Genomic DNA, 242,839 nt, shown 5'->3' with positions numbered 1-242,839 from the left:
AGAGACCCCTTGGCGGGTCCAGGTCCAGGTCCTGAGCCCACTTTGCAGAGGAGGACGCTGAGGCCCAGGGATGCTGGCAGCTGGCCTTCGTCCCTTGGACACCAACCAGTGAGTTGGTGGCCATGCCCAGGGTCTTGCCAATCACCCCAGAGGCATCTTCCTCTGGCTCAAGGGCCCGCTTGGCATCTTGGGGGCTCTACCCAAGGGCCAGGAGGGGAGTGCCCAGGAAAGGGAACGGAAAGGGAGGCAGCCACCCCGAACGGTCACCCCGACACCTCAAGACTAACAAGGGCCAAGGGTCATGGTCTCAGGCTCAAACACCTCCGAGTCCCAGTGTCATCGAGCCCTGGGGTCTTCTTGTCCCTGGAATCTGAGACTCAGGCACCTGGTGCCGGGAAGCACCTCTGAGGCCATCCTGGGCCATCTTGGGCTCCAGACAGGACTGCCCTTCCCACCGAGCCCTGATGGGGGAAGGACTAGGGGTCCCTGAGTCCTGCGAGCCTGAAGACGTAGTCCTGGATGTTACTGGAAGCCTAGAGCAGTGTGTGCAGCAGAGCTTCCTTTAATAGTGGAGAGGCTCGCCCGTCCTGTACGGCGGTCGCCTGACACACAGGCTGGTGAGCGCTTGAAACGTGGCTGGCGGAGCTGAGTCCTTAAACGTCAGTTGCGTTTAATGAACTGAAATGTCAGTAGCCACACGTGGAGGGTCGTAGATGAGATACAGGATGCCTGGTTATACTTGAATTTCAGATAAACAAGAGATCATTATTTTGCCTCGGTAGGTCTTAAATTTGGGATATACTTAAGGAGACAAACTAAAAAATGACTCACTGTTCCTCAGAAATTCAAATGTAACCCAGCGTCCGGTATTTTACGGGGCACCTAGCCCCTGCGGCTAGCAGCTGCCCATGGGGCAGCACGTCTACAGGACACAAAAGGATGGGCAGCTCCCTGGACATGTGGGTCTGGGCACCCTGGGTTAAACCAAGCGACACAGGCAGAGGGGCTGCAGCTCCCAGTTGACGCTGTGGCCTCGGCGTGGTTGGTGGGGGACAGGGGTGGGGGGGCGGGGGGCCCGCTGGAGCCCTGCAATAGCCTCCCTGGGCCTGGGCCTGGCTTCCAGACCCTGCAGGGCAAGAAGAAGAAGCCGCTCATTCCCTGGCCCAAGCACACACGAGCCCCAGGCCCAGGCACACGCCCCCTCCCGGTGCCCACACACTCCGAGCCCCGAGGGGGAGGGGGAGGGGGGCCCCACACCTCCAGCGGCCCCAGTGGAGAAGTATTATAAACATTTACAACAAGTAGACAAAACAGTCTATTGTAGCGACCCCTCCGCCTCCCCTAGGAGCTGGGGTGAGGCTGGCATGGTGGGGGGAATACTTGGGCCCCCGCCAGGACGTCCTCTGTTTGCACAAGCGGAGGTGTTTTCATCTGAGGGCAGTCTGCGTGCTGTGGCCTTTGTCGTGTCTGCTACTGAAATTTCCTGTCTCTGTTATTCTCTTCCCCAGTAAGACCATCTGAAACCCAAAACTTTTATTGCCCCTTTAAAAGAGGCTTTACAGCTCCCCATCTGCCTCATCCTGGTCCGCTCTCGGAGCTGCTGTGATTGTAATTAGCGAGGCACGCTGGGCGCTGGGCACCGTGTTAGGAATTCGTCCTGGTCTCAGCCGCAGGGTCTTGGCGGGAGGAGCTGCAGGGAGGAGGGCCAGGTATGTGGGCAAGCCCCATTCTGCAGAGTCAGCTGGAAGCCCCGGGGTTTGCTGCTTAGCTGGTTAGCAAAGCAAGCTGAACACCCTGGTTAGCAGCGACCCAGGGCACGTGCCACCTGGGGACCTGGCTGCTGTCCCGGCCACCTCCCCGAGGCTCTGTGCCCTGGGGCCTGGCTCTTCCCATCTCTGCACCCAGATCCCCCACCTTTGACTGGGAGTGGCTGCCTCTCCCCGCCAGGCACTCAGGCCCGTTAGGGTGAATTAAGTCAGAGCTGGCTGGACTGGAAAGATCCTGGGAAAGTGATAAAGGCAGAAACAGGAGGCAAGAGGAGGGGCTGGGAGGAGTGGGGTGCTCAGGGCCCCAGCTTTAGTTTCCCCACTGCGGCCCCAGGCACGTTCGCTGCGTTCCCCTAGTCCTCTATGCCTCAGTTTGTCCGTTTGTAGTACAGCCCACTTCACATGGGTTTTGCCAAGATTAAATGAGATAATTGAATACAGAGCACTAGCAGAGTTGTTGTTTTTTTAAAGCTTTAATTTTATTTTTGGTTGCGTTGCGTCTTCGTTGCCTAGAGAAAGCCCGCGAGCGGGGGCTACTCTTCGTTGCGGTGCATGGGCTTCTTGCGGTGGCCTCTCTTGTTGCGGAGCACGGGCTCTAGGCGCGCGGACTCAGTAGTTGTGGTTCGCGGACTTAGTTGCTACGTGGCATGTGGGATCTTCCCGGAGCAGGGCTCAAACCCGTGTCCCCTGCATAAGCAGGCAGATTATTATCCACTGCACCACCAGGGAAGTCCCTAGCAGAGTATTTTTTAAATGACATTTTTTTTTAATGGCATCATTGTTACTTTCATTATCAGTGGTCATGGGCAAGCAAGGGAGTCTCTAGAATGTAGTAGACGGATCCTTACCCTCAGGGAACATTCACCCTCAAACACCCCCATTTGACAAGGAAACAAAATGCTTCAAACCAAGTGTTTATTATGGGTGAAGGAATTAAGCAAGGCAGGCTGCCTGGAAGAGGCAGGTTTGAGACTGAAACTAGAAAAGCCAAGTGGACGGAACTGTGGGAGCCTGCAGACACGTGGCTCTCTGTTCTCGCCTGCGAGGCATGCTCTGAGTCTGACCGTCCCCTGTATACTGACCATCTCCCTGAGCTCCTGCACCTTTCCCGACAGCAGCAAGAAAACCACCGGTGACCCGATGGAGAGATGATGCCAACGGCTGGGCTGTCCCTGCTTCCACTGCTGGCATGAGTGCCTCTAAAAACGGCTGAAATGCATCTCAGAGGGCTCCAAGGAGCTCCGGTTCTCTATGTCTCGGTGCAGAAAGAATTCAGCGACAGGCAAAGTGATAGATAAGAAGTGATGTATTAGAATAGAACACTTGTGAGGCTTACAGGTGGGCAGGCAAGAGGGTGCCACCCCCGAGAATTTAGTGGGCTACGGTTTCACAATCAAAGGAAAAACGGGGAGGGGGAAAAGACCACCTGCTTCCTCACTGTTGAGTAGACGTCAAGCTTCCATTATCACCTCCTCTTCCATGTCAGGCGGAGGAGTTTTCTTGGCCTTACGTGGTCAAGCCGGGACTGTCATGGCGCAATGGAAATGACCAAAAAGGCAGGAACGCATGCTAAAAATGGTAAATCATCTCCGGTTTCAGTATAATGTCACCCTTTCCTTATATTTTTGGTTTTCGTGTGGGCAGAGGAGCGTGTCCTGGGAATCAGTAACTTACTGACCTCACTGCACAGGATGTGGGTCTCATTCCACCACTGTTTTATTGTTCTGGGGCATGTCTCATGCTTCTGTTGCATGGTTTTGTCACTAAGCAAGTCTGCTTGATTTTGTGGTTAAGCAAACCTGCTTTCTTGAGTGATCGTTAACTTACAGGGGTCTCCTGTACTTTCCTTCCTTATGTACAATCCCCTAGTGGGATTAACTATTTAATCAGCTACTTTGTCCCTTTACCATGTCTCTCTCACCAGGACAAGAGAGACGATTTGGCCTGGTGACTTCAAGGTCCAGAGGCGGAGGAAGAAGCCGGCTGCCCTGGGCCCAGGTTAAATGTCACCTGCTTCCTGGCTGGTCACCAAGCAGCCTTCTCAGCCCTTCAGATTCACCCGGGACCAGGCAGACCTTCCAGCTCCCACAGTCTAGCGGGGGCCACAGAGACAGGGATGAGCAGTGAGGGATGGGGGTCAGGAAAGTCTCTGCAAAGGGGGTGCCGTTCACTGACCTGAAGGAGAAAGGGGCAGCGGTCCAGGGGGAGGGTGAAAGGTCAAACAGGGTCCATCTGGGAACTGCAGGGCCCGAGTGCCCGTGGACGGCTCCGGGCGGGGCTCGGTGGAGAGTGGGTGGGCTGGGTGCCCACGGTCCAGGGAGAATCTGGGGAGGGAGCGGCCTCACCATCGTGTCCCGCTGCTGTGAGAAGGTGGGCAAAGTTTGGGAAGCAGACCAGAGGAGGCAGCGTGGGTCCGGGCGAGGGCGGAGGAAGGGGGCGTGGGGGACAGGGTGGCCCTGACCGAGCAGGCTGCAGGAGGTGTGTCTGCATACGCTCAGGGGCAGAGGGGGCTGCCCTCATCCGGGAGGGTCGTCAAGGTGAGTTGTCCAAAGCTTTCGAACAGCCCACTGGTTCCATAAAGTTGCGCAGAGTCGAGGTCACCCCCAGTGTCCTCCGTCCCTTGGGCCCCTGCATCCTTTGTGGGGTGGAGACAGCGAGGTGAGGCACCCGGAGGGCACCGCATACGCCGACGTCATGGCCAGAGGGGGCCTCCTGAAATCTGGGAGCTCAGTGTGGCCGGAGCGTCCCCCTCGACACCCAGCTCCCCACGCTTGCCTAACGAACGTGGGCCAGAGCAATAAACGGGTGGGTTTTTCTGTGTCTGTCTCGGCACGGGCAGGCTCACGGCTCCTGGAAGCGCCCACACGTGATAAATGGCTAACCTGTGACCTCCGAGGCTTTAGCCTTGACCCCTTGCTGACCTGTCCCCCAAGAGCAGGATGGTGGAGCCCAGGGGCTAGGAAAGGGGCTGGCTCTGGAGTGCCCACTCCCCAGGGGCCATGTGACCTTGGGTGACCTTCAGCTCCCAGCACCTCTAGAGGCAGGGACCCCTGCTCATCCTGCTGGGGCCACCCAATGGGATGCTGGGGGAAATGGCACCTCCCTCACAGGCCCCCACTGCAGACGCGTCAGGAAGGCCCGCAGAGGCACACAGGACCTTCCATCCCACCAGCAAACAGGCAGCATGCCGTCGAGCGCCACCCGCCCACGTGTGCTGTGGAGAAGCAGAGGATGACAGCTCCACCCAGCCCTCAAGGGAGCCCCTTTAGCCGGGGAGACTGAGGTCCCCAGCCAGCAGATGGCTGTGACCACCCCAAGTCCAGGGCCAGGCTGAGCGGGCTGCAGGGAAGGAAGAGGCCAGCGTGTATCTGGAACTGTGCATCTAGCCTAACCACCCCCTTCTCTCCCTTCAGGGAAGCTGGGCCCCTGGTGCCTTCACTGGGGTTGTTTTCCTAAAAGCTCGGCTAACAGGGCTGCTGGCGGAGAGCCCCAGCCGGAGGCAGGCTAGCGGGTAGCCGTGGCCACATCTGGAAGAGGTGTGGCAGAGCCTCGGGCCCCCCGCACCGAAGCCGCCAGCCTCAAAGCAACAGCTGATAAGCTCCCGCCACCGGCTGCAGCTCCGGGAAGCTGCCGGCCTCAGACCGACAGCCCTGACTGCCAGGGGTGGGCGAAAAGGGGCAGAGGGCACGGGGGCACCGTCTGGCCTCAGGCCTCTAGCCAGTTCCAGACATCACATCGCAGCAGGGCCCAAAAGGTGAACTCAGAGGCCGCCAAGGGCTGTGGCTCGTCTCCCCCGCGAACGCCTGCTCTTCTGCAATGGGCCCCGAGATGCCCATGTCCCATGGGCGGTCGTCGTCACCCCCGCACTGGGCTCCACAGCCTGGACGGGGCTCGCACACCTGTGATCACCTCCTCGTCCTAATGCCTCCTGGCCATCACCCTGCACAGACTGGAAGACGGAGGACGGATGAGTGTGGGTGTATCTGAGATCTCGCACTGATAGATTTGAGACGTGACCCCGTCTGGTGTGGGGTTTCCCAGTCCGGCCTGCTGTCCACTGCGCCTCACGGCCCCCCTGTCCTGCTTCCTGATGGCATGGAAACTTCACTGCAGACCAGCTGAGCCACTGGTGCTGCATCCTGCTATGAGAGCTCGGGGAACTTGGCTGTTGGGTTCACGGCCCCAGTTGCGCACGGGTGACTCCCCCGCTGCCTGGGGGGGGGGGGGTCTGGGCCATCTCCCCCACGTCTGGTGCATGACTGATTATTCAGGCAGCACCCGTCAAACAGACAGTGCATGAACCAGAGAAGAAGCACGAAGGAGAGTATGCGGAGGGAACAAAAGGCCAAGCGCTGGCTCTCACCGCGCCTTCCGGAAACTTCCACGTGCTGCTTTGCATGTATTGACTCTTGGGCCGCTCAACCCTCTGAGACAAGCTCTGTGATCGCCCTTGTTTTGATTTCCACAATGATGTGTTCTTGCTTAGCTGCAGATAAGGGGATTCTCAAGCTATATTACCGTTGTTATCATTACAGATTTCTGACTGGTCCTGAGCTCAGCCAATGCTTCAAAGTGGGCTACGGTCACTATGGCCCAGTGTGTGGTCAGTTGCCCTGTGGGAGCCTGCAAAGCATGTTTGCTGGTCACATTCTAGAGGAGTCCGTCAGATCCAGCGTGCTGGTTGTTTTATTTAAATCTTCTATATTTTTATTAAGTAGTAGCTGTCCATTGTTGAGAGAGCGGTAATAAAGCTCACGTTCTGGAAAGGACAGCCTTTAAAACAAATGATGCTGGAACAAATGAAGGTCCACAGCAAAAAAAGGAATCTCAACCCTTATCTCACACCCTATCCCAAAAATTAACCCCCCAAACCAGAAAGCTGCTAGCAGAAAACATAAGAGAAAATCTCTGTGACCTTGGGTGAGGCAGGCAGAGATTTCTAAGATATGACACCAAACATGTGATCCATCCAAAAAAAAAAAATCAATAAATTAGACTTCATCAAAATTAAAAACTTTTGCCCTTCAAAAGACATCATTAAGAAAATTAGAAAGACAAGAAACAGACTGGGAGGAAATATTTGCAGAACGTATACATGATAAAGGACTTGTATCCAGAATATATAAATAAAATTTCAAAGCTCCATGATAAGAAGATAGACAGCGCAAGAAAAAACGGGCAGAAGATTTCGATAGACACTTCACCAAAGATTTATGAATGGCCGATAAGCGCATGAAAAGATGCTCAACATTATTAGACGTGAGGGAAATGCAAGTCAAACCACAATGAGATACCACTTCACACCCACTAGCATGGCTGTAATCATAATGACATTTCTTTTTTTTTTAATTTATTTTTAGCTGTGTTGGGTCTTCGTTGCTGCACGTGGGCTTTCTCTAGTTGCGGCGAGCGGGGGCTACTCTTCGTTGCGGTGCGCGGGCTTCTCATTGCGGTGGCTTCTCTTGTTGCGGGGCACGGGCCCTAGGAGCGCAGGCTTCAGTAGTTGCGGCACGCGGTCTCAGTAGTTGTGACTCGCGAGCTCTAGAGTGCAGGCTCATTAGTTGTGGCACATGGGCTTAGTTGCTCCGCGGCATGTGGGATCTTCCCGGACCAGGGCTCGAACCCGTGTCCCCTGCATTGGCAGGCGGATTCTCAACCACTGCGCCACCAGGGAAGCCCATAATGACAACATTTCATATAGATAGAATCCTCCAATTTCTAGAAGAGGTAAAACTAGAGAAACCAAAACAGATTGGTGGCTGCCTAAGACTGGGGGTGGGGAAGAAAGACTTGGCTACACGTGGGCACAGGAGAATTTAGGGAAGGAGCTTAAAACTAGATTGTAGTGAGGGTTACCTACCAATGTACATTTACAAAAACTGATTGAATTTAATACCGGTGGATTTATGGTGTGTAAATTATACATCTGAACCTGTTTTTCAAAAAAATCTCCCACCCCAATGGTGGATTTGTTATATCTCCTTGTAGTTCTGCCAAGTTTTGCATTATAATATATCTTTGTTTTGAGGTTTTGTTATTAGGTACATTCAAAGGAAGAACAGTTGTATCTTCCCAATAAATCGATTTTTGTTATTATTAAGCAAAGAATGAACTACTATTTCTAGTAGGTTTTTTTTTTGGTTTTGTTTTTTGGTTTTTTTTGTGGTACGCGAGCCTCTCACTGTTGTGGCCTCTCCCGTTGCGGAGCACAGGCTCCGGACGCACAGGCTCAGCGGCCATGGCTCACGGGCCCAGCTGCTCCACTGCACGTGGGATCTTCCCGGACCGGGGCACGAACCCGTGTCCCCTGCATCGGCCACCGGGGAAGCCCCTAATAGTTCTTTTTGACTTAAAGTGTATGTTTCTGATGTGAAGATGGTCTTTCCAGTGTTCTCTGGCTTGGTATTTGCATTAATGCTTGCCTTCTATGGTTTTGTATCTTTATGTTTTAGATGTTTCTTATAAATATCAGATGGAGTTTGTCCTTTTTATCTGGCCTGAAATCGTTGTCTTTCACTATAACTTTTAGCTATTCTATTAGGGTCTATGTATTGTAATTGCCGACATAGCTGGACTGATTTCTACCATCTTATTTTGTCTTTTTGTGTTTTGTTTTATCTCCTTTCTTGCCTTCTGTTGGATTCTTGAGTTTTCTCGTTCTGCTTTCCTCTCCATTGGTCTAGAATTTACACGCTCTACTTCTATTCTTTTAGTAGTTGCTTATCAAAGTCGATACTAAATTAATACTTTTTCTTTCTTTCTTAGAACGTTTTCATTCCACTTACCTCCCCCCCGCAACTTTAAGGCCGGTATTACCTTGTGTTTTCGCACTGTCTTCATCTAAATCCCACGCGCCATTTTTACCATCCACATTTCTTTTTCTTTTTTTTTTTTAATTTATTTGGTTGCAGTAGGCGTGCTCCTTAGTTGCAGCCGGTGTGTTCCTTAGTTGCAGCCAGCAGGCTCCCTAGTTGCAGCTCCCAGCTCCTTAGTTGTGGCATGAGAACTCTTAGTTGCAACATGCATGTGGGATCTAGTTCCCTGACCAGGGATTGAACCCGGGCCCCCTGCATTGGCAGAGCAGAATCTTAACCACTGCGCCACCAGGGAGGTCCCCATCCACATTTATTTCGATTTTCCCACATATATAATAATGTCTTTGATTTCCGTCCTTTCTAACATTCCTGCCATCTATCTGGGGTTACTTTCCTTCTTCCTCAAGTATGTCCTTTAAAGCTTCCTCAGGCGCAAACTGTGGGACATTTTCTTGATTTTTATTTGCCTGTCGCTGTCTTTATTTCGCCACTTTTCACTGGATACTGACTTCTAGGTTGGGAGCCGTTTGCTCTTGGCATCTTGACCACATCACTTCTCTATTTTCGAGCTCCCATTGCTGCTACTGAGAAGTAGGCTCTCGGCGTAATCGTCCTTGAAGGCGATCTGTGTTTCCTCTCTGACTCTTTCTCGGGTCTTCTTTTGGCCTTTGGTGTTCTGCGTTTTCACTCTGAAGCGGAGAGGTGGGAACCCCTTGTTCTTATCTTGCTTGAGGTTCCTTGGGCTCCTTATATTTTTTTGGGGGGGGCGGGGCTGTCTCTCCTTAGATCTGGAACAGTTTCAGCCTTAATCCTTTTCAAATACTGCCTCTGTCCCTATCCTCTCTCTCTTCCTTTTCTGGAGCTCCAATTAGCAATATGCTTGCCTTCTCACTCCAACCTGCATGTTTTTTCACATTTCCCAGGTGCAATTTTCCTAATTTCTCGACCTTGTCCTTCAGGTTACTGATTCCTCTTCAGCTGTGTCTGAGCAGTTGTTAAACCATCCTTTGGTTTTTAATTTCAAGTATTACGTAATTTTTTGCTTCTAGGAGTCGCCCTGCTCTTTACTAATGTATTCAAGTCCCTTTCGTTTCTTCTATAAAACATACTTCGTTTTCTGGGTCTGACAGTTCTAATATCCGGATTTTTGCCAATCTGACTCTACTGTCTATTGTTTCTGTCTGCTTTCACTCATGCAGCCTTATCTTCTTGGGTATGTAGTGAATCTTTACTCTGAACTGCTCTTGGGCTGTGGGCCTTTGTGAAATGTTTCTAAAGCTTGAGACGAAGGTAGGTTCCTTTAGAGAGTGCTGGCGGTCTGAGAAGGCTTTAAAGTAAAGTCCCTTGTTGGAGGACTGGGGACAACTGAGGGAGAATGGATTCAGGCTGCACACGCACCTGAGGGCCAGCTTGTGGTTACGAACTCTTAGAGACCTATTCCTCCTCTCCTCAGCACCGAGGCTTGAGGGAGCAGGGCCAAAGCCTTACTTAGAGGGCAGGTGGGTTTTCTAGTTTACCTGGACGCTGAGGTGGAGCCCTTGGGAACCCTGGATGCGTGGAGGTGATCTTCTATCGGGCCCCCAACATATGCCCCCTCTGTGCTCTGTCTTCTGTCCCTTAGAACAAAGGAAGTCAAACAAACAAACAAAAACAATGATGCTCTGGTTTACCTGTGAGGATAGAAAGACCTCAACTCTCCAAATTCAAAATGAGAAGACAGTCTGTTCTTCGGCCATCATAACAGCAAACAGCTGCAAAGCCAGCTGCAAACCTATCCCAACCTACTGGTGACCACTAGCTTCACTCAGCCAATCAGCGGCGGTCACACCCCTCGCTGAGGACCACCCAGTTCCCAAACGCTTCCTCTGAGAGTCACACTGAACATCCGTGCCAGGCCTGCAGTTAGCTCGATTTGGGGTTTCTGGCCTCCCAACTGTGGCTCTCCCCAGCTTAATAAACAATACATTCAGCCTTTCTGGTGTCAGATGGTGTGCAGTGAACTCACGCCTTCACATCTCGAAGCAAAGCCAGCTTTAGTGTATGACGCTGCTCTCTGGGTCCCCACTTTCCCCATCCTGGCTTGAGGATTCCACACCTCCTAGCCAGCTCAAGGCAGCATTCTAGGGGAAGTCCCTGGCAATCCGGTGGTTAGGACTCTGCACTTTCACTGCTGAGGGCGCAGGTTCGATCCCTGGTCGGGGAACTAAGATTCCCACAAGCCTCAGGGCGCAGCCAGAAAAAAAGAAAAGACAGCATTCAAGATGAACATCTTTTATTCTACCCAGAACGTGTAGCTGCTTTCAGTGGGAGGGTTTGTACAGGCTCTTGACTGGCCATATTGGTAGGGACAGATGGGGAAACTGAGGCTCTGGGGTGCTCATAACTCCCTAAAGGTCACACAGCTAGTAAGTAACGGACTCTAACCTCAGAACCCGGACAGCCTGCTGGGTCTATGCCCTTAACCTCTGTCGTTCTCAACAAATGAGTCAGTAATTGGTGAAGCCCTTCATTCATTCATCAAATATTCATTGAGCTTCCTCTATTTGCCGGGCACTGTCTGAGGCACTAAAGACACAGCAGTAAATGAGAAGGGTGACATTGCTGCACTCGGAGAACTTACGTTCCAGTGGGAGCAGGCCCGGGAGCGAGTGGAGGCTGTTTGCAGAACCTCCTTCGCAGAGGCCAACAGCCATGGTCAGAGGCTCTGCATCTCCAAGGAGACCTCGGCCCACACTGGCCATTCAGGCTGGGTCTCAAGGCTGGGACCCCTCCTCTAAAGTGCCCAGGCCTCTAAGAGGCAGCTGCAGTGGTGACCTCACTGACCCGTGGGAACCCCAAGGCCCAGGCAAGCTCTGTGACTTCCCAAGGTTTGGGGCTGAGCTGGCCTTGAACACAAGCTTGTATTTTTCCCCCGTTCCGGTGAAGGCGACCGTTCCAACGAGGACTCAGGTGGGAGATTCTGGGCCGAGGACCTCTGGGTCCAGGGAGGGAAGAGGTCACAGTGGCAGACTGGCCTCCCTCTGCTGGTGACCCCGGTGGTCCCGATGGGGGATTTACGAGCTGTTCCGTCAGAAGCTGGGGCCAACCCCAATTTACAAGCCTGAGCACCTACAAACAAAGGGCACCCCGTGAACTGGGCTGTAGACAAAACTTCTCAGCCCCAATGCCCCTGGGAGAGCTCAGGGCGTCAGCACTTGTCCACAACTCGGTAAGCCAAGTAGGTCTTGGCCTCTGTCCTGTTGTCCTCCAGGGTCTTGGGTCCCCAAAAGGGCTCCAACACCTGTGTCCGTTGGTCAGCCGAGTCGCTGGGGAGGGGGTGGAAGATGTCGCTCCGGGAACAGCTGGGCACAGCTGCATCCTGAGGACACTGTCCCAGCCTCGCCTGGAACACAGGGTCAGACGCCATTCATTCCCAGCATGGGCTCCACTCCAGAAGGCGAGGCCAAGGGACAGCGTGTCCTGGGGGCTGGCTGGCCCCCGTCCCAGCCTGACAAAGGAGCGGTGGGAGGACAGAGCCCCGAACCGGAGGAATGTGCAAGCTTCCTCTCTGGAGCCCCCGCCCCAAGCTGGGTGCCGTCTGTGGGGTAGGGCGGCGTGCTGGCCCCAGAGTGGCCGGGGGGCAGCTGCAGGGGGCTCCGCGCTTCTGGAACCCTGTGCTGCGGTTCCCACCTACCTGCTCAGGGGCCACCCCTGGGATCTGAGGGTTGGTGAAGCCTGTCCCCGAATCCTGCACACGGGCCACTGTAGGCTAAGACTTGCCTCAGCTGAGAAGCACTGCTTTCCTAGTCCCCGCGCAGCAAGATGCGGGGCCGAGGTCACCATCCAACCCCGGCTTGAGTCCCCGCTTCCAAACCTCCCGTGGCACCGTGCCACCCGCCCGTCAAACTGCAGCCTCCAGTGGGGACGGGTGTGGGGGAGTGGATGGGCGTGGAGGCGGGGGGAGGGGGGTGCGCGTGGGTGTCGGGGCGTGAGTGGCGGGTGCAGGAGGTGAGTGGGCGGGTGGGGGACGGGGGGACGTGGGTGTGGAGGGGCCGGGCGCTCACAGGCTTCCCGGCACCTGGACACCTCCACACGTTCCTCTGCTCCCTGCCTGTTAAAACCTTGCTCATGCTCCGGCACCAGGTGAAAACCCTAGCCTCCCAAACGGCCCCTTCCACGACCCCCTCCCTGCGTTCACCACTCATTGCTGAGGGGCGACTTGCATCCACGTGTGTGTGTCGCCCCCGTGCCCCTCCTCCCCCCAGACCCCACCCCACCGACTCAGAGCCCTGAGAGCAGCTGCCGCCCCGTCAGCCTGTGACGGACGAGGAGATTTCTGGTGTTTTTATTCATTTTTCTTTTACTTTTTTACCACATAAGCAGCACACAGGTAGGCAACGGTTCCAGGTTTGTTCAAAGCAACCCTTTAACTCTTAAAAAATGACCCGTCACTCGGCCACGTTGCAGAAAAGTCCAAACGTGCAGGTGAGCAAGACGGCCGCCCAAAGCACCTGCGATCACAGGTATTTCTCTCTGCAGCCGCTGACGGGGCTGCTGTGCCAGGTGTGCTCAGATGTGGGCTCACTGAATCCCCAGGCGGCCCTGACGGGGAGGGGCCGCGACAGATGTGCGAGGTCAAGGGCGGCAATGTGACTGACTTGCAGGCCTGGGCCCAGCAGGGGGCTCAGAGCCCGTGGGAACACCGCCTTCCGTCTCTCCTGTGTCACCCCCACCCCCCATCTCTCTCAAACACCTTCTAGGTCGGGTGCTGGGTCCTCTCTCACATCTGTCACGTTGCAGGGTGGACGGGAGCTCAGGAGGGTGCCCTGTGGGGATGGCCAGGCCCCAGGAACCCTTCCCGGAGGCCAGGCCGGCTGCCCCACCCCCAGCCTGCTGGCCTCAGCAAGGATTTCAGCTCCCGACAGAGGGGAGGCCAAGTCTGCTGCAGCTCAGCCTCCTGCAGGCCAGGGGCCCGTTCCAGGTCGTCGAGGCTGCAGTCCAGGCTGGCCAGCTTCGGGGAACGATGGTGGGGGGGCCCTGGCGGTGAGAGTCCTGCCCCAACCTCATGCCAAGACCTTAGGGCAGGGGGCCCCAATCACCAGAAACCCCCTCTGCCCTCCCTAGGAGGGGCGTAGGCGAGCTGAAGCACGGGCACTCAGGACACGGGGGAGGAAGCTCTGGGGCCTGGGACTCTCAGGTGTGGACAGCCTCCCTCGCTTCCACAGGGCTGCCAGGGACGGGGTGCCTTCCCACCGTTAAGGGGGTCCGCAGCCGTCATCTGGGAGCTGCCCGGAGAAAGGCCTGGGGCTGGCTCAACCCAGAGCTGGGGGTCCTTCACGTGAGGCCCTGGTGCCAAGTGCACCAGGGGCCAGGGCCCCGTGCTTGGAGCTCCCGACCCAGAGGCACTGTGTCTGGACTTTTGGGAACTAAGGAGGGGAAGAGCCATGCCTGGAGGGGACGTCCGGGGAGGGGCCCATTTCTGAGAAATGGCCGAGGGCCCAACAGGCACTCCGCTTTCATTCTGACAAATGAAACATCTATGGAAGAGGGAAAGCCCAGGCAGCCAAGGGCGCCCTTGCCGTCTCAAAGTCCCAGGGTGCAGCGCGGGGCTCTGTGGGTGCGGGCAGCAGCTTCCGCGGGCTCCAGCCTCACCCTCAGATGGAGCGCAGAGCCCGGCAGCCACGGGGGCCCAGGCTCAGGGTCCCCAGCCGTGGGGTTCTGGGGCTGCACGCACACGCACACCAGCCCTTGCACTGGGGAGCTTCTCACTTGGCAAGTCCCGTCCAGCAGACAGTACAAGTGTCACAAGATGGTTGCCCCAGGAGAGTCCAGGCGGAGGGGAACCTGTGTGCTCAGGACCCAGGGCGGCGTCCTGAGGATGCACTGGACCCAGAAAAGCATCATGTCCACAGGCAGTGAGAGGGTCAAGGGGCAACAGAGGATGTGCCCAGACCACCAGGGAACTGCAGCTCATCTGAGTCTCCTGCCTTGGTGGGCGGGGCCAGACCTCCATCCAGGAGGGGCGGGGGAGCACTCAAGCATGTAGGCCGCCCGCCTGGTGGACACAGGAAAGGCCTAGGGAGGCCCAGGCCTGGCCAGGATCCTGGGGCCGTTCAGCCCACTCTCAAACCCGCCCACAGCCAGGGCTGCCCCTGGGGAATGTTCCAGAGAGAGGGGGGTCCGACCCAGACAGCCAGCGGCCCCTTCCCCCTACGCTGCTCCCAGAATGTCCAAACCCTCCACTGCATCCAGACCTGCCAGCCAGTCCCTTTAAGGACCGCAGGGCCCTGGTCTCCATCCTTCAGGCCCGAGAACGCAAATCCTGCTCGTTCCCGCGAGAATGAGCCAGGCAGGCTTCTTTTTTTTTTTTAACATCTTTATTGGGGTATAATTGCTTTACAATGGTGTGTTAGTTTCTGTTTATAACAAAGTGAATCAGCTATACATATACATATGTTCCCATATCTCTTCCCTCTTGCATCTCCCTCCCTCCCACCCTCCCTATCCCACCCCTCCAGGCGGTCACAAAGCACCGAGCTGATCTCCCTGTGCTATGCGGCTGCTTCCCACTAGCTATCTACCTTACGTCTGGTAGTGTACATATGTCCATGCCTCTCTCGAGCTGTGACAAAGCGAAAGACAGGCAGGCTTCTGAGACGAGCCCTTTCCTTGGGGAGCTAATCTGAGAGCTCCAGAGCCTCAGTTTTTCCACCACGGACAGCCCCTGAGACCCTGGCCTCCACTGGCCTCCTGGGTCACGGACTTTCTCTGGGCTGCGCTCCCCGGACAGACATTCTGTGCATTCTGAGACGAAGCCTTCAAAGGTCGGGGACGGCTGAGGACAGGCACCCCATCTGCTTCTTCCCCTGAAATTGCAACCATAATTCCAAACACATGGGGCCAATCCAGGGCTACAGGCAGCTGGAAGCCAGGCCCAGTCTGGGGAGACACGGGGACATAAGAGGCACACACGGCACACACGTGGCATCTACGAGGGTCGCCCCACACCCAGGCCAGCCCCAAGTGTCCAAGGCTGCCCCCTCCCCACAGGCTGACTGCAGCCCCCAGCCACCCAGTACCAAGCCGCTTCCCACCCTGGGGCCTCGGAACCACCGCCCCCTCCCCAGAGCCCCCCCACGCTGGCCGGCCCCACCAGGTGCCCTCCGCCGGTACCAGGAAGCCTGCGTGGTCCCCACTCCAGGCCGGGCCTGGAGCCCTTTCCTGTACGCCCTCCGGCCAAGCTTCTGTCTCACCCCACTAGACCCGGAGCCCCCTCCGGGCAGGGCCGGTCCGATCCCACTGCCCGGCCAGGAGCTGGGCACCAAGCAGCATTTGAGGACAGTGTAGACCTGTAACAAAGCTCAGGGGCCAGGCCAGCCCGTCCAACAGGACGGGGGGCACTTTGTTAAAGCACGTACACACACATACACACGTGCGTACATATATGTGCGTGTGTGTCCACACACCTGTGCATGTAGAATGGGCTCGGCCTCCTGGCCTCCCTCCCGGGGCAGCGAGTGTTGTGCACCCTGAGAAGAAGGGCTGGTGGGAAAACGGGGTCGGGCACCATCTCCACACAGGGCAGGGAGCTCTCACCCCCCGGCGGGGTACCATCCGAGGTGCGCAAAGAACCCAGGTCCCAAGAGGTCGGGGTGCTCACACCCCCAGACACGGCTCAACTCCCAGCCCGAGTTCCTCTCCCTGGAGACTCCCATCTCCACACTCCCTTCTGGAAACCCCTGTGGTGGACACTGAGAGCAGCAGAGAGGTTGGGGCTCCCCCCCGCCCCCCAGGCAGGGGCCCCCACCCCCATCTCCCCCCAGACCAGAATTAGGAGGCCCCCAGGGCTGGGGCTGCGGCCCCGACCGACCGCCTTCCAGCCGATCTCTGCCTGTGGCCGGTGGACATTCCCGAGGGCGGGGGAGGAAGTGGAGAGTGGCCTGGGCCCTGGACGAAGCCCACCCGGCAGAGTCCAGCCTGCCCATCAGGCGGCCCAAGGTCCTTCCCCGGATGGCGTGCTGCTCCCGGCAGAGGTGCTGGAGTCGAAGGGCCTGGGTGCAGATCCCACGGCCGCACAACGGGGACACTTGAAAGGAGATGGCCAGGCCTGGTCTGTCCTCCTGGCCTGTTGTCAGTGGCTCTGAGCACAGCCCCGGGGGAGGGGGAGACCCCTGGGCGCAGACCCTGCCTGTTCCTCTTGCCCCCCAGCCCCCAGCCCTGCCCACCACAGAACGGGGTGAGCCCACGGCCCACAGACAGGGGGCAGAGTTCCCCCTCAGCCACCTCCCAGGACAGGGACGTCGCCGGGTCTCAGAACAGCTCTGAGCCTCGGAAGAGAGGAATCCCCCCGCGCCGCAAGGAGAGGGGCGATTCTCAGTGTCTGCACACAGACTGTGCTCCAGAAGCACCATCAGACAACAGCCTAATAAACCGCCCTCACTGGCCCCCGTCCTCCCCGACTCGCCGGAACCCCAAAGGTCTAGTCCTGGGGGGACCAGGCCCCTGCTGGACTCTCAAGCACCCAGCCCCACCCCAAAGCGCCCTCGGGTCTCCCAGCAGAACATTTTTGACGTATTCTAAGCCGTCAGCAAAACAAGATGAAAATTCAGTAATTGCTTTTGGCAGGAGTCCACGGGCCAGCACAGGGGCCAGAAATAACCGGGGAGAGGTTTCCTGGGCCACCTGCAGCCCGGGGGCCTCTGTGTGGGCTCTGAGCCTGACCCTGCTGCCACCGCTGCCTGGCGGCCCAGACAGTGGGGACGGGGGGAGGTGGAGGGACGCTGGAGGGACGCGGGGGAGCGGCCAGGACAGAGCGAGGCTGTCGCTTACACGCTGCAAACCGGGAACTTCCGGAACAAGTTCCCGGTTTTCGGTCCAGCCATCCGAAAAAATGTAATGTCATACTTGAGCGAGAGAAGTAGCTGCTGTGCCGCTTAGCGGCCCAGAAATAGTTGGCTGAGTCCCGGGAAAGGGTGTTGGCCAAGGCGGTTAAAAGGCAGAAACGCCAGGCTGGCCGGGCGGAGCTCACCCCCAGCCCCACCCCCTGCAGGCCTGGCCAGTCGCGGCAGCAGGGGAGGGGTGTGAACCCCAGCGTGGTTAGAACCAGGGTCACTGCGCATCTGCCCGGGGCGGGGGGACCTGGGTCTGACCCTTCCCGGCACAGAGGCCAGAGCGGGGAGGAACCCACTTCACCCCGTCAGATCAGACCCCAGCCCACAGCACGGGACCCAAGGAGGGGCTGATGGCCGGCACGGGGACTGACTGGTGAGCCTCACCCTGCCCTTTTTCTGTTGCCTTTGTGTGTCCCAAGCAGGACCCACCTGTACATGTGGCGTGCGTGGCCGAGACCCCGAGAAGGTCCCCAGAAGTGTCTGCCAGGGGGAGGCTGGCCAGGTCTTTGGTGAGAAGGAGACCAGAGGGGTCCAGCCAGGGCTGGGCTCTCGGCACTGGCTGCCCCACATCCTAAAGAAGGCTGGCGGGGCTTCCCTAGTGGCACGGTGGTTGAGAGTTCGCCTGCCGATACAGGGGACACGGGTTCGTGCCCCAGTCCGGGAAGATCCCACATGCCGCGGAGCGGCTGGGCCCATGAGCCATGGCCGCTGAGCCTGCACGTCCGGAGCCTGTTGCTCCACAACGGGAGAGGCCACGGCAGTGAGAGGCCCGCGTACAGAATAAAGAAGGCTGGCTATGCCCTCCCTCTGCCCACCTGTCCACCTGCTGTCTGTGCCGGTCCCGTCTCCTTGGGAGGGGGAGGGGGCTTCCACCTGTCACCTCATTCCCGTCTCTTTAACCATCACCTTGCGGAGGACACAGGGCGGGAGCAGGCCCCATGGTGCCAAAGCTGCACTTGGTCTCGGCGAGGGCCCTGGGTGTGCCCGCCTCCCACTGGGAAGTTAGGCCGGGCTGTCCTTGTCTCCTCGTCCTTCTCCTCCCAAGAGGCACCTGGATGCCCCTGAGGACTAGTCCCCAGTGGCCCTCTCAGGGCCGAGGGGTGAGGATGCCTAGCTCTGAAGCGCACCCACGAGCCCCCCCACTTCAGGCTCCAGGCCACTTAATCCCCGGGTGAGAAGGGGGTTGATGGCCTGTATCAGTTAGGAATGCGCGAGGCTGCAACACACAGAAAACCAGCTCTCACAACAAGGCGTCCAGGCCCCACATCACCAGAGATCGAGCTCCCGCTTCATCCCTGCCCACCGTCCTAGCCTGGGCTCCCACCTCCCGGGTGCAAGAGTGCTGCTGCCTCACCAGGCAACATGACTGAACTCCAGGCAGGAAGAAGCGGCTAGGACCCAAAGCCTCGCTCATCAGGAAGGTGGTCCTCCATGGACACTCCTGTCTACACCCTTGGCCAGAACGGACTCACGTGGGCACCCAGCTGCAGGGCGTCTGGAGGACCTGTGTGTTTAGGTAAGCACGTTGCCCCCCCAAACACAACTGGGGCCCTTTTAGGAAGGAGGCAGAAAGGAGTAGAGGTGGCAGTGTGGCCCCACCCAACCGCAGACTGATGAGGAAATGGCTCGGGCAGCGGGACTCTCCCAAGGCCGCACAGCTGGGCAGAGCCGGAAAGGGAGGAAACGATGGGAAAACCTCTTTCCCCAAAGGAGAAGCCTCCCGGCCCCCGGGGCCACTTGAACCCTGACTTGTAAACACCCAGGAGCCCGTGCCCAGGCTGGGAGGAAAGAGGCCAGCTCCACTCCATCGCCAGGCTCCTACAGGGAGGGCACGTGGATGAAACACACGTGCACACACATGCACGCACAACAACTGCATGTATATACACACGTACATGCACGCATGCAAATACAGATGTTCACGGTGTACGTAGAGTCGCACACACACACCGGCACACGGGGGCACACGGGGGCACACGCATATACACAGGCGCGTGTACGGAGATGGCCACACGTGCATGTGCGTTATGTGCAAGTACACACGCGGTGCACGTGTTTGTAGCACGTGGGCACACATGTGTGCGTGCAGGCATGCATGTACACATACGCACCAACACACATACACACTCGCACACGAGCTGCTGGCTCCCAGCCACTCGCTGCCGATGGGCTCAAGGAGCAGGCTGCCAGCCCCACGCCAGGACCCTCTCTGGCTTGCCCACCCCAGGCCCAGCCCATCCTGTCACCCTTGGCGACGTCCAGCCCACCAAAAGCCCAGACTTTCCTAAGCTCAGGCCTCTGGCTGCCCCGGCACCCCTGGAAGAGCGGGGAGACAGGGCAGGAAAAACCCCAAATGGGACCACAGCGTTTATAAAACAGGTCACTGAATTACACAGAACGATATTTCCCTCGCCGGTGCAATTCCTTCCTGGACCAGCTTCACACAGATGCCCGTGCTGGCCTCAAGCGCTACAGAGGGGGCTCGGCAGCCTGGGAGAACCACAGGGGCTGGGCCGGATGCAGTGAGGGGCTGCTGGAACCGCGACGGAAGCCACACGCATTTTCTTGGGCGCTGGACAAAGATACAAACAAGGGGCCGCACACATCTGCTCTCACCCCGTGTCGGGCAGTGGGCAAGGCTGAGGCCTCGGGCGAGGCCCGGAGGGGCTTCTCCTCCCTTCCCTGCTCCCCGGAGGACACAGGATATCCCCTCAGGAGGGCTCTTGATAAGCATTTGTCCAGTGCATCCTGGAGGATCCTGGGGCCTCCAGCCCTGACCTGAAGATCTCCACGACCCTCCCAGCCTCAAAAAAGCACATCTTCCTTTGTCAAGGTCCAAGAAGGGGCCACTGCGGGGCAGGAAGGCTCCGGTGACCCGGGGCAGACCACCCCCTCCCGCCCCCGCGCCTTTGTTCAGAGTTCTCCCCCACCCCCTCTGCCTTCGGCCTGATGCTTTTTTGGTAAGGAGATTATAGATACGGAAATAGAGGGAAAGAAGATAACTAGCAAATGGTAAAAGAAGTTTTCTCCACGTAATCCGATTTGTGCTTATCCACAATCTCAAAATTTAAAAAATAAAACAAACACCTTCACTTCCTCTGCCCTGAAGGGAACGCTAAAGGGATGGTGTAGTTCTGACTTCAGCCACCAGGTGGCGGCCAAGACCAGCGCATCCCGTCTCTGACTGGCCTCAGCCCTGGGGAGGGTGCGGGGCTTCCTCCAAGGGTTTTCTGGGTTCCAGGAGGAGGAAAAGGGACGGACACAAAGGGAGACTGTGTGCTGCGGAGGTGACCACAGAATGCCTACCTACTGGGGGGCCCTCCCAACGATGCCCCGAAGTAGGTATTGCCATCCTCATTTGATGACTGGGAAACCGAGGTTTGGAATGGAGAAGGGCCTTGTCCACCATCACACGGCCCAGCATGGGCAGAGCCTGGGCTGGAGCTCTCGTCCCCCGACTCGTTCTGATTCATTCCACCAATACCCAGAGGTCACCTGGCTTTATTTGCAACACTCAGGATGGCGGTACAAGGATGGGGACCCCGCCACACCCCGCAGCCAGCCAGGACGGGACGGTTTTGAGGCCCATCTGCCTGGGCACTCTCGGCTGCCCCAGGTCCTCAGCCCACCTTCTGTGGCCGTCCCCAGACGTGAGGCTCCAGCAGCGACTTTCTGCTGAAGACTCCGGGGCTCATCGGGGTTCCTGCCCTCCAATGGGAGGGAGTTGGGGGCCTCCTGGGGTCCCACTGGGGCTGCCACGGGCGAGGGCTGAGCGGCTGGCCACAGGATTTGGCCCAGGGTGTGGCTGGGGGGGGCCAGGGATACCCACACCCCCTGCTTGGGAGCCCACATTAGCAAAAACCTCGGAGGGCCCTGTCCCATACCAGCCAGGCCGAGAACAAGAGGAACAACAGAACCAGAGCCGCAGCCAGGGTCAGGGAGGGCACCAGGTCCGAGTCCTCGGGGCCAGGGATGGCATCAGCCGCGGCATGGTGGGGGGGGGGGTGCGGTTGCACCAGACAGCTGGGTGTCAGAGACCTTCTCACCGGGGGGCCCTGGCTGGCCCATCTGTGAGGTGGAGGTGAGGGACAGGACTCCGTTTGGGAAGGGCTCACCACCCACCTCTCACTCGGGAAGCCCCCCAGACACAGCAGGAGCCAGGGGCCAAGAGGTGCCCCAGAGGTGACCCTGGGCAGTGACTCCCTGAGCCTTGATTTTTTCCTCTGTGAAATGGAGATGCCAAAGACCACCCTGGGAGGATAAGGACCAGATGAGACAGCCCCTGGGCCGCTGGCGTTCCCTCCAACCTCCTCACCTTCTCCCTTGAGATGACAGGGGCTGGAAGTCAGGACCTTTTCCCCTGCGCCAGGGGGTCTGGAATGCAGCTAGGCTAGTTTCTGGGGCAGTTGAAAGCCAGCAGCCTCGTCTGGAGGGACTAGAACTGCGGGAGGATTTGTATCAAGGCTACCAGCTGCTCTCTGCCCACACGGCAGCTAAGGAAGTGGGCACCAGGTTACATCCATCTTACAGATGAGAAAAAGGAGGCTCAGTAAAGGAAGTGGCTCCCGAGAAGCCCCAGAGCTTGGCAGGGAGGGTCCTGGCAGCCTGAGACCCTATTCTCGGGCTCCTCTTCCGTACAGGGACAGAGTGTGGACTAGGTCACTTAAGCTCCAATGCCCTAGACCAGCCAGCAAGGTCCAGGAGACAGGGAGTGGCCTCTGCCCAGCCCCTTCCCAACCCCAACCCCGGCAGTTCTCAGGACATTTACCTTCCAGCCATTGGGGCTCCCATGTCCTGGAAGAGGGCTGCCCCGGAGCTGCCAGACTCCCCAGGGACAGACACCAGTGAGTGGCAGCCTGGATGGATCAACTAGGCGCTCTTTCCACTAAAGCAGCCACCCCCTCTGGGGCTTCCCCCAAGGAGTGGCCGGAGCTGCGAGGCGGGGAAGTGAGGGCCCCAGCCCCCGCGTGGGTGTGTCCAGGGCTTTCCCGGGCCCAGCAGAAACAGGTTCCTCAACTCCCAGACCTGGGCTTCCTGCTGCCGCTTAGCTTCCGCATGGGACCTGGGGGAGGCTAAGAAGAAGGGCAGGCTCTAAATTCAAGCCAGCAAGGGGTCTCCTGGCATTGGCTGTGTGCCCATGCTGTGCCAGGCGCAGGGTGGGAGGGAGGGGGGGATAGTCCCACCCCACCCCCAGAGGCCAGGTTCCAGAGCAGCCCATCTGGGGCTGACCCAGATGAGAGTGGGCAGGAGAGAAGATAGGAGGGTTCAGAGGCCTGAGGACCACAGAAATGATCTTTGCTGAAGGAAATTATCCCTTAAGGGCAAAGATGTTCAGCACACTGCTAATTTTAAAAGCAAAAAGGTGTGAAGTAACCTTAATGCCCATGACAGAAGATCCATGAGCAAATCCAGGTTCGTCCACTCAAGAACCTTAAGAAGCCGGTAAGACAGGATTATGAACAAGGAGAGTCATACCAGCTTTATTCTTTTAGCCCAAAACTGAAAATAGCCTGTCCAGGATAGTTAAATTGACACAAGACAGATTAACAGAAGGAGAAAAAAAACAAATTGAATTTCCTACATGCCGAGGTCTCATAGATACGGGCCCCAAAGAAATGACCAAAGCAGGCAGCTTTTATGCTTTTTAGACAAAGAAACAACAAATTTGTGAAGAACTGACAAGACAAAGAAACTTAGGTTTGGGTACTCATTAGCGAGGAAACTAGGCAGAGTTTGTTACACAGCCTTCTTGCCTGGAATTCCCCATCTCTGGTGATAAGGATGTCTCTCTACCTCCTGGTGCAGGAAGGGTATATTCCACATGGGAGATTTATTTTCTGCTTTCAGGGGGACAGAGAGGAGGGTCAGAGTGCCCTTCTTGCCTCCACTGTTTCTCAAGTAACTTTAATTCAGCATAATCAGTCTGCCCCGTTGGCATATTTGGGAGTGGCTTGCCCCGAGCTTCGTGAAACCCAACCACCCATCAAAGGATGGAACTTAACACACACAGCAACAAAAAGAGAACAAGCCACTAGAAAGCACAGCACGGATGAACCTCATAGATGTACTGAGTAAAAGAAGCCAGAAAAAAGCACTTAATATATGGTTCTCTTTCTATGAAACTCTAGGAGAGATTAATGTACAGTCACAGAAAGATGGTTAGTGGTGTCTTAGGGATGGAGGAGGAGTGTTGACCGGGAAGGGGCACCAGTATACTTCTTGGAGGATGGAAATGTTCTATGCCTTGACTGGGGGGCCACTGCGTGATACAGCTGCCAACACTCATCAGTCTACACACTTAAAATGGGTTCATTTTACTGTGTGTAGATTGTCCCTCAATAAAGCTGACTTTAAAGGGAAAAAAAAAAAAAGCCAGAAACAAGAGCAGGATTCCATTCAAGAGGTTCAAGGGCGGGAAAATCTAATCCACAATGACAGAAATCAGAGCGACGGGACCTCAGGAGGGTGGGCATGACTGGGAAGGAACACTTGGGATTTTCTGGGGGTGATCAGAAGCTTCTTTCTGGATCTGAGCCGTGACTCCTGGGTGCGCACAGAATTTGATTCATTGAGCTGCACCTTTAAGATGTTACGGAGCTCAGGTCTGGCTGCTCGAAGCTTGAAAGCCAATACTCAAGAAACAGGTGTTGGTAGGAAAGGAGAGGTTGCTTCATACAGGAGGCCAGCAACCCGGGGGGAGAAGGCAGACTTGTGTGTCCAAAAGCCAACTCCCCCTGCCAATCAGAGCCTTTAAAGGGGAGTTTCGGGGGTGTACAGGCAAAGGGAAGGGTCTACATGCAGAAACAGCAGAGTCAGCTCCGACAATCATCTTGAAATTGGTCTTGTGGTGGGCTCATCAGTGTCTTGTTTTAAGCACAGTTTAATCTTCAGTTCCAGGGCTGGTTTGTGCCCATTTCTTTCAGGCCAGTTCTTGGAATGGAGATGGAGCAGTTTATGTCATGGCTACAGTGTGGTCTTCATGGAGTTAACCCTTTCCACCGAGTGGGGGTTTCAGTATTGGCAAAACAGCTCAAAGGGTATGACTCAGAATGTTATCCATAGCCTTTGAGGAGGAACTAAAGGTCCTTGACTTTGTTTAATGACGAAACACTATTATTTTGTCCTGTTTGCTTTTCTTTGCTTCTGCATTTTTTCACTTCTCTGATTAAATTTATTCTATGGATAAAGTTTTCCTACAGACAAAAGGCAGGCGGAGGACATGGACGGGGCAGTCTGTCCTGGGAAGGCCCCACAGGGTCCGGCTCGGTTTTGACGTGTTACATCTCAATTTTCAAAATATGGTCACGAGGACGATGCAACATTACAGCAAGGGTCACCACTTATTGGGTGTGCCTGAGTCCAAAGACTATACCCTTGACGGCAAACAAATGCTTAAAACACAGTGTGAAGTGGTCACACAGTCAGATGCACATTCGATGGGCCAACACACAAAACAGACACATGGGGAAACGAGAGGAAGGAAAGACACTAAGATTCCAGCAGGGTGAGGCTGTTGGCAATGGATGTGGCCTTCCCACATCTCTGTTTTCTCTATTCTAATATATGTGGTTACATTTTGATGATTATAAAAGAGAACTGTAACAACTTTTTTAAACACTTTGCTATTTTGAGAGCTAAACTTTGGAAATAACCCAAATGTTCAACGACAAAGAGTCGGTTGTAAAATACATGTGGCACATCCACTCAGCAGAATAGGGTCTGATTCAGCCTCCTCCATCTGAAAAAGTCCAAAGGGAGAGCTGGAACTAGTAATTCCGTTTTGTTGTTTTTGTTGTGTGGTGTGTGCGTGTGTGGTTTGCGTTTTTGTTTGGTCGGTTGGGTTTTTCGTGGGTGGTGGTGGTGTTTTGTTTTAAGAATGGGCTTCCAGGGCCTCCCTGGTGGCGCAGTCGTTGAGAATCTGCCTGCCAATGCAGGGGACACGGGTTCGAGTCCTGGTCTGGGAAGATCCCACATGCCGCTGAGCAACTAGGCCCGTGAGCCACACTACTGAGCCTGTGCGTCTGGAGCCTGTGCTCCACAACCGGAGAGGCCGTGACAGTGAGAGGCCCGCACACCGCGATGAAGAGTGGCCCCTGCTCGCCGCAATTGGAGAAAGCCCTCGCACAGAAACGAAGACCCAACGCAGCCAAAAAAAAAAAGAATGGGCTTCCAGGGAATTTTCAGGTTCTTTCTTATTTTTAAGTGCTATCTTATTACCTGGATGATTGGCTACAAGCCCAAGTCACTCCTGCAATCAGAAATGGGGAAAATCCAAGTCTCGCCCACTGGAATCGCCACCCCCCCCCCCCCCCCCGCCTTCACTCCACACACCTTCGGCTGCGGCTGTCCCAGATACTCGCGAACCTGATTTCACCGCGTCAAGGGGACAGCAATGACTCAGAGACGCGATGTGGCAGGGAGAGAGGGCGTCGAGCGCAAGGCGGAGCACACAGCCTTCGTCTCCACAAGTGTTCGCTGTGTGACCTTTGCGCGTCACGGCCCCTCTCTGGGCTTCAGCTTCCTCCTGCTTATAGCAACTGGGCTCCGGGGTGGGACGCAGTCTGCGCCCCAGGGCTGGTACCCAGCTTGGACCCAGACGCGGACACAGACGAATGGGGAAGGGCTCTGCCTCCAGGCCCTGCACGACTTTCAAGCGGCTCCCTCCGTGCGGGTTCCCATCCGCTAAGCGAGCCCCGGGGCCTCCAGGGGCGCACGAGGGGCCTACCGCGTCCAGGGAAAACCCTGCCGCCCCGTCCGGGCTCCTCCGCCCTACACCCGAGTCGGCTACAGGGTAAAGCCCGGCCGCCCCACCCCAGCGCCGCACCCCGCATCCTCAGCATCCGCACCACTCGTGGCCGCCTCATTGGCCGGCGCCCGCTCTGCAGGGCCGCCCCGCAGCCAATCGCGGTCATGGGGGCGGAGCTGCGGGCTCAGCCGGATGCTCCCAGCAGCTGCGGCCGGACGCGCCTCTGGCCGGAGCTGCCCCTGCCCCTCGGCGGCGCACCCTGACAGGAGAAGCCGGCCATGCAGGAGCCGCTGCTGGGAGCCGAGGGCCCGGACTATGACACCTTCCCCGAGAAGCCGCCCCCGTCACCAAGGGAGACGACGCGGGTCGGGTGAGAGCCTCTAGGCATAGGGTCTGCGGGTGGCGGCTAGGGATGGCCCTGGTATCCTCCAGTGGGCAGCTGGCTCCCATCTCGGGCCTCCACTGACTGTCGGTGAGTGGCCACCAAGGGGCCATCTGGTTCCCTCCTGCCCCAGACACACTAGTCCTATTTAAGGAGCCGGTCCTCCTGAGTACAGGGCCCAGCCCCCAATTGGCAGAGACAGGGCGACTGAGACCCAGAGGGGGCGAGGGGCTTGCCTAAAGTCACACAGTAAGCCTTGAATGGCAAAGCTGGGGGCAGACACCGAGCCTCCTCTGTGGGAACAGTGCTCTGCACCTGCGTCTCAGCCACAGCAGTGGGCTGCAAGGGCTGTCCTCATGCCCTCGGGGTTTCCCAAGGGAGCTGGTGCTCAGGCCTGGGAGGTGCCAGTCTGACCAGCTCTTGACCCAGCCGTCCCCAGCACGACCCTCTGAGCGGGTAGCCACCGTGCTCAAGACAGGCAGCAGTTAGGCGAGGAGGGACTCAGATTCTGACTGCTCTGCACCCCCCATGCACCAGGGCCCTGCAGAACAAGAGGGTGTTCCTAGCTACCTTCGCCGCTGTGCTGGGCAATTTCAGCTTCGGGTATGCCCTGGTCTACACGTCCCCTGTCATCCCAGCCCTGGAGCACTCCTTGGACCCAAACCTGAGTCTGACCAAAACCCAGGCATCCTGGTTCGGGGTAAGAGCCATGCTCTGAGCTGGAGGGGGGCAGGGACGCACTGAGCTCCGTCCCAAGCTAGGAACCCCCCAAAGGTCAGCCTTGGGACCCCCTCCAGGGCCCTGGTCTGCCGCCCCCCACACCCACTCCAGGGTGGGGTGGGTGGAGTGAGGCCAGATAATGGCTGTGAAATAAAAGGAGGAAGTGAAAGCTGATGGAGAAGGGAAGGAGCAGGTGGGGAGGTGTCCCTTAAGGCCTCCACCCAGTGGGGCTGAGGGCTCCCCAGATCCCCCCACCCAGAGCTGGGCTGTCGTAGCAGAGAGGACACCTCCCTGGAGGAGGGGTGGCAGGAGAATCAGCTACTAATGGAAAAAGCACTGCTGGGGCACAGAGGGTCCCAGGATAGATGGTGGGCATGTAAGTAGGAAGAGCACAGGCCCCAGGAGTCCCAAGATTCTAGAATAACAATCTCAGCGGCCTCAGATTTACAACCACAACACGTTAGCTAAGATGATAATCCCCAGTGCAGACGGCGCACCTAGTGTGTGCCGGGCCTGTGCTAGGCACCTGCCACGAGAGCCGGTTTACTCCAGGGCCAACCCTATGAGGGGGGTGCTACCGCTGTCCCCATAATGCAGCTGAAGAAACTGAGGCTCAGACAGGCTGAGCACCGTGCCCAGGTCACTGACCGGATCCAACCTGGTCCACTCGACAGGGAATCCGAGAACCCCCAAATCTTAAAATCCCAAGGGCTTCAAGTCACAGAGTTCTCCTGCCTGCTCTATCACAGTGCTAGACATCTAAACATCAGGCTGGACAGAGCCACTGCAGACAGCTCTTGTGGCATCCCTAACAAACAGCTGTCCACATGCTGCTTGTACCCCTCTGGAGACAGGAGGCTCACTACCATCCAGGGCCCTAGTCCGGCAGCCCAGGCTCCTGGGACAGCCTGGAAAAGCAGCTGTCTCTAGGCTCTGACGGGGCCCTGCACCCTTTCCCTGCAGTCCGTGTTCACCTTGGGTGCGGCGGCCGGGGGCCTCAGTGCCATGGTGCTCAACGACCTCCTGGGCCGGAAGCTGAGCATCATGTTCTCGGCTGTACCCTCGGCGGCCGGCTATGCGCTCATGGCAGGCGCCCACGGCCTCTGGATGTTGCTCCTGGGGAGGACGCTGACGGGCTTCGCTGGGGGACTCACAGCCGCCTGCATCCCGGTAAGGCCAGGACTGCCCACCCCGGTCCTCTCACTGCCTCACCATCAGCTGAGGCCTCCTGGCCTCGGAGCCCCCTGGTCAACAGGGATGTGTTTGCCAGGGAGCCTCAGCTCAGCCCCACCAGGGCAGCTAATTTGGGGGGAATCTGACACCAGTCCCAAGCCGCCCCCAGCTCTGGACTCCCCAAACTTCCTGTCCTGAGTCCTGACAGACACATTGCTCAATCAGAGAAAATCCACATTGAGCAACGCAACAAGAAAGGGAAGGGAAGTCCCTGCCCTGCACCCTTCCTGGGACCCCCTCGTCATACCCACCATTCCACACACCCACTCGGGGACTGGGCAAGCCCGGCATGGGACGAAGGCCCCTGAAGGAGCAGAGGCCAGAGTCCGGGTGCCCTCGGGCCTCCCGATTCCCAGCCTCACGCCCCCACGTCAGAGCTGAGCGCTTCTGCCCACTTGGCAGGGCGACTGAGGCCCAAGGGAGGCCATGCCGTGAGTCACGATGCGGAGGAGAACCCCGCTGGAAGCCCCCGCTCCCTGCTCCCCACGGCTCACCAGGCCACCTGTGCTACCTCAGCCGGGCCCGGGCACCTGTGTTCTCAGCGGAGGCCGGGGTGGGGGGGGATGTGTCTTGCAGGTGTACGTGTCTGAGATTGCTCCCGCAGGCGTCCGTGGGGCCCTGGGCGCCACACCCCAGCTCATGGCCGTGTTCGGATCACTGTCTCTCTACGCCCTTGGCAAGTATCATCCACAGGCGCTCTAGGCGCCTCCCCCGTGTGCAGGCCGGGGGGTGACGGGGTGCCGCTGAGCAGCCGGGGGTGGGAAGGGATGAACGTGCCCCAGACGGATTCCATGCTGGGAGGCCAGAGGCATAGCTGCCTTCATGCTGTGTGCCTCCAGGCAATTCCCTGCTCCTCTCTGGTCACGAGGTCCCACCCCTAACTGGGCAGGGAGGGCTTCTCTTGGGCTGGCAGCCTTTAAACTGTCTTTTGACAGCAGAATGTTTTCTGTCAAATAGTCTTAGGTGGGAAGACCATAGAGAAAAGTGATCAGAGTGCAGCCAGCTGAGGTGGGGTGGGGTTTGGCGGTAGAGGCCCCAGGACCTTGCTGCTCAGGCTACTCCTCCATCACCTTGCCGTGGCCCTTGAGACCCTCCAAGGACCTGGGCCCTGTGCCAGGGGCCAGGCAGTCCCTGTGGCCCCTCTTGATTGAGACCGCAGAGGCCTGGAGCAACCAGGGTAGGCTTCCTGTAGGAGGTGGCCCGGGGACTCACACCTGAGGGCAAATGAGGCTGCTCAGAGGCCCCGGTGGGAGGGGTTCTGGGCCCAGAGCAGCCGCAGCTCCTCACCCGCTCCTTGTGCCCAGGCCTGCTGCTGCCGTGGCGCTGGCTGGCCGTGGCCGGGGAGGGGCCCGTGCTTGTCATGATTCTGCTGCTCAGCTTCATGCCCAACTCACCTCGCTTCCTGCTCTCGAGGGGCAGGGACTCGGAGGCGCTGCAGGCCCTGGCCTGGCTGCGAGGGGCTGACGCTGACATCCGCTGGGAGTTCGAGCAGATCCAGGACAACGTCCGGAGACAGGTGTGGGAGGCGTGGGCGCCTACAGCACTGTGGGGCTGTGGCCATTCACTAGGCCATCACAAGCCTCAGTTGCTTTTCCTGGAGAACAGGGATAAGAGCAGTTCCCACCTCTAGGAACAAGGGGTGGGGGGGGGTGCGACGTCGTGGCCCCTGGCCCAGGGTGCATGTGCTGTGCGGTGGATGCCTGGGGGCCCGGCGATACTGACAAGCAGGAGTCTGCCTTGGCCCACCCACTGATCCAAGAGCCTGGGTCCACGCGGGGGTCCCCGGGCCTGTCCCCAGAGCCAGGGTCGCCTCTGTGCTGGGGATCTTCCCTGGAGGAGGGAAGAGGGGAGCCTCCTACCCAGCCCCATGCAGCCCAGGGCAGGTTGGTGCCAGCCGGAGGGGTGGGCACAGCCCCCTCAGCGGCAGCCTCGTGCCTCCAGAGCAGCCACCTGTCGTGGGCCGAGGCCCGGGACCCCCACATGTACCGCCCCATCGTCATCGCCTTGCTGATGCGCTTCCTGCAGCAACTGACGGGCATCACGCCCATCCTCGTCTACCTGCAGTCCATCTTCGACAGCACTGCCGTCCTGCTGGTGAGAGCCCGGCCCCACACCACCCGCTCTGCCCCCAGATCCGGGGAGGGCATCCCCGCGGAGCATCTGCTCTGTGCCGCGGTCTGGGGTGCACGCATACGCGCAGACACCAGCGTCTCTTAACTGTTTCTGGGCCAACCACCTGTTCTCAGAGGAATGTTTGTAAACGAGGCTTGCATGTTTTAAAATAAGGTAGAATTACCAGGAAAACCAGTTCTATAGAAGCATAGACCCCCCGGGAGCCACAGACCCCAGGTTCAGAGCATCTGCCACCCACTGAGGAAGTACCTCCCCTCCAAACCTCAGCTTCCTCCTCTGCGAAGCCAGCATGGCTTCATCCACCCTTCCTGGGGCTCAGAGGGAGATGAGGTCTGAAGATGAGCGACAGCGTGGTTCCACAAGTTGTTGTGATGCCTGGATCCGGTGCCAGCCCTGGGCTTGGTGGTGGGCACAGCAGTTGCGCCCCTGCCTGCGAAGGCCCCACGGGCCGGGCTGGGTGACCAGCGAAACCGCCTGGCACAAAGCAGCTGAGCCTGGGGCCGGTCCCTGCAGAGCCTTGGCGGGGGCGGTGGGGCGGGGAGGAACAGCAGACTGGGGTCCCTCAGCCCCGGGGGCTTCCTCCTTGCAGCCCCCTGAGGATGACGCAGCCATCGTGGGAGCTGTGCGGCTCCTGTCCGTGCTGATTGCCGCCCTCACCATGGACCTGGCCGGCCGCAAGGCTCTGCTCTTTGTCTCAGGTGAGCCCAGGCTGCTCACCTGCACTCATTCACTCCTTCAGCAGCTGCCACGTGTCTTGCCAGCCCTCGCGGTGGGAGCGCCAGGGGGCCTGGGTCAGCTGATGACGACACACATGCTGGGTGTGGCGGGAGCCCAAACGCGGGCTGGGTGGGAGCTGGCTGCCCTGCAGGGGACTGGGCCACACGGGGTACAGGGCGCTGAGGGGTGCTGGCTCAGAGGGTCCCGGCCCCCCGAGGGCCACCTGTCTGTCCACAGCGGCCAGCATGTTTGCTGCCAACCTGACGCTGGGGCTGTACGTCCATTTCGGTCCGAAGCCTCTGGCCCCCAACAGCACCATGGGCCTGGAGAGTGTGCCCCTGGGAGGCACAGAGCAGCCCCTGGCCACGCCCACCAGCTACCTCACCCTGGTGCCCCTGCTGGCCACCATGCTCTTCATCATGGGTAGGTGTGGCCGTGCTCTACGGGGTCTGGGGACAGGGCTGTCTTGGGTGTGAGGTGCGGGGACGCGCCGGTGTTGTGGGCGGTGTCACTGCCGTCCCGGAGGTTGGGGAGCCGTCCCTCAGCAGCTCCAGGGAGACACGAGAGGCCTTCTTCCCCGCCCCCCCCCCACCGAAAAATGGGCTCTGAGCCCGCCCCTCCCCGCTTCCGGCAGGCTACGCCATGGGCTGGGGGCCCATCACCTGGCTCCTCATGTCTGAGATCCTGCCCCTGCGGGCCCGCGGCGTGGCCTCGGGGCTCTGCGTGCTCGTCAGCTGGCTCACCGCCTTTGCCCTCACCAAGTCCTTCCTGCTGGTGGTGGTGAGTGCTCTGCCCCAGGGACCTGGGGCCTCTCTGGCCGGTGCCGAGGGCCGTGCTGAGGCTTCTCCGCGTGTCCCCTCAGCCTTAGCACACACCCCCTTCACGCGGAGGCCAAGGGCCGTCAAGTGACAACATGCATTTCAGCAAACAGACTCGGCTCAGGGAACTGTTGGGAGAAGTCAGGTGACTGACCTCCCAGGCCAGGGTGGGACCCAAGTCCAGACAGCCACACCCGCCTGCCCTGCCTGTCACCCTCCGGGGTATCTGGGCCTTCTGTCTGGGTGGGCAGTTTGGGTCTCTCCGTCGAATGCTTCCCCATCCCCTTCCCCTTCACCCAGCCTCTTGGTTCAAACCCCCAGCAGGCCCTGAAGCCAACCACAACCTCCAGGTTCCAGCTCCCAGCTCCCAAGTGGGAGAATCTGATGGGGACAGCTTGGATGGGGCCTAGCCTGGTGCAGTCAGTGGGTCAGGGCAGGGTTGGGGGTGCCCCGAGCAGGTCAGTCACGCTGTGGTGGCAGGCCTGCCGCAAGCGGGCATGTGGGACAGCTCAGAATGAGAGGTGGGCACTGGGACCAAGGAGAGAGGCCGGTGTCTGGGGCAGGGTGGGCTCCGGCTGGGAGAAGTCAGTCCTGGGCCCAGCACAGAGGAAGGCTGCCTGCACCCCTCAAGGACTCGAATGCCCTGCTGAGGCACCTGGATTTCACGCTGGAGACGGTGGGGAACCCGGGGGTGGTCCAAGCAGGGGAACGAGATGAAGGCCTGCCCCCCAGGCTGGCTGATGCCTGCAGGGCCACAAGCTGTTGCTGGGGCGAAGGACCTTTAGTGCTCCCCTGTGACCCGGAGCCCCTCTTCTCCCCCAGAACGCCTTCGGCCTGCAGGCGCCTTTCTTCTTCTTTGCCGCCGTGTGTTCCGTGAACCTGGCCTTCACTGGCTGCTGTGTGCCCGAGACCAAGGGCCGGTCGCTGGAGCAGATCGAGTCCTTCTTCCGCAGCGGGAGGAGGTCCTTCCTACGCTAGGGCGGGGCCCCCACCGTTGAGGGCCAAACCACTGGGTGGTGGAGCGTGTCGGGGCCCCAAACCTGCACCCTGCGTCCAGGAGGCGGTGTCAACCCGCCGCCAGCCAAGGCACAGGAGGACCGGCCAGAGGCCTCACGGCACGGCACACGCACCAGCTCTGGGCAGGCAGCACCCCGTCCAGCCTCGGCCCTGGCTCAGGTGGCCCCAGTGTCACCCACTCATCGGCCAGACCCACCGACGGAGAGGGCAGCCACATGGCCCCGGGGCCAAGGCCTTGTTGGGCGACCTCGGGCCTAGTGCTCACTCACGCGTGGAGAGCCACGCCAAGGACACACAGGGCTACTGGCGGTGGAGCGGCTCCGCACAGGACGTCGGCCCTCCTCCTGCTCTGATCACCTGGCGGCCATTGAGCCTCTTGGCTTTGGGGACCAAGACAGAAACCTGGGCCTGTGAGGCCTATGGACACCGCACGGACCGTCCTGGACCCCCAAAGGCCAGGACCCAGCGTGGACACTCCCTCCTACACCCACCCGCCTTCTGGGAACAGGAAGCGCTCGAGTTCAAGCTGTGTTCACCCTATTTATACAAATAAATCGGGCCACGGCCCAGGAGAGGAAGGAGTGGGGTTTGCTCCAGGTGGGGGAGCTCCCCCAGCAGCCAGGCTGGACCCAAATTCTCAGCCAAGGTCGCCAGGGCCTGCTGCCCCAGGCCACCTCTCTACGGCCCCAAGCTGCCCACAGCCAGGCAGAAGGAAGAGGCAAGGGCCGTGGGCCCCCGGCCTTGGGGTTCCAGCCCCTCCTAGCTGTGCGAGCTCGGCCAAGCCACCATCCTTGCCTGAGATGCTGGGAGCAGGCCAGCACAGGGCCAGCAGCATAGGGGACCTCGATACCGTGGCAGTTACTGCCGGGGCTGGCCCCTGCTCAGCCGGTGTAGGGTCGGGGCATCCCTACCGCTTACTTAGTGGCCCGGAGGGAGACGGTAACAGGCTGACCACGCGGGAGACCATACAAACCGCCACCAGGCTTTATTGCTCAAAATGCAAGCCAAACACTGAGAGTAAACAAGGACCAGGAGAGGACAGAGCCCAGGGCCGCAGAGGAGGGAGAGGGCCCTGGCGGCCCCGCCCTTCCACCACCCGGCAAGGTGGGACCCGCCCCCCGACTGGGAGACAGGATCGCAGCTCCAGGGCTGCTCGGCTACGCTCATTCGGAACCTCGTCAAGTGACCTGCCCACTCTGGCCTGTGACCGAGGGGTTGGAGGGCCCACCCAACTTCCTCACAGGGCAGAAGCGCAAGCTTCCTCAACACACAGCCAGCCCTTCTCCTCCTGCAGCAAGAAGACCCCCACCAGCAAGGCCCCGGAGGCAGGGGTAGGAGTGACCCCAGAGTCCCACTTCCTGGGTAAGAATGAGCCAGGAGGGGCAGGCAGGGCCCTTGCTCCTCCTGGGAGGTAGACAGGCCTCATTCACGGCACACGCAGGAGAGAGACACACACACACACACACACACACACACACATGCACACACCCTGCTGGCCTGGAGAGACCTACAGCCCACAGCCCTTTGAACCCAGTGCTGGCCTGAGGAAATTGGTCCTGGAGGACCCCTGAAGGCACGTGTCGGGCTCCCTGCACAGCTGCTGGGGGACGCTGCTGTGCCCGGGACAGTGCCTGCCCTCCCAGCCTCAAACGCTAACAAACCCCAGAGATGAAAAGTCCCTCTGGGAAGCAAAGACCGGGGCGCAGCCCTGGGGCTGGATCCACAGAGCAGGAGCTGACCCCTGGGCTCTGGGCGCCCAGAGCAGGCCCAGCCTGGGGTCCCGGGAGGGGCAGGAGCTGAGCCCCAGGCCACCCGGGCGGGCCAGGCCTGTCACACACGCCAATGGCTGAAACCAGTCCAGCAACCAGAGCGGCCGGTGGGCAGGGCGGAAGGAAGGGACGGCGCACAGAGGGAGGCTGGGGAGACGACGCGCACGTCCACACAGGCCCCGCTCCCTGGTGGCCTGGCACCCAGCGCAGTGGGGCAGCTCACAGTGGGAGCAGGGGCGGCTCTAGCCTCTGCCCAGCTCTCAAAAAGCAGGAAGCTCCCTGAGGACAGGGCGGGGGGTGGGGTCAGCAGGTCCACACCAGAGAGGTGGACGGGCAGCCCCGTGGAGCAGGGGAGAGCCTGCCCTCCGCACGTCCTTAGCACCGGGGCCTGGGGGATGGGGAGAACCTAGGGCTGGCCAGGCCCACGGGAAGTGTCCTGGTTCCGTGCTAGTCCAAGCTTCCCGGGAACCGGGGGAGGGAGCACACCCCAACCAGCGGCTGGGTCACTACCTGGGCTGCCATCGCGGGTCGGGAGCGCTGTGGGCTCCCATGGAGAACAGAGTGGCAGGGGGTGTGGGCAGCAGGACACCGCTCCGCCCTGATGACAGGAGGACAGAGGCAGCCCAGGTGGCTCAGCTTACGGGATGCTCTCCTGCCTGGAGGGCTGAGAGGAGGCCACTGTGGCCAATGCCCAGGCCTGGGTTGATGGACCTCCCACCTCGAGACGGGACCAAAGTCCCCAAAAGCAGCTCCTCGCGGGCCTTCAGCAGGTCTCGGGGGTCCCGCCAGCTGTGTAAGCCTGGAAACCCACCCAGGGGCCTCTTGCCGGCAGGCCACGCGAGCTGGGAAGAGTGGGGTCAGGCGGGCCGTCTGCAGAGCTCTGCAGGCTCCGTGCGGCCTCACGCCCCGAGGCCTGGATCACCCCGAGGCCCCCGCTGCCTGCCGCTACCTCCCATCCCCTCGATGCTGGCCAAGGCCCTCAGAGCCCTCACCCCAGCCCCTCGGCGCCTAGCTTGGGGTGATGCCAATCTGGGGGAGGGGCAGACAGAGGAGGACTCCAGGTGCGGGGACAGGTGAGAGGGACTGAGGGAGCTGGACACAGGCTCCTCCTCCAGGCTGCCCCTCAGGGTCAGTGCGCCTCGGGGACGTGCTCACACAGACCAGAGGGCCGACGGGGGGGCGGGAGGGCCCCCCGACCACATCACAGCTCCCCCTCCAGGGTGTCCGTGAGCTTCTCCTCGTCCGCCTGCTGCTTCTGCTGCTGGATCCTGGCGTAGGAGATCGCGTCGCCCCTGGGGAGAGAGCCAGTCAGCGCCGCACGGGGGACGGACCCCAGACACACAGCCCTCCCAGCCTCCGCCCCATTCCTGACCTGTGACCCAGGTGTGGCCCGCAGACAGAGCCTAGTGGGCCCTCCAGTTTCCCCAGGCAGAGACCCTATTGCTAGGATGGCGGAGACACATCTTGTCACCTCTAAGAGTGACAAAGGCTGCCTGGGATGCTGGGCTGAGGATTCGGATTCTCAGTCTGGGCTCCGCGCGAGAGGGTGAATGCTGACCGTGGAGCCAGGTGTGGGCCCCGATGGGAAGAGGCTCTCAGTAGCCATGCCTCTGCCACCCCTGCTACAGGCTGTGACGAGGCATGACGGGGCCACCAGGGAGTCCCGTGAATTCTCCTGCTCTCACTCCCTAGAGCTCGGACACCCTAGAGACATGGATGGGGGTCACTGACAGCCTCTGTGCTTCCGTTTCCACAACAGAATAACGGGGGCCACTCCCAGCCCTCTCCTCCCTGCGAGACTTCAGGAGGCGGGAAGTAAAGATCCCCCACCCCCGGGGGCTGGGACCAGCAGACGCACTTCTTGCCCAGAGCAGACAGTCCGTACAGCACTCCGGTGGCGAAGGCGACGGCGTTGCCCAGCAGTGTGGTCAGGGTCAGGCTGATGACGATGGGAACGACGGCCATCCTAGAGGAGAAGCAGAGGTCAAAGGGCACCACCACCCCGCGGCCACGACACCACTTCCAGCTTCCCAGGTTCACCCAGCCCCCTTCCCAGACAGCCAGGAACAGGAAGGGTCCCCAGAAATCAGGTGGGGCACAGGTGCACAGCCGGGCTTCGTAAAGTCCTCAAACACCCGTGAACTTGTCTGTAAAATTCCGTGCATTTTCTGGGGAGAGGACCCAAAGCTTTCATCAGATTTTTGAAAGGATCTGTGATCCAAATAGGGTTAAACAGCACCAAAATGGCCCAAAGCCCTGTGCATAAAACAGGCAGACCAGAAAATGCAGTGTCAGTGCAGTCCCGTAGCGGCTTGGCGACTGGGGGCACGTTACTCAACTGAGGAGGCTCAGCCTCTCTACGGGAAGGTGGGGATCAAACCTCAGAGGCTTTGAGACTGAACGAGATAAGGCATGTCAAGTTAAGGCACGTTAAGCACGACAGACGCCTGGAACAGCATAAGCACTAGATAAATGCTGGCTCTTATCAGCGCAGTAAAACCAGCCGTATCTCAACAAGGAAGATCCCAAAGGTTAAGGGGACGAGACACGGGGCTTCCTTATGGCAAGGTGCGCGCCAAGAGCGGCTAACTGGCTGGCGAGGCAGCTCTGCCTGGTCCAGGCTGGCGCCACCCGGACACAGGTGTCCACTCTGGCTTAAGGATCCATGGGGCCGATGCCTGGTCCTGGTTGGGATTTCCAGACTGGTGGCAGTGATTTGGGTTAACACACGCACCCTGTACACGAGGAAGACAAGACTCTTCTTAGACTCTTCTCGGACTCAACCAAATGAATTCTACCTGAATTTCCATTTGGGCGGGACGTGTGATCACGAGGTTTTACTGAAGTTATAAACTTTCTAAGTAATAGAAATTGCTAAGGAAAAGAAAAGACCATGGGGAAAAATCTGTAAAAACAAAACTAAAGGCAAACAACAGGCCAGAAATACATTTGCAGGAAATATAGCAAGAAACTAAGAAATCTTTAATATAGAAGCACATGTAACTTACTAAGTAAAATGTTACAATGTCAAAAGGCGAAAAGGAAGCTAGACCCTTAACTACCAAAAACGAAAATGCAATTAGTAAAAAACATACAGAAAAAGATTTTACCTTAGATAACAGATACAAATGTGAAAAGGGCACACGGCCCTGGGCCGGGGGAAAGACAGAAGAAACTCAGGTACCCTCTTTGGAAAGCACTTTGGCCACATATTGAAATCTTTTAAATGATTGTAATCTTTGACCTAATAACCCCACACCTGGAAATAGATCCTAAGGAAATCATCATCAACACAGAAAGTTTTAGCACCGAGATGTTCATCACAGCCTGACTTGTACTGCAGGTTACAAATGAAGAAAAGCATGATACGTTCAGCAGAATAAATATTCCTATCATTAAAATTCATCTTATGGGGACTTCTCTGGTGGCACAGTGGTTAAGAATCCGCCTACCAATGCAGGGGACATGGGTTCGATCCCTGGTTCAATCCCTGGAAGATCCCACATGCTGCAGGGCAACTAAGCCCGTGTGCCACAACGACTGAGCCTGTGAGCCACAACTACCGAGCCCGCGTGCCTAGAGCCTGTGCTCCGCAACGAGGGAAGCCACCGCCACAATGAGAAGCCCATGCACCACAATGAAGAGTATCCCCTGCTCACCACAACTAGAGAAAGCCCGTGTGCAGCAACGAAGACCCAACACAGCCAAAAATTAATTAATTTTTTTAGAAAGTCATCTTATGAAGCCTTTGTGGTAATACTGAAAATATTTCTACCATGATTTTAAGGGGGAAAAAAAAACAGGATACAAATGTACTTGTAATGGTTAAAACTGTGCGAAAACAGGTTTTAGAAAATGCCTGAAGACAGAGTGAAAGGACACATATCAAAATGTTAACGAGTAGTGGGGCTTTGGGTAACAACTTTTTATTTCCACATTATTTTTAATGAATGTACATTACTGTTAGCATTTTTAACTAATTAAAAAGAAACAGGAACGCCGGCAAAGGAGGCGCCGACGCGTGGTATCTCGTATTCCTCTGTGCTTTAGACGCAGTGGAAAATAGCTCTAGAGCTGAGCATGTATCCTGTGCTCTGCCACAACTACTGGCCTCCAGAAAGGGAAGAAACCCTTGAAATAAAAACCTCCATATTTATTTCTAAAGATAATCTAGACACAACCACTTCGGCTGCTGCCGCCGGACGCTGCTGAGGGCCTCCCGGACACCAGGCACCGCGCCGGAAGCTGCATTAAACACACCCACAGATGAGTTCAATCTCACGGCTCGGATGGGAGGTACTACGTACTGAACTTGTTGTCAGATGCGGGAAAATAAGAGAAAAGCGTATTTGGAAGGCACGATTTTTTGTTCTATAACTTGCTTCTTTCCCCTTTCACGTCAGGACATCTCGATCGGCCACAGTCCTGAAAGGCTGCCCAGAGGCACATACGGATCTACCAGAATCTGCTCTACAACTCCCAACTGATGGGCCCACAGTCCAGGCATTTCTCGCGTTCTCTATTACACGTACTGCTGCGAGGTGTACGCATCTCACGTCTGAATACTGTGCGGCTGGACCTGTAGGCCAGACACAGAGCCCTGGACGCTGCGTCCCATCGTATAGCGGGTCCCTCACGTGACTCTGCACAAACGCCATCCCTGTTTAAACCGCTACCGAGAGTAAACTAGGCAGCCGTCCGCCCAGCCCGGCCAACGCTGTCACCTGCAGAAGCAGGGTCTGGGGGAGCCGAGTCAGGCCCGGCCCGCGGCCCCTCACCCGCAGTAGAAGACGGCCTTCTGCCAGGAGCGCAGCTGGTCCACCTTCGCCGCCACCGTGTTCGCAAACTCGATGAACTGGCAGCAGAAGGGCGCCTCGCACAGCAGCAGGACGAACGCGTTCATGCTGCAGAGAGAGGAGCAGGCTGGCGCCCAGGCCGGCGAGTCCCCCGCCCCCCTCAGGGCCCCTCCGCCTGCTCCCGGCTGCTCCCCACGCTCTGGGCTCCGGGAGGAGCCGGAGCAGGGCAGCCAGTCCACCGCCACAGCCCGCCCTCGGGATGCCCTCGCTGGAGGAGGGAACTCGGCGCGCCCTGAGCGCGGCGCGTGTCTGCGCTGGGGACAGCTGAGCCCCAGGTGGCACGCCAAGGGTGCCTGCTCCCGCCTTTGGGTTCTCCGTGTCCGGGTCACAGTCACCGTGACCAGACACTGGGCCCTCACAGCGGGCCGGGCCCTTCCATCCACCCCCACCGTGGAGGGAAAGCATCCTCGCTATCCCCGTTGGCCCCCAAGAACCCCCTGAGCCCCAGAGCAGGAACACACACAACTAATGCCACCCCAGGTCTCCCACACACCACTGGTGCCCAGTAACCCTCACAGACCAGTCAACCCAATTCAGCTCACTCGTGTTCCACCTGGGAGGTGCCCAGAAATCCACACGCCCCAACACCCCCCGGCAGGACGGCCACACGGCTACTTACATCATCCACACGCCGGCCGCGATGTTCAGAGGGTGGATGGTAATGCAGTTGAAGAAGCCGGAGATGGCGCAAGCTTGGAAGCAAGAGACACGGGCAGGAATCAGCAGGGAGGAAGGGACCGAGCCCGCGGGCAGGCCACCTGGGCAGACGGCGGCTCGTGGAAGCACGAGACCCCTTCCGACCCCAGCACCTGGCTCTTACAGCACCCAGACGTCTCCCCACTGCCACCAGAGACAAGCAAGGCCAACACAACGACTCCATGAACAGGTGAGGACGCAGCCTCAGACAGGCCAAGTGGCTTGCCCAGACCTCACGGCCAGGGTGCGGCTGGACCCCAGAGCTGGCTCGCTCTAGGGGCTCAGCGAGGCAGCGTGGACATCCCGCCCTCTCTCTGTTCTGGGGTTGGAGAAGCCCGCCCTCTGAACCCCAGCTGTCCCAAAACCCATCCCACAAGGTGCGTAGCATGAAAAAGAGAACGTCTCTCAAGGGCTCAGGCCAGGGCAGGCGGCACCGTGCCCAGGGCAGGCCACGAGAGAAGTCCTCTGGATCTGGGTTGGGACAGGGCTGCCCCTCCTGGAAAAGAAATCAGGACCAGGTCGACCTGGATCGCAATTCCAGCTCTGACTAACCCGCCAGCCCAGTGACTTTGCGTATGTTCTTTTCACCTTTCCAGGCCTGTTTTCTCTCCTGCACACAGGACAGCCCTACAGCCCAGCCCACCCACCCTGAAATACCAAGGGTCTGCAGCGGGGAGGGTGCATCCTCTCCTACCCCGGAAAGCGGTTTCTCTGATGCCCCAAATGCGGAGCCTCGCTCACCCCTCCCGACAGCATCCCACCGAGGGGTCTGCACAGTCGCCTGCCTCCTCTCTCACAGCCCCCAGCCCGGCTCCACCGAGAACTCCGGGAGTCTGCCCGGCGGCGCCTGGCCGCTGGGCAGGAAGCCGGGCAGGAAGCTGGGCCTTCCGAGGCAGCGATGAGCAGCCAGTTCATTAAACTTGCAGCAGCTCCTCTGCACCTGACCTGGAATTCTCCGGTTTTCCCATGTAACCCTATGCAGACAGCAGACGACGGAAGAGGAAACCAGATGCAGTGAACCCCAACTGCAACGGGACCGCCCTCGTACGTCCCCCGCCAAAGCCTCCTCCAGCGACAGATGTACTTCCCGCCTACTAAAGGCGGCACCTGTCCTGGGACAGGTCACACACACATTCAGGCAGCAAGGCTCCCCAGGGCCACGGACGTGAGCGCCCACGATACAGTACTGCCCCTGCGTGACGTCAGCCATGCCTGGTCTCACCTGACAGCGCCCCATACTTCCTGCCGCAGTCGGCACGTCACCTGTACCCCACTATCTACCAACAGCCAACCCTGGGGGAGGACCAGGCTTCAACCCAGACAAACAGGCTCCGGCCAGGAGTCCTTTAACCATCAAGGGCTGGAAGATGTCCCCTCGGGGTGTCCAGCACTCTTGCCAGGTGAGGGAGGTGCCCCGTGCCAGCCTATCTGCTCCCAAGCTCTGGCCTCGAGCTGATGCTCAGGACCCTGCGGAAACGCCTCTCCTGAGACCCCCCACTGCGTCGGAAGGTGACGCTACGCCACAGCCACCAGCCGCAAACACGAGGCTTAGCTGAACTCCAGTTCCATCTCTAAAACTCCTCCGTGCTTTGCGTTCTACTCTGTACTATATACTGTTTGGGATTCACACGACAAGCACTTTCCCCAAATCTGCAGGTAAAACGGACATTTCAGAGCGACGTCACAGGTTTCTCCTGAAGCGTCATCTGTAGCCCCAACACCATGAAGTCCTGGGGTGGCCCAAGAATCCCATTTCGAAAAGCGCAGAACTGGATGCGACGCCAGGGCTAACGAGAGAGTTGGCGGGGCAGCTGACCCCAAGATGGAGGGAGGAGGGTGACAGCCCACAGGCCGCGCTCAGGCCCCTTCCCTTCTCCCCCCCACCCCGCCCCATCACTGTCACTCCCACAGCAGCCTCACTCTGATCTGCCAGGGAAACAGCTACCCAGACTCCAGAGGATCACGTCTAAGCCCTGACCAGTCTCTCCTACAGAGTCAAAAACATGCTCCCTCTGAAGAGCAACGACAGGGACTCAGAGGCCTTTTTGTGACTGGAGGGCCTGTCCCGTTATCACCGCTGAACTTTCGTCCAGCCTCCATCCACCTGCGAGGACCACGAGACTGGAAGGGGAGCCTAAGGAGGTGCTCCTTCGACATATGCGGTCCGGGTCTGCTTGCCTCTGGAAGACCTGCCTCTGGAAGGATCTGCCTTCCCACCTATGTTCTTCGGGGGACTGCGCTCAAAGCGCCTAGCTTTCCAGGAAACCTGAGGTCGGGGTGTGCGTGTCCGCGATGCGGGGTGGGGAGTAGAAGTAGGGGAGATGAGGGACGGTGGAGGCAGAGTTGACAGCAGGAGGGAGAGCTGACATCAGGGGAAGCGCACTGCCTCCAGTGCGGACCCAGAGGAGAGGCCGCCTCCCTCAGCTCACTGCCTGGCCCTCCCGTGGGGACCGCCTGGCCCTCAGGAAGCCTGGCCAGCACCTGCCCCCTTTATAAACAACCTTCGCCCAAAGGTTAAGGCGCCTGCCGCCCGCACCCACACCCGAGTCAACAGGTGAGGCGGCCTCCGGACCAGACTGAGCCCGGGTTTCAGCACTGGCATCTGGGCAATCTCGGAAGGCCCCCGGAGTAGGTGCCGCACTGCCCTCACGCTCAGAGGAGCCGTGGAGGAGCAAGTCTCGGCCGCGTCGTTCCCTCCTGGAACGTCCCTTGAGCTGCTCGACAGCCCCGGACCCAGGAGCCCAGGCCGCGGGCCGGTAACCACAGCAACCGCAGAAGCGCCGGCTTCCCTCCGCCCCCGCCGCGGCCCAGAGCCGCGCGTGGCCCGGACACCCCGGCCCCAAGCCGGCCTCTTCCCGGGGGGAGGGGGGGTCGCGGGGGAAGGCCACCGGGGGGGGGGGGGGGCGGGGCCGGGCGCGCATGCGCAGCGTGCGGCAGCGCCGGCCCCTCCCCCAGGCTGGGTACTCACAGACGGCCCCTAACACCCCCGACAGGCGACACAGCCAGCGGTACCACCATGTCACGCCCTCCTCCTGCTCGGGCGGCGCCGAGCTCACGGACGCCCCAGCCGTTCCGCCCGCACCGCTCATGGTGCCGCCGTCCGACGCTCCCGCAGCCCTCACAAAGGGCTCCGGAGCCGGCCGCGTCGTCCCGGCGCGCTGCCTTGTGGGAGAGGCGGCCGCTTATTAGCATAGGGGGCGGGGCTCTCGGGGTTGGGAGAGGGGCTCCCGAGAGGCTCGTGCTCATTAGCATAGAGGTGGGGCCGCGGGTAGGTGCGCCCGAGCGGGCCCGTGTTCATTAGCAGAGGGGGCGGGGCCCGCAGGGACCTGGATGAGGAGGGCCCTAAGGGCTCGCGCTTATTAGCATAGGGGGCGGGTCCTGGCGCCGCAGGACTCCCAGGCGGTCAAACATTCCCACCCAGACTAGTATAGGGGCGGGGCTTCGATGAGAATTATCAGGTGCGCCAGCCTCAGGGCCCCATCGGGACTTCCAACTCCCTCGCCTCTCCTCCCTGGGTAGGAAGACGACCGCTAGGGGTGGCCAGGGGGTTGCTCAGATCTGGTGTGGATCTGGAGTCCGACCGCGGCCACGGAATCCCTGCCGTGTGGGGAGGTGGGTTTTCAAGCCATATTTGGACAGGTTATGTAAAGAAAACGCCACTCAGACCTCACGTTCCGTTTATTGGTACCCGAGGGGCTGGGAGCTGCTTTTCCGGAGAGTCTCCCCTCCCACCCTCTAACGTTTTGCACGTTGGAGGAAGCCCTAAAGGAGATACTTAATTTTGGAGGGAATTCGAATTGGAAAGCCAGGCACCTAACGGGTGCTCATAAATGTCAGGTTCCTTCTTTTCCCTTCCCAGACCGGGAGGAGGCATCCCACTGTGACCGCTGGTCAACTGAGGGATGTGCTTGGAGATGCGGGGCATCGTCAGGCTAATGAGCTCTAGCCTGGAGGGTCCAGTACTGGCCCCGAAGGCTGGTGTGCGCCTCCAGGAAGCCCTGGCTAAACTCCATCTCTGCCTGGCTGCCCTCTGACTCCCAGTAGAGCGTCTGTTGCCCACGAAATGTCGTTGTCCTCAGGCTGTGGATATCCCGGATCTGGGAGGAAAGGGGCAGCCCCAAGGGACCGACCACAAATGATAATTAGCTGACATTCACCAGCCCTTAATATACAAGGTATCATATACCCAGGGTCACATTTAATCCTCACACAACAGCCCTATCAGGAAGACACCATTATTCTACCTAGGAAACTGAGGCTCAGAGAAGTTGTGCTCCTTCCCCAGGGACGCACAGCCAGGACGCCAGAGCTGGGATTTGAGTCCAGATTAGTTTGATTACAGAGGCCAGGCTGCCTCCTCCAGGGAGCTGATACCTTACAGATGCCAGTTCTCCCAGAACACATGAAGACCTCATCGGGGAGGGCTCGGCCCACTCTTCTGGCAAAATTATATCAGGGTCTAAAATCAGGCTTCAGTCCTGGGTGAACTGGCAGTCTACATTGGAAAAGGTCTCTTCTATTTCATTCTTGTAGGGAACTCAATAAGCATTTGTTGGTGAGTAAGTGGAGGAAACTTTTCTCCCATTCTCTCACTAACGATTTTGAGGGGTTTGATCAGAAGTAAACTCAGTGGGTCCTATAGCCCAGCAACCCCCAGTCCCTGTCCCCAGAGATGGATGTCCAGAATTAGAGCAGAAATCATCCTGGTGGCCTCACCAAGATGTAGCTGGAACCTGTTCCCTCGGTTCTGGTGCCCGTGTCCATGGCCAGGGCACGGATGGCGATCCGGGCCTGTGGGGCCACGTCGATGAAGATTCGGCAGCCCCCCATGTTCCTCCCATCCGGACTCAATGATGGACTCACGATTTCACCCCGGGGTCCAAAGAGCTGCATGTCACATCCTGCAGGGGGAGAGCAGGCGTACAGACTGGGTGTGGACCACCTCCGGAACATAGGAGTCCCCCAGAGTGACCACTCTTGCCAGAGGCCAGGGCAGCAGGGCAGCCGGGGAGCAGTGGGGGATCAGTGTGGCACTGCGGTCAAGATCGGGGCTCCCAGGCAGAAGTCTCCACCGAACCCCATCTCTACCACTTCCCGGTTGTGTGACCCTAGGTGAAGGCTTTAAACGCTCCGCGCTTCAGTTCCTTCCTCCGTAAAGCGAAGGGAACGACAGCACACACGGGGCGGGGCAGTCTTTAAGAGGAATCAGCGAAGTCACACGTGCAAAAGTGCTTCATGCTGCACCCGCCCCAACCGGGGCAGCCCTTCCTGCCTGCGCCTCCCTCAAAGCAGGTGCCTGCATGTGGGGAGGCTGGGAAGTGAGGAGTGATGACCAGGTAGGAGCTGGTGCCGATGCGCTGCACACTGAGGGGCAGAGGAAGAAGCCCCCCAGGGTCCCACTTCTCACCTGTGGCCTGGGGGGACCCCTAGGGAAGCCACCTTCAGCAAGCTTGGGCTGTGGAAGAGGGCAAGCCCCCTGAAGCAACCTAGACAGCTCTCCGTGGATACGGATGGGCCCACGGGCTAGCAGGGCTCTCGGGGACGCCATCCTCCGCACGAGGTGTGCACGTGTACCCACGCCCTGCTGAGCGGAGGATGAGCCAGGAGGACAGTGCACCCAACAGGACTGAGGAAAGAGGCTCGCAGAAGGACCTTACAGGATCCTGAAGGACCTGCGTGCCGGGGCCAGGGTGTGGGGCCCCCGACGGCCTGAGTGAGGGAGTGAGGATGTCCGCCCATCTCGTGCAGGGCCCCAGAGAGGAAGGAACACCGTGCACCTCCGGGACCTCGTCCTGATCGCACATACAGGGATGGGGGTGTCGGGGGGTGTCCGGGAAGGCGCTGCTTTTCATTCTCAGTCAGCTCAGCTCCCTGTCTGCCTTGCCCGCTGGCCCGTCGGGACTGGCCCCGTTGGCAGCAGCACCCAGCCAGCCAGCCTCTGGGGAAGGCAGGGAGGCTCCAGGGCCTCGCCATACCTCGGTGGAAGGCTCCCGGGGCAGGCTGGCTCGAATACCGAAGCAGCACTCCGCCTCGCAGCTGCACAAGACGCTGCCTCACCACCAGCGTGTTGGCTTTGGAGCTGAAAGTCATGCCGGGCAGCTTCCTGCACATCTTCCTCCACGTGAGCCTGCCCCAAAGCAGCAGCATCTCCCCTGGGAAGTGGCAGTGAGGTGAGGACCCAGCACCCCGAGCCCAGGTCCTGACTCTCCCACTTGCTTGCTATGCGACTGTAAGGAACTGGACGTGTGATAATCTCTCCTAGCCTCAACTTCCTCATCTGTGAAATGGGGACAACCACACCCCAGTTATGAGCTGGCTGCGATGGTTACACATGGGGATGCACCTGGAGGATCCCCCCAGGAATGGGGCACCCTGGCGTCACACTCACTGGCACCTAGCAGATCCTGTCACTGGCAATAGCTGCTCACGTGGCCCTAGACATACCAGCACTGCAGTTGAGGGAACTGTCGAGGACTCGGAGGGTCACCACCTCACCCAGGGGCCGCCCGATGGCCACTGCACAGTCTGCCCGCGCTGGGCCTCGCATGTCAATGGTTCCTGTCGGCTCAAGGTGCTGCCGGCCACAGGCGCCTGGAAAGGGGGCGGGAACTTCCAGGTGGGGTATCCCCAGCAGGGCAGGGCCGGGGGCTTTCCGTGCTGGGGAAGGAGACTGGGAGCTGGGGCGGCTGGCGTCCTCCTAGGCCCCGCCGGAAGCTTTCTCAGGCAAGGAGGGGGCTGCGTGGGCCAGAGCATCGCCACCCAAGGCAGACAGCCACCACTGACATGCCAGCAAGAGGGAGGCAGCATGTACAGTGGGTCACACAGGCGGGGATTCTGACTCTGTGACACCCTCCCTTGATGATAATAAGTGAGCTTGCACTTTACCAGTGAGGAAGAGGCCCCCCTGAACCCGGCCTCCAAGCCCATCCCTTCAGCCCGACCGCACTCATCCCAGCGTCCCGGGGGGTTCAGCCACAGGACCACCCCCAGGAGGTCCCCACAAGGAGTACGGCCTGGCTCTCCCAGGTGAACATGCCTTTGCCCACCCCTCTTGCAGCCAGTCAGCCGCCCAGACAGAAAGGAGGAAGGAACGTAACTGGACTCTGCTGGGCTTTCCTGGGGCCCGGGCGGGAGTCCTTGCAGCCGGGGAGCTGGGGAGAGGAGGTGGGCCTGGGGCTGGGACCACTGCGGGGAAGCGGTGGCAGCTGTGGTCTGGCCAGGAGCAGTGGATTCCTCGTGGGGCACCAGGCTGGGTGTCCCCTGCCCTGCACAGGGCCCAGCCCAGCAGCCCCGCACCGTCACCGGCTTGGGCAAATGCTGGCAGAAGTCGGCTGGCACGGGCACCCGGGCCTGGGGTCCGAGGCAGGCGGCGTGCCGGCGCTGGATGCCATCCCCACACGAGACAGAGCACTGCCAGGAAAGATAGGAAGGAGTTGGGACTGACCCCGCTGAAGGGTGACAAGGACAGCGGCGACCACAGGCCGGGCAGGATCTGATATAATCTTTGCACAACACGGGAGGCGGGCATGGGTGTCCACGCTCCTCAGAGAAGTCACCTTGCAAGGATCACACGGGGAGGAGGGGCAGGGGTTCAAGCCCAGGTCTCTCCCCGTCGCCCTCGAGGTCTCTCTGCCCTGCAGCCCCTGGAGCGGGGAGCAGGCAGTGCGGCTTCGTCCTTCCGCCCTCCATCACTCGTCACAGCCTGGTGTCCACCCTCCCCTCCCACCCCGCACTGCCCCACCCAAGGGATCAACTCCCCCGACCCAGATGCCCAGGGTCCTCCTGACGCAGGCAGCGGTGGCCGTCTGCTTTGCCTCTTCTCCCTCCGCACCGTGAGTGAGCCCCTCTGCGGGGGACCTGGCCCTGTCTGACTTTGTCTCTCCAGCGCCTTGTGAGGTGCTGGGCACGGGGTGGCATTTGCTCACCTGTGGGGAGTTACCAGCCCTTCATCTTCTGGAGTCTTCAGACCTCAGGGCCTCTTAAGGCTTACCTGTCCCCCACGTCTCTAGGCCTTGCTATGTCTTCCATCTCTAGGTGCCCCGGCTGCCCTCTCCCCAAGAGACCCAGCTCTCCCCCTGCTTTCAGGGGACCACAATGAATCAAAGCCCCCAAAGGTCCCCATGTGTGAGGACCCTCGGCCCGTGCACTCACCAGCCCCAGCTGCAGCACTTACCTGCATCCAGGAGCTGACGTGCCACCGGTAGGTGCAGTCGGCGATGATGCAGGGGATGCTGGCCTGCGGCCGCACCAGACCTACACAGGCCGCCCCATCCACCTCTGTGTCCTGGCCTTGGTCCAGCTGCACACAGGCCACCAAGCGCATGGCAGTGCCGAGACCACAGCTGGCTGAACATGGGCCAAGGGACATGACCTTCCACCTGCAGGAAGAGAAGACCCCAGAGAGAGGCTAGGCTTCCCTGAAGGTGGCACTGCCCCGGTGGGCTCCATGGATGGCCAGCCAGGACAGGTTCCAAGGCCACTGGGATCCAGCAGTACAGCCCCTGCAACCCTCCTGGCTAGTCACAGGGCTGAGTGGCAAGGGAAAGGCTCTGCGGGAAAGAGAGCTCTTTTCCCTTAACAAGGTGCCCCCTTTCTTCCCCTTTATCACAGGACACCCGTGGACACCCAGCTGCTTGCTAGTCCGAGTAGCAGGGACGGGGGAGCAGTGACCCAGGATGAAGGAGAACAGATCTCCACATCAGTCAGTCCTGCCCATGTTAACTTATCATGTTTCAACAAACGATAATGACCGACAGTTTTCAGAGCCGAGACAGAAGGCAGGTAGGCCGCACTGGAGCCTGGAGCCCTAGAGTCCCCGCGCTATGCTGCCCTCCCGGCCCGTGATGCCCCCTCTCAAAAACATGCCTCTGTGGGCCTGGCGCTGTTCTAGACTCCGGGATACGGCCGTGAACCAGACCAAGTCGGCCCCCTCGCCCCGGCCCACCGTGGAGCATATATGGTTCTCTGCCTCGTGACATCTGGGGCCCATGTATGGGTCTTTCTCGTGGGGGCCATCTGCACAGCGTAGGACGTTTAGCAGTACCCCTGGCCTCCACCCACTAGACGCCAGCGGCAGCACTCCCCACTCCCAGTTGTGACAATTAGAATGTCACAGGGGGGACTTCCCTGGCAGTCCAGTGGTTAAGACCGCACACTTCCAGTGTAGGGGATACGGGTTCGAGCCCTGGTTGGGGAACTAAGATCTCACATGCTGTGGGGCACAGCCAAAAAAAAACCAAGTCCCAGGAAGGACCCCCCGCCTCTCTGTTACGGCACCCTGAGCGGAGCCTGGGAAGGGATGTCCAGAGCAGACACATTCAGGCAGCGGGAAAGGAGGTGCAAATGCCCTGAATCAGAAGCACTGCCTGGAATGTTCCGGAACATCAAGGAGGCCAGGGTGGCCACAGTGACGTTCCGGGGTAACCAGAGCTCCTGTGCGTGTGAAACTCCCATTAAAAAAAATCCCAGACCTTTTCCAATATGATGTGGGAAAATAAACGGGGTGCACATTTAAGCATAGGCAGGGAAATCAAGCGACACGGGTGTGGATGGTAAGTGGATCACAAAGCTAGAGCGATGAAAGCAGTTTGACTTGGGGGTGGGAATAGGTGGGGGAAGTAAAACAACAGAGACTGGTAGGAGCCTCGACACAGACCCAACCCACACGAGAATTTAAGATGCGATAAAGGGGGCACCTGGGGGGACGCAGCAAATGCTGTTGCTGGTCAGTGATTTGGAAAAGTAGAGTTTGCTCCCCGACTTCGTGACTGACCCCAGGTAAATCACAGATGAGTTAAAGGTTTTAAGGTAAATAAAGTCTTATCTGTAGTGGTGTATTTCTTTAAAACCAAGGAGACATATGAAGGAAACACGGAGATATGCTAGCATCTATTAAATCTGGTCGTGGGACAGGGGTGACTGTTACATTCTTTTCTGGATGCTTCTGTAGGATACAGAAGAGCACGGCATTATTTAAAATGCAAAATTACAAAGAAGAAACCATGGGAGAACTGTGAACAAGGCAGGTGAATATCTGCCCTTCCCTCTCGGGCTCCAGCCTGTCCCCGGACCCTACTGGTGTGAGCTGTCTGTCCCCGAGGCTTTGGCGGTGCTGTGCCCCAGCTGGACCACCCTCAGGCTCCACTCAGATGCCGCCTCTTCCACTGGGAAGTGCCCCTGCCCTCCCCACCCCGTCACCCCCATTAGAACCAACAGCACTGCCTGAGTTTGCTGGAGTGTCTTCTCTGACACCGAGTGCAGCCTGCCGGGTGGTCCTGTTTCCTGTGCCACCGAGCTGCCCTTTAACCCCCACGGGCCTGGCCCGGCGTCGGCACAGGCCAGGAGTTCAGGCTGCCTACTGCACACCCTGGGGCTGCTGACCTGGGCGGGCAGGGCTCTGGGCTGCAGGCCTCCTGCTGCTCCGGGCGAGGCAGCCCCTGGCACTGGGTGTCCGGCAGGATCTCCTCGGCCTTGTCCTCCCCGTGGGCCCGGGCGCAGTACAGGATCCTCTGCGCGACTCCTCCCCCACAGGTCACGCTGCAGGCCGCCAGCTGGTACCGCCACCTGGGGCAAACCAGAGTCGGGGGGACCCCGAGGAGTGGGGGGCTTCCCCTCACTTCCCCAGACTGGAAAGGGCCTGGAAAGGTTCTCTCTCCAGGGGTCACTTTTACGTCTCCACTGAGAGGCTCAGCGCAGTGGACAGAGAATGTTCAGAAGCCCCCATTTTACAGAAGGGGAAGCTGAGGTCGCAGCTGGAGAAAGCCCGCACGCAGCCATGAAGACCCAACGCAGCCAAAAATAAATTTATTTTTTTAAAAAAAAGAAGGGGAAGCTGAGGGTGGACGTGTCCAAAAAGCAGTGGGGGGAGGGGCAGGGCACCCAAGGGGCCCTGCCGAGATGTCTGTCTCCAGTGGGAGTCCTAGCTCCATCGTCACCTGAACCCCGCCCCTGCCGGCACTCCCAACCTTCCTTCCCACTGTGTTTGCCATGTCGCACCAACACCATCCAGCGTGAACTGTACGTCTCCCCCATCAATCTTATTTCTCATCTGTCTCTCCCTTGCCCCCAGCGTCTACTCCAGGAGGGCAGGGATGCCCGTCTGTCTTGTTCACTGCTGTGTCCCCTTGTGCCAGAACAGCACTTGGACATACTTAGTAGGTGCTCAGTAAAGAGCAAGTGATGAAAAAATGACCCATCAACCACCTGCGCCCTCAGCGTCCCAGATCCCGTGCGATGCACGTCACACACTTTAAAAGCCCTACAGTCTTCCGGGCACCAATACAATCCGCTCCTGCAGGTGAGGACGCCAAGGGTCACGAGCTTAACGGGAGGTGATGATGCCACCTCCAAGAATGCCCGCCTAGGACCACCTGTCTCCTTGGGAAGGGGCCCACCTGGCAGGGCAGGGCTCCGGGCTGCAGTCCTCGAGGGGCCTGGGCCGGGGCATCGGCCAGCACTTGGAATGAGGCAGGGAGACAAAGCGGCCTTGGTCCATCCTCACACAGCGGACAGCCAGTGGCACCTGCCCCCCTCCACAGGTCACGGGGCACGGTGCCAAGGCTCGGGTCTCCCACCTGTAGGAAGGAAAGGCCAGTGCTCCGTAGGTAGCCACAGCCAGGGTAAGACTCCTTCCTCCCTGGGGGACCCAGACTGCTGCCCCTCCGCACGGTCTCCCTCCCCCGGACTCACCAAGCCGGGCACGGGGCAGCCTGGCAGACCTCCTGCCGGCTCCCAGGCTTGCTTGCCAGGTCACACAGCTCTTCCCGGACGGGTGTCCTGAGGGCAGAGTCCATGCACACGAAACGCAGCTCCATCAGGCCTGCTGGGAGGAAGGAGGGACCCCGCGCCCCAAGAGGGGGGCTCAGCATGGACCATGGGTGCCCCACTCTGAAGAGCTCTAGCAGACGAGGCCCACGTGGATCTGAGTCTCGGCTCTTTCACTTAGCAGCTGTGTGACCTTGGACAAGTGACTTAACCTCTCTGAGCCTCAGGTTTTTCATCTAACGGTGCCTGACTTGGAGGACTATTTATAAAGATTTTTCAAGGGGAGCTATACAGTGCCTGGTGCATAGTAGGGGCTCAAAAGTGGTAACTGCTCTTATAACTTGAGGGGCATTATAACAGTTGCTATATGAAAATCTGTTACTGTGTTTATCACCAACATGTTATTAGGACCGTGTCCTTGCATCTCTCTGCAAAAGTATCCTCAAAAGAAATCTCTGGCCTCAATTCTAAACATGCTGGAGTTTACCTGAGCAAGTGATTAGGGGTTTAGTTTGCTTATTTATTTATTTACTTATTTACTTATGCCACACAGCTTGTGGGATTTTAGTTCCCCGACCAGGGATTGAATCCGGGCCATGGCAGTGAAAGTGCTGAGTCCTAACCCCTGGACCGCCAGGGAGTTCCCAGGGTTTTAGTTGAAAACACCGTGGATCTTAAAATTAATTTTGTTTCTCTGGGTTGGCCTCCAGGAAGCTCAGAGCTAAGTTTGGGGCCCATCTTAGACCTTAAGAATACGCTCTTGGGTGCCAATACGGCCAGGTTTTATCATCATTTCCTACCTTCCAGCCGGTCAGTGAGCACATTCGTGTGGCTGTCCGTACTTGGCCCCGATCTCCTTGCTTATAATGTCATGTTCTTGTGTAGCTGGATATTTTGTAAGCCACCTCAAATGCTTTTTTTAGAATTAGCTGACCCTCAGGGGCGTTGGGGTCCTCACCTTGACCACAGGAGACGGAGCACGGTCCCGCCAAGGGAGTCCACACGTGTGTGGCATGAGCCTCTGGCCTGGCACTGCCCGCTGGGGATGCAGCATTCTCCCCTGGAGACGGGGCATCTGACTGCAGAGGGCAAGCAGCAAGGTGGTGGGTCTGGGCTTCCCATCTCCACACCTCTGGGCACCTGGCCCTCCACTCCCACCTACCCCAATCTCTTCAGGAGAGAACAGAAGTGGTTACCAGCACCCCAAAGGCCTCGCCTCTCCACTGCTCCTTTCCCGGGAAGCCTGCTTCCTGGCCTCCAGGGGATGCCCTCACCACACGCCCCACCTTGGCCTCTGCGTCAGCATCAGTGGTCAGTGTGGGGCACAACCGCGCTGGGGCTCTGGAGCCAGAATTGCAGGCACACTTGACCCTGCCGTCCCCACCAGCGGGGGGCGGGGCACGGGGATAGGATCGGCCGGCACCCTTGTCCGAAAGTAACATCACCCAGCCTGAGCCCATGGACGCAGGCAGGAGCGTGGCAGCGTCTCTCTGCGCAGCAGACAACTGACAGCATTCCATCAGGGTCTGCATTGCTCAGCCTGCTTGCCAGCGGGAAGGGGCCTGCCCAGCAGCTCTGAGATCTGTCTCTAGGGTTGTCCTCTGCCCAGGGCCTCCCGAGGACAGCAGCCCTACACAGGGCAGTCTTCTAGCACCGGCAGGAGGCCAGTGGTAACCACTGCTCTCCATTCTCCAGTGCCCAGGATACTCACATGGCCCCAGCCCGGAGGACATGACACCTCGATACAGGGCTCAAGGGCAGGCGGCTTCTCGTCTGCGGAGCAGGGCCCAGCAGTTGCTGGCGCCCCCATGCCATCTGCCCCCTGCACACACGTCGTGTTCTGCACGGCCGGATCTGTTCCACAGGCCGACGAGCACGCATCCGGCATCTCCCTGAGGACGGCACAAGACAGCCATTAGGCCCTGCCTCTGCTCCTGGGGCGGAGAGGTAGGGAACCTGCTCCCCCATACCCAAGAGCCCAAAGGGGGATCCCCGCCGAAAGGCAGAAGCCAGGGGCCTTTCTCTGAAGCCTGGATGAACGGCTGCTGGCCCTCCACTCGGCACCCAGGGTGCAATGACACCGGCCCTGACCCTCCCGCCTTCCAGAGGCAAAGGTGGGCCTCCAACCAGACAACCTAGCAGGTGCTGGGAAACAGGGGCCAGATGCAGTCGATCACCAGTTCAGGGACAGCAAATGCATCTCCCGTGGCAGCCTTGAGAGGTGGCGGCTGCTTGGAGTGTTGTGTTGAGAAGGATTCTGAGGCACGATTGGCCCCCAGGAGGAAAGAGTGGTGACTGCTACGTCTGCCACGGATGCGGGGCGTGTGGGGGAAGACGCCCAGAGCCACGTGTGGACCACCAGTGACCTAGGCCACCTCCCTCCCCACTGGACAATACTGGGGCCCGGAGAGGGAGGGGACTTGCCCGGGCCACCCAGGCAGTTAGCGGCAAATCAGAATGATACGCCTCTATCAGCTGGGACACTGTGGAAATGACAACAGCAGTGACAAGGTGACATGCATTGCTTTGCATCCGTGCTTTTGCTTGATCCTCGCAGCCCTCCACGAGCAGAGGCTTGGAAGTTCAGAGGCGGAAATGGCCAGTCCAGGGCCTCCGGGATAGGAGGTGATTCCAAGGTCGGCACTCACCCAGGGTGGTGGGACTTGGCCAGAGGCCTCAGGAAAAGGGGACACTCAGAAGGGGCAGGGCTCAGCTCAGGGATAAGCCCTGCCAGGGAGACTCTGCCTGGACCTGCCTGGATCCGTGCTCACCTCCGGGGGCAGGGCTGGGGATTGCAGGTCTCCACGGCCGCTGGCTGCTGGGCCAGCGCTCTGCACCAGGAGTAGGGCACCGTCCTCAGGAGGCCGCCCTGGGCCTCCACGCAGCGCACCACCCGCTCCCGCAGGCCGCCTCCGCAGGAGGCACTGCATGGGCCGAAGTCTCCGGCCGCCCAGCTGAGGAGAGGAACAGAGCATCGGGCCCCTGGCCGGGTCCCCAGGCTGGCTCAGGGGCGGGGGCGGGAGGCTGGCAGGTCTGTCTAGGCGAGTCACTTCCCAGGCCTGGCTTGGGCCCACTGTCCCTTCAGGTACCTGGACACCGCGCAGGTACAGGCAGCCCAGCCCTCCACCTCTCCAGGTGTCCCCAAGCTGCACCTGAGCCTGGGGACCACTGTCTAAAAGTGCCTGTGGGCGGCTGCCCCAGCCCTGCCCCCAACAGGGACGGCTCTGTGCCTAGCCCTGTGCTCCTGCCAGGGGGTGGGCCCCTCCTGCCAGGGGGTGGGCCCCTCCCTCAGCCTCCCAGGCGGGGCGGTCACCCCCCTGGAGCGGTGAGCGCCTGAGCCCCAGGCACACTCACGACGGGGGACAGGGTACGGAGGTACATGACTCGGACCACGCCGCCGGCTGCCGGCTCCCTGCGCACCGGGCAGCCTCCACCCACTCGTTCGCTGCCTGGTCCCGACAGCTGTGGGTCACCCAGCGCAGCCCTGCGGGGAGAGAGGGGGGCTAGACCACCTCCGTGCGGGGAGCAAACCAGGCTTTCAGGCGAGCCCTGCCCCGGGCCTCACCTGCCCCACAGCTCACCGAGCAGGCCCCCCGCACGGGAGCCCACGCCCAGGCCGGCCGACGCTTGGGCTGGAAGTAGGTGAAGGTGATGTCTGGGCGGGCGAGGCTGCCATACTCCTCACCGTAGCGCCTGTAAACCTGCACGAGACACACGGAGAGCCGGGGCCAGTCCAGCGGGCTGTCTGAGGGCCACTGTCACGGCCACCTCCTCCGGGAAGCCTTCGATATTTCATTCCTCCATCTCTATACTCTTTCCCTCGGCAAGCCATCACCGACACTGACCCCACGCCACGCTTCGAGGACGGCCCGGTGACCAGGACGCTGCCCCAGGCTCACAGTGGGGTGGGGGAGGGTGGGCTGGTGGTAGGTGCGGGGATAGAGGTTCGCACAGGGGATTATGGGAGCACGAAGAAGGTGCTGAGGTTGACCAGGGTGCGGGGAGGCGTGGAGGCGGGTGAAGGGGTGTTCCAGCAGAGGGGAGCCCAGCCCCAGCCTGGTGTGAGACCAGCACAGCTCGGGCTTCTGCAGCAGGAGATGAGACCCAGAGGTGGGCAGGAAGGGGCTGGATCAGGGGCCCTGTCGCTGTCTGGCAGCTTGGCCTCGAGCCTGAGGACACAGAGAGTTAAGGAAGAGTGTCCAGCAGGGAGCCTGGGTCTGTCCGTACTTCAGGAGGGTCACTGGGTCCTGTGAGGGGCCAGTCTGGTGGGCAGAGGCCAGGAGGACGCCCCCAAGGTTCCAGCATCTACTCCCACAACACCTCATCTGGCCACCCGTCACAGTCCTCTGCTAAAATGCGGGTTCTTGGCACACACACACCCCACAGCAGGTCCTGGTTGAGTGTCTCTGAGAGGGGCCCCGGAATCTGTATTTTTTATCCTCACCGCAAAGGATGACAACAGAGCTGCTTGGCACCCAGCCCTTGGAACAGCGTTCCCGGGGCGGGGAGGTGGGTGAACTGGGCCACGTGGGGAGGTGGGGAAGTGGTTAACTGTTCACTGGTGGGGCTCGCTCTGGCCTGGCCTGGACTTCTGGGGGAGCCCCTGCTGCCTCCCCAGCCGTGGGAGCAGAGGGTGGGGCTACTAGACCAAAGCGAGGGGCCGTCGAGACTTGGACTCCCCCACAAAGGCTGTCAAGGGCTATTTCAACGTCCACTACTTCCCGTCCTCCCTCCAGCACCTTCCTCAGCAAAGCACACGAGGCGCCGCTTGCAGACGAGGTTACAGCGTGCGGGACACACCCAAGCACAGCTGGGGCTCCCAAAGAAACAGCGAGAACCCACATGCACCCAGAGCTGCCCCTGGGCCAGGGCCTGCCGCCCACGCTGCCCGCCCACGACCCCAGGAGGCGGGACTGCCATCTGGCCCCCACTCTGCAGATGAAGATCTGGGGAACCCAGCATCCCCGCCAGAGGACAGCGAAGCGCGGGAAGGGGATATTCAGGCTCCAGTTCCGGCCCTCACAGTGCCCGCCCCTTTGTCCCGGAACTTCTGGGTGTCTCATGCCCGCTGCTAGGATGGGGCCTTGGGCACTTGGAGAGGCGAGTCCGCACGCACTTATGCAGCCTGGCCACCCTCCGTGTGCACGTGTGGGGCACCAGACAGTCTGCCAAGCGCTTGCTGTGCGTCGTTTTGAAGAAAAAACAAACGCATCTTCACGTCACGTAGGTCGGCTTAGTCTCATTTTGCAGACGGGGAAACTGAGGCTCAGAAAATTAAGTCTTTTGTCCAAGTTTCTGCAGAGCCAGGATCTGAACTCTGGGCTGAGTCCCTAGCCTGGGCTCTTGACCCCTGGGTCACCCTGCTTCCAGCTCTCGGGCTGCCTCTGCTCCTCTTGCATTAGATGCCCCCACGGTGGGTCTCTAATCTGGGCACTGGCCCAACCAGCCTCCCCCACGGTCTCGTGCCCCCCACCCTCCTTCGTCCGGGTCTGACGTAGCCCGACCCCAACTCCGCCCTACACAGACCCCCAGCAGCTCCCCAGGCCCCCAGGAGGAAGCCTGAACTCCTCACACGGCCAGCAAGGCCCCTCCAGGTCTGCCTGGCCCTCCAGCCTCCTCACCTGGAGGGTCCCCTTCCTCCCTCCCTCCTAAGCACCTCTCCTGGGCACGCACTGCTCGCTCAAGACACTCCCCTCCCTGCTCGGCCTGCAGTCAGCTCATCTCAGACCTCGGCAGCACAGCCCCCGTCCCGGGAAGCCCCCGACCCCTGCACAGGGCTCTCCCTCTGACCCACTCCCAGCACGCCAGAACTCCCGTGGGCTCTGAGCACGGGGACCCCAGGCCCCCCGGCGGCCGCCGAGAGAATGAAGAGGTGTGCGTCTGAGCTGACGGACCAGCGGACGCCAGGGGGAGGCCCCCGGTCACCTGGATCTCCATGTCATCCTGGGTGGGGCCCTGGATGCGGATCTCCTCCAGGCGGGGCAGCCGGTCCTCAGTCAGGGTCACTTTGTACTGGATGCGGCTGTCCTCCAGGAGGGAGGGGTAGGTGGTGCTGGGAGAGATGCTCGCATTTCCGGCCACGACGTAGCGCCCACGGATCCTCACTGCTGTTGGGGGAGGGGCCATCAGCACCACAGAGAACCCCCACCTCCCACCGTGGGAGCCAGCACCGCGCCCCTCACAGACAGGTCCTGTTTAAGGAAAGGTGACAACTGGGCCAACGGGGCATGACTTCCACGGCCGCACCTGCCACTCCCGCCCCAGGATCCCCAGCCTTCCCGGGGAGCAGGTCCTCCTGGTATCCCACGCTCTGAACAGGGTGTCTGACCACGGGAGGCTCCCCACGCGGTGACTCTGTGCCTCTTCCTGGAACCTGGTGAGTGCCGTGGACCTGCTCCCTCACCAAGTGCACTCACACCCCACTCTACGGGGGCTCAAGGACCCCAGGGCAAGCACCCCACCCCAGATTCCAAGGTCAGGACAGGGCGCCCCCTGGAAATAAAGCCCCACAGCGGCGTTAAGTAAAGAGGTCAGCCTTGCCCAGAGACAGGTCTGACCCGCGCCCTGTGTCTGACCTGACCCAGACCGTCTTTGTTTAGGGTGGGAGCTGGCCACACCAGAAAGACCAAACACATGACTTAGGGTGGCGGCCTTGAGTCACCAAGCCTCCGCCAACCTGAAGACGGAGATCGTCCAGGGGGCGATCAATCCATCCCCCAATCGTGTCTACATAACGGAGCCCCATAGCACCTGGACCCTGAGCTCAGGAGAGCTCCCAGAGTAGGCGGTACACCGTGTGTGTGGTCACTTTTGAGCTGGACACGGCGCCCTCCCTGATGCTGCCCTAGCATCTCTTCCTTTGGCTGGTTTTATTTTGTATCCTTCCCCTGTAATAAGCCGTAACGGTGAGCGTAACAGCTCTCAGAGTTCTGGGAGTCCTCCCAGCGAGTCATCCAACGGACGGCAGCTTGGGGAGCACCCGAACTTGCAGGTGGCATCAGAAGTGACGGCACGTTGGGGCTGCGCCCTCGACCTTCATGGTCTGGTTAACTCCTGTGGGCGTCCTCTGGCCAACTCACCCAGGTGCGTGAAGAGAGGCCTGTGGTTGATGACGTATATGCTGGTCAGGTTGGGGGTAATGGTCAGGAATGTGACATACTCTAGGAGGAAGCGGGGGGGGAGGGGTGGTCTCAGGTCACTTAGGTCACAGTCAAAGGGAGCAGATTTCAGCGCCAGAGGGAGGTGGGACCCAACTCCTCGACTGACTTTGCAAAAGACCTGACCTGTTCTATAAATGGATCAAAGTCAAGGATTTTCCGAGCATAAGGTCCCTCCTGCTAAGAGTCCTTGAGCAGGAGAGGAGAGGACAGCCCACCACAGATTTCCCAACGTCTGTATTTTTTCTGCACCACAGGTACACGGAGCAACCGTTACCGATGTGCCGCAACCCCAGCAGGGGCCTCATCACCAAAAGCTGAGCCTCATGGGGAGGCTGGCAGAGAGGAACGTGGAGGCTGAGGCCGCTAAGAGGGCCCAGGGCTGAGCCAGAGTGCAGGCCCCGCCACCTAGGCAGCCGGCACCCAGGCTCTGGGCTGTGGGGTTTCTTGGAGGCTGGGGGGAAACCGGCCCTTCACCCCCAGGGAGGGCCCTACCTCTGGCTCTCCCGGCCGTGAAAGAGCCGTTCTGAGGACGGCACGTGCTGTTGTCCCCGCCACACACCTGGCACACATCTCGCACCTGCCCGGAGGCCATCCTGCCGTCACAGCCAAACATCTGAGCAAAGGAGAGTGGCAGGTGAGACCCGGGTGACGTCATGGGACGGTGCTGGCCCACTGACACCCACAGCTCTGAGGTTCACACAACCAAATGGGGCATTTCTGCAGCTTCTGACATCTGTGCAGGAGGCAAGCTGAAATGACTTGTCCAAGGTCACAGCAAGGCTCTTGACCCCAAGCTCGGCCCTGTATCCCAGCATCACCCAGTGCAGACTCTACTGCAGCTTCACGGGGGCAGCACACCCCAGACCTGACCCCTCGAAGGCCCCTTAGCATCTTGGTTTCTGATGCGAGAGGCCTCGGGGCCACAGTGGATAGAAGGGCACCTCCACTGCCCGAGCACGCCTACCTTGCAGCTGCCCGACACGCACAGGCTCAGGGTCCCATCCTCCTGAGGGCTGCTTGGCACACACCGTGTCCCATCCAGGAAACTGTCCCCACGCCTCACAATGAAGCTCTCGCCAATGGCCCGGCACAGATATCTACACAGAGCGTCCCCTGGGAAAGCAGAAGGACAAGAAACCCGGATGGGAGGGTGGCAGGGAGCAGGGAGGGCAGTGACCCTGTGAAACACGATCCAGGTGGGCCCTCACCGACCCCCGAGCGCCATCCCGCTTCGCTCTCTGCATTTGGGGCCAGGTTTCTATTTCCCACCTGTCCTGCCTCCTGAGGCAGTAATCACACGGCGATGTAATAAAAGTTACTGAATTACGAGCCAGGGAGCACGCTCGGGGCTTCCCCTGTGCCATCGCACTGACTCCTGCCAGCAATGCTGGCAGCAGGCCACGCCTCTTACCTCCATTTTGCAGATGGGAAACCGAGACTCAGAGATGAGAAGTCGTGGCCTGGCCTGCTAGCCAGGGTGGGAGGCGGGACGTGTCTGATGCAGGGCCGAAGCCTGCTCTCAACAGCATCAGAGGGATGGTGGGTCTCCCCCAACGACTCTCCCTGCCCCGGGGTCTCAGGCCTGGCTCGCCCCGGCACCCCCCGGGACCCACCTCGACTGTACTGCTCGGCCGTGCCCCAGCGGTAGAAGGAGGTGCTGCCCGGGGAGAGGCGCAGGGGCTCCCCGTTGGTCTGCGCGCACTGCTCCGACATGAACTCCAGCTGGGTCTTCTCGCAGGCCTGGTGGAAGGAGGCAGAGGACGGGCACGGGAGGGGCCGGGGCAGGGGGCCCGGAGCAGGGGGCTCAGGCAGGGAACCCTCGCCCTGGGAGACAGCAAGGCCCCCGGCAGTGCGAGGGCCAAGACGTGGGCTGGAGCCCAGCTCCTGGCTGCACCTCAGTTCCCTGCTCTGTAAAGTGGGGATGTCGAGCCTTCCTCCGCTGATGGGGGCCTACCACCCAGCAACGCAGAGGAAAGCCAGGCAAACAGCACTGCGGGCGGGAGGCCCCAACTTCAGAAAACGGGGCTGAGTATGTGTATTCGCTATGTCTGCACCTCCAGAGGCAGGTAATTGGAAAAGTCACAGGAGTCAAGAGCAAAGGGCTTCCGCACAAGAACCTCCGCGGGCGGGCGTCCTGGCCTTTTTTGCACTGGAGTCAAGAGGAAAAGAATCCGAGTGGCCCTGCCGAGCAGGTGCGGGGACCACGGCTGCCCTCCTTGCAGGCCTGGCCCTCCCCCACCCCAGGCAAGGACTCCTTTCTCCTGGTCTGGGGAGGCCTCGGAGTCTGCCTGGAGAAGGTGGGGGCGGGGGGGGGAGGGAGGGTCTCAACACGTGCAGATCTTGAGTCAAGGCCAGAGGAATCACTCCATGCCTTCACACCCACTCTGATGGCTGTGTGGGAAACACAGGTAAGTGCTGGAGAGGGTGTGGAGAAATTGGACGCCTCGCACGTTGCTGGTGGGGAGGCCAAATGGTTCAGCTGCTATGGGAAATGGCTCAGAGGTTCCTCAAGGACTTAAACTTAGAATCCCCATGGGATCTGGCAATTCCACTTTGAGGTGTACACCCGAAAGAGTGAAAAGCTGGCGCTCAAAAAATCCACGGGGCCTCCCTGGTGGCGCAGTGGTTGAGTCCGCCTGCCGATGCAGGGGACACAGGTTCGTGCCCCGGTCCGGGAGGATCCCACGTGCCGCGGAGCGGCTGGGCCCGTGAGCCATGGCCTCTGAGCCTGCGCGTCCGGAGCCTGTGCTCTGCAGCAGGAGAGGCCACAACAGTGAGAGGCCCGCGTACCGCAAAAAAAAAAAAAAAAAAGTCCACGTACGCACATATTCATTAGCGGCACTATTCCCAACAACCAAAGACGGAAACAGCCCCAATGTACGGACAAATGGACAATGGATGAACAGATGAGCGAGATGTGGTCCATCCATCCAGTGGAATACTATTCAGCCATAAAAAGGAGTGAAGTTCTGGATGGGAGGGAGGTTCTAGAGGGAGGGGATATATGTATATGTATAGTTGATTCACTGTGTTGTACGGCAGAAACTAATACAACATTGTAAAGCAACCATAACCCAACAAAAAAATAAGAAAATATAAGAAGAAAAGAATAGGGACTTCCCTGGTGGCGCAGTGGTTGAGAGTCTGCCTGCCAATGCAGGGGACACGGGTTCGAGCCCTGGTCCGGGAAGATCCCATATGCCGCGGAGCAACTAAGCCCGTGAGCCACGAGTACTGAGTCTGTGCTCTAGAGCCCACGAGCCACAACTACTGAGCCCGCGAGCCACAACTACTGAAGCCCGCGTGCCTAGAGCCCGTGCTCTGCAACGAGAGAAGCCACCGCAATGAGAAGCCCATGCACCGCGGCGAAGAGTAGCCCCCGCTCGCCGCAACTAGAGAAAGCCTGCACGCAGCAACAAAGACCCAACGCAGCCAAAAATAAATAAATAAAGTAAATAAATTTATAAAAAATAAATAAGAATAAACCGTAAAAAAAGAAAAAGGAGTGAAGCTCTGATACATGGTACATGGCTGAACCTCGAAAACAACATGGTGAGTGAGAGAAGCCAGCCGCAAAAAGTCACATATCGTATGATTCCACTTATATGAAATGTCCAGCGTAGGTAAATCCAGAGAGATAGAAAGTAGGCTGCTGGTTGGCGGGCGCTGGGAGAGGCGGCACGGGAGCGGCTGCTTGATGGGCACGGGGTTCTACTCTGGGGTGACGGAAATGGTTTGGAACTCGCTGGAGGTGGTGGTTGCATGATATTGTGAATGCACTATGTGCTACTGAACTACACAGTTTCAGATGGTTGATTTTACGCTAGGTGAAATTCACCTGAACTTATAACTAAAAGAATCGCCCACGCTCTCGCGGTAGTGGACTTGGCTGCCGGAGAGGAGGGTCGTTCTCAGCGCAGAAACGGGCAGCCCTGCAGGGCAGTGGCATCCAGGGAGGGAGGGGGACTCTTCAGGGCGGCTGCTTTCAGGGGTGGGACCCTCCCGGTGAATGCACAGTGGTCCCAGGGCAGGTATTAATAGCATCACCTTCACTCTCAAAACGCCGTATGTGAACCACAAGTGACAGCCGCCCTGGGCCTTGGGCTCCTCCGGACCCAGTGCTGCCAACGGCACCCCCCACCCTGCCCAGGAAGCAGGCCTACCTGGCTGTCGCACATCGCGGCCTGGAGGTCAGCACCTACGCACGCACGCCCCCCAAAGGCAGGTCTGAAAATGCCCACGAGACACGGGTGAGAGGAGGGTGACCCCCAGCCCCCCGCCAGGGAGCGCGACGCAGCCACCCCCCTGACCCGCAGACAGAGCCCTCCACGCGGCACCTGGGGTTGTTGCACTGCCGTCTCCTGGTGACCACACCTCCTCCGCAGGAGCGGGAGCAAGGACTGGCCGGACCCCAGCTAGACCAGCGCCCATGCACCGCCCCCACGGGGGCCAGCTCCGCCAGGGAGCGGCAGTGCCCCTTGGAGCACCACTGCAAGAGAAGGACGGAACCACGTTCTACACCCAGGGTATCCCACACCCACAGGACCGCACACCCAGGGCATCCCACACCCACAGGACCCCACACACAGGGCATCCCACACCCACAGGACCGCACACACAGGGCATCCCACACCCACAGGACCCCACACACAGGGCATCCCACACCCACAGGACCGCACACAGGGCATCCCACACCCACAAGACCCCACACACAGGGCATCCCACACCCACAGGACCGCACACAGGGCATCCCACACCCACAGGACCCCACACCCAGGGCATCCCACACCCACAGGTGCCCACACCCAGGGCATCCCACACCCACAGGACCCCACACCCAGGGCATCCCACACCCACAGAACCCCACACACAGGGCATCCCACACCCACAGGTGCCCACACCCAGGGCATCCCACATCCACAGGACCCCACACCCAGGGCATCCCACACCCACAGAACCCCACACACAGGGCATCCCACACCCACAGGCGCCCACACCCAGGGCATCCCACACCCACAGGACCGCACACACAGGGCATCCCACACCCACAGGACCCCACACACAGGGCATCCCACACCCACAGGACCCCACACACAGGGCATCCCACACCCACAGGACCCCACACACAGGGCATCCCACACCCACAGGACCGCACACAGGGCATCCCACACCCACAGGACCCCACACCCAGGGCATCCCACACCCACAGAACCCCACACACAGGGCATCCCACACCCACAGGCGCCCACACCCAGGGCATCCCACACCCACAGGACCGCACACACAGGGCATCCCACACCCACAGAACCCCACACCCAGGGCATCCCACACCCACAGGTGCCCACACCCAGGGCATCCCACACCCACAGGACCCCACACCCAGGGCATCCCACACCCACAGAACCCCACACACAGGGCATCCCACACCCACAGGCGCCCACACCCAGGGCATCCCACACCCACAGGACCGCACACACAGGGCATCCCACACCCACAGGACCCCACACACAGGGCATCCCACACCCACAGGACCCCACACACAGGGCATCCCACACCCACAGGACCGCACACAGGGCATCCCACACCCACAGGACCCCACACCCAGGGCATCCCACACCCACAGGTGCCCACACCCAGGGCATCCCACACCCACAGGACCCCACACCCAGGGCATCCCACACCCACAGAACCCCACACACAGGGCATCCCACACCCACAGGTGCCCACACCCAGGGCATCCCACACCCACAGGACCCCACACCCAGGGCATCCCACACCCACAGAACCACACACACAGGGCATCCCACACCCACAGGCGCCCACACCCAGGGCATCCCACACCCACAGGACCGCACACACAGGGCATCCCACACCCACAGGTGCCCACACCCAGGGCATCCCACACCCACAGGACCCCACACCCAGGGCATCCCACACCCACAGAACCCCACACACAGGGCATCCCACACCCACAGGCGCCCACACCCAGGGCATCCCACACCCACAGGACCGCACACACAGGGCATCCCACACCCACAGGACCCCACACACAGGGCATCCCACACCCACAGGACCCCACACACAGGGCATCCCACACCCACAGGACCCCACACACAGGGCATCCCACACCCACAGGACCGCACACAGGGCATCCCACACCCACAGGACCCCACACCCAGGGCATCCCACACCCACAGAACCCCACACACAGGGCATCCCACACCCACAGGCGCCCACACCCAGGGCATCCCACACCCACAGGACCGCACACACAGGGCATCCCACACCCACAGAACCCCACACCCAGGGCATCCCACACCCACAGGTGCCCACACCCAGGGCATCCCACACCCACAGGACCCCACACCCAGGGCATCCCACACCCACAGAACCCCACACACAGGGCATCCCACACCCACAGGCGCCCACACCCAGGGCATCCCACACCCACAGGACCGCACACACAGGGCATCCCACACCCACAGGACCCCACACACAGGGCATCCCACACCCACAGGACCCCACACACAGGGCATCCCACACCCACAGGACCCCACACACAGGGCATCCCACACCCACAGGACCGCACACAGGGCATCCCACACCCACAGGACCCCACACCCAGGGCATCCCACACCCACAGGACCCCACACCCAGGGCATCCCACACCCACAGGACCGCACACCCAGGGCATCCCACACCCACAGGTACACCCCCCACAAACACACGCACACACACGCACTGCACCCCCATCCGGCTCTGGAGCCAGGGCTAAATAGAAGAGGGCAGAGCCCCTCCCGCAGGACAGGGACTGGAGGAAGGGCTGGCCATGCAGGGCAGAAGGGAGGGCAGGGGCACTGGGCCGGGAGCAGGACGTCAGGTGGCCGCTGCAGGCCGGCAGGGGGCGGGGGGGTGGTCACGCAGCCACGGGAAAACTTTGCCTCCTCTGGGTGGCGGGCGACAACCCAATCCCTGTCTCCAGGCAGCCACACCGGGCCCAGGGTGGCCGTCCCTCAAGCGCCCGCTCTCTCTGGAACAGCGAGGAGGTTGACGGGGCAGCCCAGATGCCCCGCCCGCTCCGGCAGAGTCAGGCGCAAGCCTTCGCCGTTAGCTGTTATGAACCGCCTGCAGAGGGCAAGGCGAGCACTGCGTGCACGCAGGCATCCTGCTGCCCACCTGTCCTGACGGGACCCAGAACAGCTCCAGGGCCCTAAGCCCCTGCTTCCTGAGGTCCTCCTGTCTCCCACCCCAGGGTGAGGGCTGCAGGCTCAGGTCTGCGTGAGCGTGTGTGAGCGTGCACACATGCACACGCGCGCGCGCGCGCGCGCACACACACACACACACACACACGCTCACACGCTCCTCCAGTCCCCGCTCTGACCTTCCCCGCGCCACACTCTGTCCCATCCAGGACAGGAATAAGGAGGCGGCTACAGCTGCTTTGGTCCAGGGGGTCTGTGTGGCAGGAGAGAGCCTGGCACATGTCCTAAGAGGGAAGACAGATGGCCAGCCGAGGGGCCACCAGGGCCTGGGGGTCAGTGTCCGGCCATCACTGCCCCTCCCAGACCACAGCACACGGTGACACAGCCAGCTCCCTGGGCAGTGGTGGGTGGAGAGGACAGCCGCGGAGGACTCCTCCACCAGGAACAGGGACAGTGCCCAGGGCCCACAAAAATGTTTTCATCTCTTTTAAAACCAGGAGAAAAAAGATGATCTTCTAGATCAGAAAGAATATGCTAATATATAACATTAACACTGCATTTATAAGGACACACGTAAAGTTCTATATCTCACGAAAACACTAAGATATAATTCCTAATGTTTTACGAGGGGGAAGGGGCTCACCAAGGCGAAAGTGCCTGCAAGTCCTGTGCGGTCCTGGGAAGGGGGTCTGCCTGCCCCCCTTCAGCTCCCCTCCCACTGCCAGCTCCCACCCGGGCTGTAGGGTTCAGCTCAGAGGTCACTTCCTCTGGGAAGCCCTCCAGCTCCCATTGGGTGGGAAGCCCTCGGTAACTGCCTAGGTAGGATCAAGGTCCACGGGCTCGGGGGCCCTATCGGGACCAGCTCTACCTAATTTGTGGGGCCTAGTCAAGAGGAAAACGTGGGCACCCTTGTTCAAAAGTTGAGAATTTCGAGCGGCACCGGACAGTCTGGGCCAGTGGGGTCTCACAGCGCGCAGGGGTCAGGAGCGGATAGAGGGATGCGGAGGGGCGGGGGGCGGGGGAGCGGTGCGCATCACCCACTGCTGGACTCACTAGGTGCTCCCTTTGGAAGGTGCAGGCGACCGCCGTCGGGCCGAAAGCGACGCGGCACTGCTCGTCGGCGCCGTAGTACAGGCCGGGGTGCGCCTCGGAAGGGCGCCCCGCGGGCTGGGACTGCGGCCCCGGCGAGTCCCACACGCAGTGCGCCCGTCCTGCGCTGCGACAAGGCCGCGGCTCAGGCCCGGGGCGGACAGCAGGTGGGCGCGGGATGGAGTAGGCGCGGGAAGCGGGGGCGTTTAAAGCGGCGGGTTCGGGTGGGCAAGGATGGGCGTTCTCAGCCTGTGTGCCCCACCAAGAGCTGACCCTGGGCTAGGACAAGGCTCGAGCCTAGGGGAGGAGAGGGGATGGAGGGGCAGATGCAGGGGGCGGGGGAGGGTGGAGAAGTGGGTCTGCGAGGGGATGGAAGTGGACAGGGGAGAACCGAGCGGTGGGCACAGGGGCGGGAGGCGATGGAAAGGAGGGAGGTGGCGCGCGGGCGGGATGGGCGCGGCCAGAGGGATGGGCTGGCGGGGGCGGGGCGGGGGCAGAGATGGAGGGGTGGACGCCGCGAGGAGGTGAGGGCGGGAGGGGTGGGCAGAGGCGGGATGTAGGAGTGCCTCCTGAGACGTGCTGGGAGCCCGTGGAGAGGTGGGCGCGGGGACGCCGCGGAAGTGGGCACAGGGTTGAGGGCAGATGGAGGGGTGGGTCCGGGCACGGGAAGGAGGGGCGCTCGGGGAGGGGCGGTGCCGGGGGGGGGGGTGCAGCTACCTGAGCAGGCTCAGCAGCTGCCGGCGGCTGCAGGGGGACCACGCCGGGCCCCCGCGGGCGGGCGCGGCGCCGTCGGAAGCCATCACGTGGCCGCTGGGCCCGCAGCCGCTGCCCGGCGCGCCGTCGTGCTCCAGGCCGAAGCTGCGGAGGCGGCGGCGCTGAGGCCGGCGGTGGCCAGGGTCCCCCACCCTCGCAGGGGTCGCCCTGGCCCCGCCACCAGCTAACCCGGCGGTGGGCCGCGTCGCGCAGGCGCCCAGCCTCAGTTTCCCGCCCGAGGGAGCGCTGGGCCGGCCCGGTGGCCCCGGCCTCTTTTGGCTAATACATATCAAAAGGCTTGACAAATGTGCAGGCCAGACTCATCCGCGGTGTTCTGAGCGTGGGAGGCCACGGCTCGAGGGCCTTTGGGGCTCTACTGCTGACAGCTTTCTTGACCTGGGGGCGGCTCGGTGTGTGAAAAGCACCAACTGAATGTGTACTGGTGACGTGAAAAGGTCGGACCTCTGGCCAAAGTTTCTGCTCCCAGTGGAAGGCAATGGCTTTCAATTCCTCTTTCTCCTCCAAACAAGATAGATGGAGGAATTGTGATGGGTGGTGGGCCAGATGGGTGAGAGGTCAGACGGAGGTGCAGAGCTGAGAGCGAAGGTGCGCACCGTGGGCTGCTGTGGGGGTAGGAGCCCCAGCCTTGCCCGTGGAGGCGGGTGTGGGAACCCCTCAGCGCTCTCGGGGGGGGGGCGAAAGGCCTGCGGGTGGGAGCGGGGCTGGTGGGCAAGGAAGTGAGACACCCACTTTTCACTTCAGGAGTCTCTGTACTCTGAATTTTTACAGCAAGCAGGTATATACTTTCATAATTAAAAGGCTAAAAATCAAAAAGGAAAGAAACCCTCCACTCCGGGTGAATAATACATAGCAGCACAGATTTGCCCGCAGAACGTATAGCAGTCGCATCAGGAAGAGTCTGGAAACAACCTAAATATCTAACGAGGGGATGAATTAAGTAAATTCTGGTGCGTACGAAAAAAACCAATATATGTTTTAAGAGAATGTTTGGGAGAAATGTTTGGGATATATTGTTACATAAAAAAGCAGTTAACCAATATACAGCATACTCCCAAATTTACAAATAAAATATTATGTGTGTGTGTGTAAAGAAAAGATGGACGTTTTCTCTAAGTGGTGGGATTTGGGATAATTTTTGCAGCCAGCTTTTTCTTTACCTGAATTTCCTACAAAAATTACTTTTTAGCTCCTAAGTTTGTTTTCCTTGTATTTTGAAAAAAAAAATTTTTTTTCTTTTAATCCTTCGGTAATGAAGAAATATCAGATTTCCCAGCCCTTGCCCCCGCCCACCCTCCCTAGTCCGTTGGGGTCAAGAGTACAGGCTCCTCCAGCTGGCTCTTCTAGGGACCACTGCCAGCCATGACCTCCCCTCCTGGGGGCCCAGGTCACGTCCTTGTCCGGAGCTTGGGGACAGGGGTTGGGGCCTCTTACCTGTGCCCAATCTCATGGGCGATGGTGACCCCCAGATCGAAGCCGGTATCCTCAATGATAAGGCAGCTCCAGGAGGGGGAGCAGATGCCACCCAGCTGGGTGACCCCCCGAACCTGCCGGTTCCCATCAGGCAATTCCAGGTCAAACCTCAGGAGGAGAGAACAGCTAGCTGGGCAGTGCTAAGGTGCCTGCCCACCGCCGGGCTACCTTTGCAGAGAGTGGGAGCAGCTCCCCGGCAGGCTGGCACGCCAGTGGGGAGCTCGGCTACCTGGTGATGTAGAGGACCAGGTCAGCATGGCCGGGATCCGTGTCATCCTCAGGGTTGACCGTCCTGCTCCACTCACAGACGCTCAGCAGTGATGCGGTGATGTTGGCTGTGATATTCGGAGCATCCTGAGGGACCGGGAACAGAGCGCACGTTCAGGGCATCCACCCCAAGCAGGGCGCGGGCCACTGCTGCCACCTCGGTCCTCATAACGACCCTATTACTGTCCCATGTTACAGATGATGAGACTGACGCTCAGCAGTGCCGCGTGCCAGGGCAGAGCCGGAATTCAGGTCCAGGCCCGGCTGGCGGGAAGCCCTGCCACCGCCCCCACGGTTCTGTGCGCATCCGCAGGCGGAAACCGGTTTCCCAGCGACTGGGCGTCCAGCTCAGCGCCTACCTCGGGCTGCGTCAGGATGACCGTCTTCACCAGGTGCACTCGGAACTGAGCTCCCAGGGATGGGTCCCTAAGCAGCTCTGACCCCTGTGGAAGGGCAGGCGGGAGAGGTGATACGTGTGCGTGGGCACTGCTGACTTCCAGGGGCCCGGGGCGGGGGTGGGGGTGGGGTTGCCTGGAGAGGACGCTTCATCATCAGGGAGGGCACCCGAAATGCTAGTTCTTGGGCCTGGGAGCCAGCCATAGAGACAGTCAGAAGGAAGGTTAGCCGACACAGAGAAACCCCGAAACAACGGGATGCGAGTAACTGCCATTAGTCTAGAACGTTCCTTCCAAACACTGCTTCTCTCGGACTGGATTTACCTTGTCTTTTCTCATCTGTCCACCTGCCTGAAACACCTCTCTCACCTCTGCTCGCTTAAACTGCTCATTTCCACGGGGCAGCCCGAGGGCCTCCTCCCCCACCGTGAGCCCTTTCCTGGGCACCCGAATGAGAAGGCTCCGCCCACCAGGCTCCCAGCTCTCCCAGTACATCTGCCGAGATGCCGATTGTGGTCGACTTGCACTGCAGCTGCTCGCACCAGCTTGTCCTCTAAACGAGACGTGGCGCCCAGGAGAGAGGACGTGGTACCACCGGCCTCAGCTGACCTGAGTCTGAACCAGGCTCTGTCCCTTCCTACCTGTACGCTCGGGATCCCGTTTACTAAGCTCAGGACCCCAGTTTCCTCACCTGTAAAATGGAGAGAAAGCCTTCCATGGTTGTTGGCAGACTTAGGAACAGTGCGGCTGGCACGAGGTGGGTAACGCCACTGGCCATTACCACGACTGACACCATCTGGGCAGGAGCCAGGCTGCAGTCTACCACCTGACCATCCTTGGCCCTCATAAAACATGTTGAATGACCACAGGGAGTGTGGTTCGATTACCAAATTTCAGCATATTCGAGGTGGGGGGGACCCCCAAAACTTGAAAACAGTAGCCTTCAAGTGACCTAGAGGGAATATTTTCCACCTCTGGAGTCGGCAGGTGGAAACTCAAGCAGGCTTGTCCTGGACTTGAGCCAGCTTTTCCAGGGGTCCGGCTGCATGGGTGTGGCCTCTGGGACCCAGACTCCCTCCAGGGAGCGAGGCCCAGGAACACATGGGAAAGGAGAGGTGTCGGAGGGCCTGGGGCTCTGAGATTGGGGGACCTTTTCCTTCTGTCCGGAATAGCTGGGCATACCTGAGGCCGGGGACAAGATGGTACTAAGGACCCCACGTTCTAGGATGGCTGCCTGCCCTCCGGGGCCAACTTACCAGCGGGGGCAATGCCGGCCCTGCCGCTGCCGGCGGTGATATTAATCTCCTGACGTTATGGAAACCTACCTGGCCGCCTTAGAACACGTCTATGTGTGTTTCACATGTGAATGCGCTCGTGGCCGGGCACAGCCTGTCAGGCTGAATGTGTCATCAGGTGCTGCAGTCACCTGCTTCTGTGCTGCCTCTTTTTCTCTGAGGTAATGGTTAGTGGGAGCTGTGCTTCCTGCCCCACCATTACCCCTAGAAGCCAAGGAAGGGGAGGCCTGTGGACATGGGGGGACCCACAAGAAGGGCGCTGGGAGAGCCTGCTGCTGCCGGGGCAGTGCTGGCCGACATGCCCACGGATCAAAGGGACGTGGGGGGAGAGGCCAGGCTTGAGGGTCCCCGGGCAAAGGGACCCAAGTAGCAAGAGGCTGGGGGTTGCACTCCCCAGTGGGATAAGGGAGAGAGATCACGCCCCTCCCCACCCCAGGGCCCCGAGCCCCAAGTGTGACCCCAGCCTCAGGGTCATACTGAGCTCAGCCCCCCAGACGAGACAGCTCACTGGCGCTCTGCACAAGCCCCGGCCGCAGGGCGCTGTGTCCAGAGGCTCCCGAGGACGGGCTGGCTGTGGTCTCTGAGGACAGCCACCGCCCCCCCCCCCGAGCCCTGAGCCTCGCCGGGTCAGCACCGCCCACAGAGCCCGCTGCCCACGCGAGCACTCACCATGTTGAGGTTGGTGAGCACGTAGCGCTCCGTGTCCTCCCGGTGAGCCCGGTGCACGTCGGGGCCCACGGCCACCAGCAGCTCCAGGTGCAGGAGGCTCCTGGCAGCCTGTCTCCTCAGGCGAGGGGCAGGAGGACGGCCTGGTGGGGCGGGGGGCAGGGCCGAGAGCCAGGGTCCTAGAGAGCAGGTGAGATGTGGCTTTGACCTCGCGGCCTCCATGGCCAGGCCCCTCCATCACCCCGCACTCCTGGGCTTGGGGATGCGCCGCTTACTGTGGGGATTAGGGCGTGGATGGGCCGACCCTCGCTTTCTCACAGGGCGTGTGGGGAGCCAGAGAGGGCCCGTCTCCCGGCACAGGGAGACTGAGGGAGCGGTTCCTCCTTTTTGTTTTTTAATCACTAATTGGCTAAGCATTTGGTTTATTTATTTGTTTATATATTTATTGAGGCAGAGTTGATTTTCAATGTTGTGTTAGTTTCAGGTGTACAGCAAAGTGATTCAGTTATACATATACGTATACGTCTATTCTTTTTCAGATTCTTTTCCCTTCTAGGTTATTACAAAATCTTTTTTTTTCCTCCATGCTGCACAGCTTGCGGGATTCTAGTTCCCCGCCCGGGGATCGACCCCGCACTACGTGCATTGGGAGCGCACAGTCTTAACCACTGGACTGCCAGGGAAGTCCGAGGTTATTACAAAATCTTGAGTATAGTTCCCCGTGCTATACAGTAGGACCTTGTTGGTTATCTATTTCATATACAGTAGGGTGTATCTGTTAATCCCAAACTCCTAATTTATCCTTCCCCCCTCCCCCTTTGGTAACCATAGCTAGTTTTCTATGTTGACTGAGCAGTTCTGCCCTGGCCCTCCTAGAGCCGGGCTCTCAGCACCCCGGTTTCACGCCCTTGGACACCCACCAACTCATCTGGGGCATCCTGGTCCTCCCAGCTCTTCGGGAGGAAACACTCTCAGAGGGTGAGAGGTCCCGAGCTCTCGCATGTCATGCACGTTGTGACTGTTAGAACTGACAGCTCGGCCAGCTTACGGGGGAGAGGCGGCCGGCTCTTGGGAGGATGGCCGTCCCAGGTGGAGACGTGTCATTCCAGCCCTCGGGCCCAGATCCCATTGCTGCCTGGGCATTCGGGGCAGCACAAGACCAGGAGACATCAGCTGCTGTGTGGCTTTTATGTCCTTCTGGCCACCCCAAAGCCCCATGCTGGGCGCACACTGGAGTAGGGGGTCACCCCGAGATGGCAAGAAGAGCCCAGGACCACACCCCGCTTGCAGCCGGGCGCAGCCTGGGGAAGGCGTGAGCGGGCGGGCGTGCTGGCGGCAGAGCCGGCCTGGTCCTGCCCACGCCCTGGAGCCGTCCTGGAGGCCTGCGGCCGCCACCTCCCATCTCTGGGCCTCTGGATTCCCGTCTGCAGCATCGGATCTACCAGGAACCGCTGACCTCGGCCCGCCCGAGGCTCCACGCGCACGTCTGTGAACACGCTTTGTAAACTGAATGGCTGTTCAGAGGCGGGAGGTCTACCTGCCCACCAAGCAGACGGCCTGGGGCCACGGCTGGTGGCCACGTGTTCTCCTGGCCTGCCCCGTGAGCTGGGCACTCCCCTGCGTGCTAACAAAGGTGGCTGGTGGAGCTGGGCCCAGGCATCAGGAGAGCTGGTCCCTCCTGCAGAGCTGTCCTGGACACAGCTCCACCCTCCCTTTCTCAGGAGCTGTACCTGGAACCGTGGGTGCCCTGGGGGCGGGCCTGTGGAGCAGGTGGGGCTGGGCACCACCCCAGGGAGGCACCAGCTCCCGGTGCCACCTCCTCAACGGCTCTATATAGAACCCGTCTGCACCCACCAGGATGTCGCCCTCCTGGAGGAGACAGAGCTGCCTGGTGCACACAGCCCCATCCCCCATGCAGGGCCATCACAGCACCAGGCATGGACTTGCCCCCTCCAAGGGCTCCTGCCCAAGTCCAAGGTCCGAGAGCCCATCTGTGTGGAACAGCGGGGGAGCCATGCCCTCTGTGGGCTGCGCTCGCTGCCCACCACCTGCTGCCAGGGCCCCAGCCACGCTTCCAGTCCCCGTCACGCACAAGGCCTCCCGGCCCCAGTCTGCAGGGCCTGGTAAGGATCCTGCCGGGGCCCCACGTGTGCAAGAATGGAGGGGGTCTTGAGGGACCAGCTAGGCCTGCACTAATGAAGAGCACTGCCTGTCACCAGGTGGGCCCTGAGCGGCATCTGTTCCAACCCAGGCTGAGCCTCCTGACCCCGGAATGGGGCGGGGAGGCGGGTGGTTGTGATATAAACGGCTCTGGCTCATTCAGTGGTGCATCGTGACAACGCGTGACAATCCCCAAAGATACCCAAAAGGCCACTGCTGCTGCCTTCACCATTCCTTTCTTTCTTAATCTTTCTTTTCTTTCTTTCTTTCTTTTTTTTTTTGGCCTCGCAGCTTGTGGGATCTTAGTTCCCCGACTGGGGATCGAACCCGGGCCCCCATAGTGAAAGCGCTGGGTCCTAACCACTGGACCACCTGGGAAGTCCCATCAGTGACGACGCTGACGTCCAGGGAGTGCCTGGCCCAAGGTCGCCTGTACTAAGGCACAGAGCTGGAGTCTGAGCTCAGAGGTCTGACTGCAAAGCCCACCCTCTCTCCGTTCCCTGTTCCCCGGGCTTGCCGCCTGCTAGCTGGGTGGCCTTGGGAAACTCAGCTGGCTTTTCTGAGCCTCCGAGGAACAGGCCCCCATGGCGTCAGAGTCTGGCTAAGTGGTGTTGCGCTCACGTTTGGCTGTGCAGCGGGGGCTCGGAGGCATCTCTGCCCCACTGGGGTCCCCACGGCACAACCTCCCCCTGCTGCCGGCCTGGGCGCCCACTCACCACACAGCCCAAGCAGAAGGTGAGCCTGGACGCTGCGCCTGGGGGCAGCAGGGCGAGGCCTCCCGCGAGGCAGGGGTGGGGGGCCCCCAGCAGCCGGAGGGAGGCATTGACCACACGCTCGCTGGTGAAGGAGGTGGCAAGGAGGCCCAGAAGAGCCGTCCCAGGGCTGCCAGGGAGCAGCTCGGGGCCCTGCAGGGCAGCCCCCCGCGCCCGTCCTCGGCCTCATGCTCGGGCTCACAGACGCAGGTGAGCGGGGCCACGTCGAATCGGGGCACTGCGGGAGATAGGAGGCCCCTCACTCCCCCCTGCTCGGCCCTCCAGCACAGCTCCCCCTGCCCGCAGCGCGACCCCAGCCATTGCTCAGCGTGCATCTGGCCCCGACCACAGAGAAGGCAGGCACGAGTGACACCCCTAATTCCCTCCGCTCTGACCACTAGCCTACCCTGCCTCTGGTCCCCACCTGCCTTTGGATCACCAATGGCCCTACTTGGAAAGGGGGCTGGCACCATGGAGAAGTCCACAGACACGGTCCACGAGCGACAGGAAAAGGCTTTGGCTGGAGCTTGACCCAGCGCCCTTCTTGTGTCTCACAGAAAAGATAAATGTTTACATCCTGGCCAGAAACTGCAAGAGTTCCTGACAGTCAGTCAGCCCAAAGGGAGGCCCAGGGGTGGAAGAGACCAGCTAATTAGTGCCCGTTCCCTTGAGATACTGAGCAGAATCCCAGGGTCACAACCCCAGCCCGGCCCAGGACACCCAGACCAGTTTTTATCGACTTGGCAGGAAGTAACAGAACTAATTAACGGGGTGACAGCAGCAGCTCTGACTTCCTCTCAGCTGAGCCACTGAAAAGCCAAGGTCCCTGACCCAAGGGTGAGATGCCCCCTGCAGGCTCTGAGAAACTCCCCTCGCAAGGAAGACGCCAGGACAAGTACCTTCGGAGGCAACGTCAGGGCCAAAGTAAGCGGTCACTTCCTCTGGCTCCAAAGCCTGAAGAAACTGCTGTGGGAGAAAGGATGAGTGAGGGAAGACGAGGGAGAAGGAGGTGTGGGAGAGGAGCAGGCGGGGGTGTGGGGGGGAGAAGGGGCCCAGGATGGAGAGGAGGCAAGCCACTCACACCATCTAGCCGGTTCTGCCCCTCAACAGGTGGGTGGACAGTACCGAGGCCAACTCCCTCTCCAGTGAGCCCACTTCAGCCCCTGAACCCCAAGTTCGGATTTCCTCCCACTTGGCCCAAGGGCTGTTGGGCAGCCGCTTCTCCCCCAGGGACCTGCCCTCAGCACCCAGCGGAGCCCAGGTTCCGAGCTCTCGGGGCTCCCCCAGCACCGCAGCCCTCGGGTCCACCCACCTGCTGGAAATCAGGGAGTCCCCAGCAGCCCAGGAGGACGAGGGGCACAGAGATGAGAACTGCCCGCACACATCTCCCCTGGAGGCGAAGCTCACTCATCCTCCCAGGAAGGGAGAGCGACTGCAATCTGGCCGGCGTGGAATGCGACAGACCCGCTGGGCTGGATGATGAGGCTGTGTTTACTCGTGAGCGCTTCCTCCCAGGGCAGGGGCCGAGGGGCTGGGCGGCCTGCAGGCTCCTCCCGCCGCCGCCCGGCCTTGGGCTGGGCTGGGCCTTGGCTCAGAGCACAGCCACCGGTCCTGCGCCTGGGAGCACAGAGCGGGGGTGGGATTCATCTCCCATCTGTGTGACTGTGGCTCCCGGCTGGCTGAGGCACCATCACACCTGCTTCCTATGGACACCCTGCTTTCCATGACCTGTTCCTGCTCTCCTGTCCTCATTCCCTCCCTCTCAGCTATTGCCTGCTCTGTGCCTGTAGCCGACGGCTGCCCACCGGGACGGTGGCACCAGCCCTCTGCCTGCCTCCCCAGCCATCCCCACACTGCTCACAGACCTTCAGCCACCGCCCCCCCAGCCTGCTTTCCGTTCCTCAAATACGCCCAGTGCTTTGCTGCTCTAGTTTCAGCTCAAATGTCACCTCCCTCGTGGCACCATCTAAGTGGCCCCCCAGGGAAAGGTGTCACATTTAGAAAATAAAAATTAGGACAGCAGCGAAACTTGAATTTCAGGTAAATGATGCTTTTTTTGGGGGGGGGTTAAGTATGCCCCCCAAATTGCAGCTAATATATGAGACATTTTTATACTCAAAATTATTCTTTATCTGAAATTCCTATTTCTCTGGGCGTCCTGCATTTCGTTGGGTAGCCTTACTCCTCCTCAAGTCCGTACCACTGTATCTCACTTCATCATCTTCGTTGCAGTTACTACTATCCACAATTGTTGATTTAGCATTTGTATTTCCCTGAAGGCCCCCATGCACGTACAGAGCCTGGGATGGAAGCTTTGGGGAAGTGGAGGCCTCACCTGTGTCGCTGATGCAGGTATTGCCAGAGCCAAGGCATGGTGCGCAAATGACTTGTTATCATTGTTGTCACACAAAATAATACAGTTCAACACTTGTTACAGTGCTTATTATTGTTATCGGATGCTGCTGAACTACGGCCCTGGGAAAGCAGGCTGTGCGACTTGGGCCGCTCCCTCCCGTCCCTGGGCCTCAGTTTCCCCGCCGCGTAGGGAAGATGGGCCGGGCTCGGACCCCGGGGCGGGAGACAGCTGCCCGGGGTCCCTGTGAGTCCGCTCCGCACCCGCCGCTCCCAGGCCCGGCCGTCCAGCGGCCCCTGGCGGCCACCTGCCCCGCCCTCCACCGGCCGGGCCTCGGTGTTACACCAACGGCGGCCCCCCCAGTTCCCTTCCGGCGCTCACGTTTCTCGGCCCCAGGCCGGCCCTCGGGGAGATCCCGGGCTTGCCCCAACCGGATCCTGGGTCGCTGACCGCGGACGCCGCTCGCCGGGGTGGCAGCCCTTTTCCTTGGGGGACAAAGAGCCCCGCCCTGCTCCCGGCCGCGCGGAACCAGAGGCGAAGACCCGGTTTCCAGCCGGTCGGCGAGAGAAGGGCACTTCCTGGGATCGGCGCTCACGTGTGGAGACTCGCGCGGGGCGGCTTCCGGGGTCCCGCGCGCTGCTGTCACCGCGGCCGGCGAATTGGGGTCCGGCGGGACCTGTGCTCGGCGGGCAGAGCTCGGCTCCGGGGCCGCGGCGCCGCCGTGGATGGGCGCGGGGGCCGGGACGGTGCCGGGATGGCGAAGGCGAGGGTGCTGGCCCCCGAGCGCGCCCCGGGCGACCCCGCGCCTGAGCCCGAGCTCGTCAAGAAGCCGAATCGGAAGAAAAACAGGAAGAAAAGATTTTGGAAGAACAAAGCGCGAGAAGCAGGCAGAAAGCCGGGAAACGGCCCCGGCGTGGTCGTGGTGCGACCTCCAAAGGCACCGGAGGACTTTTCCCAAAACTGGAAGGCGCTGCAGGAGGAGGTAAGGTCGCGGGGGCCCCGCGGATGGAAAAACGGAGAAGGGCTTGTGGGGTCCAAGGGAGCGCAGATTGGCGTGAACGCTGTGGACAGAGCGGTTCACAGAGAGGTGGCCTGTTGCGGGCGGCGGCGAGCTCGCAGGCCAGTGAATGTCAGGGACTTGATGTAAAGGATTTTGGCGACACCCTGGACCTTCAATAGGTGAGAGTTGACAGCAACTGCCGCCGGCTGCTGAGCTCTTAAAATGGGCAGACGCTGCCGGCCGAGTTACATGTGTTCTTATTTAACCAACCCTGAGATAGAGTCCTTAATCATCGCCACTTTACAGACGAGGAAATAGGCCGGAAAGGTTACGTAAGGTGTCCAGGTTTGCAGCCGGTTCAGCAGATCCAGGAGTCAGACGCCCAAGTCCCTGCTCGTAATGCCGTGTTGAACCTACTGCCTTTCTCGGAATCAGTGGCCCATACTTACCTACAGGTTACAGGTTACTGTCTCCTAAATGCTGTTTGCTCTGCTTCATTCATAAATTCTCTCCAGTTCCGTTGAGTTGGCTGCTGTTGTCATCGCTGTTTTCTAGATGAGGCAGAGAGTTTAAGGAACTTGACTCAAGGTCGCATAGCTAGCTAGCAGATGGCAGACGGGGGTGCACATTCACACCGTGGGGCGTGACCTTCAAAGTCTCTTCTAGTTCCTGAAATCGGTTACGGAGGGAGCCTCAGAGTGAGAGCGGGAACGTAAGAGCTTCTGAGCTTCTTAACACAGCCGGGCACCTTAGGGCAGAGTCCAAAGCATTCTCCTGTCTTGACACACAGGCCGATGAAATTTTCCCTCCGGCAACCCCCGGGTGCTCTGACTTCTTGAGCTGTAACTTTATCTCTTTCTCTCAAGAAAGTAAAGCAAAACTAAGCAAGCAGAGGGATATTTATTATGGAAAAAACTTTGGGTTTTCTCCAGTTCATACAAGAAAGTATTTTCTTCTTTAAACATTATAGGAACAGGTAAGTAGAAACCCGCCTGATCACTCAGCTGGTTGCCACGTAGCAGGGTGCTAACCGTGTTGAGAATGGCCACACTGGGGACTTGCACGCAAGAGGAGGTTGGGCTGGGAGACCTCAGCCCTCCGTGTAGGAGAGCAGGGGTGCGGCTGTCAGCCCTTTTTCAGCCTCTTTTTGTTGGACACACTCGTCTCTTCCTGAGACCCTCACAGCAGTAGCAAACCAAGAAGGTGGCTGCCATGCACCAGCTTGTTGGCCTGAGCTGTGAAGGAGTTAACTCTAAATGTGGAGACAGGTTGCTTTTACACACACACACACACACACACACGTGTAAGCCTTCTTAATCCTTTGTGCGTGTTTTCCAAATTAAAATGTGTTTCGTGTTTTATCTTGGGTTCCGTTAGTTGCTGAAACAAAAATCACAGGCCCCGGAAGAGGCTCTTGTTCTCTCTCAGACGGATTCCAAAAAGCAGCCCCAAGGTGTCCAACAAAACAGGAAAGTGATCTCAGATAAAGCAAAGAGAGATGAGATGGGGACAGAAAACACAGACCCCAAGGCCACGCGGGGCTCTGTGCCCTCAGGATTTCTGAAGAACAGGAAGATCCGGGCACAGCGCAATGAGAAAGGAGCGAAGAAAAGGACCAATGATGACATTTCCCCGAAACGAGGAGAAATCAGACATAAGAAGTGCAAAGCTGAGGAGGTGGCCGCCACCTTGCCTCCGGCCCCGCCCACCGAGTAAGTACCCCCGGGCTGGCGCAGCTGTGATGACCGTCTTGGCCTAATCGGCCTCCTGGCCGAGAGCCAGGTCACAGCGACTAAGGCCTGTCTCCTTAAGGAGGCCGAGGCTGCTGGCCCCTCCGTCACCTTACCCTGGTGCTGTCGGTTTCTTTGTTGACTATTTGTCTCCCCTGGAATGTGGGCACGAGGGAGACAGCCTGTTTCACAGCTGCTTTGTCTCTGGGGCCTAGAACAGGGCTTGGCACGTGGGAGGCCCCAAGGAAGGGTCTTTGGAATGAAGGAACGCCAAAGCCACAGGGACCCGAGTGTGAAGCCGATTGCCACGTCTTGCTAGCTGGGTGGTGTGGGGCAGGTTCCCGACGTGCCCGGAGCCTCAGCGTGCTCACCCGCGGCGGGTCCGCGAGGGGCAGCGTGCCGACCCAGTGCCTGGTCAGCAGACCCTGTGGTGTCACCCACCCGGGGAGGAGCAGAAGTCAGTGGCTGCCTCTGAATGGCTCAGCCAGGAGTGGCGTGATGGTAAGTCAGCCTGGCTGTGTGTTGCCTGGGGTTGAGGACACCATCGCTGAAGGTTTCAGGAAAGAACAATTTGAGTGCCTGCCGCGAGTCACTGCCCCAGGCACACTCTCTGGAAACAGCAGTCACGACAGGTCCCTCTGTCTCGAGGGCGACAGACGATGCACTGAACTTATTTCAGTAATTCCTTCAATGTGGTTGGGATACATCCAACGAGGGAGAAGCCTGTGGGGGCAGATGGCCAGAGGGGCGCGTCCAGTCAGTGAGCTCAGGAGGCTGCCGCTAAAGAAATGACATGGACGCTGAGCCCGAAAGACGCAGTCACGAGCCACCGCTCCCCATCCCTGCCCGGCTGCAGTCCATGTCTGCAGGGCTCGGCCCGGGGACCTGGTGGTGGGGCTCTTTGTCTATGTTCTGCACTCATCGCGTTTCTCTGAGGTTCTTAAATGTTTCATGACTGAACCGTTTTGTAACTGAGAAGAAAACGTTATCAGCCGGTACACCTGACTGGGGGTGGGGGGCGTGTTTTTGCTTTATGTTCTTCCTGTTGCTTGTAGTTCCTAAGTTTCAGCTAATGAGTGTCGTTTGTTCTTTAATTTATTGTTTGGCTGCGCCCAGGCTTCTTGCAGCATGCGAGATCTTTCGTTGCGGCGTGCATGTGGGACCTAGTTCCCCGACCAGGGATCGAACCCAGGGCCCCTGCATTGGGAGTGCGGAGTCTTACCCACCAGGGAGGTCCCTAACGAGTAATTAAAAGGGAAAGCGGCAGGATGATCACAGTAGCCAGAGCGGTGGGCTGGCGGCCAGGCACTTGGGGCTGGGCTGCCCTAAGAGCAGACCCCGCTCGCCTCCCCGCGCTCAGCCTGTTCTCCCCTCTGCCTTTTAGAGAAGACATCTGGTTTGACGACGTCGACCCAGCGGACATCGAAGCAGCCATCGGCCCGGAGGCAGCCAGGATAGCACGGAAGCGGCTGGGTCAGAGCGAGAGCACCATCACGCTGGTGAAGGAGCGGGCCTTCAGTGGGTACGCGGGGCGCGTGGGGCAGGGCCCCGGGGGGCGGGGCCGGGGGTCCTCAGGAAGGGCCCGCTTCCCTCTCCTCCCGTTGAGTTGGGCAGGCGCCTCTCGGTGTCCGGCTGACACCCGTCCTTGTCACATAACTGAGTGGTGGTGCCAGTTCCTGGTCCCGCGAGTGGATTAAACTGGAGCCTTGGTTCCCCTCAGCCTGACTAAAGCCTTAGCCGTGGACTGTGAGATGGTGGGCGTGGGCCCCAAGGGGGAAGAGAGCATCGTGGCCCGCGTGTCCCTGGTGAACCAGTACGGGAAGTGTGTTTATGACAAGTACGTGAAGCCAGCCCAGCCGGTGACCGACTACAGGACGGCGGTCAGCGGGATCCGGCCCGACGACCTGGCGCAGGGTGGGTCACCTCAGCACGGGCACGCGGGCGGGGGCGGCTGGAGCGCTTCCGTGTCTCCCTACGGCCCTTTCTGCTGCAGGCGCGGGCGCAGCGAGAGCCCGGCGGTCTTCCTCCCTCCCGGGCAGGTGGGCTCAGAGGCTCCCACGGCCGCTTGCGTCGGCCTCGCTGCCTGTTGGCCACCCGACCTGAAGACTGGGACAGTGTTCCTGGACGGAGAGAGGCTGCTGTGGGGTGGGGAAGGGGTGGGGAGGCGGGACAGGCTGGAGGGGCTCCCAGGCCTACGCGAGGATTCGGAAGCCGTGGGGAGGCCGTGAGCAGCGAGGGGCCCGGTCTGGCGCAGGTTCCCTCGGGGGGCCTCGGCGCTGGGCATAGGCTGGGGCGGGGCGCGGGGGTGGAGGAATGAGCCTGTCCTCTGTGCCCTTGGTCAGGGAGGTGGCTGTACAAGGCAACGAGCCATGGCCCAGCTTGGGACACAGCCTGGACGCTGAGCCCATAGGGTTTGCCAATGGACAGGCTGTTGGGGGAGGGCAGAGAGGCACCCAGGGGGCCCCAGATTTGGGACCTGGGGAGATCCTGGGAGCAGGGGCTTGAGGCGGCGGCTCTGTCGTCCTCTGGCTGCGTGCTCTCTGCACCTCTCAGGTTCCCTGGAGCACAGCCCCCGAGGTGGCCCGGCCGCTCGTCAACCCCAGGGCCTGACCACACCTCCATCCGGGCTCTGCCGGTCCTGCTAGGGTCGCGGGCGGGCAGAGGCGTGGGGCCCAAGCGCGGTTGCTGCAGCCCTTCCCTTTGGGCGTTAGGGGAGGGCGTAGCCCCGAGGGGTCCGCTCTGAAAAAGCAAGCAGAGCTGCCTCCGGAACCCAGGGTCTAGAGCCGGACTTCTCACCATCTGTGGCGAGGGCCACCCCCGCCTCGTTTTCGTCTCCGGTTGGAAAGACATCAAACACATGCCCTGGCTTCTTACTGTTAGATTCAGCCGTCAGAATTGCCCTGGCAGGGGGCTGTGAGTGTGCTCCCCCCACTTCTCCCCGGTTGGGGTGCTGGGACGGCCCCTCGGCCTTGGTATCGCCCTCCTGAGCAGAGAGACCCGCCTGCCAGTCCTCTCGCTCAGCACGGTAGTGATGGACGTGTCACTAAAAACCACTGCTTTGTTTTGTTTCCAGGAGAAGAATTTGAAGTCGTTCAGAAGGAGGTGGCAGACCTGCTGAAGGGCCGGATTCTAGTCGGACACGCGCTGCACAACGACCTGAAGGTGCTGGCTCCAGGCGCCTCTTACGTAACGCGGTGTCCCAGGTGGTCGCGCTCTCTCCGTGACTCGGGTGATGCGCCCACCATGTCAGCTTGTAGGAGCGGGTCCCTGCACACCCTCGTAGGCAGAGCCGGGCGCTGTCTCTGCCACCCTCACCTGCCCGGTGGGCCACCACCCCTCTCAGGGCAGAGCCCCTCCTGTCTGGGAGCATCCCCGGCGCCCCTTCCTCGGAGCCACTGGGCACTCCCCGTGTCACAGGCCGGCCCATGGCGGCCAGCACAGCGGGCGGCAGGCAGGCTCGGAGGGTCCCCTTCCTGTGCCCCAGAGAGTGGGGCTCAGCCTCAGCCCCTTAGGGTCTCTGCTGTGGGCAGAGCTGACCCACCTGTTGGGACGAGAAGCTGGGGGCGTGCAGTTGTGGGAGACTGTCCTTCCTGGGCCTGCAGCTTTTCAAACGGTGCTTCCTGGAAGCTTGGCAGCCTCCGATGTTTCAGGGACCCATAGAAATCGGTCTTAAATGTCTTTTAAAAGTAAATTTTGAGGGAATTCCCTGTCAGTCTAGTGTTTAGGACTTGGCGCTTTCACTGCCAGGGCCTGGGCTCAATCCCTGGTCGGGAGCTAAGATCCCACAAGCCGCGCAGTCGGCCGAAAAAGAAAGTAGAGCTTGAACTGTTAAAAACCAACAATTCCTCTGCCCACGGAGACGCGTTTTGTCAGAAACGTTCTCACTTCAAGAGGCCCCGGTATCTCGTGCTCCCTCCCCACGCCCTCCCCGCGCCCTCGCCCTCGCCGCGCAGACCCGCGTTTCAGCCACTTGCGGGCTCCTTGGTGACTGAGTCTCCCGCTTCCCCGGTTTCAAGGCTGTTTTCATGCCCATGGTCCTTCCATCACTTTTCCCATGGTGATCTTCCCTCAGAAGTTCAGGCTCGTGTCAGTGCTTGTCTTATTTGTGTGTGCATGTGTGTCATGTGTTGGAGTTCGGTAGAAGGAGTCTATTGCTGCAAATGGACAACAAAACGCCCGTCCTATTTTCTCCTCCAGGCGTTGTTTCTTGGTCACCCGAAGAAGAAGATCAGGGACACTCAGAAGTACAAGCCTTTCCGGAGCCAAGTGAAGGTACTTGGAGCCGCGCGGCCCCGCACGGCGTAGTTCAGTTTCTCGGTTCACGTGATTGTCGGTTCTGGTCCCTGAAGGCTGGCTTACTGATGAAAGGTGTTGGGTTTCATTTGGTTTTTCCTTTTAACCTTTAAAACTAAAAGGAGTCTTAGAAGAGAAAGAGTTCTGCCAAATGCCAACTTTAAAGTTAGTGTCGCTGAGGGCAGGTGAGTTCCACTCTCTGGTCTCTGTGATTAGACCCCCGACTGCAGGCAAGAAGCCGCCATCGTGTCTGTTCCAGAGGCAGAGCTGCCCTTGAAATGAGCAGGGCAGCCTGAGGCCGGAAGGCAGACATGGCAGAGTCCTTTCCTGGTCCTCCTCTGTGGGCTGACCGGGTGTCACCAACCCGCAGGGCCGCGGGCACTTCCGATGGGAGGGACACTGAAGGTCCCTTGGGTCGGGGCTCAGCGGGCAACTCCCCTGCCCAGGCAGGGCCTACAGAGGCCCCACCCGAGCGTGGCTGTGCGCCGCCCTCTCCCCTGGCAGAGTGGACGGCCGTCTCTGAAGCTGCTTGCGGAGCGAGTCCTGGGGATCCGGGTGCAGCAGACGGAGCACTGCTCGGTGAGTGTGTCCCGGGTGACAGGCCTCGGGATCGGGGCTGTGCCGGGCCTCGTGCGCGAGGCGCAGTGTCAGCTGAAGACAAACACAGTGGGCCTCGGGCGGCTTCTGTTTTAGGAGCTCCTGGTCCGTGATAAATGACACGGCACAGCAGACCTGCGAAGTGTCGGTTAAATTCTAAACGGTTACATTTAACTAATACTTCACACCAAAAAGCTACCAGTGTACTGTAGTCGGAGACAAAGGCCCGAGTCTGGATTGCAGGCCCTCTAGGACTGCGCGCGAGCCCGCTGGCCCGCAGAGCCCAGCCGTTGGGCTCTCGTGCCCCAGCATCCAGTTCAGGGCCTGCCGTCCCCCACCCCGTCTCCTTCCTAATTCTGTGGTGTCTGGAGCACCCACGAGGCAGCACGTTCATCCCTTCGCTTTGGGTCCCTCCCTCCCATGAACTGGGGCGCGGAAGCACGGTGAGGGCCGTGGTGCTGGACCACTGCTCTCGTCAGTTTTCTCCTTCACTTGTCCGTGTCTGATGCCAGGACTCGGGAACTGTGGGGTGGACAGGCACGTATGTGGCCATGCTTGTCGCCCAGCGGGACAGTCATGGTGATGCTGCGTGTCCCCCAGATTCAAGATGCGCAGGCAGCGATGAGGCTGTACGTCCTGGTGAGGAAGGAGTGGGAGAGCATCGCCCGAGACAGGCGGCCCCCGGCCTCCAGCGCCCACGGTAACGACGCCTAGCAGGAGCCCCGTCCCGTGCCGCGCTCGCGGGCAGCTGTGACCAAGCCGCCGGGCAGATGGAGTGCCCCCCGGAGCAGTGACCCTGTGGGAAGGTTTCAGAATCATGGCAACAGGGGCACGCGGCGTGCTTGCTGCTGGGCAGAACGTCTCCTGTCTGGTTGTGGCGTCTGAGACTCAACCCCGCACGTGGGACGGGAGGAGGGGCTGTCCCTGGGGATTCCCCGGGTCCCAGGACCAGAAGCGCCTAGTTGTCCCCAGGTGTGTGGCACCTTCCTCCGAGGAGGCCCCTTTCCCTCGTTGCCTCGGCCAACGGAAAGGAAAGAACTCCGCGGACTCGAGCCTGGACCGCGCGGCTGTGGGTAGCCCGGCAGCAGCCTCGTCGAGGGGTTTTCAGCGGTTCCTTTCTCACCCGCTGCACACAAGTTTAAACTGCAGGTCGGGGCCCACGGCCGGCGTGGGGAGCTCGGGCTGCCCAGCGCGGTGGCAACAGTTCTCCCCAGAGGTGGGCGACTCCCCGACTAGGATGGACGTTCTGACCACGGGCGGCCCGCAGCCCTCTCCCCCCCGGCCCGGGGCGGGGGGCTTTCTGAGCACAGGAGCAGCCGGTTGCAGTGAGTGGAGCGTTTAGCAGCAGGCTATACTGAGCCCCTGCCGTACGAAAAGTCTGAACCCACAGGGGATGTTGTGTGACATAAACGCAGGTTTTTACTTGAGCTGGAGCGTGTGAAGGCTCGGTGTCTGAGGGGACTGCCGTGTCCCCCTGCTGGTCCTGGGTGACACCTCTCCCTGACCCCCACCCCTAAGGAGACGCCCTGTGGCAGTGGGCGCCCTGTCAGGTACAGCCTGAGGAGGGAGAGGCAGACCTCCCCGGGCGGCTGCCTGCAACAGGTCTACTGCCCCCCGTCGGAGCTGGGCCGCGAGGCCTCTTCCAGTTTCTGAAGCACACTTTGTGCATAAGAGACCAGCTCCTGCAAGGAGAACAGTAGGTCAGCCGTTTCCATGGACGGTCTCTGGGCCCACGAGTAACTTCTGTTACTTAATCTGCTTTTCTTCGAAGCGGTCTCACTGCTGCTTCTCTCCAGGGTTTACCTTGTTCAGGTCGTGGACACGGTAATACAGGGAGAGCCTCAAAACCACACACGCGGCAGCCCCAGTCGCCTCCACACAAACCACTGCTCCGGCCCCTGGACTCTGTGCCACCCAGGTCTGGCCGAGGCAGCCCCCCAACACTCACCAGGCTGGAGGTGAAGCGCCCGTGGATCTCCTCGACCAGGGGCTGGATGCCGCTGGACACCAGCTCTGACAGGATGTCCTCTGCGGGCAGAGCAGAAGAGGGTCCCGAGGCTTAGCATGCGCCTGGCACGGAGGGTTCCTGCCCCTCCCCCAGTGGTCATAGCCGCTAGCAGGGCGCCTCTTGAACGCTGGCTTCCAGGGAGGGCATGAGGAGGGCAGGGGGGTCCTCACTGTGGGAGGCGAGGTGGGCCAGCAGCATGCAGATGCTCTCCACCACCTCCGGGTCGTCCTGGTGGAGCTGGTACGTCTCCTGGATGAGGGTGAGGCCGCTGCTGCCCTCCTCGGGCATCACCACCTGCAGGGCCGCCAGCTCTGGGCGTGGGCGAGGGGGTGGGTGGGTGACAGTAGTACTGAACACGTGGGGCAGCAAGAGCCTCAGCTGGCAGGGGGCGCCATGCTGTGCTGCAGCGTGGGGACCGCCAAGGCCAGGCTTTTCCTGGCTCTGCATCTGCGGGTGTCCTCTGGTGGGGTGTGCACCCGCCTCTCTCTCCATCCCAGCAGCCCCCAAGGCCAGTGTGCTTGTAGAGAGGGTGCTGGGGACGTTCCAGGGCACCTGCCTGCCCCGTGAGGAGGCCCGTCAGTGCGGGGTTGGGCCTGGCTCCTGGGGGGCTGGGGGCCCGTGAGAGCAGTGACCCGTGATGTCACGTAGTTGTCAGATCCTCCTGGAGCCCAGGGAGAAGCTGACCCTCCAGAGAGTAGACTTAGCCGTCAACAGCCAGCAGGAGGCAAAGCCGAGATTCCCGGCTCTGGGGTCCCGCACGCTCGCTGGGTTCTGACAACCCCGCTCCTTGTTCACTGAGCCACGTGCCTTTTGCTCTTGGGGCTTCAGCACCCCACCCCGTTTGACGGCGGGATCCCGGCGGGAGTGGGGGGTAGGCCCGCAGATCCCGCCCGCTCTGGAGGTTCTCTCCAGGAGTGAAGGTCACCCCCACTCCCTGCTTCAGGCCGAGTAGCAGGCAGAGACCCACCAGCCTGCACACCCAGCAGGGGCCGGACCTCACAGGGGCCAAACCACCCCACACGGCGGGCAACCTCTGCCAGGCTCCAGGCCCCGAGTGTCCGTTAGGGCTCGTGGTGCCAAGTCGGGTGCAGAACCTGGGCCGGGGGCTTAGGAACAGCTGGGCTTTGCGTGGAGGCGGAGTTCAGAGCCCTGACTCGGGCTGTTTTCAGAGCCACACCTGGAGGGGAGCCTGCGCACACGCCAGGCTTGTGGGTGGCAGGCAAGGTGGTCACCGTGCAGAGTTGCAGAGAGCAGTGGGAAGTGAGGGTACAGGTCTGCGCGGTGACGTCTGGGCGATGGGACTGTAGGTGTTTCCCCTCCCTGCTTTGAGCGTGTGCTTGCTTTTGGTTTGGGGCTGCCGGCAGGCGTTGCAGGGGGAGTCTGCCCCCGCCTCCTAGTGGCAGCCCCGGCCGTCCCCAGGCTCACCGGACATCTTCGCGAGGCTGGCCAGCGCCTGGCAGGCATTGTTCACCAGCAGGGCTCGGTCCTGGCACACCCGGATGCTTTGCAAGATTAGGACCACCACCTCTTCCAACTGCTGCTCGCCTATGCAGCCTGCGGGGGGCCACACGTGCCTCGTCTCGAGGGCCCAGGGCCACCTCTCCGGCCCCGGGGCCCCGGGCTGCTCACCCAGCAACGACAGCAGCCACAGGACTGCACAGCTGGCTTCAGCCATCTCCGCGTCCGTGGGGTAGGTGGCCAGCACCTCAGCAATGAGGGCCGGGGCTTTCTCCCAGGGGGCCTTGTTCGCGATGACAGCTGGAACAGGACAGGGTGGAGGAGGGGACGCCTACTCCTTGGTGGCGCAGAAGCTGGGGGGGAGGGGCAACCCCAGCCTGCCAGCCAGTCTGTAGGGTAGGAATCGGCAGGGCCCCCAAGGGGAGGTCTGGGAAGCCCTGCGTGCCGGGTGTGGGCAGGCTCTCCACGGTCGGGAGCCCTCTTTTCCTTGGGGAAAATGACCTCCCAGGTGCTGGAGGGCCAAGTGGGGCCTGGAGAGGGAGTGGCACGGCCTGGGAGCACCCCCTTTCTGAATCAGAAGTCAGGATGGTTTGCCCAGTGCTAAGGCCAGCTTGTGGAACCAGGGACTGCCCAGGAAATCCCACGATGTGCGTGAGCTGGAGGGTTCCATGGGCCGAGCACGAGGGGGTCCGAATATGAACCCACCCCTCCCCAGGATACTGGTGCAGCTTCTCCCGTCCACCCTGGCCCTTTGTCTCCCTCTCCTCCCGGCTCTCGGGTGGTTAGGGCGCAGCCCCGGGCCCGCTCACCGTCCACCAGCAGAGCCCAGAGCAGCCTCAGGCCGTTCAAGCAGGTGTCCCTGTTCCTGGGGAGGGCGTCCAGGCGCTCCAGGATGCACTCGCACAGCCCGGCCCTCCGCAGCTCGTCTGTGGCCAGTCCTGCAGGTGGGCCCCGGCATTAGGACCACAGAGAACACCTGGAGGAAGCCCTCCCTGGCGGCCACCCCTTCTCTGTGGTCCTAGGGCACTGCAATCCCATGCATCCCACGCCAGTGGTGCCTCCTTGGCCAGTTCCATGCCCAGCATGAGACCCAGAAACAAGGGTATGAGCCATCCCCTGGGCCACCGTTCCAGCACCTCCCATGCCATTGCTGGGCTGGGACCGGCCTCTGAGCTTTCCTTCCAAGATGGGACCACGACTGTGTTCTCTCAGGGTGATCACCTGGCATTGTTTGCCAGGTGGTCCCGATTTACAGCTGCTGTCCCAACATGGCTACTCATGGCAGCCCTTTGCACTTCTCGGCGCGGGGTCAATGAAATGTGGTAAATTGCCTGGTGAGTGTAGGGTGGGCTGGGGGCTGCGGGGCTCCAGGTGAGGCCCCAGCTTCCCTTTGGAGAGAACGACGCCCACCCGGTTAGTGGCTGGAGATGGGGAACATGTGTAAAGCCCTCGGTGGTGACCCTCTCCCCACACTGTCCCCCGACTGCTCGCTGGTGGCCTCTGGAGCGGGGCCGGTGGGGCAGCAAGGGCGGGAACCCGAAACACATCGGCGTGAAGCCCACGGGGGCGCCTGGCTGTGGCCCGTGCATGTTGCCAGAGGGACACGTGACTGTGAACATGGAAGCTGGGGACGGAGCAGCTGTCCCCTCGGGGCATCCCGGCGCTGCCCGCCTGAGCCCTGCGCCCACGGGAGGGCGGCGCCCACCCTGGCTGGCGACGGTGAGCGGGCGGTGCACCGTGACCAGGGGCTGCTGCTCCTTGGGGTGGCTCCGCGCACGCTCAGCGGCACGGGGGCCATGGTGCTGTCGCTCGGCGCCGTGGCCGCTGGGTCCTGCCCCAGTGCTGCGCAGGCCAGCAGAAGAGGCCGGGGAACCCTGAGCTGGGGCCACGGTGGGCAGACAGCGGGCGGGGGCGGGGGCGGGGCTCCAGTGCACCGTAAGTGCTTATTGCACGACCGAGCCAAGGACCGGAGGGCTGGGGCCCCTGCCAGGGCTGTGAGCACGTGCGGCGTAAAGCATTACGTGGAAATTCAGCCTAAATATGCAAGTGAGAAAGGCAGTGAAGTATTTCCAGTTTAAAACTCGGAGGCCAGGCCCTCGGGCTCCCAGCTCCAGCCTCTCCCATCCCTCCTCAGCTGCCCTCCTGGGAGCCCACGCCTGGGACCCCATCCCACCTGCCTGGGCTCACACCACAGGACCGCCATGACCAGCTCCTCGTTTCATGCCTGGAGATCAGCCAGAAGGGGGAGCAGCTGGTCCAGGGCCACAGAGGCAGGCCTCGGGCGGTGCCCCAGACTCCTGGCTGCGCCCTGCCTGTCATCCTGGGGTGGGGTTGGGTGCCCAGAGGGTCAGACGCCAGGGCGATGACTGGCGTGGGAGGGCGGGGGTAGGAGAAGCCAGCTGTGCCCGGAGCCCACCTTGGCCCCGGGTGCGGAGCAGCAGGGAGCAGGCACACGGCTGTGCGTCAAGGACCCTGTCGTGCTGCTTCACGGTGCCGGCCAACACCTCCGCCAGCTCCGCCGGCCACGGCACACCTGGCAGCGTGGGGGGCAGAGTGAGACTCGGCGTACGAGCAGGTGGCGGGAGGGAGTGTGGACCAGACCCTGATGGGAGTCTGCAGGGCGTCACACGTGGGCCCCTGGGTGGAGAAAGTTGGGTGAAGAGGTGTTCTCGTGCACTCTTGGGAGGTGAGAAAGTTGGTGCAGCGACGGAGGGCCATTTGCAGTATCTATGGAAACGTGACGTATTCACAGCCTGCACATCCAGGAACTGACCCTGCAGAAGCACCCAGAGCACACGCACACGCCCCGGGGTGGGCTGTGTAACATTGCTTATGACACCGGGGAGTCGGCCACCACTCACATAGCCAACCAGAGGGATGGCGGCAGGGACGGGGTGGCTGTTCAGCATCCATGAACAGCACGTGAGGGGGGCCCGGGAAGTGGTTCGGATGCCGAGCCCAGCCCCCGCCCACTTGTCTGCTCAGTGAAAGCGGCGGCACAGGAGGAAGTCCGGGCTCCTGTTCCAAGCAGGTGGTAAAGCCGTGCATGCTCATGGGAATGTAAACGGGCGTCAGAAAGTACCAGCCAGGGAAGCTGGAAGGGCCGGGGCACCTGGGGGAAGGTGAGAGGGTGGCGGCTCTACCTTGCTGGTCTTCAGACATCCCCAGGAGCCTCTCCAGGGCCCTCTGCTGGTCTTCGGGGTGGCTGGAGAAGTTCTGCATGACCTCTGTGGGGGACAGGGCAGCACGGGGAGGCGCCTTGGCTCAGGGACCCGCCTGAGGGCCGGGGCACCAGGGGCGCATCCGTGAGCACCACTGCACAGGCCCACGTGACCCGGCGCGAGGTGGCGACCTTATCATCCTCACCTTCCCGGCCGAGCCACCTGTCCAAAGTCGAACCTGGATCTGCCTGAGAGCCCGCCCAGGGGGGTGCTTCCACTCCACACCTCCCTCAGGTAACTCCCTCCAGGGTACTCGGGGCGATGACCTTCAGCTGGACCCAGCTGTCTGCCTCCAAAGCCCATGGCCACGAGACAGGGAGACAGCAGCTGGGCCCTCACGGGTCCCCTTCTCCAGAAAGGGAGGCAGAGGTGGCAGCCCCTTATCACAGGCAGCCCGCGCAGGGAGCCACTGACGGGGAGGAGGGATGGGAGGGCGGAGCCACCCCCGAACTGGAAGATGACCTCCAGATCCATTCTCTGCCCAAGACCGTGGGGGTAGCCCCCAGCCTGGGGCACGCGGAGGAGTCTATCGTGTGTGCCTTTGTGGGGTGGGGGGTGACCAGCCAGCACTGTGCCTGGAGCCTCAGGCCTGCACATGTCACATTGCACACGGAGCCCCTGGGCCACCTCACCTTCCTGCAGGGCCGTGCCTGCTGGTCCACGGTGGCTGCTGTGCCGGCCCCAGCGTGAGCACCATTCTGGGCACGTAGCAACCACACAGGAGGTGCTGCTCATTGGGGAAGACACTCCAGGCACCGGGCCGCCATGTGCCGGGCAAGCGAGCAAAAAGCGGGGAGTCTGTGGTGGGGTGCGTGGCAGTGAGGGGCTGTTCGGTGACGTCGAGGACTGTGTAGCCGGAACAGAGGGGAAGCAGGTGGGGGCCTGGCCACAGAGATGAACTCTGCTCTAGGTAAGCTCGGGGGTATCTGAGCGGGGTGGTACCCTGAGCAAAGCAGTGCTTGGGATGGACGAGGGGCAAGCCCACCGGCCATGTGTGAGGAGCAGTCCAGGGGACTGGGGGGGGTCACTGCCCCCCAGCTAAAGACAATGGGGTGCTGGGGCCACAGCAGCCTCTGGCGCCGCCCCCTCAGGGCCCCGTCATCACCTAAGATGCTGGTGACGTTGCTTTCTAGCAGCCTGTCGATGATGAAGTCGGGCACCACCTGCCGGTGCGGCATCAGGGCACTGCTGGAGGACCTGAAGTCGCTGCTCACAAACAAGTGAATCACGTCCCTGGGGAGGGGCAGAGAGCCGCCAGCTGGCCCTGCGTCCCCTCTGCGTCCAGCAGCTGCTGGGCCTCCACCTGTTCTGGGCACCCGCTTGGGAGCACCTCTCCCAGCATCACGGTGCGTCCAGCGGGCTCCGCAGCAATTCCCGCTCCGGGAGGGGCCGAGGGAGGGCAGTGCTGGGCCCTGGCGCTTGCACTCGCGTGGGCCCCTTCCTCCATAACATAGACCCAAAAATCACAATTTCTGGCTGTGTTGGTATAAAGGTGAACATAACCCAGGGTGGGTCATTTTGTTCTTCTGACTTTACGTTAGAGTTAAAACGTTTTCCTGGGCCCTGGGCCATGCCTGATGGGGACCTGATAGGGAAGCTGGCCCTGTTTGTCCTGCACTCAGAGATGTGGCCACAGTTTGGGACAGCCCAGACTGGAGGAGCCACTGTCCACGGATGCAGCACTTTGTGGTGTTAAAACCCCAAGTGCGTGCACAGGCTGACAGTGAACTGCCACCCCAGGGCCTGAGCTCACCTGATGGTTATTCGATCCGACGGGTCGGCCTGGAGCATCAGAGGCAAAAGGGAACTGAAGATTTCTGCGTCGGGGACCCTCCTCTCCTCCATGGTCCTCAGGACACCCCTCAGGCCGTCGGGGGAACTCCGGATGGACTTCCGCAGAAGCATGGCTTCCGTGCTCTGAGAGGAGAGAGAGGACCACTTGTGCACCTCCTCAGCTAAAGGAAGATGGCCTGACCTCGGGCAGAGGGGAGGCGACGTGGCCGCCGCCGTCAGGAACGCACAGAGGCCACCTGCGCCCGAGTTCTTGTACGAAGAAGAAATGGAAGTTCAGAGAAAAGCAAGTGGCCATCTCACTGGCTGGAGGGAATAAGGGAACAGCCCTCCATCCACGGCCGGACTCCCACTGTGGGCCGGTTAGTGCAACCGAACTCAGCTGTTCTTGTCCATAAGGGGGCGCTGTTGGGGGCGGATTGAATGTTACCATCACCATCACCACCACCACATGAGGGCCGAGCAGGCCCAAATGCGGGGTCCTCCGGTGGCTGGGGCAGCGGGGGGGGCCTCCACACAGCCCCACAGGCACTCAGCGTGGGCAGGAGGGTGCCAACGGGAAGAATGCGCCCTTTTCAGGGCCGGGGGTGGGCAGAGCCTGGCTCCCTGGGGCTGTGGGGAGCGGGGTTCAGGTGTGGCGGGGAGGGGTGGACGGAAGGCCCCTCACATCCAGGAAGGAGCAGCCGGCCATGTCGAGAATGATGCAGCCCAGGGACCAGATGTCAGATTTCTGGCTGAAGGAGAACTTGAGGGCTTCGGGGGCCATCCAGGACTTGTGAGAGGGGTCTGTTGGCAGGAGTGAAGTGGGGGATGCGTGAGTCCCATGCTCCCTGGGGAAGCAAGCAGCTTGAAAAATGAGCCCTCCATCACCCTCCTCCAGGGAGGGAGAGACGTGCTATCTGAGGGGGAAAAGGAAGAGGCCCCTGGTCAGTAAGATCCTGGCCCTTGATCTTCACCAGTGAGGCTGCCCATCTTGGCAGGGGCCCACCAGGCTGGCCGTGTGCGCACCTGTGTCCCACTGCAGCTGCAGAAATAATCGGAAGGGGCGTCTGCCACAAAAGCTAATATCTGCACCCTCCATAAACGTCGTGCCCCTCCCAACACTTAGTCGGGACCTTGAGGCAATGTTCCGGTTGCCCTGCCCTAGTTTCTAAACCTGAACCCCTGGGACTTCCCTGGCTGTCCAGTGGTAAAGACTCTGCGCTTCCACTGCCAGGGGCACGGGTTCGATACCTGGTCAGGGAACTAAGATCCCGCATGCCATGCCGCCAATAAGTACATACATACATACATACATAAACAAACCTGAACTCCAGACAGGGAGCCAAAAGAGCAGGGTCCCCGGCCCAGCTCTATCAGTGCCTGACAGGCCGCAGGCAGCCCCTCTCTCTCCAGACCTCCATTCCCCAAACAAAGAGCAAAGGGGTGGGCTCCAAGGACCCCTGCCACCTACACCTCCAGTAGATACACCCATCCACTCACCTGCCCGCCCACACCCGCCTCTCCATCCTTCCACCCACCTATCCGCCTGTTCATCTATCTGCATGTCCATCTATCCACTTGTCCATCCACCCACCCACTCATCTATCCATCCATCCATCTATCCACCCATCCACCCATCAAGGACAGCATGCCACTGGTCCCTGCCAGCCCGGGACTCTGGAGTTCTCCACTGGAGAGTTGCTCTCTCCACCCCTGATAGCCGTTATAGGGTTGAAGCCCAGCTCCCTTTGCCCTGTTGTCTTTTTTTTTTTTTTTTTTTTTGCTGTACGCGGGCCTCTCACTGCTGTGTCCTCTCCCATTGCGGAGCACAGGCTCCGGATGCGCAGGCTCAGCGGCCATGGCTCACGGGCCCAGCCGCTCCGTGGCATGTGGGATCCTCCCGGACCGGGACACAAACCCGTGTCCGCTGCATCGGCAGGCGGACTCTCAACCACTGCGCCACCAGGGAAGCCCGCCCTGTTGTTTTTTTAAAGGAAGGAAAACGTCTCTCCCCGGACTGCTCACCTTTACCACCTCCTGGGTTATTCTGAGACTCAGTAAAGTAATCCAGCCCGAGCCAATGCCTGCCGTCCACCAGCCCTCCCTCTGTGCGTGTCAGTCTCCTTCCTTCTGAGGCCTTCCTTCACCCTTCTTGAAGGTTAACATTTTCTGAGTGTCTTTTGGACCCTGCATGCCCCCCCACTTGGTTGAATGGGCCCTCCCGCAGTGCTCCCCCGCCACCACTGTCCCCTGGCCGGGAGGACGCCAGCCACCTTCCTCTGCACGGACGTTCCACTTGGCTACATCGGTCATGAGTGCGTTGGAGCTCAGGTCCTGCAGTTTGCAGTGGTCGCTGCTGACCAGGGCGATGTTGGAGGGCTTGAGGTTCCTGAAACCGAGAGGCGCGCCCTTCCACCCACTGCCTGGCAGGGCCACGTCCGTCTGTGAACCCTCTGCTCCCGCCACACCCAGGGCCGCCGCAGCAGCCCACACCCCTCCTCCTCTCTCCTCAGTAGATGCCCTGTTCAGCCACTTCTTGAATATCGTTTTCTGTAAGCATAAATATACTGTTATTTCAAATGGGAAAAACAAGCCAACTGCAAGTAAGGAAACACCGATCCTCCCGGGGTCCCTCCGCTAACGTCCTTCCAGATCTCAGCTGACATTAACACGGAATCTTGAGCATTTCCTTCCTACGTTTGGTTCACACAGTTTTCTCTCCTCTAAATACGGCACTGATCCTTCAGATCACGATTCTGGAGAAGGAAACTGGCAGGTCAAAAGCTCAGCCTGGGAGTGCCCAGAGGCCCTCGGGCGGCCTAATCTCTTCCTCAGTGCTGTTATCTGGTTCTTCCCTTGCACTTTAGAACCAACTGCCCCGTCTGTGCATGGGGAGGGTCGTGGAGGGGGTGATGTTCTCTCTAAGTCAAGGAGGTGCTCTGGGAGGGGGAGGGGCCCATCCTTGTCCCAGCTGCACCTCTCTCCCTTGGACCCACGCCCGGGCGCTGCCACCTGGAGGTGCCACCCCCAGGAGGTGCCTTTTCTCCTCAAGCAGCCTGGCCACCCGGTCACCTGTGGATAATGTCCAGCTGGTGCAGGAACTCCAGCGCATTCAACACCTGGCCCAGCATGTTCTGCATCCACTGGGGAAAGAGGGAGAGATGCCAGGACTGGGGGGGCCTGAAAGCTCCCAGGTGGGCCTCCCAGCTGCTCTCAGGCAGGTCAGTGGCCACTCAGAGCAGCCAGCAGGGTCGTGGCCAGTTCCCACCCTGCGTCTTGAAATGGGCCTGAAGTGAGCGGCCAACAGCTCAGAGCCAGTGCGGGAGCTTCTGCTGCAGGCTGCTGCAAGGCCCTCTGGACAGAAATGCCCTGGTCTCCAGACCCCCCCCCTCCTGTCTCCAGCAGACCCCGGGGGCCCTGGGGCTCTAGCCCCGCCCGAGTCCCACCCCATGGGTACCAGAGATGCTGAGGTCTGCAGCTGCTACTTGGGGTTTGCCTCTCCAGGGCATTAGAACGGAAAGAGCCCTGAGAGAGAACATTCTGAAAGCAGTTTGTGTCAGAAACAAGAGCCACCTGGTTTCCAGGGCAGTGATTTTCAAACCGTGTTCCTAGGAGCCCTGGATTCCACCTGGGGTGTCAAGAGAGGGGCTGAGCAGGCAGGACCCCGGGGTTCCTGCCACGCCACCTTCCACTGACCCCCAGACCCCTGACTGGAGTAGCTCTGCTTTCCTTACTGGGGGTTCTGGGAACATTTTTGTGCTCGACAGGCTTCTACTACAAACAGAAAGTTTGAAACCCACTCAGAGGCTGTCTCTGAGGCCCACTTTGGAGCTGCGTGCCCCTCAGAACACCCCAGCAGGGTCGCAGTGCCTGGAGGCCCAACAGAACAGAGGCGTGTTCAGAGCAAAAGCAGGCAGAATTTATTTGGGGTGGGTCATAGACCTAAATGTGAAAGCAAAATGGATCCAGCTTCAAGGGCAACAGAGGAAAATATCGTCATGACCTTGGGGCGGGGAAGGCTTCTCTAAAGGCTCAGAAGACACCAACCTCAGGCGAAACACTGATGAACCAGAGTTCATTACAATTAAGAAAGTGAACTGGCAAGCCACAGACTGGGAGAGGATATCTGGACACTGTGTCCATAATATATAAAGAGCCACTATGAATCAACAAGAAAAGACGGACAACCCTAATGTTTAAATGGGCAAGAGACCTGAACAGGCACAAAAGAAGATATCCAAATGGCCAAAAAGTGCTCACCATGACTACTCAAAATAATTGAAACTAAAATGTAATTTTTAATTAAAATTAAGAAGACTGACACAGTGAAATGTGGGCCAGGATGCAGAGCCGGAAGACTCACAACTTGGGATGAGAATCAACACCGAGTCAACCAACCATCCTGGAAAACTGGGACACTGGCTAAAGCAGCACACGCACCCATTCTGTGATCCAACGACTCCACAGTCAGGCAGAAAATGAATGCTTAGGGCCATCAAAACACATGCCCAGCGGTGTTCATGGCAGCCCTTCTCCATAATAGCCCCAAACTGGAAGCAACCCAGATGCTCACAGCGCTGGACCAGATACACTGCTGGTGACGTGGCCATCTGGCAGAGTGGAGACGGATGGTCTCCTGACACACTCACAGGTGGGTAAATCTCAAAGCACTGGGATGAACGCGAGAAACCAGACACAAGCAAACAACATGCTGTATGAGCCCATCTAGGAGAACTTCAGGGACAGGCAGAAGGACCTCTGGAGGCAGAGGTCGAACCCTGGGTACTGGCTGGGACTGTCTGAAGGTCCAGGAACGCTCTGGCCTCATGTGAGGGAGGGGACGGGAGTGTCCGCCTATGCAAAACACACCAAGGTGTACACTTAAGATCTGTGCACGTTACGGTATGCAGATACCTTCATTCATAACTGTCGGAAGAAACGAGACCAGACTCCATCCGTGCCTGCCCCTCTGCCCCATCACAGGGTCCAGGCAGCCCCCAGGCCTGGTGCCCCAGAGAGTCTGTCTTACCTGGGAGTCAATGACTCTCTTTGCCGCCCTCTTCTTCTCAATGACATTCTGGAAGCTTCCCTCGTGGAACTCCATCACCAGGCAAAGGAACAGAGAGGAGATCTGCAGGGGACACAGCCCCTTAGCCAGGTGCCGAGTTCTGGCCTCCAGAGGCCCAGGCCTGGGGGCTTCCGGGCCGTCACCTGCTCCAGGTCTTTCCTCCCAGCCAGGCCACCACCGGCAGTGACTATGGGAGAATGCCCCCGTCTGTGGGGGGGACAGCCCCTCCTGAGCAGCTCCCGCCTCCGCCTCCTCTCTCCTCCCCCCATCCCCCCCACCCCCCATCTACACTAAGCTGCTTTAGGAAAACCTAAAGGGGCGTGGGGTCTCCTGGCCACCGCACACGTAGACCACCGTGCCTGGGGCACCGGGCCCTTTGTCCCTTAGGGCTCAGCTGAGATCCACTCCTCCCTCTGAGGGGCCTGCACCCGACAGGACCCCAGCAGCCCCCGTCAGGCCTCTCAGAGCACCCTGCCTTCCCTCCCGCAGTGACATGTCCTCTTGGCTTCTCTGTGTCCCCTTGAGAGCGTGAGGGGGTGCTAAGAAAATACTTGGGGGGACAGGTGGTGAGGGGCCCTCCTCACGGCTTTCCTCAGGGCCCAGCTGAAGGGGAGGGGGCCCCTCCCTCGGTTGTCAGCCCAGATGGGGGTCTGACTGTGGGGTCACACCTGGCCCCCTTCCCCTCCAGCCCCCCACATCCCCTAGCTCAGCCCCATGTGGAGTAACCGGCAAGCTTCCGGCTCCTTGAAGATGAGAAATCAGCTCGCCAATGGGACCAAGCACGGGGCTCAGGGCGACCAGACCCAGACTGGAATCCTGCTCGGTTGTCGCCAGCTGGTTTCTCCCAGCCTCCACTTCTTCCGGAGAGTGGGACAGTGACCCTCCTACGCAGAGGCTGTGGAGCGCACGTGAGACGATGCCCAGAGAGCTCCCGGCGCGGCCCCATGAGTGCTGCGGCCATTGGCGCTCGGGGGGCAGAGCGGGGGGTGCTCTGTGCCCGCCCTGAGTGCCTGCTGGGCCCGCGGGGTCGGCTCTGACCCACCTCACTGTTCCACATGATGAAGAGCTCCTGGTAGATGGAGACGTGGGCATGCTGAAGCTTCAGCAGTGGCATCAACTGCGAGGCGAGGCCAGAGAAAGTGGAGATGTTAGGGAAACACTGCTTCTAGAGGTGCTTCTCTGTCACACGTCCCAACAAAAACCACACGCTTCCAGCTCTGAGCGCGGGCCCAGGGAGGGTGGGCGGCCGGAGGTTAGGGGCCAGACAGCCCAGGGTGGGTCCTGTCTCTGGCATGAGCTGGCTGTGCTGTGTGACTGAGGAGAGGCTCCTCAACCTCTCTGAGCCTCCTAGCCTCATCTGGAAACAGCAGTAACGGTGGTATCTGCTTCACAGGGGTGTCGGGAGGACTAGGTAAGCCGATGTAGGCAGAGTGCCTGTGCGTTGGAAACAAGCACAGTCCGGGTTGGCTGACGAAGGGGGTGTGGCCAACGGGAGGCCGGCCGCGGTGGCTGTGCCCAGGCCACCTGGCCTCCTGGCTGTGTACACTAGAGGTCCCAGGGCCCCTGCCCTGAGCTCAAAGTGCTTTGCAAACGAACACAATTAGGCAGCAGAAACGGCTCCCTTAGCGACGTAGGCCAGACGGACAGCTGCTTATGACGGCAGGTTGGGTGTGAAAGGAGGTCGCCTAGTGGGGTGGAGAGGGGGCTGTGATGCTGGGGGGCGCGCGGGACGGCCCCCCCACATTCTTTCTTTCATGAATGTGGCCTGGGTCCATCACCATGTGTCAGACACACTGTGGACAGAAGAGCTGTTTGCTAGCAAAGCTCAAAAGCTGGTGATTCCGGAAAAAAGACAAACAAGTGACCATTAGATAGGAAGGGAGACATTCAACCTCATGTGAAATTCAAGAGAAGCAGAGAAAAATGACGCGGACCCTTTGCCGTCAAATCGAAGCGTAAGCAGCCGTTCCTGCTGTTATGATAAATCAAGATGTTACTGTCGGTTCTGATCGGCAGATTTAAGGAACGTAAGAGTTTATATTTTCTTTGTTAACCAATTCTCTATTTTCCGAATATTCTATTGTAACTGATACTTTTACAATTGAAGAAAAAAATCTTTTAAAAGATGGTTATTGGTAGATCAGCCTAGGGACCTAGCCAACATTTAAAGGGTACCATCTTCTCAGAACATATATTCTAAGTTGTCAGCACCTGGATTTAGAAATGAGTGTTTGGTACACAGACTCCCTTCATGACCTGGGGGCCTCTGACTTCATAGCACAGGGCAAGAGCTGGTTCTGACCCTCCATGCCTCCACCAGGCTTCCACCCATCATGCCACAGTGGGGTGCAGAACAGTCTCTGTGTGTCCTGCATCATGTCCTGTAGAGAGGGAACCACCCAGAGAGTTACCTCCTCCAGGGCCTCGTTGGCCTGATGCTCATCAATGCACTCCACCTGCAGGGGCACAAGAGCACTAGGTTGGTAAACGTGCAGTAAACGCCCTCGTCATCATCGTGACCACCATCACCACCACCATCACCATCACCACCATCATCACCATCACCATCACCACCACCATCATCACCATCACCACCACCATCACCATCACCACCGTCACCATCACCATCACCACCACCATCACCACCATCACCACAATCACCATTATCACCACCACATCATCACCATCACCATCACCACCACCACCACCATCACCATCACCATCACCATCACCACCATCACCATCACCACCACCACCACCATCACCACCACCACCACCATCATCACCATCACCATCACCACCACCATCACCACCACCACCATCACCACCATCACCATCACCACCATCATCACCACCACCATCACCACCACCATCACCACCACCATCACCATCACCACCATCACCATCACCACCACCACCACCATCACCACCATCACCACCATCACCATTATCACCACCACATCATCACCATCACCATCACCACCATCACCACCACATCACCATCATCACCATCACATCACCACCACCACCACCACCACCATCACCATCATCACCATCACATCACCACCACCACCACCACCACCACCACCATCTCCATCATAATCACTATCATCACCTGCATCACCACATCATCACCACCACCACCATCACCATCACCATCACCACCACCATCATCACCATCATTATTCACCAGGGCTGCCAGGCGCCTATATTCATGTCCCATCACATGCCACCAGATGGGACCTGGAGATGTTCCTAAGGAAGGGATCCAAAAATCCTCTGAGCCATTAGGTCACCCGTGCCCCTATTGCAAGGATAAGTTTAGGATCACATAACGTAAACTCCAAGGAATCGTTAGAGGATCCATCTTCAGACCATCTTGAAAGCAGGGGAGGAAGCAATGTGTCGTCCCCAGAGCCAAAGAGCCCTGCGGCGGCTCGCGAAGCACCAGCCCCGCCACTGTGTGCCTCACCCGCATTGGGAGGCTTGTCCCGGTCGCTGAATGTGGGCGGTGGGGAACGCGTGGAGAGGGGGAGAGGGTGGTGGTCAGGGCAGCACCGAACTTTGAGTCTGCAACATGCTTGGTGGCAAAGACTGTGCGTTCATGCTGTCACCGCGTCTTACCAGATCCTTACCCAGAACTTTTGCTCATAAGATTTACAAATGAAAAACTCTTGTAACTAGGGTGATCGTAGATGAAAATGCAGTTAGTGGGTGATTCCCCAATCCACGTAAAGACCCCAGACGCAGCGGCACCATGCATCCCTTCTTGCTGTTCCAGGGGCTCACGCTGAAGTCATTTTGGCCAAAAACATACTGAAAGCCTTCAAATTACCACCTCTTTTGACCTAGAAATCCCACCCCTAGGAATTTATCCCAAGGAAATCATGGATCCTCAAAAAAATTAACTATAAGGTTGTTTATCAGAGTTGCTTATACAGAGTGAAAAATCGAGAACAAGCTAAGCCCTTATCGCCCTGAGTGGATGGGTTGGGTCAGTCATGGCACATCAAGCAGGGGGGTCCACACGGCCACCAGAGCCAGGGAAGGAGGAAGATGCGTCAGCAGCACCAACAGCATTTGCCATACACTCAGTGGGGAAAAGCACATTATCAAGTTCAGCACCATTCTTTTGTCTTGTTTTGTTTTGTTTTGCGGTACGCGGGCCTCTCACTGTTGTGGCCTCTCCCGTTGCGGAGCACAGGCTCCGGACGCGCAGGCTCAGCGGCCATGGCTCACGGGCCCAGCCGCTCCGCGGCATGTGGGATCTTCCCGGACCGGGGCACGAACCCGTGTCCCCTGCATCGGCAGGCGGACTCCCAACCACTGCGCCACCAGGGAAGCCCCATTCTTTTTTTTAATATTTATTTATTCATTTATTGGGATCTTAGTTGCGGCACGTGGGATCTTCATTGCCACGTGCGGAATCTTTAGTTGCAGCATGTGGGATCTAGTTCCCTGACCAGGGATCAAACCCGGGGCCCCTGCACTGGGAGTGTGGAGTCTTAGCCACTGGGCCACCAGGGAAGTCCCAGCACCATTCTTGTAAAAAACCAAGAATTTTATAAATGCTTACCAAAAAACCCTGAAAGGATATACAACCCCCCTCCTCCATTTTGTTTAGAAAGATTGGCTGACTTTTAAAAAAGTTCCTCGGGATTGACATATATACTAATATGTATAAAATGGATAACTAAGAACCTGCTGTATAAAAAAATAAATAAAATAAAATTCAAAAAAAAAGAATAAAGCTCCTTGATGGTGAAAGCAGTCATCCACCCTGCCCCATGGGCCCGTGAGACAACGGGGCAACCCCACAGCCAGCCAGCAATGGAGCAGGAGGCCGGTAAGGACTTCTAGTCCTGCTGCCTCGGGGCTGAGCTGCTGCACAGACAGGAGGCCTGGCAGGGTAGAAGGGCGCCCACAGCGGCCACCAACAAAGCTCTTCCCTAGACCCTCCATTCATCTGGACTACCTGGTCTTGCACACGCTAAGGGCTGTCCTCCTGCAGGTGTGCACTCCACCCAGCCGTGCTAGCCCTGGTGAGGAGGTGAAGGAAGGGCCTGGGGTCAGCGTTCTGTCCTTAAACCTGTGTGACCTTGGGCAGGTCCCTGGCCACCCCCTCCAGCCTCCCTATCCTTGGCTGTAAAGCGGGGTCATCAGTCCCGCCTTGCTGAGGTGGCGGGAGATGAAAGATGAGGCTGATGCCGGGCACGATGTCCACGTAAATGGTGGGTATGGTTGCTGGCGGAGTGAACGTGAGCATTCCTTCTCCATCAAGGTGAGAGAGGTGAGTCGGCGGGGAAGCCCGAGGAGCCTCATGTCAACCCCCATCCCCGTCTATCCACCCCCCCCCCCCGCCCAGCCCGCTGGATCTTCCTTCGTGGCTGCTGGCGGAGAGGAACCCGCTGTCACATCGACTTTCTCTAACGTGTTTGGGGAGCCAGCCCCACTGGGTGCCACAGGCACGGCCTCTTACCTGCTTTATCACGTGCTTTACTTTGGTTTTTGTCTCCTCTACCAGAAGGTTCACCCCCAAGGCCCCAGGATTCAGCCAGTCCAAAATCTACCAGCAAAAGAGAAGCTTTCAGAAAAGCGTACATGTCTTTTCACTTCCCAAAGCGTGTGCCCACCTCCGGTGTCTTTTCCGGTCCTCCTAACTAATTTCCCTCGTGGGCTGGCAAACGAGGAAATGGCCCAGAATGCTTTGGAGGCCTGTGAAGGCAGAACCCGAGCCCATCTCTTTGAGGTCGATTCTGGAGCTCTGTCCACCACCCCACACCCCTTCTCCAGTCTGTGGTGAGGATCTGCAAGGCATCCAAGCACCAGCACCTCCCTGGGGCAGAGGGTTCTTCACTCTCTCTAGCGCCCTAGGGTCCCGGCTTCCAGCATCCACCTCCAAACTGGGCATCCAAACAAGAAAGTAACTGGTCCATAATTGGTGCCATCATAGTCACAGCCATGTGTGTGCCTGGCACGTGCCAAGCACTTTACAGCCACCCATGCAGTCGGCGCTGTTGCTATCTCCTTGTTTACACTGGAGGAAACTGAGGCACAGGGAGCGGGGGTCCTTGCCTGAGGCTACAACACTAATAACTGAGAGGGCTGGGAGTCGACTGGAGCTCTGGAGTCTGACTCCAGAGCTGGCGCGTCGAGCCAGACCTGCAGAGAGATGGCCGCCATGCCAGAACTCTGCGCAAGGAGGCTGAGGGTAGGTGAGCGTGGATGATGGGATGACAGTCATCAGCGGATGGGGGGAAGGGGGCAGGATGCCGAGGAGGGCGCATAGGGGGTGGAGCCCTGTGTCCAAGGATTCTCAGAGTTCAGAAAAGTTTCAGGATTCTGTAATCCAGCCCGTGTGGCAGCCTGAATCCCGCTCAGGGAATAACAGGGGTGTACTGAGCCGCTTACGCTGGTGAAGGAATGCACACTTAAGCATTCTTAGGGGGCAAGTTAAACAGTAAAATGCACCCCTGTCTTTGGATCAAGTCTCCCCCCCCCCCTTTAAAAGTAACTGCTTTTAAAATTCTCTGGTCACCCAGAAGCTCACCGGCTTTACCACTGGCTGACACCCCAGTCTCCCACACAGAGGGGATTCTCACAAAGTGAGAAAAATCTAACCGACCGATTATCGTCAAATTGATGATTTTTTTACAGAGACTAACAGTTAAAAAACTCGACATCTTATGCATTTAAACATTCGTTTGCAGCTTTCCTTTTGTTCTGTGAATTTTTCACGTCCTAAACATTTTCACAGGCCCTGGAAAAGGCCCAAGTTCCCCCAGCGAGGGACTACTGATGGGGTGTTTTAGGTTTATGAATTCTGAACGTTCTAGGGTGTCCTGTCTCTATGGGCCGAAGCACATGGACCCACGGGTGAAAAGGATGAAGGTGTCCTCCGTCCTCCCATATTCAGACTGGAGAGGCCTTAATTTCATCCACCGTTTTAGAAAGGGGGAAACCCAGGCCCAGAGGGGCAAAGGGCACCCCGGAGGTCACGTCTGGAGGTACCGGAGGTCACCCTATGAGCTAGAGGCAGATACTGGCCGCAACACGGGCCCCTTGCCTCCCTGGGGTCGGACCTGGCCCCTGGCCCCTCGTGACCGTTAAACCGGTAGGGGGCCGGGGGTGGCGGCAGGAGATCCAGGTCCTGGGCTCGCCCCTGACCGTCGGCTCCTCGTCGCCCCCGCCTCCCCACCAGCGGACAACTCGGCACCTGGTACTTTTCCATTGTGTCTTGCGGGGAGACTCCCGGCCTCCCTGTCCCACCACTGGGCGCTGGGGCGCACCGCTAGCCCCAGCCGAGTCGGACCCTAAACTGAGCATGCTCAGTCTGGACCGCGTCCGGTGAGCGCCCATCCCCCACCCTGGGGGCGCCCTTCAGCCCCGGGTGCTGGCCTGATCCGGGGACCCTCCCTGCCCGAACAGTGTCACAGTGTCCGCTGGGGCACCCGCGCGTCTCCAGCAGGCCGGCCCTCAGGGAGGAGCGGGCGGAGCCTCGAGCGGGGAGGGCGGGGCCTCAAGTGCGGTGGGCGGGGCCTGAGCGCGGCGGGCGGCGCGCGGCCCCTTTAAGGCGCGGCCGGGGCGGGCCCCGCGGCGCGGCCCCTTTAAGGCTTGGCCTACGTGGCAGCCGCTGGAGCCGCGGACGAGGAGCGAGGCCGGCCGCTGGCACTTCTTGTGGAGGCCGCAGCGGGCGCGGGCGCGGGCGCTGACGGGCCGAGCGCCGAGGGAGCGAGCGAGCGAGCTAGCCGAGCCTCCCGCCGCCGCCATGGGCCAGAACGACCTGATGGGCACGGCCGAGGACTTCGCAGACCAGGTGCGGCCTGCGGGCTCGGCCGGCCCCTCCCCCGGGCCTCCCGCCCGGAGCCTCCTCCCCCGGCCCCCCTCGGCCCCCTCTCCTGGATTCCCCCCGGGCCCCCCGCCCGGCCCGCCTGCACCCCCCGGGCCCGGCCCCGAGACCCCGGCCGCCCCCAGAGCCGGCCCCCGGCCCGCAGGGCCGCCCCGAGGCCTGGGCCGTGCCCTCACTCCCGATCCCACCGGAGGGATCGCGCCCCCTCCCCCAACCAGGGCCCTCCCTCCTGGGCTCGCCGCCCGTCCCGGCCGGGGGCACCCCCAAACCCGCCCCAAACCCGGCCTCCGGGCCCAGCCTGCCCTCGCGCCGCCCCCCCACCCGGGCTCTGGGTGTGTTCCCGGGCCCCTGCTTCGGCGCCCAGCTCGGTGGGCCCGTCCTCCCCAGCCCGGCCCGGGCCATCCTAGAAGCCGAGGGGTGTCAGCGGCTGCCTCCCCGGCTCCGGAGAAGGGGCCCGAGGCCCCGGGGTGCGTGGGGCGCGTCCTCTGCATTCTACACTGTTGGGTGGTCCCTGCACGCTTTTCCTTTTACTGGGCGCTCTTCGGGGGCGGGCTGGGGAGCTGATCCTGAACGGGGGTTGGTCAGGCTGGAGGCCTGGGGTCCTCCCAGAGGAAAGGGGGCGCCCTGGTATGCACCTCGCTGCAGAAAGCCACAGTACTTGTTTTCTCTTTCCCAGATGTGTTGGGTTCCTGGGGTCCCTTTGACCCTTCCCTGCGTTTTCCTTCCCTGTTTGGACTCTGCCCTGAGACTGAAATGAATGGGTATCTATCTGTCTGTACACAAACCTGGGAGGAGGGGAAGCCTATCTTCCTGTTTTTCCCCTTCCAAGGGTGTACAGGTGGCCTTCCGAGCTACAGGGAAGCCCTTGAAACAGGCCCTTGAGTCACCATTAAAGGTGTTCAAAAACTAGATGGACAGAACCAGATGCTGGAAAGGGGAAAGGACACAGCTTCCACCCTCTCTCTCTACCAAGCTTGGTCCAAAGAACATGGTGGTGATTATTCAGTCGTGTACCTTTTACCTCTAAAAGTATCCCGTTATGTCTACAGACGAACAGCCCCATCTCTGCCGGAAGATCCATGTCTGGCCCAACTGTCATTCTTTCTTTGGTTCACTTACTGTGTGTGTGGCTTTGCCAGAGTTCACAGTAGTGAGGTTACATTTTTTATTTTTATGGAGGTGGTATTAATTCATCATACTCTGAGGCTGGGCTTCTTGGAGGGTGTGTGTGTGCGCGCGCGCGCGTGCACTTTCTGATCAGTTATTGGTGAACAAGATTTCCTGTCGTTTCCCTCGAGGGGTGATACCTCTCTTGCGTGCTCTCCCAGTCAGGTTCTCCTAAGCGCTACTTCCCTGTGAGCTGATACTTTAAAAACCACTTTGGGGATAAAACATAGCAACTTGAAGAAACAGTTTTTCCTAAGGTCATGATTTTGTGTTTACAGACACAATCCAAAAATTGTATCCCTCTCAAAAACAATTCATATCGAAAGCTCTCAGAAACCAAGTAGGCTTGCTTAGTTTGTCGCTTTTCATTGCCATAGCCGTAGTGACCCAATTTTGTTCCCCCAAGTAGCAACTACCTAAGGAGACGGCTCCTTTTAGCCAAGGGAGTCATCAGAGCCTTGTACACTCACTCTGCAGCCCGGAAAAACCCTGGTTTTGCAAGTGAATTTCATAACCGAATCTAGATAAAATGTCTCCAGTCAAGTTGCTGCCAACTATCAAATGATAAACCCTCCTACTGCCAAAACAAAAACAAAAACAAAAAAACCCCACCAGACTCTTTTTACGTAATCCTTTCTTCTCTTTCTCCATTTTGTTTGCCTTCAATGAGAGAAGCAGAATCTTGGAACCAGAAAGGCCCTTGAGGGGCACACAGGGTTGGCCTGCACCAGTTTACTATGGGAAGGGAGGCCGGGCCTGCTGAGGCTCCTGGACTGGCCTGGGGCCATGGCCCTGGGAGAAGCCCAGTCTCCGACCTCGAGGCTAGTACCACACACAACGTGCTTCTAAAGCCTAGTGTTCCTCTCCTGGTACAAATGAAGGGAACCGCACAAAGCACTAGCGTCGTAAGAGGGCACGCGCTGCCTTAAAAAACGGAGAAACAGCGTGGACCGAGGCCGCGTCTGTCGGGCAGTGCAGGCCCCTGCTGTCAGTTTTTCAGCAGCAGAGCCCACCTTGATGGTGACAGCTGTCAGCGGACCCCTCTGTGGGTGACTCAGGAGGGCAGGGCCCAGCGCGCTGTCACAGCCAGAGTTAGGAGCCTCTTCTGGCGGCAGGCTTGGTGCGAGAGGAGGATGTGGACAGATAGTGGGGTGCAGAGCCAAGGCAGTGGCTTCCTGTGGACAGAATCTGGGGCGGCGCTTTTGTTTTTAACATTTACCCACATAGTACTAAAACAATAAAGGTGCTGCGAGTCCGGCTTTTAAGATGAAAATGATCTAATTTGAAGGGACTGGGGAAATGTCATCAAAGTCACTGATCATATAATATGACATATCTGTCTTTTCTAACCTTGTCTTCAGAAAACAAAAGCAAAAATGAAGTGACAGGATTTGGCCAGAAAGTCTGGGCTGCCGTGAACAGGACCTCAAAAGGGCCATGTGTTCTCTGAGAGTTATGACAGTAATCCTGAACCTTCGATACACCCGCACTGGGCCAGATCCTCCGTATATACGACTTCTGCCGCCCCTGGATCCCGGAGCTTGGCCATAGCGTTTCCACCTTTAGATGCGGAGAGGGAGGTCTGTGTGGTCTCGCGCAGCACGTGGTGGGTCAATATGTTGAGTCCACGTGTGGCTTGGCCGTCCTGCGACCTTGCCTTCAGGTCTGCAGAGGCGCGAGCGCAGGGTGAGTGGTCTGGTTACTTCCCGCTGGCAGGCTCTGCCCGAGCTGCCTCTTTGGCATCAGGCTCCTTGCCCTGCGTGGCCAGGGACAGTGTCCTCCTGCTGGAGAAAGTACTGAGAGTGCTCTGTGCGGGAGCTGGGCATTCGGAAGCCATCTGAGACTGGTCTGAAGGAGCCAGAGACTAATGAACTCGGCAGTCCGAAATTATGCACGTGCCCTGCAGCTGGAGCTCGCTGCCAGTCTGCAGACTGTAACTTGCAAGCACATTTGCACCAGTAAATAGGAGTATTAGCACTTAATGGGTTCTGCCTGGTGGTTCGTCACCAAGGTGACATAAGCTGCATGAGGTCTTGCTCTCCAGCATGGCCTTTGGTATTTTTTTTTAATAAATTTATTTATTTACTTATTTTCGGCTGCATTGGGTCTTCGTTGCTGCGCGCGGGCTTTCTCTAGTTGCAGCGACCAGGGAGGGGCTACTCTGTTGCGGTGCGCAGGCTTCTAATTGCAGTGGCTTCTCTTGTTGCGGAGCACGGGCTGTAGGCGCCCGGGCTTCAGTAGTTGTGGCACACGGGCTCAGTAGTTGTGGCTCGCGGGCTCTAGAGCGCAGGCTCAGTAGTTGTGGCGCACGGGCTTGGTTGTTACGCGGCATGGGGGATCCTCCTGGGCCAGGGATCGAACCTGTGTCCCCTGCGTTGGCAGGCAGATTTTTAACCATTGTGCCACCAGGGAGGTCCCTGGCCTTTGGTGTTTTTACCTGTCCTCTGGCAGGACAGAGCCAGTCCTGGAAGCTGTCACCCCCAGGAGCTCCCCTTGGCCTCTGGTCAATCGCCGGAGAGCTAGGATGGCCTTGGCAGGACACTGAGCCGGGCATACACAGCCCCCAGGCCTCAGGGCTCTGGATTAACAGTGCGTGGATGACCGTCAGCATGGTGGGGTTCTGGTGACAGTGGGGGGTGGCTGCTGAGTGTTTTCCTCTTGTTCCTTTGCTCTGTCACCCCCTCCCCAGCAAGGGCTTCCTGCCTTATGCCGAAAAGGCGTGGGGAGAGGGCAGAGGGGAGCCGGCTGACTCACTCTCCCTGCTCACCGGCCTTAGACAGGAGGTTCAGAAAAGCCGCCCCGCCTCTTCTGGGCAGTGGGGTGGAGGCGTGCGGGCGGGGGCTGTGGCTGGTGAGGCCTGCTCCCGGAAGGTCAGGTGCAGCCTGGAGCTGCCTTCCTATTGGTAGGCACTTTGTCCCACGTGGGTTTTTAGTAAAGAAAGCCAGGCCATCTCTCCAGCTCAGGGCCGGCTGACATCTCTTCCTGGACCTCGAGGTGCTGCGTGACCCTGCAGTGCTCAGGGAGACTTACTGGGGGTTCGGGGGTCTCGGTGGACGCACATGTGTGAGGCACTGAGCTCCAGTACCAGCCCTGACTCAGCCTGATGTGCGGGAAGTCACCTGGCCGCTGGTTCTAATCTGGGACGTGCAGGCTTGAGCTGGCCCTTGAGAAGGGCAGCCCCGGTCCTTGGTGATCAAGGAAGTCTGACTGCCTCTTTTCTCCGCCTCTAAGTTCTCGTGAAATAAGAATCGCAGACTGCTTTCCTCAGGTCCCTTTTGTCCTGAACGCTAAGACAAAGTAGGTTTTCCCGTGCTCTGTGGGACATGATCGCCGTATTCCCAGGGTTATGTCCCAGGTCAGGTGTAGCTACCCCAGTGGAGAGAATGGCTGACCGCCCCGCGGGTGCGCGGGCAGCAGGCAGCCCCCGGCCTTCGGGCCCTTTGTGTGAGCGGGAGGCCGGCTTAGCACGCGCACCGGCCAGGTGGCTTCAGGGTGCCTGCTTCGGGGGCTCTTCTGCTGTGCCGAGGGGACACTGTCTAAAGCAGCGTGACGTGGGTTCAGGGGCCACACGTTGAGACCAAGATGTGTGTAGGCAATAAGATTAAAATTGGGTCTGGTCTTATGTTATATCACACCTAGTTTTTTTCTTTCCTGTTCAGTGCAAACAGGTGCCCATTAGCGCGTGGCTGGTTAAGAGAGGCTCCGGATCGGCCTGACTTATAAAATCGTCAGCCCTAAACCTAGGTCACGTATGACTTTGAAAATCAGATTCGTGCTTAGTTCAGAGCACAGATGCCTGAACTTTTGCTGTGCTTTTCCAAAGCAGAGAGACGTCTGTCTCCTTGGTGTGTCTGCATGCAGAGGGAGGAGTGAGTTACGTGTCCGAAGGGAACCTTCTCTGGGCCGCTCTTTAATCCTCTTGACCCAGACACTCAAATTAAGATGCGTCACGGAGGCTTTAAACACTGCCTCTGTCTCGTCCTGTGGGCTGCGGCGCGGTGGGCGCGCTCCCCCGCCCGGGAGTCCGAGTCTGCACAGCCGTCCGGCGGGGCCCTGCCGGCCTCGCCGTGGCTTCTCCCCGGTTTCCACATCGAGCTGAGGCCAGTGTCGTCGCCCGGGCTTCTGGGCGGGGCCTCGACACCAGGGCCAGGGCATCAGAGCTGAGGGGGTGCTCTTTGTGTCTCGACGGGCTGGGTGACTACACCGCTGCTGGGCATTTCGAAATCATTCAGGCCATGAGGCAGAAACGGGAGGGCATGTGGCATCAGCTGTCCCCGCAGCCCCCGATCTGACGTGTTTCTTCTCTGCGTGGACTCCAGAATTCATATAGGAGTATTTGGGACCTCTTTTTTTTTTTTTAAACAGGGTCCTTTCCCTTTCCTTTTCTCCTCTGCTCATTAAAGTTGGAAAGAATCTTCGCCACCATGGACACAGCTGTCCTCACTTCTAGAAGGACGGTAGAGACCACTCCCCCTCCCCGCAAAGTAACTCAGTCCGTCTCCAGTCCACAGTGTGCTGGCTGGTGGGTGTCAGAGCCAGGATGAGAACCCTGAGCTCCGGTCTCCGCCGTGCTTCTGTGCCCGTACCTGCGTGCGTGCCTGTCTGCACGTCTGTCTCCCTCACTGTGACTCCAGCACCGCTTCCGTGGGGGTCAGGGGCTGAGCAGACGCGTCACCTCGGGGCTCAAGCTCCAGGACTGGAGGAGAGTGGCCACCTGGCTTGTCAGCTCTCTCTCCTCCGCTCCCAGGCCGGCCAGGCCAGGCTGCTGTGGCCCAGGTCCCCGGAGGAGGGGAGGCTTCTCTGTGCAGACCGAGCCAGAGCTGACGAACTACAGGCTGGTCTAAGCAGCCCGAGGCTCGTTAACCCTGTTGGACAGCTTTAGTGCTTCCTAGGACTTGTGAGCCGCTCTTCAGAACACCAGAAACGAAGGAGCGCTCCCGTATACACCTCTGTTTATTGCACCTCCAGGTTTAGTCGGCTAAGGGGCTGTGACGCTCAGCTGTCCCTCTGAGGAGTCAGACTCACCGCTGCCCTTTAGACTCTGCTCCTGACATGTCACTCGTGTGGGTGGGTCTCCGATCTTTCTCCCGAGTTCCTGCTGTGTTAGCGTGTGTCACAGGGTTTCTTTCCCTTTGTACCTCAGCTTCGAACGCCTGGTGAGACAAAGTGCGTGCAGTTCACCGAATGACATTTGTACCTCAGTCTCGCCTTGCCTCTCTGTGTCCTAATCACCCATCTTAAGTGGCGCGGCTCGCAGGGGGCAGGCGGCCGTGTCTGGAGGTGTCGGGCTGTCGCGGTCGGAGCGGGGCCGCTCACGGCAGCTGGTGGCAGAGAGGCCGGGGAGCTGCTCGCAGCCCTCAGCGCAGGACGCCCCACGACAGAGAGCGAGCTGGTGCGGAGGCACCCTCGACGGGTCGCCTCCGAGGGCCGGTCCAGTCTGTCGCTGGGCGGGTCTGCCTTGCCCACGCCCTGTGTCCTGTGGCAGTCCCACGCGTGACGACTGTAGTTGCCACACACACATCAGCTGAGATGGTGGAGGAGGTCGGGTCGGGCCCGGGGCATCGCCTTCGGGCTCCTTCGTCTCCAGGACGGAGGCCTGGGCGGTGCCGGGAGCGGGCACCGGGCCCCTGACCCTCGGCTTTCCGCGGCCCCGCAGTTCCTGCGAGTCACCAAGCAGTACCTGCCGCACGTGGCACGCCTCTGCCTCATCAGCACCTTCCTGGAGGACGGCATCCGCATGTGGTTCCAGTGGAGCGAGCAGCGGGACTACATCGACACCACCTGGAGCTGCGGCTACCTGCTGGCCTCCTCCTTCGTGTTCCTCAACCTGCTCGGACAGCTGAGTGAGTGGCGCCGGCGCTCGGGGGCCTGTGTGTCTGCAGCTCCTCACGCCAGGCCAGCAGCCCGGGCCCGGCAGTTGGGCCTGCCGGCGCGCGGGTGCGTGCTCTGTGTTGGGTCCTGGCTGCGTTGCTTTGAGGCCCTGTGATCAGTGCCCAGAGCGGGAGGTGCTGGAGATGGGGGCACCTGGGTGGGCCAGCGAGGAGCTGAGGCACCCGAGACCCAGGGTGTCTGGAAAGGATCAACAGGTAAACAGAGAAGGGGGCGCATCAGACACCAGTGCAGCTGCGTCGGCCTCGGGTCTGCCTTCCCCCCTGCTGGCCGTCTTGCGGCGGCAGCGCTCCCTCTCGCACGTTAGGGGGCAAGGATGGGACTTGCACTTGCCAGCCTGTCCCGAAGCCCCACAGTTGAGCTTCTTTCTGATGGACAGTGACTGACTGTAAGCAAGGGACCCACTTTGCGGACCAGTGTTTTTGATGAGTAAAGACCAGTGGGCGCGTGTGTGTGGCCCGTGCCTACCACGACCCTCCCAGCAGATGCTTTCTGCTTGGGGCGGGCGTTGGGCTGCCGCTGCGCGGAGGGCCAGGGGGGTGGCCGCGGTGCCCTGAGCCCGCCCCCTCCCTTGCAGCCGGCTGCCTCCTGGTGCTGAGCAGGAACTCCGTGCAGTACGCCTGCTTCGGGCTCTTCGGCATCATCGCGCTGCAGGTAAACGGCACGCGGCTGGGGTCTCGCTCTCGCTCTGGTTAGAGCCAAAGGCATTTGTGAGGACTCAGGCTCACTCCCCTCTCGGCCCTCTGTGTGTCTGCCTGGAACTCCTTTTCTCTTCTGAGAAATTGCTGGATTTTCCTCCACGCCAGCCGTGGAAACTCAGGAGAGCCAGACAGCCGAGCGCCCTGGGAAGGGGCCGAACTCCGGGCATCCTCCTTTTGCCACTTTCCTGAGTTCCCTGTGACAAGGGGACAGGTCACGGGGTCGGCTGCAGCCAGGGCACTGTGTTGTTAGCGTCTTACTTCATAAAGAAGAGCACCTAGCTACTCACGTGAGACGTGTCACACACATCGACTGCAGACTGGCGTCTCAGAGCCGCTGCGTTCTCCAGAACGTCCTGGGCCCCGCCCTGAGGAGGCAAGGGCTTGCTGGATCCGGGGCCACCGCTGCCCCGAGACGCTGAGCTTGGGGCCGTCGGGGTCCTGAGAGGGTTGTGCGCGTCTTGTATTTAGATTCTCACGTGCGCTGGAAGAGCTGCCTGGCGCCATTCGTTCTGTAGATACAGATCTGTCTGAAAATGCTGAGACGCAAGTTTCTCTCTCTTCTCTGTTCTCCTTAGACGATTGCCTACAGCATTTTATGGGACTTGAAGTTTCTCATGAGGTAGGTGCCTTCTGGCTGGCGACTTCGTGCACTTTGCTCGTGTTTCTAAACTCAGTAACTGTTGGTTGAAGTAAGTTTCTTTGGGTCCAGACCATGCTTCTTAGAATCTGTAGCGGGCGTTGGTGAAGCCTTTTCCTTCCCCACCCACAGCCCCCAGGACAGAGGTGAGAATGAGGTCATCCCTCCCGACCCCGTATCTCATGAGGGCGACGAGGGCCCAAGTGAAGTACTGGCTCCCAGGGACCCAGCTGGTCAGCAGGAGAGCCCAGGCCAGGCCATCCCGAGGGTGGCGCGGAGGCATCCGTGTCTCCGGTCGCGTGGGGCTTCCCTGTCCGTGGGTGTCACCGGAGTCCCTGCTCCTGCCGGGGTCTCCCGATGTGGTCCACCGGGCGCTCACAGAGCCTGATGAGCCTGAGCGACTAGCGTGGCGTGTCCGTTCCTCAGGAACCTGGCCCTGGGAGGAGGCTTGTTGCTTCTCCTGGCGGAGTCCCGTTCCGAAGGGAAGAGCATGTTCGCGGGCGTCCCCACCGTGCGCGAGAGCTCCCCCAGACAGTACATGCAGCTCGGAGGCCGGGTCTTGCTGGTCCTGATGTTCATGACCCTCCTGCACTTCGACGCCAGCTTCTTCTCGGTAAGTGTTCCTGTCGGGTCCCTGTCCTTCTAGAAGGGGTGCTGCCCCCTCTTCCCAGCTGTGCACTAAGCATAGCTGAGGGGCCATCGGGATGATCCTGTTAAAGGAAACAGCGCTGCCAAGCTCTTACGCACCAAGAAGCTGCCTTTCCAACAGATTAGGTCCCGCATCTCCCTGACCTCGCTGAAGGGTCCGTCCAGGCTGCTGGCGAAGGTTCCTGGCACAGGCTCCTGTTTCTCTTTCCTTCCTCACACTCCTGCTTTTATCGTGTCCTTTTTGTTGGGGCTGCAGAGTCGAAGGCTTTGTCCTTGTCCCCCAGTAGCTTACAGAGCTGGGGGGCCCCGGCTGGGCGGGGTCCCCAGGAGGGGCTCCTGGTGCTGGGGAGGGGGGGAGCGTTTGGCTCTAAGCAGCGCCGGGGACTGTGGTTGTGACTGACAGGTCCACCAGGCTCAGACTGGGGCAGGTCCCGGTAAATCCCAGCCTGTTCTTTGGAGACCTACCATTCCCCAAACCTTTCTCAATTTTCAAAGCGTTGCTTTCGCTGCTGCCCCCATCGCAGGAGACATGATTTTCTTCCCTGCTTGTAATGCCGGCTCTCGGCACGCCCTGAGTCACTCCACCCTGGCCCACGGGCAGCTGGAACCTGCCTGTGTATTTCCATTGCTTACCTTCCAACCCGTGCAGATTCTCCAGAACATCGTGGGCACGGCTCTGATGATTTTGGTGGCCATCGGCTTTAAAACCAAGCTGGCCGCTTTGACTCTCGTCGTGTGGCTGTTTGCCATCAACGTGTATTTCAACGCTTTCTGGACCATTCCCGTCTACAAGCCCATGCACGACTTCCTCAAGTACGACTTCTTCCAGACCATGTCGGTGATCGGAGGCTTGCTCCTGGTGGTGGCCCTGGGCCCCGGGGGCGTGTCCATGGACGAGAAGAAGAAAGAGTGGTAACAGACCCCTCCCCGCCTGGCTGGGACCCGTGGCCGTCGAGGACTGGTTCAGGGTGGATTCGCCATAACTGCCAGCATTTCTGTATCCTCTCCCCTCCCCTCCCCTCCCTTGGTAAAGGCACAGATGTTTTGAGAACTTTATTTGCGGACACCTGATAATTGATGGCTAAATCTGCTCTGGACCCCACCACCTGGCGTCTGACCGTGCGGAGCCGGCCGGCCCGTGGTCAGCACCTCCCTCCCCAAGGCCGGCCGCGGCTCCGTGGAGTGAGCAGCTTGCTTGGCTGTGGCCTCTCGGTCCTGGTTTTCTTTCGGTTCTTTTTTGGGGTGGGGGACCTTCAAGCTGTACTGTGAGCAGATACATTTGTGTATCATTCAAAGCAGTCTCCCTCTTTATTTTTTTTTAAAGTTTACGTTTTTAGCTAAAACTACTCGATGATTTGGGGTGGCCCCGCCCAGCATCAACACACTGGTTCCGACTCGCACCAGTGCCTTCCCCGTCATTTCTGCCCTGCGTTGTGATGCTTTATAGGGACAGCGAGAGCATGTAGAGAACCCCAGACCCAAAGCGTAAGGCAGCGCTGGAGGGGCAGCGAAGGTGCGGTGAGAGGCGTTCACCAGGGCCTCGACTCGGATCGGTGCCGTTTTTATGGGGCGACGCCCTGGGAGCGGTAGTGGCTCAAGGTGCGGACGGTGGCCCACGGGGAGGCTGCCCGGAGCCCGCAGGAACCCGCCCCCCGGGCCCGGCAGCACGCGGGCCTCAGCCGCATGCGTGGCCAGCTCGGTGGGGGCCAGCTGCCACCGCGGGGCCGGGCCAGAGCGGGGTGCTCAGACCGGTTACCTCACGCTGAGCTGCCCCAGGGCCACAGCCAGAGCCAGGCCGGCGCTGCCTGCTGTCTCCCCCCTCCCGGGGCTCCCCAGGCCATGCGGCCACCACTCCCCACCTTCACGAGGCTGCAGCTTGCTCAGACTGTCCATTTGCTATGCTGAATGCAGCCCAAAGTACTTTTTACGATTTGTGATGCCTTACCGATTGGATCTCGAGCCTGTATTTCAAGTTTCCTAACATTGCCTTATACTGTTTCTCTTCCTGGGGCTGTGAGTGCTTCTTGCTGTTCTCCACTCGTCCGCCTCCTAGCGATGCCTCTGTGCCTCCCACAGGGAGTCAGGGTCAGACCGACACGGTGAGGCTGGCGAACTCCCCTCCTTGGAGGCCTCTCGCAAGCCTTGCCTTGGGGCCGATCTCACCTTCTCCGGTTCGCTCAGCTAGGGGTGCCAGCCTGAGGGCCTCCCCAGGGCTGCTGGGGCCAGTCCTGAACCCAGATCCACGTCTACCTTCCAGGCCAGAGCCAGGGTGAGGTGGGGAGCAACCCGCCCCGCCCCAGCGAAGCCCCTGGTCAGCTTCCCAGGGCAGGGGGGAGGCCGGCTCTTACCCACCAGTGCGCTTAGCGCCTTTCCAGCACCCTCCTGTGTCCCCGCCGCTGCAGAGGCTCAACCCAAGACGCTCCCAATCCCTCCCCCGGTGGCCCTACTCCCCGAGTATTTATAAGTTCAGAGGCTTTGCTACTTCAGTCACTGGGATGCTCCCACACCACGGGGCTGTTCTGACTCAGTGCGCAACCTGGGCAGGGTGGCGTCTTGATCTACACCCCCCTCCCCGTTAGCCCAGCACGATGGCCCTGATGAACGGCGCTCTCGGCCAGGTCGCAGTTGCTCCGTGACACTGTTTTTGGCAGGGTACAGGTCTTCTTCGGCTCCCTGCTAGGAAGACCTTTCTGGTTTGTAAAAACTGAGATTGACCCTGGTGGCCAGGTGGCGTCGTGGCCACCAGTCCCGCCTCCCCTGGCCCTGCGTGGGCTAGTGCTCCGGCCGGGGGTCGATGCCTACTCGGGGAGAAGAGAAAAACAGGATCTACCAACTGGTTCTGGCGCAACGATTTCTGAAAAATTTTTTGCTTTATGGGGGAGATAGTTATGAATCTCATTTTATGCTGTATTTTATATCTTAGTTGTGTTTGAAAACATTTTGATTTTTGGAGACACGTCAAAATAAATAGTGGCATTTGTTGTATGCAGTGTGATCCTCTGGTGTCGTCCAGCCAGGTGGGGACTGGCCAGGGCTCTCCTCGGTGCCCCCTCCGGGGTCCCTGCTGCTTCCTGGGGGTGGGGGTGAGACCCTGACATCCACGGGTCAGTCCCCCCGGCCCGGCCTTCTGGGGCAGCAAACGAGGAGTGGATGGACATCCCACCAGTTGGGAGGACGCACGGCGGGCACCTCGAAGAGGAACGTGGCGTGCGTGCCGGGAGGGTCTCGAAAGGCTCTCACGATGCGTTTTCTCCAGCGACTTTCCATTAACCTGACTGTTGGAAAGAGCTGAAGCTCTTAGGTTTGCGGTGATGACTCTTGGACTTCTTTCTCAACGAGCCGGACTGCTTCTGCGGCACAAACAGAGAACCCCGATCAGTGGAGGCGTTCTGATCTGACGCAGGGGTGCTGTAAGCCCGGCCCCCGCAGTCCCGGCCCGCAGAGAGGAAGAGGCTTCAGTGGAAACTCCTGGGCAGCAACCCAGGAAGCAGCCCCCGCCCCCATTAGAGCAGCCTCGGCGCTTATCTTAACGTAACGCAGCGTTAGCTTGAGATGACGGTTGTGAGAAAGGTGTTTTTTTTAAAGAAGCTGAAACCATAGCTAGAAGAAGCCGCTGCCACGCCGGCAGCCCTGGGGGTGGCACCCCACCTTCCCGCGCTTGGGGACCCGCTCCCGGCCCGCGGCCTCGCTGTCCCCAGGGCCCGTCTCTCTGCGGCGTCTTGGCTTCTCGTCCTCATCCCCTGTCAGAAAGTCGTCGGTGCTGTCCCCATGCTCGGTCCCTCCCAGGTCCTTTTTGGTGAACAGCTCGGCTGGAAGGAGCAGAGGTTTGGGCCGTTTTAGGTCGAGTCCACCACCCGTGTCGGGGGTCAGCCGGGCCCAGGACTGGAGGACACACGGCGGGAGGGAGCTGCTCACGGCTGACAGAAACGGAGCGGGGGTCGCAGCCCGAATCCAGAGGATGGGCAGGGAGGGGGGCGCGTCCCGGCTTACGTGGGTACAGGTCTGTCATGCTGTCGTCACTGTCACTTGGGGCGGCGCCGTCATCGCTGGACGGGGGTTCCCAGAAGGCTGCTCTAGGGCGGGGCGGCTCGCCACTGTCCTGCCGGGCTCCCCTCCTCCCACGCCTGCCGCCGGCACAGGCGGGCACGAACTCCACGCGCTGCTTCTGGCACTCCTCGTCTGGGAGACAGACGCGCACGCTGCCCGGTTCCCGCCTCGTCTCCCCACAGCCCTCGGGGAACAGAGCTGAGCTCCGCCAGGGCCCCCCGAACCCTCCCCCCACAGGTAAGATCAGCAGAGGAAGGCGAGCGCCGCCAGCCGGGTTCCTTTCGGGAGAGCAGGGGGGCGCGTGGGGACGCGGGCCCGGGGCAGGAGGGTGGCGAAGGCCTCCCTCTCCTCTCCTCCCCGACTAGGACGCGCCTGGAGCATCTGTTCTCTGGCTCCAGCCGGCCACGGCTGGGAGGGCGCTGAGCGGGCACAGGAAGCCGGGCCAGCCTGTCCCCCGGAGATGGAAGTCCCCTCAGGCACAGCGGCCAGGACCCCCGCTGCATGGCGGGGCTCAGCGGAAGTTGGTGCCTGGCCCTTGCCGACCCTTGGCTCAGAGCAGAGCAGAGGGCGGGGACGAGGCCTCACGGAGAAGCCTCGCTGCAGCCACACCGGCCCCCCTGCACCGAGGACTCGGGGCAGCCGGCTGCTGGAGCTCGCCCTCCGTCGGCCCTCACTGTCCCCCAACTCCGGCCATCGTCACTCACGGGGTGGACGAGCCCTGCTGGGCCCCGGCTCTCTCGTCACCGCCCACCTGCGGGGCCCCATCCCCGGCTGCCCCTCTGCCGCCCCCTCCACGGCCGCACAGCGGCCCTGTCACCAGCAGAGCGGAGCCTGCGCGTGGCCAGGCGCCCCGGCCCGGCATCGGAACCGCTCCCTACTCGTGGGGAAATGCAGCCCCTTCCCGCCCTCGCCGAGCAGCTGAGCGCGGCTGCGGGAAGCAAGGTGACCTGCCCTTCGGGGCCGTCTGACGAGGCTACCGCTGCGTCCCTGAGACTCCGCTCTGCCTCAGACACGACCGCACGGGGCTCCTCTGAGCTCAGGCCCGGGCCTGTCACCCAGCTCCACGGGATGCAGACGTGTCTGTGTCGCTGTCTGCATCATCTGAGGGCTGGTCCGTGTCCTCAACAGCCACCCTCCTTGATCCACCTCCACTTGTAACGTGCGAAGGGACCTGTGCTCCTCCCCAGAAAGCCATTCTTCAGACTCCACTCTCCCACCTTCGTGACGTCATCAGCCACCAGTTGTCACACCAGGACCCTGGGAAGCACAGCCGGTTCTTCCCTCTCCCTCACTGCCCCTGTCCACTGATTCTATCCACAAAACCGTTAGAAACCTCCCACATCCTTCCATCTGCCCTGCCAGCACCTGGTGACCCCAGCCACCGGCATCTTCACCTGGGTGACTGCACAGCAACCGGGTGGCCCCTCCCCTCCCCTCTCCCCTGGCAGCAACATGTGATCCTGAGACACAAACAGATCAGGCCAGTCCCTGCTTTAACCCTTCCAGGGCATCCCCACTCCACGGCTGCCAAGACCCACTGTGGTCTTGTCCCCACCCGCCTTTCTAACCCCACCTTGCCTGGTGGCACAATGGCCGTCCTCCAGACACCCCCCTAGCCAAGCGAAGCACTCTCCCCACCTCCCCGCCCCCACCCCCCGCAGTCCCTCAAGTCTCAGTCTAAAGAGAAACCCTCCGAGAACCTCCTGCATAAGACAAGTCCACCTGCCTCGCTTGACACCGTCTTCTTCACAGCACTTAACACAACCTGCATCACTTCGGAGTCTGCCTCTGGCTCTGCACTGTCTCTACCGTCGTCCCTCTCTCCTCTCTGTACTGGGACCCGAACCACTGCATCCACCAAGTACCACCAAAGGATGCCCGGGCTGCCGCTTCTGCGTTCTAGGGGCGCTGGTCCTGGGGGAGGGCAGGCAAGCACCCAGACACCCATGTCCCGCCTTGGCTACTTACATTTCTGCAGCGCCCTCTGGTACCGCTGGCCCTGGGTGTGCCTCAGCACGTGCTCCGGGGACTTGTTGATGTGCCGCAGGGTGAGTTTGCAGAACAGCTGGTGCCTAAGGGGACAGTTCACAAGCAAGGATCCAGACCCATGGTTCTCCACCCTGGCCTCCCCCAGACAGACTGACAGGGGAGGGCTACCACGTGGCTGGGGCATCAGGATTCTTAAAAGCTCCCAAGCAACTGCAGTCCGCAGCCGGGTTGGAGAAGCACTCATCCAGGCGGACTGCGGCCTCTCACCGTCTACCTGGAAAACAGGCCTCACCAGCCTCGCCGGACTCTGCTCCAGCACGAGAGAGGCACGTCGGCGAAAGCCTGGCAAAGTGCTCGACAGTGGGAGCGTCTGCCATGCCCCTCTTCGTTTTGACTACTATTGTCAACCGTGCGCTCTCAGCTAAATCAAAGCTCTCCTTTAAACTAAAGGAGACCAAGCACAAGCGCTCCAATCTTCTTGAAGCAGACAGGCCCAGGTGACAGACCTCACGTTTACAAGAAAGCAAACACGCACGGGGGACGGGCCTCACTGGAGATCCCAGGTGACTCACAGCTCCAGGACGCCCACCTGGATCTCAGGTCTCCTATCTCACGGGAGGGTGCGCGCTGCAGAACAGGCCGCGTCTTTGAGGAGCGCTCACCCAGCGGGGAGGGGTCGGGGCTTTGGAGTCTACCCAGCTCCGGCCAGACTCAGCACTAGGAACTGTCCCACCCTAGGCCTCCCGGGCAGTGCCGGGCCCGCGTCGGCCCGGCCCAGCCACGTACGGGTTCTTGGTGCTGGGCACAATGTGTGGCTCGAACTCGGCGTAGTCGAAGGCCGGGGAGGCGCGGACCAGCCGCCGGTACTTCTTGCCGCGGGTGTAGACCTGGAGCTCCGGCAGGCGGCAGGGCAGCTCGTGGCCTGTCAGAGCGCACCTCACCTGCGGGCGGGAAGGCGGGGCGGTCAGGGGGTCTGGGCGGTCTGGGGACCCGGGGCCCGTCGCGCGGGGTCCTGTGCTGCCCGCCCACCTTGCGGGCGCCGGGCTCCAGCCGCAGGCTCGGATGCTCCCGCAGGAAGGCGCATACGTCGGCCGGCGGCTCGATCATGGCTCGGCGCGCGCGGAGCTGGAGGCCGAACGTCGCTCGAACCACGTGGGCCGGGGCGGGGCCGGGCGGCGCCCCGGAAGCAGACGCCTCCAGATCCCGGAAGCGCGCGCCCGGGCGGGGCGATGGCGGCGGCGAGGGGGCTGGGGCTGCGAGCGGCGGGGCTGGGGTCGCTGCTGCGGGCGGCGCGCACGGGGCCGGTGAGCGGAGCGGGGTGGCCGGGCTGGGGGCGCGCGCCCGGACTGAACGAGCTCAGCCGGCCCCTTGCGTCTCCGCAGGCCCCGGCCCGCGTCGTCCGGAGGAGCGCCCTTGGGGTCATCTCGCGCCCAGGTGAGGACTCGTCCAGGGATGCCCTCGGCATCTGGGAAAGCCGCCCCGTCCGTCCGTGCCTCCGCTTTGCCGGGGCGCGTGGCGTCACGATAAGCCCTGGAACTGCCGCCAGGGCCTCTGAGTCGGGCCCTGGGTGCGCGCGGGCTCTGGCGGGCGCTGTCGTCCGCGCTGCCGCCCGAGACGTGCCATAACCGCCCCACGGCTCCTCGGGCTGATGCGGGGCCAACCCAGGACGGAAACTGTGTGGGCTCCTAAAGGAAAGCCTAGCTAATCACCACGGTTTGCATGTTGCCTCCAAGGCACAGCAAAGGGTACTTGTCTGTAGAGTGCGGTGCACGCTGTAAAGGCACGTTGCAAGCCTGCTCCAGGCCTGCCTTTTCACCATCCTCCAGACCCGTAATGCTTTCGTTGATGGGACTCACCCTCTGAGAGCCTAAATGTACTTCCTGTGTTTGTTCTGCCGACTTTAAATTTACGAACGATGAAAAAGAACAGCTGTTCTGAGTTCTGTAAACCACTCTCCCGAGTGTATCACATTGTCTGCAGAGCACAGTAGCCTGTACCCGTGCACCTTCATGACAGGATACATCTCAGCATATTCCTGCACAAAAGGCGTGAGGTGGTTCCATGAATTACCCAGGGTCATGGTTGGTGGCAGAGCCAGGACTAAGCCCTGGATCTCATTCAGTGGGTGAATGTCCACTGAGTGGGTGTCATGCGCTGGGCACTGGGTTAGGAGCTGGGCTGGACGCATGTGCTGCTGGTGGGCTCCTGACTGCACGTGGTGGCCTGGGCCCTCTTCTGCATCACGTTCTCTCCGGTAGTCATGGCAGCTTCAAGGAGTTGTCTGCTCCAGTTCTTTGTTCCAGGGCTTCCGGCCCCATGCCCGTGTTGTGACATCTACTAGGGTTGGTCTGGAGGCCCAGCAGGTGTGGCAGCTCTTCAGCCGAAGCAACTGCCGCCAAAACGGAAGACGACTCCTTCCTCCAGTGGTTTCTGCTTCTCATACCTGTGACTGCCTTTGGCCTGGGGACGTGGCAGGTAAAGCCTGGCTTCTCGCGCTCCTGGTTCTGAGCCCTTGACTCTGCTGCCATCTGCTCGGGCTTATGCCCTGTGTCCGTAGGTCCAGCGCCGGAAGTGGAAGCTACAGCTGATCGCAGAACTAGAGTCTAGAGTTATGGCCGAGCCCATCCCGCTGCCCGCAGAGTGAGTGTGTGAGGCCGCCCCCCCCCCCCCGGGGCTGGGGCTCAGGTGAGGTCAGCAGTGGGGCCTGGCTGCTGCCACCCTTCCCGACCCTGATGGGAGCCCTCAAAATCAGGGGTCCTGCTAGGCTTCCTGTTGACACCCGACTGCCCTCGTGAAGCTGCCTGTCATACAGACACAGATCTTTGAACCTGGGTTTCGCGCCTTTTCCAGGCCAGGCCCAGTGTAGCTGACGGCTACACTGTAGCCCCCCCCACAGTGCTGACGGCTTTCTGCAGCAGTAATTCTTAGCTGGAGGGGAGGGCACGCGCATGTCACGTCTGGACATGAGAATGGTACTGTGAGAAAATGTGCAGGCATTCGACTGCTTTCTCCCCTCATTTAAAAGCACTGTCCTAGGGATTCCCTGGTGGTCCAGTGGTTAGAACCCCAGGCCTCCACCGCAGGGGGCCCTGGTTCCATCCCTGGTCAGGGAACTGAGATCCCACAAGCTGTGCGGCACAGCCAAAGAAAAGGCACTGTCCTAAGAGTGCCAGCTAAAATCACAAAGCTTTCCAGACAGAGGAGCAAACAAGTGGGTCACATTCGGCTTGCAGATGGCGGTTTTGGCCCACGTATTTTATCGTGTTCACGCAGGAGGCCACAGCTTTAAGCTTTTCTTGAAAACATGGACTGTTGGGCAGCACAGATCCACGTTCCCATGTGGCATCAAAGGGATCAGCTTCCCCCTTTGGAGGGCGCATCACGCAGACCCCACCGTGGCGGTGTGTCCCCTTCTACATTGCTTCTCAGGCCACGGTGGGCTTCGTGGTTTGCAGACCCTTGAGAGGGTTTGTCTTCCTGCCAAACCTGGCTTGGTCTCAGCTCCTCCCCTCTCTTGTAGCCCGATGGAACTGCAGAAACTGGAGTACCGGCCGGTGAAGGTCAGGGGGCACTTTGACCACTCCAAAGAGCTGTACATGATGCCCCGGACCATGATGGACCCGGCCCGGGAGGCCCGGGAGGCCGGCCGGCTCTCGTCGGCGGCTGAGAGTGGTGCCTACGTGGTCACTCCCTTCCACTGCACTGCCCTGGGGTGAGTGGGACGCGGGGCAGCTGACCGGCCCGGCAGATGCGGTCCTTCCCACCTCCTTCCTTCTCAGCCCTCAGCCCTGGGGAATCCAAGAAACCCAGATAAGCTCGCCTCCTTGGGAGTTTGAAATGTGTAATTCTGACATTATTAAGCCAATTAACTTCTTACTGAACAACGCCTGCCTGTTGAGCTCTGAAGGAAGGAGAGGTGAACGAAACAGGCCTCTGGAGAAACCGTCCATGAGTGGCCCACACGTTTAGTGCTTAGGGTGCAGCCTGAGGGGCCAGCAGAGCAACTCAAGAGAAAGGAACCCCCAGCCCTGCAGGGAGGGAGTCGACTCGAGGAAGGCTTCCCGGGGGCTCTTTGGGTCAAACAGTGAGTGCGGAGATGGGCGGAGTATCCCAGGGGAAGGAGGTGACGTGTACACGTTGGGGGCTCCGCAAGTGCAAGGCCGGTAAGTAGAGCAGCTTCCCAGCGGTAACATACAAATGAAACCCCAGGTCCCTTGTCAGCCCCCAGCTTTCTGGTTTCAGGTCTGGGATGGGCCCCAACGCTGCGGCTCGGGGACTCCCCTGGTCAGGATGGGAGATTGGGGGCAGACACGCGAGGCAGTAGTTGGAGGCGGCGGGGCGGTGTTGGTCATTGGCTGCGGGTGCAGCAGGTGAAGCACAAAGCAAGCGGAGGCCGCTGCTGCTGGCGACAGTGGCGCAGAGGCCACGAACCTACAGCACTCAGGGTCGGGCACCCCCTCCCCCCTCCAGCTAGCTCTACTGACCCTTAAACCCTTACCGTGCTGTGGTCCGGGAGGGAGGCGCCAGAGTGACCGTTAGTGACCACCTTTATTCAAAAACCGTCCCCGACCTCAAACAGCGCGCTCTTACTACTCCAGAGTCACCATCCTGGTAAATAGAGGGTTTGTGCCCAGGAAGAAAATGAATCCAGATACACGGCGCAAAGGCCAGGTAAGGGGCGCGAACCCGTCCCCCTGTAGGAACCAATCCAGGCTCCATGCAGGGCCCCACAGAGCATCTCACACCTTCCTGGGCAGGTTGAGGGAGAAGTGGACCTAGTCGGGATGGTGAGGCTGTCGGAGACCAGGAAGCCCTTTGTTCCCGAGAACAATCCCGCGAGGAACCACTGGCATTACCGGGACCTGGAGGCCATGGCCCGGCTCACAGGCGCAGAGCCCATCTTCATAGATGCCGACTTCAGTACGTTGTGAGCGGGCCCTGTTCTACCTTCCTCTTGACCCTGGACAGCTCCCCGGCACTTCCGCCCCAGCGCTCCTGTTGGTGGAGCGCGAGTGTGCTCGACAGGCGCTAAGAGGAGGGCGACATGGGGGGGCTGGCTGACTGGCCACTAAGTGCCAAGCAGCTGGTAGCACAGGCCCCGGTGAGGACACAGCCCACTGTCCCCACAGAGAGCACAGTCCCTGGAGGACCCATTGGAGGGCAGACCAGAGTGACCCTGAGGAACGAGCACATGCAGTACATCATCACCTGGTAAGCCCGGGCTCCGCCCACTCCTGCTCGCCCCACCCTCCCTTCAGCCCCTGACAGCGCTCACTTTCTTTCAACCTAAGGTACGGACTCTGCGCGGCCACCTCGTACCTGTGGTTTAAGAAATTCCTAAGCCGGACTCCTGGTGTGTGACAAGGCTGGCGGATGTAGCCCTGTCCCTGCACAGCTGAAACCATTTCAAGAGACTCGACTTCAGGCTGATGACGTGTTACTGGTATAAATAAATCTCTACATCGCACGTGTAGCGCCTTCCTCCCACCCAAATGAACTAGTCCATCTAAGATCCGGGCTTGGTTCAGCGTATTCAAGTACTGCTTGGCCTTTTCAAAACTGGACCAACACACAAGTGCTGCCCTATGAGGGATAAGGACGCAGGGTTCACTTGCCACTGTCCCAACCTCTTAGCCCAAAATGCCCAACACTGGCTGAAGAAGAGGATTTTTTTTAATTATTATTATTTTTATGTACAGAAAAATCAATAGTGTACACTTAGCCCAGTTTGGTGGCCAGTTCTTTGGCCTTTGCCTTTTCCAGCTTGGCGATGCGAGCCACTGATTTGGGACCCAGGATGTTGCCTCCCCAGTGACGGCGGATCTGTAACAAGAAGACAGGCAGTCAGCTTGGCGGGTCATTTCACGCACTTCTACTGGGTTGTTCCAAGTTGACTGGCAAATACAACTGCTCAGAAAGAGCCGAGAGCCAGGCAGTTCTGACTAAAGACGCAGCTTACCAGAAGACAGCGTTCTGTGTGAGTGTGCCACCTACCTCGTCATATCTGTCGTTGTAATTGGTCCTGATGGCTTCCACCAGCTTAGCCAGAGCACCTTTGTCTTCCCTAACAAGGCAGAGGGGAAAATGGGAGTCACTGGCCTCTCAGTTACCCTTCCAGAAAGCATCAGCGACTTCCTTTTTAGCTCCAACACAAACCTTCTGCCTCAGATGACAACATGACAACATGGTTTATTCAGGTGAAGAAATTCATAACCATCATCGGCAAAGGTTCAGAAAAAAGTATTCTTTTTTTTTCTTTTTTCTTTTTGCGGCACGCGGGCCTCTGCTGTGGCCTCTCCCGTTGCGGAGCACAGGCTCCGGACGCGCGGGCTCGGCAGCCATGGCTCACGGGCCCAGCCGCTCTGTGGCATGTGGGATCTTCCCGGACCGGGGCACGAACCCGCATCCCCTGCATCGGCAGGCGGACTCACAACCACTGCGCCACCAGGGAAGCCCGAAAAAAGTATTTTAAGGTTGGTCTTTAAGCTAAGATCCCGAGAAATTAAGCAAACTTGGGGGTGGGGGAAGGCTGTCCCCTAGTGATTCTTGGGAATTCTGGGCTACACTGCACACTTACGAGTTGACTTGTGTGAAGGCCACTGTGGTGCAGGTCTTCCTGTGGACCAGACGTCCCAGCCGGGCCTTGCCCTTGATGATGCAGTAGGGAACCCCCATCTTACGGCACAGGGCAGGCAGGAAAACCACCAGCTGGAAGACAGCATTAGCTCTAGAGAGTATCTTGAGCAAAAGCAGTAACTTAAAAGCTAACGTGGTAGCAATTGCTCAGGGTTAAAAAGCTCCTACACTTGTACTTCAAGGTTTAATTCAGTGAGAGTATCACATCATTGCAATAGCCACGAGATGGCTCCCCTGTCAGGACTCCTTAGACGGAAAACTGACAGTGCTCCCCACCCTGCCAGGGCCTCTGCCAGACCGAGTATTTAGCTTTGAGCTGTCTTCCTGGTACAAACAAGGACCCAACCAATCTCAGTCCAGCAGTCAACGCTTGAGAACAAGTCACCCGTACCTCGATGGGATCCACGTCATGTGCGATTACCACCAGCTGAGCCTTCTTGTTCTCCACCAAGGTGGTGACAGTATTAACCCCTAGAACATACAAGCAGTCTGTGTGGCAGCGGGGGGGGGCTTCTGGGCACAACAGCACCTGCCCCGGGGGCCCCGCCATGACTCAGGGTTAAAAAGCTCGGATTTTACTCTTCACAGCGATTCCAGGTGAAGAAGTTCATGCATCATCGCCAAGAGCCTGCCCCACCATTCAGCCTCTTCAAGGCGGGGCCGCTCACCTGCTCGGAGGACAGGTGGCCTCTTGGTGGGGACATCCCCTTTGCCTGCAGCTTTCTTCTCAGCTCGGGCCAGCAACCGCTGCTTCTTCACTTGCTTTGTCTCTGGTCTGTACTTGTGGGCCAGCTTAAGCAGCTGAGTAGCTGAAAAAAACACCGCCAGTTCAGGTCGAGAGTTTAAAAGATTACATCACTTAACCGTACGAATGCTAGGTCACTGTCCTGAACACAAGTGCACTTCAAGAGATCTCAGGTCGTATACGTTATCTCTTCAGTATATCGCGTTCGGGAAACTAGACAAAGGATCCTAAGTTTTAATAAACTAACGCACTGAAGATACCCCTGCCCCTTTACAGGCCCCAGCTCTACCGGTGTCCAAGTAAAGGTGGCAACCGTGCCCAAGAAATCCCTCGCCCACGTTGCGCTTCTGCCACAGAACCTCACCTGTTTGGCGGTCCAAGGCCTGGGTGAACTGGTTAATGGCAGGAGGCACTTTCAGCCGCTTATAGAGGATGGCCCTTTGCCGCTGCAGGCGGATGTAGCGGGGCCATTTGACAAAGCGGGTGAGGTCCCTTTTGGGCTGGATGTCCTGTCCTGAGAAGTAAAGGGCAACACCGTGAGGCTCAAACTCCCTGTCCAGTTCGTGTTCAGGGCCACTCAGAAGGGCGTAGGTGCGTCAGCGATCTCGGTGCTTTAAAATGGCATCACCACGTCTCAGCAAACATTCTTTTGCATCACCTGCACACAGACACCTGGGATCACAGGGGACACTACCGACCCCTCTCCTCACTCAACAAGCAGCCGAGGCGTGTGTCGGTACCGCAGCCCCATCGCCTCTGCTCCGGCAGAGCTGGTTTCGTGACGGCCCCGCTGAACCCCAAGGCCAGTATCTGGGCTCCACACTGCCCCACGCTCAGGCGCTTACAGTGCGGCCACGAAGGATGCGCCGTCACTGCCCCGTCTCAAAGGGAGAGATTAAGAACCGAGCCGGGTTACAGCTAGAAAGCGGCCAAAACGCGAGAATCCCCATCCAAGTAGCCTCGACTCCAAACTCACTGAAGTCTAGCAAGGCCAAAACATAACCTTCTGTTCAACCAGCCGCTTTTCTTCGTTGGGGGATACCATCTAAGCAGCCGTTTTCAACATTTCCCGTCTCTTACTCACCAATGCCAAAATTCTTGGGCCTTTTCTCGAACAAGGGGTTGACCACCTTCTTGGCCTCCTGCTTCTTCACCACCGCGGGGGCCGGGGCCACCTTCTTACCCTTGGCCTTCTTTCCCTTCGGCTGGGCAAAAGGAAACACCCAGTTCAACCGCCGCCTCCCCAACAGTCTCTCTGAAGAGGGGTGGGTCCCGAGCCGGCCCCAACATCCCCGTGAGCAAACCTGGCCCCAGCCGCAGGCGCCGCGAGCCCGGCGACCGCCCCCCCGCTCGTGCATCAGCGATCTTGGTGGTTAGGGACGTCCTCACCATCACTCAGATAGCAAATATTCTTTCACATCATCTGCACGAGCCTCGGCAGCCCCGCGGCCCCTTTCGGAGTGCGGCGGGCTCCAAACAGCAGAGGCAGACAGACTGAGAACCCCCTGCCCAAGCCCCCAGGCGGCCCCCGGGACGGAAGAGCCCACGGGGCGCTGGAGCGCCTCGGCCCCGTCAGCCTCGAACCCGCATGGCGGCGCTGCGCACCCCGGATCCTCCTCCTCCCCAGACCCGGCTGCCGAGGAGTCTATGCGGCCCCAGTGCCTCTAGGCGAGGCCCCGCGGGGCTCCTCTCGCGCTGGGCCGTGGAGGGATCCCTGCGCAGTCACGCCTCGAGAAGGATGGCAGCGGATAGAGCCCGGATCCGAAAGCCAGCATCGCTGGCACCAAGGACACTCACCATCTTGAACGGTTGGCGGAGAAAGAAAGGAAAGGGAATTGTGGGTAATATGTATGCGACCTCGGAGATCGCGAGAACTAAAGCCTGTGCGGGATTTCGGATTTAAAGCGACAGAACTTTCTCCCGCCCGGCGGGCGGTGCCTAGAGCCGGACGACGGGTCTGAGCTGCTTGGAAAGGGGCGCGGAGAGGCGCCGGGGAGCCGGGACTTCTCCGGAGCGGCGCGCGCTCGTCCCCAGCCCGCCCTGGCCAGGTACCCGCTGGTCCCCGGCTCTGCGGACCAGGTGTGGGCGTTGGGGCGGCGTGGCCGCGGTGTCGGCGATCTTCTCGTGCGATTTACTCCAAAGTGGCTTAAGAACCGCGAGTTCGGTCTGGGGGCCATCCGGACCGGAGCACGCGTAGCCCGGAGGCACCTGGCGCGGGGCGGGAGGGTGGTCCCAGCAGAGACCCCGGAGCTCAGGAGCCCAAGAGGTCCCGTGGGGCGGCCCCCGGGGGTCCCGGCGTGGAGACGAGGGCGGCGGATTGGGGGTGAAGGCCAAGTGCGTTTGGAGGAGGTGGGGTAGGATCCGAGCGGCTCCTCGGGTGAGGAGTAGGGCAGAAGTGCTGGCGGGGAAGCGGCTGGTCAGGGCAGGTGGGGGACGTGCGTGGGCCTGGCCTCTGAGAAGGCTGCGCCGGAGCCCATCAGGGTGTCGTCGGGGTTCCGGGGAAGGGGCGCGGGCCGGAGGAGACGCCGCAGTGCACTGTGTGCGGATTTTTGGACGAGTGTGTTTGGCAGACAGGGAATCCCCGGAGAGCTGCGGGTCCTGCCGAGGCGGGGGCCTGGAGGGTGGGAGGCTGGGGTTCGCTCGCTCACACCAGACTCTGGGTCCCAGGTGTCCCCTGCCGTGCCCGAGGCCCCGCCATGGCCCAGCAGAGAGCCCTGCCGCAAAGCAAGGAGACGCTGCTGCAGTCTTACAACAAGCGACTCAAGGATGATGTCAAGTCCATCATGGACAACTTCACCGAGATCATCAAGACCGCCAAGGTGGGTGGGGGCCGCCGGTCTGCTGCCCCTTCTGAGACCAAGGGAAGTAGCAGGGTCTAGAGATTGTGGACAGTGGTGAACGGAGCCAGGGTGTCTGCTTGCAACAGCACCCACTCAACGTGGCTGCTCCGGGCCAGGTGATGGCGATATACCAGTGAACCCTTGTCCCCATGGGGAGAACATTTGGGAGAGCCGCAAGGGGACTGACAATAACAAACTGGTCAACAGATAGATAGACTGGCCAATTACAGGTCCTGGTGAGGCAGTTGTAGGGAACTCCAGTCACATTGCCGGGATCCAACGTCCAGCATCACTTACTAGCAGCAAGGGGTTGGATGAGGTCTTGACTTCTCAGTGCCTCAGTTTCCCCTGCATCGTAGGGTCCTTGTGATGACTGGAGGAGTTTATCTGTGTAAAGCGGTTACCATGGGGATTATTGCGAGCGCACGCCGTCAGGGAGAGAAGCCGGGGAAGGCCTCCCAGGTGGGTAGAGTGGTCAGTGTCTGGTTCCGGTCAGGCAAGCCCGCTGACCGGATTGGGGCAGGATCTCTGCATGACCGCTGCAGACCTGTAAGGCTTGTTTGAGCATTGAGAGTGACGATGAAAGCTAGAGTTTATTTCGTGCTCGCCACGTGTCAGGCCGAGCCGAGAGGGCCCTCTGTGTCCCGTCCCATTTAGTCTTCACGAGAACTCTACGGGGCAGGTACCATTGTTGTCCTCTCCCTTTTCACAGGGGGAAACTGAGGCTCAGGTTTACCAACCTGCCCAAAGTCATTCTGCTAATAACTGGCAGGGCTGGGATTTGAACCCGGGAAGTCTGGCTCCTAACCGCTTAGGGTGCCCTGACCCCTGCCCGGACCCTGGCCTGGTGGGTGGGTTGGGACAGTTAGCAGCCTAACAGGCTACGGGCGGGGCAGGACTCCTGGCTCTGCCATTTACTGCCTGAGACACCTTGAGTGTGCTCAGGTCTGTCCCGGCCTCAGGTTTACCCACCTGTAAACCAGGGATGGCGGTCCAGGCTTCTGTGAGTTTCCTAAGATGATGGTCAAGTGCTTAACACAGTGCCTGGCACCCAAGAAGTACTCGGCAAACGATCACTTGAAAAAAACACATTGTCGTTTTATTGATCCATTTAGCAGGTCAGTGAGCACCTGAGCTAGGGACGCCATCAGTGCTGAACAGGACTCCATACCCCCAAAAAGACAGGATCAACACCTCCCCGCACCTGGCACAGCGGCTGGTGTCCTTAGGCATCCACTGGTCCTGGTGAAGGTGCCTGTCATCTCCTTAGAACAGAGCTAGAGGGGGTGACGGTGCACGCGGCCTGAGGTCTGGTTGGCAGCACCCGGTGCGCAGAGGGCACGATAGGCCACAGGGTGGGGCGAGTGCGGTCATGCCGCCACTGCCAGGTGCGTGAGGGCCGGGGCGCCTGCCCATTCTAGGCTTTCTTGTTTGCCCTCCAGATTGAGGATGAGACGCAGGTGTCAAGGGCCACTCAGGGCGAGCAAGATAATTACGAGATGCACGTGCGAGCCGCCAACATCGTGAGTCACCAGGTGGAGGGGACAGCCCGGGTTCCAGGAACCTTGTGGTCCCCACTGGGGTTCCCTGGGTGGGGGGCAAACCACTTCTCAGGAGACTCCGCTCGAGAGGAGGGCTGTCCATGGCAGCCGCGTAAGGGGCCACGGCCATCCTGTCGAATGCTGGGCGGTGGTTAGAAACAGGTCACCCCTTCCTCGCTGAAGATTCTTTATAAGTGCGGGGAGCAAATGGCCAGATGAAACGGGACGTGCATTTTGATCCCTTTCGATGTCACAGAACAAGCAGGGCAACCAAGTATTTCCATAGGTCTGTGTCCCCGGATGAAAATGCACAGGACAAGGTCCTGAAGGAATCCCCCCCACAACTGGCAGATGCGCTGCACCTGAGGAAGAGCAGGGCAGGAGGTTGAATGGGGTGGTAGCTGGATCTGGGGTTCGAGGTTTTGAGAAGCAGAATGTGTGCTTGAATAGCACATGAGCTTGGTGATCGTACCAGCAGGAGCAGAAGGCAGAGGCCAGGGGCGCATGGGGACTGGAGGGCTGACGGCACCTGCCTTGGTGCCAGGGACCCTGCCCCCCCTCCCCTCCCCCTCCCCTCCCCCTCCCCCCTCCCCCCTCCCCCCGTAGCTTGCGCTCTAGTTTCCTCACTTCTCACAATGACCCTATGTTAGTGCCGTGGTCCCACTTGGCAGGTGAGGCAGCTGAGGCCATTGCTTATCCAGCGCCAGGCACACAGAGGCAGGCTGCTGTCAGTCCCTCACTGTGCTGCCCCACCCCCATCCACGTAGGTCCGAGCCGGCGAGTCCCTGATGAAGCTGGTGTCCGACCTCAAGCAGTTCCTCATCCTCAACGACTTCCCGTCGGTGAATGAGGCCATCGACGAGCGCAGCCAGCAGCTGCGAGCTCTGCAGGAGGAGTGTGACCGGAAGCTCATCGCCCTGCGGGATGAGGTCTCCACAGACCTCTACGAGCTGGAGGAGGAGTATTATTCGTCCAGGTACAAATAGGGCTGGACCCCGTGCAGAGCGGACCTGTGGACCTGGGCCCGGCCAGCAGGGGTGGCCCAGCCCCACCTGGCAGCCCGAAGGTCCTGTTTTTCCAAATCCTTCCTGGTCTTGGCGACAGAGCCCTTTGCCTGGGTTTCAGAGGAGACCTCATGGTCAGAGCGTTTGATCTACAGACAACCTACGCCGTCTACCGGGGCCCGGGCATCGGGATGAAAATCACAGAGCCTCAAGGGTTGGGAGGGCCAAGGCAGCGTTTCTGTCTGGGAGCTTGTCTGTTCCTCCTAGCTGTCTGAGCAATACCTGAACATTCCAGCCAAGGCGGGGCTAGCTCTCTTGGCCACCCAGGCTCATGTCCAGGACTCCAGTGCTTGCCCAGGGATGCAGTTCCTTATGGGGGTCACTGAATACCCACCCTGTGTGTCAGGGGTGGGGGTTTCTGGGAAGGAGGAGGAGAAAACCCAAGCAGAGGATGGCCTTGAAAACCAGGCCTGGGAACTTGGACCACTGAGTCCTTGTTCACAGACCACAGCCCTCCTACATGCCAGGCCCATGCTGAGCCCCAGGGATACAGCAGGGGCAAGACCTGTCACCCCAGCCCTCGTGTGGCCACTTAGAATCCTGAGACCTGAGGCGCTTTGAGCTGGAGGGGGCCTGAGAAATCAGAGTCCAGGTGTAATTTACATTTGGGGAAACTGAGGCTGGAGAGATCCCACATCTCTGTCCCCATTAGCTTGGAAAGACCGAGACTCGGTCCAGCAGACATGGAGTCCACACCCCCTCTCGCCCTTCCTGACAATGTGTCCTTCCTGTCATGGATTTTCAACGCTCCTTTCTGTCCCATGGTGGCCATGCTGGGGCCACAGACGCCCAGAGCCAGTGGTCTGGGGCTTGGTTTCACTGCGCTGGACTCAGTGCCACCCCTCGTGGTCCCCGCCCATCTTGGCCTTTGCGGGAAGGGACAGAGTGTCACTGCCCAGAGGGAGCGGTCTAGCCTCTTCCAGAGGGTTCTGGGGCCTTCTCTAGTCCCTGATACCCACGGCTCAGCAGACATGCGGCAGGTGCCTCCTACATACCAGGCCTTCAGAGAGGGGTCCCAAGTGGGTCCCTGGGGGGTTTCAGACCCTGCTGGGGACGTTGCTCACAGCCCTGCTTGTCCCCTATGTCCCTGTGTTTGTCCCCTTGCTGCCCTCAAGGGCCAAGCCCCTGGACTGAGCAGCTGCAGGCCAGCAATGCAGCCCTGCCTCCTGAGGCTGAGGGCCAGAGCGGCAGGGCCGCAGGGGAACCCAGGGGGTCTGAGAGCCAGGCTCCTCGCGTCCTGGCTCTGGGCCCGGCAGTCTCTGGTTCACCCAGAGGGGTTTCTGGTCTGGCCTGGGGTCTCCTCCCGCTGTTCCCGTTGCCTCGAGAGGCTGAGCTCCTCTCTTGTCTGTAAACGCCTGTAAGTGGCTGGGGCTCCGCTGAGGCTGGGCCCGCAGGCTGTCAGCGCCTCCCTGCTCGGCCCCCAATCCCGGCCACCAGCGCTCAGCCCGTCCTCTGTCCTCCCCGTGCGTCCCGGCTGCCTGCACCCCCATCTCCCCGGCCACCAGCGCTTAGCCCGTCCTCCGTCCTCCCTGTGCGTCCCGGCTGCCTGCACCCCCATCTCCCCGGCCACCAGTGTTCAGCCCGTCCTCCGTCCTCCCCGTGCGTCCCGGCTGCCTGCACCCCCATCTCCCCGGCCACCGGCGCTCAGCCCGTCCTCCCCGTGTCCCGGCTGCCTGCACCCCCATCTCCCCGGCCATCAGTGCTCAGCCCGTCCTCCGTCCCATCCGTGCGTCCCAGCTGCCTGCACCCCCATCTCCCCAGCCACCAGCGCTCAGCCCGTCCCCCATCCTCCCTGTGCGTCCCAGCTGCCTGCACCCCCATCTCCTGCACCCCCATCTCCACGCTCGCTCCCCTGCTTTCTGCTCACGACTTGCTCTTTCTCGACCTCTTGCCCTCCACTCTCCTTGAGACTCCGCTCTGTGTCCAGGATGGTTTCTGAGACTGAACGCTGAGGGCAGGAGCAAGGGAGGGAGCAAGAGGCAGGGTAGGATTCGGGAGAAAGCCATGGAGACGAGTGTGGGGACGGAACATGCTCCAGTCGCCCCCTTGACAACCTTCACGAGCCGTGCCCTTCACCTGCGTCCTCGCCCTGAGAGGCCGGCCCTGCTGTCCCCTTATTAGAGACAGGAGACTGAGTTCAAGGGGCCGGGGGCCTGTTTGAGATCACACAGAACACCAGGGCCTCTGCTCCTAACTGCCACCCATTGAGGCTGAGTCCCAGCCAGGGCCAGACCCAGAAGGACGACAGGCTCTCTGCCCTCAGGGGCCTCGGGACCGAGGAGGCCATAGCGAGCTCTGGACGCTGGTTCCTGCTGCTGGCGGGAGCGTGTGGCTAGGCTGGCAGCTCCCTACGGGAGGAGGGCAGCTGGAGCCAGGACAGGAGGTGGCGGCAGGGACCAGGAATGCCACTTGGCAGGAGGGACACCGGTTGGTCAGTGGAAGGGACCAGCCGAGGTCACAGCCTGCTGGTGGCTGGTCCCAGAAGGCGCCCTTTCGGATTCTCCGGAGGACCCGGAAGCAGGGGCAGCCGCCCGCACCTCGCCCTCAGCCGGGCCGCTTAACAGAGGGGCCAGCACCGAGGAGAGGAGGGGAAGGCCGGCCTGGGGTGTGGTCTGTTTCCTTAACTCTGCTTCTGTCTCGCTTTCCCTCCCTGGCTTCCCTCACTGCCTGCTCCTGTCTCTCCCTGGGTTTCTGGTGGTGGAAAAGCTCAAGTCTTTGCGAAGCTAATGATCTGCCTCTGTGTGAAGCTTACTGGAGGCTGGACCTCGACACAGACTCCGCCGACGGCCTCTCAGTCCCTCTGCCGGCGTCCCCGGAGCCCAGTGCTGGCCCCCTGCAGGCTGCAGCCCCTGCCCACTCCCACGCCGGTGGCCCCGGCCCCGCAGAGCACGCCTGAGCCTCCCAGGGCTCCTCTCCCCGGGCCCCTAGACCTTAGGAATGAAGTGCAGTGTTCCCCTCTAGGCCCACCACAGCCTCAGCTCCCTTCAGCCTTGGGGCCCACTTGGGGAGCCGCCGTGGCCTCTTTCGGAACCGTGTCAGCCCAGGGACAGCCCACCGAGGAGTGTTGGGGGAAAGCAAATACCCCCAGCCATGCCAGGGGGGCCCATCCTTACTCTTGTCGTCACCTTATTTGCTACTTTCCTGGCTGGCTGGAAGGAAGTTTCCAGGATAGTTTGTCCCGTTGAGGACCTAACGGCGGGGCAGGGAGGATGCCCAGCCTTGGGAGACCTGACCTGAGCGTGGTGTTTACAATGGAGGACGCAAGTGCTCAGAGTGGACAGTACTAGCCAAGGCCAGGCCCCCATGCAGAGCTCTGCCCGCTACCTTGCCCTGAGGCTCCCTGCGCTAGCTGACTGCCCTGCAGGGCTGTGGGGAAAGGGGGCTGCCCACTCTTGCAGAAGTCAGGCAGGGTCCTTCCTAATTCCGCTGCTGCACACGTTTTGGTTCTTTTTGTGATGAGACTGTTGAATAAAACCAGCTCCACCCTTTTGCTTTGGTCGGTTCCTTTTCTTGCTCAGCCCCAATCAATTTTGGACCACCCTTGGTCTCGGTGGCTGTCGGAAAACAGCCCCTGGGCTCTGCCTGGACAACATTGGGCTCCAGGTCAGCCTTCTCACGGGGGCTCTGGGCAAGCAGGGGCTTTGTCAGCTTGGAGTCACGGCTGCATTTCCATTGCCTAGAAAGAGCTGTCTAGGACCTAGAAGGGCCCTAATGTTTGGTGAATGCATGAAAAGCTGCCGTTATTGCATACCACGTGGCCTAGGCGGCGTGCGTCTGGTTGCACCCCGAGTCGGTGCTCGTTACTGTCATCTCAGGGAGGGGTGACCACGGGCTTGCAAGGGGTTGTAGTGCTGTGCTCATGGTCATGGAGCTGGGAAGTGAAGTGGGAGGTTCAGGACTCAACCCAGGTGGAACGCTAGGCCCAGTGCCTGGAGCCAGGCTCACCTGAGAAGCGGGGGGGCGGGTGTCACCCCCAGAAGAGCCGGGACATCAATCCCAAGCCCTGTCACCGGCGTGCTTTATCTCCCCCCCAGAGGGAGATCACCGTCCCAGTGTATGGAGGACATGCCAACCCACGACCCGCCACGTCACTCTGAATTTATTACCAATCACCACTGAAACATAAACTTGATGAGGACACTGCTGTGTTTTCTTCGCCGCTTGTACCCCGGGGCCTTGGAACCTGCCCGGCGCGCAGTCCTTTCTGAACGAACGCGGTCTCGCCAGCTTCCACTTGGGGTCTGCGCCCCCAGAGAACTAAATTCCTGCGGACCTGTTCCTGTCCCCCCCTTACGGGTACCGAACGCCTACCGTGTCCCGGGCGCGGTCCCCGCCCCCGCCCCCGCCCCACAATGCTTTGCGCCCCGCCCCCCGTGCCTCTTCCGTTGGAGCCACCTGGTTAATCGAGCGTCGCGCGCTGGCTGCTCGGCGCTCCGCTGGCCGCGCCTGCCCACGTGCTGGTTTCCGGCGAGCGCAGCGGAAGGGGAGAGGGTCGCGCCGGCCGGGGGCAGTGTATATGTCCGTGGCTGCCGCTGCCGGCGCGGGACGCTGCGCCCTGGCTTTCCTCACCGCGAGTAGGACCCCGGAGCGAGCCCCGCCCGACCCCCGAACCTCCAGCCATGGCTTCTCTGCTTGCGAAGGACGCCTACCTGCAGAGTCTGGCCAAGAAGATCTGCTCCCAGCCCAGCCCCGAGCCACAGAAGCGCAAGTCGGGTAAAGCGCAGCCCCCGGCCGGGACTGGGAGGGCTTCGGAAGGGGGCGCCCCTCCACCCCCCAGCGTCCCCACTCCCCTCCGCGGCGGAGGTCGGTGTGTGCCCCACACCGCACCTGAGTAGCCTTCAGGTGGAGTAGACACGTAGATGCGTAAAACAAGCCTGTGAAATGTTAGAGGGAAGTATTGTAAGGGATGCTTAAAGGCAACGCCATTTCCCTTGTTCGTTGGGGGCATCCGTCTGGGAGTCTGAGGGATTCAGCTGTGCGCCCTCCGGGCTGGAAGCTCGGCCGGGGTTTGGAGGAGGTGACCCCGTGGAATGGTTGCTCTGCCGTTGGGCATCGTGAACAGGCTTAGCCAGCCCTCCACGCCGGGTGGGAAGACAGGTATGAGTGATGATGAAAAAATTACTTTTTCAGCCCAGTACTATGGGTTTGGTGGTGGTGTGGGGAGAAGGAAGGAAGAAGATGGGTCCTGCTAATGGGAGTTTACACGGCAGTGGTGACAAGGGCCCCCTTAGGAGGCAGATACACAAGTAGGTGAAACAGACAGTAATTGGCCTGCCCTGGCGCAGAGGAGGGGAGAGTGGGCACGTCTGCCGTGGACCTACCAGAGGGAAAACGACCTTTTCTTTTTATACAAGGAAAATGTGTTCATCGTAGAAAATTGAAGTTAAGTGAATTTTTTCACCACTCAGTTACTAGTTAGATCTGTGTCTTTCTAACACTTTTTCTGAGCGTTTCTCACTGAAACAATTTGGCTCCTACTTTGTGTACTCAATTCTCATTTTCCTTGTAGAATGTAAGCATTTTCTGCCCTCCCCAGCACACACACTCGTGGGATCTTAGGTCTCCGACCACGGATTGAACCCAGGCCCTCGGCAGTGAGAGCGCAGAGTGCTTACCCACAGGACCGCCAGAGAATTCTCTCTCAATCTGTTACGGTGAAAGCCTGTGCCGTTACGTTTTGTTGGGTATATCACAGTGTGTTTTGTGGCGGTGCCGTCACTGTCGTTGTAGGTGGATAGCTAGGTTTAACTAGCTTTTCACTCAAAAAAGGACGTAACGATGCACATCGTGAGGCCACATCTTGCTGCGTACCCAGAGTGAGTGCTCACGAGCAGACTGCGGGGGCAGCGTGGGGGTGTTTTTCAGGGTTTTGATGAGTGTGGCCAGTCTGCTTTCTCGGAATTTTGTGGTTCTGAGCTCAGCGGATGAGGGTCTCCATGTCCCCCATCCTGATCGGCTTTTGGCATTCTTCTAGGACCGAAGCCTTTGCAAGACCTTCCTACATATTGAATGGGTCACAGGGATTAGGGTGGCAGCCCTTTCTCATTTTGTGTTTCAGCTGGCAAAACTCAAGTCTCAGAAGCTGCTGGGCCCCCCAAAAAGAAGAGGAAGAGAGCACAGAAGAAATCCCGGGAGCGGGAGGAGAAGGCTGCAGAACCCAAGGCCCAGGCCCCTGTGGAGAAGTCTCAAGCCAGGACACCAGTGGCAGCCAAGGAGAAAGAGGATGAGGCCCGCAGCTCGACCGGGGCCCCTGCGGGTGAGGGGGGCGGGCAGGGTCGACTGGGATCTGCGACAGATACAGAAGTGGGCCTCTCTGGTCATAACGGCACGATCAGATCGTGTGAGACTTCCCGAAGAGCGCGTTTTCAGAGGACAGATCACGGGGCCCCTGTGGGTGGATGGGAATCTCAGGAAGTGCACAGTAGTTCCAGGCCGCGTAGTAACTGGGATGGCGAGGGGCAAGGCCAGGTCCCCCTGAGGTCCTGCAGCAGCTTGGCTTGTAGCTTTACTGCCCTCACGTCTCTGAAGTGGTGTGAGAGCTGCCTCTGGGTCTGGGGGGCACTGCAGAAGGTGGAAGAAGTGGGAGATGGGTTTGGGCCGCACTTCATGAGGATGTCCTGTCCTGGAGGCCAGTCCAGCTTGAAGAGGTAGGGTAGAATTTACTGGAACTGACCTGCAGATCCACGAGTGGTCACTGGAGGGGGGCAGTGTGTGGAGACTCAGGCTTCGAAGCTGGGCCCTTGGGGAGGGCACAGGAAGGGCGGGGGGTGGGGGCGTCTCCTTTGGGTCCTCTGACTGCTTCTTTGCAGATGGCCTGGCCAGTGAGCCTGGCTCGCTGTTTGCCTTGGACGTTCTGCGGCAGCGCCTGCATGAGAAGATCCGGGAGGCCCGGGGCCAGGTAGGTGGAGGAGACCTCTGGGTCCTGTGGTGGTTTCCGCACCCTGCCTGGAGAGAAGACGCCCAGGGGCTTGCTGAGGTCGGCCCCAGCTCTGCCAGCTATCATGGGGCTGACGGGGCAGGCGTGGGGGGGCTCAGCCCCTGTTCCCGCCCCTGCAGCGGGTGCCGCCAGGGCCTCGGCAGCTCTGTCCTGCAAGAGGTCAGGTGTAGTTCTTGTCATCTTGGGGAGCTCGGCCCCCAGGGCCCCCCTCCTGCTGGCCATGCTGGGCTTCTGGCTCTTCCGTCCTGCGGCCTTGGAGAGAGGCTCAACCTCTCCCTTCAGGGAAAGCTGCCTTTGCTAACACACCCACGCTGGGCGACAATTCCTGCACGTTTGTCCGTCTAAATGCACGACGGCCCTGTGAGGTAAGCCAGGGCCTGAGATGAGGTGACCAGCCCGAGGTCACAGGCATGGGACGGACGCTCCAGGACCTCAGCCAGCCTCAGCGTGGATGGCATCGCCACCCCCCCCCCAAGCCTCCTGCTGTGTGGGGACAGTCCCCTAGCTGCTTTCTGCACTGTCCTGGGACAGGCCCGAGGGCCCTGCCTTCCTGCAGTGGTCCAGAGCACTGTTGTCTGCCCCGCAGGGGTCAGAATCGTGCAGTGGTCTGCACAGGTGCAGTGTTCTGACCCAACGCCAAGATCTGGGTGGTGGCCTTGGCTAAGCCCCCTGTCCTTGTCTCTGAAATGGTGGAGGACCACACGTCCCTTATTGGGTCACTGGGGAGACTTAGAGGCAGCATGTTTGGGAAGTGCCCCGGTATGGTAGGTGCCTGGGATCAGGAAGGCACGGTTCTCGTGGGGTGCCCTTGGCCTTGTTTTGGGTGCACTTTGGGTGCCAGGTCACCTCCGGGTGGAACGCTGCACGTGGCGGGCCCATTTTCCTGCCCTGATTCCATGTGCCAGGCTGGGGGCCCCGCGGTTGGGAGAACCTGATGAGTGAGGACCTTCTTGCGCCGCAGAGCAGCGCCAAGGAGTTGTCTCCGGCTGCTTTGGAGAAAAGACGCCGGAGGAAGCAGGAGCGCGACCGGAAGAAGAGGAAGCGGAGGGAACTGAGAGCAAAGGAGAAGGCGGCCGAGGCCCTCGAGGGGATGGAGGCTGCCGAGCCGCCGCCCGAGGCGCCCCACGAGGAGGCGCAGGCCCAGTCGGGGCTGCTCTTCAACAAGGTGAGCGCTGCGCGGACGTCGGGCGGATGGAGGTGGGCGCAGTGTGCGGGCCCCAGGCGGGCGGGAAGCGGCGCTCAGCTCACATCGCCCTCTTCCCCCGAGGTGGAGGTGAGCGAGGAGGAGCCGGGCAGCAAGGCCCAGCGTAGGAAGGAGAAGAGGCAGAAGCTGAAGGGGAACCTGACGCCGCTGACGGGCAGGAACTACCGGCAGCTACTGGAGCGCCTGCAGGCGCGGCAGGCCCGGCTGGAGGAGCTGCGGGACCAGGACGCGGGCCAGGCCCGGGAGCTCGAGGCCAAGATGCAGTGGACCAACCTGCTGTACAAGGCCGAGGGCGTGAAGATCCGCGACGACGAGCACCTGCTGCAGGAGGCCCTGAAGCGCAAGGAGAAGCGGCGGGCGCAGCGGCAGCGCGCGTGGGAGAAGCGCACGGCGCACGTGCTGGGGAAGATGCAGCAGCGGCAGGACAGGCGGCGGCAGAACCTGCGCAAGAAGAAGGCGGCCAGGGCCGAGCGGCGCCTGGAGAAGGCTCGCAAGAAGGGCCGCATCCTGCCCCAGGACCTGGAGCGGGCCGGCCTGGTCTGAGGGCCCGGATGCCCGGCGCCAACCCGGGTGGCCGCAGGCTCCGGGTCCCAGCGGAGAGCGGACGCCGCCACGTGCTTGAGAGCCTTTGGATCCAGGGGAGGGGTGACCCAAATCCAGGCTCTAGGCTCCTCTTGTGAGGCCGGAACGCTCCCTGAGAGTTGCGGGGTGGGGGGCGAGGGAGCAGCGAGGAGGGAGGGGGCGTCTTGAGAGGGGGCTTCCCTGGCGCCCTCTTCCTCCCCCATGTTCACAGGAGCGGGAACTGCTGTGTCTGCCCCAAACTCACTTGGAAAAGGACAAAAACCAGCCAGCTCCTGTAGCCTGCGTTGGAGTGAAGTTGACGGGCTCGGTAACTGGGAGACGGCGGGGCCGTCCTCAGGCTGCCTGGAATTGAGTTATTCGAAGTTAATTTCTAAGGTGGGTGAAACATAGAATTTAAGGTAGACATGCACATTAAAAATCCTAAGGTAACCAGTAAAAGGTAGAAACAGTGAACTAGCAGGAAGAACAGCGGAGTGGGGTGGACAGTTATCGATCTAGGAGGCGGCAGGAGAGAAAGAGTAAAACCTAGAACCGAGCGAGGCCAATGGAGGGTGCACAGTCGGGCACAGTTAAGTCCAAGCCCGCAGGCAGCCGGGATGAATGCACGGGACAAAACTCAATGAATCTTATGGTATGTGGATTATATTTCAGTAAAACTTAATAAAATTCTTTTGACTAAACTCCAGTTAAGAAACAGATGGTAACCAAAAGGAAGCTGGTGTGGCTGTATCATAAGATGAAGATTTGAAAGTAAAAGGCACTAGTAGAGAGAAAAGAAAGTCGCCACGTAATGAAAGGGGTGCAGGTCACCTGGAAGGTAGAACAGTCCTGCACCAGGAGCAGCTTCAAATCTGTCTAGCAGAACCTGACCCGCTACAAGGAGAAATCAATTCACAAACCGAAATGGGAGATTTTTAACATCTCCATTAGGAATTGATACACCAAGCAGACAAAATCAGATGCATAGGGAAGGTTTCAACGAGAGCGTTTGTAAGCTTGAGCTGATGGACACACAGAATAGTGCAGCTAAAAACAGTGTGTACCGGGACTTGCCTGGTAGCCCGGTGGTTAGGACTCTGCTTCCAATGCAGGGGGTGCGGGTTTGATCCCTGGTCAGGGAACTAAGATCCCATGTGGCTCGGGATGCAGCAAAAAATTAAAAACAAAACAAAACAGTATGTACCTCAAGCACACGTGGAACAGTGGTGAAAACTGACCACCTCCTAGTCCATAAAGCAAGTCATATTTCAAAGCGTCGGCATCGTATCTGGCCGTGGAACAATTTAAAAACTTCAGAGGTAATTGTTAAAGGTTCCTGTTTGGAAGTTTAAAAACACACTTCTATGTGAGTCAAAGAGTAATCCCTAGTGGATGTTAGAGAAAGTTTAGGACTGAAAGGTAATGAAAGTGCTGTGCATTAAAATCTGTGGGCCACAGCTAAGGCAGTGCCAAAAGCACTTTGTAGCCTTAAAAGTGTGCTTATGTGTATCTGTTCTTGGTTATACATCTTAGGAAGTGATTGCATCATGCAGCACAATTTCCTGCCATCTTGCTTGACCTAGCACCTCATTCCAGGGTCCTGTTGTCCCACTCTCTGCACCCAGCAGTTGCTCCCGAATTATTGTCCGTATGTTGCAATCAGAGTTGGGAGAGTATAAACCCCCTGTGGAAATCGCAGGAGCATCTCAAAAGGCCTGGTGGACGTATCATCGGGTGCTCCCCCTGAAGCCTGGAAGTCCAGGAAGCTCGTCTCTCCGACCTGGAGTGCTGCTGTGTCCCCAGCTTCATGTAGCTGGTGTGCAGGGTGAGCAGGTGGTGCATTTTGGTGGCAGGTGGCATCAGGAGCACCCCATTTCTAGAAGCAGCACTGGACAATAGGAGATACAGCGCAGAAAGGGTGAGGAAATACAGAGAATTCTTCACCTGGTGGGAGACAGAGCCTGTATCCAAGTTGAAACACTGAAAATGCTCCAGCCTCCCTGGGCTTGGCCACTCGTGTCCCTCCCTGGCCCAGGGCTGGGAGCTGATGCACAGAAGCAAGGACATGCTGCACATGATTTTGGTGGCAACCGAAGCATCTCACGGCCAGAGGCAATAGTGGACGATGGAATATGGACAACAGGGAAGAAGAGGTTAAGAACATTACAGAATGAGTCTAGGAGGCCCGATGCACGCCTCTTGGGTGTTGTGCGCCTCAGGCGCAGAAGATGAAATGCAGAGTCATGGGAGAAAACTTCCAAGGGCCTAATGTCAGATATTTTCAGAGCCAAATGGCAAGAGTCCCCAAGTCAGAAGGTCCCTCCTCCTTCACTCAGCAGGGTGAGTCAGCTGGAAATAGCTGTAACCAGGACACGTGCTCAGGAGCCATGGTTCACCAGGAACTGGGGTTCCAACAGTCCTGCAAGGCCAGGGTAGTTTTGTGCCACTGGCCCCTTTGGGTGAGGCTGGGAAGTAGGCTCCCAGTCAACCTTTCCTTCTACTTAGGGGCTCCAGAAGTTGAACACATGGTTAGAAATTCAGTGAGGAGCAGCATGCAACTGAGTAGCTCAAGTGAAGCTTCTGTTCACCAGACCTGCATCGGGGTGCAGAGGGCAGAGAGAGAGCTGTCTCCAGACCCCCCGTGGGTTGGCGCACCCAGTTCATTGCACTAGCCTGACAACTGTGGGAACCTCGCGTACATGGCCTGTGGAAGTAAGGTGTTCCCTGCCGCCTTCGGGTTCCAGGATCTGCGCTGGCCCAAGAGCATGGTTCTACCCCTGCATGGTTCTACCCCTGCACCTCCCGTGGCATTCCATCCAGCCTTCAGGGAAGGGCCACCGTGGTGCTTCTCTACTCTGTTCACAGTGCTTTTCTAGTACCTCCGCAAAGGATTGAGTCTTCTGTACCCTCCCCAGACCACCTGTTGGGTGGATGAGCAGGTAACATTGTTAAGACCTTCCAACAAGCCTGCCTCGCTCCTGGTAGAGAGTAGCCTAGAGGAAAGAGAGAGTTCTTACCTCTGTGTCGTTCCAAGGGATTTCTGGAAGGTTCACTTACCTCAGCATGGGCCACTGTGGGTTCCAGGTTTTGGTCAAGCAACAAAGGAAATGATCGGATCCTTTCCAGTTCCCTAGCTAGCTCACTCTGAGTCCTGCTTATGGGTGGAGCCCCCTCTGAAACTGCACCCCGCCTTTCTTGGCCAAGCACTTCTAGAATCAGCTCCCACATACTTCCCTGGTTTTTGTCCAATGTAAAGCAGCAGATACTTGTTCATTTAGTCAAAGCTGCTTCTGAATTGGACTTTGTAACTGGCCACTTTGGACCTGCTGAGATCCGACTGTCCTTAGCAGTCTAGAGACAAGGTGAGATGGGAGTGAGTTTGAGGAGACTGGCTTCTCCTTGGAGGTAACTTCCTCCGATAAGAGTCTTCAAGCAAGGCACAGCCTTATCAGCCAAGGAAGGAGGGACTGAGTTCTCAAAGTGAGCCTTGGTGAGGTTGGGTATTCAGGGTACCTGAGGCATCCAACGTTGCCTAAATATCCCCATTTCAATTCTGAGGACTGATCAGTGCTCCAGCTTTTCCACGAGAGATCCGGTAAGGTTGTGCATTCGCCTGTTGCTGGGATTTGCTGATGGGCTAGCTAAGACTTGGGTGTTCAGGTAACTCAATCTTGCAGCTGAAAACCAGATGAGAGGTTTTTCTACAGAGTAATAGGAAGTCCCTGATTCTCAGTCCATGTTGACTTTGAGGACTTTGAGCCTATCCCTGTCTTTCTGTTGACTACCAAGCACTGTTAAACGAGCAGCCCCACCCTGCAGTCCTGGAGTTTCTCAAGCCTTTCTCGTTTCTCAAGGTGGTGTTCAGCTAGTCTCTCAAAGTCTTGCCTTCAAAAGATACTTGTCTCAGGTGACCACATCTCCAGATAAGTTGTTTTGCAGCTGTGTGCCAATATATCCAGGGTCCCATCCCCTGGTACTAACCAAATTTCTACTACCCTCAGCTAAACTCCAGCCAGATAAATCCCAGGTTTTCCCTAAGTCACTCATGAGAGGTCATGTTATGTTGCATTAAGAAAAGTACTTTTTAACAAATAAGACCAGTAGTTTAAAGTCAGACTGATCACTGGATATGTCTTAGCAACTAGGAATAGAGAAAAACTTCCTCAACTGGATAAATAACATTTACCCCAAACGTACAGATACCATCATACTTAACAGCGCAAAACTCAGAAGTTTCCTGCTAAGATCAGGAACAAGGCAAGAATGTCCCTTCTCATCACTGCTTTTCAGTGTCATAATAGCGAAGTCCTAGCACGTGCGACAGGACAAGAAAAAGAAAATGCAGATTGGGAAGGAAGAAATCAAACTGTCTTTGCAAATGACATGATCGTCTATGTAAACGTCCAGAAGAATTGACAGAAATACCTGAAACATGATTGTATCAAGGTTGCAGGATACAATGTAAATATTGTAAAAAAACAAATTGCTTTCTTATCTAACAAGTGTTCCTATGAACAAGTGGACTTTGAAACTAAAAATACATTACCATTGGGACTTCCCTGGCTGTCCAGTGGTTAAGACTGTGCTTCCACGGCAGGGAGCATGGTTTCGATCCCTGGTTGGGGAACTAAGATTCCCACATGCCACACGGCCAACAAAGCAAAACAAACAAAAAAGTACATTGCCATTTACACTGTGAAAATTAAGTTTCCCAGTGCATGTAAAAGTTATGTTTACACTATACTGTAGTCAATTATTAAATGTGCAACAGCATTATGTCTAAAAAAATGTACAGCCTTAATTTAAAAATATTGCTAAAAAATGCTAACCATCATCTGAGCCTTCAGCGAGCTGTAGTAAAATCAAAGATCACTGATCACAAACCGTAACAAATGTCACAGTGAACATTTTTTAAATACTGTGAGAACTACCAAAATGTGACACAGAGACATGAAGCAAGCAAATGCTGTTGGCGAAATGGTGCCAATAGACGTGCTTGATGCAGGGTTGCCACCAACCTTCAATTTGTAAAAAATGCAGTATCTGTGAAGTTCAATAAAGGGAAGTGCAGTAAGAGGAGGTGCGCCTGTAAAGGGAAACCTCACTAACATGGAGTTGGGAGGCCAGAATAGGGAGCTGTCACGCACATATCACTCAACATCAATACAAATGCCAACAGGAAGAGATGTACCTTGCATCTCGGGCAGGAAGTGACACCACTACTGCCAGCAGGAGGAAGGGAGAATTTCTCCTTGCCTGGCAATAGCTCAGTGTCAGACTGTCACAACTCAGCTACTGAAAGGCCACTATACTTCAAACCCCAGTTTACTCCATTGGACTTTTTATTTATAGTAGCCCTTTCCAACGTCCCCTTCTGCTCTATAAAATTTCTTCTCCTTTGCTTTACCAGACTTGCATGTGGTTCACCATAGTTACATGTCCTGAATTACAATTCTTTGCTGCTCCTGAATAAGCCCTTCTTGTTGGTAAAATAACTGGCTGTCTTATTCCTTTAGGTTAGCAGTTAGCACCCCCGAAATGAAGTAATTAGGTATAAGTCTAACAAGCTGTATATTTGATCTATATATCAAAACTCTGATGAAAGTTACCGAAGAAGAACTAAATAAATAGAGATTCTGTGTTCATGGATCAGAAGACTCAGTGTTGTCAAGAGGTCAGTTCTTCCCAACTTGATCTACAGATTCAGTGCATTCCCAGCAAGTTAGTTTTTGGACATTGACAGGCTGATTCTGAAGTTTATGTGGAGAGGCAAAAGACCCAGAATAGCCACTCAATATTAAAAGAGAAGGACACAGTTGGAGGACTGACACCACCCAACTTCAAGACTATAGTAAGGCTGCAGTAATCAAGACAGCATGGTATTGGTGAAAGAATAGACAAATAGATCAATATAATAGAGGGCAAAGAAATACACCCGCAAAAATATAGTCAACTAATCTTTGAAAAAGGAGCAAAAGAAATACAATGGAAGAAAGATAGTCTTTTCAACAAATGGTGTAGGAAAAACTGGACATCCACTTGCAAAAAAAAGAACCTAGATGCACAGACCTTACATCTTACACAAGAATTAACTCAAAATGGATCATAGATCTAAAAGTAAAATTCAAAACTATAAAACTCCTAGGAAGTAACAGTAGACAAATGATCTTGGGTATGGTGATGACTTTTTAGGTACAACATCAAAGGCATGATACGTGAAAGAAGTAATTGATAAGCTAGACTTCATTAAAAATTTCTGCTCTGTGGAAGCCATAGACTGGGAGAAAATATTTGCAAAAGATACATCTGATAAAGGACCGTTATCCAGAATACACAACAAAACAAAACAAAACCCTCTTAAAACTCAGCAGTCACAAAATGAACAACCTGATTCAAAATGGGCAAAAGACATAACAGCTCACCAGAGAAGAGATTCAGATGGCAAATAAGCATATGAAAAGATGCTCAACATCATATGTCATTAGGGAAATGCAAATTTAAAACAACAACTAGATATCACTAACACACCTATTAGAATGACCAAAATGCAGAACGCTGACAACACCAAATGCTGTGAGGCTGTGGAGCAACGGGAACTCTCACTCATCGCCAGTGGGAACGCACAACGGTGCAGCCACTTTGGAAGACAGTGTGGCAGCTTTTTACAAAACAAAACAGACTCTTACCGTATGACCCAGCAATCATACTCCTTAGTATTCACCCAAATGAAGTGAAAATTTATATCCATACAAAATCCTACACAGGGATGTTTATAACAGCTTTATTTATAATTGCCAGAACTTAGCAACTAAGATGACCTTCAGTAGGCGAATGGATAAATAGCTGTTGGTTCATTCACACAGTGGAATATTGTTCAGCACTGAAAGGAAGTGAGCCATCAAGTTAAAAAAAAGACGGGGGAACCCTAAGTACATAATAGTAAGTGAAAGAAGCCAGTCTGAAAAGGCTACAGACTGAATGATTCCAACTATTTATGACATTCTGGAAAAGGCAAAACTATGCAGACAGTAGAAAGATCAGTGGTTGCCAGGGGTTAAGGGGAGACGGAGGGATGAACAGGCAGAGCACAGAGGATGTTTAGGGCAATGAAACAATTCTGTATGATACTATAATGGTGGATACGTGTCATTATACATTTGTCAAAGCCCATAGAAGGTACAGCACCAAGAGTGAGTCCTGATGTAAACTGTGGGCTTTGGGTGATAATGATGTGTCAGTGTAGGTTCATTGATCATATTCTATGGTTCAGGATGCCAGTAGTGGGCGAGGTTTTGTGTGTGGAGTCAAGAGGTTCTATGGGAACTCTGTACTTTCCACTCAGTTTTTCTATGAACCTGAAACTGCTCCTAAAAAAGTAAAGTTTAGGGCTTCCCTGGTGGCGCAGTGGTTGAGAGTCCGCCTGCCAATGCAGGGGACACGGGTTCGTGCCCCAGTCCGGGAAGATCCCACATGCTGTGGAGCGGCTGGGCCCGTGAGCCATGGCTGCTGAGCCTGCGCGTCCGGCGCCTGTGCTGCACAACGGGAGAGGCCACAACAGTGAGAGGCCCGCGTACCGCAAAAAAAAAAAAAAAAAACAACAGAAAAGTAAAGTTTATTAGTTGAAAAAACAGGTGGATCATTGAAACTGAATGCTTTTCTCTGGAAGTGTCACGTGTCACTTCTGGTCTCATTTCACTGCCCAAAACAAGTCACATGGCAGGCCCCTCACTTCTGGCAGGCACCGAAATGCAATCCTACCCAATGCCTGGAAAGAGAGAGCCAGGATGTTCGTAAGAGCCCCAGAGCCTCCTGAGCAAATGTTGCCTGCCACGACTCTTGGTACAAATTTCTGTACCAATCAGAGCTCTTAGCTGCAATCACCTCTGTTGGTTTCAGCAGAAGGGGATTTATTGAGAAGACATTAGGGCACATCCAACTTGAAGATGTCAGTCTAAAGTTGGCATTTCCTCTGTTCTCCTTTCAGAAAATACCAAAAGCCAAATGGGGGAAAAAAAACAACAACAAAGAAAACAAATTCTTAGAGGTATCTAAAGAGGTGGACAGGGTGTGAAAAATAATAGAGATGGATCAGGGGAGAAAAATGAAGTGAGGAGGGGATGTACTTGGCTCCAGGTCTCTGGAAACATTGGTGAGTCCCCTTCTCCAAGGTGCAAACACAAAATCCTGCTCTAGCAATGAGGATGTGATGGGTGATATGGTAGTCGGAGCCTGTGTGGAGGTTTGCTTCCGAGAAGCAGAGGGTGGGATGCTGGGTGAAGACGCACAAAGATAAGGTATATTTGCAGGACTGTGTGTTGGGGGCTGGGATTAGAGAGATATTGCACTGGGAACAATCCTACAGCTTCCTTTCCTCTCTGACTCAGGGATGTAAAGGCTGGAGGAATTTACACATTAGGAAAACCCTTGTTACCCTTGATTATGATTCTCGTTCCTTCCCACAATGACACTTGCGCAAATATCTATGCCAGGAAATACCTTATTTATGGATGAGTTTCAAAATGGGAATTAGCATAGGACCTATGTAACGATACTACAAGGTTAAAAAGGGGGAAAAGAACAGGTGAAACTCATGGCAGATGAAGAACCCATGCCAAAAAACTTATGCCATAGAACAGATGAAATTATTTTCAAATATTTCTCCATGAATTAATTTTAAAAAATGAAGCAATCTCCTTGGTAAAACAAAACACAAAGCAGAAAAACTGAAGGTTAAACTCAAAGAGTGGGAAAAAAGAAATCATCACAGAAATTAAATAAAATTAGAAGTAGCATATGAAAAGAATAAGCACTCCTAAAAACACGCCAAGGGACACAGAAAAAAAGCCATGATTTTATAGGGGGGTCCCAGAAGAAGACGGGAGAAAGGGGCTGAGAACATATTTGAAGACATAATAGCTGAAAATTTCCCTCACCTGGGAAAGGAAACAGGCATCCAGGTCCAGGAAGCACAGAGGGTCTCAGATGGGATCAACCCAAAGAGGGTCACACCAAGACACACTGTAATTAAAATGGCAAAACTTAAAGAGAATATTCAAAGCAGCAACGGAAAAGCAACAAGTTACCTACAAGGTAACTCCCATTAGGCTAACAGCTGACTTTTCAGCAGAAACTCTGCAGGCAGGAAGGGAGTGGCAGGATATATTTAAAGCGATGAAAGGGAAAAACCTACAGCCAAGAATACCCTGCTTGGCAAGGCTTTCGTTCAGATTTCATGGAGAGATCAAAGGCTTTACAGACAAACAGAAGCTAAAAGAGTTTAGCACCACCCAACCAGCTTTACAAGCAGAAAGTAGCACACCATTGTTAGGCAATCATACTCCAATGAGGATGTTAAAAAAAAAAGTGTTAAAGGAACTTCTCTAAGCGAAGAAGGGGCCACAACTAGAGCTCATTGGTAAAGGCAAACATACATTAAAGGTAGTAAAGCAACCATATACAAAGCTAGTAGGAAGTAGTAAAATCATCTATATCCAAAGTAAGTAGTTGAGGGATACACAAAACAAAAAGACGTAAAATATAAAGTCAAAAACCAAATGCTGGGGGGTTAGTAAAAAGGCAGGGCTGCGCCTAGAGCCCGTGCTCGGCAACAAGAGAAGCCTGCACATAAATAAATAAATAAATAAAATGTATTATTGTTTTTTAAATGCAGGGCTGTTGTAAAAATGCATTTGAACTTAAGAGATCAGCAACTTCAAATAATCATACATGTATGTATAGATATGGGAGGAATGTAGTAAATAGCTATGGAATGTCTTTGTATGGTGACACACTGTAACTAAACTCATTGTGGTGATCGTTTTGAAATATATAGAAATACCAAATCACTATGGTGCTTAACAAGAACTAACAGTGTTGGAGGTCAATTATACTTCAAAAACAAACAAGCTCATAGAAAAAGAGATTAGATGTGAGGTTACCAGAGGCAGGGGGTGGGGGAAGGGAGAACTGGATGAAGGTGGTCAAAAGGTACAAACTTCCAGTTATAAGATAAATAAATACTAGGGATGTAATGTACAACACGATAAATATAATTAACACAGCTGTATGTTACATCTGAAAAGTTGTTAAGAGTAAGTCCTAACAGTTCTCCTCACAAGGAAAATATTTTTTCTACTTCTTTAATTTTGTGTCTCTATGAGATGACAGCTGTTCACCAGACTCATTGTGATAATTACTTCATGATGTGTGTAAGTCAAATCATTATGCTGTACACCTTAAACGTGTACAGTGCTGTATGTCAATTATATCTCTGAAAAACTGGAAGAAAGAAAAAACACCCATAAATAGATGCATAAAGAACGATATAGGTGCAAGTTATTAAAATAGGGATGCAAGTTCTAGAAAAATCAGGAACAACATGGAAGTGGTCTCTAGGGGTGGGACTTGGGGATCAAGAAGGTTTGGAGCAGAATCGATTCCTTCTTATTAACATTGTGAACCTGCTACAAGCACTTCCCTTATTTTAAAAAAATCAAACAGATAACTGGGTGCAGGGGGGGACTGCAGGCATACGGGCTGTCCGGGAGCTTGGCCACGCAGGCAAGAGGGAGGGCAGCAGGAGAGGAGGCCTGGAGTCACCGGCGGGAGGGGAGGCTCCAGGCGGCTTGTGGAGCGGGCGCAGAGGGGAGTCGAGGAGAGCCCGGGGTGCACCAGGAAAGGGACTCATCCTGGGCGCCAAAGGAGTGACACAGATGACGGAACTGGGGGAGGAAGAGCCGGGACAGGGGCGGGGCTGTGACCAGGCCTTGAGGCTCCCTTGAGGATGGACGCCTGCGCTGGTGCTGAAGCCACGTGACCCGTCCGGCTGGCTGTTTCTCAGGGTGGGGACAGAGAATGTGGACATCTGGGAAGGGGCAGCCAGCTAATGGGGGGGGAGGGGATCAAGGACACCGAGCTGGATGGCGGCTGCAGTGCTGGGGACAGAGGGCAGGAGGGGGACCTTGTCCTCCGTTCTTCACCGGGTCTCCCCGATGCCTCCAACGGGGCCTGCCACGCACAGGCCCCCAGCCAGAGCCACTGAGTAAACGAATCTTTATGCAACAGGTTTGTTGGGGACACGATGGCAGAATACCTCATCCCCGCCCGCGGGCCTCGCATTCTATAGGGGACGCGAAGCACCGTTGAGCGGTGTGGTCCGGGCCTCCGTGGGGCAGTGCCCAGTGCACGCAGGCCAGGGGTGGCAGGAAGACCCCCAGGGGAGTGGTGCCTGGAAAACCAGCTGGAGGTGAGGGGCATGGAGGCAGATGCGGTGGTGGGAGAGAGATGAAGGCGTTCTGGGGGCCACAGGGAGTTTGCTTTGGTGGGCCTCGCAGCCGCAAGGGAGGGAAGGTCGGCGGGGTGGGAGGGTCTTGCCGGGGGACTCTGTCTGAGGACCATGTGTGTTCAAAGGGCTCTCCCTCCTAAAGTGACCTGGTGGCGCAGGTGCTGGTTGGCTGAGGGGGGCGGGGAGGGGCGAACGCTTGTTACTCAGCTGAGGAGGGAATGGTCCTGCGTGTCTGGGATCAAGCGTGAGCCAGGGCTCAAAGTCCTCTGTCACATTGGCAAATGTCTGATAAATCAGGAGATAAGGGTGGGCGGAACACGGGCTGGGGAAGACTGGACTGACTAGAACAGCACCGGGCAAGGGTATGGCCAGGACATCGGGGAGCACAGCCACAGAGCCGCTGGGGCAGGGGCCCTGCAGGCTGGGGGCAGAGGCAGGGAAGACCGGAGGGGTACCCTCTTTTCCCCTTTGGTAAGGCAGTGGCGGAAGAAAGTTTGAGGAAAGAACTAGAGCTGTAACATGGTCGTAACCTAGCTGGATGGACTCCTTGCCAGCTGGGCTTGGGCAACGTCATATATATTCTTCCTTAATTAACGTTGGATCAGGCTCTGCCCCACCAGTGTGCCTAGCATCTGGAACCTAGGGGCCAGTTTGAGGCGTTACCATGAGTGTGCTCCATTCTTTCCTCTCCTGGTCACATGGTGGCCATTGTTCCTTCAGCCACATAGTGCCACATGGTGGTCCTTGTCCCTGACCTCAGGCCGGGCCTCCGGGGGTCCCCGCTCTGTTCCCCAGGCCTCGATCTCAGTGTCCAGCCCCACAGGTACTCATGCAGGTGCCCCCAGCAGATGGCCGGCCACCCCAGGCTTGGCGTGCGCTGGAGACCCTCCCTCTGTCTCATCCCCAGACCCATCAAAGCCCAAGCTTCCCCTGGCAAGAAGAACCCAACGTCAGGAACTGGGAGACATGGTTGCTCGACAAGAAAATATCTTTGACTTGTTCATCCTGAGCCAGTGGTAGAAAATACAACACAGCTGATTTTTAAAACATATTAAGAGGAAATTCACGTAACGCAAAGTCAATCATTTTGAAGCATCCAATTCAGCAGCATCTAGTCCACTCAAAATGTTATGCAGCCATCATCTGAATTTTGCTTCAGAACATTTTCATCTCCCCCTAGAAAGGTGCGGTACCCAGTAAGCAGTTACTCCCCATTCCCTCCTCCCCCTCCTGCCCCTCCCCCCACCCCACCCCAGCGCCGCCGCAACCACCGATCTGTGTTCATCTCTACAGATTTCCCCGTTCTCAATACTTCATATAAGTGGAATTATGTCACAGTGGCCTTCGTGTCTCATTTCTTTCACATTGTTTTTGAGATTCATCCGTGATGCGGCATGTATCAGTACTTCATTCGTTTTTATGGCTGAGTAACACTCCGTTGTATGGATAGACCACATTGTGTCCATCCACTCATCTGTTGATGGACACTGGGGCTATTTCTACCTTTTGGCTATTGTGAACAGTGCTGCTATAAACATCTGCGTACATGTACTTGGTTTTGTATCTGTTTTCAATTCCTTTGGGTCTATACCTAGGAGTGGAATTGCTGGGTCATATGGTAATTCTATGTTTACATTTTTGGGGAACTGTCACACTGTTTTGCACAGCAAATGCACCATTTTACATTCCCACCAACAAAGTATGAGGGTTCCAGTTTTTCCACATACTCACAACACTGGTTATTTTCCATTTTTTGGATTATAGCAATTTCAGTGGGTGTGAAGTGTTATCTCACTGTGGCTTTGATGTGTATGTATATCCTCGATGGCTAGTGGGGTTGAGCGTATTTTCATGTGCTTATTGGCTATGTGTGTATATATTTTTTTGAAGAAATGTCCATTTTGAAATTGGGTGTTGTTTGTTGAGTTCTGGGACTTCTTTATATATTCTGGACGCTGGACTCTTTTTTTTTTTTTTTTTGCGATACGGGGGCCTCTCACTGCTGTGGCCTCTCCCACCGTGGAGCACAGGCCCAGGATGAGTAGGCCCAGCGACCATGGCCCACGGGTCCAGCTGCTCCACGGCACATGGGACCCTTCCGGACCAGGGCACGAACCCCCGTCCCGTGCATCGGCAGGCGGACCCCCAAACACTGCGCCACCAGGGAAGCCCTGGACGCTGGACTCTTATTAGATATGTGATTTACAAATATTTTCCCCCATTCTGTAGGTGGTCTTTTTACTCTCTTGACAGTGTCCTCTGATGCACAAAAGTTTAAAATTCAGATGAAGCCCAACTTACCTTTTTTCCTTTTGTTGCGTATGCTTTTGCAGTCATATCTAAGAGTCCAGGTCAAAAAACCTCTATGTTTCCCCTGAGTTTTATTTAATTAATTAATTAATTTATTTATTATCTTTGGCTGCATTGGGTCTTCACTGCTGTGCACGGGCTTTCTCTAGTTGCAGCGAGGGGGGGCTACTCTTCGTTGCGGTGCGCGGGCTTCTCATTGCGGTGGCTTCTCTTGTTGCGGAGCACGGGCTCTAGGCACGTGGGCTTCAGTAGCTGTGGCTCGCGGGGTCTAGAGCGCAGGCTCAGTAGTTGTGGCGCATGGGCTTATTTGCTCCGCGGCATGTGGGATCTTCCCGCACCAGGGCTCAAACCCGTGTCCCCTGCACTGACAGGCAGATTCTTAACCACTGCATCACCAGGGAAGTCCCTCCCCTGAGTTTTATGGTTTAAGCTCTTATATTTAGGTTAACAAAAATTAACTCAAAATGGCGTTAATTTTTTTGTATATGGTGTGAGATAGGGGTGACCGTTGATTTCTCACTCAGCTTCTTAAACAATTTTTATTGAAATATAGTTGATTTACAATGTTGCGTTAATTCAGGTGTACAGCAAGGATTCAGTTATACATACATATATATACATACCTATATATGTATTTTAGATTCTTTTCCATTATAGGTTATTACAAGATATTGAGTATATTTCCCTGTGCTATACAGTAGAAACTTGTTATTTATCTATTTTATATATAGTAGTGTCTATATGTTAATCTCAAACTCCTCATTTTTCCCTCTGCCACCCTTTCCCCTTTGGTAACCATACATTTGTTTTCTATGTCTGTGAGTCTATTTCTGTTTTGTAAATAAGTTCATTTGTATCAGTTTGTTTTTTGTTTTTCTTTCTTTTTGCGGTACGTGGGCCTCTCACTGTTGTGGCCTCTCCCGTTGCGGAGCACAGGCTCCGGACGCGCAGGCTCGGCAGCCGTGGCTCACGGATCCAGCCGCTCCGCGGCATGTGGGATCTTCCCGGACCGGGGCACGAACCCGTGTCCCCTGCATCGGCAGGTGAACTCTCAACCACTGTGCCACCAGGGAAGCCCCTGTATCATTTTTTTAGATTCCACATACAAGCCAGATCATATGATGTTTGTCTTTCTCTGCCTGACTTACTTCACTTAGTATGACCATCTCTAGGTCCATCCATGTTGCTGCAAATGGCATTATTTTGTTTTTTTTTTTTATGGCTGAGTAACAGTTCATTCATCTTCTCCTGCTGCCATGTGACCCTGACAAGGGGCCTCTGTGGACCCAGCTCTGCTCCCCCCACTCCCAGCTTGGCACAGGCTAGGACATGCCCTTGGGATGCTTCGTGGTAGGACCCCTTCTTCCATCCCCAGTGGCTGGCACCCAGGATTGTCGGCTGGAGAGGAGAAGAGAGCATCCAGGTTGCAGGATGACGGCGTGAGCCACTGGTCGGAGCCTCTGGCTTCTTCTCGTCCAGCCTGGTCCCCTCATCCCTGTCCCTCTGCCAGTGGGGAACCTGCACAGGAAGCATGGGCTGGGGGGAGAGGGGCAGAGAGTGGGCTGCCTCCTCCCCCTGAGCTGTGCCATGTTGAATTCTTGGATGGGGTCCACGGACCTGATGTTCCCACACCCCAGATGGGCCTCCCCTAAAGACACAGGTGACAACCTCCCAGGAGCAGAGCCTCTACTGAGAATTTCATTGACACTCCTCTTTATCCCTGTGTGTTGGAATTCTCCGGGACCAGGAACGTTCCGCCAGAGAAAATGATGAGACCCAGAGAGTGTCCAGGACCTCTGGGCTATTTGGCCGTTGGGCAGGTGATATGCCAGGTGTTGTGAGAAAAGCAGTCCCCAGGATGGAGAGATGGCCTAGGAGAGGTGGGGTGTGGAGCGAGGACGAGCTTAGCTGGAGAGGTGAGCAGGGGTCAAATCCCCGCACACACACACACACACACACACACACACCCCTCTGGGCTTGAGGAGCAGAGCAAGGGGCAGGGCTTGGCCCTGAGAGCAAGGGAAGCCACCACCTGGGCCTCTCTGTGATCTGAGGTGGGGGCGAGATGCTGCCCCCGGGGCTGTTGGGGGCAGCTGGCTCTGGGCATCCAGCCGACAAGTCTGGCTTTTGTAGTGGAACTCACCTGGCTGGCAGCGCTGGGTAGATTTGGACAAACAGGAAATCTGCTGAGACTCCTCCCTGACCCCTGACTCCTCCCCGAAAGAATGGACAGGTGGGGTTGGCCCTGGGGAAGGAGCTGGACTTTACTTCTCCGGTTAACCTGGCTCTGAGCCTGAGCTCTGAGCTGTGTGTAGCTTCTGGCGGGCTGACCTCTGCCTGCCACCCCCCATATCTGCCTCCAGGCTTCTGGCCTGCGGTCGGTCCCAGGAGCCATGGACCCCAGAGGTGAGTGGGGAAGGCCAAGGGCTCCAGGAATGGAGCTGTGGGCCCCGCTCTAGGCATCTGACAGTCTGGCCCAGCTTTCCCAGCTGCACTAGAGCCAGAGGTCCAGAGCCAGCCTTGGCGAGGACAGCGGGAGCAGAGAAGGTCTGGGGAGCTGCGCTTGCATGTGTTGGGGGTGGTCTTGGGTAGGGACGCTGCTGGCTTCCAGGGAAGTAGGATGGATGGGACGTGGCCAGGGTGGAGGAGGGTGGAAGGCAGACCCTCGGTGGAGCTGTCCTGATTTGACATGCCAAGCTCCTGCCCGGCTCTCCTGCAGGTAGGAGCACCTCTGCCTGCCCCCTCTCCCCGGCCTTCTCTTTCCTCTACTTGTCTGGGCCCCAGAGAAGAGAGAAGGCAGTCAGTGAAGGATTTCCTCCTGCTGTAAAGACTGCCTGGTCCAAGTTCCTCCCAGGAGCTTGGACACAGCCAGTGCCTGTGTGGGAGGTAGGAACCCAGGGCACCTGACAGGGGTTGTGGGGCGGTGGAGGTGTTGATGGAGAGAGAGGCAGGGAGGGAAGGAGGAAAGGGCCAAGGGGACAAGAGCCTCCCTACGTCCAGGCTGGGTCCTGGACTTCATGAACCCAGCCCTGATCTGACCCAGCGTCACCTTGTGAGGCTGCGGGTCAAAAGGCAGAGGGGAGGGGACAAAAGAGGGAGGACGAGGAAGGGGCAGAGCAGCACTAAGCTCCCCAGAGGGTGGTCTGTGCCTCCGGGGTTGAGGGCTGGAGGCTCTGCCTGGCAACCACTCAGGTCTTACTTGTTAGAACCCACCCAACCCCCGACCGGCCCCCGGAGTCTCTATTTACTGGACCAGTGGAGAAGGGTAGGGGAGGGACTGGGGGGCTCTGGGCTTTCCAGACACCTAGGAAGGCTCCTGTGCCTCATCCGCCCAGCACCCCAAGCAGGAGGAGGTGGCCCTGGTGAGAAGCTGGGAGGGTCCCGGGAGGCCACAAACGCCAACACGGTTCCTCACTCCTTCTGTTCCTTCCTGGCTCCAAGGACAGGGACCGGCTGGGGTGGGGGGCGCATGCCAGCACCTGCGAGGAGGCAGCGGCGGGGGATGGGACTTCTGCCGTCCTGGGCGTCAGGGCTCAGCGCGGGCAGGACCCAGGCCCCCGCCTGCTAATGGGAGCCCCTGGGTGCGTGGAGGAGTGCACATCTCCCTGGAGGAGAAGAACAGAGGACACGGCCACCTCTTTTTGTGACATTTAACGCAAAAATTCTCTTTCACTGATGGGAAGCGGCCAGACTGACCTGGGTGGGGCTGGGCCTCGGGCAGGGCTCCCGGAAGAAATCGTGTTCCCAAACAGACTGGCATGCACCAGTATTCCTGGTTCATGTTTGTACTCGTTCCCTAAAGCCGTGTGTTCTCAGAGTGTACTCTTCATGACCAAAGCAGAGAGGCCCTTGTGAGGGTGGTGGGTGGTAGGAAGGGCTACCAGTGCCCAGAGCCAGCCAGATCCCATGGCCCTCCCTGGCACCATTTTCGACATCCTGCCCGGGTGTCACCCAGACCACCCCTGGGGCCTGGCGGTCCAGTTTCCAGTCTCTCTGGATCCTCGGAGAGCAGGTGTTTTCCACGGTCTCGTCCAGCATCCTAACTCCCCCTCCTCTGTCTGGTCCATCCAGCACACCTCGCTGCTCCCTCCCTTCCTGGGCTCACTTCCTGGGCCAGAGCCACACACCCTGCATTTGTCCGGGAGCAGAGGAGAGCTCCTCGCACTCTGCAACAGAAACTGTGAACTTCAGGTTCACCTGGGCCAGCCCGCTCTGTTTCAGAGATGAGTGAGGAGTGGGGGGCTCAGAAAGTCAGCTGGGAAGCGCCAGAACCCAGACCAGTCCCCAGCCCTGAACTACCGAGCAGCTGTGCTGCACAAGGTGTGGGCGGAGAAGATTCCATCCACATCTGTGCATTGAGCTTCTACTGTGTACCAGACACCGTCTAGAGAGGGGGCAGGAGAAGTGTCAGGACACACGTCCCCGGTGCCACTGGGCAAGGCGGACACCACGCAGGATGTTTGGGGAAACTTACAAGCAGAGAAATGGTCGAGCTGGCCCATGATAGCCCAGCTCTCAGCACCCGGCAGGGTAGATCGGGGAAGGCGGGCTACGAACACCAGCCGTCCAGCATGCCGATACGCAGACAAAGGGGGTCCCCGAGGTCAGGAATCGGCTTTGCTGGACAGGAGCCGACTTCTGCCCATTCTTCCATCAGCTAGCTCAGGCCGCTGAACCCCGTCAGGGGCGGCAGATGAGCATGCAAGCCCAACCCATTTGTCTGCCCACTTTTTTTTTTTTTTAAGAATTATTGTGGTAAAATATATAACAAGAAACTTATCATTTAAGCCATTTTTAAGTGTACATTTCAGTGGCATTAAGTACACCATCACCACCATCCATCTCCAGAACTCTTTCATCTCCCCAGATGGAAACCTGAACTCCCCTCCACCGCCGCTCCAGCCCCTGACTCCCCACCATCTACTTTCTGTCCCTGAGGACTTGACTATTCTAGGTCCCTCAGACAAGCGGAATTCTACAGGATTTGTCCTTTTGTGACTGGCTTACTTCACCTGGCATAATGTCCTTGAAGTCCATCCGTGTTGCAGCTCAGGACAAGCCTTTTTAAGGCTGACTCCTTTATCTAGCTAGCTAGCTAGCTATTTATTTATTTATTTTTGGCTGCGTTAGTCTTTGTTGCTGCGTGTGGGCTTTTCTCTAGTTGCGGCGAGCAGGGGCTACTCTTTGGGCTTCTCATTGGGTGGCTTCTCTTGTTGCAGAGCAGAGGGTCTAGGCATGTGGGCTTCAGTAGTTGTGGCGCATGGACTCAGTAGTTGTGGCTCGAGTGCTCTAGAGTACAGGCTTGGTAGTTGTGGTGCACGGGCTTAGTTGCTCCGCAGCGTGTGGGATCTTTCCAGACCAGGGCTCCAACCCGTGTCCCCTGCATTGGCAGGCAGATTCTTAACCACTGTGCCACCAGGGACGTCCAAGGCTGACTCCTATCCCATTGTGTGGATGCCACACATTTTCTTTATCCACCAACCATCGATGGACATTGTGTTTTTGGCTCTTGTGAATAAATACTGCTGTGAACACGGGTGTCCAAATATCTCTTTGAGTCTCTGCTTTTACCTCCTTTGGTTATATACCCGTGAGCGGAATTGCTGGATCATATGGGAATTCTATGCTTAGTTTTTTGAAGAATTGCCGTAGCTTTTTCCACACGACATGCACCAGGGATACATTTTGAAGGTGGAGCTGACACGGTGTGATAGTGAATTGGATTCAGGGTGGGAGGGAAAGGAAGTATTAAAGACGCCTTGGAGACCTTTTTTTTTTTTTTGGCCATGCCGCACTGCTTGCGGGATCTTAGTTCCCCAACCAGGGATCGAACCCAGGCCCCACCAGTGAGAACACCAAGTCTTAACCACTGGACCACCAGGTAATTCCCAGCCTTAGAGCTTTTGATGCATGGTGATGCCCTATCATGAGACAGGAGGAGTGCCCCCCTTGGTCCCCCTTGGAGACCTACAGTCCTGTTTGGCCATGATAATGTTGATGTGCCTTCAGTGGGGATGGCCATGAATGGTCCAGTTTCCTAGTCCACATGTCCACAGAGGGGTGAAGGCTGCAGAAATGACTGGATGGTCAGCAGTGTAAATATGATATTTAATGCTCTGGTACAAGGTAGGAACCCCTGGGTGGTGAGTGTGGGTACAGGAGGGAGCCCAGGACTGCCCCTGGAGTCTCCAACATTTGTGCTACAGGAAGAGAAAGAGCAAAGGCCAGCTGGGCAGGTGTGGCCTGGGAAATAGACCAAAGAGAGCAGAGTTCCACTGTGGCTGACGGGTTAATTCAGACAAGGAAGGGAACACTGGATTGAGGCTGCCGAGATCACTGGAGCCTTTGTCGAGGGAAGTTTCAGTGAGGCAGTCAGGGTGAAAGGCTGGCTAGTGAGTGTAAAGGACGGAAGAAGGTTTGGAATGCTCGGGTGTAGAGGACTTTCCTTTACAAGATTTTCTGGAAAGGGAAGCTCATGAGAACCGGGAGGGGAGCTGGAGGTGGAGATGTCACAAGAATATGAGCAGTGTACAGATGTCACTCTCTGCTGCACCCCTGCCCTGACCACAGCTATTTCTTCCTGTTCACCTGCTCCTGCAGGTGCCTTATTGCCATGGCACAGCCAACACCCCGTTACTCACCCAATGGGTGAAAACTGGAGACTTGTACAACCCTTATTTGCACTGCTCTTCCTATCGTGAGATTGAATTTCATTGCTGCGCGGGCTTTCTCTAGCTGCGGCGAGCGGGGGCTACTCTTCGTTGCGGTGCTCGAGCTTCTCATTGTGGTGGCATCTCTTGTCGCGGAGCGCGGGCTCTAGGCGCGGGGGCTTCAGTAGTTGTAGCACGTGGGCTCAGTAGTTGTGGCACACAGGCTTACCTGCTCTGCAGCATGTGGGATCTTCCCGGGCCAGGGCTCGAAGCTGTGTCCCCTGCATCGGCAGGTGGACCCTCAACATCTGCGCCACCAGGGAAGCCCTTGGACTCTATTCTGCTCCATTGATTGATTTATCTTAATGAAGTTCACCTGGTCTTGATTATGCTAACTTTCCAATAGACAGAACTTAAAATTATGTAGTCCTTTGAATTTATTTATATTTTTCAAAGTTATTTCGACTGCTATAAGTCCTTTGCATTCCCATACGGATTTTAGAATTCAGTTAGTCAATTTCTCCAAAAACCTTGCTGGGATTTTGATTGGAATTATTAATATATTGAATCTATAAGTTAATTTGGGGAGGTTTGACGTCTTAACAATATTAAGTCTCCTGATCCATGATCACGGTAGTTCTCACCATTTTAAAAGACTTCCTTAGTGTCTCTCAGCAATGTTTTGTAGTTTTCCCTGCCCATGTTTTGCACATTTTTTGGTCAGACTTTTCTGACAAAGTATTTCATATTTTTTATACTATTGTGAATGGGTTGTTTTATTAATTTCCATTTCTGATTGTTGGTTGTTAGTATAGAAAATAACAATTGATTTTTGTATATTGACCTTGTATCCTGTGGTTTTGCTAAACTCACCAGCTCACTTATTAGTTCTAGTAGCTTTTTTATAGATTCCATCAGATTTGCTACATAGATGAACATGTAGTATGGAGACAAAGACAGATCAGCTTTTTCCTCTCCAATCTGGATGCATTTCTTTTTCTTTCTTTTTTTTTAAAGCAGCTTTATAGGGGTAAAGTGGACATATAATAAACTGCACATTTATTTAAAGTGCAGAATTTAGTAACTTTTGATATGTATACACCTGCAAGACCATCGCTACAGTCACAAAAATTAATATAGCTATTATTACCCCCAAAGAGTCCCGTGCTCATTTGCAATCCCTCCCTGCCACGCTTACCTACCCACCTCCATCCTCAGGCAACCACTGTTCTGTTTTCTAGCACTATAGATTAATTTGCATTTTCTAGAATTATATAGAAATGGAATCCTCCATTAAATATTTGCTTTTATCTGGATTATTTCCACCCAGCTTAATTTGTTTTAAAATATGACTATAAGCTTAATTGATGTAATTCTCTCTCAGACACACACAATGGGACAGAACAGACTCTCAAGTATGACAAAAACTTCTTATGCACTTAATCTTGTCCATTTATTAAATCAAACACAAATTGGACATATCAAATTCCCTTAAACATTTAAAATATAGGACACATAGAGTTTATACAAAATGATACAATGTTACCAAATTCACTGTAAACTTGTATAAGCACGTTTTTGTTTTGTTTTGTTTTTAATTTTTATGTTTTTATTGACATATAGTCGATTTACAGTGTTGTGTTAGTTTCAGGTATACAACAAAGTGATTTGGTTATACATATATATATTCTTTTTCTTTTCCCTTATAGGTTATTATATAATACTGAGTATAGTTCTCTGTGCTATACAGTCAGTCCTTGTTAGTAATCTATTTTATATATAGTAGTGTGTATACGTTAATCCCAAACTCCTAATTTATCCCTCTCCCACTCCTTTCCCCTATGTCTGTTTGTGTGTCTATTTCTGTTCATTTGTATATTTTTTTTAAGATTCCACATATAAGTGATATCATGTGATATTTGTCTTTTTCTGTTTGCCTTACTTCACTTAGTATGATAATCTCCAGGTCCATCCATGTTGGTGCAAATGGCATTATTTCATTCTTTTATGGCTGAGTGATACTCCATTGTATATAAGTACCACATCTTCTTTATCCATTCATCTGTCGATGGACATTTAGTTTGCTTCCGTATCTTGGCTATTATAGATAGAAGCACATGTTTTTGGATACACCCCTGCGTTTATACATCCCTGGGTTTTCACATTTTCATGCCCAGTCAGAGGAAACTGAGGTATATACCCTTACCAAATGAAATTCTTTGGTAAATGTTTCTGGGCTGCACCCAGATGTACGTAGTTTTCTTAGTCCAACACTTGGGAGCCCCTCGTATTTGTGATCAACGAGATTCTGGCTGCTGGGACATCAGACTTGGGCCTCCGAGACCCAGCGGTGCAGTGGCTATGGGGTGGGGGGTTCTTTATCAAGGGTGGAGCTTGTTAAACCCACAGGCTTCAGCTAAGATTTTACTAACGCATATGATACAGCTTCCTTCAAACGTGCGTGTTCCTTGGAAGTGTAGCATCCCTGCAGTGGTCTCCCAGGCCTTACTGTTTTTGCTGCGTGTAACTCTGCGTGAGCTCCTACAGCATCAGGGCTTCGGGTGTTTATGGGGGTTGGCATCCCCTCGGCGAGCTTTGTCTCTCACAGCCCTTCTGTGTCTCGTCACCCACCCTGCTGGTCCATTCATGGCCACAGTCCATCTCAGCTGCTCCTTTGGAGCGTGCGAGTGGTCCTGGCCCCCTGGGGGCCTGCCAACAAGCAGGGGCATCAGACAGGTGCCCAGGGGCTGCAGGGCGAGGCTCAAAGGGATTATGCTTCCAGGAGAGGTTATCACCCACCTTCCCTGTGAGCACAAAAGAGGGAGAGGGCTTCCGGCTGGAGCCGACAGGAGGCCGTTCCTGGCCAGTGCCCAATTCTGGTCTCAACAAGGTGATTTGGGGACCAGGTAAACTAGCCCCAAGTGACCTAGGCTTCCTCTCCACAGAATTCTGCAGAAAGAGCGCCAAGGTCTGGCTGTGCTCGATCCTGCTTTGTGCTGTACTTCTGGGCTTCTATAGGTAAGGAGGATGGTAACAGCCCTGGGACCCTACGGCAGGTGGGGATTTATGACTTACGTGACTTAACCTACTTACAACTTACTTACGTTAACGGAATGAGACCGGCTAGGTTTTTTCCCCTGTAACAATGATCCCAGAGAAGCCGTGAATGACACTGTAATTCCCATCTTGCAGATACTCCTTGCCTCATGTCACAACACTTGACAGGGGCAGGGCTGAGATGCAGGACCTCAGAACCAAATCCGGTCCAGCTCCCTCCTCTGTTCAGCACTTGGGGGCCCAGCAAATGCTTGCTGGACAGAGGGTGGATGAATGGGCTAAGCTGACGGGACTACTCTCTCAGCAGCCCTGAGGTCCACCACCTGCAGGGCCAACAGGGGCGTCTGCCATTTAGGTAATAACTTTCACCTCCTTCCACCCACAAACGTTGGCATTCCTGAGCCTCGCCCAGGAGCGAACCTTTGCTTGGTCTTCAGGATGGGAACAGGCGCCACCAAGCTTCTTCGGTGGTGGGGGTCAGGATTGGTGCGGGAAGGCGGGACTGGGGGAGAGGTAGCGGCTCTGGAGGGGGCGGGGCTGGGGAGGGGCGGGGCTGGCAGGGAGGGCAGGGCTGGTGGAAGTGGATGCGAACCTAGCCTTTGCCTGGTTAGCCCCCTCTCCTCTTGAGGGAGCACTTTCTTAGCAAGATGCTACTTTTGAAGGAATGACTGAGAACCTTTCCTCTCTGCAGCCAGGTTACACACAGAGTGGTTCTGCGGCAGATGCAGCTGGAGAAAAAGGAGTCCAGGTAGGGTGGGAGCTGGGCTCCCAGGGGTGAGGGGGGCATTGCCAGAGCTTCCTTTGGGATTCCAGGGCCAACCTGGGCAGCCACGGCTCCTGTCCTTCGTCCCAGAGCGGGGCTCTCCCCAGGCCGCTTTGTCACCATCGGGCGTGGAATCCCTTTGGGCAGAGCTGAGCACCAAACTCCCAGACAGGGTCAGCGTGTCCGAGGTTTCTTTGCCCTGCTTCCCGCCCCTGGCCCTCTCACCTGGCCACACGGCCCAAGCTTTGCAGCCATGGGGAGCTTTCCTTAGTAGGGGCTGTGGCGTGATGGCCCTCGGGGGGTCCTGGCCGGTCTGGCACGGCAGTGCTTCTCCCAGCACCCTGTCCCCAGCTCTAAGCACTCTGTTTTCCTCCCTCAGTGAAGGTGACTGTCACCTGGACACCTGCAGGATACCTGAAGTACCCAGGTATCGGAGATCTCATCTTTGGGCTGTTTCTGTGCCTAGTTCCAAGCAAGTCACCATGTGTCTCCCTCCTCCATACTCCTCCCTCACCCCCCCACCCCCACCCCACAGAGCCTGAGTTGTGAGATTTGTCAGGGGGGACGGCGTGGACGGGGTGAGTGCGGGCCAGCCCTGGGCTTCCCACCCCTGAACAAAGCAGGACACGAAGACCTTAGTCGTAATGAATTAGACCACAGGAAGGACTTACAGTGCACAAGGAGAGAAGAAAGAGACATGGGTGGGTCTCTAACCTCAGCAGTATCATAGAACAGTTAGGGAAGATCCTCCTTTCCTCTCCTCGTATCTCAGCCCCATCAGTTTATCCCTGGGGAAGTGCGTGGCCTCCCCAGGGCCGGGTAGGCACAGCTGGGTGAAGGAAGGAAGGGAGGAAGGAAGTCCCTGTGGCTGAGTGCCACCTGCTGGCAGGGATGGCACGCTGAACCGGGAGGAAGACCCTTGCAGCCACGGGCATCTATGATGCATTTTCTCACATGTGCGTCTTGTCCGCAGGTTGCTTTACCCCAAGGCCCAGCTCCTCAAGCCCACGTAAGTAGGCGAGTTCCTGCCACGGCTGCAGCCAGTGGGTTCCCTGCCACCACGTACCTCTTGTTTTCTGTTCACTTGCTCCTCTCCCTGGTTCAGTCTTTTCTTTCACCTTTTTCCTTTTCTTTCTTTCCGTGCTATAGGAGGCTGGGTTAGTTTTTAATGGGTTTGGTACAAGTTGAAGGAGCGATGGAATGTGCCTCTAATTCTTGGTCATTAGGAGCTGTGTGGAGGTCCATACCAGGCACAGAACCTTCTTTTGTTTCTTCTTGGGGAAGGATGGCAAGGGTCTGGGCTGGGTTATCCCTGAGGTCTTTCCATGGGTGTAAATATCTGAGGAACTGTGGTTCCAAACTCACCTCCACACGCAATCGCCTGTCCCCAAATCCAAGCCTCCTTAGCCTGTACCTCCTGCTTCCACTGCCAGAGAGAGAGAGTGCCGGCGGCCCTTTTCTGAGGCACTAGACCCCAGAGCTTCGGGGCAGGAAGTCTCCCAGAGACCACTTTGATCAGCCCTCATTTTATGAGCAGGGAAGCTGAGGCTCAGAGAAGTGAAGGAAGTTGCCTGAGGCCCTGCGGCTGGTGAGGGGCAGATCGGGACGCAAGCTGGGTGGTTTCTGTCATGTCATGCCACATCCCTGCCAGGAGAGCTGAAAATGCTAGCTGTCATTTCTGAAACCTACGCCCACCCCTCCTTGAGTTTCTAGAGCTGCCAGCCACGTGTGGCCATGAACACTAGAAGCAGGACTGCTCTAGAATGAGATGTGCTGTCGGTGTGAAGTGCACAGTGGACTTCAAACACTTAGTACTCGAAAAATGGACTAGGAGTTTGGGATTAACATGTACACACTACTATACGTAAAACAGGTAAACAAGGACCCAGTGTATAGCACAGGGAACTCTACTCAATATCTTGTAATAACCTATATGGGAAAAGAACCTGAAAAAGAATACATACGTGTGTAACTGAATCACTTTGCTGTACACTTGAGACTAACACAACACTGTAAATGAACTATACTTCAATAAAAATACCAGTTACTTATTGAAATGATAATATTTTGGATATATTGCATTAAAAAAAGTATTGCTGTATCAAATTACCTGTAATTTTACCTGGTTCCTTTTACTTTTCTGTGGCTCCTAGACCATTTCTAGTTACATATGTTTCTGAGGGCCAGCACGGATCTGGAGGGACAAGTTGGCGTGAGCGTTTTTGGTGGATCCTGGTGGTGTGATGAACGACTGAATGAACACTTGGGAAATAAGAGTAGGGGGGGAGGTGAGAGGCGTCTGTGCCGCTGGAAGATGGAGAAGGGGTAGAGAACACAGGGCCCCTGAGAGGGGCGGGGCCTTGAAACTCTTCTTCATCCCTGAAAGAGAACTCGCGATTTCTCTACTCACAGCAAGCATGTGGGTTTTCCCCACCAAGTGGTTCTGACACTCCCTGCAGTTAGCACAGACCCCCACAGCGGGAGGGCTCAGCCTCAGGGCCCCTACTTCACACACCCGTTACAAGGCCAGGTTGTCACCCGTGCTTCCGACCGACGGGCTCTAAATCATTTCTCACCACCCGCTCCTTGGGTTTGATGATTTGCTAGAATGCTCCCAGAACTCAAGAAAACAGTTTACTTACTAGATTCTTGGCTTGTTATAAAGGGTGCAGGTCAGGGACAGTTAGATGAAAAGGTAAATAGGGCCAGGAGTGGGGAAGGGGTGAGGCTCCCATGCCCTCCCCAGGAGCATCTCCCTCCCAGCACCTCTGTGTGCTCACCAACCCGGAAGCCGTCCGACCCCACAGTTTAGGGACTTTTATGGAGGCTTCATCACGCCGGCATGATTGAGTATTAACTCGATCTCCAGCCACTCTCCCTTCCCTGGAGGATGGGATACGAGGCTGAAAGTTCCAAGTTTCTAATCCTGGCTTGGTCTCTCTGGTGACCAGCCCCCGTCCTGAACTACCCACGAGCCCACCCAGAGTCACCTCATTAGAATAAAAGACGTCTCCTACGACCCCCGAAATCCCAAGGGTCTTACTAGCTCTGTGTCAGGTAAGGGGAGGGGAGGTAGTGGCAAATATATATTTCTTCTTATGGCAAAGTACCCATGTGCTGGGAGAGGGCTTAGAGCTTTGCCCTCAGTTGAGACTCTTCTCCTCCTGGAAACAGAGTTGGAAGGCCTCATAGAAGGAGGGTCCTATGGGATCCAGCACATGGCTGGTACTCAGGAGATACTCTAAGTTAGGGCAGTGAAGGGATGGGAGTGTTGAGTCTCGGGTGCTGAGCTTATGGGGCCAAGAGCCCTGGGTTGGGAGTCTGGAGTCCTGTCTGCTCCTAGCTCTGTGGCTCACAGACTGTGCAACTTTGGGCAAATCCTTCTCTGTGGCCCACATCCCCATGCCCTGCTCTCACACACTGTGACTCATCTCCCCAGGAGAGTGGACGTGCTGGTCATGACTCCCTGGTTTGCACCCATCATCTGGGATGGAACCTTTGACTCTGCCATCTTGGATGCGCAGTTCAGAAACATCACCATTGGGCTGACCGTGTTTGCCATCAAAAAGTAAGTGAAGGATGCTTGCCCGGGGTAAACCAGGAAACCGGCCCGAGCTGCAGGGGGGCACTCCTCTCTCGGTGTCTCTCTTTTCCAGGACAAGGTGCTCAGCTCACGGGGTGGGTTGGGGTGTGGAGTCACGTGTGACTTTGGGCGTAGGTGAACTTGGTGGGATCTTCAGGGCATCACTGGGCAGACCGCTGCTCAAGATAGCAGCCACACACCTGAGAGTCATCTGTTCCAGAGGTCACTGCGTCAACCTCTCAGAGATGGGCAGCTGACGTTCACCACTTCCACGTGCCAGCCGTTGTGCCAGGGGCTTAACCGCACCACAGCTCATACATGTGTGCTCCATTACCCCAATCTATTACCTCATACAAGTAAAATCATGTAGTACTTGACTTTTTGTGGTTGGCTTATTTCACTTAGCATAATGTCCTCAAGGTATGGCTAAAGTTTTACAAAGTGTTTTTGTCTAAAAGTCTATTATTTTGCTGCTGTGTGAGTCTGTTAACACCCACCCTCTCTTTCCTGGGGGTTTTAGATACGTGGTCTTCCTGAAGCTCTTCCTGGAGACGGCCGAGAAGCACTTCATGGTGGGACACAAGGTCAACTACTATGTCTTCACTGACCAGCCGGCGGCTGTGCCCCAGATCCCCCTCCAGGAAGGGAGGCAGGTGGTGGTCCTCGAGGTCCGAAACTACAAACGCTGGCAGGACATATCCATGCACCGGATGGAGATGATCAGCAACTTCTCCCAGCAGCGCTTCCTCCGCGAGGTCCATTACCTGGTGTGCTTGGACGTGGACATGAAGTTCAGCGACCACGTGGGCGTGGAGATCCTGGCACCTCTCTTCGGGACCCTCCATCCTGGTTTCTACGCAGGTGATCGCCAGTCCTTCACCTATGAACGCCGACCCTTGTCTCAGGCCTACATTCCAAGAGATGAGGGTGATTTTTACTATGCGGGAGGCTTTTTTGGGGGGTCGGTCCCTGAGGTCTACCGGCTCACCGTGGCCTGTCATCAGGCGATGATGGCCGACCAGGCCAACGGCATCGAGGCTGTGTGGCACGATGAGAGCCACCTGAACAGGTACCTGCTGTACCACAAGCCCAGCAAGGTGCTGTCCCCCGAGTACCTGTGGGACGAGCAGATGCTGCAGAGACCACCTTTACTCAGGAAACTTCGATACGTGGCTGTGCCCAAGAACCACGCAGAGATTCGGAACCGATGAGAACACACTTCCCAAGAGCCCACGTTACCAGGCTGTAGCGCATGTCAGTGGTTCTGCTGTCTTGATAAGGGATTGGCCAAAGATTTGATGACGTGGATGAGGCCGTCTCTTTGTTTCCTCCTCTGGAGGGTCTCCCATCACTCATCAAACAAACCCAGCTCCGGGTTTTCATTCCCTCCTAATCCTGCATTCTCTTTAAATGTGACTGAGCCTTCAAGGTCTCTACAAGGTCACCTGTTAGGAAGCTGTCTTTGGTTCTCTCTTCTTCCTGCGGTTGAAGTGAATTGCTCTTCCCTCTGCATTTCCATAAAGTACTAAGTGTATTCTTTGGCTATGTCTGCCATTCTGCCTACATTACCCATTGGCCTTGCCCATTACGATGTGAGCTCCTGACGGCAGAGGCCAAGTACACACCTCAGTGCCTGATGCCCAGGGACTCTCAAAACTGTTCACATTTAAATTTAAGGAACTCTTTTTTTTTTTTTTTTTTAGCTGTGCAGCCCAGCTTGTGGGATCTTAGTTCCCTGACCAGGGATTGAACCTGGGCTCTCGACAGTGAAAGCGCAGAGTCCTAACCACTGGACCGCCAGGGAGTTCCCTGTTTTACCATATTGTGAGACAGCAGGAGAGGCCCGGCCTGAGAGCACTTCCTAGGTTTGCTTTGCTTGTGTTGGTAGCTTGTTGTTTCAGATTGTTTGTCTTTTTCTTATTGATTTGTGGGTGTCTATTACATATTTTTGGTTGTTTTTTTTTTGCGGTACGCGGGCCTCTCACTGCTGTGGCCTCTCCCGTTGCGGAGCACAGGCTCCGGACGCGCAGGCTTAGCGGCCATGGCTCAGGGGCCCAGCCGCTCCGCGGCATGTGGGATCTTCCCGGACCAGGGCACGAACCCGCGTCCCCTGCATCGGCAGGCGGACTCTCAACCACTGTGCCACCAGGGAAGCCCTGTGTGGTTTTAATGTAACTTTCCTTCCTCTGGATAACCATTATCTGAGCACCATTTATTGAAAATGTTCAAAACCTTATTGAAAAGTTCTTTCCCCTACTGATTTGCAATATCATCGGTCACGTAGTATCAAGTGTCCCTGTGTGCCTAGGTTTATTTTGGGGTTCTCTAGTCTGTGTTCCATTGGTCTGACTGTCTATCCTTATGGCAATAACAATCATCTTAGTTACTCTAAGTTTATAAATAAATCTTATTTATAAATCTTATTTATAAATAAATAACTGATTGGGTAAGTCCTCCCACATGGTTTCTCAAGAGTATCTTGACTGCTCTCGGCCTGTTGCATTTCCATCTAACTTTTAAACTCTTGTGAAATTGCACAAAGGAGCCTTCTGTTTTTTGGGGTTTTTTTTTTTTTAAAGTTCTCTTTATTATCAATTAAAAGGTCTTTAGGATTCCCTGGCATGTTTTTTTTTTTAATTAATTAATTTTTGCTGTGTTGGGTCTTCGCTTCTGTGCGAGGGCTTTCTCTAGTTGTGGCAAGCAGGGGGCCACTCTTCATCGCGATGCGCGGGCCTCTCACTATCGCGGTCTCTCTTGTCGCAGAGCACAGGCTCAGTAGTTGTGGCTGATCTTGGAACCTCCCAGCCAAGTTGAGAGGAAGCCCAGGCTGTCGGGGGGCCCGGGTAGGTATCTCAGCCGAGGGCCAGCATCAACAGGTAGACATGCGAGGAGGCCTTGGAGGTGAGCGCGGCCCCGCCCCCATCTGCCCTCCGCCACTCGAGAGAGAGCCGAGGGAGACGTGACCCGAGGAGGAACCGGCCGGCTGCGAAGAGCAGGAAAAGAAGGGTGGTCCCGGCAGAGGGCAGAGCACAGACCTGTGGCACGTGCAGGACAACGCCGACCACTGGGTGAACCACAGAGGGCAGGGCACTGCGGGAGGGACCAGGCTGCAGAGGCCGGTTGGAGGGGAGCCGACCACACAGGGGCTCATGTCGGGTTCTGGAAGGATGGGCAGATCACTCTGGCTAATGCAGCAGAACGGGGTCGGGCAGAGTGGGGCACGGAGAGGAGCAGAGAGGCTGCCGGAAAGATGAGGGGGCCTCACCCAGAGCAGCAGAGGGAAAGCAGAGCAGCGTGAACTGGAGAGACAGGGGTGGGGGGGGGACACGCAGAGGCCCCTGGAGGAGGATGGTGGGAGGTCAGAGGGAGGCAAGGCTGAAGCCAGACCCTGGGAGTCAGTGCTGCCCAGGGGAGCTGGCCCAGCTGCTCTGGGCACAGGGGAGAAAGGAGGAGGCCCAGGCCGGCGATGCATCAGGGACAGTGCAGGGCAGCACGACCCACCCTCCGTCACGCCCCCTGTGCTCGCACACCCGCTCCCCAGCCTCAGGCGTCTCAGACTCAGGAGCCCCGCGCTGTGGGAAGAGCCAGACGCTCTTCAGCATTCTGGAACAACTCTGCCTTTTCCTCTGCCCTGGGCCCACCTCTTGTGCTGGGGTGAGTCCCTGCTTCTCTCCTGGCCTCAGGTTCCTAATTGTCCCATAAGGGGTTGGGCAAGGAACTGCTTAACAGGCTCAGAGTGGTCACTGCACTGACTGTCCCTCCGGGGGGTGTGAGGGGATGCGCTCACAGGTGAACAGGCCTCCCCACCTCCACCGCGGGAGGGAGGCGATGTGGGCTGACTGCTGCAGGGGGCGGGCGGGGCCTCCTGCTTGCTGCGGGCCACGCGCGGGGGAACCTGCGCAGCCAGGCAGCGCAGGAGCGTCAACCGCCTCCCAGCCTGCACGCGCGCCCAACGGCTCCTCAGCAGCCACGTGGGCAGCGTGGATGGGGGGTGATTGGCGGGGAGGAGCTTGGAAGGGTCCTGGGGGAGGGAGGCTGGGGTGGGGGCAAGGGGTGTGCATGGGGGAGGGCGTCTGGACCAGACCACACAGCGCTCTGAGTGTGGGGCAAGGAGTTCGTGCTCACTGCAGGTTGAGGGGGACAAGATACAGGCTGTCTTATCAGAGCCTCAGCCTGTCAAATCCTAGATTTGGAGGGATCTTGCTGGACATGTTGGACACCCCAGGATAGCATGGATCCCAAAGAACCGACCAGGGAGGAAGAGGCAGCCTCTCTTTCCTCCCGCACACAGTGGAGGCTGTGTCGTCATCTTACTCCTCTCAGGGAGGGGCCTGCTGCCTGGAGGGCCCAGAGATGGCCTTGTGTCAAAGCCACTCGGGTGATGTCTGGACCAGAGAGGTCTGAGTGAGGGGCCAAGGGGACTCAGCAGGACACTTTTGTACTTGTGGCCGTTCTGGGTCCAGGATGACACGGATGATGTGGGGTCACTCACCTGCTGGGTGGAGAGCAGTGAGGGGCTGAGGTCGCAGACCCTGAGACACAGCCCTCATGTACCCGAGGCTGCCAAGCGTGTGTGGAGCTGAAGGCAAGGTGCTGCTGGAGGCCGAGGTCTCTGGGGATGATGAGGACGTCAACTCCTGGAACCCAAGGAGTAGATCAGCAGAGCCCAGAGCCTGCAGGGCCCCCCAAGCCGGCATCCAACTTCAGGGGCTTCTAGGAACTGGGGCGTCTTCTCCAACCCGGCTTCGTCCCCTTTGGGTATGCGTTGAGATACACTGGAACTGGGAAGGGCCGTCAGGGAGAAGGGGTGGGGCAGTCATCCTCTCCTGGCCACCAGGGGACTCGTGGAAAAGCTCAGGATGATCCTCTCTGCCTGGGGCTGGAGTGCGCACTGAGCGTGTGAACAACGTCCCAACCGTTGAGTTCAGGGCATCTCCTTAGCTGATGCCAGAACCTGGAATAGGAGCTTCTGCTGGTCCTGGACTCCATGTTGGGGGACTGGTGGCTGGATTGAAAGACCAGGTTTGCTGTTGTCAGATCTACTGGGTGACGGATGCTCTTGGGTGCCCGTGGGCATAGGTACCAGTGACCCAAACATGGGAAGGTGCGAAGGAAGTGCACAGAAGCAGTGCCTGGTGGTGGCGGATAGGGCTCTGTGCCCGTGGGCAGTGTTCCCTTGCAAAATTCAGCAAGTCCTCTTGTTCCCAGAGCACAGAGAACACCTCAGGCTGTGGTCTGTGAGAGGCAAGGTCAGCCTGTCGATGGGCAGGCATCAAAGCATGGAGGCAGGAGAGATTCAGGGTGAAACTGTAGTCTGGGAGTGGCCTGGACTGCCAGTTGGGGTGGAGAGTGCCTGGTAGCCTGGTCCACTCCAGTCTGTAATTGTCTACCCAACAATGCAGACCTGGGGAGGGGCCCTGTGACCGGCTGTTGTTTGGGGCTGGTGAGAAGACGCCTTTGATTAGCTAGGCAAAGAAGAGCCAAGTAAACCTAAAGTTAGCAGAACAAAGGAACTAATGAAACTTAGAGCAAACAGAACAGAGGAGCACTCGAGAAAGTCAATGAAACCAACAGTTCTTTCTTTTAAAGATTTACAAAATTTGACACGTACGGGACAATTTTATAGAAGAAGTCGCTTAACCTAGATGAGACAGAAAAATTCCTAGAAACACACAAACTACCAAAACTGACTCAAGAAGAAATAGAAAACCTGAGTAGACCTATAATAAGTGAGTAGACTGAAGCAGTGATAAGAACTTCCCAACAAAGAAAAGCCCAGAACCTGATGCCTTCATTGGTGTTTTGTCTCAAACACTTAAAGATGTAACACCAATTCTTCCCAAACTCTTAAAAACGAAACAAAACAAGCAAACAAAAAAAACAGGAGGAGGGAACACTTAAATTCACTGTGATGCCAGCATTAACTTGATTCCAAAGACATCACAAGAAAAGACGTCTACAGGCCAAAATCCATTATGAATAGAGATGCAAAAATCCTCAGTAAAATGCTGGCAAACAAAATCTGTCAGCATATTGAAAGGACTGTCATCATGACCAAGTATGATTTATCCCTGGAACAAAGGGCTGTTTAGCACAGTTAAATTAATCAGTGTCCTACAACACATCAGAAAAAACACATGAGCATTTCAATTGATGTAAAGAAAACATTTAAGCATTTGAAGAAACCCAAACCTTTTTATAATACGTGATCTCAATAAAATGGAAGTAGAAAACATTTCCTTCACATGATATAGACTGTTTATGAAAAACTCACGTGTATATTCTACTCAGTGGAGAAAGATTGAAGGCTTTCTCCCTAAGAACCGGAATAAGTCAGTGATGCCCACGTTTGCTTTTCATGTCCATATTGTAATGGAAATTTGGCAAAAGCAACTAGACAAGACATATATCAATAAAATAGAATTAAGAATCAAAAAATGAACCCAAGCAATTGGTTTTGAATGTGGATATCAAGATCATTCAATAAAAGAGAAACAGTCTCTTCAACAAATGGTGCTAGGAAACTGAATGCCCACACGCAGTAAAGCTGGAGGCTTACCTCGCATCATATAAAAAATTAACTCCAGATGGATCAATGACCTCAATTTAAGACCTAAAACTCAAGCATCTTAGAAGAAAACATAGAGCTAAACTTCATACACTTGGATTCGGCAATGATATATTTAATATGATACCAATTGTTCGAGAGACAAAAGAAAATACAGATTAAGTTGGACTTTATCAAAATGCAAAACTTTTGTGAGTGAAAGGACAATCTCAAGAGTGTATAAAGAAAACCCATATAATGGTATAAATTATTTGAACGTAATAAATCTGAGAAAGATCTTGTATCCAGAATATATATAAAGACTCCTATACTCAAGGGCATACACAGCTTAATTAAAAATAATAGACATTTCTCCAAAGAAGATACACGAATGGCCCATTAGGCACATGGAAGGATGCGCAACATCACTAGATATGAGGGAAATGCAAACACCACAATGACACCGCGTCACACCCGCTAGGATGGCTAGAATTGAAAAACAGAAAATAACAAACGTTGGAGAGAATTTGCGGAAATTGGAATCCTCATACATTGCTGGGGCGGGGCTGCCATGGAGTAGGGGGAGTGGGGAGCAGGCAGGGAATGCTTCATGGGTATGGGGTTTCTTTGGGGTGTGATGAAAATGTGGAACTAGATAGTGGTGAAGGTGCACAGCACAGTAAATGAAATGTAGTTAATGCCACCGAATTGTACAGTTAAATATGTTTGAAAAGATAAACTTATTTATTTTTATGGAAGTGTAGTTCACTTACAGTGTTGTGTTAGTTTCTGCTGTAAATATACTTATTCTTTTCCATTATGGTTTATCCCAGGATACTGAATACAGCTCCCTGTGCTATAAATAAGACCTTGTTGTTAATCCACTCTACATATAATAGCTCACATCTACTCATCCCAAACTCCCAATCCAGTCCTTCCCCTGCCCCTCCCCCTTGGCAACCACGAGTCTTTCCTCTGTGTCTGTGAGTCTGTTTCTGTTTTGTAGATAAGTTAATTTGTGCCATATTTTAGATTCCATGTAGAAATGATACCATATGGTGTTTTTCTCTTTCCGACTTACTTCACTTAGTAAGACAATCTCTAGGTCCATCCATGTTGCTGCACATGGCATTATTTCATTCTCTTTTATGGCTGAGTAGTATTCCATTGTATATATGTACCACATCTTCTTTATCCATTCATCTGTCAATGGACATTTAGGTTGTTTCCACGTCTTGCTATTGTGAACAGTGCTGCCATGAACGTAGGGGTGCATGTAATATGAACTTTTATATGAAAGTTAACACATAAAGTACAGGTAGCCATAAGTATATGAAAAGAAAAAGAAAGACAGAAAAGCAGAAAAAGGATGCCCTCACGGGTGAGGACAGGAAGACTCTGGTTCTGGAGGTGGTACTGGCTGTATTTTATGAGCCGTTACTGGAGGTGGGTACAGAGCTTACTGTCACTGTGGGTCGGTGACTGCAGCAGGCTGAAGCTCTAGAGCTGGTGCTAGCGTTGACTCTTGCTGTGTGGACTGCACCAGCCGTAGCTCTGCAATGGGTTCCAGGGCTGGCTCTAGGGCAGGAGGTGGTGCGAGGGCTAGATCTGGAGCTGGTTTTAGTTCTGAGACTCATACTCGCTCTACCTCTGGAATTGCTGTTGGAGGAGGTTCCGGCTCTAGAGCTGGCAATGGAGCTGACGCCAGAGCTGGTGATGGAGCAGTCCCTCTCTGGATGCTGGTAATGCTGGTGCCTGAGCTACTCCTAGCTTTGGTGTTGGAACTAGAGCTGCTGTGACAGCTGCTGTTGGCTCTGGGGCTTGCACAGCTCTAGCATGGAACTAGTGCTAGCGCTGGCTCTGGAGCGGACTCAGATTTGAGCTGGTTCTATTTCTAGGTCTGGTGCTAGAACTATCGCCGGAGTTTTCACAGGAGTTCGTAATAAAACTGCCTCTATCTCTGTAGTTCGTGTTCAGACTGGTACAGAGGTCTTTCTACCTCTAGTTTCGGTGCTAGAGTTGATGCTGGAGCTGCCTCTACCCCTGGTGGTGGTGCCAGAGCTGCCTGTAGCTCCGGAGCTGCTTCAAGAGCTGGTGCCAGCCTGGGCTTTAACACTGGAGCTCATGCTAGAGCCAGTGGTTCGTCCTCTGAACCTGGCATTGCCTCTGACTCTTGCAGTTGTTGTTGGAGCTGGTCCTGGTTCTAGATGAGGTCTGCCTCAGTCTGCTCCTGTGTACTATGTGGGGCTATGGCATCCCTTCTGTCAGGGGTGGGCATGCTGCCAGGAAGGCCCAGTTGGGCTCATTGTCAAAGCAGCCATTCGGAAGACGCCCGCAGGCTGGGCGTTGCCAAGCTCGCAAGGATGCTCTAGTACGTGTTGCCACTGTCCATGTGCAGGCTGATGTGGGTGACGCAGTGTTGCCCACGTGCTGGATGGAGAGCTGCAGTGAGGACCTGTGGTTGCAGACCCCTGAGACAGAGAGTGTGTGGGTGTGTGGTTGAGGCTCCAAAGCGGGAGGTGATGCCGGGGACCAAGCCGATACCAGGTCTTCTCTGTAATTGTGGTGGGCAGCATGGTCAGCCGATCCTCTGGACCCTGCAGGGCACCCCAGGCTGGCGAGCAGCTCAGGAGCTTCTAGAAGCTCTGTTCAGGAGCTGGGGCTTCCTGGCCCCTTTTGTGAGTGTAGAGTGGGGAACTCTGGTACCAGGAATGGAGGGGCTGGGAAGGGCTGTCAGGGAGAAGGGGTGGGGCAGTGATCTTCTTTTCCTGGACATCAGGGGACTCTGTGTCAAAGCTCATATTATCTCCTCCGCTTTGAATTTGGAGGAGCTAGCGAGTGTGCAGTGAGCACATGGGCAAAGGCCCTGCTGCAGAGGTCGCTGGGTGGGAGCTGTCCCTGGTCCTGAACTCTGGGCTGGGGACCCGGTGACTGGGTGGCGGGGCCGGCTTTGCAGTGGCTAGATCCACAGGGTGAGTGGGTGCTCTGTGGGACTCGTGGTCACAAGTGGCAGCGACACGTACTAGGAACTTGTGAGGAAAGTGCACAGAGGGCAGTGCCTGGGGGGTGCACGGGGATCAGTGCCCATGGGTAGTGCTCCTTGGCAAAGTCAGCTTGTCCTTTGGGTCCCGGAGATCAGGAGGCACCTGAGGCCACATGTGGTCTACTGGAGGTCATGTCAGCCTGCTGGCAGCAGGAGAAGTTCAGGGTGAAACTAGGCCTGGGGGGTGACCGGGGCTGGCAGGTCAGTGGGAAGGTATCCACCTGACCTTTGTCACTCCAGTCTGTAAGTGGTTAGTTATCTAGCCAGACAGTTGCTGGGGAGGGCAGCCATGTGACTGGCCAGTGTTAAGGACCAATTAGAAGATGCCTTTTGCAATCTCGAGTCCCTTCTGCTTCAGGTGGAGGAGGGTCGAGTTAGCTCCAAGCCTGACCTTCACCCCTTTGCTGGAGGTCGTCTTTGTCAGGACACAGTCAGAGTCAATGGTAGAGCTCATAGCATAGAACGTGTTGGCATTTCCAAGGGTCTTCACCTCTGTGGGGGAGGGTTATGGGAGGGGCAGTTGAACTCATGAGGGGGCTGCAGGGCAGGGAGAGGGAAACGCATAGACAGGAAGCAGATTAGTGGTTGTCAGGGGTTGAGAGAGTGGGGTTTGGGCCATGACTGCTTAATGGGTACAGCGTTCCCATTGGGGTGATGAAAATGTCTGGAACTAGAGGGTGATGGTGCACAGAACAGAGAATGTAGTTAATGCTGCTGACTTGTACAATTTAACATAATTACAAGGCTAATTTTAATTGACTCTGAATTTTAACACATGAAATATAAAAAAAAAACCCAAAGATCACATAAAAGAGAAAAGTAAGAAAAAATTGCCTTTGTGGGCGAGGTGAGTGAGCTCTGCTGCGGGAGCTGGTGTTGCTGGTGCTGAAGTGATGCAGAGGTGGCGCTGGCACTGGAGCTTGTGCTTCAGCTGAGGCTAGAGATGCTGCCGGCTCTGGCTGTGGACCTGGCCCAGGAGCTGTGCCCCAGCTGGGGTTGGAGCAGGCTCTGCCTCGGGTCGTGGTGCTGCAGCTGCTTCGAGAATTGGCTCTAGTTCTGAGCTGACTCTACTCTCTGGCACCGTTTCCAGATTTGGTGCAAGAACCAGAAACTGTAAAGGCTTCCACTACGGGGCTAGTCCAAGTGTTTGGGTGGAAGGGGCTTTAGTTCTGTAGCTGGTGGCAGAGCTGACATTAGTCCACAGCTGGTGCACACTGTGGTGCTTTCAGTCGCTCTAGCTTTGTAGGTCGAGGAAACACTAGCTTTGCTGCATGTATCAGACCTAGCTTTAGTTACGCAGGTGGCAAACAGTCCTGTGATGGCACTAGCTCTCCTCCTGGACCTGGTGCACACGCTGGCCGTAGCTCCGAGTTGCTGCTCTAACTGACTGTGCAGTAGGTGCCGGCTCCAGGGCTGCTGCTGGTGGCGCTACAGCCAAGGACACAAATGACTCTGACTCTAGAGCTGATTTAGTTCTGTAGCTGTTTCTGCAGCTGGATCTAGATCTCAGATTGTAATAGGCCTGGTGCTGGAGCCAGATCAGCTCTAGATTTTGAGATGGCACTGAAGCAACAGGAAGAGAAAAGATGACCAACCTGACTGCCTTTCCATGTGACCTCCCAAAGAAAGAAATACCTCACAGCCTTTCACAGTAGCGCTAGAGCTGCCTCTAGAATTGGCTCTAATACTGGGGATGGCTCTAACTGGCAATGCTGCCAGAATTGGTGGGAGACTTGGTGATGGAGACGGCCTTAGCTCTGGAGTTATAACCAGAGCCCACTCTTATTCTGGAGCTGGTCCAAGTGTTTGAGGTGGATGTGGCTCTAGCCTGTAGCTGGCACAAGCTCTAGCTCAACAGTTGGCACCAGAGCGGGCACCAGTGTACAGAGGGTGCAAGTTCTAGTGCTTAAGTGGCTCTAGCCCTGCAGCTGATACCAGAGCTAGCTCTAGCTCCACAGCTGGTGCAAGAGCTTGTGTTAGAGATGCTCTAGCTTTGTAGCCCCCCTTTCAGTGGCTGTGGGTGAGATGCTGTCCCACCCGTTATGCTGTGAGCTCCGAGGGCAGGATGGTGTCTAGGATATAAAATACTGTGATATTCCAGGTGCCTGCACACAGCAGGGAGCAGTGCACAGGTGCCGGATGCATGCAAGAGTAAATGAACACAAGACATCTTTATCCCTCAGTGTTCCCATCTACGTCGCAGTGCTGTTGGAAGGATTACATTGAATCATTAAAGCTTTAAGTGCCTACTATACACCAGGCGCTCTTCTGGAGGCCTGATAATACAGAACTGAACAAGCACGGAGCTGACTGGAGCAGGGGTTAGATGAGGAATTCGGGTCAAGTGTCCCAGCTCAGTTGGGAGCAGCAGGTTCTGTAGGCGTCCCTGTCCAGCAGCTCAGGACCAACCTGGGTAGGGACTGTGGCGGAGGGGGTGTGGGATCCTTGGTCTGAGCATCCCTGCTGCTCACGTACTGCTGCCTTCACTGTCCCCAGTTTTTCCATCCATAAATGGGCTTGTGAATATCTTTGTCCCTAGGTTCCTCCATGAAGTTGATCCTAACCCTCTGAGACACACAAAGAAGAACTCCCCATTATCTGTCTTCTTGCTGGAATCCCGTAGGGCTGGGGGTTGAGTTTTCCAGGGGCACTAGACAATGTTATTATAGGGGACTGGTTAGAGGTCCCCTTTTGGTCAGTGGCTGAGCTGGGCCAGAAGCTTTCAGCTCTGACCCCCAGTGGACATAAAGATCAGGGCATTGATGACACTCAGGTCAAGGTGTCCTCCTCAAGGTACTTGAAAAAGGCAGCTCAGAGTCTGAGGGACTCCCCAGTGAGGGTCAGTGCCGCCTGCACTCCGAACCAGGGGGACGTCCCTCCAAATGGCTCCTTAAAGATCTCCCTCGCCTCACTCTTCTTCCTGTTTTCTTCCCCAGCTACGTCGTATTTCATCGTGTGCATGTTCGTTACTTATCCCTGTCCTCCTGGAGGGAACTGGGACGTTTCCAGTCTTTTGCTCCTGTGAGGAAGGTGCGGTGAACAACGTGTACACACGGCGAGTGCAGAGGTGCTTCTTTGGGATGAATTCCCTGCGCTGGAATTGCTGGGTCAGAGGGCAAATGCATTTGTAGTTCTGACACACATGCCCAAACCGCCTCCATGGGAAGATGACTTACATGCCCACCAGCAATGAGCCAATTTCCTATTCTACCAGCTTCAGAATGTATTTTCGAACATTTAGATTGGACAGTTTTGCCATATTATGACTAAGATTGAGGATATTTTCACGTGTTTAACACTGTGTCCGACAATGTTTCTTGCCCACTTTTCAACATTCGTTGCTTTATCGTTTTTTTATCGACTTCATGAAACTCTTTAGATGTGGAGATTGTTAACCCCTTTGCCTGACATGTGGGTCATCATGACTTTTTTTTAAAGTTATGGCATCTCCCCACAAACTGTGTATTGTTAAGATGTCAGTTCTCCCCAGTTTGATCACTAGAAATACAATTTCTATGAAATAGCTCAGCAGTTATCTCTTTGTGGAAACTGATGGGGTGATTTCACAATTTATACGGAATACAAAGGACCAAGAATAATCGTGAAGAAGAACACAGTTACACCACCAGACAGCCAGACTTGTGTTCGGGTACAGTAATGAAGGCAGTGAGGCAGTGGTGTGAGGACAGACGCACAGAACAACAGAAGAGTGCGGAGTCCATCTCCAACTCAGGCATCCAGACATTTATGAATCTTACAAGCATGTTGATGGAAACCAGACATAAAAGAGTACATTGTGAGCATGGCTGAGAATACAAAAAATAATCAGTACACTGCAGCTCATTCTCAGATGGACACAATCCAAATGATCACCTCAACTGATGTGGAAAAGGGGTTTGACAAGATTCAATACCTTTTTTTTTTTTTTTTTTTTTGCGGTACGCGGGCCTCTCACTGTTGTGGCCTCTCCCGTTGCGGAGCACAGGCTCCGGACGCGCAGGCTCAGCGGCCATGGCTCAGGGGCCCAGCCGCTCCGCGGCATGTGGGATCTTCCCGGACCGGGGCACGAACCCGCGTCCCCTGCATCGGCAGGCGGACTCTCAACCACTGCGCCACCAGGGAAGCCCTCAATACCTTTTAACGATAAAAATACTCAACAAACTAGGAATAGAAGGAAACTACCTCAACATAATAAAGGCCACTTCTGAAAAAGCCACATTTAATATAATAGTGAACGGTGAAAGATTGGAATATTTTCCTCTAAAATCAAGAACAAGGCAATGATGCCTGCTTTTGCCATTTCTATTGAACAAAGTATTGGAAGGTCCCAGCAAGGGCAGTTAAGCAAGAAAAAGAAAAGGCATCCAAATTGGAAAAGAAGAAGTTAATCATATCTGTGCACAGATAACCTGCTCTTATATGTGGGAACTCTTAAAGATTCCACCAAAAAAAACCCTGTAGAACTAATAAAGTAATTCAGCAAAGTTGTAGGACACAAATTCAACCCACAACAATTAGCGGCATTTCTATATACTAAAAACAATCCAAAAAAGAAATTAAGAAAACAATTCCATTTACAATAGCATCAAAAAGAATAAAATACTTAGGAATAAACCCAACCGAGGAGATGAAAGCCTTGTACAATGAGAATTACATAACATTGTGGAAAGAAATTAAAGATCCGTAATTGGAAAGACACCTGTGCACAGACTGGAAGACAGTATTGTTCATGCTACCAAAATGATCTATAGATTCAATACAACCCGTAACAATCCCCATGACTTTTTTTTCAGAAATGGAAATATTTATCTAAAATTCATACGCAAGCTCAAGGGAACCTGAGTAGCCAAAACAAAGGTTAAAAGAACAACACAGGAGAATACACACTTCCTGACTTCAAGACACGTTACAGATCTTCATTCATTAAGACCATGTGGTACTGGCAGAAAGGCAAATAGGCCAAAAGGTAGCACAGATGTCCCATAGATGAAGCCTTGTGTATACGTTCAAGTGACCTTCGATAAGGGAGCCAAGGCACACAATGGGGAAAGGACAGTCCCTTCAACAAATGATGCTGGGAAAACTGGATGTCTACACGCAGAAAATGAAGTTGGATCTTTATAGTATACCATACAAAAATTAACTCAAAACGGATTAAAGTCCTAAGTGAAAGTCCAAAAGTTGTGAAACTCCCAAAAGAAAACAGAAGGGAAATGCTTCATGACATTAGATTGATACTGATTTCCTGGATACGACAGCAAAGTCACAGAAAACAACATCAACAACGAAATAGTCGAAGAGGATCACGTCCAAGTCAAAACCATTGTGCATCAAAGGGCACAACGGGTGAAACGGCAACCCACAGAGTGGGAGACAATATTTGCAAATCATGTATCTAATAATGGGTTAATATCCAGGAGAAATAAATACTCCTACGGTGCAATAACAAAAACAACCTTATTAAAAATGGGCAAAGGACTTGAATAGACGTTTCTCCAAAGATGATATACAGATGGCCAGCAAGCATTTGGAGATACGCTCAATATCACTGATCATTAGAGAGATATAAGCCCAAGACGCACACAGACAGAATCTCACCCTCGTTAGGACGCTAATTAATTTAAAAAGAAAGAAAAATGCTGGCAAAGATATGGAGAAATTGGAACACCTGTGCACCGTGGCTATGATTGTAAAATGGTGTAACCACTACGGAAAACAGTGCGGAGGTATCTCAAAAAATTAAAAATGCAACTACCGTATAATCCAGCAATCCCACCTCTGTGTATGTATTCAGAAGAATTGAAAGCAGGGTCTGGAAGAGTAATTTGCACACCCAAGTTCACAGCAGCACTATTCACAACAGCCAAGTGGTAGAAGCCTCCCAGATGTCCACCAACACGTGAATGAATAAAGAAAATGTGGTATATCTACCTCATGGAATGTTATTCAACCTTAACAAGGAAGGAAATCCTGACAGGTGCATACATCATAGACGAACCTTGAGGACATTATGCTAAATGAAATAACCCAGCGCCCCAAAGACAAACACTGTTTGAAGCCACTTCTAGGAGGTACATAAAGGAGCCTTATTCATGGAAATGGAAGCTGGAACGGTGGTTACCGGGAGCTCGGGGCAGGGGAGAAGGGGGAGTGTTGTTTAGGGCACAGTGTTTCAGGTTTGCAAGATTAAATGCTCTGGAGACTGGCTTCACAGCAGTGCAAACACACTTAGGACTATTGATCTCTACAATTAAAATGTAAAGTAAACGTTATGAGTTTCTACCACAATGAAAGAGTACATTGTTTGATTCCATTTAAATAAAGTCCAACACAGAGTCACTCATGTGGACATTTTATGTTGAAGGTGTTTCAGAGCAGTGGGAGAGGGTACTTTTAAGTATAGATAATAAATGGCCCAGGGTCCGCCTGTTATCCATATTGGAAAAATTCGTTTTCACTCTTACCTCACAGCATAAACAAAAACCAGTACGAGGTGGATTTTAGATATAAGTGTGAAAATTTCAAGTAGTAATCTTACTAATATATAACTTAAGTTTATTAGTAATAATCTTACTAATATATGACTTAGGATATTTTCAAGATCTTGGGACAGGCAAAGATTTCTTAAACATCATATACTCACTATTTAAAAAAATCATGATAGGGCTTCCCTGGTGGCGCAGTGGTTGAGAGTCCGCCTGCCGATGCAGGGGACGCGGGTTCGTGCCCCGGTCTGGGAGGATCCCACGTGCCGCGGAGGGCTGGGCCCCTGAGCCGTGGCTGCTGAGCCTGCGCATCTGGAGCCTGTGCTCCACAAAAGGGAGAGGCCACAACAGTGAGAGGCCCGCATACCACAAAAAAAAAAAAAAAAGAACAGGTAAAGAAAGAGAGAGAGAAACCAGATTAGGGGGTGTCAGGGTCTGAGGAGGGAGGAACGGGGAGTCAGTGCTTTTGGTACAGGGTTTCCTTTTGGATGAAATATTCTGCACCTCGAGAGTGAAGGTTGCACAGAATTGTGAATGTACTTAGTGCTCATAGATCGTTAAATTTTAAATGGTGGAAGCTTAGATTTTATTCTTTTAAATTTAAAACCTAAAACTGACACTATATATTGATAAAATGTAAAATGAAAAAACAGATTAGGAAAAAAAACCCAGACAATAACAGGGGAGGAGAAGGAAAGTTCTGGTGCGGGAGTGGGTTGGGAACCGGCACTGAGGGTAGCGCCAGAGCTGCAGGGGTGGCCACTCCTAGGCTGGCTCTGCGTTACATAGAGGAGCAGGTACAGGTGCAGCTGATGGCTCTCTCCGTAGGCCTGGTAGGTCTCCGCCATCTTCAGGTCTCCTACAGGCGCCAGTGCAGGTGACGTTTCCCCCTGCAGGGGTGGTGGGTCCTCAGCCAGCTCTGGGTCTCCTGCAGGACCTGGTGTGGGCAGCCACCCAGGCCACTGCCGGGCCCTCACTCCCAGCCTGTCTGTGCTGGCCCTTCATGGTGGTGTGGCGACTTGCCCTCGATCAGAAAAATGGAGTGTGTGTCCCTGACGACAACAGATCCCAGCTGATCTCCTGCGCGGATTCTCCTGCGAGGACAGCTGATGCTTTTTCTGCCCACTGGAACTTCTCCTCCCAGAGCAGACAGTTTCTGCACTTCTACCCGGGATGAAGTGAGACCCACCTCCAGGACTGGGGATAAACCTCGGGCAGAAGGGCGTCGCCCCAGCTCCGCACATCCCACCCTGTCACCTTGACCTGGGGGGTCAACACGACTGGCCCCTCATCGGGGCAGGCCAACTTGACACGATCCCTCCCTTCCATGCACACGGGGAGGGGACACAGAGCTCCCCAGGTGGGACCCCAGAGGCGGCCTGGTTGGGACCGGGCTGCCCTGGGCCTACCTGTGTCACCTAAGGGTGCCTCCAGGCAAATGGCCAGACGCGTCTGTGACCACGGCCTCAGGACATCAGGACGCAGCAGGAGGACACGTTGCTCATTCCAGGGCTCTGGCCGAGCGAGCTGGCCAGGGGCTTCTCTAGAACGTGGTGCCTGTGACCGGGTTCCTAGTTCTGTGGGGCTCTGTCGTCGGGGGAGTGAGGTCACTTCCTGGGGTCCCCATACTCGGGCTTCCTGCTCAGACATGAGCTCCCCAAGGGCCCTTCTGGGCTGCTGACTGCTCACCCCCACCCCATGCTGTGTCCCTGCACGGTGACACCAACAGGGAGGCCCGGGTGCCGCCAGGACCCCAGCTCTGGGGACACAGCTGGGCTCAGACCCGGCTCCCCCTTGTCACCCGTGATGTGACCCTGGACAGGCTGTGTGCCTCTCAGGGCCTCACCAGTCTCCCCACCTGCACAGTGGGGTCATTCTAACATCTACTTCCTAGAAGCGTCATCAGGCGTAGACACCTATGAACACCTACAGTGCCTGTAAAGCTCGTGGGCTGGGATCACACAGGGCTCATCACAGGCTTGGCAGTGGGAGGCCCACAGGAGGGGCTGGGGTAGCACAGAACGCAACTCACACAGGCCTGCGTCTGCCCGGGGGTCTAGGGACAGTCGCTTCGCTCCTATCTCTTTCTCAGTACCCCCCGGGAGGGGTGAAAGTAATGACACTCTGACATCATCCCCCTCTAGCAGCAACCTTCCAGGTCCTCCTGTCATGTTTAAACTCAGGTCCAGGCGTCTCACCTCGGCCTGTGGGTGGGCCGCCCCATGACGGCTCCCAGCGTCCCTGCCTCTGCCACACATGCCTGTGTCATCCCTCCCCTGAGGGTGGATGGGCTTTGGGACTGGGTTCAAACTAACAGAATTGGGCAAAAGGGATGGGCGGTTGTTTCCAAGACTGGTTTATGGAAAGTCTGTGACTTTCTGCCTGGTTCCCTCCCTCCTGTGTTCATTCCCTCTCCCTGTCTCTGTCTCTCTGTCTCTGGTCCAATGTTCTAGAGAAGCAAGATCAGGTATTAACGAGCTGCCCTAAGAGGCTCCAGTGCAAGGAACCGACACTGGGTCCCGGCCCACAGACAGGAAAGACCCGAGCCCCCGTCCACACTGAATCCCGCCAATAGCCCGAGAATGATCTCAGAGACGGACCCCTCCCTGACTGAGCCTCAGCTGAGACCACAGCCCAGCCTCCTGGGGGACCTCGGGGCAGAGGCTCCCAGCTGAGCTGAGCCTGCCTCCTGGTCACAGACACCGAGAGGGTCAGTGTTTGTCCTTGTAAGCGCTACGTTAGGGGATGCTGTCGCGTGGCACAGACACCGGGACGTCCTTCCGGCCCCGGGTCTGGCCCTGCCTCCCGCATCCCCCCACCTCCTCTCCTCCCAGCTCTCTCCAGCCACACTGGCTCCTGTCTCGCCTGCTCTCCGGCCAGAGTCTCTTCTGCCTCCGAGTCTCTGCACCTTTGAGCCCCCCCCCCCCCAGCTCACTGTCACGGAGTGTGCAGGGCTGGCTGCTCTTGTCTTTCTGGTCCTGGCATCAATGTCACCAGGGAGCCTTTTAGACCCCAGGGGCTCCTGGCCCTCCTTCCAGGGCCCTGACTCATTCCCTAGAGCACTTGCTCTTCTCTCCCACGTGGATTTGCTTTCCTGCTCTTGTCCATCTGCCCCTCCAGGCTGTGAGCTCCTGCAGGGCAGGGACCATCTGTCATGTCAGCACCGCCCCCAGGGCTAACAGGCCCCTGCTCAGGGTGAGTGCAGAGGGGACAGTAGCTGAATGATCTATAGAGGGTCTCAGAGCCCCCTCCCGCCTCTGAGCAGCTCCCACTGTGGGCCTGGAGGCTAACAATAAAAGGTGCCTGTGGGTCCGCGGCAGGGGGACGCCCAGGTTGACCCCGGGTGTCCCTTCCCTGCTCCAGTTGCTCCATCCAGTAGAGTGCGCACAGCCTTCCCCCTGGTGGTCAGCCGTGGAACTGCAGTCCCAGGCAGGAGACCAGAAAAGTAACCGCAGAACTTGTTGGGGGTCCTCAAGGCAGTGGTTCCACCAGGGCCGAGGGGGCAAACGAGCAGGACCTGCCGGCTCCTGAGGGATGAGAGGGACCTCAGAGCCTCTCTTGCTCCCTTCCTTCCCTCCACTGTCCTCATGTCCAGTTCACTCCGGAGGCCTCCTCATCCCAACCAGGGCAGTGACTCCACCCACTTCCAAATGCGGACCCCCAGGTGCCAACAAGGAGGGTCTTGTCCCTGGTCCCCGACGAGTGGTCCAGTCTCTGCCACCTTCTGCACCCCAGGTCCCCAGTCCCCCAAGTCTGTCCCCTGCTCAGAAGGGCCTCGGGGGGTAGAAAGCATTTTCCAAGGACTTGGAGCACAATGGGTCAGGGATGGAGAACCAAGGCCAGCAGACTCCTCTGCAAGCTTATGGAACCCTAGGGATCATCCCGTCTGTGCACCCACTTTACAGAGAAGTAGGCTGAGGCCTCCTCTCCTGCAGCCCCTCCACAGTAGGGAGGGGGTCTCATCGTACTTCGCGGTGCCCATACTAGTGGACACAGGGCCCCAGACCCTGTCTTCTCCAGGCAGCTCCAGGGGTGGCGAGGCCAGGCAGCCCCCTGGGCACCCTGGGGATCCCCTCCCTGACGTCTCTCCCCTCCCCATGCTATAGGCCCGGGCATGTTGCTAGGATACTGGATACCCCTGCCCCGTGGCAGAGCTGCCCCCAACCTCCTTCTTCTCACCCCCTCTCCTCCCCTGTATGTCCTCCCCTTCTGATACCAGGCAGGGCAGTCAGAGTGTGTGTGTGTGTGTGTGTGTGTGTGTGTGTGTGTGTGTGCGCGCGCGCGCGCGCGCGCCCTTGTGGGGAGGCCCAGAGGAATGGGCCCCACGTGGGAGGGGTGGGCAGGGGTCCTCCAGGATCTGAGGGCCTCTCATCCCAGTGCAAACCCCATGGAAGATTGAGGCTGGCCGGGGAGGCGGGAACCCTCCCTGCTCCTGTGGACTCTGCCCACCTCCTGGGCCCCGGAACAGTCCTGCCTCTCCCGGCCTCAGTTTCCCACTGTCCCATGAGTGTAACAGAGCGCTGCAGTGCGCAGCCCTTAGCACTCCGCCATCGCTGTGCAGTTACCCACCCCGTTACCAGGCAACGGTTACCGGGAGACCACGAACGCCAGTTAAAGTGGGGTTAAAGGTCCTGCTCAGCCATTGGTTAGCGCCGCAGTGGCCCCGCCCCCAAGCGAGCACCTGTCAAGGAGCGACCCTTAGCGGGGCACTGAGCCAACGATCGGGGGAGCGGTGGTCGTCAGGTGGAGAGTGAGGTAAGAAACAGACCCCGGCCTCCTTCCCGGGGCCCTCCAGCTCACGCGGCCCTGGGCTGGCAGGTGAGCTGGGGGGCCCAGCGAACAGGCTGGGGGTGCGTCCTGCAGGGCTCCAGAGCCCTCGCCAGGGTCGCCCACTGGTGGGTCCCAGGCCCTGAGGCGGCAGTGACCCTCTCCCCCATCCCTGCCTCTGCGACCTAATGGCAGAGGCAGTTTGCATGGGACACGGTCTGGGGGACCCGGCCCCCACCGTTTAGGCGGCCTGAGGAGTCTGAGGGCCAGTTGGGTCCTGGGTGCCTGGCTCCCTCAGCGGTGACAGCTGGGCGGGGTCTGGGGACCCGGCCCTGAGGGAGCCGCCAACTGAGATCTGCCTCTTCAGCCGGGCCTGGGCACTGGAGGGAGGACCCAGGCTGGGTGCTGGACGAACGCTCTGGGGCAGGGTATCCTCCCACCCCGCAGGGACCCCCTTCTCTCAGCCGGGCCTGGACCTCAAAGAGTGAAAGTTGCGCCTTAGGACCTTCCCTTTTCTGAGAGTAACGTTTGTTTGGTGGCGATTTATAGGAGCATCATTACCTGACTTGGACCTGACCTCAAGAACAAAGGGGCCAAGAAGTCTGCAGCGGCTGAGCAGTCCGCTCCCTCGCCTTTCCTATTAAAGGGCTTTGCTGAAAGCTTGCAGGGAGTTTGGGGTTTTTAAGGCGTGAGCCACCCGTCGCCTTGCAGGGCCCTGCAATAAACCTTTCTCTGCTCCGAACTCCAATGTTTTGGTACTTTGGCCTCTGTGCGTCGGGCACACGGACTTGCGTTTCGGTAATATGAGGAGCTGGGTATGAAACGGCCTCAGTCCAGCCCAGCCCGGTGGTGGTCCAGGCGCTCCGCCCTGGATGGTTGGGGCGAGGATGAACTTGAGGCCACAGATGCCTCCCTCCCGCGGGGCGGTCTGACCTCACGTTCCCTGCGGGGCGCGCACACAGGCCCCCAGACCGCGCGAGCACGTGACCCGGCCCCACAGCGCACAGGCGCAGCACCAACGGCTTCCCACGTGGCGGGCGCCCGTGTCCCAAACCCTACCAGCTGCTCTATGACCCCCGTGTCCTCAGCCCTTGGACCACCACATCCAGATAAGTGGGCTTCGGGACACAAGCCTAGGTGGTTGGACATCTGCAGACACGAGGGTTACTGAATATACCCCCACCCGCTCTCCTGGTCCCCAGATTCCATCCCAGGGTCCAGCTCGGCCCATAAACAGGGCAGAGGGAACTGGAGGCAGCAGAGGACCTCAGGACACAAGGTCCAGCCTGTCCCTGGCTGCGGTCCTGGCTGGAGGAGGAGGGGCTGGCGGGGGCCCACCACCCCGATGGGCGAGTGTTGGGGTCACTTACTGTTATTAGGGAGCCCTCAGTGATTTTGCCCCACTTTGTAGGGGAGCAGCGGTCCCAGCACTGAAGGTCACTCAGCTCTGAGGGACCAAGTGCAGCCGCGAACGGGGGGCTCAGAATCATTGCTCTTCACCCTCACTGAGCCTGGGGTGACCAGGGGTGAGGAGGCTGCCTCAGTTTCCTCCTGCGCACAGTGGGACCGTGGGGTCATCTGCCTCCTCCCGGGGCTGGGCACGCTGCCTGGAGGGTCCACAGATGGCCTCTTGTCCAAGTAGCCGTTCAGGAGTGTTCTGTACCAGAGGCTGTGAGTGAGGGTACCAAGGGGACCAAGGGGACGCCCACCCACCCAGCTCAGCATGGAGCTCTTGTGCGTGTCGCTGTTCTCATGTCTAGGCTGACATGTGGGAGGTAGCATCGTCCACCTGCTGGATGGAGCGAGACAGCGAGGGTCTATGTTGCAGATCCTGAGACACAGCCCTCGTGTGCCCGAGGCTCCACGGGCGTGCTGGATGCTGAAGACGAGGTGCTGCTGGAGGTCGAGCCGATGCCAGAGATCTTTGGGGACCTTGGGGAGGTCAACTTCCTTGACTGTGGGGTGTGGCGCGATCTGCAGACTCTCTGACACTGCAGAGCTCCCCGAGCCAGCATCCAGCTCCTGGGCTTCTTGGCCTTTCTGAGGGTGTGGAGTGGGGAACACTGGCCCCAAGAAGGGAAGGGCTGGGAAGGGCTGTCAGGGGGCACTGGGAAGGCCCCTTCTTTCTGGGTAAAGCTCATCTCCCCACTTCAGGCTGGTGTCCCCACTGCTGAGGTCAGGGCCCCACCTGAGCTGGTCACAGCACCTGGGAGGGGAGCTGTCCCTGGTCCTGGAGTCTGTGTTGGGGCCTGGTGGCTGGAGGGCAGGGCCAGCTTTGCAGTGGTCACACCCACTAGGAGAGAGGGTGCTCTGGGGGAGCCCATCGGTACAAATGGCTGTGACACACATTTGCGTGGGTCCTCATTGGGAGGTCAAGCATCTCTGGCATATACTGACCACGTGTGTCTCCTCTTGTTGGAATTGCATGTGTTTGTTCTTTGTCGCTTTAAAAAACATTGATTGGGGCTTCCCTGGTGGAGCAGTGGTTAAGAATCCGCCTGCCAATGCAGGGGACACGGGTTCAAGCCCTGGTCCGGGAAGATCCCACATGCCGCAGAGCAACTAAGCCCGTGTGCCACAACTCCTGAGCCTCTGCTCTAGGGCCCGTGAGCCACAACTACTGAGCCCGTGTCCCACAACTACTGAGGCCCGTGCGCCTAGAGCCCGTGCTCCACAAGGAAGAGTAGCCCCCGCTCGCCACAACTAGGGAAAGCCTGCGTGCAGTAACGAAGACCCAACGCAGCCAAAAATAAGTAAGTAAATAAATAAAACAAAAAATTGATTTCTGAGCGTTTTTGGGGCCACAGGGAGATTAGCTTTTTTCTGGCTTTGGGTTTTGAGGAATACTGTTCCAGTTGTGGTTTGTTTTTCCAGCTTCTACATTTTCTTGTTTCTATTTTGGCCACAGGAAGAGCCAAGCACTTCCTGTCTGTTTTCTGGCTTTGGCGTCACACTTCAAACAGGGTCTCCACCCTCACATTATGCATGTATTTACTAAAGGGCTTCATTTTATAAATTCATCTTTAATCCATCAGGGATTTCCCTTTCATACAACAAAAATACTGTTTAACACACAGAATACAAAAATTAAATACAACCTCTCAAAATATGTGTGCAGACGCAAAAAGGTACCTAGTCTGTGATTCCATTTATTTAATAAAATCCATAATAGTAAAAGAACAGAGAAGGAATGCAGATTAGGGGCTGCACTGGGCTGGGGGAGGGAGGAATGGGGAGTGAGTGCCTTCGGTCAGGGTTTCCTTTAGGAGAATGAAATATTCTGCAACTAAATAGTGGTGACGGTTGCACAGCATGGCGAATGTACTTAACGCCCATGAACTGTAACATTTAAAAGATCAAAACCTTACATTGTATTTAATTAAAAACCTGAAATATAAGATGCCATAAAAATGTAAAACAAAAAATAAAATTAAAAAATAACCAGACACAATAGCAGGGGAGGGGAAGGAAGGTCCTAGCGGGGTAACAAGCTGAAGGTGTGGCTTGAAAACTGGCATGAAGGGTGGGTCCCGAGTGGGATCTCCCCACGAGGATGGTGAGTCCTCATCTGCTCTGGGTTGCCTGCAGGAGCAGGTGCAGGTGCAGGCGTCGGCTCTCCCTCAGGAGTGGTGGTACCTGTGCTGGCTTCAGGCTTCCATGAGGAGCAGGTGATGATTCTCTCTGCGGGGGTGCTGGGAGCTGTGTCACCTCATCTCCCTGCGGGGGCGCTGGGAGCTGTCTCCTGGTCTCCCTGCGGGGGCGCCGGGAGCTGTCTCCTGGTCTCCCTGCGGCGGTGCTGGGAACTGTCTCCTGGTCTCCCTGTGGGGGCTCTGGGAGCTGTATCTCCTGGTCTCCCTGCAGGAGCTGCTTCAGATGCTGGTCCTCACTCCAGAGCTGCTGGTGCAACTGACGTTGGAGCTGCTGGTGGAGGTGACACTTCAGCTGCAGGTGGACATTCCTCAGGCTCTGGAGCTGCCTTTACTTCTGCACTCATTCTGCACCTGCACCTGTCTCCTGTGAATGGACAGGAACTGGAGTTGGAGCCACCTCTAATTCGTGTGCTGATGCTGGAGCTGTGGGAGGAGCAGAGAGCACCCACATGCCTGCCTTTCCATGGTCTTTTTACATATTCTACTTGTAAAAATGTATTTTTTGTATTCTATTTACACAATCTACATTTCTATCTATTACAGTCAAATCAGTAGATTAATGGAGAACTGAGAGAACGTATTTTTCAACATGTATTAGAAATGAGATAAACATTCCATATTGCTCAATGAGATAGAGATTACTTGTAACAGCACAAAACTGTAAATAATGTCAAATTAGTGGGGCAATTAAATAAACTAATTTATCCATACATTGAAATACCATGTGTTAGTTTTTTAAAAGCAGAATGGAACAAATTTACATATACAAACATGATCGTCCACACTTTTTGTTGAGTGAAAATGTCAGGTTTCAGAACGTGACTTGAATGATGGTGACATTTAGGGAAAAATAACATCACATTACTGGATTCATTTTATGATGTATATTTTAGAATTTGGGTGTGATTTGGTATTGTTTAATTTTTGCATGTGTATTCTTTTTTTTTTTTTTTTTTTTTTCGCGGTACGCGGGCCTCTCACTGTTGTGGCCTCTCCCGTTGCGGAGCACAGGCTCCGGATGCGCAGGCTCAGCGGCCATGGCTCACGGGCCCAGCCGCTCCGCGGCATGTGGGATCTTCCCGGACCGGGGCACGAACCCGTGTCCCCTGCATCGGCAGGCGGACTCTCAACCACTGCGCCACCAGGGAAGCCCCCCCTCTGGTTTTTACATTCTACTAGCGCATCACTTTCCCCAGGGAGTTATCTGCTGAGGCATTTTATATGGTTGTGTTGGATGAATAGATAAATGGGAAAGAACTGCCATCTTAACAATACACGAGAGGGAAAGACATAAATTAGAAACAAGAAGTTGGAACAGGGACTTCCCAGGTGGCGCAGTGGTTAAGAATCCGCCTGCCAATGCAGGCGATATGGGTTTGAGCCCTGGTCCGGGAAGATCTCACATGCCACGGAGTAAGTAAGCCCACGTGTCACAACTATTGAGCCTGTGCTCTAGAGCCCACGAGCCACAACTACTGAAGCCCACGTGCCTAGAGCCCGTGCTCTGCAACGAGAAGCCACTGCAGTGAGAAGCCCACGCGCTGCAACGAAGAGCAGCCCCTGCTCGCTGCAACTAGAGGAAGCCCACGCATAGCAACAAAGATCCAATGCAGCCAAAAATAAAAATAAATTAAAAAAAAAGTTGGAACAAATATTTGTACCTCATGTCACAGGCAAAGTGGCTCGATCCCCTTATATAAAGAGCTCTTAGAAATTAAGAAAAAAAAGCAGTCATACAGAAAAAAATGTGCAAAAGCAGACATTTTGCAAAAAAAAGTATGGCCTTAAAACAGGGGAAAACATGCCCTGTCTTTTTCATAATACGACAAAATGATCAAATCCGTAAGTTAGAAAGGGCTGTGTAGAAATAGGAACTTTTATTCGTTGTTGATGGGAATACAAGTTTCTTTCCAATGGAGGCAGTTTGGCCATATCTGTCAAAATTACCAATATATTTACCCTCTGACTCAGCAATTCCAGTACAGGGAATTCATCCCGTAGAAACACCTGTACCCTTGACGTGTGTACATGTTATCCACTGCACCTACCTCATAAGAGCAAAAGATTGGAAACATCTCAGTTCCCTCCAGTAGGGGGACAGGATAAATGAATGATGACCACCCACACGATAAAATACGATGTAATTGAGGCAGAAAATAAGGAAGCAGAGTGAAGGGAGGAAGATCCTGAGTGCTGATCTGGAAATATCTCCCCCGGTCCTGACCGCTGGCAGGGCTGACCCTCACTGGACAGTCCCTCAGACGTCAGGCTGCCATTCCCAAGCACCTCGAGATGTGCCTTGACCTGTGTGTCATTCATGCCCTGGTCTCTGTGGCTACTGGGGTCAGAGCCCAGGATTTCTGGCCCAGCTCATCCACTGACCAGAAGGGGTCCCCTCACAGAACATGGTCTAGTTCCCCTAAAGAACTCAAACCCTGCTCTCCGGGATTTCAGCAGGAAGACATATAGTGGGGAGTTCTTCCTGTGTGTCTCAGAGGATCTAGACCAACTTCATAGAGGAATCTTAGGAACAAATACCCCACACGAGCTTTATGGAGGGCAAAGCTGGGGCCAGTGAGGGGAACGGCTACACTGGGAAGATGGGCAGCCTGGATGCTCAGATCCCACATCCCCTCCACCACAGTCCCCACCTGGCTTGGTCCTGAGCTGCTGGACAGGGACGCCTGCAGGACCTGTTGCTCCCAGCTGAGCTGGGGCAGGTGCCTGTGACCCGATTTCCTCATCTAACCCCCGCTGCAGTCAGCTCCGTGCGAGCAGGGACTGTGCTTGTTCACTGCTGTACTCTCGGCCCTCCATCAGTGCCTGGTACACAGTAGACTCTAACATGTTAATACGTCATCTGATCCTCTCAACAGCCCTGGGAGATGAGGGCTGTTATTTACAGATGACAGACCTGGAACACACACTCTTGGATCCATTCATTCATTCAGCAGCTGTGTACTGCTCCCACTGTGTGTGGGCACCTGGCATACGATGGTGAACCCCAGACACCATCCCTCGGAGGTCACAGCCTAACAGGTGAGACAGCACCTCACCTGCAGCCAGTAAGTGGGGGCTATAAAGCTAGTCCATCTCTAGCACGAGATCTCGCAGGAGCGTGGAGCTAGCGCTAGCTCTGGAACCAGTTGCAGAGCGAGAGCCCCTTCCAGCTCCACACTTGGACCAGTCCAGGGTTAGAGCACCCCTGGCGTCCACTCCGGAGCTGAGCGACCTCCGTCACAGTTCTCACACGGCTGCCTGAGTTACCATCAGGCCCAACACTAGACAAATCTGAAGCCAACTCTAGTGTCACCTACTGTGGGATTTCCTTTCATGGGGACGTCCACGGAAAGGCAGTCAGGTCGGTGACCTGCTTCAGCACCATCTTGAGATCGAGAATTGGCTCCGGCACCAGGTCTATTACACCTGAAGAGCTAGATCCAGCTGCAGAAGCAGATACAAAACGGAAGGCAGATCTCGAACTAGAGGCATTTCACCGTGAGATCTGGTGCCACCTTCAGGAGCAGGAACCAGCCTCATCATCTGTTCCAGCAGCAGCTCTGGAGCTAGTCAGCTTCTGCGCCAGCTGCAGAAGGAGAGCCGGCACCACCAGGGGATCTCTCACCTCCCGTGGAGCTAGAGCAGGACCCGACACCAGCTAGAGAGCTTAGCTGGCCCAGCTCCAGAGCTAGAGCCCTTCCGGCTCCAACATCTGGAAAGCGGGGGGGAGGGGGAGTGGTGGTGGTGGGATGAACTGGGAGATTGGGATTGACATATATACACTAATATGTATAAAATAGAGAACTAATAAGAACCTGCTGTATAAAAACATAACTAAAATTTTTAAAAACCCATAAGCTGTGACCCAGAGTCCCCAGATGTCCAGGCAAACAAGGTAACTACCCGTCTCCTTAAGAGCCTCTCCCAGTCTCGTCCTTCCCAGGACAAGTGCTCCCCACTCCACACCACAAAAGAGGGCTGAAGCCCCCAGAGCTGGATGCCGGCATGGGGTGCCCTGCACTGGGCAGGGCATCTGCTGACCCTGCCATTCCCCAGGGGCTGGGAGTCAGCAGCCCTCATCATCCCCAGAGACCTCGGGCATCAGCTCGGCCTCCAGCAGCACCTCGTCTTCAGCGTCCACCAGGCCCGTGACAGCCTGGGTCACACACGAGTAACATGTCCCAGGCTCTGCGACACAGCCCCTCACTGTCACGCTCCGTCCAGCAGGTGGGCGGCGCTGCCTCATCCCCGTCAGCCTGAACACGAGAACAGCGACACGTACAAGAGCTCCACGCTGAGCTGGGTGGCCAGGCGTCCCCCTGGTCCCCTCACTTACACTCTCTGGAAACAGACATCACCTAAACGGCTACTTTGACAAGCAGCCGTCTCTGGACCCTCCAGGGAGCATGCCCAGCCCTGGGAGGAGGCAGATGACCCCCACAGCCCTCACTGCGCAAGGAGGAAACTGAGGCAGCCTCCTCATGCTGGTGGGTTATTGGAGACCCATGCTTGAGGGGGCATGAATACCATGGCCACTATGCTCCCTCCAGATCTAGGCTGCTGTGGCCGATGGGACAGCCGATATCATGTCCCCAGATCCCTCCTAACTAGTGGTGACCCCAACTCCTAGCCTGGCGCTCAGAGCCCTGTGTGGTCTGGTCCAGACGCCCTCCCCAGCGTGCACCCCTCACCCCCATTCCAGCCTCCCTGCAGCCTTTATCCCCCAGGGACCTCACCAAGCCCTCCCCCCTCAGAGCCCCTGCCTGCAGTGTCCCTCCCTGTAGCCCCCCATCCATGAGGGACCCACCTCCAAGCTGGGCTCAGAGGCCACAACCTTGGGCTCCTGTGCAACCACAGCCTTTGGGGTCAGATTGACCAGGGCTCACCCCACAGCGGGGCCTCATCACAGCCCTGTGACAGGCAAGCTCATGTGGTGACTCTCAGAGCCTCAGTTTGCTCCATCCAAGATGGGGTCAGTGACTCTGACCTTGGGTATGGGTGCTGGTGATTAAAGCAGGGAGACAAAGGCACCCAAAGTGCTTGGACTCAGGAGGTGCCCTGGCTGTGGAGCCCAACACAGGTCAAGGCCTCTGACGGTCAGCGCAGGCTCAGTGAGGGTGAAGAGCAATGATTCTGAGCCCCCCGTTCACGGCTGGACTTGGTCATCAGAGCTGAGTGGCCTTCAGTGCTGGGGCCGCTGCTCCCCTACAAAGTGAGGCGAAATCACTGAGTGCCCAGAGGGCTCCCTAATAACAGTAAGTGACCCCAACACTCGCCCATCGGGGTGGTGGGCCCCCGCCAGCCCCTCCTCCTCCAGCCAGGACTGCAGCCAGGGACAGGCTGGACCTTGGGTCCGGGGTACGGTGAGGAGACAAATGTGGGGTGGGGGCAGAGGAGACGCCGGACTGGGTGTCTACTGCCCCCTCCAGGTCCCCCTGACCCAGCCATGCCCCGAGCTGGACCCTGGGATGGAGCTTGGAGACGAGGAGAGCGGGTGGGGGTATATTCAGTGACCCGCGTGTCCCCAGATGTCCGACCCACCCAGCCCGGCGTCCTGCAGCCCACCTGCCGGGGGACGGTGGGCCTACGGCTCAGGGAACGCAGCGGGGGTGACGTAGAGCAGTTAGCAGGGGGTGGGACGCGGGACCAGCCGCGCGGGGAGCTGTAGGCGTTGCGCATGCGCTCTGTGGGGCGCGGTCACGTGCACGCAGCATCCTGGGTCTTGTGTGCGCGCCCGGCCGTGAACGTGAGGCCGTGCAGCCACGCGTCAGGGAGGCCGGTATCACCCTGAGCGGGTCCTCCCCACACGGTCCAGAGGGGAGAGCCCGGGGGCGTCCTCGTAGAGCTGGGCTGAGGCAGGTCCGCGTCCAGCACGTCATGAGGCCGGGAGAGGCAGGGTCTGCCTGGGGCTGGGAGGTAGGCAGAGTCCGGAGGAGCGGGGACGGTTCTCGCCTCCCCCGCCAGCCTCAACCCTCCCATGGGGTTTACTCTGGGATGAGAGCCCCTCAGATCCTGGAGGACACCTGCCCACCCCTTCCCATGTGGGGCTGATTCCTCTGGGCGTCTCCATGAGGGCACGTGTGCGCGCGCGCGCGCGCACACACACGCACACACACACACACACACACACACACAGTCACACACTGACTGTCCTGCCGGGGGTCAGAGGGGAGTGCACACGGGGGAGGAACAAGGGGTGAGAAGGAGGGGGTTGGGGGCAGCTCTGCCACGGGGCAGGGATAATGACCCCCTAGCGACATGCCCAGCCCTAGCATAGGGAGGCGAGAGATGCCAGGCTGATGGCAGGGGGTGCCCAGGGGGCTGCCTGGCCTGGGCCATCGCTAGAGCTGCCTGGAGAAGACAAGGTCTGGGCCCTGTGTCCACCACTCTGGGCACCGGGCACTAGGATGAGACCCCCTCCCTACTGTGGAGGGGCTGCAGGAGAGGAGGCCTCAGCCTACTTCTCTGTAAAGTGGGTGCACAGACGGGGTGATCCCTAGGATTCCATAAGCTTGCAGAGGAGTCTGCGGGCCTTGGTTCTCCATCCCTGACCCACTCTGCTCTGAGTCCTTGGAAAATGCTTTCTACCCCCCGAGGCCCTTCTGAGCAGGGGACAGACTTGGGGGACTGGGGACCTGGGGTGCAGAAGGTGGCAGAGACTGGACCACTCGTCGGGGACCAGGGACAAGACCCTCCTTGTTGGCGCCTGGGGGTCCGCATTTGGAAGTGGGTGGAGTCACTGCCCTGGTTGGGATGAGGAGGCCTCCGGAGTGAACTGGACATGAGGACAGTGGAGGGAAGGAAGGGAGCAAGAGAGGCTCTGAGGTCCCTCTCATCCCCCAGGAGCCGGCAGGTCCTGCTCGTTTGCCCCCTCGGCCCTGGTGGAACCACTGCCTTGAGGACCCCCAACAAGTTCTGCGGTTACTTTTCTGGTCTCCTGCCTGGGGCTGCAGTTCCAAGGCTGACCACCAGGGGGCAGGCTGTGCGCACTCTACTGGATGGAGCAACTGGAGCAGGGAAGGGACACCCGGGGTCAACCTGGGCGTCCCCCTGCCGCGGACCCACAGGCACCTTTTATTGTCAGCCTCCAGGCCCACAGTGGGAGCTGCTCAGAGGCGGGAGGGGGCTCTGAGACCCTCTATAGATCATTCAGCTACCGTCCCCTCTGCACTCACCCTGAGCAGGGGCCCTGTTAGCCCTGGGGGCGGTGCTGACATGACAGATGGTCCCTGCCCTGCAGGAGCTCACAGCCTGGAGGGGCAGATGGACAAGAGCAGGAAAGCAAATCCACGTGGGAGAGAAGAGCAAGTGCTCTAGGGAATGAGTCAGGGCCCTGGAAGGAGGGCCAGGAGCCCCTGGGGGTCTAAAAGGCTCCCTGGTGACATTGATGCCGGGACCAGAAAGACAAGAGCAGCCAGCCCTGCACACTCCGTGACAGTGAGCTGGGGGGGGGGGGGGGCGGAGCTCAAAGGTGCAGAGACTCGGAGGCAGAAGAGACTCTGGCCGGAGAGCAGGCGAGACAGGAGCCAGTGTGGCTGGAGAGAGCTGGGAGGAGAGGAGGTGGGGGGATGCGGGAGGCAGGGCCAGACCCGGGGCCGGAAGGACGTCCCGGTGTCTGTGCCCGGCGACAGCATCCCCTAACGTAGCGCTTACAAGGACAAACACTGACCCTCTCGGTGTCTGTGACCAGGAGGCAGGCTCAGCTCAGCTGGGAGCCTCTGCCCCGAGGTCCCCCAGGAGGCTGGGCTGTGGTCTCAGCTGAGGCTCAGTCAGGGAGGGGTCTGTCTCTGAGATCACTCTCGGGTTATTGGCGGGATTCAGTTTGGACGGGGGCTCGGGTCTTTCCTGTCTGTGGGCCGGGACCCAGTGTCGGTTCTTTGCACTGGAGCCTCTTAGGGCAGCTCGTTAATACCTGATCTTGCTTCTCTAGAACATTGGGCCAGAGACAGAGAGACAGAGACAGGGAGAGGGAATGAACACAGGAGGGAGGGAACCAGGCAGAAAGTCACAGACTTTTCATAAACCAGTCTTGGAAACAACCGCCCATCCCTTTTGCCCAATTCTGTTAGTTTGAACCCAGTCCCAAAGCCCATCCACCCTCAGGGGAGGGATGACACAGGCATGTGTGGCAGAGGCAGGGACGCTGAGAGCCGTCGTGGGGCGGCCCACCCACAGGCCGAGGTGAGACGCCTGGACCTGAGTTTAAACATGACAGGAGGACCTGGAAGGTTGTTGCTAGAGGGGGATGCTGTCAGAGTGTCATTTCTTTCACCCCTCCCGGGGGGTACTGAGAAAGAGATAGGAGGGGAAGCGACTGTCCCTAGACCCCCGGGCAGACGCAGGCCTGTGTGAGTTGCGTTCTGTGCTACCCCAGCCCCTCCTGTGGGCCTCCCACTGCCAAGCCTGTGATGAGCCCTGTGTGATCCCAGCCCACGAGCTTTACAGGCACTGTAGGTGTTCATAGGTGTCTACGCCTGATGACGTTTCTAGGAAGTAGATGTTACAATGACCCCACTGTGCAGGTGGGGAGACTGGTGAGGCCCTGAGAGGCACACAGCCTGTCCAGGGTCACATCACGGGTGACAAGGGGGAGCCGGGTCTGAGCCCAGCTGTGTCCCCAGAGCTGGGGTCCTGGCGGCACCCGGGCCTCCCTGTTGGTGTCACCGTGCAGGGACACAGCATGGGGTGGGGGTGAGCAGTCAGTAGCCCAGAAGGGCCCTTGGGGAGCTCATGTCTGAGCAGGAAGCCCGAGTATGGGGACCCCAGGAAGTGACCTCACTCCCCCGACGACAGAGCCCCACAGAACTTGGAACTCGGTCACCAGGCACCACGTTCTAGAGAAGCCCCTGGCCAGCTCGCTCGGCCAGAGCCCTGGAATGAGCAACGTGTCCTCCTGCTGCGTCCTGATGTTCTGAGGCCGTGGTCACAGACGCGTCTGGCCATTTGCCTGGAGGCACCCTTAGGTGACACAGGTAGGCCCAGGGCAGCCCGGTCCCAACCAGGCCGCCTCTGGGGTCCCACCTGTGTCCCCTCCCCGTGTGCATGGAAGGGAGGGTTCGTGTCAAGTTGGCCTGCCCCGATGAGGGGCCAGTCGTGTTGACCCCCCAGGTCAAGGTGACGGGGTGGGATGTGCGGAGCTGGGGCGGCGCCCTTCTGCCCGAGGTCTAGCCCCAGTCCTGGAGGTGGGTCTCACTTCATCCCGGGTAGAGGTCTGTGCAGACGCAGGTCGGTGCCTGATCTGGGAGCAGAGGGTCCAGTGGGCAGAAGAAGCATCTACATCAGGCGGGCAGGACTGTTGGGTCCTCAGGGCCACTGCCGGTCACTGTCTTTTCAGGGCTCCACTCGGGAGATCAGTGAGGAGCTTTTCGACGGGGACACCCCTCTGTTTCCCTGAGTGAGGGGCATCCTCGCGGCCCACGAGGGCAGCACAGGTTGGAGTGAGCGCCGACATGAAAGGGTCTCCCGAACGACGACCCCAGACGGCCTGGGAAGGTCACCTGCACCTGCTCCTGTGGAGACCCAGAGCCAGCCCTGGACCCGCCAGCCCTGCAGGGAGAACCGGCTCTGGCTCCGCCCTCAATGCCGGCTCTGACCCACTCCTTCTACCTGCTCCCCCGGACCCAGAACTTTCCTTCCCCTCCCCTGTTATTTCTGTTCTGTTTTTGCTTTTTTAATTTTTACTTTTTCATTTTACATTATTTGTGATGCCTTTTCTTTTAGGCCTTAACATAATGGCATTTAATTTTTTACATTTTAAATCGTGCACTTCATGAGCATCGAGTACATTCACAGTCACGTGCATCCTTCCCCACAGTCTCGGGCCAGACTGTTTCACTCGCAGAAGGAAAGCCTGACCCAAAGCACTCACTCCCTGGCCGCTCTCACCTTTTGAGAAGGACCTCATTCTGTCCGCAGAATGTGCACCTCCCAGGGCCTCTCGCTTTCTGAGATGGCCCACACTCTGTCTATGGAGTGTGTATCTCCCTAAAGACAGCTACTTCTTACCTAAAAAAAAAAAAAAAGAAAAGAAAAGAAAAGAAAGAAAAAGAAAAACACCCAAAGCGCTCACTCCCCATTCCTCCCTCTCCCAGCGCGCAGCCCCTAATCTGCTTTCTATCTCTGTGTCTTGACCTGTCTGGATGTTTCCTGTAAATGGAATCATGCTATAGGCATCTTTTTATGTAGTCTACATATTTTAAGTGGGGACTGGTTAATTTTTGTTTTTATTTGAAATAGCATTTTTGTTATATGAAAGGGAAATGCCAGATGGATTAAAGATGGGATGTACAAATTGAAGTCTTTTTTGTAAATATGTGTGCAGTCTCAGGGTAGAGACCCCTGTTCTGAGTATGGCCCCAGAGCCAGAAGCCAGAAGGGAAACGCCTGGCTCTTCCCATGGCCAAACAGAAACAAGAAACATGTAGAAAGCTGGGAAGACAAACGGCAAACTGGAGCAGCACTCCTCACACCCCAGGGCCAGAGAGAGGTTTGACACCCCTGTGGTCCCCCAGATCTTGAAAGTCAATGGTTTAAAAAGGGACAGAGAACACACACGTGCAGCTCCAACAAGAGGCCGCACACGTGGTCGGTACAGGTCAGAGACGCTTGACCTCCCGATGACACGCAGATGTAGACGCCGTGGAGACGGCGCTGTCAACACCACGCCGACAGGTTTCTAGTCTGGTGGCGACCAGCCCTGGGGACAGTGTGAGGAAGCAGAGGCCCAGCAGGTCCCCTAGAGGGAAGCGTGGAAGGACACTCCTGTCTGGGAGAACAGTGCGCAGGACCCCAGAGCTCCACGGGTGCAACCCTTTACCTGCAGAGCTAATCCCAGGAGTTTACCCACAGGAATTCTTGCACAATTTTTCTTTTCTTGTTTTTAAAAATTTATTTATTTATTTTTGGCTGCATTGGGTCTTCGTGGCTGCACGCGGGCTTTCTCTAGTTGCGGCGAGCGGGGGCTGCTCTTCATTGTGGTGCACGGGCTCTAGGCGCATGGGTTTCAGCAGTTGTGGCATGCAGGCTCAGTAGTTGTGGCTCACGGGCTCTAAAGCTCAGGCTCAGTAGTTGTGGCGCACGGGGTCTGTGCTCTGTGGTATGTGGGATCTTCCCAAATCAGGGCTCAAACCTGTGTCCGCTGCGTTGGCAGATGGATTCTTAAGCACTGCGCCACCAGGGAAGTCCCTACGCGTTATTCTTATTTATATGGTCAATTTTAGAATCAAAGGGTCCGGTAAGAAATATGGTTGATATTTTAATGGAATTGCATTTATAGCTTGACTTAGGGAGAATTGACATCTTTCTGGAATGCTCTATCCATAATTAGATCTTTCCTTTGTTTATGTCTTTTGTTGAGTCCTCAGGAGTGTAAATTTTTTTTCATAATGAGTTTTTGTAATAATTATTAAATTTATTGTTAAAAATAATTTTGAAACTGATCAGTCGTGATAGTCTCAATAGAAACCATCTTACAATTTTCCTCATAATCTATGATTACTTTTATCAATAGATTTACAAATATGAAAACTTCTTACAATCCTAGAATCAACATCTGGGTATCACCCTTTAAAAGCGTTGCTGGGGGCTTCCCTGGTGGCACAGTGGTTGAGAGTCTGCCTGCCGATGCCCGGGACGCGGGTTCGTGCCCCGGTCCGGGAGGATCCCACATGCCGCGGAGCGGCTGGGCCCGTGAGCCATGGCCGTTGAGCCTGCGCGTCCGGAGCCTGTGCTCCGCAGCGGGAGAGGCCACGACACTGAGAGGCCCGCGTACCGCAAAACAAAACAAACACAAAAAAGTGTTGTTGGGTTCTGTTTGATAATATTTTAGTTAGTAATTTTACATTGATACTAAAAAATGAGATTGGTCTATAACTTAATTGTCAGGGTTTGAAAATAAAGTCCTAACTTCATAAAAATGATGGGAAGTTTCCTCAATTTTCTAGCTTTCAAACTAACTGTTCCTTAAAGTTGTGCTAGATTTTCACTGTAGAACTGCCTGGAAGTGGTGTTTCTTGGGGGAGAAAATAACTCTTTAATAATTTACTTTTTCTAGTTTTTCTACGAAATTAGTCCATTAACATAACTCTTTCACTGGCCGGTAGAGTAACTTACATTTTCCTAGAAAATTAACTATTTCATGGAAATTTTCATTTTTTTCCCATGGGGTTAAGTAAACCTTTTTCTTTCTAATGGTTTTTTACTTTCTTCTCCTTTTGTGGTTATTTTCACAATAGCATTTATTATTTTGTGTATTTTTCCTTTTTTAATTAGGTTACCTAATGGTATATCTATTTTATTGATAGCTTTGAAGAATTACCACCTCATCAAGTATATCATTCTTCTATTTTCTAATTCAGTCATTTCTGCTTTTATATTTGCAACTTCTTCCTTATTCTCTCATGTTTAGTTTGTGTTTTCCCCCTCATTTTCCTGTGCTAGGGCTAATTAATCCCTTGTCGTTCTTTTTGTTTATTGAAATTATTTTTAGGACAGCGGGTTCTCCTGCGTTGTCTGGTTCCCCCAGATTCTGATATGCTATGTTTTCCTTTTGATGTCCTAATATTCTTCAATTTTCTCTTTTAACTCAAGCGTTGCACTGCAACTCCTCACCTTCTTGCAGTAAACAGGAACCATGGAATAGTCTAGCTCATAAAGGGGGGAGCTTCTGATTTTCATCACCCTAAAACATGAGCTGTAGCCTCAGGAAGTGTCCCTTTGCCTGGATTGTCCTCTGTGTGTCGAGTCCATCTGGTGGGGGAGGGAAGCTGGGGGGACAACATGGACGTGTGTTCAGGACTCTGAGTCCCACTTTGACTCTGTGGGTAAATATATATCAGCACCACCTCAAAGCCGTAATTACCACCTGCAGCCCGGAGCACTAGGGCTCACCTCTTTCCTGCCTTACTCGGTTGATTATGAAACTTAGCTGCCTCTCTGCCTTCACTTGGGGTTGTTGGCAAGTCCCAGATGGAGCTAAAAACCGAGCCAGTGAGACACAAGGACCCATTATGAGGAACTGCCTGAGGGGTCTGCAGAGCCTGGCAGGCACAGGGCTCAGCCTGGGCTCAGGTGGATGGCCCCACGCGAGGACTAGGAAGGCCCTGGGAGGAGGAAGTGACGTCCTGTTCCAGAGCCAGCTTCTGGCTGACCTGGCTCAAGGCCAACCTTGGCCACTAACAACGGGTGTATTTAGGTCATGTACTTGGTACTATGTATCTCATTCCTGTCACTTCTGTGAAAGGCAAAAGTGACAATGTACATGAAAGCACCTTGGAAAATCACAGGGATCATGAGAATGAGAAGCTAAATGGCCCATCCAATATGAGTTAAGGAAGCCATTCATCCATGTAACCCCCCACGCAGCCATGCATCCATCCACCTACCAATCCATCCATCTACCACCCATCCACCCACCCATCCATCCATCCACCCATCCACCCACCCATCCATCCACCCACCCATCCATCCACCCACCCATCCATCCATCCACCCATCCACCCACCCACCCACCCATCCATCCACCCACCCACCCATCCACCCACCCACCCATCCACCCACCCATCCATCCACCCACCCACCCATCCCTTCATCCCTCCAGACTGTGCATTGTGTTAATCCACCAATAGGAACCGCCCAGGGCTGCCCCTCCCCGCTCACACAAGCCTTCGGCCGCCTCACTTGCCTCAGTCTCTGCTTCTTGTCTCTCGGGGTTGACTCTCACCTTGGGGGCAGTGTACACCCTCCTCCAGCAATCCTGAAGCAGGCCTTGCCCAAAGATGGGGCTCCAGACTCCTAGAGGTCCCAATCATAGCAGAAGAGATGGAAGCAGGGCCGGATCCTGGACAGGCTCGGGGGGTGAAGGAGGCAGCTGCCCACGCTTGGGACACCTAGAGCCGGCCTGAGGGGGTGGCACTGGGAAGGGGAACAAGGGCCATGGGGGTTGTACCAGAGCCACGTGGGCACCCCGGCCCTTCCCACAGATGACGACATGGGAGCAAGATGGTGGGGGGGGTCCTTGTGCCGCCCCCTCATGGAGCACACGGCAGCCCAGGGCGTGCACACTCAGGTGGTTGTGTGAACTGGGTGCACACACACGGGGACAGCTTGTGCAGGGGACCCATCAGGAGTGTGGTGATATGAGCTCCCGGTGTGGGGCAGAGGGTCACCCCCTGGCGCATGTCCCTGGGTCCTTCCTGGCATGGGGCTCTCCGGACCCCGGCCGACCCACGGGCCCGCCCTCCAGGACACAGCTGTCCTCAGTGCTGGCTCTGACCTGTCCTTGTCCAAGAGCCCGACCCAGGAAGTGTTCCTGACACTGGCAGCCAGCCTGGACCCACACCCTAGACCCTTCCTGCTTGGGGCCAAGCGGGAACTGTCCAGGCCCAGGGACACAGGGCACCTTCCTTCTTGGCCTCAGATGGAAGTCAGTGATACTGTCACAGAAAGCGGGCCTCAGGCTGTCCTGGAAGACAGTGTCTTCGTGGCCCCAAGGATGAGTCACAGGGCATTCGGGGAACCGCATGGCCTCCTCCTATATAAGGCCCCAAGCCCTCTGCCCCAGACTTCCCTTCTCTCCAGAGCTCAGAAGTGCAACCACGGCTGCAGCCATGAAGAGTCTCCTGCTCGCCCTGGGCTTGGCCCTCGTGTGTGGCGCCCAGGCTGCCCACATTCCCAATAAAGTGGAGGGTCTGGACATAAGAGAGGTATGGGCGTGGGCCCCGGGGGCTGGGGTCAGGGGCTGAGAGGGCGCAGGAAAGTCTAACACGGGTCAAAATGAGGCCATAGCATTGGGGGACCACTTCATCCCCCAGATGTTGGAGGGACTTGTCTCTCTCCAGCCACTTGGTTCCCAGACGCTCCTGTTTCCCTCTCCCTCCCGGGGTGGAGTCGTCCTCGAAGTTGCCACACCTGGATGGGGGCTGACTTAGGACTGCGCTGGGGGTTCGGTAGAGACGGGGGTTGTTCCAAATATGCAAGAACTCCCCACTCAGGCGTCACCACAGAGCTGGTGATCCCCGGGTGCACCTGGAACCCTAGCGCATCATGCTTCCTGAGAAACCCGGGCACATAGGAGACTCGGCGTGGCCCAGTTGAGGCGGGACTGAGAGCCCACTGTGGGGCTAGGGTCCCCTTCCCGGAGTGCAGCTCAAGGTCCCTCCCCAGGTGGCAGGGACGTGGCACTCCGTGGCCATGGCGGCCAGCGACATCTCCCTCCTGGACGCCGAGAGCGGCCCCCTGAGAGTGAACGTGGAGGAGCTGAGGCCCACCCCCCAGGGCGACCTGGAGATCATCCTGCAGAAATGGTGGGTGTGCCCCGCCCCCCGTGACACGGCACCACCCCTTCCCCGGGGCTGCGGGCCAGCGGGGGCAGCTCCAGGACTGGTGGGAGGTGGGCAGGGCTCCAGGTGGGCCCCAGCTGCACTGTGGGCGGAGCTGGGGCCCCAGGGAGGGGGAAACAGGGCTTGGAGGTTCTTGGTCCCCTTGGAGCCTTGCCCAGGGGCTGTGGGGCAAGAGGAGGCTACACAGAGCGGCCCCGGGGTCAGTGTGGGGAGAGGCCTGTGTGGAGACCACTGGGCAGCTGCAGGCTTGGGTCCTCAGGGCCTGGGCAGTTTCCACCATGAGCCCCACCTGCCCCCAGAGTGGGGGAGCCGGGGCGTCGGGGGACTCTGGGTCATGATGAGACCAGTATTCTTGGAAACACTGTGTCCAAAGCCCCATGCAGACAGGGTCAGTTCTGAGCTGCCACATGCCTTCGGCCACCAGCCAGCTCTCCCGTGGGGTTCTTGGCTGACTCTGTCTGCCCCATTGTCAACTTCCTGAGTCACTCGCTTGGGTCCAAGGAGGGCCGCTCCCACTCAGGCCAGCACCTGGTGACGGTGCTTTGGGCGGCCCAGGTGTCCTCCTGCCGTGAGGACACTTCCCGGAGCGCAGCTCCTGTCCCTCTGCAGGGTTTGTGAATGACCCCCACCACCATCTGGCTTTTCAGGGAAAACCAAAAGTGTGTTGAGAAGACCATCCTGGCTCAGAAGACCGAGGACCCTGCTGTATTCAAGGTCGACGGTGAGTGCCCCTAGCCCGGGCCCCATGCTCCCTTGGGGTAACCCCAGCACATGCGGGGCGTCGCCTGATGCTCTGAGACGCTCGCCATCCCGCCATCTGGGCAGCAGGATCGGGCTTGAGTGTGTGGCCTCGTCCTGTGCACCAGGCCCTGCTTCTCCCACCCTGTGGAAGGTACTCTCAGGGGGACAAGGCCTGGGATCCCCATGCTTTCCTGCCCCTTCTGCACCCCTGCTTGGTGTAGATGGAAGGAAGCGGGTATGTGTCCTATGCACCCGGGGGTGGGTTAGGGCACCAACATTTAAGAGCTGTTTCCAGTCTCGGCCTGAGTGCGGACGGGCTGGTCTCGCCCAGACGGTGCGGCTCGGAGAGTCCCCACTGGGGGTCCATAAAACTTGTGCTGCCGGTGGTGGGTTTCTGGCACCCAGTAGGGAGGGCGTCCCCTCGGTGTCCGGGAGCAGATATTCCGAGCCCGGTGGCTGCCGTGGGAGAGAGCGCTCCCAGGCGATGATCCGGGTGCCCCGACGGACATGGTGGAGGGACTCAGACAAGATTTCAGGCTCCATTTCGGCCCCTTTTCCAGATCACGGGGAAAGAAAGATTTCCGTGCTGGACACAGACTACACCACCTACATGATCTTCTGCATGGAGGCCCCCACGCCCACCGATGAGCACGGTGCAGCGTGCCAGTGCCTGTGTACGTGGCTGACCCCGTGGGGCGTGTCCGGAGATGTGGCCTTTGGTCAAGCTGTGAATAAGGGACGCTCAAGACTCCCCCGCACCTTCCTGGGCCCTGGTGGGAGGAGGGGGAGAGGGGCTGCCCCGCTGGCGCCTACAGGTCATGCTAGCAAAGGTCCCAGCCGTGGCGCCCGACACTGGCCGCCAGATGTGGAGTGACGTGCAGGGCAGGAGATGCGTGGGACAAGGTCCGGGACAGGCCAGCGGGACTGACGCAGGAGGCTCGGGGTCTCTCCCTGCGTGGAGGCGCCTCACCGACCAGCTGGTACAAGTAGCTAATACTCATCAACAGCCTTCTAGGAGGAGATTCTTAACGACTTCAGAGCACTTTCAGTTATGCAGCCAGCTTTAAAGGGAGATTTTCTGACCAAAGTAAATATACGGGCGATGCTCCCAAGGTGGCCATGGCGGGCAGTGGAGGCTCCTGGTCAAGTCAGTCAGCCCGGGGGGACTGGGGGAGACCAGGATAGGGGCGAGGCGGGTGCCTCTCCTCTGTGACCGTGCAGACCCCCAGCGCTGCCCCGGGAGGAGGAGGAGGGGGATGGGCCGGGGGGGGGGCAGGGGGCGGGGCCCTGGAGGGCAGGGGCGGGGCCCTGGAGGGCAGGGGGCGGGGCCCTGCAGACCACCCTGGGAAGCAGGGCTAGACCAAGCTCTACAGATCCCAGCGCATCAGTGCCTCCTTCCTGCGCTCGCTCCTGGGCGGGGGGGGGCCTCAGGGTCCCCGAGCTCTCGGGGGGGCGGGGGGAGCGGGGATGCCCCCAGGGACTGACCCCTCCCCCACAGCCAGGACCCTGCAAGTGGACAACGAGGTCTTGGAGAAATTCGAAAGAGTCCTGGAGTCTCTGCCCGAACACATGCGGATCAACCTGGACCTGAGCCAGAGGAAGGGTGAACTTAGCCCTGCCCAGGGTGAGAATCAGGGGAGCATCTTCCCCCCTTGCTGGACCCCCATTCTCCCCACGGCTGCCGGGAGGAAGGGGGTGAGGGCGCAGCGCCCCCGAGGTGGGCCCCCTCCCCACCCCCTGCCAGACCCCTCTGTCCCCGGGGCGTCCAGTCCCGTCCTGACCCTCCCGCACGGCTCTCCCTCCCCCACAGAGCAGTGCCGCGTCTAGGTGAGCTCCTGCCGGCGCCCTGGGGGTAACGTAACCCCCCTGCCCCACATCCTGGGCATGTGCACAGGGTGGGGGTCTTGGTGGGGCCCGGGCTCCCCCATCAGGCCCTGGGGTCCCCCTGGGGGAATGGCTGGAAGCTGGGGTCTCTCCTGGCGACTGCCGAGCCGCTGGCCGCGTGCCCACTCTTGAGGGGTGGCCTTTGGGGAGGTCGTTTCCTGTGTCCTGGCCTCACTCGCATGCTGACCTCCCCCTGCTCCCTCTGGGCAGGGCCGAGGGCCAAGGTGGAGGCCCCGGAAGCGGGCACCGGTGACAGACACTCCACCTGAGGGGGGAGGTGGGGGTCCCTCTCCCGAGGAGGGGCCGTCCTGCACCCCCAGGCCCAGCCCGGGGAAGGGGGCGCTGGCGAGGGTCCAGCAGGTTCCCCAGGAATCACAGGAGAGCCCCGTGTCCATTTCAGGGCCCGGGAGCCTTGGCCCCTCTGGGGACAGATGACGTCACCCCACCTCCCCCACCAGCAGGGTCAGGAGGCACCAGGACCAAGGTCACCCCTCTTGGGATCCAGGCCCCTCCGGGCCCCACCTGGGGTCTCCTGCTCGGGGGCGTTCCTCCTTCAGCAATAAAGCCATGAACCAGTGCACACTCCTGTCTGAGTCTTTCCTGGCCGATGCGCGTGGGCTGGGGACCCGGGCGGCTCAGGCGGTGACGCAGGGATGGGAAAGCTGGTACCTCCTCCAGACCCAGCCCTGAGCCCAGCGGGGCCCCAGCGGGACGCCTTGTCTGTGTCAGGCGGTGTTGGACACAATTTCCCTTTACTATTCATCCCACCTCTGTCGTCGTAGGGCTGCGGAAACCCTGTTTGCTGGTGGGACAGCTCACCCTGAAAATCATACATTTTCATTTAAATTTCTTGAAAAAGAAATGTCTTGGTACCTCCTGCCCTCCCTGGAGGTGGGGGTGTGTCAGAGCTCCAGGGTGGGTGGGGGCCTCAGGCGGATCCACAGGGACCAGCATCAAAGAGCAAGACCACCCCCCCCGTTAGAGCTCAGGGTCACCCCCTGACGGGACCCGCGGCAGGGCTGAGCCCCGCCCCTGCCAAGAGAGAAATGGGGGCAACAACATTGAGGCATTTCAGCTTCCTAAGGCCCTGCAGGTGCTGACGTGGCTGCACAGCCACGGAACCCCCAGTCCCTACACCAGTTCAGGGGCAAAGCTGAACCGGGCCCCTGGCCATCGGCTCCACGCTCCAGCTCTAACCTGACACCGAACCCCTCCGATGGGAAAGCTCCCAGGTCTGGCTTCACAGACGAAAAGGATGGACAGGACGGCAGGGCAGGGCCTGGCCACAGGGCGGTGAGAAGGCTGTGAGCCCGTTTCTGTGACTGCCGAGGGCAGCGGTCATCCTGGCTGGTCAAGAGCACAGGCTGCAGGCCAGCCTGACGACGCCCTGCTGTCACCTCTCTGCATCCGTTCCCTACCTGTAAAGTGGAGAGTGCGGAAGGAGCGGCCCCAGGGAGGCGTGGGTGAGGATGGAAGGAGAAGACAGCTCTCCTGCACCCAGAGCAGGGTCCACGCGCAGGAAGTGCGCAGCGACCACCGGGTGCCAGTGTGGCTCCCCCGCCGCCCCAGTCCTGCCACCTGACCTTCCCCACCATCGCCACCACCCGCCAGGGCCTCAGTCTCCTCGGACGTCAGGGCCAGCCCGAGACGGTGTGACAGCCCCCCGGTGGGTTCTTCCTGCCACTAACATAGTCAATTGAAAGCGAGCAAAGCCAACTGTGGCAGAGTTTAATAGAAAACTTCCCCAAAAGACCGTGGCAGCTGGACTTACAATGTGGACAAGATGGTGTGAAGCCATCTCCCCCTGCTCCTCCCTGCTAAGCACAATTATACAGCCTGGAAATTACACAAACGACAGCAAAAGCAGAAATCTGAAAAGTGGCAAAAGGAAGGCCAACTGGTTTGGGGCCCTGGGGTTGGGGGAGGGCACAGCGCAAGGTGTCACGTCTCCCCGACTCAAGCAAATAAGGGGACCCGGCCTGGTGTTTCCTGACCCAGCCAGAAAGGCAGCCAAGCTGGGGCATTCCCCGCCTGGATCAAACGGGAGTCCCTCTGACGACACCAGGCGAGCCCAGCACCTGCGGCAAGGGAGCCCAACCGGGGACCCTCCAGCAGTGATCAGCCATGGGTTGCGCTCCCTTTCCCACAGGAGAGCAGGCCTGAGATGGTCCTCCCCACTGGGAAACGCTGGCGGCCAGGCCTGAAGAAACCCTCCTCCCTTCAGGCAGCACGAGCAGGGACAGTGGGGGCCCAGGTAGCACCAGACACCCCTTTGTGGGGGTCAACATGGAGCCACAAAGGCTTTGGACATTAAACTGGAACCACAGTCCACGAGAATAGGCCAGGATAGTAGGAGGGAGACTGCTTGCTGTGACTAAAAAAAACAACGTCAAGTAACACCCAGGGTCTCCTATCATAACAGGTACAATGTCAAGGATACAATCAAAAATCACCTGTCATACCAAACACCAGGAAAATCACAACCTGGGTGAGAAAAGACAATACAGTGACACCAAAAGCAAGACGAATCAGTTGTCGACATTATCTGCTAGGGATTTGAAAGCAGCCTTTGTACACATGCTTCAACAAGTGATTCCGAACACACTTGACACAAGTGAAAACAGAAAATCTCACCAAAAACTGCAACCTACCATTAGAGAAATTAAAAGTTTCATTTCTGGATGGGCTCGGCAGTGGAGTGGAGACCCCCAATTCAAAACCGTAGGCAGGTTGAGAGTGAAAGGTTGCAAACAGATGTATCATGCTAACGTTAATGAAAAGAAAGCAGGAGTGGCTATTTTAATAACCAATAAAGTGTAGTTCCGAGCAAAGAAGATCACTACAGAGAGAGACATTACAGGGGACGAGGAGGACAGAAAAATTATTTGGAGAAACAGTGGCCCCAAATTCTCAAAATTAGATGAAAACTATAAATATACAGATTAAAGAAGCTCAACTAATATCAACCATGAAAAGCAGGAAGAAAACGACTCCAGGGCACAGAGAACAAAGTAATCGAAACCAGTAACAGAGAAAAAAAATTTGTGTAAAAAGGAACAAAGATGGTAGCACTTTTAAGAATGATTTTTGCTGGCAATGTTGGTTGTATATACTTCATGAGGTTAAAGAAAGTCCCTTCTGTTTCTATTTAGACAAAAGGTTTTGTTTTGGCTTGGTTTTAACCAGGAATTGCCGTTAAACTCTAACCAACGTGTTTTCTGCATTGAGGTGACCAAATAGTTTTTCTTTAACCGATTGAGGTTGTAAATTGCATCAGTATGTTTTATAATGTCAGATGACCCTTACCTTGCGGGGGAAAAAACAATTAGTCACCAGGCATTGTTATCCAGCACTGGATTTGGTTTTCTCCCTATGGTCTGGGGTACATTTTCCACTTATGCTATAGGTTAAGCTTTCTTGTCCTCTCCTGTCTTTTTTTTTTTTTTAAACACCCACTGGTCAGACTCATATGAGATGTATTTATCTCCCAAGTGATAGAGCTCAGGTCAACCATATTAGAAATAATGCCATACAGATGTCAATTAAAGTAGTGCTGTGTTCTTTAGTACTAGCCTTTGGTTGTTTCCACAGAAGGGATTGGCTCAGGAGCTATTAAACTAAAGGTATTCCCACTGCTATAAAAATGCTCCATAATTATTCAAATAATTATAATTTTAATAACTGTTAATTTTAAACAATTTTGCTCTAGTAAATGGCTTAGAAATTAGTTGTTTTCCAGAATTTAACACACTGTTCAGCCAGCCGTCTTCTTGGCAGCACACGAGGCTTTCTGTGGCGTGGGGGGTATTTGTAAATGCTGGTCACGCAGAGTTGGTTCACAACCACATTCCTTGCTCTGTGGCACAATGTTTTCCTCAAGCCTGTCTTCTGAGCTGCATGTTACCCTTTGCTGAATTTTCCAAGGAGAAGGAGGAGAATCTGGGATAAGAAACGTGTGCTTCCCCAAAGAGACTCTGAATAGACCTTTCATCGGGACCGTCTCACCTGAAATTCCCTTCCTGCTGTTGGCCACTGCTGAGTCATAATCCCGAGGGGAAGTGTCTCTAGGGATAGAGGCAAAGACCCCACAAGGGAGACTGAGAGGTTGTGGCCTTGGGCTCACCTCTGTTTCCAGTTGCGGTAGAAAGTCAGAGAGACTTCCTGAAAGAGTATTTTGCGATCTTTAAAAATCTTTGTTATTAGTGTGACCAAACCAAACTCAGGTCCGAGTGTCCACGTGCAGTAAATCCTATCTCCTGACACTGGTGTGTGATGAAGGAAGGGGTGGTGTTTATTGCAGGTGCCAAGCAAGGAGTCCAGGTAGCCAGTGCTTAAAAGGCCAGAGCTCCCCAAAGTCTTTCAGGGAAAGATTTTTAAAGACAGGGTGAGGGAGGGGGCTGTGGGTGTGTGATCGGCTGGTGGACATTCTTCTGATTGGTTGGTGGTGAGGTCATCAGGAGTCAACGACATCAACCTTCTGGTTCCGACTGGCCTGGGGTCTATGTGCTTTGGGGCAGCGTAGAGTTAACTTCTTCCACCTGGTGGAGGTTTCAGTACCTGCAAAACAGCTCAAAGGACATGGCTCAGAATATTATCTACAGCCCTTGAGGAGGAACTAAAGGTCCTTGGCTTTGTTTAATGGCTAAACTATTATAATTTTGACTTGTTTGACTGTTTTCCTTTCTTTCTGTAGTTTCTCACTTCTCTGATTAAATGTACTCTTTGGAACTCTGGGAAGGCCTAGGAGGCTAAACTTTTTCTACAAACAAGAGGCAAGTGGAGGACATGGGGGATGTGGGGGGAGTCTGTTCCGGGAAGGCCCCATAGGGTCCTGCTTGGTTACATTAGGACATTGGGGGTTTTTGACCCTTCCCCACGGGACATTGTTGATAGTACTTTTCCTGTTGCTATTTGAACTACAGTCCTGTAAACAACCCTTCATCAAAACTCCATCGTGCTTCCTCTTTATTCACTCACTCACGTGCCTATTCATTCCACAAACACGGACCCTGCTGGGGTGTGGAGAGAAATAACAAAAAGAGGGGGATGAGATAGAGTTGATCTAGGTCAGAGTCGTGAGCTCTATCTCATCCCCCTCTTTTTGTTATTTCTCTCAGCAGCCCCTCCACGCTTTGAAGAAGTTAGGAGATTAAGAGAACTGATGACTCTCTAAGTCTCTCAATCTAGTCCCAACTTGTTAGATCCAACCACAAACCGTATGCCACTAGCCACTTAAGTTTTGGTGAGCTTCAAGAGGCCATTCTGAGAAGTAGCAGAGTCGCCCAGGAAAGTCGGGGTTTTTTTGTTTTTTTTTTTATGCTTCCACTAAGCGAGCCTCAGAACAGAGTCATCTATAAGTACTCAGGTTTCGCAGCCAGGGGACCACACCTGTCTCATCTGTGCCCTCTTAGCCATTTCTTCTGCCACACTCAAGGCCAGGCTCTCACCTGTCCCTTAGATGCTCAGACTTTAACATGCACAGAACCATCTGGGGACCTGTCATGAATAGAGACCTTGAGCCCCACCACTTATGAACCGAATCTCAGGCTCAGGGGTGGGCCCGGTAATGGCTTGTTAGCTCCAAACTATCCTCACGCACACTAATGCTTGAAACAGACCCAGAGAGACAACAGCAGTGACCTCTTAATTCCCGATTGTGCTTTTAGTATTTCACCTAGTGTGTCTTAAATATCTTTACTAAAATAATCTTCTCAAAAATCTTCAATGGCTCCTAATTGTCTAGTAAAATGTTTATCTGACTTTTCCGGATTTCCAAAAATGTAAACCTAGCTAAAATTTTAAGTTATTCACTCCTAATCTACACAAAACTTATACAGGATAATTTCTTTTTTTTTTTTTTTTTTTTTTTTTTTTTGGTGGTACGCGGGCCTCTCACCACTGTGGCCTCTCCCATTGCAGAGCACAGGCTCCAGACGCGCAGGCTCAGCAGCCATGGCTCACGGGCCCAGCCGCTCCGCGGCATGTGGGATCTTCCTGGACCGGGGCACAAACCCGTGTCCCCTGCATCAGCAGGCAGACTCCCAAACACTGCGCCACCAGGGAAGCCCAATTTCATGTTTCTTAAATATTGATTATATTTTTCCATCTCTAGCTTTGCTCATTTTGTTCCCTCTTTTTAAATTCTTATCAGTTCTTCAAGTCGTCTCAAATTTCCTTAAGAGGACTGTACTGCCTATGTTTTCTTCTAGGAGTTTTAGTTTCAGGTTTTACATTTAAGTTTTTAATCCATTTTGAGTTTATTTTTGTACACGGTGTTACAAAGTGGTCCAGTTTGATTCTTTTGCATGTAGTGGTCCAGTTTTTCTAACACCATTTATTGAAGAGGCTGTCTTTTCTCCATTATATATTCTTGCCTCTTTTGTTGTAGATTAATTGACCATATTAGTTGGGTTTATTTCTGGGATCTCTGTTCTGTTCCATTTACCCCTGTGTCTGTTTTTGTGCAAGTACCATACTGTTTTGATGACCGTAGCTTTGTACTATAGTCTGAGGTCATAGAGCATGATACCTCCAGTTCTGTTCTTCTTTCTCAAGATTGTGTTTGGCTATTCGGGTCTTTTGTGTCTCCATACAATTGTTAGAATTATTTGTTCTAGTTCTGTGAAAAATGCCATTAGTATTTTGATAGGGATTGCATTAAATCTGTAACTTGCCTTGGGTTGTATGGTCTTTTTAACAATATTAATTCTTCCAATCCATGAGCATGGTATATCTTTCTCTCTGTGTCATCTTCAATTTCTTTCATCAGTGTCTTAGAGTTTTCTGAGTACACGTCTTTTACCTCCTTGGTTAGATTTATTCCTAGGCATTTTATTCTTTCTGATGCAATTGTAAATGGGATTGTTTCTGTAATTCCTCTTTCTGATAGTTCATTGTTAGTGTATAGAAAAGCAACAGATTTCTGTGTATTAATTTTGTATCCTGCTGCTTTACTGAATTAATTTATTAGCTTTTTGGTGTCATCCTAAGGATTTTCTCTATATAGTATCATGTCAACTGCAAACAGTGACAGTTTTACTTCTTCCTTTCCAATTCGGATTTCTTTTATTTCTTTTTCTTGTCTGAGGGCTGTGGCTAGGACCCCCAGTACTATGTTGAATAAAAGTGGTGACAGTGGACATCCTTGTCTTGTTTCTGATCATAGAGGAAATGCTTTCAGCTTTTCATCATTGAGAATGATGTTGGCTGTGGGCTTGTCCTATGTGGCCTTTATAATGTTGAGGTTTGTTCCCTCTATACACACTTTGATGAGAGTTTTTAGCATAAAAGTATGTTGAGTTTTGTTGAAAGCTTTTTCTGCATCTATTGAGATGATCATATGGTTCTTATTCTTCACTTTGTTAATGTGGTATATCACATTGATTGATTTGCAGATATATTTGCATCCCTGGGATAAATCCCACTTGATCATGGTGTATGGTCTTTTTAATGTACTGTTGAATTCACCTTGCTAATATTTTGTTGAGGATTTTTACGTCTACGTCCATCAGTGATATTGACCTATAATTTTCTTTTTTTGTAGTGTTTTTGCCTGGTTTTGGTATCAGGGTGATGCTGGCCTCATGGAATGAGTTCAGAAGTGTTTCCTCCTCTTCAATTTTTTGGAATAGTTTGAGAGGGATAGGGGTTAACTCTTTAAATATTTGGTAGAATTCACCTGTGAAGCCATCTGGTCCTGGACTTCTGTTTCTGGGAGTTTTTAAATTACTGATTTAATTTCATTACTGGTAATTGGTCTGTTCCTATTTTCTATTTCTTCCTGGTTCAGTCTTGGGAGACTGTACATTTCAAGGAAATTGTCCATTTCTTGTAGGCTGTCCATTTTATTGGACATGCGTGGGGGGCACCTGGTGCCGGCCACCACGGTCATGAGCAGCGAAACTCAGACTGGCTTCCCGGTGCTGAGGTTGAGGCCCCGAGCAGCATGGCATCCTCAGCTGTGTGAAGGCCCACTGACCCTGCCCGGCCCCACGATTTCATTCTGAGATAGGTGATTTCCTGCTTCTGCAGTTACAGGCCCGACTTCCTGACATGGTTCTAAAGAGCAAGGGGTTTTGGTGGGAGGGGGAGCGACTGAGAGCTGGTGGGGGCCCAGGTCTCCTCCCAGGTCCCACTTTCTGGGGCAACGCGTGACCTGGGGAAAGCTGAGCCCTTAGATCTCAGTCTCCCTCCCACAATGGACAATGCCAACTGCCCAAGGCCAGTGGGTGCTTTTTTTTCCTTTTCTCTCTCTCTCTCTCTCTTTTTTTTCTCCAATTTTATTTTTTGGATGGTATTCTATGGAAACTGAAGGTTCCTGGAAGTTATGAATAGTTGTGCCCTGAAGGGCATGCTTTGTGGTCTCGGTTCACAGGAACACGTGAGAACCTGCAGCACGGATGCCCCGCAGCTGGTGGGATCCCGATTTCCCAAGCTCACCGAGAAACACGGTGCTTGTTTCTCTCTGGCTGACCTCCCTCTGCCCTGCGTGACCCAGTTCTGAGAGCGGAGCTGTGTTGAAGGGGATGGCCTCTCGCATCTGACCCCTGGGTCCAAGCCGCCCGTGCTGATGTCCTAGGGGGCCACCCACTGAGCGGGGGGGCTTCTAACTACAGAAGTGTGCCCTGTCCTGTCTGAGGCCAGAAGTCCACAGTTCGGGCGTCGGAGGACCAAGGTCCCTCCAGAGACTCCCAGGAAGGACCCTTCCCCGCTTCTCCAGCTGCTGGTGTTGCATCAGTCCTTGGAGCCTGATCTCGTAGAAGCCGCGCTCCAATCTCTGCCTCCGCGTTCAATGCCTTCTCCCTGTGTCCCCTCCGTGTCCTCGTCTTCTCTTACAAGGACACCAGACAGTACATCAGCCCCCTTCCAGCACGCCTCATCTGAACTATTTACACCTGTAAAGACCCTGTTTCCAAATAAGGTCCCATCCTGAGGTTCTGGGTGAACGTGTGTTCTGGGGCGACAGAATTCAACTCCGTAACTGCCTGTGGCTCGTCGCAACAGAGGGAACTGGGGACCCTGAGCTTGGAGGATCGTCGCAAGAATTAAAGGAGATGAAACAGATCAGGGCGAGGACTGGGGCTGCCCGAGCCTCCTTCTTTCACAGCCCCCACCCTGGGAAAGGGGAGTCTGAGGGCAGCCTGGGGTCCTGCAGTCTCTCCAGTGCACGGGCTCTTTCCTGGTACAGTAACCAGTGGCCTCTACAGGAAAGAAACCAGAGGCCAGATAGCAAACCAGAGCTAGTCTAGGAGACCCCTTAGCCTCCCAAGACGCTGACAATGACAGTGGCTACCTGGAAAGACCCTACACGTCGGGGGGGGGCACAGGGGCCGACCCTCCAAGTCTCCCACCATCGGGAGATATCCCCACCTTGCCCCTTTCCCCCACCCCAGAGTCCACGCCCCCGCCACCCCGAGATGAGCAGGTTAATCACTTGGAATGTCAATTGATGGCCTTTGCAGCCCCCCTGGCACGGGACACAGGGCCTGCACAGCCCCCAGGGGTGTTGTTGTCAAGGTGGACTCAGCGAGACAGATGCTTCTGTGTCCTGCTCGATGCCCCTCCAGACTTAGGTACACGCCCAGCGCCAGGGCCCCGTCCCTCCCAAGGTGCTGAAGGCGACTTGAGCGGTATGGAGGGAAGTGTCCTGGGAGATTTAAAACGTAAGATTCGGTGGATCGAAGATTCAGATACTGTGGACCTTTCTATCACGCTCACAGACACGGAGCACGCGGTGTTGCTCCGCTGCACCCCCAAAGGTCAGGTCGCCTTCCCGGCTGGGTGGCTCTGGGGGTTCGCATGACTGCTGCTGTCAGCATTGTTGTCTTTATTGCCACCCTAACTGGGCAGCAGACACTTGCAGAGCTCTCACTACAGGCCAGGCCCATCCTTGGAGCCCCACCTGAGCCCCACGTCACCCTCACCCCAGCCTGCAGGGGGTGGGGTGACCGCAGAGAGCCCTTCGCCCAAGGCCACGTCCGTGGGGTTTGGAGGAGCCGATGCCCGAGACAGGAGAGTGTACCAGAAGCAGGAGGAACCCAGCGGGACCATAGCCCTTCGGGAGGCCTCGCTCAGCAGGACCGGGTGGGAGGCCCCGGGAGCTAGTGGAGCCCCCAGGAAGGGCAGCCCACAAGAGAGGGGTGACGGGTGCGGGTGACAGGACCCCCTTGTTCGGGGCAGACGGCCACCCCCTGGCTCACGTCCCTGGGTCCTTCCTGGCATGGGGCTCTCCGGACCCCGGCCAACCCACGGGCCCGCCCTCCAGGACACAGCTATCCTCAGTGCTGGCTCTGACCTGTCCTTGTCCAAGAGCCCGACCCAGGAAGTGTTCCTGACGCTGGCGGCCAGCCTGGACTCGCACTCCAGACCCTTCCTCTCTGGGGCCAAGCAGGAGACGTCCAGTCCCGGGGACGCAGGGGACCTTCCTGCTTGGCCTCGGAGGGAAGAAGGCCTCCTATTGTCCCAGCTGAGGAAACCACCCGAGGGCCTGAGGGTGAGTCACAGGGGATTCGGGGAACTGCGTGGCGGGGAGCCCAGCACAGGCTGGCCGGCTGGCCCTCCTCCTATATAAGACCCCGAGCCCAGTGCCTCAGCCTTCGTCTCCCTCCAGAGCCCAGAAGAGCCACCAAGCCTGCAGCCATGATGTGCCTCCTGCTCGCCCTGGGCCTGGCCCTCACGTGTGGCACCCAGGCTCTCAGCGTCATCCGGACCATGGAGGACCTGGACATCCAAAGGGTTCGAGGGGGGCTGGGTGGGTGGTGAGCTGCAGGGCGGGCAGGGGTCTCAGAGGCCAAGGGGAGACAGAGGAGGCTGTGATGTCTGGGGTGCGCATTACCCTGCCAGGGCCGCCCTAACAAATACCCCCGACAGGGCCGCTTAACCAACACGGTTATCGTCTCGCATCCTGGAGGCTGGAAGTCTGAGATCAGGGTGTCGGCAGGGCTGGTTTCTCCTGAGGCCGCTCTCCTGGGCGTGTAGACGGCTGTCTTCTCCCTGTGTCTTTACCTGGTCATCCCTGTGTCCAATTTCCTCTCCTTATGAGGTCATCAGTCCCACTGGATCAGGGCCCACCCTAATGGCCTCATCTTACCTTTGTCATCTCTTTAAAGACCCTGTCTCCAAAGAGTTATGTTCTGAGGCTCTGGGGGTTAAAGGGACACAGTTAAGCCCCTAATAGGGCCTCTCTGCCCCCCAACCTTTCCCCACCTCCAGCCACGTCTCCCCAAGGTCCAAACATTCCCACTTGTGTGATGGGCTCCTCCGGGTCCTTCTTGGGGCTCAGAGTGAGTTTAGGGAGAACATTCCTCAGGGTGCCGAGGAGGGGGTGTCTCAGGGCTGCCTCAGGTCGGGGTGGGACAGAGAGCCCACCATGGGGACGGGGTCCCCTTCCCGCCCCCGGAGTGCCAATCAAGCCCGCTCCCCAGGTGGCAGGGACGTGGCACTCCGTGGCCATGGCAGCCAGCGACATCTCCTTGCTGGACACCGAGAGCGCCCCCCTGAGAGTGAACGTGGAGGAGCTGAGGCCCACGCCCCAGGGCGACCTGGAGATCTTCCTGCAGAAAAGGTGCACGTGGTCCCCACACCCAGCCGGGGCTGCAGGCCAGCAGGGGGCGGGCGGCGGTCAGGGCTCCTGGTGGGGCCCGGCTGCACTCTGGGCGGGACCAGGGCCCCAGGGACGGGCAATGGGGCCCTCGGAGCCCCACCCAGGGCTTTTTTTTTCTTTTAACTTTTATTAATTTGATGCTTCGGAACATAATAAAATAAATGAACATAAAACATCATTTTAGTTAACTTGGAGAGGGAGATAAAATCCACTGAAGTGAAAACACGTAGGAAGGATATGTGCATTCAGGCAGTTACTTTAATTCTGTGTTAGGTTAAGGATTACGAATGTACTTGAGCAACGGGGAGACGTTTTGCATCTTTTCTGGTCTGAACACTTCGATATCTCAGATGAACGGGATGTCTCAGAGACAAAGCAGAGGGGGGAGAGCCCAATCTGCCCTCGGAGCGGGGGTGGGGTGCAGAGATGGGGACCCGAACCCCAGGATTGTCTGCAGGTGCAGGTCATTGCCCCGGACCGCGGGGCCTGGCCGCTCCCGGCCCTTTTCTCCCTCACTCCGTCTGACCTCTTGTGGCCTGTCCAACCTGGTCACCTGTGGCCCTAGAGGTTACTGTGAGCACAGCCAAGGCCTGGGTGACCAGCTGGGCTCCAATGCCCCCCCGGCTCGGGCCCCTCCCGGGGCCAGCTTCCACCCTGGCCCACAGTTTGGCCTGATCAACAGTGCATGGCCTGTGCACGTGGCTCAGGAAACGCCTGCCTTTCAGGGAGAAGGACGGGTGTGTTAAGGAGAAGATCATCGCAGAAAAAACCGAGATCCCTGCTGTGTTCAAGATCAACTGTAAGTGCCGGGTCTGTGGTAGGAGCCCCACCACCCTGGGGGGCTCTGGGCAGGTGCAGGGGGCTGGCACCGGGCCCGAGGATGCCAAGGGGCTGGGGGTGACGAGTGATGCTGTTATTACACCAGCTTCACTGCCCTCCCTGCCCCTTGCCCGGTGCTGTGGGGCCAGTGGCCGTGGGCAGGCCCCTGCTAGGCTGGCCCTACTCCCCAAGGTGACTCTCCAAGCTCTCTCTGCCGGGCGGGAGCTCGGGCCCCTCAGGCTGAGCTCAGGAAGCATCTGTGCCCGTCCAGGAGGAGCTCAGAGCCACTGTCAGCGGTCAGGATGCCCCACGGCCCCCAGCCCACCACATGGGTTCCTCCATCTCCACGAGACGGGTTCCTTCCCTCATCCACTGGCTCACTCATTCCTCACTAAATCCAAGATGAGAAAGCGCCATGGGGGGCAGGGGGCTTCCACCAGGGCCGCTCCTGCTGGGAGCCTGGGCCACCTTGGGACTCACTCACTCACTCACTCTTGTCTGTGCCAGACAAGAACTGACCACTGCCAGGGCGCCTGCCCCAGGGGCTCCAGAGCCACCTGCCCGCACTGGCTCAGGATGCTGGCGTTGCCCCTGAAGCTACCTGACCCTGCGGTGCAGCTGCTGCCGCCCGCTGGCCTCTGTCAGGGCAACCCTCACTCCTGCTGCCCCAGTTCCCACTGCTCAGGGCTGCCCCGCGATGTAACCGTTCTTGGGACGTTCCCCTCCTCCCTCGCTCGGCGGTGCCCAGTCTCACCTGAGGTCGGCGTGACAACCCCATTTCTTTCTTTCATTTTTTTTTTTTTACATCTTTATTGGAGTATAATTGCTTTACAATGGTGTGTTAGTTTCTGCTTTATAACAAAGTGAATCAGTTATACATATACACATGTTCCCATATCTCTTCCCTCCTGCGTCTCCCTCCCTCCCACCCTCCCTATCCCACCCTTCCAGACGGTCACAAAGCACCGAGCTGATCTCCCTGTGCTATGCGGCTGCTTCCCACTAGCTATCTACCTTACGTCTGTTAGTGTGTATATGTCCATGCCTCTCTCTCGCTTTGTCACAGCTCACCCTTCCCCCTCCCCATATCCTCAAGCCCATTCTCCAGTAGGTCTGTGTCTTTATTCCTCTTACCCCTAGGTTCTTCATGACATTTTTTTCTTAAATTCCATATATATGTGTTAGCAGACGGTATCTGTCTTTCTCTTTCTGACTTACTTCACTCTGTATGACAGACTCTAGGTCCATCCACCTCACTACAAGTAGCTCAGTTTCATTCCTTTTCATGGCTGAGTAATGTTCCATTGCATATATGCGCCATTTCTTGACCACTCTGGCTCCCGGGGGGCATCTTGGATTGAGCGCTGCGTGTTCCTGAGTCCAGGAGGCGGTGGAACGTCTCTGGCGCAGCCACAGTTGATGGGCCTGGGGACGGCTTTGGGGGAGGGGCTGCGGCACGTTGGCGTGCGGGCAGTGCAGGAGGCACTCCCGGCCCAGTCCTTGCCGGGTGGTGACCAGAGGAGCTGGCCAGCACTGCCCCCGCTGGAACTTACTTCTGCCCTGTCTTGGTCTCCCTTCCAGTCCTGAATGAGAATAAGATCTTCGTGTTGGACTCCGACTACACAAACTACCTGCTCTTCTGCATGGAAAACACGGCTGACCCCGAGCGCAGCCTGACCTGCCAGTACCTGGGTATGCGCCCAAGCCCTGCTTCCCGGGGAGACCCGCGGTGTGGTCCTCACTGCGGAGAGCGCGTGGGAACGGGGGAGCCTGACACCTGAGGAAGAGGAGGAGGGGTGAGGGGTCATCGGGAGAGGGTCGCATCCTGTGGCCTGGTCTCCTGTGGGCCGGGGGGTGGTTGGGGACGAGGGACAGACCGCGGGCTGAGGGGCAGGCGGACTGCAAGCGCTGTGACTGGTGTGACCATCACAACGGAGCCGGCGGGTCACTATGAATCCAACAGCCTTTGTTACTCAGGAGTTTCAATTACTTCACCAAATAAGAATTCAGTCACAGAGACATCTTTCAACTATAACGTCCTGAAAACAAATGTCAGGTGACATCTTTATTGTCACAGACATGTGCCACTGTGTGTTCCCAGGGAAGTGGCCGTGGGCATCAGGCAGTGCAGGCTCCTGGTCATAAGTCAGCCAGCCCCGGGGTGGGGCGGGGAGGGCAGGAGGAGACCCAGACGTCCGGAGAGGGCTGCCGTGCAGACCCCCACTGCAGTGCACCGGGAGGACGACGAGGGGAATGGGCCGAGCGGGGAGGGCAGGGGCCCCGGAGGGCGGGGGCGCTGCGCCCTGCAGACCACCCTGGGAGGGTGGGTGGGGCAGGGCCCTCGGCGTCCCCGAGCTCTGGGGGGGGCAGGGGTGCCCCCAGGGACTGACCCCTCCCCCACAGCCAGGACCCTGCAAGTGGACGACGGGGTCATGGAGAAATTCAACAAAGCCATCAAGCCCCTGCCCATGCACATCCGGCTCTCCTTCAGCCCGACCCAGCTGGAAGGTGAGCTCCCAGGCCCCGCCCCGGCTCCCTGGGCAGAAAGCCACCAGCCCCGGGGAAGACTTCCTCCCGTGGTGAGCCCCATTCTCCCCAGGGCTCCCGGGAGGAAGGGGGTGGAGGTGCAGCGCCCTGAGGTGGGCCCCTGCCTCCCCACCCCCTGCCAGGCCCCTCTGTCCCTGGGGCTCCCAGTCCCGTCCTGACCCTCCCGCACGGCTCTCCCTCCCCCACAGAGCAGTGCCGCGTCTAGGTGAGCTCCTGCCGGCGCCCTGGAGGTAACGTAACCCCCCTGCCCCACATCCTGGGCACGTGCAAAGGGTGGGGGTCTTGGTGGGGCCCGGGCTCCCTCATCAGGCCCTGGGGTCCCCCTGCGGGAATGGCTGGAAGCTGGGGTCTCTCCTGACGACTGCAGAGCCGCTGGCTGCGTGCCCACTCTCGAGGGGTGGCCTTTGGGGAGGTCGTTTCCTGTGTCCTGGCCTCACTCGCCTGCTGACCTCCCCCTGCTCCCTCTGGGCAGGGCCGAGGGCCAAGGTGGAGGCCCCGGAAGCGGGCACCGGTGACAGACACTCCACCTGAGGGGAGAGGCGGGGGGTCCCTCTCCCGAGGAGGGGCCGTCCTGCACCCCCAGGCCCAGCCCGGGGAGGGGGCGCTGGCGAGGGTCCAGCAGGTTCCCCAGGAATCACAGGAGAGCCCCGTGTCCATTTCAGGGCCCGGGAGCCTTGGCCCCTCTGGGGACAGACGACGTCACCCCCACCTCCCCCACCAGCAGGGTCAGGAGGCACCAGGACCAAGGTCACCCCTCTTGGGACCCAGGCCCCTCCAGGCCCCGCCTGGGGTCTCCTGCTCGGGGGCGTTCCTCCTTCAGCAATAAAGCCATAAACCAGTGCACACTCCTGTCTGAGTCTTTCCTGGCCGATGCGTGTGGGCTGGGGACCCGGGCGGCTCAGGCGGTGACACAGGGCCGGGACCTAAGGTGTCTGCCTCACAGGCCTCATGACACCTGGGGGCCCTGCACACGTCATCACGGCTCCTTTAAACTTCTGGAAACTAGGTAGGGACGCGGCAGAGGCACCTGCCAGTTAGCTTTGCATCTTCAGCCAACACCCAAACTCCACAAAGGACAGGAAACGGAAAATTGCTGTCCCTTAGTCTAATAAACATTGATATAAAAGCTTAATTTAGTTGCTTGCAGATCAAATTCTGCCCTCTTTTACAAATGCAGCCCCATGACCCTCATGACCAGCTTTCAGGAACATAAAGGTAATTGCTACTAGTAAGACTATTGATATCAAACTTCATATGCCAAAAATGCATTGATCTTTTCTGTGCTAAAATGCAATAGAGAGATTTCCCCTGGATAGAGGAGCTGGACAAAAGAGGTCACCCTTGGAGGACACTTGTTCTGCAACCACTTTTGAGCATCACAAATGGAAAGGGGGTATACAGCGACAGAAACGGGGATTTTTAAATCATAAGAACAGTTTACGTATAACATAATATATGCACATATTGCTATAGGTATAGTTACATATAATAACAATTTATGTATAATATTAAAGTTTTGAAAATATAGGTAAAGTGGATACATTTCTAGAAAACTATTAAATACCAATATTGGCTAAGAAAGAAAACTTTGAAACAACAATAACTCTAGAAAGTAAAGAACGGTTCCAGTGCCAGATCTTCTCAGTCTATGGATGAGAACCAGCAAACCGCCGTCATGGATCCTGGCTCATACGGTCTGCTCCAGGGCACAGGGAGATGGGGAGTCTGGACTGTCCTCTAACAAAGCTGGATGGGATGATGCAGGAGACAAAAAAAAGCAGAGCCATCACTTGGAATAAACATACAAATATCCCAATAATTTATTAACAGGTCGAATCCAACAATGTATTCAGTACCTAGTGATTTAAGGCAGAAAATCATGTTTCCACATTAGATGATATATAATAAATTTGTTAACAGATTAAGAGAGGAACACCCATATAAGCACCATTAATTGATTTTAAAATAAATATTTTAGGGCTGCCCTGGTGGCGCAGTGGTTGGGAGTCCGCCTGCCGATGCAGGGGACGCGGGCTCGTGCCCCGGTCCGGGAGGATCCCACGTGCCGCGGGGCGGCTTACATTTCCCCTTGATACTCTCTAATACTCACCTGAATTTGTAAGTTTTTAGTTTTGATAAAGTCCGTTTTACCTATTTTTGTTGTTGCTGCTATGTTTTTGGTTTACCAGGTTGAAAAAGTCCCCTTCCATCCCTAGTTTGTTGAATGTTTATATTATGAAGGGACGGTGGATTTCGTCAAGCAACTTTTCTGCATATGTTGAAATGATCATGTGGTTTTAATTTTTATCCTATTAATATGGTGTATTACAATGATTGATTTTTCTATGTGGAATCAAGCTTGCATCCCTGGAATAAATCCCACTAGTCTGTGGTGTATAATCCTTTTAGTGTGCTACTAGATGTGGTTTTCTAGTATTTTGTGGAAACTTTTTTCCTCTATATCATATAAGATATTGGTCTGTAGTTTTCCTGTGATGGCTCTGTCGGGTTTTGGCGTCAGGGTGATGCTGGTCTCCTAGGATGAATCCTCTTCTAATTTTTGGAATAGGTTGTGAAGGATTCGTATTAATTCTTCTTTAGACATTTGATAGAATTTGCCAATGAAGTCTTCTGGTCCTGGGCTTTTCTTCATGGAAAATGTTTTATTATTAATTCAATCTCTTTACATGTTAGAGACCTATTCAAATTTTTCCTTTCTTCTTGAGTCTTTCTAGGAATCTCTCAGGATTTATATCTTTCAAAGAATTTCTCCATTTCATCTAGGTTATCTAATTAGTTAGCATATAATTGCTCATATAATCATAATTATTTCTGAAGGTTGTTGGTAATGTCCCCTCTTTCACTCCTGACATTAGTAATTTGAGTCTTCTCTCTTTTTATTTGGTTATTCTAGTTAGAGGTTTGTCAATTTTGTTACTATTTTCAAAGAACCAATTTTGGTTTCATTGATTTTTCTCTTATTCCACTGTTTATTTCATTTATTTACTCTTTCATTTTTATCATTGTTTCTTCTGCTTGCCGTAATTTAATTTGTTCTTCATTTTCTTTTTCCTTAACGTGTAAAGTTAGGTTATGAACTTGAGATCTTTCTTGTTTCTTAATGTAGGCACTTACAGCTATAAACTTTGCTATACGCACTGCTATCGCTGCGTCCCGGAAGTTCTGGTATATTGTGTTTTTATGGTCAATCATCGCAAGCTTTTTTACAGTTTGCTTTGCTGTTTCTTCTCTGGCCCACTGACTATTTAGGAGTGTGTTGTTTAATGCCCACATATCTGTGGATTTCCCAAATTTCTTTTTGTTATTTATTTCTAATTTTATTCCATGTTGGTCAGAGAACAACTTTACATGATTCAAATCCTTTTGAATCTATTGAGACTTATTTTACCATGGTCTTTAAGATGGTCGTTCCTGGAGGATGTTCCATGTGCACTTGAGAAGAACAAATATCCTTCTGTTGTCGGGAGGAATGTTCTACAGATGTCTCTTGTAGGGTCTTTTTTTTTTTTTTTGCGGTACGCGGGCCTCTCACTGTTGTGGCCTCTCCCATTGCGGAGCACAGGCTCCGGACGCACAGGCTCAGCGGTCATGGTTCGCGGGCCCAGCCGCTCCGCGGCATGTGGGATCTTCCCAGACCGGGGCACGAACCCATGTCCCCTGCATTGGCAGGCGGACTCTCAACCACTGCGCCACCAGGGAAGCCCTACAGATGTCTCTTAGGTCTAGTTTGCAGTGTTCTTCAAGCCTTCCATTTACTTGTTGATTTTCTGTCTAGTTTCTCTGTTCATTATTGAAAGTTAGGTATTGTGGTCTCCAACTGTTGTTGTTGAATTGTCAGTTTCTCCCTTCAATTCTGTAACTTTTTAGGACTCTGTTGTTACATGCATGCATGTTAATAATTGTTATTTCTTCTTAATGGATTGAACTCTTTTATCATTAAAAATGTCCTATTTTGTCCATAGTAACAGTTTTTATCTTTGTCTATTTCATTTGATATTAGTGTAGCCCCTCTAGCTCTCTTTTGGTTACTATTCCCATGGTATACTTTTTCAATCCTTTTAGTTCAGCCTAAACTAGGTCTGTGAGTGGTTTTGAATCTAAATTGTCTTTTGTAGACAGCATATGGTTGGATCATGGTTTTTTAATCCATTCTCACAGTCTCTGCCCTTTTTAAAAATTTTCATTTTATATTGGAGTATAGTTGACTTACAGTGTTGTGTTAGTTTCAGGTGTACAGCAAAGTGATTCAGTTATACATATATGTATATCTATTCTTTTTCAGATTCTTTTCCCATATAGGTTATTACAGAGTATTGAGTAGAGTTCCCTGTACTATACAATAGGTCCTTGTTGATTATCTATTTTATACACAGTAGTGTGTACACGTTGACTTTATTCTGTTAAATGTCTGTCATGCAAAGAGGTGGAATACAGTAGGTCTGGGCTGTAACAGTCTCTGCCTTTTAACTGGAGTGTTTAATCCATCCACAAAGTGTAATAGCACAGTGGCCATTTTGCTGTTTGTTTCCTATATGTCTTATATCCTTTTTGTTCCTCTGGTCTTCTATCAATGCCTTCTCTTATGTGAAATAGATATTTTCTACACTCTACCATTTTAATGCACTTCTTTCTTCTTTCACTATATAGTTTAGTTATTTTCTTAGTAGTTGGCTTGGGGATTACAATTAGCACCTTAACTTGTAACAATCTAGATCAACTAATACTAACTTAATTTCTATGGTATACAAAAACTTTGCTCCTGTATAGCCCCATGTCTTCTCCTGTCCTTTGTGCTGTTATTGTGATGCTAATTACATGTTTATACATTTTGTGGCCATTGACACAGATTCATAATTATTGCCTTATTAGCAATCTTGTAAATCAGACAGGTGAAAAAGAAAATTACAAAAATGCATTTAATTTGTCTTTTATATTTACCTAATTGTCTTATATATTTACTGGTTGTCTGTATTTCATTATGTGGACTCAAGTTATTGTCTAGTTTCCCATTTTTTCAGCCTGAAAATTTTCCTTCAGTATTTCTTGTACAGCAACTCTGCAAGTGATACATTTTCTCAGTTTTTATTTTCCTGGAATGTTTGAATTCCTCCTCCTCTTCCTCATCCCTCTTCTACTTCTTCTTCCTCCCCTTTTTTTAAAGAGAATATTTATTTATTTAGTTTTGGCTGCATTGGGTCTTCGTTGCTGTGTGCAGGCTTTCTCTAGTTGCAGCGAGCGGGGGCTACTCTTCGTTGTGGTATGTGAGCTTCTCATTGCGGTGGCTTCTGTTGTTGCGGAGCACGGGCTCTAGGCACGTGGGCTTCAGTAGTTGTGGCGTGTGGGCTCTGGAGCACAGGCTCAGTAGTTGTGGTGCACGGGCTTAGTTGCTCCATGGCATGTGGGATCTTCCCAGACCAGGGCTCGAACCCGTGTCCCCTGCATTGGCAGGTGGATTCTTAACCAATCCCCCACTTTTTTTGTGTGTGTGGTACACGGGCCTCTCACTGTTGTGGCCTCTCCCGTTGCGGAGCACAGGCTCCGGACGCGCAGGCTCAGCGGCCATGGCTCACGGGCCCAGCCACTCCACGGCATGTGGGATCTTCCCGGACTGGGGCACGAGCCCGTGTCCCCTGCATCGACAGGCGGACTCTCAACCACTGCACCACCAAGGAAGCCCAACCACCCCCCTTTTTATGAAGGATATTTTTTTCTGATATAGAATTCTTAGTTGACAGGGTTTTTTTCTTCCAGCATTTAAAATATTTTGTCCCACTGCTTTCTAGCCTTCATGGTGTCTGATTAAAAATCATTGGTTAATCTTATTGAATCACTTCTCTTTTGTTACTTTCAAGATCCTTTCTTTGCTTTTGGTTTTTGACACTTTGATTATGATGTATCTAGTGGTGGATCTCTTTTAATTTATCCACGGGAATTTGTTGAGCTCCTTGGATTACTGATTCTTTCTTCAGCCTGCTCAAATCTACCGTTGATCTCCTCTAGCAAATTTTTTATTTCAGATGTTTCACTTTTTAACTCCAGAATTTCTATTTGGTTCTTTTTTTAATAATTCCTTCATCTTTATTGATATTGTCTTTGGTAAGACGTTGTCCTCATACTTTGGTTTCCTTTAGTTCTTTGTTATTTAAAATAGCTGATTTAGGGCTTCCCTGGTGGCGCAGTGGTTGAGAGTCCGCCTGCCGATGCAGGGGACGCGGGTTCGTGCCCCGGTCCGGGAAGATCCCACATGCCGCGGAGCGGCTGGGCCCGTGAGCCATGGCCACTGAGCCTGCGCGTCCAGAGCCTGTGCTCCGCAACGGGAGAAGCCACAAGAGTGAGAGGCCCGCGTACCACAAAAAATAAATAAATAAATAAAATAGCTGATTTAAACTTTAGTAAGTCCAACACCTGGGCTTCTTCAGGCATAGTTTCTATTAATTTCTTTTTTTCTTTTGTACAGGCCCTACTGTCTTGTTTCTTTGCAAGTTTGGTAGTTTTGGGTTGAAAATAAATAACTTAAATAATATAATACGGCAACTCTGTAAATAAGATTCTCCCTAAGTGAGCAGAGATTTCAGTGGCCGTATATTTTATAAAAATTAGCTCAGAAAAGTCATTAAACGAACAAACATAACAACCAAGAGCAACGATGAAGCCTGGGAAGGGAGGGAGAATCTGACTCAAGGCCACTGCAGAGCTGGAGAGAGGCAGTCAGCCCAAGGCAAGTTAAAATGCCACAAACCTCACTTTTCTTACTGAGAGCCACCAGCTGTTTTTCTTGAGCAAATGCTCCCCAGATTGGTATAAGCCTTTTGTTAATTTCCAGAGTGCTGAATGAGTTGATTATAACAATTTTTGCCAGTTTTCTCATTGGTTTTATGGAGGAGAAAATAATTGGAAGTGAGGACTCCATCATTTTTGGTGATATACCTCAAGAGAGACTTTATGCCCACCACACTGGCGGCACCAAGCATCAGAAAGCAAGGAAACCTTTGGGGATTTAAACTGGGGTGGGTACCTGCCTTGGGCAATGATTTGACACCATCTTCCAGGTTGGACAGCAAATGCCCAGCCTCCCAGTGGCTCCCCTTCCACCCAAGTGAGGCTCTTGCCCACATGTGCCACAAAGCAGGCATAAGAATGGTGCGGGCAGCACTGTAACAGCAAAAGCACAGAAATGGTTCAGGTGCCCGAGAGAAGCACAGCTGATGAGTCAGCTGGAATATTTCCACCCTGGGTGTTATACAGCTGTCCAAAATGAATTACAGCGACAAACTCAGGTGAACGTTAGAAAGAGAGTATCAAGGGGAACTGTAAGCCCTGGAAGATTACATAAGCATGATATCCTCTTCATAAAGTCACAAAGAGCTAAAATTCAAAAATAGACTGTTCAGAGTACTTGTAGATAAATTATATAAAAAGGAAAGCAAGAGTATGATCAATCAGGATTCAGAATGATGACTATCTCAGAGGTGAGGGGGGTGGCGAGGGGGCAGGACAAAGGGACAGGGGACAACACGAAGCCGATGCGAGTCATAGAAGGTTACCGTTTTTGTTTCATGAAAAGTAAGCAAAAGCAAACACACAGATCAATAATACACAGGTTTTGCATAAACAGATGAGGACGGTGTGTCACGAATCATGGATTCTGATTAATCTAATTCTCAGCACCTGAGGCCCATTTAGAAAATACACGTTTGAAAAAGGAATTCACAGAAGATTAAATACAAATGAGTGATAGACATTAACATATGCTAAAACGCAATAATAACTACAAAAATGCAGACTGAATTGGGATATTCTAACCAGCAATTTTGCTAAGATTAAAAAAATTTTATGATACTTTAGTTTATCCACTGTAGATAAGACAGTAAAAAGGTACCTTTAGTAAAAGGAAATTTAGCAACTTACCTCAAAAATTTAAATATCTGGGTATTTCCCTTGCGGTCCAGTGGTTAAGACCCCACGCTTCCAATGCAGGAGCCGTGGGTTCAATCCCTGATCAGGGAATTAAGATCCCACATGCCACACAGTGTGGCCAAAAAATAAAGTAAAGGCATAATGTAAAAGAAATTCATATCTGCCTTCTTTGATCTAATGGCTATGTTTGGGGAATTTACCCACAGATAAACTCACAGGACAATGTAAGAATATATACGTACATGGTTAGTCCCTGGAACATTCCTCGCAAGAGCCCCAAACTGTGAACAATCTAAAACCAAGAGGGAATTGGCTAATAAATGATGGCATATGACCAGAAAGCAGATGCTCCTTAACCACTACAGAGGACGGGACCCTCCCCTGGGAGCCGAGGCCACAATCAAGAGAAGCCGTTGGTGGCTTTTTTAAGCTGCCCCCAGCGGGATGCCCTTTCCCTGAGTAAACCAGGAAGCTTCCAGCAAGTAGAGTGGGTCAGTATAAACTCCAGCTACTGGAGACCTCCCAGGACGCCTATAATTTAGTGACTGGGGAAAAAAGAAAAAATTAATCACTCCAAATTGAGTTCGTGTGTGTGTGTGTGTGTGTGTGCGTGTGCGTGTGTGTGTGTGTGTTCATGTGCAGACACTTTCCATCTTACCTGGGATTAAACCAGTTTGAGAGCTGACGTTCTTTTACTTGACTATTCCTGTGTATGAACGGAAAACCAAGTTATTATGAGTAATCCATTCATTCAACAAATATTTGCAGAGCGCTTGAGGTGTGCTGGGTGCTGTTTGGTGCTGGTCCTACAACTGTGAACGTGCAGCTCCGGCCCCTGGCCCTGGGGCACCTGCGACAGAGAGGCGGCCCTAAACAGTCCCTGAAGTAGGTGCCAATGGGAGAGACAGGGCTCAAGGCATATGGCTGAATGTGGCACATCTAGCCCAGTTTGGGGACCAGGAGAAACTACTGGAAGAGGAGACATCTCACCTGGGTATGGAAGGGAAAAGGTGGTCAGGAAAGAGGGGTGGGGGGAGGAGAGGACGGCCAGAGGGAAGAAGCCAGAAAGGGTATGTGATTGGGAGGAAGGATTAAGGAAAACGAAACTAAGCAGATCAGAGAGCTGCGTCCAGACAAAAGGCAGCCCTTCCCCCATTCCGCTTCCGGGTGGAGCCCACACCCCACTGTCGCCAGACCCCGTGGGCCCAGAAAAGCACGTTGTATGGGACCGCCATCCGGAGTCCTGCCTCCTGCTTGATCAACACCAGAGTCCTCGCACTAACACACACAGGGCACACACAAGCTAATGCGCTAACACACACAGGGCACACACTAGCTAATGCACTTACACACACAGGGCACACACTAGCTAATGCACTAACACACACAGGGCACACACTAGCTAATGCACTAACACACACAGGGCACACACTAGCTAATGCACTAACACACACAGGGCACACACTAGCTAATGCACTAACACACACAGGGCACACACTAGCTAATGCGCTAACACACACAGGGCACACACTAGCTAATGCACTAACACACACAGGGCACACACAAGCTAATGCACTTACACACACAGGGCACACACTAGCTAATGCGCTAACACACACAGGGCACACACTAGCTAATGCACTTACACACACAGGGCACACACAAGCTAATGCACTAACACACACAGGGCACACACTAGCTAATGCACTAACACACACAGGGCACACACTAGCTAATGCGCTAACACACACAGGGCACACACTAGCTAATGCGCTAACACACACAGGGCACACACAAGCTAATGAGCTAACACACACAGGGCACACACTAGCTAATGCGCTAACACACACAGGGCACACACTAGCTAATGCGCTAACACACACAGGGCACACACTAGCTAATGCGCTTACACACACAGGGCACACACTAGCTAATGCACTTACACACACAGGGCACACACTAGCTAATGCACTAACACACACAGGGCACACACAAGCTAATGCACTAACACACACAGGGCACACACAAGCTAATGCACTTACACACACAGGGCACACACAAGCTAATGCACTTACACACACAGGGCACACACTAGCTAATGCACTTACACACACAGGGCACACACTAGCTAATGCACTTACACACACAGGGCACACACTAGCTAATGCACTTACACACACAGGGCACACACTAGCTAATGCACTTACACACACAGGGCACACACTAGCTAATGCACTTACACACACAGGGCACACACTAGCTAATGCACTAACACACACAGGGCACACACTAGCTAATGCACTAACACACACAGGGCACACACTAGCTAATGCACTAACACACACAGGGCACACACAAGCTAATGCACTTACACACACAGGGCACACACTAGCTAATGCACTAACACACACAGGGCACACACTAGCTAATGCACTAACACACACAGGGCACACACAAGCTAATGCACTAACACACACAGGGCACACACTAGCTAATGCACTAACACACACAGGGCACACACAAGCTAATGCACTAACACACACAGGGCACACACTAGCTAATGCACTTACACACACAGGGCACACACTAGCTAATGCACTTACACACACAGGGCACACACTAGCTAATGCACTAACACACACAGGGCACACACTAGCTAATGCACTAACACACACAGGGCACACACTAGCTAATGCACTTACACACACAGGGCACGCACTAGCTAATGCACTTACACACACAGGGCACACACTAGCTAATGCACTTACACACACAGGGCACACACAAGCTAATGCACTAACACACACAGGGCACACACTAGCTAATGCACTTACACACACAGGGCACACACAAGCTAATGCACTAACACACACAGGGCACACACTAGCTAATGCACTAACACACACAGGGCACACACTAGCTAATGCACTTACACACACAGGGCACACACTAGCTAATGCACTTACACACACAGGGCACACACTAGCTAATGCACTTACACACACAGGGCACACACAAGCTAATGCACTAACACACACAGGGCACACACTAGCTAATGCACTAACACACACAGGGCACACACTAGCTAATGCACTTACACACACAGGGCACACACTAGCTAATGCACTTACACACACAGGGCACACACAAGCTAATGCACTTACACACACAGGGCACACACAAGCTAATGCACTTACACACACAGGGCACACACTAGCTAATGCACTTACACACACAGGGCACACACTAGCTAATGCACTTACACACACAGGGCACACACAAGCTAATGCACTTACACACACAGGGCACACACAAGCTAATGCACTAACACACACAGGGCACACACTAGCTAATGCACTTACACACACAGGGCACACACAAGCTAATGCACTTACACACACAGGGCACACACAAGCTAATGCACTTACACACACAGGGCACACACAAGCTAATGCACTTACACACACAGGGCACACACTAGCTAATCAGCACCTAGGCGTCGTGTGTTTAGAACACTTCTGAGCCGATCGCCAAGGAAGTCAGAAGTGGTTGCCTGCAGGTCTGTCAGTCTTTGGTTTTCTGTCCCCCTGGTTCTGCCACCCCTGGAGCCTCCTGGTTCCTGCCCTCTCGGCTTTCCAGAGGGACAATCTTTATACAACAAAGATCCTTGCTAGCAGATATGCCCCTTCCGGAGGGACGTCTGGCAGACAACAGCAGGACTCCCGTTCAACGTGAGCTTAAGATAAGCAACAGATGTTCTCCTATAAGTATGTCCCAGGTAATGTGTGGGGAATCATAGCTAAAAGCAATCAAAACTATCTAAAAACTCTCTGATAGTGGATTTCTTATTTACTATCAGAAATTCAAATGTAACAGAGCATTCTGTATTTTTATTTGCTATATTTGTCAACCCTCCCAAGTAAATGATTTATTCTTCAGATCAATGGGAAAAATCATTTATGTTTTGAATTTGAACAGAGACCTATTGCAATTTGAATAACAAAAAATTCTAGAATTCAGATCCATTTATTTGCTCTTTTTAACCAAATGATGACTGAGCACCTACTATATGCCACGCGTAAGTTTACAGTTCTGGGCACATGGTAAAACCCATGCTATGGACTAGCATGTGGCCCCTGCATCTTCTCTGCTGAGGACAGCCCATCATTATTACCTTCAAAGAGATAATCTCAACACCCAGTCCTTTCCTGAAGGTCAAATGCCACCAGAAGACATATAAGGTGTGATACCAATGCCATGGGGTTAAACTTTTCTGCCTTGATTTTGCATTATTAATTTATTGTCCTTTATTTTCCCTCCTTTTGCTTATTTTTGTTTTATTTTATATTGGAGTATAGTTGATTAACGATATTGCGTTAGTTTCAGGTGCACGGCAAAGTGATTCAGTTATACATGTGCTTGTATATTTTCTTTTCCAAATTCCTTTCCCATTTAGGTTATTACAGAATATTAGGTCCTTTTTGGTTATCTATTTTATTTTTTCTTTTTTTCAGCTGCATTGGGTCTTCCCTGCGGTGCGCGTGCTTCTCTCTAGTTGAGGCGTGTGGGTTTCCTCTCTCTAGTTGTGGCGCCTGGGCTCCGGGGCACATGGGCTCTGGATGTTGGAGCACGTGGGCTCTCTTGTTGAGGTGCATGAGCTCTGCAGCATGTGGGATCTTAGGTCCCCGGCCAGGGGTCAAACCCGCACCCCCTGCATTGGAAGGTGGATTCTTTACCACTGGACCACCAGGGCAGTCCCTTGGTTATCTATTTTAAGTGCAGCAGTGTGTACATCTCAATCCCAAACTGCCTAGCTATCGCTGCCCGCCACCCTTCCCCTCTGGTAACCATATTCACTCTCTAAGTCTGTGAGTCTGTTTCTGTTTTGTAAATAAGGTGATTTGCATCGGTTTTTTTTTTTGTTTTTTTTTTTTAGATTCTGCATATAAGTGAGATCATATGCTATCTGTCTTTCTCTTTCTGGCTTACTCCACTCAGTATGATGGTCTCTAGGTCCATTCATGTTGCTGCAAATGGCATTATTGCGTTCTTTTTATGGCTGAGTAGTATTCCATTGTGTATATGTACCACATCTTTATCATCCATCGGTCAATGGACCCTGTGTCCCCTCCTTTTAAAATAAACTTTATTTTTAGAGCAATTTCACAGCAAAGATTATGAAGGTGGTCCGGGATGCCCCTGCACCTAGTGGAGCCCGCCCAGGCCTTCCGGTGCGGGAGCCCCGCCCAGGCCTTCCGGTGCGGGAGCCCCGCCCAGGCCTTCCGGTGCGGGAGCCCCGCCCTGGCCTTCCGGTGCGTGAGCCCGGCTGCGGGTGCTCGGGCGGCCAGGGCGGCAGAGGAAGTCCGATGGAGGGTGGAGGCCGCTTCTCCAAGCCTGTCCCTCACCCTGCCGCGGGCTTCTCCTGCCACGTAACAGGGAGCCTCCTGGGGTGGTGGGGCTCAGCGAGCACGCCCTGTATCCCTGTCCTGAGGCGGCCGTAACACTGGACCCCAGACAGGGGCTCCACACAGCAGGAGTTTATTCTCTTGTCGCAGTTCTAGAGCCCAGAAGTCTGAAACCCAGGTGTGGGCAGGGCTGAGCTCCCTCTGGAGGCTCCAGGGGAGGGTCCTTCCTGCCGCGTGCAGCTGCTCGGGCTTGTGGTCACATCACCCCAGTCTCAGCTCCGTGGCCGTGTCTCTCCTCTTCTGTCTCCTGGTGAGGACACCTGCCGCTGGTGGAGGGCCCACTGGGTTTATCCAGGATGACCTCATCTCAGTAGCCTCACCCTAATCCCATCTGCAACGGATCTTTTTCCAGGGCAGAGGGGTCTCTGGGAGGGCAGAGGGCTCCCTTGGGAGGCAGGGACCGGTTCCAGACGCTGATATCTGAACATGGACGTATTTGGGGGGCGGGGGGGCACCATCTACCCCACACAGTCTCCTTCTCCAGTTGGCCTCCCTCCTCAGGAACCAGCCCCCCCCAATAAGACCACCTCTCCTTCCCCAGGGACTGCCCCTCCAGAGCATCTCATCTGAGAAGCGGGGGCCCTCGGGCACCTCTGATGAGCATCTGTGAGGTTTGGGTGGCGGGTCCTAAGGTAGCCAACCAGGTTCTGCCTCTCCCTGCTCCCCGCTCAGCCGTCCCTCTGAGACACGTGACCCCTGCCCTCACCCCACGTCTTGGTGAATACATGGGGGGGTTCCAGTAGCCCACGGTTATTTCGTGGGTTAAAAGTGATCGTCCACTGGGCATCCACCCAAGAGACGTGAAAACGGGTCCACACAAAAACCTCTGCGCACTCTGCACATCCTGCCCCAGCTGTGACAGCCCGCGTCCCCCCGCAG

The 242,839-nt window shown here is 56.6% G+C and overlaps 14 protein-coding genes across 19 annotated transcripts; 9 read left to right on the top strand and 5 right to left on the bottom strand.

Moving 5' to 3' along the window:
- Nucleotides 1-26,460: 26,460 nt before the first annotated feature.
- SLC2A6 (solute carrier family 2 member 6) lies at nt 26,461-33,702 on the top strand (the record flags this gene model as incomplete). Of its 2 annotated transcripts, XM_082655846.1 has the most annotated exons (10): nt 26,461-26,567; nt 27,117-27,279; nt 28,263-28,469; nt 29,109-29,208; nt 29,837-30,048; nt 30,474-30,626; nt 31,255-31,363; nt 31,620-31,805; nt 32,017-32,162; nt 33,023-33,702. In XM_082655846.1, the coding sequence occupies 10 exons, from the start codon at nt 26,476-26,478 to the stop codon at nt 33,176-33,178; spliced, it is 1,524 nt and encodes a 507-aa protein (XP_082511972.1). In that variant the 3' UTR covers nt 33,179-33,702. The 2 variants fall into 2 exon arrangements, with proteins under 2 accessions (XP_082511972.1, XP_082511971.1); XM_082655845.1 differs by lacking the exon at nt 31,620-31,805 and having other exon boundaries at nt 26,476-26,567.
- A 2,387-nt stretch (nt 33,703-36,089) lies between these two features.
- Nucleotides 36,090-43,683, bottom strand: CACFD1 (calcium channel flower domain containing 1). Its single transcript, XM_082656767.1, has 5 exons — nt 43,507-43,683; nt 40,462-40,534; nt 39,765-39,890; nt 36,845-36,952; nt 36,090-36,278 (listed from the first exon to the last, which is right to left on the bottom strand). Exons 1-5 carry the CDS (start codon nt 43,625-43,627, stop codon nt 36,188-36,190), a joined length of 519 nt encoding a protein of 172 aa, XP_082512893.1. The 5' UTR covers nt 43,628-43,683; the 3' UTR covers nt 36,090-36,187.
- A 529-nt stretch (nt 43,684-44,212) lies between these two features.
- On the bottom strand, nt 44,213-78,206 carry ADAMTS13 (ADAM metallopeptidase with thrombospondin type 1 motif 13). Its single transcript, XM_082656814.1, has 31 exons — nt 77,867-78,206; nt 76,844-77,148; nt 76,431-76,497; nt 72,623-72,798; nt 70,623-70,706; nt 70,226-70,350; nt 69,958-70,104; nt 68,470-68,610; nt 67,717-67,879; nt 66,843-66,947; nt 63,799-63,950; nt 63,625-63,688; nt 61,075-61,201; nt 60,426-60,574; nt 59,954-60,074; nt 59,381-59,461; nt 58,227-58,408; nt 55,867-56,002; nt 55,656-55,785; nt 55,073-55,255; nt 54,013-54,193; nt 53,260-53,380; nt 52,227-52,356; nt 51,932-52,111; nt 50,919-51,101; nt 48,712-48,916; nt 47,636-47,948; nt 46,983-47,129; nt 46,514-46,690; nt 45,255-45,439; nt 44,213-44,635 (listed from the first exon to the last, which is right to left on the bottom strand). Exons 2-31 carry the CDS (start codon nt 76,940-76,942, stop codon nt 44,471-44,473), a joined length of 4,419 nt encoding a protein of 1,472 aa, XP_082512940.1. The 5' UTR covers nt 76,943-77,148; nt 77,867-78,206; the 3' UTR covers nt 44,213-44,470.
- Nucleotides 78,207-78,516: 310 nt separating this feature from the next.
- On the top strand, nt 78,517-86,931 carry REXO4 (REX4 homolog, 3'-5' exonuclease). Of its 3 annotated transcripts, none has more exons than XM_082656821.1 (8): nt 78,517-78,866; nt 80,262-80,596; nt 81,999-82,136; nt 82,335-82,528; nt 83,688-83,776; nt 84,812-84,886; nt 85,412-85,486; nt 86,105-86,931. In XM_082656821.1, exons 1-8 carry the CDS (start codon nt 78,639-78,641, stop codon nt 86,216-86,218), a joined length of 1,248 nt encoding a protein of 415 aa, XP_082512947.1. In that variant the 5' UTR covers nt 78,517-78,638; the 3' UTR covers nt 86,219-86,931. The 3 variants fall into 3 exon arrangements, with proteins under 3 accessions (XP_082512947.1, XP_082512945.1, XP_082512946.1); XM_082656819.1 differs by having other exon boundaries at nt 85,358-85,486; XM_082656820.1 differs by having other exon boundaries at nt 85,354-85,486.
- Nucleotides 86,932-87,058: 127 nt separating this feature from the next.
- STKLD1 (serine/threonine kinase like domain containing 1) lies at nt 87,059-106,278 on the bottom strand. The gene is made up of 18 exons (XM_082656272.1): nt 106,249-106,278; nt 104,512-104,598; nt 101,444-101,488; nt 100,075-100,149; nt 98,994-99,095; nt 97,037-97,107; nt 96,238-96,353; nt 94,650-94,768; nt 93,945-94,108; nt 93,297-93,397; nt 92,114-92,197; nt 91,387-91,572; nt 89,780-89,908; nt 89,142-89,270; nt 88,938-89,066; nt 87,683-87,823; nt 87,453-87,532; nt 87,059-87,186 (listed from the first exon to the last, which is right to left on the bottom strand). The coding sequence occupies exons 1-18, from the start codon at nt 106,261-106,263 to the stop codon at nt 87,109-87,111; spliced, it is 1,851 nt and encodes a 616-aa protein (XP_082512398.1). The 5' UTR covers nt 106,264-106,278; the 3' UTR covers nt 87,059-87,108.
- Nucleotides 106,279-106,649: 371 nt separating this feature from the next.
- On the top strand, nt 106,650-118,908 carry SURF4 (surfeit 4). Of its 2 annotated transcripts, XM_082656722.1 has the most exons (6): nt 106,650-106,848; nt 113,705-113,891; nt 114,515-114,591; nt 115,214-115,257; nt 115,702-115,888; nt 116,573-118,908. In XM_082656722.1, exons 1-6 carry the CDS (start codon nt 106,801-106,803, stop codon nt 116,837-116,839), a joined length of 810 nt encoding a protein of 269 aa, XP_082512848.1. In that variant the 5' UTR covers nt 106,650-106,800; the 3' UTR covers nt 116,840-118,908. The 2 variants fall into 2 exon arrangements, with proteins under 2 accessions (XP_082512848.1, XP_082512849.1); XM_082656723.1 differs by lacking the exons at nt 106,650-106,848; nt 114,515-114,591 and having other exon boundaries at nt 113,873-113,891.
- Nucleotides 118,909-119,043: 135 nt separating this feature from the next.
- On the bottom strand, nt 119,044-123,095 carry SURF2 (surfeit 2). The gene is made up of 6 exons (XM_082656724.1): nt 122,989-123,095; nt 122,746-122,900; nt 121,939-122,042; nt 119,914-120,102; nt 119,572-119,732; nt 119,044-119,273 (listed from the first exon to the last, which is right to left on the bottom strand). The coding sequence occupies exons 1-6, from the start codon at nt 123,064-123,066 to the stop codon at nt 119,190-119,192; spliced, it is 771 nt and encodes a 256-aa protein (XP_082512850.1). The 5' UTR covers nt 123,067-123,095; the 3' UTR covers nt 119,044-119,189.
- An 89-nt stretch (nt 123,096-123,184) lies between these two features.
- Nucleotides 123,185-127,480, top strand: SURF1 (SURF1 cytochrome c oxidase assembly factor). Its single transcript, XM_082656946.1, has 9 exons — nt 123,185-123,263; nt 123,342-123,393; nt 124,301-124,434; nt 124,517-124,599; nt 125,480-125,671; nt 126,558-126,630; nt 126,717-126,879; nt 127,089-127,170; nt 127,251-127,480. Exons 1-9 carry the CDS (start codon nt 123,189-123,191, stop codon nt 127,318-127,320), a joined length of 924 nt encoding a protein of 307 aa, XP_082513072.1. The 5' UTR covers nt 123,185-123,188; the 3' UTR covers nt 127,321-127,480.
- A 134-nt stretch (nt 127,481-127,614) lies between these two features.
- On the bottom strand, nt 127,615-131,176 carry RPL7A (ribosomal protein L7a). The gene is made up of 8 exons (XM_082656947.1): nt 131,138-131,176; nt 130,425-130,545; nt 129,705-129,854; nt 129,264-129,404; nt 128,987-129,066; nt 128,537-128,667; nt 127,954-128,023; nt 127,615-127,782 (listed from the first exon to the last, which is right to left on the bottom strand). Exons 1-8 carry the CDS (start codon nt 131,138-131,140, stop codon nt 127,678-127,680), a joined length of 801 nt encoding a protein of 266 aa, XP_082513073.1. The 5' UTR covers nt 131,141-131,176; the 3' UTR covers nt 127,615-127,677.
- A 74-nt stretch (nt 131,177-131,250) lies between these two features.
- Nucleotides 131,251-138,274, top strand: MED22 (mediator complex subunit 22). Of its 2 annotated transcripts, XM_082656967.1 has the most exons (6): nt 131,251-131,388; nt 132,008-132,159; nt 132,523-132,642; nt 133,623-133,703; nt 134,489-134,697; nt 137,492-138,274. In XM_082656967.1, exons 2-6 carry the CDS (start codon nt 132,037-132,039, stop codon nt 137,679-137,681), a joined length of 723 nt encoding a protein of 240 aa, XP_082513093.1. In that variant the 5' UTR covers nt 131,251-131,388; nt 132,008-132,036; the 3' UTR covers nt 137,682-138,274. The 2 variants fall into 2 exon arrangements, with proteins under 2 accessions (XP_082513093.1, XP_082513092.1); XM_082656966.1 differs by lacking the exon at nt 132,523-132,642.
- A 990-nt stretch (nt 138,275-139,264) lies between these two features.
- Nucleotides 139,265-144,593, top strand: SURF6 (surfeit 6). The gene is made up of 5 exons (XM_082657494.1): nt 139,265-139,498; nt 140,844-141,041; nt 141,595-141,683; nt 142,684-142,887; nt 142,990-144,593. The coding sequence occupies exons 1-5, from the start codon at nt 139,405-139,407 to the stop codon at nt 143,467-143,469; spliced, it is 1,065 nt and encodes a 354-aa protein (XP_082513620.1). The 5' UTR covers nt 139,265-139,404; the 3' UTR covers nt 143,470-144,593.
- A 14,881-nt stretch (nt 144,594-159,474) lies between these two features.
- Nucleotides 159,475-172,345, top strand: ABO (ABO, alpha 1-3-N-acetylgalactosaminyltransferase and alpha 1-3-galactosyltransferase; the record flags this gene model as incomplete). The annotated part of the gene is made up of 7 exons (XM_082656271.1): nt 159,475-159,487; nt 166,677-166,749; nt 167,480-167,536; nt 167,931-167,978; nt 168,525-168,560; nt 170,991-171,119; nt 171,655-172,345. The coding sequence occupies 7 exons, from the start codon at nt 159,475-159,477 to the stop codon at nt 172,343-172,345; spliced, it is 1,047 nt and encodes a 348-aa protein (XP_082512397.1).
- A 37,887-nt stretch (nt 172,346-210,232) lies between these two features.
- On the top strand, nt 210,233-213,858 carry LOC309823734 (beta-lactoglobulin-2-like; the record flags this gene model as incomplete). Its single annotated transcript, XM_082656270.1, has 6 exons — nt 210,233-210,328; nt 210,789-210,928; nt 211,612-211,685; nt 212,266-212,379; nt 213,204-213,329; nt 213,800-213,858. 6 exons carry the CDS (start codon nt 210,233-210,235, stop codon nt 213,856-213,858), a joined length of 609 nt encoding a protein of 202 aa, XP_082512396.1.
- Nucleotides 213,859-224,009: 10,151 nt separating this feature from the next.
- Nucleotides 224,010-229,379, top strand: LOC309824434 (beta-lactoglobulin-like). The gene is made up of 8 exons (XM_082657313.1): nt 224,010-224,081; nt 224,199-224,323; nt 225,013-225,152; nt 225,917-225,990; nt 227,592-227,702; nt 228,414-228,518; nt 228,746-228,787; nt 229,220-229,379. Exons 2-7 carry the CDS (start codon nt 224,228-224,230, stop codon nt 228,760-228,762), a joined length of 543 nt encoding a protein of 180 aa, XP_082513439.1. The 5' UTR covers nt 224,010-224,081; nt 224,199-224,227; the 3' UTR covers nt 228,763-228,787; nt 229,220-229,379.
- The last annotated feature ends 13,460 nt before the right edge of the window (nt 229,380-242,839 follow it).

Source organism: Grampus griseus (genome assembly GCF_964374135.1).
Source record: "Grampus griseus genome assembly, chromosome: 6".
NCBI lineage: Eukaryota > Metazoa > Chordata > Mammalia > Artiodactyla > Delphinidae > Grampus > Grampus griseus.
The sequence above is the reverse complement of the archived record's forward strand: the minus strand, read 5'-3'. Positions and strand labels throughout refer to the sequence as shown.

Excerpts from the sequence above, each read along its gene's own strand:
- CACFD1 (XM_082656767.1), bottom strand. The coding sequence starts at position 43,627 with ATGAGCGGTGCGGGCGGAACGGCTGGGGCGTCCGTGAGCTCGGCGCCG. Across the intron at positions 39,891-40,461 it reads GCGGCCGGCGTGTGGATGAT|CATGAACGCGTTCGTCCTGC; the intron begins GTAAGTAGCCGT and ends CTCTCTCTGCAG. Across the intron at positions 36,953-39,764 it reads AAGGCCGTCTTCTACTGCGG|GATGGCCGTCGTTCCCATCG; the intron begins GTGAGGGGCCGC and ends CTTCTCCTCTAG.
- ADAMTS13 (XM_082656814.1), bottom strand. The coding sequence starts at position 76,942 with ATGAGTGAGCTTCGCCTCCAGGGGAGATGTGTGCGGGCAGTTCTCATC. Across the intron at positions 56,003-58,226 it reads AGGATGACATGGAGATCCAG|GTTTACAGGCGCTACGGTGA; the intron begins GTGACCGGGGGC and ends TGTCTCGTGCAG. Across the intron at positions 52,357-53,259 it reads CTCCGTCTCCTGTGGTCAAG|GCCTGATGGAGCTGCGTTTC; the intron begins GTGAGGACCCCA and ends TCCTCCCAGCAG.
- REXO4 (XM_082656819.1), top strand. The coding sequence starts at position 78,639 with ATGGCGAAGGCGAGGGTGCTGGCCCCCGAGCGCGCCCCGGGCGACCCC. Across the intron at positions 78,867-80,261 it reads GGAAGGCGCTGCAGGAGGAG|TTGCTGAAACAAAAATCACA; the intron begins GTAAGGTCGCGG and ends GGGTTCCGTTAG. Across the intron at positions 83,777-84,811 it reads CGCTGCACAACGACCTGAAG|GCGTTGTTTCTTGGTCACCC; the intron begins GTGCTGGCTCCA and ends TTTCTCCTCCAG.
- STKLD1 (XM_082656272.1), bottom strand. Across the intron at positions 99,096-100,074 it reads TCATCATGTGGAACAGTGAG|ATCTCCTCTCTGTTCCTTTG; the intron begins GTGGGTCAGAGC and ends TGTCCCCTGCAG. Across the intron at positions 96,354-97,036 it reads CAGCTGGACATTATCCACAG|GAACCTCAAGCCCTCCAACA; the intron begins GTGACCGGGTGG and ends TCTCGGTTTCAG.
- SURF4 (XM_082656722.1), top strand. The coding sequence starts at position 106,801 with ATGGGCCAGAACGACCTGATGGGCACGGCCGAGGACTTCGCAGACCAG. Across the intron at positions 113,892-114,514 it reads CAACCTGCTCGGACAGCTGA|CCGGCTGCCTCCTGGTGCTG; the intron begins GTGAGTGGCGCC and ends CCTCCCTTGCAG. Across the intron at positions 115,258-115,701 it reads GACTTGAAGTTTCTCATGAG|GAACCTGGCCCTGGGAGGAG; the intron begins GTAGGTGCCTTC and ends TCCGTTCCTCAG.
- SURF2 (XM_082656724.1), bottom strand. The coding sequence starts at position 123,066 with ATGATCGAGCCGCCGGCCGACGTATGCGCCTTCCTGCGGGAGCATCCG. Across the intron at positions 122,901-122,988 it reads TGGAGCCCGGCGCCCGCAAG|GTGAGGTGCGCTCTGACAGG; the intron begins GTGGGCGGGCAG and ends TCCCGCCCGCAG. Across the intron at positions 119,274-119,571 it reads GGGTCCCCAAGCGCGGGAAG|AAGCAGTCCGGCTCGTTGAG; the intron begins GTGGGGTGCCAC and ends TTTGTGCCGCAG.
- SURF1 (XM_082656946.1), top strand. The coding sequence starts at position 123,189 with ATGGCGGCGGCGAGGGGGCTGGGGCTGCGAGCGGCGGGGCTGGGGTCG. Across the intron at positions 126,631-126,716 it reads ATACACGGCGCAAAGGCCAG|GTTGAGGGAGAAGTGGACCT; the intron begins GTAAGGGGCGCG and ends CTTCCTGGGCAG. Across the intron at positions 127,171-127,250 it reads ATGCAGTACATCATCACCTG|GTACGGACTCTGCGCGGCCA; the intron begins GTAAGCCCGGGC and ends TTTCAACCTAAG.
- RPL7A (XM_082656947.1), bottom strand. Across the intron at positions 129,067-129,263 it reads GCCACCTGTCCTCCGAGCAG|GGGTTAATACTGTCACCACC; the intron begins GTGAGCGGCCCC and ends TGTATGTTCTAG. Across the intron at positions 128,024-128,536 it reads GCCTTCACACAAGTCAACTC|GGAAGACAAAGGTGCTCTGG; the intron begins GTAAGTGTGCAG and ends CTGCCTTGTTAG.
- MED22 (XM_082656967.1), top strand. The coding sequence starts at position 132,037 with ATGGCCCAGCAGAGAGCCCTGCCGCAAAGCAAGGAGACGCTGCTGCAG. Across the intron at positions 132,160-132,522 it reads AGATCATCAAGACCGCCAAG|TTTCCCCTGCATCGTAGGGT; the intron begins GTGGGTGGGGGC and ends TCAGTGCCTCAG. Across the intron at positions 133,704-134,488 it reads ACGTGCGAGCCGCCAACATC|GTCCGAGCCGGCGAGTCCCT; the intron begins GTGAGTCACCAG and ends CCATCCACGTAG.
- SURF6 (XM_082657494.1), top strand. The coding sequence starts at position 139,405 with ATGGCTTCTCTGCTTGCGAAGGACGCCTACCTGCAGAGTCTGGCCAAG. Across the intron at positions 141,042-141,594 it reads CTCGACCGGGGCCCCTGCGG|ATGGCCTGGCCAGTGAGCCT; the intron begins GTGAGGGGGGCG and ends GCTTCTTTGCAG. Across the intron at positions 142,888-142,989 it reads CGGGGCTGCTCTTCAACAAG|GTGGAGGTGAGCGAGGAGGA; the intron begins GTGAGCGCTGCG and ends TCTTCCCCCGAG.
- LOC309824434 (XM_082657313.1), top strand. The coding sequence starts at position 224,228 with ATGATGTGCCTCCTGCTCGCCCTGGGCCTGGCCCTCACGTGTGGCACC. Across the intron at positions 224,324-225,012 it reads AGGACCTGGACATCCAAAGG|GTGGCAGGGACGTGGCACTC; the intron begins GTTCGAGGGGGG and ends CCCGCTCCCCAG. Across the intron at positions 225,153-225,916 it reads GAGATCTTCCTGCAGAAAAG|GGAGAAGGACGGGTGTGTTA; the intron begins GTGCACGTGGTC and ends CCTGCCTTTCAG.